This window comes from Marmota monax, unplaced genomic scaffold (assembly GCF_021218885.2).
Source record: "Marmota monax isolate L192 unplaced genomic scaffold, Marmota_monax_Labrador192_F-V1.1 WCK01_AAM20220418_F8-fsc00013, whole genome shotgun sequence".
Taxonomy (NCBI): Eukaryota; Metazoa; Chordata; class Mammalia; order Rodentia; family Sciuridae; genus Marmota; species Marmota monax.
In genome coordinates, this window is record NW_026692202.1 from 19,706,037 (window position 1) to 19,994,394 (window position 288,358).

A 288,358-nucleotide genomic window follows, 5' to 3' on the forward strand; every position below is an offset into this window, starting at 1 on the left:
TACTTCAGGCTTGTCTGCTCGGTGAAGGAAGGGGTTGGACATTACTTTTGGCTGATTTAGGGCATCCAGGTCCTGCTCCCTTGCAGTGACTTGGAGAGGAATGGCTATAGGTGCATCTAGAAAGAGAAGGCTTGAGCAAAACATTTCCAGATTCACAAAAGATGCCCTTTCCCCACAATGTGTTTGAGAAGCAGAATAGAGGTATTGAACTGGAAGGAACTGTCAAAGATCAGTGTAAGCTGTGTGACCAGATGGTTAATGACAAGGACCAATCGTTCCCTTTACACAATTCTTGGAAATATGTTATCTGATCTTCTAGAGCCAAGATGTATTTCTAGGGATAGAAGTGGAGCAGGAAGCCCCAATAATGGAAAAAACTGGGATTTCCTATCTGTTTAGTAAGAAAAGAATACAGAAATAATATGAAGTTGATTTATAGAAAATAAAGAGATGTAATATTTTTGCACACAGGATTGTGGTTGAAGAATCAGCTTTCTCTGTGTAGGAGCTTGTTTAGGATGGAGTGCATATTTGCAGCCCTAGAATTAGAGTTATTTCATGATGAAACTTTGTTGAGGAATTAATAAGCAGATATGAGTATGAACCTTTAGAAGTCATTGATCACCAAGGGAACACCTAGCACCTCCAAAAAGACTAGATACTGAAACATCTACACCCCTTAGGTAGGTTCAGAGCTATTGGCAGAAGGAAGGAAGATAAGACAAACTTGAGTTTTCATATATATCATTCTCTGCAGCCACTATTGCAGTTAGTTTCTTCTTTTATTTTCCTCTTCCATTTCCCTCTCTATTGAACCCAAGGTCTTAAGTACACTCTCAACTGACCTCAGCTCTCAGTCTCAGATTTCTGTAAAAAATTGTATTGTTTTCTGAAGAAGAAAGATAGGTAAGAAACTGGAAGAGCCAAGGAAGAAGCTTTCTTCAAAACTTCATTAACCAGAAACTGGAAGAGCCAAGGAAGAAGCTTTCTTCAAAACTTCATTTTGGATTTTTAGCTTCTAGAACTGTGAAAGAATATATTCCGGTTAAGCCATCCCTGTTTGTGGTATTTCGTTCAGGCAACTAAAACAGGGTGGTGGCTCTGATGAAAGATGGCCCTCTGGAGTCCCAGGGCATTTTTAAAAAAAATTTTTATTAGTTGCTCAAAACATTACAATGATCTTGACATATCATACATTTGATTCAAATGGGGTACGTAGTCTTAATCTTATTTTTCCACATGTACAGATTGCAGGCTCACATTGGTTATACAGTCCCAGGGCATTTTTTAGGGGTGGGCTCTACCTCAGGAACAGGGACAGTGACCTGCTGGCCAGGGAGGGCTATGAAGATGTTGGCAGTCAGACTAAGGCAGGAGGACTGAAAGTTTGAGGCCAGCCTGGGAAATTTAATGAGAACTTATTTCAAAATAAAAAATAAAAAAGGCTGAGGATGTAGCTCAGTGGTCAAATGTCCCTGGGTTCAATCTCCAAAACAAAACAAAACAAACAAACAAAAAAAGTGAAAGGGTAAGAGACTTTGGTTCAGAGAACAAGGACTTTATAACTTTATAACTAGAAAGTAGACTCAGGTTTCATGAGGCCTTGTATTAGTTTCCTAGGACTGTTGTAAAAGCATATCCAAAACTGGTGGCTTAAAACGGTAAGAAGTATATTGTCTTACGGGTTTGGCAAGGCCATTCTCTAGCGGGAATTCTCCCTTGTCTCTTCTAGCACCCAGTGCTGGCCAGCAATCCTTTGTGTTCTTTGGCTTGTCACAGGACCATCTTCTTGCTCTATGTCTTCACACACTTTCTTTTGTGCATGTCCATCTCTATGCTCAAGTTTCCCAGTTTTATGATACCATTCATGTTGACTTAGGCCCACTCTAATGACCCCATTTTAACTTGATTCCCTATTTACAGACTGTTTCCAAATCAGATTACATTCTGAGGCTCTGGGGAGTAGGATTTCAATTTTTTTTGTGTGTGTGTGTGTGTGAGTGCTGGGCACAATTCAACCCATAATAGTCTTGAATTTATATAATTTGTGGGACCCTCTATAAGACTAAGGATATAAAATTTACACATGCCTAATTAGGTCTTGGGAAGGAGCTTGGGATTTGCTTATGACATTAGAATAGTCACTGGCATATATCAATTTGACCACAATGAAGTAATACTGTACCACATTTAATGCATATGAATTCACCTATACCAGTGTAAGCCTGCAAGAGAGACAAGCTGCTTATTGTTTTGCTCCCTATACCTTGGAGTAAGATGTGTACTGAGACTCGGAAAGGAGAATTTGTCTGTGAAAAGTGAGATTCTGTCCAAAGGTTGCCGTGTTTGCAAAACATGGCCTTGAACGCCAGTCAATGACTTCAGCTGGTGCTCAAAGGAAAAACAACAACAACAACAACAACAACAACAATAGAGGATAATTTTGAATTTGTCTTCTTTTGCCCAAACCTTGAATTTAGACCCTGAATTCTTGTGTTCCTCCTCTGCTCTAAACTAACCCATCAGGAGTGCCTACCAAAGCTGGGGAAGTACAGGCAGAAGGTAGAGGTTGTGGTTCACAAATATGGGAAAGGGAATGAGAAACAGGTGGCACCAGCTTAGTCCCTACCAGCTAAGGAAGATGGGGACAGATCAAAGAAGGTGATGTCCCTCTCTGACACTTTGCCAATTTCTGGAGCCAGTTGGGCGTGTCCTTCTAACACACTTTGGATAACAGGCTGTGAGAATAAATAGGTTCACTCCTTAATCAACCATTCCTAAAAAGGCATGGAGCAGGAGACTGAACTCCGCAAAAACACGGCTTGAGAGGGCATTGTTCAGTCTCAGAGGAGGCACATTTTTGCAACAGCCTTTGGGAGTTCAGTGAGGCGCAAACACACATTGGGGGAACTGAGAATGTAACTTGCCAACCTAGAAAACTCCTCTCCACCTATGTAGAAAATAGAGTTTTATTATTGATTGAACATTAAGCCACACTGAGATGCACCTCATAATCTAACGAGGTTGCAAAGAGAAATAAACCTCACTGGGATATTGCCAAGCATATACAATCTATTACATGCATGTTCTCAAGGTAAACAACCTGTCCTTATGTAAGAAGACTTGGCAGCACCATTTGCTAAACATTCTTTCATAGCTCATCCTAAGTTCACTTGGTAATTGGAGTGGCCACCTGGCTTAGTTAATTGCCATTATTTGAAAGAAAAAGAAAACTTTTCCTATCTCTAACACAAATGTGTTGTTACAGTCTGGAAAAAGCCCCTTGGTTAAACTCCAAGGCAAAACTCTCAAGGCAACAAGGAGATAGGAATATTATCTTCCTTGATGTTTACATTCTAAAGACTGGGCTCTGAGGCTCATTTAACATGCAAGAGGCTCATTTAACTTTTTAAGGATTTATGTACATATCAAAGTGAAGAGAAAAAATTTACAAATTCAAGTTTTCTCTAAGGAAATGCTCCAAGAAAAGCTCCCTTTTTTTTTTATCAGGGAAAGTTCAATTTTATTTTTATTCCCCCACCCCTTTAATTGTGATACTAGAGATTTAACGCAGGTGCTTAACCACTGATCCACATCCCTAGCCCTTTTTATTTAACTTGCTTAGGGCCTCGCTTAATTGCTAAGGCTGCCCTTGAACTTGCAATCCTCTTGCCTCGGCGCCCAAGCTGCTGAGATTACAGGCACGTGCCACCATCCCTGCTCTTTCTTATTTTTTAAAAATCTTTTTTATTGATTTTTTATATATATGACAGAGGAATGCATTACAATTCATATTACACATGAGAGCACATTTTCCCCCCATATCTCAGGTTGTATAAAAAGGATATTCACACCAATTCCTGTCTTCATACATGTACTTTGGATAATGAAGTTCATCACATTCCACCATCATTTCTAACCCCCTGCCCCCCACTTTTCCTCCCACCCCTCTGCTCTATCTAGAGTTCATCTATTTCTCCCCTTCCCTTTCTTATGAGCAAAATGCATGTTTGATGGAAGAATTCACCATGAAGAGAATCTATGTCAATAATGAGGAAGCCAGGACATTTGGGAGGGTGAGTTGGGGATTCTAGAAAGCCAGGGAGGAGTTAAAAATTCATCATAGGACGGCATTTAAAAAATTGTTCTTTTGTGGGCATTTCATCTTCTGACTAGCAGAGACATGTGGGACCTGGGAGCCTTGTAGGCAGAAATTCTCATCAGCATGGGATTCTTGTTAGGAGGAGAAACCTCTCACTGACTTGGATGCTGCTTTCCCCCCTTTATCATCTATTGTGGGCAAATAGGAACCAGAAGGTCCTCCCAATCTGTGGTGCTGAGGATGAAGAGGGTGTAACTGGATAGTGGAGTTAAAAAAAAAACACACTTTTTTTTGCCTTATAGTCAATAATTGTTGCTTACCTGTGGTATGGAGCTCTCTGGGCCTAGGACTGAGAGCTTCTTTAGGTGAATATGGAATGAATGGAAGGACAGTCTCCAAGGGAAGTCCTCCCTAGAAGGGGGTATTGGGATATTCTTCCATGAGACTAGGCTCAACTTTCCCTTTCTTGGAGGGAGTTTGGGATCAAATATGTTGCTACTTTGGGCATGGCACACATGCCAGAAGAGAAGGGAATTAATTGGGCATCATTCAGGCAGATCGCTGGTCTGTAAGGAAACGGGGTGTTGTCCCGTGAGGGTAGAAATGACACCTTCACTAAAAGGACTGAATAAATTTAAGAGCGAGACAGACCAAGAGTGTGAACTAACTCAGGTTGCTTCAGAGAGATTGCCATTGCACTGTCTTTATTTATAGCCTAATCCTGACTTACTGAGAGGGTCTAGGCATTCAATGAGAGCTGAGTTACCCGGAAGTTCCCATTGACACTTTTAAAATGTATTTTCTGTAGCCTTATACTCTGCAAATATAGGACTGGTGAATGAAATCAAATTGTTATAATTTTCCATCACACAGATTTACATTAATTTAGTCTGGTGACTAAAGAAAATTCATTATAGAATGGCATTTAAAAAATGCTTACAAGCACCTCTGCTTAACCTTAAGAGAAAATAAAAGGAACCATTTATTTGGCAGGCAAAGAACCTTGCCTCAGAGAGGTACTACATTGGGCATTTCCTCCTTTACCAAATATTCACATTGATCAGAAACTTTTTATTTACTTATTTTGGTACCAGAGATTAAACCCAGGGTCACCTAACCCCTGAGCCACAACCCTTGCCCCCCTTTTTATGTTTTATTTAGAGATACGGTGTTGCAGAGTTGCTTAGGTCCTCGCTATATTGCTAAAGCTGGCTTTGAACTCACGTCCTCCTGCCTCATCGTCCGCCACCGAGCCCAGCTTGAGACAGATCTGAGACCCTCAAATATTCTTTGAAACTTTGCCCCAGAAAATAAAACTTTAAAAATGTTTTGGAATTAATCTCATATGCTGCATACAGTACTCCCACAAAAGAGAAATTCCTCATTTCTGGAGCTCTGATCTCTGGCGCTTAGAATTTAGTTTCTTGCAATATTGGGGATTGAAACCAGCAGGACTCTATTTCTGAGCTACAGTCCCAGCCCTTTTTATTTTGAGGCGGGGTCTCACTAAGTTGCTAAGGCTGGCCTCAAAACTTGCGAGATCCTTCTGCTCTTGCCTCCTGACTCGCTGGGCCTCAGAATTTCTCTAAAACTTGTTCCCTGATCCACGTTAAGGAAAACTTTCCCAAACGCTAAATCAAACCAGATCCGGCAGGATGTCAAGCGGTAAAGCCACGCCTTTATCAAAGCGAGAGGCTAAGTCTGCGCGCGGAAAGATCCTTGGCTTCCTTCCACCTCGGGAAGCTTTTCTCGGTTCTAATGGGAAAAGGATAACGCCGCCCATAGCTCTGTATTACGACAGCAATTACGCACGCGCAAAGGCTGACAGGGAGAGGCGGAGCGCAGAGGCGCGGGGGCGGGGAGAGGGAAGCCCAACCCTCCCATTCGCCGTGGCTTTAACTCCTTGCTGTCTCTCTGCCGAACTTCCTTTACTTCCCCTCTGACCTCGGAAAAAAGGGGGTGGAGCCTTAAGGGGCGGAAGTCGCGGTGTATTGTGGGTTCGCCTTAAGCAGTGGAGTTCATCCTGAATGAAAGTGACGTGCCGCCGCTGACGTTACCCGGTAGAAGCGGGCGGCATACGGGTTCCGGCCAGGATTCGGGTGCCTTGAACCTCCGGTGCGAACCTGACAGCGAGGAGACGGCGGCTGAGGCACAGGGGGCGTTGACGAAGGGGCGCGGCTTTGAGCGGCTCCACGACATGGCACACAACAAGATACCACCGCGGTGGCTGAACTGTCCGCGGCGCGGTCAGCCAGTGGCAGGTAACCTGGGAGCGGGTGTTCGAATCCCCACTTCCCAAAAGCCAGGGGTGGGCTTACTGAAGAACAAAGCTTTTGGTAGTGGTTCCGAGCCCGTTAGCGGTATTTCAAGACCGAGGAGTGCTTGATCGGGTGAAGCTTAGAGGATGAGAGGCAACGCGGACGGGAGGGAGATGGTCCGTGGATGGGGGCCACTTGTCACTCTTCCTGTAAGGCTAAGTATTGCGAACGGGTAGGTAAACAGGAGGCCCCTGTAGCAATAACTGAGGACCCAGGAATACAGAGGGCAGTACTTTAAAGCTTAGTCAGATGTTTGAGAAGGTTTAGGGGTTCAGTCTTCCCCTCGGAAGGAGAGGAGGCAAAGGAGAGATGAACGTGGGTCTTAAGATGAAGGGAAAGCCAAGAAGGAGAGAGGCGATTAGCAGTGCAATGGGTCCACATCAAGACTGGGAATCGGAAAGTTTTTTTTTTTTTTAATGACTGTTGTTGTGGACTTTTTATCTTTAAAGAGTTTAGCATGCAAACTTCAGAGTGTACAGTTTGATAGATTTTGGCTACACACATACACACCCCTTATCCTATCACCTTGCTAAACCAGAACTCCTGAGATAGAGTTCACTGAAATAAAAGGGTTTATTAAGCCATATAGATGCTAGTCCAAAACAAAACAAAACAACAACAAAAAACTACAGCCTCTGAACAAGGCTCCACAATTCCCAGTAGCAATACTAGTGAGCAGCTGGAACGATGTCGGTGTAACTTAGGAACCAAGAGGCGTTTTTATAATAAAAAATGAGGAAGGAATACATGAATTATTCAAATGGAATTTATATTGGCTGTAGGTAAGCCCGACTTGATAATGAAAGCAGGGTTAAATTTTAGGTTAGGAGGACGGTCCATAAGGAGTATTCCTTACTTTTGGATTAGTTGAGGTAAACAATTTTAAAATTATTTTGTTAACAGTTTCAACAACTTGGAGTTTGGGTCAAGATTTCAACGGTACATTTAGAAAGGTGAACAGTTTTTGTTATTGTGTTTTGGGCTGCAGTGGTTAACTGATTAATTTCCTTAATCTCTTTCTCCATTTTTTTTTTTTTTTTTTGGTACTGGGAATTGAACTCAGGGGTGCTTAACCACTGAGCTACATCCCCAGGCCCTTTTTTTTTTTTTTTAAATATTTTATTTAGAGACAGGGTCTCACTGAGTTACTAGTGTCTTGATAAGTTGCTGAGGCTGGCTTTGAACTTGCCATCCTCCTAGCTCCGCCTCCTGAATTGCTGGAATTACAGGCATGCAGCACCACGCTCAGCTTCTTCCTCTGTCTTCAGTCCCTTATAATTAAATTTAGGACCCCTGGAATTTTTCTCTTATCATCCCTCTAAGTATCCTACTGCCCATTTGTAATTTCTATCTTCTCATTGATCTGTTTTTTGTTACTATAGATTAGTTTGCATTTTCTAGAATTTTTAAATAAATAGTAACACATGTATTTGTTTTGGAGGTGTGTTTGCCATTTTTCCCCCTCTTCAGTACTGGGGATTGAATCCAGGGCTTCACACAAACTAGGCAAGGGGTGTACTGCTGAGCTACATCCCCAGCCTTTTTATTTTTTGAGACATTTTGGCTATTTGCCCATGCTGGTCTTGAACTTTTTTTTTTTTTTTTAATATTTTTTTAGTTGTAGACAGACATAATACCTTTATTTTATTTATTTGTTTTTATGTGGTGCTGAGGATCTAATCCAGTGCCTCAGAGATGTTAGGCAAATGCTCTACCATCTGAGCTACAACCTCAGCCCTGTTCTTCAACTTTTGGTCCTCCTGCCTCAATATCCTGAGTAACTGGGATTATAGGCGTGTGCTGTTGTGCCAGGCTGTCTGGCTTCTTTTAGTCCACATAATTATTTTGAGACTCATCTAGATTTTTGCATGTGGTAGTTCATTCCTCTTTATTGCCAAGTAGTATTCCCATTGTTATAAGTACACCATAATGTGTTTATCCATTCATCTGTTGACAGTCATTTTGGTTGTTGCCAGCTTTTGTTACTATACATAAATCTTGATATGAATATTTGTGTACAATTCTTTGTATGGATGGATATGTGCTTTCATTTGTGTAAATCTGTAAGGAATGATTGAATTATAAAGTATGTGTATGTTTGTTTTAAAGAAACTGCCAACCTCTTTTCCAAAGTGGTGACTATTTTTTAAAATATATATTTTTTTAAATTTATTTTTTATTCTAATTTGTTATACATGACAGCAAAGTGGTAACTTTTTATAGTCCCACTGTCAGTGTGTGAGAATGGCATTTGTTCTATATCCTCTGCAACGCTTGTTATGGTTAGTCTTTGATTTCAGCCATTGTAGTAGATGTGTAGTAGTATTGTAGTTCAGTAGTGAGTGTCTTTTCATTTACTTCTTGGTCATTCATGTATTTTTTGTAAAGTTGTCTGAAAACGTTTTGCTAAGTTGTTAGGGTCTCACTAATTTGCTTAGGGCCTTGCTAAATTGCTGAGGCTGGCTTTGAACTTGCTATTCTCCTGCCTCAGCCTCCCCAGCCACCGGGATTAGAGGTGTACATCACTATGCCTGGCTCTTCTTTGCTGATTTTTAAATCGAATTTGTCTTATTGGGGTGTTAAAATTCCTTATATTGTAAATACAAGTCCTTTGTTGAATACATGCTTTTGCAAATATTTTTTCCAGTCTGTAGTTTGCCTTTTCATTCTTTTAATAGTTTCATTTGAAGAGTAAAAGTTCATATTTTAACTAACTTGCTTTTTCTAGAAGGTAGTTTTAAAACAAAAATTAAAGGATTTTATAGTAAGCCACGAATACTTACTAATTATGTAGTTATTTACATATGTTTGTCTAATTACTTATATATTTTTTCGCAGTGCTGGGGATTGTACTAGAGCCTTGCACATGCAAGGCAAATTCTCTACCACTGAGCTACATTCCCAGTCCCATCTAATTATTTAAAATTATTCAAAGAGGATATTCTGTAGTTACTTTTTGCTCAAACTTTCTGATTCTTTCAGTTTGTTAGCTTTCCTTCACATTTTATATGAAATCCTCAGTAAAGATAAACAATGGACAAAAGTGATATTGAAAGAGAATATAAACAAGTCAATGTGAGAATCTTTAAGAAACATGAAATGATTTTTTTAATGTTCTAACCATTCTTACGTGCATTTTCAATTGTGATGAAAACAGTTCTGCTTGATAAACATTGTATTTTCTTCAAGCAAATTGATCACTTTGTCATTCTTTACATTTTTCTTCGTAGGCCCACTTTCCAGTTATTTTCACCTTATTTCTTGCAGTCTCTAACAGTACATAATCCTTTCTTTCTAAATGTATTTTTAGTATGGAATTATGAAATAAACTTTAACTTGAGATCTGGCTTTCTCACCTTGTGCAGGTTTCCTGGATCCCTTATTTACAGTTATCTGCTGCACTCTCCTTATAAGGAGTCCATTGAGGACAAAAGATAGTGTACAAATAGCAGTTGTTCTTTACCCCAGCATACCTAGCCTGGACCTGGGCAGCTGGCGCCAGAGTCAAGGGGCCAGAAGATAGGGGCCCCTCGGCCAGCGAGGTGCTGAGCTGAGCTGGGCCGGGGGAACCTGGCTCCTCGCCATCCCTGGAGGGCAAGTGACAGCCAGGGCAGGTGTGGACCTGCAGCCCAGGGCTCCCAGGCTTGCACCCTGTAGGGGGACAGTGCTTCCCTTCATCCAGCTGCCCACCCTGGCTGGGCCCCCGGCTCTACTTTATAGGAATGTAAATGTCTCTATGTGGAGGGAAAGTGGAGGGAGTGAGGAAAGAGGATTCTGGTTAGACTGTGGGCTATCTTGGACCGAATATGAAAGCTAAATTAGGCATTATTATGGAAAAGTAAGTTATTACACTTAAGTGAATTGGAGGTGAGGAAGGTAGGGGTATGTGTATTCTTTTTTTTTTTTTTTTTTTTTTTTTTGTGGTGCTGGGGATCTAACCCAGGGCCTTGTGCATGTGAGGCAAGCACTCTACTGACTGATCTATATCCCCAATCTTGTGTATTCATTTTCAAAAAAACAATTTGTGAAAAGAGTTAGAAATGAAGTTGGAGGATGATAAAAGAGAGTTTAGGGCTTATTTAATTGCTGGTGGGAATGAACCAACAAATGTCCAAGATGCTGAAGATGTTTTGGGTGAGGGGAGAAAGGAAGAGCTGATTAATGGTCCTTGAATAGCAAGATGGAAGAGAATCTACAGCAGAAGGGAGGGGAATGGTTTTTAATTGGAAGAGGAAAAGGATGGGGTCATATACAGACAGGTTTCTAGATTAACTGCAAAGGTGAAGTAAAATTCTGCCTGATAGTAGAGAGCCATTGTTGAATAGCAGTTATATGCATGGATTTTAGTTCCAAATCTTGGTTTTAGTCACTGTTTTGTTATACTAAAAGCAGGCATTGTGGTGTCTCACCTGATTTCCTTAGCTCTTGTGAAGGTAGTTTGGTGCATTAATCTGTTCAGTTTTGGAGAACATCAGTAGAGGATCTTACTCAGCACATCTTGCTCTATCTCTGAATCATTGTTCTACCACTTATTAATAGTGTGGCACCTGGCAGTTTAAATTGTCTTTTTGACCTTATTTCTCTTATCTAAAATGGGGCTACTATTTGTACTTACTGTTAGAAGTAAATAAATCATGTAAAAATGTATTAAACAGCATTGACATGTGGCAAACATTACATAAAGTCTTTTTTACTGTGGCTTCTGTTTCTTTTTAGTGAGGTATATAGTTATTGCTTTAAAAGAAGTAGGGAAGTATTCATGATGGCCTAAAAGAAAATAAAAAACAACAACAACCTAGGAATAAATCTAACCAAGGAGGTGAAAGATCTCTGCATTGAGGTACTGAAGAAAGAAATTAAAGAAAAAATTAGAAGATGGAAAGATCTACCATGTTCATGGATAGGCAGAATTAATGTTAAAATGGCCATACTGCCAAAAGCAATACATAGATTTAATGCAATCCCTGTCAAACTACCAATGATGTTCTTCACGAAATTAGCAAAAAAGCAATCCTAAAATTCATATGGAACAATAAAAGATCCAGAATAGATGGAGCAATTCTAAGCTATAAAAGTGATACTGGAGGCATCAAAATACCCGACTTCAAATTATACTGCAGAGCTTTAGTAGCAGAAACTACATGGTACTAGCATAAAAACATACACATAGACCAATGAAACAAAATAGATTGCAGTGAGGGTAGGTGTGATGCTTGACAAAGGTACCAAAAAACATTTTGGAGAAAAGATAAATGGTGTTGGGAAATCTGATTAGCTACATATAGAAGAATGAAACTGGATCAATATCTTTCACCATGCACAAAAGTCAATTCAAAATGGGTCAAAGACTTATGAATTAGACCAGAAACTTGGCAACTGCTAGAGGAAAATGAAGGGTAAACACTCTAGCATATTATAGATGCAGGCAACAATTTCCTCAAGTAAGACCCCTAAAGCTCAGGAAACAATACCAAGGATTCACAAATGGGATGGCATCATTAAAAAATTCTGTACAGCAAAGGAAACAATTGAAAATGTGAAGGAAGAATCTACAGAATGGGAGGAAATCTTTGCTAGCTACGCTTCTGACAGAGGATTAATATACAAACTATATAATGTAATTCTAAAAACTTACCCAAAACCCAAATAACTCAATAAATGGGCGAATCACTAGACAGACTCTTAAAAGAGTCTGGTGTGGTGGGGCATGCCTGTAATCTCAGCAGTTTAAGAGGCTGAGGCACAAAGAATTGAAGTTCTAAGCCTGCTTCAGCAACTTAATGAGACCCTGTCTCAAAATTAAAAAAAAAAAAGACTCTGTTTCAGTGGTTAAGTGCCACTGGGTTCACTCACTGGTACAAACAGAAACAAAACAACACAACAACAAAAAAAAACCTCCATAAAATATGGCCAACAAATATGAAAAATGTTGAACATTACTAGTAGTTAGGGAAATGCAAGTCAAAACTGCACAGAGATTTCATCTCTAGTTAGAATGGAAAAGCCATCAAGAATACAAATGATAATAAATGCTGGAGAGGATGTGGTGGGAAAAAAGTACACTTTTACATTCTTGGTGGGATTGTAAATTAGTAGAGCCACTATGGAAATCAGTTTGGAGGTCTTCAATCCTAGGACTACAAATGCCCCAGCATGTTTTCCAATCCCCCCAAAAGAACTTAGAGGACTGAACAGAGAGGTTTTGTTTTATTTTGTTTTTGGGTACCAGGAATTGGACTCAGGGGCACTTAACCACTGAGCCACATCCCTAGCCCTTTTTGTTGTTTTGAGACAGGGTCTCACTAAATTTTTTAGGGCCTCTCTAAGTTGTTGAAGCAGGCCTGGAACTTGGCAATCCTTTTGCCTCAGCCTTCCTAGCTACTGGGATTACAATCATGGGCTTCCATGCCCAGCAATGGAGAGGTTTTGAACATTTTATTATTTATTCCTTGGTTGTGGAGGGTCACGCTGTACCATTGCCTGCAAGTAGGGGGAATATATAGGATAGGTTGCATTCCCATTACGTAGGTGGATTTCTTCAGATGTTGTGGCCACACCTTTATTTTAAACCAGGGTCTCTCTCTTCAGATCCTCTCTTACCCCTTGGTGATAAGGGAAGTGGCTCCTCTTCATTTCCCTCCTTACCCCATTCTTAGAATCCTTATTTTACTGCAAGCTTTCCTAGACACAGATTAGTGTTTAACCTAGCAGGATGTTCCTCAAAAGACTAGAAATAGAACCACCATGTGACCTAGCTGTACCACTCTTATTTATGCTAAAAATTAAAGTTGTCATACTGTAATGACATATGCATACCCATATTTATACCATCACAATCACAATAACTAAATTATAGAACCAGCCTAGATGTCCATCAATGGATAAAGAAAATGTGTTATATATACACAAAATGGAGTTTTATTCAGCCATAAAGAAGAATGAAACTATATCATTTTCAGGAAAATGGATCTAACTTGAGAGCGTTATGTTAAGTGAAATCAGCCAAACTCAGAAAGTCAAGGTTCGCGTGTTTTCTCTCATATGTTGACCAAATTATGTTGTTATATGTGTGTACAAATATTTAACAACAAATTCTACTATTATATATAAATATATTGTACCAGTAAAACTATTTAAAAAAAACAAGGTGGGGAAGCTTGCTATATTATTAAGGAAGAAAAGGTATGATACAGTTATTTAACCTTGTAGTTAGTATGTGGTGGGATTGCATTTTGGATTGGTTATTATGATTTATAGTATCACTCATCATTTGTGCTGAGATTTCTCTAGAAAGTCTCAGCTGTGAGGTGTAGGCACACAGAAGTCAGTGATGGAGTTCATTGACTGAGTCATGGGGGCAGAGTAAGGAGTTAAGGGTATTTACAGGGAACTGAAAATATCAGGTATGGACTCATACATGGGATAAGAAGAAAAGTGAAGTCTAAAGGAGCTGGTGGAAATAGCATTAAACCTGTGAAGCAATAATGAAAAGGAAATAAGGTCTAAGTGGATGAATTTTTTTACATATTATTTATTAGTCTATCATTAATGGCGTATCTATTCCTAATCAAATTTAAATGATATGACGGCAGGCAATTTTCTGTTTTTCTTTTCACTAATGTATTTTACACACCTGGAACAAATCCTGTTACATAAAGGATACTTTTTTTTTTTTTTAAAGAGAAAGAGAGAATTTTAATATTTATTTTTTAGTTTTCGGCCGACACAATATCTTCGTTTGTAATGTGGTGCTGAGGATCGAACCCGGGCCGCATGCATGCTAGGCGATCGTGCTGCCGCTTGAGCCACATCCCCAGCCCCCTAGAGGGTACTTATTGACTGTCTGTTAATGCCTGTAATCCCAGCAGCTTGGGAAGCTGAGGCAGGAGAATTGCAAGTTCAAAGCCAGATTCAGCAATGGCAAGGTGCTAAGCAATTCAATGAGACACTGTCTATAAATAAAATACAAAGGATGGGCATGTGGCTCAGTGGTTGAATGCCCAAATTCAATCCCTGGTACCCCCCCCCCCCCCACCAAAACAAAGCAAAACCAAAAAACTAAAGCAAAACAAAAAATCAAATGATGTATAATTGTCTAGGTGAGATGACAGTGGAGTTGATGAGAAATGGTCACATTCTTGAAGTTGATCTGACAGATTTGCTGATGTATGGTTGGGGGTATGAGAGCACAGGAGTAGAGGATAACGCACAAAGTTTTGTCTTGTTATTAAAAGAATGATTGTACTATTGCTGAGATGGGGAAGACCATGAGAAAGAATAGGTTTTAGAATTTGAGTATTGAGAAATTATATTTGGATATCAAATCTGAAATGTTTGCTAAACTGACTAAATCAGATGGGCAGTTTGATATCTGAGTCTAGAATCAAGGGAGAGGTTTTGAGTGGAGATATAAATTTGTAATTCATCAGCACATTGATGGCTTTTAAAGCCATGAGACTAAGGCTGGGGGAATATAGCTCAGTTTAGAGCATTTGCCTATCATGCAAGAGGCCCTGGGTTCAGTCCTTAGGGCTGCCAAAACAAACAACAAACATACAAGCAAACAAACAAAACAACTCAAAAACCTCATGAGACTGGGTTAGACACCAAAGAATAGAAAGGTCAAGGACTAAGCCTGAGACAGAAAGCATAGAGGGGTTAGGGGTGGATATTGGACAGAGTGGCACGAGCTTGTAATCCCAGCAATTTGGGAGTCTGAGGTAGGAGGATCACAAGTTCCAGGCTAACTTCAGCAATTTAGCAAGGCCTTCAGCAATTTAATGAGACCCTTGTCTCAGAATAAAAAAATAAAAAGGGTTGTTGCTCAGTGGAAGAGCACCGCCAGTACCACAACAAACAAAGAAACCAGAGGGAGATGTCAAGAAGATAAGGAGGAGCCAATAGAAGAGGCTGAGAAGGCAGGGCCATAGAGGTAAAAGGAAAATGAGGAAGACATATTCCCCTGGAATCTGAAGAAAGTGATTCAAGAACTCTTTAATCAAAAACTGATCAGTTGTTTTATATTGCTTAAAGCTTAAGTAGAGTGAGAACTGAGACTTGACCATTGGATTTAGCAATGTAGAGGTTTTTAAATGGTTTTGTAGAAAAGAAAATTAAAAAAAATCTTTTCATGAAATTTAGGTTTAAAGCTTCTGGATAGATGTTAAGATTTCACTTAGATATTATTTTTTTTTTGATGGACCTTGATTTATATAATTTATTTATATGTGGTGCCGAGAATTGATCCCAGTGCACATGCTAGACGAGTGCTCTACCACTGAGCCACAACCTCAGCCCCTCACTTAGATATTATTTTTGGGTATTCTTTTTATTTTATTTTTTTTAAAATATTTTTATTAGTTATAGATGGACACAATGCCTTTATTTTATTTATTTTTTATGTGGTGTTGAGAATCAAACCCAGTGCCTCACACATGCTAGGCAAGTGCTCTACCACTGAGCCACAACCTGGGTATTCTTTTTATTGAATTTTTGTTTGAAAATATAAGTCAGTTAAATAGGATATATATATCCTACAAGGTGACTTCTATGCTTGTACTATGATAATGAAGAAAATAAAGGTCAATCTTTTTGCTGAGGTTATACTCACTTATAGTTCTTTGGAGAGCAATATTTGTTACCAACCTCTTACCACAATAGCATATCCTAGCATGATCTTTATCCTGAGATATAGGATAAAGTCCATAAGATAAAGAAACTTTCAGCCTCATATTAAGAGTCATGTGGTCAGGGAATTTAAAGAATTGATTTAATTTACTTCATCCTCAAATTTTCTAGTCTCATGTCTATTAAGAGTGGGTTTCCCCTACTCCTCACTGTAGTGCTAGAGATCAAACCCAGGACTTCATGCATGCTAGGCAAGAACTCTACCACTTAAGCAACATCCTGTCTTTGTAATGATGGTGGTTTAGCACGGAAGAGTATGGAAATTTGATTCACTGTTGATTTTTCTTTTGCTCTTGCATAACTCTCAATTTCTAGAATTAATTTTTTCCTCAAAAATTCAAGGCAGCACTTTTTTAAAAGTATCATTTAGATTGAGAGTATTCATGAATAATTGTATTTACAGATTACTTTTCCATTTACCATGGTTTAAGAAGATGATTTGAGAATTCCTAATTATAGGGGTTTAGTCTGAAACATTATCATTAATGAAAGTTTTTACCCATCTTAATGTTGTTTAGGAAGATTTTTACCTCTGAAGACAATGTTGGGACCAAGATATGATAGTCAAGTTGCTGAAGAAAATCGATTCCATCCCAGTATGCTCTCAAATTATCTAAAGAGCCTAAAGGTAAGAAGCAAAACTTATTTTGCTACTGAATTAATATATTTTATCCCTCTTTTGTTCTTTAGGTGGCTTTTTAAAAGCAAACGTTTTATTTTGAGGTGATCAATAGAGGAAGTTGCAAAAATTATGTATAGAAGTTCTGTGACTCCTCTTCCAGTTTCTCCTAATGGTGACATATAATGGTAGTATAATATCAAAAACAGGAAATTGACATTGGTACAGTATTATTTCCAGATTTCATTTAGTTTTTATATACATTCATATGTTTGTATGTGTACATGTGTATTATTCTATAAAATTTGATTCTCTATGTAAATTCTTGGTGATGGTTACAGAACTATTCCATCTCCACAGAGGAACTCCTTCATGTTACCTTTTTATAAAAGAAAAAAGTATCCTTTTATAGTCACATCCTCATCCTACCCCTATCCAGGTACATTGGCAGCTGCTAATCCATTCTCCATCTCTGTAATTTTGTCACTTTGGGAATATTTCATAAATATTGTATAAAGGTATATATGTAACATTTTTTCACTAGGAATAATCCTATTAAGTTCTGTCCAAGTTGTTGCATGTATTAACAAAAAGTTTGTTCCTTTTCATTGTTGAGTAGTATTAAATTGTATGGATATACCACAGTTTAACTGTTGTCCTCCTGAAGAACATTTGGGTTGTTCCCAGTTGGGGGGATTGTGAATAAAGCTGCTATTGAGCTTTTTGTGTGAACCTAAGTATTAATTTTTCTGGGATAAATGCCTAAAAGTATGATTGCTGGGTCATAGGATAATGCATGTTTAGTTTTTTTTTTTCTTTCTTTTTTTTTTTTTTTTAAATTTTTAGTTGTAATCAGACACAACACCTTGATTTATTTGTATGTGGTGCTGATGATCGAACCCAGGGCCTCGAATGTGCTAGGCGAGCACTCTACCGCTGAGCCACAACCCCAGCCCCGCATGTTTAGTTTTACAAAACAGTACTAAACTGTTTTCCAGAGTGACTGTACCATTTAATGTGTACATCAGGTAGCTTTTTTTTTTTTTTGGGTACTGGGGATTGAACTCAGGGGCACTCAACCACTGAGCCACCTCCCCAACCCCATTTTGTATTTTATTTAGAGACAGGGTCACATTGAATTGCTTATTAGTACCTTGTTGCTGAGGCTGGCTTTGAACTCAAGATCCTCCTGTCTCAGCCTCCTGAGCCGTTGGGATTATAGGCATGTGCCATCTCACCCAGCATAGCTTTTGTTTTTTTAGAGTAAATGAAACTTTTTGTTTTTTCACATTATTCTTTCATAATACCAGTTGCATTAGTTTCTCAGGGCTGCCGTGACAAATTACCACAAACTAGGCAGCTTAAAGCAAAATGTATTTAGTTTATCATAATTCTGGAAGCTAGAAGTTTGAAATTGAGGTGTTAGCAAGGTTGATTCCTTCTGGAGGGTTGGAGGGAGAATTTTTTCCATGCCTATTCTAGCTTCTGGCAGTTATCTGCAGTCCTTGGTATTCCTTGGCTTGTACCTCTATCATTTTAATGTCTGTCTCTGTGATCATATAAGTTCACCTGAATGTCTCTGGGTTCCAATTTCCCACATATGTATATTTTCCATAGATATGTTTTTAGTTGTAGATGAACACAATGCCTTTATTTTATTTACTTATTTTTATGTGGTGCTGAGGCTAGAACCCAGTGCCTCACATGTGCTAGGCAACTGTCTACCACTGAGCTACAGCCCCAGTCCAGATTTCCCCCCTTTTTTTAAATAAGGTATTTGATTAGAGCCTACCCTATGATATCATCTTAACTTGGTAACTGCCAGTTGGTAACTGCCAACACCCAGTTACCCCATTTCCAAGTGGGTCATTCTCATGTACTGGGATTATGACTTCGACCACATCTTTTTATAGGACATGATTCAACCCTTAGCATCGTCTTTGTTACTATTATATTTTATACTCCTGGTAATCTTATTGCTGTATGCTATATTAGTACACTGAATGAATATTAATGTCTAGTATGTGCAATGCCCATATGGGATAGAAAAGTAACCACTTAGATTTTTGAAAACCTGTTATTCATCCCTTTCCTCAGGGTAAATTTGACTCATTTCTTTATATCTTTTATTTTTGATTACTTATATAGTTTCATTTTAATTTTCATTATTAATAATCATTATAAATCTTACCTAACATTTTATGTAGTGTTAATATTTTAATATTTTCTAGGTAGTGTGCTAGGGCCTTGGGCTTACAAGCAGGTAACCTGGGTTTGCTGTTTAAAAGCTTTGTAAGCAAGTTACATGATCTCTTCATACTTCAGTTTCTGCATCTTTTAAAAAAATTGATACATGTAAATTACTGTAGAATAGTAATTGGCATAGAGTAAGAACTTCATTTAAATCTTGTAACAGCTCTCTGAGGTAGACATTTCCTTATGAATTGGTATTATCTATTATGAAAATATGTGTATGTAATATGTGCATATATACACATAAACCATTCAAACATATTAACATAAACCATTATTTGCACAAACTTATCACACACCTATTGATACATATACATATACAGAGGTTTTGTGGGAGTTAAGGTATGTTAACAGTTTGTTTTGTTGGCTAAAATATTCCTGTGTAGTTAAACAGTTCACATTTTCCTGCCTGATTACCACATTTGTTTTTACTTTGAACCTGGTAACTGACAACTTGAGTTCTAAATCTAGCTCACTGAGAAGCTGTATTATGGTATGTAAATCTTTAAGTCTAGCAATATATAGTCTCTGAAGAAAGCAGTAGAGTTAACTATGGCTATGGTGGTACATGCCTGTAGTTTCCCTATGGTGGAGTTTGAGGCAGGAGGATCACTTAAGCCTAGGAGTTCAAAGCCAGCCTGGGCAACATAACAAACAAAACAAAACAAAAAACTCAACAACAACAACAAATATAGTTCATTATTAGAGCTGAGAGTATGCATTTTAGAAGTGTGCATTTTTGTCTATTTTGTTATGTGTGGAATTTAAATGATTTTGCCATTTTTTTTCTCCTGTAACAATGGAGTCTAATCATTATGTAGACTAGTCTTTATTAGGCAAGTCCAATAATTGTTTCTCAATAAAAGCAGAATAAACAAAGAGAAAAGATAATTTAATAAGTGAAGATTATTTCTCTTGTCTTTTTTTTTTTTTTTTTTCCTAGAGTATATGTCTAACAGAATTTAGAAGAGATGTGAATTAACTGTTCTTTTATTTGGGCTCAGTTCAGGCATGCATTTCTTAGATTGTCTTGCTAGGCTGGTTGTGATTATAGTTAAGAAATTTTCATACCACTGGTCCTTGAACACAAGTCAGCTATTTCAGATAGTGCTCAGCAGAAGAATTTATGAATTTTGTTCCAACCCAGAAATAAAAATTTGGTGTAACAAATTTGTTGAGAAGTGAGATTAAATCTCCAATGAGATGCACAAATGAGGCTGTGTGTACTGTTATTGGTTATTTAAGGGATTTACAAGGGAATTTTAACTATATATACTTTATTACTATATACGGTTGTTTTAGAATTTAACTGCCTAAGATGTGATTCTACTCTGATTTTTAAACAGATAATATGTTCACTTGTTTCAAAACCCAAGTTTAAAAAGTTGAGATTGTGAAATCTCCCCTCTTTTGCTCTCTGTCTAGTCTCTCACTACAACTTCCATAGGTCCTAAGTTTTTAATGTATTCTTTCCTTATGCATATTTAAGCAACAGGAATAGAGATTATTATTTTTTCCGCTTTAGACTCAAAGTAGCATACCGTATGTGTTGTTCTGAATCTTGCTTTTTTTGTTTTTGTTATAGGGACTTGCTGTGTTGCCTAGGTTGGTCTTGAATTGTGAGCTCAAGTGACCCTTGTCCTCAACTTTTTTAGTAGCTGGGACTAAAGTTGTATGCAACTATGCCTGAGTTTTAAACTTAATATATTTGAAAGATCTGCATATATTAATATACAACAAACATCCTTTTAAAAATAGTATTATATTATTCCTCTAAAGTATGTACCATAATTTAATTAGTCCCTTGCTGATTGATTTTCATGAATGGTTCCTTGATGGAGTGTGTTTGTGCTGGCATTTTAAGAGATTTATTGGCACTGGGTCTTTTTTACTATTTTGTGTGTCTTCATTGCCTTTTCTCTCTTCTCTCCTTCTGCTTCACTATAGTCTTCCTGGTCTTCTCCATATTCCTTGGCTTTTGTGTAAATGAGAGACAGTTCTATCATTTTGGGTGAGCTTTTATAGGAAATGCATTTTTTTAAAAATGTATTTTTTAGTTGTAGATGGACACAATATCTTTATTTATTTGTTTATTTTTATGTGGTGCTGGGGATTGAACCCAGTGCCTCATGCGTGCTAGGGAAGTGCTCTACCACTGAGCTACAACCCCAGCCCAGGAAATGTATTTTTGTTGGTATTTGCTAAACTCTGTCTCTCCTGGGTCTGCTTATTTTTTCCTCCTTCTCATAAAGCTTCTGCAGTGCTCTTAATTTTTTTTTGGCAGATCTTAGACATTGTCTTGAATGTGTATATGTGCCTTTTATATTCACTGAAAATGAGGCTTGGGTTTTATTTATTTATTTTTTGTTCTTTTTTTAAACTATTACTTTTTTTTTTTTTTTTTATTAATGATATCCAGGAAGGGAGGAGGGAAATTGTTTTCTTATACTTGCCTGAAAGTCTCTTTTTGTTTAACCTTGCATCTTTTTGAAGAGTATAACTTTAGGATTTATAGTGTATTTTCAGAATATAGATAGAAAGGTTATTAATAGGGGAATGCACAAGCCATAAATATGGTATAAATGACTTGTCTAATATTTTATGTATGGGATATAGTATGGTATATTCAATAGATAGGAACAGAATGATTGGTGGTGGTTTCTTGGAATGCTGGGGTGACGTGTGCCTGGAGCTAGATCTGTGGCATATTTCAGACGAATGCTTTTCCTGCTCCAGTCTCTTGTCTAATAAATCACAGGTGCACAGATAGATGCAGAAAACTATGCCAGTCTTTTTTTTTTTTTTTTTGTACCAGGGATTGAACTCAGGTGCACTCGACCACTGAGCCACATTCCCAGCCCTATTTTGTATTCTATTTAGAGACAAGGTCTCACTGAGTTGCTTAGCACCTCACTTTTTGCTGAGTTTGGCTTTGAACTCACAATCCTTCTGTCTCCGCCTCCCAAGCTGCTGGGATTACAGGTGTGTGCCACCACACCTGGTGCCAGTGTTTTCTTTTTTGGGTAAACTATTGTGGTGTTCAGAGTGGAGTCTGTTTAGCTTATGTTCCTCTACCTTCATTAGTTAGGGGTTAATTTATCTCATTGAGTGCCTGCTATGTTCTGTCTTGAAAAACACTTAGCCAAGTAGTACTATCAGTGTAAATTGTTCAGTGGCAGAGTGAACAAAAAGTCTCCCTCAGTGTGGATGGATGAACTGTAGTACTGCCATTTAATCAACTTGTTTATTTATTTATTTATTTATTTTTGGTACTGGGGATTGAACCTGGGGATGCTTAACCACAGAGCACATCCCCAGCCCTTTTTTATTTTTTATTTTAGTACAGGGTTGCTTTTTTTTTTGAGACAGGTTGCTTAGGGCCTTGCTAAATTGCTTAGGGCCTGGCTAACTAACTTGTTTTGGTTCAGTTACTAGTAAATCTGCTTTTTTGTTTTTAAGGTTAAAATGGGCTTGTTGGTAGACCTGACAAATACTTCAAGATTCTATGACAGAAATGACATAGAAAAAGAAGGAATCAAATATATAAAACTTCAGTGTAAAGGGTAAGTTATGTTTTAAGAGTCTTTAAATTGAAACTTTTCATTGAAATTTGTAAATTGTTCTTTTCTAAAAAAAAAAAAAATGTTTTCCCCCTGTATTATTAGACATGGTGAATGCCCTACGACTGAGAATACTGAGACTTTCATTCGTTTGTGTGAGCGGTTTAATGAAAGAAATCCACCTGAACTTATAGGTAACATTTGGCTTTACCACCATTGAATATTTTATTTTGTATTTGCATTTCTGTTCTTTCTTTGCAAGTTGGTTAATATGGAAGTTGTTTTTCTCTTTTAAATAATCACCAAGTAGTGTTTATTAAAGTAAGAGACTGAGTTTTATAATAAATATATTTTCACAATTTTTGTGATTTCTAAGATAAAGCCCAAATTGTTCCCATTCAGGTATAATGTTAGAAAACCTCTATCTTAAACACTACATTTTGTTTTTTGGTTTACATTTTGTACATTTTGTATTTCTCTGAAGCTTGCTTTTTCATTCAGTATTACATTTCTAAGAGTGATGTAATTTATCTGTAGTAGTATTCAAACATACGAACGTACTACATTATATTCATTCCCCTGTGGATGGACAGTTTCTTGGGCAGAGATTGACTTGAGTGCTGTTCCATGCCAGCCATAGGCTCTTAGAACACATCAATGAAGAAAATGGAAAAAAATTTTCTGTTTTTGTGGAGCTTGAATTCTAGTGTGGGAGATCTAGATAATAAATTAGAAGATAGTACATAATTTCTAAAATTTACTTAACAGTTAATTAAAATGATATTTGAGTTATTTTCAAATTTTTCATTATTATAAAAATGTTGTTAGGAGTCATCTTTCTGAATTTTCAAAGTTTTGTTTTAACTTTAATTTTTTTTTTTTTTTTGCTTTTTCTGGTGTTTATATTATCATATGGTTTAAATTAAGAATCTAATTTAAATTTTTCTACATTACTAATCATTTGTTTTAGCAATTTTTTGAATCATTCTTTCTTTTCCTGATAGCTAGATGACATAAATGAACTTCTTACATGTACTATTTGAAAATTCTTTGAGTCATTTACTTTCTAATTTTTCTTTGGATATATTTGAAAATATTTTTATTGTCAAATATTTTTGACAATATTATTGTCAAATTTTATTGTTTTTTTTTTAAAATTTTAGTTGTAGATGGACACAATACCTTTATTTTATTTATTTATTTATTCCTATGTGGTGATGAGGATTGACCCCAGTGCCTCATATGTGTGAGGCAAGCACTGTGCCACTGAACCACATTCCCAGCCCCTGTTTTGATTTCTTTATTTGATTTTAAGTAGCTTATATTTTTCCTCATTTACAGAATAACTGAAAACCTGTTAGTAAGAAAGTTCAGGACACATGTGACACAAAAACTTTGCAATTTATAACCAGGGGTGTGATTTGTTTTCCTAAACCTGTAGTAATGAATTTAAAGGGGGACAGTTTTTTTTTTTTTGTAAGTACTGGGGATTGAACTCAGGGATGCTTTTTTGAGACAGGGTCTGGCCAGGTGTCTTAGGGCCTTACCAAGTTGCTGGCGCTGATCTAGAAGTTGTGAAACTCCTGCCTCAGCTTCCTGGATTGCTGAGAGTATAGGTGTGTGCCCTCATGCCTGGCAATAAGAATTAACATCTGGAATCAGATGTCATGATTTTACAGTGATTTATAATCCTGGTTTAGGAAAATAAGTCCTCCCTTGTCATAAATTGTGCAGTTGTATTCTCAGAAGGACTGATAGGAAAAATTTTCAAGTTTAGTATTTTACAGGTTATAAAAATCATAAAACCTGCTATAGCATGTACTATTATATATTATTTGTTTTATTTTACTGACAGTGATTCTGTTGATAGTGGTTTGAAGTAGATTTGCTTTGATCCTGCTGAGTTTGGGGGTACAGGGTGTATTGTCAATTATTTACTGAATAGTCTGAAGACAATAATAGAAACTGACCATAGAGTTGGTTGCTGATAACATTCTTTTAAACAAGAGATTAATTAAAGAGTTAAGTTTAAAGACTCTTAGGATCTGAAAGTATTGGCCTGCTTTAATAATGTGGAAGCATACTTGTAACCAATAGTAGACATTGGTGATGTGGCAAAATTCACATACATTTATTTTCAAAGCTGTCCTGGGGCAACCCCCTCACAAGCCAAGGGCTGTGAGTGTCGTGAAGCCAGGTGGGGAACTGTAGTCCTTGTTTCCTGTGCTGTGTGGGGAGAGGAGTGGGCTGTCCACGCCATGCAGGTGGGCATTCATGCCCACCGGGCTCCCCGTGGACACTCTGCCAACAGGTGTAAAGAAGCTTGAAAGTGAGCATGCCGGCCCCAAGTTCACTTCTAGGCGCTCTTTCTGAAGTTGAGAATATGAACAACGGTTTAGGCTCCACCTTTCTTGCATCCTGTCTACACTGGTGCCAATGCTGAAGGCACAGAGAAGGCCGCAGTGGGAAACTGGTAATTAAATTATTAAAAAAAAAAAAAAAAAAAAAAAAAAAAGCTGTCCTGGGTTTAAAAATAGCTATCTCTAAATTGGCTGGTGTAATTGTAATTCTTCCATCAGAGTTGAGAGTTAATTAAATTATCAGTTGATAATAGATGGGGTGGGTGTTGGTTGATTTTATAGTCTTAGTGGAAATTTAAAGTTTTTGAAACATATAAAAGCCTGAAACATTTTCTGATTTTTAAGAAGAACTTTAACTTTGCAGTCCCAAATCTAAAAACCTTGTGGTCAGGTGTTTCTAGTTGTTAGTTCCCCTGGGGCAGTACACCTAATTTTTTAGTTTAAATTTTCAAACACGTAAAACTAGTGAAGATGGTAAAATGAAACCCAAGTAGCCATTATTCAGCTTTAGAAATTATCATTTGACTGATTTTTTTAATCTTTCCTTCCATTTCCTTATTCATTTTTTGAATATTTTAAAGGAAATCATAGATACCATGTCATTTCATTAAAAATGTTTCAGTATGGGTCTTTGTTAAGGACTTTCAGGTTTTATGTAATCACCGTGCAATTATTATACCAGATAGAATAGACATACATTTTTTAATGCCATCTGAAACCTAGTTAATTTTAGATTTCCTTGATTATCTAAAAAATAATATTTTGAAATTATTTTTATGTATTAGCTGGAATTCTTTGATGAAAACATTTCTTTTCAACAACTTGGTTATTCTGAAATGCAGTTTGTACTGAAAAAGCAAGTTAAATATTTGATTCTTTATTTCTTAATTTTTAAATTAATGGATTGATAATACAACAGTCTCCAGTAGTGACCAATTAAATTCATGAATTTTGTATGATTGATGTATTTAAATCAGTTGCGGTGAATATTTATTTGGAGATCCAGATTGCTGCCAGTGGGTGCCCCCTTCATGTTTGTGGTATCTTTTTGATATCACCTTTTCAATCTTTTATGGCTTCTTTAATTTTTTTGGTAAAAAATGTTTTCTAGACCTGGAGTAAATTATTTCTCCAAGGAACTTGGTTGCTTTTAGTGGAAAAGTAGTATTTTTTATCTTAAAAATTTATCAGCCTATTGAGATAGAATGAAAGTTGTATATATTGAGACCAGACTTTATTTAAGAAGATATCACCACCAGCTCTTTACTAGTCACATCTCCCTAATTGATATTTCTGTATCCAACATTTACATTTATATAGCTGTACCTCATTGTTATAGTTTTTGGTTGAAGAATTTTTCTTTCCTTAATTTGATTTTAAGTGGCATATAAATTTATTTCATTTGATTAGCTTACCTAGAAGATAAAGTCAAATTTGATTAAGAAGTTTCCTTGAAGTTGTTAATAGTGAGCTAGTCTTTAGTTTTAAACTATGTCTTATTTGCCACTAGATGGACCCATTCTCATAATGAAATGAAAACTGAAAATTTTTTTTAACATGAAAGATCTATTTAAGGGCTGAGGTTGTAGTTCAGTGGTAGAGTGCTCACCTCGCATGTGGAGGGCCCTGGGTTTGATCCTCAGCACCATATAAAAATAAAAGGTATTATGTCCATCTACAACTAAAAAATATTTTTTAAAAAATGTATTTAAGTTTGTAGTATACTTAGTTCATGGAATTTTTTTTATATTATGTGCACACATTTTTTTCTATAGAGATTTGTTGGTTTTATAATTTCATACTTCTTACTTTTAAAACTCTAGTCCTCTATATTTTGATAGAGAACTGAACATTAGAACTAAAACTGTATTTGCGTAGTAAAGAGTTATTAAATGAGAAATGTATGGTATTTTAAAAAATTGTACACTTTCACACGATTTATTACTTAGTAATTCTTACATTTTTTTATTGTTGGTTGTTCAAAACATTACATAGTTCTTGATATATCATATTTCACATTTTGATTCAAGTGGGTTATGAACTCCCATTTTTACCCCGTATACAGATTGCAGAATCACATTGGTTACACATCCACTGATTTACATGTTGCCATACTAGTGTCTGTTGTATTCTGCTGCCTTTCCTATCTTCTACTATCCCCCCTCCCCTCCCCTCCCCTCTTCTCTCTCTACCCCATCTTAATTCTTACATTATTAAGAATTACTTTTTCTTACATTTTCTACTCAAAATATTTAGTTAAACTTGCTAGAGTGAAAACTGGATACAAAAGCAGTAGTCATTTTTTTGAAACGCATCTAATGTTGCAATACTTGTGGCTTAAGTTGGCTTGAAAATATGAGGTATATTAACATGTTGGGTTAAGATACATGTTGAATTAAAAAATCTGTTTATAGTAACATCTTTGTGTGACTTTTTAATTTTTGGATACAAGGGATTTAACCCAGGGGTGTATAACCACTGAGCCACATCGCCAGCCCCTTTTATTTTTTATTTTGAGATAGCAGGGTCTCTCTAAGTTGTTTAGGGCCTTGCTAATTTGCTAATGTTGGCCTGGAATTTATGGTCTTCCTGCTTCAGCTGGGTTTATAGGCATGTGCCATCATACTTGGCTCTGTGATTTTTTGAGGACATTTTTAAAAAATGTATATGTGAGCAGTATATATGTGAATTCATGACCAATGTGATTCTGCAACCTGTATACTCAGAAAAATGAGATATGATATCCCATCTGATTCAAATGTATGATATGTCAAGGTCATTATACTGTCATGTGTAACTAATTAAAACAAATTAAAAAAAATTAAGGCAACAGAGATAATGGAATTTAATAGAATTTTATGATGATAGATACTTATTTTTAAAGGATCTTTCTGTTCAAAGATGGTTTCCATTTTTCATCTTTTCCCTTCAGAAACTTGAGTTGAATAATTCAATTTTATTGTTAACATTTGTTACTTAACTAGGTCCTTTCCTTAGTCTGTAAACACATCTAAATATCTTGTTCGGTAGCTCCCACCCAGGCCTTTCTTTCTGTTTGCAGTTCCCCATCCCTCAGCAGGGTGTCATATGTGCTGCCTCTCCCACCCCGCTCCCCACCACAGTGGAGTGTATCTACTACTGAGCCACAGTTTAGTCTCTGCCGACTCTGAAAGAATCTGTACTTGGATCCATTTATATCTGTTTACTTCATTGCAGTCTGGATTTGTCCTTCAGCACTCTTAATTAAATCTACTTTCAGTTCTAATCATTATATGACATTTAAACAGGTGAATACCCATATCTTGAAACTTCCTCTTTTCTCTGTTTGTATGACCCTGTTCTCTTTGTTTTGTTAAGGTCATGACCATTCATTCTCAGTTTCTTTTTTATGGATTATCTTTTTCCTGTTCTTGAAAGGTTGGTTTTCCTTAGATTCCATCCTTGATTTTGCAATTTTACATATCCATTTTCAGTGGTCTTATCCATATCACACATCTCTTCTATAGTTGTTAATGATTATTCTTGAATCTACAGTTCCATCCAGAACTTTCTTGGAAGGTTTTTATCAACTACTTGTAAGCCCATAAGAATCTTAAATTCATCATATTTGAAAGTTGAACTCATTGTCTTACTGGTAAGACTGATAAAATTCTTGTATTTCCTAACCTATTAAATGGTACCGATGTTCAACCAGTCACTTAAGTCAAAAACCAAAGACTAGTAATGTATCTTTTCTCTCAATCTTGACAGTTATTTGCCCTTCAGCTTCCAGAGTCTTAACCTTAAATGTCTCTTCAGTCTGTCTCTCCTTATGCTCCCATTTCATAAGGCTTGTCAGTCAGATCCTTATCATTTCACACATTAACTACTGGAATGGTTTCTTTGCCTTTATTGTTGTTCTCTCCATTCTGGCTTTTTGTAAAGCCTGATAATTTTTATTTCCATGCTTAAAATTCCTCAGTATTCTTCCATTATTTATAATGATCTCTATAGTATGGTGCTCAGGTTTCTTCAAGATTTGGACCCTCTCAGTCTCTCCAGTTGCATTAGGTATTACTGTCTTATTATATATACCCCATGCTCTAGCCATTCTGATTTATTTATAGTTTGCCATATGTGCTTTTAAAATTTTTTAAAATTTTAATCCATATGTGATTTTTGATTCATACATTTACCTTTGTGAAGATAGTTCCTACTGTCTGCAACTCCTTTATATCCTTGTATATTGAGGGTTTTTTAGTAAAACGATTTTTATTCAAATTACTCATGATCATTATCATTTTCTATTTTTTATGGATATAGGAATTAATCATTTGGCTCTTTGTTGATAGTGGTTTTCAAATTTGCTTTTAAGTAACAAAAATCTTTTTGAAAGAAATCTTTCCTTTTTTTATTTTTTTGAAATCTTTCCTTAATATAGAAATGAGATGAGAGTGACATTGTGTTGTTCTTTTTTTTTTTTGAAAGTACTGGGGATTGAACTCAGGAGCACTTGACCATTGAGCCACATCCCCAGCCCTACTTTATATTTTATTTAGAGACAGAGACATCACTGAGTTGCTTAGTGCATCACTTTTGCTAAGGCTGGCTTTGAACTTTTCGATCCTACTGCTTCAGTCTTGGAAGCTGCTGGGATTATAGGTGCGTGCCACACTAAGCCTGGTTTATTGCTCTTTTTTTTTTTTTCTTAAATATATTTTTTAGTTGTCAATGGATCTATTTTATTTATTTATATGGGGTGCTGAGAATCGAACTCAGTGCCACAACACCAGCGCATTTTTAAATATATCAAATGTATAACTTTTTGTTTTCTTTTGTCCATACTGGGGATTTAACCCAGGGTTGCTTTGCTACTGAGCTACATTCTCAGCCCTTTCTATTTTTTAAGACAGTGTCTTATTAAGTTGCTGAGGCTAGTCTTAAATTTGTGATCTTCTTACATCAACCTTCCAAATACCTGGGATTATAGGCATGAATCACTGTGCCTGGCCAAGTTTATTATATTTATTTTTGGTAAGGTCAGTTACTGAGAACAAGGGCATATTGATAAATACTAACATTTGGATTATGTTATTAATGCCAGTTGCAGACTAGAACCAGCCATCAAGTTAAAAAAAAATGACGACATATTGAGATACCATTTATATATATTAAATTGCATTTTTAAAAAATGTCCAATTTGATGAGTTGATGGATACAAGATGCTGATGAAACCACAGTCATGATTCATAGTGTTTGCATTTCATTCTTCTTTGTGTCCATTCTCTCTTCTCTCTTGGTTTAGATTAGGCAGTCATTTTCTGTTTTCTGTCATTATAGGCTAGTTCACATTTTCTAGAATTTTTTTGGAAATGAAATTATATATGTACTTGTTATCTGGCTTCTTTCACTTAGCATAGTGGTTTTGAAATCATCTTTGTTGTATTTATTAATAGTTTTCTTTTTTGTATCTACCTAAGTATTCATTGTATGAATATATGTTTTGCTGATAAAGGGGCATTTGAGATGTTGGCAGTTTTTGGCCATTGTCAATAAGATTACTCTGAACATTTGCCTTTGTGTTACTGTGCACTTTATGTACAAATCTTTACATGGACATTTTATTTTTCTTCATTAAATAGGATTAGAATGTTCAGGTCACTTGTTATAGGTGTGTGTTTAACTGTTTAATTGCCGAATTGTTTTCCAAAGTGATTTTGCCATTTTACATTTTCATTAACAGTGTATGAGGGTTTCAGTTTCTCTGCATCTTCACAGACATTTTATGTGGTCAGTCTTTTTAATTTTAGCAGTTCTAATGAGTGTATGGTAAGGTCTCATTATACCTTTAATTTGCATTTTTCTGGTAGTTAATCATGTATATTTTTGTCTTGCATGTTTTTTTTTTCCTATAAAAAGTGAATATTCAAATCTTTTGCCTAGATTTAAAAAAATTATGTTGTCTTAATTAACAAGCAATAGAGAACTGTAAGAGTTCTTATTCTTTTTTTTTTTTTCCTTTTCCTTTTATGTTATTGGGGATTGAATCCAGGGCCTTATGCATGCTGGGCAATGCATGCTAAGCAATTGCTCTACCACTGAGCTTCACCCCCAGCCTTGTAAATGTTCTTTATGTATTCTTTTCCAGTTATATGTATTGAAAATATTTCTGGGGCTGATTTCTTTTCAAGTATTTTTTAGTTGTCAGTGGACCTTTATTTTATTTTTATGCAGTGCTGAGAATCGAACCCAGTACCTCACATTTGCCAAACAGGCACTCTACCACTGAGCCACAACCTCAGCCCCTGGGCTGTTGTTTTTATTTTCTTAATGGCATCTTTTCTTTTCCCTCCCGCCCTCCCGCCTTCCCCCTTCTTTCTCTCCTTCCTTCCCTCGGTTGCTCCCTTGTTTCCTCCTTTCTTTCCTTTTTTTTTTGAGTATCTCTGAATAGTTTCTTTTGCACTTAGAGCTGTTATAGGCTAGAAAAATACAGAATGCTTCATGAATTTGCATGTCATCCTTGCTCAGGATTCATGCTAATCTTCTTTGTATCATTTCAATTTTAGTGTTTGTGCTGTTGAAGCAAGCCCTATGGTATCTTTCAAGGAGCAAAATTTATTGTTTTGAAATAAACTAATTTATCATTACTTCATATTATTTCACACTTTAAAAAATGTTTTGTTGAAGAAATCTTTTCTAAGATGGTGAAGATTTTTCTTCTGGAAGTTTAGTAATTTTAGCTAGTTTATTTCTATATTTGAGCTTGATTGCATTCTAAGATGAACTGTGTATGCAGAGAAAAAAATTTTTATACATGTACAAAGGAGGAGTAAATTTAATGGAGAAGAGTACAAATTTGGGTGGGAGGTAAAATTTACTCTTAAGGGAGTGTTCACTTTATTTATGGATTCCATTTGTTATTTATTTCCATAGAAATACTATTAATATACAGTGTATATAATTTGTATCTGTGAAACCAAATTCATTCTTTTATTAAAATGAGAAAAGATGAAAAGCAATAGTAAACTATTTAACTTTTCTCACTAAAATTTAAATTTCTGCCTAATAGAAAACTAAGGTTAACAAAGATCAAAGGAGAAAGTTTACCTTTTTTTGAAGACCATTAAAAAAAAAAAAAGAAATATCTTAAACAATTAACCAACCAACCAAACAAAAAAGCCAGATATTACAGGAAAAACTTTATTTTGAGATCTTCAAGGGTCATTTAACCTGGCAGCAATTTTTTCATGTTAGTAATATCCACCAAACTATTATATAAGTAGTTAAAATAATTTTGAATATGTCCTAAAATATGATTTCAGAAAATCAAGTTTCCTTTTCACCCTAGGTTTCTTTCTTCTAAAAATTTACTTTCAAAGTAAATTTTTAGAAAGAAAAATTTTCTTTCTTCTAAAAATTTACTTTGGCTTCTAGAGAACTTCAGGCTAGTTTTATTTTTATTATACTATATCTTCATCAGTTAATTATTTTCTGTGTCACTTTGAATGATTACTAGTATCAACCTTCAGATGAGTTTATATTTCCATTAGTTTCTTGGTTTTGCTCTAGTTTCTGGATTTAAAAAAAATACATTATTTCTATCTTTCATATGCTTATCATTGATTATAAGGGCTGGAAATTTTTTTCCAGAATATGTGGGATAGAGGTTTCTTATGTGTGTTTGTGTGAGTCCTTTTGAATTTGAAAATAACTCCTTATATAAGATACTTTATACTTATACCCTAGAGACAATTTTAAACCAGTAAACCAATATATTACATTTAAACTTCTAGCCTATGCTGTAAATTAGATTCTAAGCAACTTGAACTGAAAAGTTACTAAATTATAAGAGAATGTGTTTCAAGCTTTTTAAATGTACAGTGTAATTTTATAAAATAACTGAATTGTTTTGATGGCAGTTTGGAATTTTAAAGCAAAATATAGCCTCTGCTGTGATTTATTAAATTTTAACCAAGTTAATTTATTTTGTAGGTGTTCATTGTACCCATGGTTTCAATCGCACTGGTTTCCTCATATGTGCCTTTTTGGTGGAGAAGATGGATTGGAGGTATTTATATCTTGTTATAATTGATAAGAATCTTTATTGATATTTTAGTTGTAGCATATTATATTGCCAAGTTTTTTGAGCTCATGATTAATATAATTTGAAATGTTTTTCATTTTGAATATGGTTAATCTTTAGATTAACCTGCTTGTTTTGTATTAAGTGGCACATTAGTTGAGTGATTACAAATCCCATAAATTATGTATTTACAGCTCCATGTTTTTTTTCTCATAGAATTATCAGAGACAAATTTTTTTTCAATATTTTGTGTTCATATTCAGCTTTGGAAATTGCTGTTGTTATGTCCCTTCTAAATAGTGTCTTTTGTATAGCTGTTAAGTACTAGGAACAAGTTATAATATTATGTGAAGGAAATCTTTTTGGAATAGGATTTCATTTAAACCACTCAGTACATCCTTATTGAGGAGCATCATTTGTTTGTGTCATATATTTTTTAGAGAAACATATTTTAGAGAGATTAGAACATTAGTTACCTAAAATTTCAAAGAGAATAAGATATTACTAATTGAGTTTTCTCATTGACTGATTGTCATTATTTATGTTTACAAAGCCTTTTACATAGTAGGTCCTTTTTTGAATATAATCAGCCAAAGTACACATCTCATTGTGCTTATTCCATTTTATACATCCTCTTGTGCTTTCTGGCCATTGAGAAACTATATACAGTAACCCCAGACTTTTAGGCCATACTTAGCCCATGCGTACCTTTCTCTCATGACCTGCATTCTCAGTGCCTGGGTCTTTCAGAAATTCCTGAAAAACAACATGTTTTATTTTTGTTCACATTATTATACAATTGTTGACTGCTGTTAGAGTAAGACTTTAACCTTTAAAAATTTATTGAAATTCTTCAGTGACTTTACCCACATCTTTTTTTTTTATTATTTATTTTTTAGTTGTAGTTGGATGCAATACCTTTATTTATTTTTATGTGGTGCTGAGGATCGAACCAGGGCCTCGCATATGTTAGGCGAGTGCTCTACCTCTGAGCTACAACTCCAGACCTCTTACTCACATCTTTAATATGTGCTTATAGAAATGCACTTTTAGAATTGAGGAATTGTCAGTATGCCTTATATTAAAACTATTTCACAATGAATTTATCCCTTAATGCTTGAATGCTTAGAGGGTAAAGACTATAGTTTATCCATTTTATAAACCTCTATTATCCTTTGTGATGTCTTGAATATAAGTAAGTTTTGATAAGTCTGAACAAATGGAGAATAGTGAGGACATTGCATGGCGTTTGTTTTCCATAGTATTGAAGCAGCAGTTGCTACTTTTGCCCAAGCCAGACCACCAGGAATTTATAAGGGTGATTATTTGAAGGAACTTTTTCGTCGCTATGGAGATATAGAGGAAGCACCACCACCACCTTTATTGCCAGATTGGTGTTTTGAGGATGATGAAGATGAAGATGAAGATGAGGATGGAAAAAAGGAATCAGAACCTGGGTCAAGTGCTTCCTTTGGCAAGAGGAGAAAAGAACGGTTAAAATTGGTAATGTTTAAAATCTTATATTCTTTTTTTTTTTTAAAGCTTAATGAATTTAATTAATCAGTTTTTCTTTTTTTTTTATTGGTTATTCAAAACATTACAAAACTCTTGACATATCATTTTTCATACATTCGATTCAAGTGGGTTATGAACTCCCATTTTTACCCCAAATACAGATTGCAGAATCACATCAATTACACATCCACATTTTTACATAATGCCATATTAGTAACTGTTGTATTCTGCTACCTTTCCCATCCTCTACTATCCCCCCTCCCCTCCCCTCCCCTCCCATCTTCGCTCTCTACCCCATCTGTTGTAATTTAATTCTTTCTCTTGTTTTTTTTTTTTCCCTTCCCCCTCAAATTCTCTTATGTAATTTTGTATATCAATGAGGGTCTCCTTCCATTTCCATGCAATTTCCCTTTTCTCTCCCTTTCCCTCCCACCTCATGTCTCTGTTTAAAGTTGATCTTTTCCTCCTGCTCTTCCTCCCTGCTCTGTTCTTAGTTGTTCTCATTATAAAAATCTTTTTTTTTTTTTAAAGAAAGAGTGGGAGAGAGAGAGAGAGAGAGAATTTTTTTTTTTTTTTAATATCTATTTTTTAATTCTCGGCGGACACAACATCTTTGTATGTGGTGCTGAGGATTGAACCCGGGCCGCACGCATGCCAGGCGAGCGCGCTACCGCTTGAGCCACATCCCCAGCCCAAAAATCTTATATTCTTAACCTTCTTATAAACTTTTTGAGATTTAGGAAAAATGGCATGGTAGCCATATTTCTTCAGATAGGTTTGTATCTGAAAGTTTCTAAAGGTTTTTAATAGCTACGAGTATGCCTTCCAAGAGAAAAATTGCAGTTATGAAAATTCATCCTATTTATATTTCTTAGGTAAACCAAAGAAATCTTAGATACTAAAATAAAAATTTACTATTTTTTTAATAAAGTGCTATGACGTTCCAACCAAATATTTAGCAAGAATCTTTACTAATACTTTAAAGTTGTTACATAGTTAAAATTCTTTTACATATGGGATTACAGATGTCCCCCTCTATGCCCAGCTGTCAGATAATGAAGGTGTGGATCTCCTATAGGATCTTTGTTAGTTTTTCTTTTTGTGTCCTTTTGATTACTTGCCAATTGTAATTTTTTTCATACTTAGTATTTTTGATTGAATTATTAGATATTATTTTTGAGAAACTATGGGCATAATTTGAGGTTCTGATTTTCTTTCAGAGAGGATTTATTTTTGTTCCTATAAGGATTAAGAGCAGAGAGCATTGACTTAATCAGGGATTGAACTCTTTAGACATTAGTTGAGAGGTAATCTGTTAACAGTGCTTCTGGAGAAAAATCCTAGAGAGGAAAAATCGTGTTGAGGTCTGACTTACTTCTTTGGTTTTTCTTCCATTTGAGTTCTTGACCCTTCAGGTCCTTACTGCCTTTAATTCTTTTATATCTTCAGGCATTTTTAGTGTGTTGTCCAGCCTCTCTTGTACCTGCAAAATTAGTCTGTATACTGGCTTGCCATTGTCAAAGCACACATCTTTCTTCCATTTTGGAGAATGCAATTAAGTTTGGTTTGATGGTGAGTAATGGTAAATTTTTTTTGGTACCTGTGATTGAACTTGGGGCACCAGGCCACTGAATCACATCCCCAGCCCTATTTAGTATTTTATTTAGAGACAGAGTTTCACTGAGTTGCTTAGCATCCCACATTTGCTGAGTCTGGCTTTGAATTTGCGATCCTACTGCCTCAGCCTCCTGAGTCGCTGGATTACAGGCTTTGCAACCTCACCTGGCATGGAATGATATATTTTTTTTTAAATTTTTTTGGAATTGTAGATGGACAGCATGCCTTTATTTTATTTATTTTTTGTCTGCAGTGCTAAGGATCAAACCCAGTGCCTCACACATGCTAGGCAAGCACTTTGCCACTGAGCCCTAGCATCAGCCCTGGGAATGATAATTTTTGACAGTGTTTGTGCTTATACTTCCAGAAGCAGAGTTACGAAAAAATTCTATAGCTTTATGTAGCATTATGATTTATTTCCCCCCTCATTTCAAGCCATAATTTGTAAATATTAGAATTATTTGCTTTTACTTCAAAAGCAATATAGTTATATTAAAGAAAGTTTAAAAACTAAAAAACTTACTATCCTTCAACCTTTATATTAACAACTAGCATTTTTATTGAAGAATTTCCCCATTTATTTAATTTTAAAATACAAATGACATGAGGATAAGCTCTATTTGAAAATAAAAATTCAAATATCTAGTAGTATATAGAGTTAAAAATTACTCTCTGCTCTTTGGTTATCCTTCTATACTAATTTTTCTGTGCATTTGTATATGTATTCTCTTTTGGATCTCCCTCTTTCCTCTCTTTAACATAAATGTATTTGAGCTTCATTTTTTACTGGGGTCTTACTGTTTGCTCCTCCTCCTCCTTCTTCCTTTCTCCTCTTCATACAGAACTATACTATTCTTTGTAGTTAACACCAGAGGAAAATTCAGTGATAAAGCAAACAATGTCAGTTCATAAAATAATGCAGACTATTAGAAGGTAGGTAGACTGCATAGCAGAATGAAATTGGCTGAAGAGGAAATGATTAAACTGGAGGATCTAACTAAGAAATTCTTCTAGGGTCAGATGTAGTAGTGCACACCTATAATCCAGCATCTCTGGAGGCTGATAAAAAGTGTACTGTAAGTTTGAGGCTAACCTCAGCAATTTATTGAGACCTTGTTTCAAAATAAAAATGGGGGAATGTGGCTCAGTGGTAAAGTGCCCCTGGGTTCAATCTCCAGTAACCGCCCCATCTCCTAAAGAAAAATTTTCCAGGATGCAGCACAAAAGGACAAAGAAATGTCAAATATGAAAAATAGTTTGGAGTTAAAATATCTATAATGAATTAAAAATAATTATGTAGTGAGTGATTAACAGTATGAAATGTCACAAGGAAGACAAATTAAAATAAGGATAGAAAATATCTGAGGATTATTTTTTGTGATTTTAGCTGGGTCAGAGTAGTGATTTTACGAAGCTAATAAATGGAGAGTAAGAAAGTGGAGACAGTTGTGTTGATGTCCTTAGTACTACCCCACTTTTGGGATTTGCTAGGAATGAAGGAACCTATTATTGTTGTACTCATAGCTTAGATTTATTACAGTAATGTACTGAAGATACACAGTGGAATCATTAGGAACAAAGACAAGTGCAGTCTGAAGGAGTCTATGTGCTGGCTTTCTTACACTGTTTCCTTCCCATGAAGAATTATTTCAAGCTTACTCTTTCTGTAGCTGTGTGTGTGTGTGTGAGAGAGAGAGAGAGAGAGAGAGAGAGAGAGAGAGAGAGAGAGAGAGAGAGAGAGAGAGAGAGAGAAGAGAGAGGGAGGGAGGGAGGGAGGAAAGAGGGAGGGAGGGAGATAGGTTTCTCTCCTGGGATTTTAAAAATGTTCAGTGACTAGGGTTTTTTTGACGTCTTGGTTGTTTCAGCAGGTACCAAAATGCCAGGATCTCAGAAGGAAAGCATTTGTTTAGCATAAACTGTATTGTTGACATAAATAATTTTAGCATGGTTAACCCTTGTTAGTTAACTGAGAACACTGAAAGTTAGATTCCTATAGGGGCCAATTTTGCTAGCAAGTCCTGTTAAATCTTTTCTGCACATTTGTATTGACTATTCATTCAAATGCCTTTGTTATGATAAAAAAGACAGGATAAAGGTGATTGCTTGATACATAGTCAGAAAAGACTTTTTAGTATGGTATAAACTCAAACATTTTTGTAAGTTGAGGATAAGGAGCTAGTGGAGTGAATGAAATTGAAAATAAAGGTTGGGGAATGAGTGATGGAGAAAGCTCTGAGGAGATGAAATTGAAAGGAGGTCAAGAGAAGACAGAGAAATAGATGTTCAGCAAGATCTCAGCACTAAGGCAACTGATATTGTGATTTTTTTTTTTTCCCTTGGTAAGTTTTAGCTACCTATATTCATGAGTGGAGAAGACTAATGAGAGGTTGACTTATGATTGGGGCTTTTTAATAAGGGTTTGCTCCAAGCCTAAGAGGTACTGAGGATATAGGAACAGGGAATAGTTGAAACAGGTGTAGGTACTAGACTGGATAGGAAGTAATTCTAGGTAGGGGGGACTGTAGATTGGGAAATGGGAGGAATGAAAGGATTGTTAGTTTTTGCAATTGAAAAGTTGGGAGAAAGATGAACTACATGCATTTGATTTTTCTTTACTGTCACAACCTGAAATAGTAATTTATTGAAAAGTTAAAATAAATGTCAGTGATTTTTTTTTTTTTTAATATTTTTTAGTTTTCGGCGGACACAACATCTTTGTTTGTATGTGGTGCTGAGGATCAAACCTGGGCCGCACGCATGCCAGGCGAGCGGGCTACCACTTGAGCCACATCCCCAGCCCCAAATGTCAGTGATTTTAAAGTTTAATTATAGAGTAAAAGAATTAAGCTACATAATGTAGGAAGTCAAAGAAAGGCATGTTAATTTTGGAGTGTTGCAGGCATTCAATGTTAGTTGAGTTGAATCAAAAGATAGAGGTGATCTAGAATGATCATACTTTGGTTTTGAAGTGAGTTAAATTGGCCAAAAAATGGAGGCCATTGACAATGAATTTACTAAACTAAGCTGGGTTATTTGATGTGTCAAGCTATCTCAGTGGATGTTGATGTTACTAGTGTAATCATAGAAGTTAGAATGGGGAGAAACATCAACTACATGAGTGTGGGGCAATATTCTTTAATATATAGATGGTTTTATTAGTTCAGACTCGGGAGAGGGGTAGAAGAAACTAACTCAAATTAGCTTGAATAATAAGGCAGATTTATCATGAGTAAATGGATAGAACTCAAGCATAGAAATATAGTCAGAAATTAGTATAATACTGTGGTCTAGACCTGGAAAGTTATTGTTACGGTGTGGATATAGAATGTCTCCCAAAGTCTCATGTCCTTGAAGACTTGGTTCCCAATGCAGCAGTGTCCAGAGGTGAGGCTTTGAGGAAATAGCCCTCTTTAGGGAGAGCTAGGTTTTGGTTCAGATATAGGCTGTAGGTGTTCAACAAGAAAATTGATGGGGAAAGTTATTTATGAAAAAGGAATTTCAGGATTTACATGGAAATTTTTAGGGAAGGTGATAAGTGGTTAGATAAAGCAAGGAGGGGGATCTAAAGCAGTGAGGACAAAACCATCAAAAATAAAAGAAGGGGGCTAGAGTTGTGGCTCAGTGGTAGAGTGATTGCCTAGCATGTGTGAGGCACTGGGTTCCATCCTCAACATCACATTAAAAGATACATGAAGTAAAGGCATTGTGTTTATATATAACTAAAAAAAGGAAAGGTGACTGGAGGGTTGAATTGTAGGTGATGTCAACAGTAGTTGACATGGTTGACAGCAATGAGAAGCATAATGTAATTAATTGGCAAATAATTCATGGTTGGAAAAGCTTTCATTTACATTTTATTTCCATCTGAGGTTGGAGATAATTAATACAGGTGAGCCAAGACTGATTAATTATTTTATAGTTAACATCTCTTGACATAATGATGTTATTTTGGTTTGAGACTTTATTTTTTGTTAAAAAATGTTCTCTTTTTTAAATTCTTAAGTTGATACTATGATTTGAAGTAATGGAATTCTTACAGTGATTTCTGGGATTTATAACAGTGATGCTTGTGCTATGTTTGTTCTTGTATTACTAAGATTCCTGTTTATCTTTTGAGCATATGCCATTATTGAATTGCAAAAATATAACATAAAATTATTGTTTACTCCTTTGAACTTATGTCTGAGATCATTTCTTTGAATAAAACCATTAAGGTATTTTCCTCATTTGTAAAATGTGCTTACTACATATACATACTTGTACACACATACATATACATATGTGCACATACATACACAGATGTCTCTCACATATAAATTACCCTCATCTTATATAATAAATTCCTGAATTTCCCCATGAAAGGATTATTCATTTCTTTTTGTCTTGCTTTTGGTAATCTTACAAGTTTTCATTTTAGGGCTGGTGGACACTATTTATGAAATAACTTCTTTCATTTTAAGGATACATAATTTTTTTTGCATTTGATTTTTCTTTACTGTCACAACCTGAAATAGTAATTTATTGAAAAATGAAAATAAATGTCAGTGATTTTAAAGTTTAATTATAGTATGTTAAAAAATAGTTCCTGATTTAAGACATTGCTGTTTATAATTTAGAATTAGTGATTTTCCTTGAAGTTATTACATATTGAATACTATAAAAATAATATTTTTTGTCAGAGGAAATTTTTGTAATGATAAACAGGAAATTATGTGAACCTAAAGTTACTAAATATCATAGTGTATAAAATTCAGCATACTATTTTTTTTTTTTAAATATTTATTTATTTATTTATTTAGTTCTCTGCGGACACAACATCTTTGTTTGTATGTGGTGCTGAGGATAGAACCCGGGCCGCACCCATGCCAGGCGAGCACGCTACTGCTTGAGCCACATCCCCAGCCCCTGCATACTATTTTTATTGGACTTAATTTGCCTTTCTTTTTACTTAATAATTATTACAAGAAGAAAATAGAGGAAGCTAAAAAAGAAGTTGAAGCATTGTAGGATAGATTAAGGAAGAAGTAAAATAAATGGATGACAGACATTTACTACATGGTTGGGGTTATTATTTTTATAATTAAACTCAGTAGTTAAATCTATACTAATTCTTAGTACTTATTGGCTTTGTTAAATTAAAAATATTGAATTTGTTCATCTGCATAGACTTAGTGAATTTACTTGGAATATTTCTGTGGTAATATTTTGGGCAAGCACCACTTTGTTTAATATTTAATCCTTTTACCTACCTGTTAGTCCTTTTAATTGTTTGCTTTAAAAAAAAAGTAGTAGTGTTTGTGTTTTCAGGGCAAACTTGCTAATTTTCTAATGTCTAGTTATCTAAGGAAGATAAAACAGAAGATAGATAATGATGAAAAGTGACTTGGAATTAAGGACAGAAAGTAGGACCACTGTATGCTGACAAGGACTTGGACTCTGCTAGATTTGACATGGATGTATGTGGGCAAATATTATATATATATATTTTCCCTTCCCAAGTGGATTGAGTTGCCAAGTCTTTGCCTGAAGGTTGATCTTTACAGCTTGTAGATCATACTTTTTATTGCTTAATTATATTAACAGCTAGTTTTTTTTTAAAATAATTTTTTCTTGAGATCAGTGCCAACCCCTGTATGGATCTGAAAGTAATTGTAGCATAAATCTAGACTATTTCTTTTTTTAAAAAATATTTTTATTTTTTAGTTGTAGTTGGACACAATACCTTTATTTTATTAATTTATTTTTATGTGGTGCTGAGGATTGAAGCCAGGGCCTTGTACGTGCTAGACGAGTGCTCTACTGCTGAGCTACAACCCCAGCCGTAGACTATTTTAGTCTTTAAAATTTCTGGGCGTGTTTTTTGATGTATAAATTCTCTATTTGCTTCACTTCTGTGATATTTCAAAAATATTGCTATGAGATAAAATATTATATGTATTTTAAGTTAAAGAACTTAGATTAAAAATTCAATAAATAATTAACTTTTATGTTGATTCATTAAAGACTGTGGCTTAGTCCCTTTGCCTCTACTGTTATACTCTTATTATAGTTTACAAAGATACAGATTTTGGGTGTTTACCTCCTTAAACTCCATTCCACCAGTTAATACCCTCCCTTCCCCTCCCCTGCCATCAGTGACTGGCATGAATGGTAGGCCTGGATTCAAATTTTGTCATTTATCTCCTTTTTATCTTTTTGAAAATTTTTATTTTTAAAGAGGTGGGGTCTTACTGAGTTGCCCAGGCTTGTAAGCTACTCCTGGGTTCAAGTGATCCTCCTGTGTCAACCTCCCAAGTAGCTGGGATTGCAGGATACCATGTCAGGTATTATTTACTCCTTGAACAAATAAAATCTTTATACCTTGAACAAATGAAATCATTATACTTCATTTACTCATCTGTTAAGTAAATATGCCACTATTTTTCATAGTTGTTGAAAGGATTAGAGAAAGTGTAGAATACCACATACTCTGCTTGATTCTCAGTAAATAAGTTACTATTACTGTCATGATTACTGAGAATTGCTAATATGGCTTTTGCATTTACTGGGCTTGAGTATGTATGTTGAAAATAATGTTTGTTTAAGGAGAACTTGTATACATTCATGGGGGAATTTGTGAAGCTTCTTGGAGCAGACCATTTCTGCTTTATATATTGTTTTGCTTCAATTTGTGAATATAAACTGGTTTATCTCTTCTTTGTAAATGGATTGGATCTGTAATGAAATATTTTTCTTTCTTTTTTTTTTTTTTTTTTAAAGGGTGCCATTTTCTTGGAAGGTGTAACTGTTAGAGGCGTAACTCAAGTAACAACTCAACCAAAGTTAGGAGAAGTACAGCAGAAGTGTCATCAATTCTGTGGCTGGGAAGGGTAATAAGCATTTTAAAGTTCTAAATAAAATTTCTTACTCTGTAACATTTAAAGTTAATACAGACATTGACATAGCTTCTTTATTTCTTAAAGATGATATGTTTACATGAAATGCTAAAAAAAACTGTCAGATTTTTTTCAAGGTAGTCAGTGTAATACCCAGACAATTGAGTCAAAATTAGATGTCTTGCTTATCTTCCTAAAGTAAGAGGAAGTTACTGTTGTCACTATCTATTACTTGTTTTATCATTTTGATTCTATTGGTGCTGATTTGAATGTTTGGGCTGGTCTTATCAATTTATTCAGGGAGAATAGGTAAAACTTGAATGTACCTCATTCTCTAGTTTTGTAATTAGAAACCTGGGAAGGTCAGTTTTAAATATGTTTTCCCTACTATGACTTGAAAATATTTATCAGACATTTCATGGGAGAGGACTCAGGAGAGAGTTTATTCCTCTCATCTGTTACTTTCAGATCTTGGTCTGTGGCAGAAAATTCTAGTATAGTTTGAACACTAGGAAACAAGGATTGTTATTTGTGAAAAGTTCCTAATATAATTTCCTAACATAATATAAATTCTTAACATAAAGACTTTTATTCCTGGCATGTATAGCTCTGATAAACTAGCTAGAAATAATTTTAGCTAAAGGGTGAAAATAATAAATAGCATTGGCCTTAATGTTGTGTTAAACCCTTGCCAATATACTCTAAGTTTTAGACCTATATTTCTTCTGTTTCTGTCACTTCTGGGCATCTTTGGAAGAGAAATTTGCCAACTCTGTAGAGTTTTGTCAAATTGGCAGTGTCATGATGGAGAAATATGGGGTCTAGGATAGTGTAAGGTAATTAAGTTACAATTTAAACTTTTTTCTGAAGTAAAAGACTTGTGAATGTACCTGTTTTGCCATTTTAATCATCCATACTAGTATTTTAGAGTTAGCTCAATAATTATAGAATAGCATTTTGAACCTTGTAAACTTGTGTTCTAAAATGTCATGACAATCTTTTTTTTTTAGTGTTTTTGTGAAAGGTGATATTGTTCTAGTTGAAACTGATTTCATGATAGGAAGAATATTTTGATAAATGTGTGACTCATTTGAGATTGGTTTAAGACATGCATTACTTTGAATGGTTATCAACCGTGATAGTAATAGAATGTTCTTCTTTAAGGTCTGGATTCCCTGGAGCACAGCCTGTTTCCATGGACAAGCAAAATATTAAACTTTTAGAGCAGAAGCCATATAAAGTAAGCTGGAAAGCAGATGGTACTCGGTAAGTTAGATTTCTAAAAAAAATTTTACAAATAACTGTAATGCTGTAAGAATTTTAGTTTGTTTTTGGGTATGTTTGCAATTTTGGGAGTGTGAATTTCTGACTTGATAGCAAAATAAATATGTTTCAAAAAATTGTATAGTTTTTGTTTTGCTGGTATTCTAAGCTGTGTACTGTATTTGTCATTCTGATAAATTTTTGGTTTTAGTGTTCTCTTACTTTGACATAAATCTATTTCAGATGTTAAGTTTGAAATCATTTTCTGTTAATAATATGATTTTTGATATGTCTACTGCCTACTACACTGTTTTGTGGATATCATTTCTTTACTATCCTTTGGAAATTTGATTATTTGGACCTAGGCCATAGAAGAAAAATCTGTATGGAAAATTCTGATGTAGGAGACAATAATATAGCAATAACATAGGAAAGGGATGTGGAGAGACTACTTGGTACAAGAAGGAATGTCTATTTAGAATAAGAGAGATAAGAGAAACCCAGTAGAAAGATTTGTCACTGAAGCTGAGGGAAAGTAAACTTTGACCAAAGAGGAGAGAGATCAACAGTGTTAAATCTTATATAGAACAGAAACATATATTGGATTTAGCAATAAAATCTTTTAGATTGGGTTGGGATGTTCTCAGTTCATGTTACTATTGAATAGGGTAATGGGAGTGAGTTGAAAGTAATTATCTTTCCTTTAAAGACTTCTTTTTTCCCTTTGGCTGTTGTTTAAAGAATGTTTCTCCTGAGGGAGATTTCCAGAAGAGCAAAGAAAACTTTCTTAAGTGGTATTGAAGCATCTTATTTCATCCAGAGACAGTTGTGTCAGGGCTTTGTATCTGCTAGCATATGCCTGTCTATACCTCCTAGCAGAATTCAGATGTGAGATAATCAGCTTAAGAATGTTGACTTGTGTACTTGGAATGAGAATGAAGCCAGACTTTTCTTATCAAATAGTGGGAATGATTTGGCTGATTGTTTTGATAGAACTGGTCAAATGGGTTTTACACAGCCATCATTTTCTGTAGATTAAATAAGCTAAAACCATGGCTTCAAAGTTTTCATGAAACTGTATTTTATGCATGTGATAAGAGAAAAACATTTTATTAAACTACATATAGTATTGGTGAAAGTATATTGAAATTTAATACTGTTTCCCGACTTCCATTTCTAAGCTAACCAAGATGCCTCTCAATGAAAGAATAACAGGTATAACTGATAGTTACTTTATAAGATTTGATGCCACCTTAATTGGATTTATCTTTAATTTTACTGGAAAACTCCTGTATAAACAAAGAAGGTTACTTCAAGGGAATTCATTGGCCTTTTGACCATTCCTAAAATACATTCAAGTTTTTTTTTTTTTTTAACTTGATTCTTCTTTCGTTTTTTTTCATGGCTCTACTTATTGAGTCCATTCTGTTTGAGTATAAATATAATACCAAAAGAAGTGATTAAAGGGTTCTATGGTTACAGTTGGAATTGAACTGTCTTATAATTGTGAAATACTCCTTTTTAAAGGCATTCTGGGAAAAGATAATTAGAATTTTATAATAAAATTTTCTGTGCACTAAGTTTAGTAGTAGAATTTGCAATGCAATAAAAAGAAATTACCAGTCTTTAGTATAGTGGTGAAGACTTAGTACTTACATATAAATTTTAGAATTAATTTCTTCACATTTTATTCTTTCTGCTGAGATTAAATACTATAAATTTTAACTGTTTCTGAATTATTATGTAAAAACCAAATTATTATTTTTTATAGCTACTATGATAATGCAAATACTATGCTAAGAGATAACAGACTATTTGACATAGGAAAAATATAAGGCTATTAGATGAAGAAGAGCCTTGTAATGAACTGATAATTGATGAAAGCAAGCTTTGTGAGTTCTGGGACTTTTGTCTGTTTTTTTGGGTGGTGCTGGGGATCAAACCCAGGGCCTTGTGCATGCAAGGCAAGCACTCTACCAACTGAGCTATATCCCTGGCTTTTAAACCACCTTTTCCCCAGTACTAGTACCTGGCACTTACATGGCAGGCACTCAGCAAATATATATTGTATTAATAAGTAAAAAACTATATGTGTCTTCACATTAAGATAGAAGCACTTGTAGTAGTTGTATAGTTTTTGAGATTTAAAGAAACCATGATTTCATGTGAGTTAATTTGCAAAGAAAAATATAACCCTATCCTTTTATTTATTTATTTTTTGGTAAATCTTTTAGCATTAACTTAAAATAGAGCATATTTCAAGGAAAACGATATATACTAGGCCTAGATTTAAAGCCAGATAGACCCTAGAAAGCATTTGTTGTGTTTAGATTTGTATAGTATAGGGATGATAACCCTCGGAGTAATTACAAACAAATTCAGTGAAGTCATTTAAAGCACCTAGCATATAGATACTAAAAAATAGTTCTTAGTTTTTATGCGTGTACATGTACATCCATATATGTACTTTCTGACTAAGTTATATAGAACACACATATACAGACAAACCCTGCTTCAAGAAGAACTAAATATATAAAGTAAATGTGGGACTAGCTCTATAAGAAAAATTATTGCGAAATTAAAAAAAAGCCATTTAGACATTTATGGAGATGTAATGTCAATTAAGCTTTTTATAACACATCTATTTAAGCAGTATACAGTTGTATAATGTTTCTAGAAGGAAAAAGATCCATTCTTCTGGGTCCTGGTCTGGGAATCCCCTTCTTTTATTCATTCAGGAATTATATTGAAAACTGCATATTTGAAGGGCTTTGTGTTAGCTAATGCATGGATCAGGACTGCTTAAAACAGAACCTTCAATTTTAAATTTTCCTCTAATCCAGGGCTCAGCCAACTTTTTCTATAAAAGGCCTCCCAATAATTATTTTAGGTTTGGTGATACATGTGGTCTCTGAACTACCTCAGCTCTTTCATTGTGACACACAGTCATATTCCATTGCTTTCACATAAATAAGTGACAGTGACAGTGTTTCAAACAAAATTTTTTAAACAAAACAAAACCACATTTGGACTTTGAGCCATAATTTCCCAACCCATGATTGGCATTCTCCTTACAAGATAATCTTTATATCTCAAATGTTCTTTCTTTATAAGGAAGTGTAAAAAAATGAGCTTAGAGCAGAGAAATATTAATACAAATATAGTTTTATTTAATTTTTTTTCAGTAAATTTTGAATATTGAAATAAGTTTTTTAATCCCCATAGTTCTAAGTATTTGCTAAGCTATTGGTACTTGGACAGGATTTTTTTGTGCAGCTGATTTATTAAATGTGTACATTTGAAATGAAAATGATGTTCCATGGCTTTGTTATAACATGGGTTATAACAGCCCTACAACAGTCCCAATGGACACTGGACATGAACAGACAGTTTTCTAGGGAAAATACACAAATCTGCAAGAAAAAATACTCAACATATGGCTCATGCTGTGTGTGTTCTGACATAAGTACTTAGTGATCTGTGAGTAGTGTGTTGTAGAAATAGCTCTTATATGAACAAATTAAAGTATGTTTAGGCAACTTCTGTATTTGCTGCTATCATAGTTTTATTAAGAAAAGTGCAGTTATCTCAGGTGGTTAGTAGTTTCCTTGATATGTATCTCATTAATAATGTTTGTAGTGGATGTTTATTCTAATAGCCAGAGCTGAATGTTCAGGTAAGAATAGCATAGATAAGGTGTAATGAGATGCTAAACTAGAATAGTCATACATGGTAAGAGGAATATTAAAGAGGTTTCAGATACTTGAATAATTTTCAGTGAACTAAAAACTATATACAATTTAGGAACAGAATGAATAAATCAAATTATGATCAATTAGCTATTGCATATACTACTTCCATTTAGATTTGTTCAATTAATTCTTTTTACTGTCCCACTTGAGTGAAGAAATAAGACCAGGTATAAATTTCAATTTAACTCTTATTTAAATCTTTTTACAAAGCAGGTCGTTCCTTCTCATATATAATATAAAAACTTTAGTGACTCTTAGTATTAAAAAAGATTTCTTCTTCTGTCTTAATTACTTACTAATAAATATTAATTATAGCCAAAACATCATATCTAATATTTACAAACTCACTAGTAATAAAGTGATATCTAGTAATGATTTTTGTCTTATACATGCCAGGCAAGCTCCACTGAGCTATATCACCAGCCCTTGGAAAGTTTTTTTTTTTTTTAAACTTTTGAACTGTTCTGTGGAAACTTAACAGTTTTTGTGGAAGTGCCTGGAAGACTACAATCCAGAAAAGTAAAATATTTGCTTCAAATCATACAATAGTTTGTGGCAAAGTCTATAATGCAACTCTGGTCTTCCCTTTTCTGGCTTTTTACTTTATTGTTCTATGTTCTGTATTCTAGGACTTGGGCTTTTTTTTTTTTTTTGGGTGGGTTGGGTTGGGGGAGTACTGGTGATTGAACTTAAGGGCACTTAACCACTGAACCACATCCCCAGCCTTTTTTTATATTTTATTTAGAGACAGGACCTCAGTGAGTTGCTTAGTGCCTTGCTGTTGCTGAGGCTGGCTTTGAACTTGCAATCCTCCTGCTTCAGTCTCTGGAGCTGTTGGGATTACAGGTGTGTACCACTGCACCTAGCAGACTTGGGCTTTTGAAATTATATGTAAGGTAGTGATTCCTTCCTGTAATGGAGATTATACTAATTTTGGGATTTAAGAAATGTTTAACTTCATACTTCTGGTGATAACTAAAACCCTTACAGAAAATAGTCCAGAATATGTCATTTGAAGACTTTAACCCTGTTTATTATCGTATTTTCATCAGAACTATGTTGAGGGAGCTAGGCCAGTTTTCTTGCAACTAGGAAGGACATAATAAAACCATGGCTCCAGTGTTTCTTTTTCATCATGGGCAAGAGAGACTAACAGAATGATTAGAGATCGGTCAGAACCACTGTTTACTGATTTGACACTATATAGTTGATGATATCTGGTGGTTGATTGGTTAAAAAAGAAAGTCATAGAACTTACTTGACTCCTTCCCCTAGTTTGAATTTTACTCAGCGCCTCCCTATATTAAATAGAAAAAGCAGTACTGCTTTGGTTATTGCACATTGCAAAAAAGCATGTGGAGTTGTATTTTGGCATGATCTCTGAGGTAACTGTGGAGCGTTTTAGGACAGTAGTTACCAAACACCAGTTACATCACCACCACAGGAAGCTTATACTAGGAAAAGAAAACAAAAGAGAAAGAAAAAGAAAAATAAAAAAAGAAAAATTAAGAGATTCAAATTTAGTAGGCTTGGGATGGCTTTGAGGTTATGTGTTTTTGAAAAGCCCCTCAGTCGATTCTGATTTTGAGCTAGGTTTGGGGTCCACTTTCCTTTGTGTCCATGTGACAGTTTAAACTTCGGTAACCTAATTTATAATAATGATTTAGCCAGCCATTGAGTTTAAGGCTACATCTGAGAATTTGTCTACTAATTGATTAAAGAGATCCACGTAAAATGCTTACTGGATGGTGCTCAATGGTAGTTATTGTCATAGCTGAGGACTCTTTTGAAAACCATTATTATATGGGAATCAACATTTAGTTTCTCAGAGTACATTCTGAATTCTCTTAGGGTGTGGTATAGTTGTTGTTATACAAGAAAAGTATTTAAAAGCAAAACATTTTCGTATTTAAAACCAAACTTCTGAAATACATCTTGGCCAGTTACATCTTTGGGATTTATAAAGGATTGAAATGTCCTAATAGTAATTTCTTTAATTAAATTCTAGATATTAGAGTTACTGCTAATTAATAGAGATAGAGTCATTGAGTCCCAAGTTTTCAATTCAGTCCCAAGTTTTCAATTCTGTGAATATTTCAACAAAATTGGTACAGTTATCAAAATAGGTTGGAACTAATAATCTAGAGTTTATAACATTAGTGTTAATTAATATTATCACAGTATAATTATATTCTTCTCATCAAAATCATATCATGTGTTATATAATTATATATTATATATTGTATTTAAGTATGTATAGGTGTCCCACATGTGGGTTGATGAAACAAAATAGGTTAACAATAAAAATCAACTGAAGTTATTACTTACTCCCAAAATCTGTCTAGATAATTTCTAGCAAAGTAGATATAAGGTAAAACTTTTGTTGCAAACATAGGTATCATCCTAAATTAGAATTTTCCATTGTCCACATTAGGGGTAGCAAACATAAAATTTGGAGAGATTAAAAAATACTTTTTAGGTTAGTATTTCTAAATATTTTTTTTGAAAGAGTTAGACAACTAGATCTGAATGTATCAGAAACAGATAATATACGATAAAGAGATTGAATTTATCTCTTTGTTCATGCATGCACTCAACAAATACTTATTGAACATCTACAATATGCTAGAAATTGTGTTAGGTTTGCTATTCTTAGCAGGAAATTTGAAATAATTCTATAATATGATGATTTTTGTGTTCTGCTCTTCTTTTCCTTTTTGCATTTCTGGGGTTCAAACCCAGAGCTTCATATCTGCTAGGTAAATGCTATACTACTGAACTACATCTCCAGCCCCTGTATTCTGTCTTTTATCTTAACATGTTCATTTTCCATGTTATTATGTATTTATTTATTTTTTCTGGTGCATCAGTGGTTCCTTTATATAACAATTTTCAAAAACATGACTTGATCGCTGCCACAGTAATATGTATAGTTGATTCTTGAGGCATTGAGACTGGTATGAGTTTTTTTGTTATGAATAGCTGTACTTATTTATTCCTTATAATGATCTTTGTGTCAATTATAATAAAAGGAATATAACTTAGATAAAGAGTATGGAAACATTTAAAGTTCTTGATATACCTGTCAAAGGTTGTCGTGATAAATCCCTAAGAGCATTACCTTGGAGTGCCCCTGTCACTGCATCATTGACAGTTTTAGGTAGTTTCATTTAATGTAAGTAATAATGTAGTCAAGCTGACAATTAGAAAATGAATATTTTTCCTAAAACTTTATTGGTGTAAATATTCATTAAAGTCCTGTAATTTTATTATTGCCTTAATTAGCATTTTTGAATACCATTGTGATTGCACAAATGTATTATGTATTTTTACTGTAAGAATCATTTTTGCAATTAAGACTTACTGAATACTTCCTGTATAAGAGTCATTGTTCTGAGAATTTTACACAGAAATTCTCATTTCATCTTCACAACTCTGTGGAGTAGGTGCTATTGTTATCCCCATTTTAAAGAATCATATAAAGGTAGTAGCCTTCCCACGGCCATTCATGATTATAAGTAACAGGACTGGGTTTTGAATGTAGTTGGGTTTGGTCCTGGGGCCCATAATCTTTACTATTATACTGTATCATGAATGGATTTCTTTATTGACAGATGATGTTCTCATTCCTTTTCAGTGTTTCTATTGTTTGATTCTCAAGGGTGAATTTTTCTGTTTAAGATATTTATTCTGATAATGTCTTCCTTATAAAACATTATATAGATAAATTAAAAGCTCTGTCTGTGAAAATATTTATCCTATTCCTGGAATAATCAATGCTAAGAGTTGGATGTTTGGTTCCTCGAAACATTATGCCCTTTTCTTTTTGCCTGCTGCCTTCTTTCCTTTGCAAACTTATTATTCATAGCACAGATTGGGTAATTAGTTCAATACTAGTAAGCAAACCTTACAAATCTACAGCTAAAAAGCCTCTTGGTTATTTTAATTAGTTTCCCAATTTTCCATATAAATGGTATGTTATATATACTGTTCTACTTTAGATGAGTCATAGAAACAATTTTCGTTGACATAGTTTTGTGATGGCAACTGAAATTTTATGTCACTTTTCACTTATGGGAGATCAGTATCTTTGTAGAAATAGTATTTATTGATTTAATAGCTAACCATTAACCTATAGGTTGGGTGTCCCTTATCTGAAATGGTTGGGACAGGAAATGTTGTGTATTTCTAATTTTTTATATTTGGGAATATTTGTATATAAGATATCTTGGAGATAGGACCCAATTTTAAACCCAAAATTCATTTATGTTTTATGTATACCTTATACACTTTGCTTGAAGGTATTATATACAATATTTTAACAGCTTTATGTGTGAAACGAAGTTTCATGGTGTTAATTTTTCCACTTGTGGCTTTAAATTCCAACCTAAACATTTTGTATTTTGGATTTTCAGATTAGGGATGTTCTACCTACACTATAATTGTGCAGTATCTAAAGCAATACAGAACACAGTAGCAAAACAGTATAGTTCCTGCCCTCAAATAGCTTTGAGATAAATTAAAAGATGTAGTCAAATTATTTGTTGTTGAAGACAAATAAATAAGGAGAGATACCAAAGAACTTCCTTTGGAGCATTACTTGATGTTGCATATGAAATATGACTGCTCTTTATGATTTTAGGAATATAAATTTAGTGTTCATAGAAATATTTTTTCATATTGTTTATTGATGACATATATTTTTAAATAGTGAAATAAATAAGAAATACAACTATATTCAGTATAATCAGCCTTTTCAATGACAAATGTGAAACAAAACAGGCTATTTCTTTCTTCTCACAGAAACTGATTGTTGTATAAAAATTAAGGCGTTTTTCATATCTTTCTACCTCTGTGATGTGTTGTGCTGCATAAACCATTTTGGGTAGCTTTTAAATTTCAGATCAAGGTAAATCTGAGCAATGGAGTTGGCATTACTCTCTGATGAAAACCACTTAAAAGAATGCAGTATTTTACATATTTAATTTGTATGGCCATGAAGTTCTGAAAAGCATAACCTGTAGCGTTCATGGTAATTAGTGCAAATGAATGTATCATTTGATTTTATACTTTGAAGTCTGATAAAGACACTATACATTATGAATAAAGCTGTTTAATCTAAAAGTAACTAATTAAAATAACCAAGAAGCTTTTTAGCTGTAGATTTGTGAGGTTTGCTTACTAGTATTGGAACTAATTACCCAATCTGTGCTATGAATAATAAGTTTGCAATATCTTGTTACTTGGGAAGCATTTCAGATCCCATAATTAGGTCAAGATCAGTTATTATGTTTGTACCTTACTAAGCCTAATTCATTTTTTTTAAAAAGAGAGAGAGAGAGAGAGAGAGAGAGAGAGAGAGAGAGAGAGAGAGAGAGAGAGAGAGAATGTTTTTTAATATTTATTTTTTAGTTTTCGGCAGACACAACATCTTTGTTTGTATGTGGTGCTGAGGATCGAACCTGGGCTGCATGCATGCCAGGCGAGTGCGCTACCGCTTGAGCCACATTCCCAGCCCCCCTAATTCATTTTTAGTATTTGTGACTTTATTTTGACTTGATATGCATTTCAGTGAAAATATCTTTTTTGTCTTGTGATTCTGGTCTTATAATAATAAAAAAAGACAATGTCTTTTAAAAGTATTTTTCCCATTATAAAGTAATTCTTATTCATTGTAGAAAATTTAGAGAATGAAGATAGAGCAAAGGACAAAAATTAAAAAAAACCCAAAAACAACAAAAAAACAAGTCTGTCATTTCACCGGTTAGATATGGTTGTTGCTTATGTTTTGGTGTGTGTGCTTTTAGGTCTTCCTCTCTTCCTCAGTTGAATAAAAATGTACTAATTTCATAATGTTTTAGTGTTTATTATAAGCCAGGTACCCATTTGAGGTACAGAAAATTAGAGTGGACCCTGTATATTAAAACTTCAATTAGGTGAAATGGGTCTTCTGCAGAAATTATTCATTATACATGATTTTATTATTTAATAATCTGCTATTTGCAGCCTAAGTATTTCCCATTTCATTAAATTTTTTTATTGGATATAAACATAAAATTATTTCTTTTAAATTTTTGTTTGTGGTTAAACAAGTTAAGTAGAACTGGAAAGTTTATAATACAGAGTCCTAGAACTCTTCCTGGGTCCGTCTTACTCCCAAAAGACAATCACTTTTTAAGTTTTTACATTTTTCTCTGTGGTTATCCCCAAGTTTTTAATACATGCTTATGTCACTATTAATCAACTTTAGGTGAGTTCCTTCTGGTGTAGCACATCAAAATCTTTGTGTCCACTTTTTTTCCTTTAAAGTCTTCCATTATAGTTATTCTGTTATAGCTATTTCTTCATTGAGCATGCATGTATGTTTAACCCTTTATTTCTTGTTCTAATAACACAAGAGTTTTTTTTGACTCTTCATCTTGTAATATGAGGATATTAAGAGTTCCCTGTCTTACATCTACCTCTTAAGTTATGCCATCCCTATTTAATTAATTGATTGATTAATTTGTTTTTGTGGTACTAGAGATCAAACCTAGGACTTCCTTGCATAGGACAGGAAAGTGTTCTATCTCTGAGCTACATCCACAGCCCCAAGCCCTAAATTTAATACTGATACCTGTTTGCATTTACATGTTGACTGCTGAACATAGTTTAAAAATTAAATTTTTTAAAAAAAATTCTGTGGTTGATTTTAAATAGTGAAAATACTTAATTTTTTTCTCCCACTGGATCTATTATTTAGTGGAAAGACTTAAATTTTCTTTTTTTATGGCAAGAAAAGAGAAATCATTATTAATGTTTGAAAGGTATAAGGATTTAATATATAGAATTGCTTACAAAGGCATCAGAAGGTGTAGAAGCAAAAGGAAGAAAAGGGTCATCTTGAGATCAGTGAGCTGATGCTGCTTCTGGTTGGAGCCTGAGTAGCACTAGCTGTTCATCTGTGTGCTGGAGGGGGTGCTGCTGCTGTTAGAAGGATACTTCTGTTCAGCGAAGTGGTCCCCACTGAGGGAATTTCCACTGAGGAGCCCCCTCATGGCTGCAGCTGTAGTGACTTCTGAGATGCTGCCAAAAGTAAAATATAAGTAGGTTTCTCCCTCCTTTTTTTTAGTCTTCTGCCAGTGAGCCAACAAGCCTGGGAAGTGTCTATTACTTCTCAAATCAGGTATGCTACAGAGCACACAAGTGCAGAGGTGGAATTGACCACCAAAGATACAGCTAACTTGCCAAGAGTTTAATGCCATGACCCGTCTGCCCTTGCAAATGTTCTTGTTGTTGCGGCTGGGATTGTGGCTCAGTGGTAGAGCGCTTCGCCTAGCATGTGTGAGGCCTTGGGTTCCATCAGCATCACATAAAAATAAATAAAAGTATTAAAAAAAAATTCTTGTTGTTGAATTCAAATAGAAGTTACTTTTATACTTTACTAATTGTCTTTACTTTATTATCAAGTGTTTTTAACATTTTGTTTTATCTGTTTTTATTTTTTTAGCTGTTCCAAAGACTTCTTTCTTAGAACATTTTATGGTTTCTAGCCTTTAGCGTTCTCAGTTGTTACCCTGGTTGGATCTAGCTTTCTGGGTTTCAAGTTTTTCTTCCCTCCTTTCCTCTAGTTTTTTTTTTTTTTTGTATTGAGGATTAAACTCAGGGACACTTAACCACTGAGCCGTATCCCCAGTCCTTTTTTGAATTTTATTTAGAGACAGGGACTTACTGATTTGCTTAGTGCCTTGCTAAATTGCTGAGGCTGGCTTTGAACTTGAGATTCTCCTGCCTCAGCCTTCTGAGCCTCTGGAATTACAGGTTTGTACCGCAGCGCTCAGCTTTCCTCTAGTTGTTTTCTTCTGGTTTCTCACATTGTATAGGGACACCTCCTTCAGTCACTTTCTAAGAATGTGCAGGAAGTAACTCATATCCATGCCTAGGTGTATGAAAATGCTGTTGCACTGGCTCTATACTTAATAATAATTTGGTTGTGAATAAATTGTAAGGTAAAATAATTTTTCCTTAGGATACTAAAAACCTTACTTTTGTATCTCCTTTTTTTTTTTTTAAAAAATATTATTTTAGCTGTCAACAGGCCTTTATTTTACTTACTTATATGTGGTGCTGAGAATCAAACCCAGTGCCCTACACATGCTAGCCAAGTGCTCTCCCAGTGAGCTACAACCTGAGCCCATACCTCTGTATCTTCTAGTAATGTCTATTACTGATAAAAGTTCTGATATTATTCTGATTTGAATTCCTTGTTAAGTGGTCTGCACTGTCACTGGGCATTTTTAGACTTTTCTATTTATTCTTGGTGTAGAATTTCTTGGTTATATGTAATTTTGTGTGTGTGCATGTGCGTGCGTTAACATTATAATATTCCCTCCCCCATTGATTGTGTATTTGGTGATTTCTGAATCAGAAAACCTGGGTTCTTCCATTTAGATTAATTTGACCTTATCTTTCATTTTCTAGAACTACTATTGATTGTTAAATTTCCTTCCCACCCCACCCCCCATTTCTAAATTTTTCTCTTATAATTTTAATCATTTCTCTTTTTCTGGGAAGTTCTCTAATTTTCCTGTCTTCTAGTTGAATTACTTATCCCAGCAGCTTTGCTTTTAATTTTTAAAGAGCACATACATTTTTGTTATCTGCTTGTTCTTTTTTTTTTTTTTTTTTGACAACCTGTTTTCCCTCTCTCTCTCTTTTTTTTTTTGCCATGCTGGGGATCAAACCTATGACACTGTGTATGCTAGGCAAGCCTTCTAGCCTTCTGCTACTGACACAGTATCCTCCCGCCTGTTTTTGATTTATGTATACAATAGCTTCCTGAATCTGTGAAAGTTTAAAGGGGGTTTAAAGTTGTTTTTTATTCCTTGACTCATCTTCTTTTTTCATTTTTCTAGTTTTCCTCAAATGTGTTTGGTTCTTGGTTGACTGCATTGGAAAATGAGACCCCTTGGAAATTCTGTGAATGTAAGCTGGGTTTGTCAACTTCTGACCTTTGCTTTATGATAAACAATTATGCTGAAGGACTCTAAATACTACTATATAGAGAAGTTTTTTCTTCTGGTCGCCATTTATGACCTGTGTGTCTTGTAGGAATTAAATTATTGTATATTAGTTTCAAATAATTCTTCTTTTCCAGTCCATATGTCCCTCCACTCATTCTTTGCAGTTCATGCTTCTGGGTTTGGAGTTTTGTGGTTTTGCAAAACAGGCAGCTCCATCTGTGGATATTGGTACCTCAGCACTTCTCAGCACTTCACCATTTATTTCATGTCAACCCCAAATTTGATTGAAATAATACATCTGCTGATTCTCTTAAATTAGCAACTTAAAACATCATTCTTTTAAGGGATAGAACTTTATTTCCCTCTCCTTGAGTATGGATTGGGTTTGTGTCACTTTAAAAAATGAAATATGGCAGAAAATGATTGTCACTTCTGGGTTTAGATAATAAAAGTACTTTTTTTTTTTTTTTTTTAAGCAAGCTTTCTTTATTAAGCAGTGGAATGCTACATATTTAGGAGAGAAAAATGGTAATTGATTACAACTAGAATCTGATTTTTTTTAATTTGCTCTACTTAGTTATACATGACAACAGAATGCACTTTGATTCATTGTACTCAAATGGAGCACAATTTTACATTTTTCTGGTTGTACACATGTAGGATCTCATTCATGCAATCATACATGTACCTAGGGTAATGATGTCCAACTCATTCCACCATCTTTCCTACCCCATGCCCCCTCCCCTCTGCCTCTCCCTTTTGCCTGATCCAGAGTTCCTCCATTGATCCGATGCCCCTCCCCCCATTAGGAATCAGCATCCACTTATCAGAGAAAACATTTGGCCTTTGTTTTGGGGGATTGGCTTACTTCACTTAGCATGATACTCTCTACTCCATCCATTTACCTTCAAATGTCATAATTTTATACTCTTTTAATGCTGAGTAATACTCCATTGTGCATATATACCATGGTTTCTTTATCCACTGGATCTTATTTTTATAAAGTTCAAGAGAGATTGGAATCATGACAAGTGAGAATTGAATTATGGCAAAAAATGCATTGGTTGGATAGTCAAAGAGAACAGTTGTGCAACTTCAAATCAGAGGAAACAGTTGCAAAAGTTCGAAACCCATTGTTGCTGGGAAAGGGTGAGAGCCCACTGTTTATCTTCTCTCCCAGGTCACATTGTCATCTTCTCTCCCTGGGGGTTAATATTTCCCATTTTCTTGAGGGTTGTTATTTTTCATATCCTTCACTCACTTTTAAAACCTACCAGATCTAATGCCTTTTGAGGAGGGAAAGTTTTGACCATAAATCATCACCAATGTATATTGGTATTTTTGTACTTTTAAAATATCTTTCTTGAGTCAGTATTGGTTACTTGTATTTTCTTAAAAATACCTATCCCATCTATGTTTTACAAAATTATCTTCATAACTGTCATATGATGTTCCATAATTTTAAAATCCCTAATAGAATTTACTCCTTTTTAATGCCTAATATTTACTCCTATCCTGTTTCATTTTTTATTGATCAAAATTGCCAGAATTTTTAGTCTTTTTAACTAACTACTTTTATGTTGATCATTTCTCTGTGAGTTTTTAATTTCACTAATTTAATTTCATTTATTGTTATTAGTTTTTATTTTACTGCTTAAAAATTATTTTGGTTTTTCTCTCTACCTAGTTAAATTTTAACTTGAAAGTCATTCATTTTCTATCTTCTTATTTTTTATTGTAGGTTTTTTTTTTTTTTTTTTAATTTGTTTTGTTTTGTTTGTTTTTTGGTAGTGGGGATTGAATCCAAGACTGCACTACTCAGAGCCACAGCCTTGGTTCTTTTTATTTTGAGATAGGGTCTCATTGCTTAGGGCTTTGCTAATTTGTTGAAGCTGGCCTTGAACTTGTGATCCTGATGCCTCAGCCTCTGAATTTGCTGGGATTACAAGTGTGTACCACCACGCCTGGCCTATTATAGGTGTTTTAATGTATATTAATATCCAAATACTACTTTACCTATATTCCATGAATTTGCACATTTGTTTATCCCCAACAAAGGTAAACCCTGTAACTCAGAAACATGCATGTGTTTGACAGCAAGGAGGACAGTTTGATTGGAACTCAGCACTAAAGAAGGACCTGCGTCAGATCAGGTAGGGCCGTGTAGGCCATTGCAAAGATAGGCTTTTATTCAGAGTGAGATGAGCAGTCATGGAAGGATTTTGAACAAAGAAAAGACATAATCCGACTAGCTTTAATAGAATCATTCTGGATATATTAATTGCATATATGAATTTTAAAATAAAGTCTAATAAAAATGGGGTAAAATAACTTTACTATTTTGTTAAATAGGCCTGTAACAGTATAGTAGTCCACCTTTGCAGAAGATACATTCCAAGACCCTCAATGGATGCCTAAAACATATATATATAAAGTCTTTATATATATATATATATATATATATATATATATATATATATATAAAGATTTTTTTTTCTTCTACATATATTCATATTTTTCTATACATAAAAAAGCTTGATTTATAAATAATAAAAGTACTTTTACTACTTCCATCCTTGGTGTTCTCTTGGATCAGTTGCTCTGGAGGAAGCTGGCCACCATATGATGAGGGAATTTTAGTCTGTCATTTTACCCTACTATCTTATCATTTGGCTTGGGCTGCTTTATTTCATTGCTTCACTACTAAGCTCACTTATGAGTTTGATGGTAGGCCCCAGTTCCTCACTGGCTATATCTTATTTGTGGGCTTCTCCATTAGTTGTGTTTGGGAAAAAGAGCTTTTCTGTACCCATTTAGGTTTTGAGGTTAGGTGCCTACAAATTATACTAACAAAAGGCAGATTACCAGGAGAAAAAGCTAAGTATTATATGAATACTTATGCATGTGAAAGTACACAAAATGAGTGGTTTGCTAAATTTACCTAACTTAATAGGAAAAAGGAAAGGTAGAGAATAGGGTTCTAGGAGAAGAATAAATGAGTTTCTTTGGGAAAGAAATAGATGTTTGGAGAAAAATGGTAATTTAAGTTTGTGATAGTTTGTTTTTGCAGGTGGGAGTAATCTTTTTCCTCTTCTTCATGAATATAAAACTCTCCAGAGAGGGGATTTATGATAGCTTAACTCTTCCTGGGGGTGGAGTTTCTAGAAGGAGCAGATTAATGGCATCCTTATTTCCAGAACTTTCTGCTTTTAAGTCATTAAAGGGAAACTCTTAAAAGGCTTCTTTCTATATCTATTGAATCCCCAAATATCTTCAAGTTAAAATAATCCTTATACTAAAATCTGGGGTTTTAAGTGGGTTCCCACAGTTGCCTAAGTGTCTCAGGACATGGTCACCTCCAGAGCAATTGATCTAAGAAAGCACCCAGATGAAGTAGTACTACCTTTATCATCCAATTTCAAAAGTGATATATGATCACTTTTTTTTTTTTTTAGAAGTGATATATTGTCTGGGCTGGGGATGTGGCTCAAGCGGTAGCGCACACACCTGGCGTGTGTGCGGCCCGGGTTCGATCCTCAGCACCACATACAAACAAAGATGTTGTGTCCGCTGAAAACTAAAAAAAATAAATATTAAAAAAAAAAAAAGAAGTGATATATTGTTAAGGTCTGTAAACAAGTCAAGATAGTGCCTGGCATTTTGCCAGAGGGAGTGGTTTGTGAAGTAACACCATCGAGCCATTAAGTGTGGAGATTCCTTATTGGTTGACTGCTGTATCTAGTTCATGTTAATTAAGATAAGCTGTGTGTAATCTATATATACCCCTCCTGTCCTACAATAAACGGCTCCTACTCCTGCTGTATCAATCTACACAAGTTGCTCGTCACCCCCCCACCCGGCTATTTTGCTGCAGCTGGACTGAGGCAATATATAAACTCAACCCACCCTTAAGGGGAGGGGAAATTAATCTCTATCTCTGGAAGGTCAAAGAATTTGTGGACTTTTAGGAATTTATTTTTTTAAGCTACCAAATAGCTTTATGTTTTAAAAAGAAAAACAAAACAAACTTTGCTATTATTTTGATGATGTCTTAGAGGAATCATTCTGGATTCTTAATGCCATTATATGAACGTACTATACTTTGATAGTTACTCATGGTTGTAAATTTAGACTGTTTTGACATTTTTGTTTTTGTAACAATACCATGATAATATTATTCTAGTTAACTTTTCTCAAATGAGTATTTATTTTATAATAGTTTATTGTAATAATTTATTAGCTCTTGAAGACACTTGTGGAACATACATACTTTTTTAGTGTTAAAAAAATCCAGTGCATAATTTATTATTTTAGTATTTTCTGCAATGGTATTTTGTGGCCATATTTTAAAATAATTAATATTTTAATGATTTATTAAACAGATTAATTGCTGAAAAATTTCTGTAATTTCTGGTTTAGTTTTGGTGTTTTATGAGTTCACTAGATGGCAGCAGAGGACCAGCTTCATTCACGCTGCTTGCAGTAGAATTCTGATGATATCCAGTGCATCTTATATCTAATACATCTTAAAATAGTAATTTGGGATTTTAAAAAATTTAGTAAGAATTGACAGGATCATGTATACAACATTATTGAAACCATAGACATTTGACAATGTTAACATGTTCTTTTGTGTCTGGCACTTGAATTATTTGTAGATGACCTTGAAGTACTATTTTGGAATTGATTTTCGTAAAAAAAAAAAATTAGCTATAATAAAGTCTCTAGAAGTGTTTTGTCTGCTTCAGGAAACTCAGATATTCTTATGTTGGAATTTTGGAAGAGAATTAAGTGAAAATTCTGTTTTATCCTATGTGGGTTTATTTGTTTATTTTTCTTATTTGTGTTGGGAATGAAGGAGTTGTATAGAAAAACTCAGTGTTGAAGTAAAGCTCTTTTATCTTAAATACTGAAATTTTTGCTCATGAAGTAGAAAAGTTATTTTACTTGCATATGATATGAAGAACAGAGATTTTAATCAATGAGCTCTAATTATATATTTTGGTAAAGAAATTTCCATAATCATATTTTTAAAAAATCATATATAATTGAGTACTTATTTAATTATACTTTCTTCAGAAACTACATTGAGTTTTTGCATGTTTGATGGTACTTTGGTCCCTAAAAGTGTTTGTTAACCAGGTAAAGAAATTGGAAAATTTGTATTTCTGACAGCTTTTTTATTTTAAAGTGTGAAATTTGATTTGAAGAATTTGTAAACATTTCTTAGTACAGTGTGTCTCTGGCTTTTGGTTCAGCTCTAAATTTGCTGCCATTGCTAATATTTTTGCTGGTAAGGTGAACTTTCTTGGACCAATTTTATTTTAGTAACATTTTAGAATTTAGAAAATTTGATTAAATACTTTTGCATGGTCAAAGAACTTAAATTTGATTCATCATGAATTATTTAGAAGGGAATTTAAGCTTTTATATGGTATCCTAGCTTGATAAAATGCAAACTAATTGACAAGAATTATAGAATATAGAATATGATCAGAACAAATCAAATTCCCATTTAAATGATGAATTTCAAATAGTTGCACATCGAAATTATGCTGCAATCTGGTTGTGATAGTTGCATTTATTAATATCAGTCCTCATTACATTTATTTTTGTAGTCTCGGTAGTATTTAGTCACTTGTATTTAGTATTTAACTGTTGAGATGGTGAATCTAGAATTTCTTCTGATTTTTGTGTGAACATGAATAAAGACTAGTGGCAACCAATTGACTTCTACTAGTCTGATCCAGTAAGCATTACTTATTAGTATTAAATAAAAGTGAAAATGGAGGTCATAGTTAGGCATACACCAAGGCAAACCCTTTAAACCCAAATTTAAAATAATTTTGATTTCTTGAAATGCTATCTGTACTTATAAAAGAAACACAAAACATAAGCTTTTGGTCCTTGTCAGCATGATTCTGTTCTTGTCCTTAAAACAAATTGAACAAATCAGCTATAGACAACTGATCGAACAGCTTTGCTTGCCCTAAAAAGGATGTTAATATCTAATACAAGAAAGGTCTAAACTCAAGAAAGGCCAAAAATACTTCCTCCTTTATGCTTTATAAACTGCTGTAACTGCAATTTTTACCATTTGGTTTGATGTTTTCCAGATTTCCATCTGTACTTTTTGCATGACAATATTTCAATGTTTCTCAACTTGTTCTGATTTTAGTTTTGACCCTAGTAAATGAAGAGATGAAAACCCATTTAAAACACTTGGTATACTTAAATATAATCTTACTTGCATGCATTTTCCTGTGTACATGCAGTGATATTAAGTACAATCAAGCATCATCATGTTGTGCATATTCTGTAGGTGTTTTTAATTATCTTTCTTAAAAAGTACCTTAGTTGTCAAGCATGGTGGCATGCACCTGTAGTCCTAGCTACTTGGGGAGGATAAGACAGGAGGTTATTGAGTTTGAGGCCAGCTTGGACAACACAGAATTTTTTTTTTTTAAAGCTATTTTAAGTAAAAAAGGACAAAGCAGGAGGCATTATGCTACTTCATGTGAAAACATACTGCAAAGCTGTAATAATCAAAACAGCATGATATTGGCATAAAAACAGACACAAACCAGTGGTACAAAATAGAGAGCTTAGAAGTAAACTCAGTAATCTGAACTAAGATGCTAAGAACATGCATTGGAGAAAGGACTTCTCAATAAAGGTGTTGGGAAAATTGGATATCTACATGCAGAGAAATGAAGTTAGACCTCCATCCCTCACTATTTACAAAAAAACAAGTCAAAATGGATTAAGGAGTTAAATGTAAGACCTGAAACTATGATACTACTAGGAAGAAACATAGGAAGTGATTCAGGACATTGGGATGGGCAATGTTTTTTGGACATGATCTTAAGATCAGAAGAAACAAAAGCAAAAAATAAATAAATGGAATTATACCAAATTAAAAAGCTCCCGCATAGTAAAGAAACCAGTCAGCAGATCACAGAGACAACTTACAGAATGGGAGAAAATATTTACAATGTATACATCTGACGGGGTTGATATGCATAGTGTATATAAGGAACTCCAATAACTTAATAGCAAAAAAACCCAATTTAAAAACAGGCAGCAGATCTAAATAGACATTTCTCAGAAGAGGACACACAAATGACTGACAGATATGTGAAGTAATTCTGAACATCTCTAATCATCAGAAGATTGCAAATCAGGGGCTAGGGTTGTAGCTCAGTGGTACAGTACTTTTCTCGCACGTGTGTGGCACTGGGTTTGATCCTCAGCACCACAGAAAAATCAATTAACCAATCAATCAAACACATTGTCTCCATCTATAACTAATATACTTACATACGTGTATATATATATATATTTTTATACATATATGTGTGTGTGTATATATATATGTATGTGTGTATATATATATATGTATGTGTGTGTGTATATATATATATATATATATATATATATATAAATATGAAGAATGTAAATCAAAACCATAATCAGATATCACCTCATTTAATAAGGATGGCTGATAACAAGAAAACTAAAGAGAACAAGTGCTGGTAAGGGTGTGGAGAAAAGGGAACCCTTGTACACTGTTGGGGGGATGTTTATTAGTACAGTCATTGTAGAAAACAGTATGGAGCCTCTTCAAAAAACTAAAAGTAGAACTAGTATTTGTTCTAGATATCACACTGTGGGGTATATATTAAAAGGAAATGAAATCAGTATATTGAAGAGCCTCTGTACGTCTACCTTCATTGTAGCACTATTCACAATTGTGAAAAAAAGGAAACAACCTAAGTGTCGATAAACAAAATGTGGTACATATACACAATGGAATATTATTTAGCCATAAAACACTGAAATTCTGTCATTTGTGAAAACCTGGTTGGTGTTAAGTGTAAAACGCTGAGCACAGAAAGACAAATTTGACATGATCTTACTCATGTGGAATGTAAAAAGTAGATCTCAGAAGTTTAGAGTAGAATGGTGATTACTAAAGTTGGGAACAGTAGAGTGGGAGGAGAGGGTTAGGAAAGGTTGATCAATGGGTATTAAGATACAGTTAGGAGGAAGAAGCTTTGGGGCTCTGTTGCATATGTTTCATTATAGATATCAGTTGTATTCTGTACATTTCAAAAAGAAGAAATAAAAATAGAAGAAAGAATTTTGAAAGTTTTATAAATGATAAGTATTTGAGGAGATAAATATATTTAACTTAAACATGTAATATACACATGTATCAAACATTACATGATGCCCCATTACTATATACTTTCAATGTTTTTTATTATATTGGTTAAAAAACCTATCAGTTATGCTATTAGCTCATTTCTGAATTTAAACAGGCAGGATCTTTATAGTAAAATGTTTATGGTAAAATCTGGTATCTATGTTAGAAGTAAACTTTTCTCAAATTTCTTTTGGATTATGTCTTTTCCTTTCAATAAAATATTGTTTTGAAAATATTCATTGTTTGAGAAGCAATTACATGAAAACATGAAAAAAATATAGCTTGTTTTAAGGAAAATTTCTAATTTCAGACAAGTTTTAAAAGGTCACTGTTTGGACAACTTATTTGGAGCTGCCAAATATCTTGATGTGTGGCAATAAAGTTTTGGGAGAAGAATGAATTTGCATAATTAAAAACAGAAAACTTAAGACATGTTTATGCCCTTAAATAGATAAAAATTTAATTGTGGTATTAAAATGAGAAGAGGAGAGAACATTATGAAGTACAGTTGCATATAAATGATATGACATGTACTTAAAAATGAAAGAGGTCTTAGGTGGAGGATGTTAGCCAAGGACAGGTAGTAAGTAAGAGGAGCAATATGAAGAAGGAAGTCCTGAGGTTCAAAAAACCTGAGTAGGACTGACCTTACTGATAATTGGTATAAACCTTGAATCTCTGTAAGTTCTGAATCCTTGGCATTTAGGTGCTTAGGCTAAAGGAAGAAAATGGTTACACTAGTTGCTGCTTAATCCCTTTATTTATATTTTGAAGAGTGTCAGAGTTTGCTGAACCAAGATTCTCTGACTTTTTAAACTGTTAAGTCAACTCACACTTCTTGACTTGTTCTTAGGAAGTTGAAGGATGGGGAGTTTTCTTTATTTCAATCTTTTAAAAAATTAGGGTCACTGACTGCTGAGTTAGTGGGTTAACCCAGTGGCTTTTGAGACATTAAGAGAGTTGTTTTTGAAATTGAGCATAGAGTATGGTAAGAATATTTTCCATAGTTATATAGAATGCAGAGTAATGAACACTTTGAGTAATAGTTACTGTGACAATAGAGAGATGTGCTTAGCCAAAGGTGGTGATGTCCCAGAAAGTGAAGCCTGGGAGACATCACCAAAACACCTTTCTAGCAGAAGACTCTGGAAGACCCTGTATCAGTTATCTTCCAGTTATCTCCCAGCACTTTCCCATTTTCAATTGTAATTCAGGAAGTATTAGGTGATTGGGATTTAGTGAAAGCTTTGACTGAAAGTAGATTATATTAGCATTCATTCATTTTGAAATTTCCCAATAGTGAATTTCAAAAGTTGTATAATAATATGAAAATTAGAAAACTGATTGGAACTTGCTTGTGATCATGCTTAGTCCTCCCCCCCGCCCGCCCTTTTTACCTACCTCCTTTGCTCTTTTTATCTTAGTTAGGATCAAAACAAGAACTGTCTCCCCCTGCCGCACCCTCAGTATACTAAATTCAGGTTTGCTCTACCATGGAGCTACATTCCAACCTTTTTAATTTTAAAACAGGGGTCTCACTAAATTGATTCAAACTCGAGATCCTCCTGCCTCAGCCTCCTGAGTAGCTAGGATTCCAGACAAGAACATTTCTATAGCTTAGAAAGGAAAAATTTAATGTAGCCTTTGGACACATTCTTCAATAGAAGACTCTTTTTTCATGTGTTTTAAAAAGTTCTAGTTTTTCTTGACATCTGCTATCTGGCTTTTATATTTTTTTTTTGCAGTTTTAGTGTTAGGGTGGCTAGAGGCTATTTAATACAATTGGGTTTCTTTCTAGTTCTCATTCATTTAGCCTTGGCTGGTGCCCAAGATTTTGCATTTTTTTAAGCTACCAGGTGCTGCCAATGCTATTTGTCCAGGGACCACACTTTATGTAGCAAGAATCTACTTCATTTTATCAGCGTGAGGATATCAGAGCTGGAAAGACCAGGTCGTTTGCTCAAGTTCTTATACCTAATCAGTAATGGTGGACCTTTAATTTTTAATGTAAAAAAATCATCTCTCACAGTATAAGGAAATATTTAAAAACTTAGCTCTCTACCTTATTAAATGTTAATTCATTGTTAAGCCAAACTTTTTATGTAACTATAACTTGATTATTTTTATTATATGTCATTAATTCTGTGGAATAGGAGAGAGGAATTCATAAACTGACATTGTACCCTATGCTGTGCCAAACTCTGTTAATAGTGTTGATTTTTATGTGGATGGGAAGCTTTGCAGAAGACTCTAAATCTTGCTGTTTGAAGACGCTCTCTTAAAACAAAAACATCTAGATTTTCAAAATGATTAATAGAAATAAATATACAGGACAGTTTGTAGATTTTGCAGTTCTGTATTGCAGGTCTTCAAAATTTATTTGTGATGAATTAACTCAAATTGAAATATAAGATAGTCTTTCGACTGATTTTTTTCCACAAGCAAAGTTTAATAAAAACTGTTATGCTTAAATAAAACTTGATAAACAGAACATGGTAGAAAGCTTGTAGTATAAACAATATATAAAATAGAAATGACTGTGCTTAACTAGAAGAAATGTAATTGTTGGCAGATTGTCCAAGTCTTCTGTGATATGCTGCTGGCCTGCCATTTAATATACAATTAACATTCTAAGATAAAAGAATGGTTAGACAGATTTAGCAATTAAATTGGTGGGGTAGTGAATGGACTTTGTAATTTAAAATTAAATAATACGTGTTGTCTGTTTAATTACTGTGTACGTAAGTGATCACAGAATAGAATGAAGCTGTGGGCTTAAAGTGAAAGACTGTAAAGCCTTAATCACATCTGTTTCATGACTTTAAATTGGTGTGATATGAGGATGAAAGAGGAGCTTATCCTTTTGGAGAAGACTATTATACTTACAATAAACCAAACTTAAAATTTATAGGATTGTAATTTTTTCATAATGTTAAATGAAAATTTTGATAGTTTTTGATAAATTGAATATAATTGTGTTTTCATTTCAGTGGTTGTTAATAGTAGTGATAAAATGAAGCAATTGAGGTTTTAAATTACCTGAAGTGCTACTCTGAGATTCCTTAACTTTAAGCTATGTTTTCATGGAATTATAGTATAGTCATTGGTTGAGTTCCCAATTTAGCCTATAAATTTTATTTAATTCTTAAGGTACTTAAATTACTGTGTTTATCTGTTACAAAAATAACAAATGCAACAACCAGTGATTAAACTGTAATTGAAACATAAGAAGTTTATAAAAACTTTGAATAGTTTAAAAACTCTTAGAAAACTGATTTGATTTTATATGATAAGGAGAATAGAGATTTCTTATGGAGATTGTGAAGGGGACTCTGACATTGATTATTTTCTGTAGATGGATTAAAAATCTTACTACTATTAATTTTGCTTGGTAACATCTGTCTCTATCTTTGATCATACTTAATTAAGTTCATGAAGAACTAAGTAACGAAGGTGAGAAGGAAAAAAAAATTATTATTATTTAAAAAAAATTTTTTAGAGAGAGAGAGAGAATTTTTCAATATTTATTTTTCAGTTTTGGTGGACACAACATCTTTATTTTTTATTTTTATGTGGTGCTGAGGATCGAACCCAGCGCCCTGCGCATGCCAGCATGCCAGGCGAGTGCGTTACTGCTTGAGCCATATCCCCAGCCCTATTATTATTTTTTTTATTTTTGGGTACCAGGGATTGAACTCAGGGGCACCCAACCAGAGCCACATCCCCAGCCTTATTTTTTATATTTAAGAGACAGGATCTCACTGAGTTGCTGAGGCTGGTTTTGAACTGGCAATCATCCCGTCTCAGCCTCCTGAGATGTTGGGATTACAGGCATACACCAGCACTTTTTAATAAACTTCTTAATAAACCTATGATAAAGTTTATTCAATACTGTGTTTTTTAGAATATGAAAAAAAAATTGAAAATGGGTTAAAGTGGGCATGAATATATTTTGTGATCAGAGTAGAATTTATTGAGCAGTGAGCTAGTAAGAAAGACAGGTGAAGTGTGATTAAGTTCCATGGAGAAGCGGAAAGCTGGAGTTTGGCATTTCAGCTGTTCTTGTATTGTTTTTAGAACAAGGTATGATAGGTGTTGGTAGACAAGGGTCAAACTCTGATTAACTACTCTTATGTTAGGAAGGTTTATAAATTATATCTGGGAAAGTGTATGTAAACTCTGAATTTTCTTTATAAGAAATTTTATTATACCTGAATTTATTTCCATATAGCTCTACAACCTTGTGAATTAGGTTTCAGAGACTTGTTTGCCAATTCTGTTGGGAGCAGGGAGGGAATATAGCTGGTATAGAAAGAACAGAGGTTTGGAAGTAGATTCTTATAAAAGAAAAGATGCATAGGGAAAGTTAACTTTGGGCTTAACACTTGTCTCTGTTGAAGCATGAAAAGTAGATGTCATGTCACTTGGCATGAAGTTATATATAAATAGTTAGTATTATGTAATCCTTGATAGGTATTGAGGATATGCTGGGACATAACAGTGGGGTTATATCATAGGTATATTTAACTTACTTGAACTTAGCTGTAATGGGCAAAAAAGAAATGGGGTGGGGAACAACCAGCATATCCATTAACATTCTTGATTATAAGCAGTAGAAATCAACTTTGGCTAATTTATGCAAAGAAATATATTGAAGGCTCTTGGGAGAACTGGTCTTGGAAAGTGCATGGAAACAGTGGTAACCTTCAGCAAGGAGAAGAGCCAAAGTGAGGACACAGGAATACTTTGAGTAGGAAGCCCCCATGGACACTTGCTGACAATGTCTCAGTGGTTGTAATTTTTCAATTGTCCTGGTTCCTCTGTCACTCACTCATGCTAAAAAGTCTGGGGAATGGAATATTTGATTGTCTGGCTTAGATCCTGAGCCTATTTCCAAACTATTTATTGGGGATAAGGATAGAGGATATCCAGGCTTTTGGTTTCTATTCTAAAAAAGAAAATTATCCATAACAAAGATCAAACTCATAGTGTCTGTCATTTCTCCTGAACTAAATGAAATAATTATTTCTTCCTTAAAGTGTTGCATGGCTCAACAAATAAATATTCCCAATTCCTCAAGCTAGAAGCTTGGAAGTTTTCCTTGATTTTTTCCCCCATTTTCTCAGCCTCATATCAAGCAAATAGTTTATTGTCTTGTCATTCTACCTCCTAAATGTCTTGAATCTAACCACTTATCTCTAAGTTATGATTATCTTTGTAGTTCCAGCCACTGTGATTTCTTACTAGGTCTACTACAGAGGTCTCATAATTTCTCATTGTCCACCCATTGGCTCCTCCTACCTGTTTAGATATATATTATGTATGGGTGAACTTCTAAAAATGCTTATCAGATTGTGTTATTAGTTTGCTTAAAACTTTTCAGTGGTCTGCATTTAGTTACCAATTTCTTGGTTCCAATCTACTCTTTTTTATATTGGTGGTTGGGTGCCAAGATTTGTAAAATACATTTCCCTATTCCTTCACCAGCATGCTTTCTGTAGGTTTTCAGCATTTGGGGGTACTGGTAGGAATTTTGAAGGTGGGAGAAAGGAATTCTCATTTCTAGTTTTTGTAAGGATGCCTCTAGCAGATGAGGACCCCTGCCATTCCATTCTTCATCTTGTCTTGGAGAATTCACCATCAGTGTTGTTTCCCTCTCAGAGCTACCAGCTTTGGGGTCAGGAATCCTAGGAGATGAAGTAAGTGCCTGCCACTTGTATCACTTTCTCACCCACTAGACTTGGTCTTAATACAGAGGTCTCATAATTTTATTTGTGTTCCTTTAAGGTGTTGAGCAGTCTTCATCCTGGGGCTCTTTAATAGGGATTCAAACTTGAGCTGTAGGCTTTTCTCAAAGGTCTAGGTACCCACTATATGGTGCCATCCTTAGAGATTTGAACCTCCTCTATCCTTTTCCAGGCATAGTCTCATAACGCCTTTTCTCTAAGCTGCTAGTTTCTGATACTTCTTCCATTTGTTCTCCAGCTCTGCAGGTAGTAGTACTTCCTGGAATTATTAATCTCTGGGTTACTTCATTTTTCCTGTTTTACCTTTTCAGCTTTCCAGTATCTGTATAATTTCTATATTAAATATCATATATTAATTATCCATATGTTTTTCATTTGTCTTGTACAGACGATTTTCTATTTTTTAGGATAAAGAAAAAAAGTTTCATAATTACTATGTCCCTGGCTACTTCTTTAGCCTTGTGCCATGCAATTTTCCTGCTTTCTCCTTCTGCTTCAGTATTCTGCAGATTTTATTTGCCAGAAGGTGCTATATTGTCTTATCTCAAGGATATTGCTTCAGCTAGTCTGTATCTTGCCCTTCCTATTTTTCCCTTTCCTGCTCACCCCACAGTAATTTGCTTGGCTAACTCCTACATAATAAATGTAAAGTTTTTTTTAAACTCTTATTATAACCACATTTTAGCTACTCAATGAATATAACCCTTTGGGATGTCTTCCCTGATCTTCAGACTCTGCAATATATATTGCATCCTCCTTTGTACCTTGTACTTCAACTTTCCAAAACTTTTTATTTCTGGGATTATTTGTTTAATGTCATATTTTTTTGTTTAGGGTATAAATGAAGTTGGAAAGAGAATTTGTGCTAAATGGACTGTTATGTCCATTTAGCATTGAGCTTGTCTCCTGGCTGGCCCTCTGATAAACATTTAAAAAACTGGTTAATCTTTTAAGAAAAAAAAAATAGTGAGTTTGATAGGGGTTAGCAAAAATGGATAGGGATGGTGGTAAAATAAGTCAATTTAATTGACCAATGTTTTCTGTTTGTATTTCCTGTTAAAAATACTTATGTGGAGGCTAGAGGAGGAAGACTGTTTATTGTGTGGAAGCTACTGTAGTATAAAGAATGAAATTTAGCATCCTTATTTTATTGCCACTAATGAAGTTTAACATCCTTGTTTTATTGACACTTTCCAAAGGAAAATATTTCTCCAGGTCTGATTATATATTACTTCTCTTTCCCTTTTCCTTTTCCTCTCCTTTTCTTCTTATTTAATTTTTTGGTAGCTTTAATCCCTTGCCTTTTTCTATGCTTTAGAAAGCAATTTGTGGGCTGGGGATGTGGCTCAAGCGGTAGCGCGCTCATCTGGCATGCGTGCGGCCCGGGTTCGATCCTCAACACCACATACAAAAAACAAAGATGTTGTATCCGCCGATAACTAAAAAATAAATACTAAAATTCTCTCTCTCTCTCTCCTCTCTCTCTTTAAAAAAAAAAAAAAAAAAAAAAAAAAAAAAAAGAAAGCAATTTGTGTTTTGTTTCTGAAAGTAAAGTATAATGAGGCAAGCAGATATCATTAATAGTTTCTCTGCATAGAAATTGCAGCTCTTAACAGGTTTTCCTGTCTTTTTTTAAAAAAAATATTTATTTTATTTAGTTGTAGTTGGACACAATACCTTTATTCCATTCATTTACTTTTATGTGGTGCTGAGGATTGAACCCAGGGCCCTGCACATGCTAGGCAAGCACTCTACTGCCGAGCCACAGTCCCAGCCCCCTCCTGTCTGTCTTTATCTAGTATGTATACACAGTTTTATCTTCCCTTTTCCCTGTTACCATATTATGCATTCTGATTTTTAACTTGCTTCCTTTCCACTTTTTTTCCAGATTATGAATCGCTTTTTACTTTATTGTTTTTATCATTGTTTTGAAAATGCTTGCATAGTATGCTTTTACATGCATATGTGGTATTTACTTAACCTATATGCTCTTTGATGGATATTTGAGTTTTCACTTTTTACTGTTATGAAATGCTGTGATGCACTTCCTTATATGTATAGTATTGCTTAACGAGTGTTTTGTGTGTGTTCATCTAGACAAGGTGCAAGGTACAAGGTGTCTGATCTGTGGGAAGGAACAAAATATAGAAAACAGAAATCTCTGAAAACAGAGCTCATATTTGTAGATAATATCATAATTGCTTTCTTCAAAAAAAATTATTTTAGTTGTAGATGAACATAATACCTTTACTTTATATATTTTTGTGTGGTGCTGAGGATAGAACCCAGTGCCTCCAACATGCCAGGCAAGCACTCTACCACTGAGCCACAACCCAAGATCCCATAATTGCTTTTTATTTGACCTTTCCTTATGTTGATTTAAATTTCTTTTGAAAACAATCCAGAGCATTTCCTACTTCTTTTAAGATTCCTGAATTTTCCCTACCCACCAGGAGTTGCTACTTTTGAAGAGTAAGTAAAAAGAGACCCTTGAAGGACTAAGTATTCCTGTTGTTTGTGAACCTGCTAGTCTAGCCTTTGGTGTAATAATTTCTCAAATGCACATTCAGTCCAGATTGAGGCTGATTTTATTTTTCTAGTGAAATCTGAGTTTCCACACTTTCCATCTGCCATGGCTGCAACTATTTTAATATGTACCAGGGTCCTGGGCAATCCATCCTTTCCCCAGGAGTCTGCTGAAAGTAATTATTTTAGGAGCAGCAAGTCAGAGCATGCTAGTTCCCCCACACAATTCTCCTTTTAGTCTTCCTTGTTGCTCTTTCCCCTTTGTTTTTGCCTTAATCAGTTCTCATATTTCTCCTCACCTATTCCAAATTTTTGTTTATGGTAAACAAATTATCTTCTATTATATTAGCCTCTATGTACTGTATTAGGTTCCATCTCTTTACCGTTTCCCCTGGCCTTTAATTTGCTTCAACTCCATCTTTTTTCTTTCTCTCTCTTTCTTTCTTTTCCTCCTCCTCCTCTTTTTTCCTCCTCCTCCTCCTCTTCTTCTTCCTCCTCTTATTCTTATTCCCCCTCCTCCTCTTCCTCCTCTTCTTCCCCCTCCTCCTCTTCCTCCTCCTCTTCTTCGTGGTCTTCCTCCTCCTCCCCCCCTTCTCCTTTTCTTCCTCTTCCTCTTCCTCCTCCTCCCCCCTCCCCCCTCCCCCCTTGTACATGGGAGGCAAGCACTCTGCCAACTGAGTTATATCGCCAACCCTCAGCTCCATCTTTTAGTTGTTGCTATTTTTTTCCTGATATACCTTGTGAGTAGGAGGTATTATGAATCAGTTTCTCCTCCATTTTCAGTGATGTACCAGGTTATTCTTCCACTCTTTCATTTAACACCAAATAAGAACAGGTTAACAAAATGATTCTGGTTCTTTTCAGGCACATTTACTAACCCTCATTTTGCTGTCAATTTTCTTTTTTTCTTTGACAACTTTGGTGCCTAGATATGGTCTCTATTTTTACCGTGGCTTGCCTTCGTCTTCGTTCATTTGGTAGCAATAGCCTCTTAGTCTGTAATTTCCCCAGGTTAAACCTATCTGGACATTTTTGTTTATATGGTGTGAAATAAATCTGACCATTCAAAGAGACAGATTATGTTTATAAATCCCTCCATATATTAGGTTTTAGAAGATAAAGTATAAGAAATCTTGTGGTTTTTGTTTAAAATGTTAATTTTATATTCATGAATGACAGATTTGAAATTATATGTGGTTATATCATGATAGTGATTCAAAAGAGGAATTTTGCTAACTATTGTGGTAGAAAGAGCACCGAATAGCACAAGGTCTGGCTACATTTGCAAGTCCCTTAATTTTTCACTGTTTTTTTTTCTACTTCAAAGTGGAGAGAGTAATATCTAATTCATAGTTGTTGAACCCTAAAATGCAATTACGTATGTGTGTTATGTGTGTTTTGTAAACTTTGAGAGACTTATGTTTAAGATCTAATAAAAATTAGAGAAACTTCCCTCCTAAAATGGATCATAAGGTTGCTCCTTACATTATCCCATAAAAACATTGCTTTCCCTACACTCTGTTTTTCTTCAGGAAATGAAGAAGTATTAAAACACCACATTCGGCCTTTTTTTTTTTTTTATTTCTCATAATAGAGAAAAGGGACTCCAGTGAACATTATTCCATTAAGATGTTATAAGCTTAAGGAAAATCCATTCAACTATTATTTCTGTTCTTGATATTATATTAATATTATCTGTTTAATGTTTTATTTACAGTTATATGATGTTGATTGATGGCACAAATGAAGTTTTTATGATTGATAGAGATAATTCAGTATTTCATGTTTCAAATTTGGAATTTCCATTTCGTAAAGATCTCCGAATGCATTTATCAAACACTCTCTTGGATGGGGTAAGTCATACTTATTTTAAAATGTGTACAAAATTAAACATTGCTATTTTTCTTTTCCTTATAAGTTAATGTGTATTTTTATTAAGAAGTTAAGAATTGGGTCTATTTTTTTTTTTTTGGTACCACGAATTGAACCCAGGGGTGCTTAACCACTGAGCCATATCCTTAGCCCTTTTGATATTTTATTTAGAGACAGGATCTTGCTAGGTGCTGATGCCACATCAATGTTTATAGCAGTACAATTCACAATAGCTAAATTGTGGAACCAACCTAGATGCCCTTCAATAGATGAATGGATAAAAAAAAATGTGGCATATATACACAATGGAATATGGCATTTGCAGGTAAATTGATGGAGTTAAAGGAGATAATGCTAAGTGAAGTTAGCCAATCCCCCAAAACCAAATGCCCAATGTTTTCTTTGATATAAGGAGGCTGATTCATAGTGGGATAGGGAGGGAGCATGGGAGGAATAGACGAACTGTAGATAGGGCAGAGGCGTGGGAGGGGAAAGGAGGAGGCAAAGGGTAATTAATGATGGTTGAATTGATGATCCTTATTATCCAAAGTACATGTATGAAGACATGAATTGGTGTGAATATACTATGTATACAGAGATATGAAAAATTGTGTTCTAGGTGCAATAAAAATTGTAATGCATTCTGCTATTATATATAAATAAAAATAAATTAAAAAAATAGAATTAAGCACTAAATAAATAAAAAAAAAAAGGCTGGATTTGTTTAAACAATTTGAATTTCAGCTTGGCTTTCTTCAGGCCTCGCTAGATCTGGGGTCTCAACTGATACTGTTTATGCTCTATTTTGCTCTTCATCCTTTTGTTCTGCTTGTCTGCTTGGTCCCTTTCTGTATGAAGACTCTTTCCACATGGAGACATGTTGCATTACAGCCCAAACGGAAAGAGAACTTTTTCTCTTAGGACCCATCTGTCTTATATATACGTCGGGGAATTACATTGGAGGCTTGTATTCATTGGTTGCATCATCACTTGTAGTGTAGTAGGAGTACTGTTCCCATGAAATGCATGTATGCCATGCTGGGATCAAGGATATGCCCATTTAAAATGTTAAGATGTATAATTGTCACCTTTATTTCTGGACACATGTACAGTTATACTAACTGTATGTGGAGGATCTGCACATTTCCTTAAACACTGTTTTGGTTTAATATTTTTTAATTTGATAAGAATGGCTTTTCATTTAAAGGGATAGTATAGCCGTGATTAAGTGCCTCAACTACAGGTGCCTCCCTAGCTTCTCCAGTTATTGCATGAGGGACCCTATTCAGTATACTTAATTTCTTTTTGTAGTGAGAGGAGGTTAATAATAGTACTTAATTCTTTGTGCTTTTGTGAAGATTTAAGTTGGAAAGTTTGTAAGATCATGATATTAGTGTGTGGCATGTAGTAAAAAAAATTTTTCCTCTTCTGATTTTCTTTTATGTGAATTGTTAATGAGGCTTAACATTTTTTACTGTAGTATGAGTTATTGTATTTCTTCTGTGAGTTGCTTATTCAAATCCTCTCCATATTTTTCAACTGGGTGTTCATCTTTTTCCCATTGATTTATGAGGTCCTCTTATTAGGGTTGTGTTATGTCCTGTATTTTGAAAAATGTATTTCCTTTTTTTGGTATTTATTCTAGCACATAGAAGCTTAAATATATGTAGGGTAAGCAGGGGATGTAGCCTACTGATAGAGTGCTTACCTAGGTCTTTGAGGCCTTGGTTTATCATTGTTTGTTTCTTAATTCACATTCCTATTCCATTAATGTTTTTATCTTCTAGTGGTCATTTGAGATTATTTTAAATACCATTGTTTTAGCGTACACTTCAATGTCTGACAGTCCAGGTACGTGCACCTAGTTTTAGCTATTCTGATGTTTGCCACTTAGATTTTATTCTTTTCTTTGGCTTTTGGTGAACAGGTTTTGAAATTGATAAACTAGACTAGACTCATATGTTACACCTATGAATATGCTGATCTATACAACAATAAACTTATTTTTTTTCCTATAAAGTAATTCTGGTAGGCTTGTATACAGACTATTCACTTTACTGGTTGCCATGGCTAGCTTTTCTTTTCTGCCACATTGTCACTGCCTTTGTTTGCAAGGTAAGAGACTCCCTTGTAGATAGATGTTCATGGGAATAGCAGGAACATATTGGTTCTTATTACCTTTATTTTATTTAAGGTGTAGTATTTTAGGCATTATAATTAATAAAATAAAAGGAAGAAAAGGACTTTTTAAGTAACAGCATTTGCCAGAGTTTAGTGTGTTGAATGAATATTTGTTGAGTACCTTTCAGGTTGGTGTCAAGAGTGCAGGCATTACTTAGACAATTATTTAGAAGGCCACCTCACTCTGAGACATTTTACTTAATTGGGCAGGATGTAGAATGATTGGTAATGATGCAAGAGAACTTTAAATACAACTGTAATCCAAAGAGGTATTTAAAACAAGTGCTATGGTAGTTTAGAGGAAAAATAAAACACATCTAAAGAAATGGAAGATAGCTATAGAAAAAGATTTTTGTTGGAGACGGGCTGAGTGCATTCCAGGTAGGAAATAATCCTTAAAAAATGTTTAAAGATCTACAGATTTAACTTAGTAATACTATTTATTTTCACCCTATAAATATAATAGATTCTTGTGAGGATTTTAAATAGCATTATGATTCATGATGTCAATTTTCTTGGGCCAGAATTATAGTTGCCATATCTGTTTTTCTAGTTAGTTAATTAAAACAGCCTGCTGTAATTTCCTGTTTCTTCTGTATTTTCACTTGAAAATTGTTTTTGTAAGATTCCAAATCCAAGAATAACTGATACTACCTGGTTGTCTGACTGTCGGATGTGAGCACTGAGGCTTTGTTTTGCTCTGCTAAATTATGTTCCTTGACCCACAAAATGTGGAAATGGGCGTTTAGAAATATGGCATTAATTCAGTTGAACCAAGTCTGTGAAATTTAATCAATTTAACATGAAGCTAAGAAAAAGGATTTCGCAGTTAATCATTAAAGTTAATAGGAAGAATTTTGGAAAAAGAGAATTTTAAAAAAACATTTTGATGTATTTCCTTTTAATCATTTTATTGTACCTATATTATAAACCATATATAACTGATACATACATAGCTGAGATTTAATATATATTTTGTATCTGGGGTTTTATCATTCTCTTCTATCTGAAGAACTGCTTTTAGATTTTTTTAAAATTTAGTTTTATTTTTTAAAAAAATTGAGATTCAACTCACATACCATTTTCAGGTGTTCAGTGTTTTAGTATATTCACAAGATTGGCAACAGTTTCTGCTATATAATTCCGGAACATGCTATCACTTATGATAATTAGAGCCAAATGGTCTGATCTAAAAGAATTGAAGGGATGGATTGCTAAGAATGAGCTTCAGAGGTTCACTGGTTTTTCAGAGAACAGTTGAGGAGAGGAAAGAGATTACTTCCTTCTTTTCATTAAAATCCTTCATTGGTTTCTCATTATCTATCGCATAAAGGCCAAACTACTCAGACTTGTATTCTTTTATATCTGAAGCATGCCTATATCTTCAGTCTTATTTTTTATTGTAATCCTAAACCATAAGTTCCACTACATTGAAGTTTGGACAATTTATCTAAAACCATCTTTTTTTTTGAGTTTTTCTTACACCATTTGTTTAATTCACTTTCCTGCTGGAAAATATCCTCCACATTTTTCAGGATTCATTTAATGGTATGTACTTTATTATAAACTTTGTCTTATGCTTTAAGTAGAAATAACTACCACTGCTTAGGCTTATACCATATGTCCTAATTTGGCTGGGATAGTATATATACATGCTTGTTGTTTAGGTATCATTATAAATAACTATCTGTTTCACTCTCAAAAGTATCCTGGTATGGACAGTAAATTACATGTTCATTGTTTTCTTCTCTTTCTAGGGATCAATTTTTTATTTCTCTAGCACTTAGAACTATGCCTAATTCTTAGTTTGGACTTAAGAAATATTGGTTGGGGAGACAGAAGGTTTGTGTACCTGGGGACTTTGAATATAGAAAGGGCAGAGGATGGAAAGGTGAGCATGCTGACTTATTTGAGATAGGTGGGTATGGTAGGGGCTATATTGAAGAATTCAAGCCTCAAATTTTTCCACAGCATCATTTGAAAAACAGTGGTGCCATTTCTAGTAATTTCTTGTGGAATATAAAGTTGATGCTGTATGTTGATGTGGTTTTTTGCAAGATTCTTGTGCTTGAGATTTGTTGAATTTCTTTTATCTATGCATTTATAATTTCCATTGGTAGTAGAAAAAATTTTATCTCACCCCTTGGACATATAATTATTAATGCTCTTTTCATTTAAACAATTGTTTTTTCTTTCCTGTTTATTTTTATTTTCAGATTTACTACTCCTTTTTTTCCTGTGCTGTCTAAAATGCTTTTAATCTCAACCATAGTATTTTTCATCTTACATTATAGTTTTCACCTATGAAATTTATTGAGTCTTTTAAAAAATCTCTTCTGTGATTCCACTTAGTATTTTGAAATATTATATATGAATTTAATAGTATGCTGTCTTAATGTTTTTATCTGTTAATTTTAGCATCTCCGTCAGTTTTGGGCCTGTTTCCGTTCATTTTTATGGATCATATTTAAATGCCTGGTAAATTTTGATTGTCAGGCATTTTGAATTTTACCTTGTTGAGAGGGGTTCATACATCTTCTGAGCTTTGTTCTGGAATGCAGTTACTTTATTTGGAACTAATTTGTTCCTTTCAGATCTTGCTTTTGAGATTTGTTTGGTGGACCAGAGACATCTTTAATAAAGTTCTTTTTCTACTATTGAGACAAGATCCTTCGGAGTACCTGATCCTCTATGGATTATTTAATCTGCCTGGTAGGAATAGGCATTATTTCTGTCCCTGTACTGGACATTGGATTCTGTTCTCTATAGATGTTTTCTTGCCTGGTCTTGGGTCTCCTTACTGCATATTTAAGTACTGATGAGCATTATACTAAATATTTGTGGGGAGTTTGTGGTGCACATTTTGACAGATATCTGGAGTTCTTTCTCTGGGTAGATTTCTCTGTCCTTTTAAACTCTTTCCTGAGAATATTAGCTGCATTGGTCTCCTTAGACAACCTATTCAATTTTTTTAAAACTCATAGAGATCATGAGTCTTCATTTATTTTATATTATTTATTTATTGAGACAAGGTCTATGTTGCTGAGGCTTGAGCTTGTGATCTTCCTCCCTTAGCCTCCTGAGTTTCTGGTACTATAAGCATGCACCACCATGCCAACTAGGCTTCATTTATGATCCCCTTGCCTACATTAGATTCTGGAAACTCTCCTTGGACAATACTTGGGACAATTGCAGGGGTCACTGAGTCTGATTACTGACCTTTGTTACCAAATATCCAGTATCAGGAAAAAAACATTGATTCATGTGCTGTTCATATCTTTGGTTGTTTTAGGCAGAAGAATAAATCCAGTGCATTTATGCTCTTTTGATCTGTCCTAACTATAGTTTTTTTTCTTTTAAAAATTTTAATTGTGGTAAGAAACAGATAACAAAAACTTAACATCTTGGCCATTTTTCAGTGTATATTCAGTAGCGCTAATATTAGCATTATTGTGCAGTAGTTCTCTAGAACTTTTTTTATCTTGTAAAGCAAATCTTTACCATTAAGTAGCAGTAGCTCCTTCTCCCTTACCCACCCTGAACAATCACCATTCTACTTTGTTGTTGTTTGAATTTAAATACTTCAGATAAAGTGAAATCATACATTAGTTATATTTTTGTGTGACTGGTTTATTTACTTTAGCATAATATCCTCAAAAGTTTGTCCATGTTGTGGCATGTGACAGGATTTTTCCCTTTTCAGGGCTAAATAATGTTCCATTATATGTACATACTCCTATTTTGTTTATTTGTTCATCCATCAGTGTATTCTTGGGTTACTCCCCACCTCTTGGCTATTGTGAATAATTCTGCTATGAATATGGGTTTACAAATATCTCCTTGAGACTCTACTTTTAATTCCAAATTCTTAATTTTTAAATTTCTTTTAATTGCTTTTAATTATTTTGTCTGTATGCCCAGAAAGGGATAGCTGGATTATATGGTACTTTTATTTTAAATTCTTTTCAGGAAATTAACATATTGTTCTCCATAGTAGTTGTATCATTTTACAAACCCAGCAGCAGTGCACAGCAATTCCAATTTCTCTGTGTTTTAAGCCATATAGTTTATGTTTAACCAGTTTGCTCTAGCGTAGGGCAGTTGTTGCAGTTGTAGAGAAGGGGACATTGTGATGGTGGGGTCTTTGGGAAGAACTCAGTATCCCAATATTTTCCCATTACCAGCTAACTCAGAAGTGCTGTTCTTTTGCAAGAATTTTTGATGGATGTCTTCTTTACTTAATTGGAAGCAGTATTTTATTGCAATAATGCTCAGCTTATTGCTGCACTACAGTGTGGAGTCCTAGACCTTTTACTTCAGACAGAAAAAGTGTTCAGCTATTTTTATTACTCTTAAGTCAGAATAGGGAAAAAATGAAGAAAAGAAAACCACTTCTTTACTTCTATTTATATTTGATTGTAATAGTAAGAATTATCAGATATTTGTCATCTGTTTTTAAACATTTTTTTTCAGATGTGATGGACCTTTGTTTTATTCATTTATTTATATGTGGTGCTGAGAATCAAACCCAGTGTCTCACACATGCTAGGCAAGCGCTGTACCACTGAGCCACAACCCCAGCTCCAGATATTTGTCATCTTACAAACAGGGCTTCTAAAGGTTTAGTTTTCTTAGGGACTGAGTGATTTTCTTTGTTTGTTTCACTAGACTCTTGGTAGTTTCTTGGCTGTCAGTTTAAAGCCTGCATATTTTGTTATTCCTTTTTACTTATTTTGTTTGCTAATAATAAATTTGTTTTTTGACTTTTAAACATCATATCTAAAGGAAAACATATTCTCGTTCATCTTATAAGGGAAATTGGGGAGAAAAATTCTGTGATATCTACTGTCTCTGGTGTATATTTTATTTCCAACCTTGCAGTTTTGAAAACAATAATTAATTGAAACTTTTTATTGCTCTACTACCTTGTGACTGTGTAAAATGCGCAGATACAAGTATTTAAATTAAAATATTTCAGTAAACATTTTAAAATAACAAATGTGGCTTATGTCATGTATTGGGTTAAAGATGATAACCATTAGTAAACGTCTAAGTTAACAAACACATATTCAGGAAATTAATTAATTGGTAATATTTTCTTACAATGGCAAAATATATTTTCCGTAGTGTTTTAAAAATAATTTTAGAAGGTAGTATATGAATTTTCTGTCATGAATTTAGATAGCAAGAAAAGTTGCCTAATTTCTTAGGAAGAATATGAGGCAATAAAATTATTTTAGGCAAAAAACCTTTAAAATTTTATCAAATAATGCATTATATATTTGTAATCCTCATCTAGTGTCCTTATTTCTTCTTTTCCCTTCTACATTTTTTATTGGTGCATTATAGTTGTGCATAATGATGGAAAATGTTGTTACATACTTGTACATGCACACAATATAACAATATAATTGGACCAATATCACTCCCCAGCACTTTACACTGTCTTCCTTGTAGTGGTTTTATTTCTGTCAGAGTGTAGAATTTGTTTAACTTTTTATTGACTTTGATAACTTTTTGGAGATCTCTCCATAAATCCAGAATTAATAAGAGTGCCATTTATAATTATAGAATTTATGGTCAAAGTAATTGTCATAATAAAATTTAAAGTAATAAGGATTAAACAAAATTTATTATAAAAATGATCTTGATTTTTAAGTTTTAGATACTGATTTTAAAATTTATAGTCTCTTTACCCTTAAATGTTGCCTAGTGATTCAGACATTAAACAAAATATTATATAGCAATTTAAATATAAAAAATATAATGAAGAGATACTCTCATGATTTTATTTTAATATATAACAAAAGCATAATGAAGATTTTCAGAGTGCTGTTTAAGACTTGATCTGGGTACAGTTATATTCACTTTGAAATTTCATCAAGTTGTATACTTAGGATTTATGTACTCTTGATTGAAATAAATATTACTATTTATGTACTACTTGATTGAAATAAAGTAAATTGTTATTAAAGTATGAAAACACTTATCTTCTTTTCTCTTTCAAGGAAATGATTATTGACAAAGTAAACGGACAGGCTGTTCCTAGATATTTGATATATGACATAATTAAATTCAATGTAAGTACCTTATATAATTTGTAAAATTTATATTTTATAGAATAAAAATTGTGACTGAAATAATAGATATATTTTAATTTAATTTCTTTTTTTATTTGGTGGTTGTGGGGATTAGACCCAAGGCCTTACATTGTACCTCTGAGCCATATCCCCAGCCCAGTAGATATTTTATTTGTTACCGTCTCAATGATAGTAGGAAAGAAAAATTGTGATTCAGGTTACTCGTTGAACATCTCTTTTGTTAATACTTTTATATGTACTTTTCTTTATCTTATTGCCTAATACATAACATATATCTTTGCCTTTAGATTTCTTTAAGTTCAACTTAGTCAAGAAAAACAGTTCAATTCTGATAGAATAATACATTCTTTTGTAAAATGAATGTTTTTTGATTTTAATTATCCTGTGATTAAAATGCCCACAAGCTTTGTTTCTGTCACTTAAAAAGAAAAAGAAAAAGAAAAAGAAGTTATGAGTTTGAATATGTACTTGTAGGTACAAATATACTATTCATGAATATAAGCAAGAAACAGAAATAAAGTACAAAATTTCCTAAAATAAAATACAAAATAGGTATAAAAAATTAGAAATTTAATTTCTAATCATTTACTATATATTAGATTACCCCAAAATCTTTTCCTATTCATTTTAATTAAAATATGAATATCTAAATTATTTAGACATTACAAGACAACTTCTAAAATATGAAAACCTCAAGTATATTTCTATAAAAAGGTATAATCATTCCTCTACATGTATATTATTCAAATTGTATAATCGTGTGTTATTCAAGCCAGACTGAAAACATTTAAGTATTCTGGAATTAAAAGTATCTAAGTTTTATATGTTTTTCCTTGTACACGTGTGTGAAAGTTTCTCTATGACAGTCGTTCTCATTTTGGGGATATATTCACCTGGGAAGTTTTTGATTATTTTCATTTGAAGTGTTTTTAAAAGTCCAGTCTCTCATTATTATATCATGGCATTTTTGATTAAATTTTCAACATCAATTTCATTAGCTGCTTTTCTATATTCCTCTCAGAAGTACTTATACTTACTTATTTAATATAGTTTTATTAAACAGTTTTTCCCAATTCAATATTTGTGACATATTATTTCATCCTATTTTAATTTGTTTTTCTGTTTTTACTAATGAAATTGAACATATATTTATATTTATTATATTTTTTGGTGATTTAGTTATAAGTTTATAAATCTTTTAACTTTTCTATTTGCTTGTCTTTTTTTCTTAATATGCAGGAATTATATTTTTTGGATTTGAATTTATTTTTGGTTATACATTTGGCTAACGATATCTCTTCCGAATCAGTGTCTATTGATGTTTAGAAATCAAAGTTATCAGACTTTCTCAAAAATTGTGTTTTTGTATTTTGTTGTAAAAATGATTTAGTGTGTTTATCATCTTTAGCTTTATAATTTTTCATTCCATAACTATTTATTTATTTATTTTAAAATTTAGATTATTTTTTTGTTGTTTTTATATTTATTTTTTGAAAGCTTTTTTTATCACGTTTACTATGTTTCCCTACTATTTATAACACATTCAGTAGGGCTCTTTTATGCATAATTAAAAGCTTCTTATTTTACCAGGCATCTCAATGTGCATAACACATGTATCACATTATTGATTGGCATTTGTATAAAACTATAGACAGATTCTGAAAACAGTGAAAAGTATGGAAACCTCTCCATAACTATTTATATTATGCCTGTTACCATACTTAATGATTTAAAATCACAAATTGTTTCATATTTCTGATATTAGGATGCATTTATAATTATGTCCTCTATTACAGACCTTTCATTGATTTGTTTATCCATTTTGCAGTACTATAACAAACTATCTGAGCCTGGGTATTTTCAAAGTAATAAGATTTATTTGACTCATAATTATGGTGGCTAGAGACCTCAAATCTTAGTCAAAATCTTTGCAGTACCTTAGTTTATTATTTTATCTAGGATGAATTTCATCAGTCATTTTTATATGTTAAATACTGTACGTATTGGGTATGTAGAGATGAATAATACATGGTTTCTTGCTTTTCGAGAATTCATATATTAGTGCACCGGCTTCCAAAGAAGTCCATTTCCATAAGTAGTTTATTGGAATTTGGGAAGAACATAGGAGAACTATTTATTTTTATTCTATTCTATATTTTTTGCTCTATAACATATATTATACAGTCCTACCCATACACAAATTATTTTTTTCCATACACAAATTATTATGATTTAATATGCATAGGTTGATGAGAGGGAGCCAGCTTGTTTGAATAAGGCATTTTAACCTAGTTTTTCATGTAATACGCTACTAATTAAGGTAATGAGATGACCATATTGTTCTCATTTTGAAGGAGAACTTCAGTGACAGCATGGATAGTGTTTTGAAGTGAGGAAGAACAGAAAATAGGGAGGCCAGTTAGTCAGTAGTTATTGAATGTTTTCCCTAGTCTATTCATAATGATTCTACATATATCTGTCAAGTGCTTCCTTTACTGTAGACCCAGTGGACTTGAAGGTGAACATGCTTTTTGTCTTTTCCTGTTGTTTTGGTGAGTTGATGTATATTTTAAGTTGGAAAGCATTTAAGAGGGAATTTAATTACTTACATATATTTGAACAGTTCTTAGACTTTAAAAAAAAAAAAGCCTTGCCTCTTCCACTTTTAATTTTGTAGGTATCTGAGTTCCTCTAACTGACCTAATATACAAGTCTAACATTTTACTTTTTCAATCTGTTGATGACGTACATTGCATAAAAAGGGTCACACATGAACTGTTAGCATTGAATTTATTAGCATTTCCTCAATAAATACCCTTTACAAACAGTTGTATACCCTGTAAAGAGAACATGTTTTGCCTAATGCCTAGCTCTTGTTGACTTGTCTTACTCCTTATTCTTTTGGATCACCAAAGTCATCATCCTTCCAAAGCTGAGAAAAAAACATACCCTAGCTGTATCTAATGTTCATCCCTGAGGCAAGTGCTGCTGTCCCTGTGTAAACATTAGAATAAATGTTAGGTTACATAATAAAGACTGGAGGAGAGGAAGAGGACAGAAAAGATGGGGGCAAAATGCATGAAAGTGTTCCAGTTGCAGAGAAAAGAAGAGTAGTTGATATTCCTTTGAGGTGATGCCTTCTAATCTAGATGATTACTGTCAACCAGAGAATTCATTATAGATATATTCCTGTGTATGCATGGATAAGGCAAGTCCACACTCTCAACTCAAAAGTGTACATGCAGTTTTTATTTCATGGTTTAAACATATATACTTTAAGGACACTAAAGGAAAAGTTTACTGGGGAGAAGAGAGGAAAACTATATTTTTATAACTGTGACTTTGAACATTTTTGTAAACATTATGTAAATATGTATCAATATGAACATTATGTAAATACGTAACATTATGAACATTACGTAAACTTTTTTTGTATTTTCAGAGGATGTATTTATCTACTAAATTCTTAATGCTGTAAAGTAATAGAAGTAAGCAACAAAAAAGCATTGTAGATGATTCTGCTATTTTGATGTGCCATTTACTCATGCTTTCCCAAATTATGTGGATTTTAATTTTTATACAGGTATTTTACTGAATTATGTAAGTAATAAAAATGATTAGTGAGGATATTAATGCTTAAATTCAAATGTGAGATTTTTGGATCAATTTAGAGTAAATTTATGACACTTTTGATCATATTGTTCTCATTTTGAAGGAGAACTTCAGTGACAGCATGGATAGTGTTTTATGTAGTTATAATCTTAAAATAACTGTGTGTATGTAAAGATGTGTTTCTGTCATTAGACTAACTATCTAGACTTGCATAGTGGTTGTACAGGCTGTGCACTAGACAACTGTACAGGATCCTGTTTACATAGACTACTGTATTCATTGTGGCAGTCTTGATAATTATGTTGATAAAATAGTTGCTGAGGTTCAAATTCAAAAAATTGTCTTTTTAATATAGGCCCAGCCAGTTGGAGATTGTGATTTTAATATTCGTCTGCAGTGTATAGAACGAGAAATTATAAATCCTCGACATGAAAAAATGAAGAGTGGGCTCATTGACAAAACACAGGAACCATTTAGTGTCAGAAATAAGCCATTTTTTGACATATATACTTCAAGGAAGGTAAAGTTATTTTTGTTTTCTAACTCACGTATTATAATTCATTTTGTGAGAGGAATATGAATGACATTTTTCCTGTCTGTAATTACTTAAATTGATATAGCACCATTTTGACCAAACTTTTGTGATTCTCAGGCTTCTCCTCTTTAGTAATATTCGCAGTGGTAGAAAACTAAATTAGATTGCTTCCCTGCTTCTCGTAATAGGTTTTGATTCATGGTCCAGATTATGCTTTTTCTTTTTTTTCTGGTACTGGGGATTGTACCCAGGGGCACTTTACTACTGAGCTACATCCCCAATCCTTCTTATTTTTATTTTGACACTAGGTCTGAGGGTGGCCACTTGTGGTCCTCCTGCCTTAGTCTCTTGAATTGCTGGGATTATAGGCATGTGCCACTACACTTGGTTGGTCAATGTTGCTTTTTTAAAAAAGCCGTAAACAGCTTAGAATCATTTAGAGTGAAAACTATTTCTTAGGTGTAATCCTACTCCTGAAGGTAGACATTGTTTGGTATGTATTCTTATTTTTAAAGATGTATTTTGTTTTCCTTGATAATTATATTGATGAATTAGTTGTTGGAGTTAAAATTGGAAAAATTTTCTATTTAATTCATGTCCAGCCAGTTGGAGCTTGTGATTTTTAAAAATTTGTCTACAGTGTATAGAATGAGAAATTACAAATCTTTGACATGAAAAAAATGAAGACTGGGTGTATATATATAGTGTGTGTATACTTTAATATAGAGTATATAAAACATATGTAATATATAAATATACAAATATATTTATTTACACACATTTATATACATTTTACATACACACATACACTTTTAGATTGTTTCTACTCTTTTGCTAAAAACAATATTGTTTCATTGTTTGCTTATATGAATGGGTATTTCTTCAGGGTATGTGGAAATAGAATTTTTGGTGTAAAGATTATAGACAGTATTAGCAGCTACTAACAATTTGTCTTCCAAATAAGGCCACTCTAGCAGATGCTAGAACTTGTTTCCTCCTCCACTGCCCACTGTCCTTTCCTTCCTGACCTAGAGGCAAGGCAGAGGTGTTCTAAGGCAGAGGTGAGATGAGCATCAGTATTCTAAGGTAGAGGTGAGCATCAGTTCTAGAGCAGGAGACAGGAGTGTTGCCTTGTTCTGTTTTTCTTTTACTGGCTTTGGAATCTTTTCTAATATACTTAAAATTTCTGCCAAAGTTTATTTATCTATAATTTGAGGTTATAAAAATTATGGGTTTGTTATGTAAATTTATTGAAGCATGGCTTGTAAATACCTTAGAAAAGTATCTGGCATGTAGAAAAGCAACCAATGAATACAAAATTAATTATTATTATTTTTATTGTATAGGTTTATAAATACTTTTTTTTCAGTTGTTTATATATAGTGTTTTCCATAAATGCAAAGCTCAATTTTATGTAGTCAAATTTGGAAATGTATTTCTTACATCTTCTAGGTTTTCTGTCTTGCTCAGGAAGCACTTTATTGCCAAAATTTTCTTTAAAGTATTATAGTATTGTTAGGATTTTGCGTATTGATCCATTTCTCTCCCCTTCCTCCCTCCCTCCCTTCCTTCTTTCAGACTGGGGATTAAACCCAGGGGCACTCTATCACTGAGCCACATCCTCAGCCTTGTTTTGTATTTTATTTAGAGACAGGGTCTCATTGAGTTGCTTAGAGCCTCTCTTAAGTTGCTGAGGCTGGCTTTGAACTCCCGATCCTCCTGCCTCAGCCTCCTGAGCCTCTGAGATTAAAGGTATACACCACCTTGCCCAGCCTATAGATCCATTTAGATGATATATTTTTTCTTTTATTACATTAGGAAATTGTCTTCTGTTTCCAGTCGGTTTAGCATCTTGTAGTTTCTTCTACTCATTGTCTCTTCTTCATTCCTTGCTATCTCACATGAACATGTTAATTCTGTTTATGCTTAATCTTTCCATTTTCCTGTTTATTCTCCTTTTTCTTTTCTCTTTCCTCTTTTTACATTATTATTTTCATTAGATATTCCTACTACTATTAGTACTACTAAATAGTTAGTGTTCACTAGAATGTTTACCACATCTTAACATTTAAAAGTAAATGTATCTTAGAGTTTTTGCAGTTAAGATATGAGGTATATAACGCATATTGACTAATTATTTCCTAAAACATTCTCCATTTCTCACTAGTGCTTTTGTGGGATTTTTACTTATCTGTATACAGATTTCATATAGTGTGTTCTTTTGTCACTCTGGTATGTTAGACTTTTTAGATTCATTGAATCTGTCTCTTAATTTCTTCTCTCCCTTTTCTTTTCTCCTTTTTATTTTTATAAAAACATTTATTATTTATTTTTATTTTTGTACATACATTATTTTCTGAATGTCTGTTTTGGTAGTGGCTTACTTCTTTAATAACTCTAATTGATGGTTTTAATTATTTGAAATATGTTAATTTTTCATCATAAAACTCTACTTTCCTTATGAGAACATTGATACATTTTGAGCATGCATATCATGTGGTCCTCTTCTTGATTGTTCACAGATAAACATTTTAGAAGTTTTTGAAAAGATAAAGTGTCATATTTGGCATTGAAAAGAAGTCTAGTTGACCTTTCCTAAGATGCTTTAAGGAATGATATACCTTTTGTGAAATTTGTCATGTTTCAGAATCAAATTTTTATCTTTACAGATAGAAACTTGTTCTGGGACCCACTTTTTTCTTTTTATATCTTTCTATTATATGTTCACTGCATAGTTTAGCTTTGAAGAGAATAAGCAGGATACTGTATTACCAGTACTTTTACATTAAAATTATACGTGGCACCTAAGACGTTTCATTCTGGTGACAGCATCATAAAAAAAAAAAATAAAATAAAAAACAAAAAAAAACCAAAACCAAAAAAACTATAGCTCTGTATATAATTTGAAGCCTCGTATTGTGATGCCTTCTGCTTCACTTTTCTCAGTAAGAATTACTTTGGCTATTCTGTTCACTTATTTTTCAAATGAATTTCATAATTGCCTTTTCTAGTTCTGTGAACAACGTCATTGGAATTTTGATGAGAATTGCATTGAATCTGCATAGCACTTTTTGGTAGTATGGCCATTTTGACTAATTCTGCTATCCAAGGACATGGCAGGTCTTTACATCTTCTAAGTTCTTTATTTTTTTCCTTCAGTGTTCTATAGTGTTCATTGTACAGGTCTGTCACCTTTTTTGTTAGATTGATTCCCAAGTGGGCCCCCAACCAAGCTATTGTAAATGGGATACTTCTCATAATTTCTTTTAGGAGAAATTAATTTTAATTTCTAGTAGGAACATGATTGATTTATAGTTATTTATTTTACATTCTATTCTGCTGAATTTATTTATGAGTTCTAAATGTTTTGTTGTGGAGTTTTTTTTGGGGGGGGTCTTTTAAATATAGAATCATGTCACTAGCAAAAAAAATAATTTGAATTCTTCTTTTCCAATTTGTATCTGTTTAATTTCCTTCTCTAGCTTAATTGGTCTGTCTAGAGTTTCAAGGACAGTGTTGAATAGGAGTGGCAAACTGGGCATCCTTGTCTTGTACCTGTTTTTAGAGGAAATGCTTTTGTTTTTCTCCATTCAGAATAATGTTGGCCTTGGGTTTATCATATATAGTCTTTACAATGTGGAGGTAAGTTTCTTCTATTCTTATTTTTACAAGTGTTTTTAACATGAATGGGTGCTATACTTTGTCATGCTTTTTCTACATATATTGAAATAATCATGTGATCTTGTCCTTGAGTCTATTTATGTGGTGAATTACATTTATTGAATTCCGTATTTTGAAGCAACCTTGCATTCTTGGGATGAAGCCCATGTGATCATGGTACACTATCTTTTCAATATGTTTTTGTAAGTGGTTGCCAATGTTTTATTAAGAATTCTTCCTTTTATGTTAGCCAAGGATATTGGTCTGAAAGGTCTGAAATTTTCTTTCCTTGATGTGTCTTTAGTTTTGGTAATGATTTGGCAGTGTTCCCTCTTTTTCTGTTTCATGGAATAATGTGAAGAAGATTGGTATTACTTCTTCTTGACAGGATTGGTAGAACATGGCTTTGAATCATGTGGTCCTAGGTTTTTCTTTACTTTTTATTTTTGGAACATGGAATTGAACCCAGGGGCACTTAACCACTGAGCCACATCACCAGCCCTTTTAATATTTTATTTAGAAACAGGGTCTCACTGAGTTGCCTAGGACCTTGATAAGTTGGCTGAGACTGGTTTTGAATTCAAGATCCTTATGCCTCAGCCTCCCAAGTAGATGGGATTATAGGTATATGCCCCTGTACCTGGCCTGGATTTTTCTTTGTGGGAAGGCTTTTGATAACTGATTCAATTTCAGTTCTTAAAATTGATCTCTTTAAGTTTTCCATATAATCCTGGTTCAACTTGGGTAGGGGTAGACCATATTTGTCTAGGAATGTGTGTTTATCAAGATATTGGAGTATAAATTTTCAGAATAGTTTCTTATAATCCTTTAGATTTTTTTTAGTAGTGTCTGTGGTAACATTTCCTTTTTCATCTCCAGTTTTGATAATGTAAGTTTTTTCCCCCTCTCTTTCATTTGGTTAGTTTGGCTAAGAGTTTATCAATTTTGTTTATTCTTTCAAAAAGTTAACTCTTTGTTTCATTGATCTTTTGTATTTGTTTTTAAAATCTCCAATTTCTTTGATTTTTGGCTCTGATTTTGATTATTTCCTGTCTTCTACTGATTTTGGTGTTGGTTTGTTTTTCTTTTCCTAGTATCTTAAAATGTAATGTTGCATTATTTATTTGATATCTTTTTGTTCTCTTAACGTATGAGCTCAAGGTTATGAATTTTCCTCTTAGAACTGCTTTCTTACTTATCTCAAATTTTAATATGTTGTATCATTGTACTCATTTACTTCTAAGAGGTTTTTCTTATTTCTCCCCTGATTCTTTCTGCTATCCGTTCATCATTCAGAAGTTTTTTATTTACTTTCCAGATGTAAGAGTGGTTTTTATTTTTTATCTCATTCTTGATTTCTAATTTTGTTCCATTATTTTCTAAAAAAATATTTATTTTTTAGTTTTGTTGATAGAATACAACTATCAACTTCAAAAATTTGCCAAAAATTTAAGGGGAGGTCCACCTATGTGTTCAGTCCCTTCCAATTTTGTCTATTTCTGTAAGTCTACTAAAATCTTCTCTCTGTAACATCTCTAAACAGTAGCCCTTTTCTTAAGGAATATCTATTTATTAGTTTAGAATTGGGAAATGCTTCCAGGGGAAAACTGGCTGCCATAATTTCTTTTATCTTTCTCACAAGCCAGTAATTAAAATTTTCAGTTACTTTGAGTAATACTTAAAAGAATGTTTTAAAATTTCCAATTTGTCAACTCTCCTCTATTTTTTAAAATTTATCTTTCATAGTTTAAATTTATTCTTTTTCTCATTAGTGATTGTTGTAATTTCTTTCTAGGAGTTTGCTGGAATTTTTGTTGCCTAATGTAGCAGCGGTTTTTATGTTGTATGAATATATTTTTGTTCTAAGTTTGTCATAGAGTAAGAGGAATATTAAAATCTTTCAGTGCTATTACATAGTCTTTTTTCTAATGTAGAATGTTTTTAGCATATAAACCTTTATCACTTATTTTTCTACTATGAATTATTTTCCAAATAAGTTGATATATTTTTTTCTGTTTAGAGTTTTGCTTAGTCATATTTGCTTACAAATATGAACTTTTCTTAATACAGTTTTGCCTAATAGTTATTTTTTTTTGTTTAAAATGTTGTTTTACATGTTTTTTAAAAAAATCTTATATATGTTTTATATAAGCCCCTTTGTTCTCACCTTTCCTCCCATCCTATTTCCTAATAGTTCCTCTTTTTTCAGGTCATTTGTATGTATATACTTGTGTATGTATATATATATTTATTTATTTTTAAAGTGTCTGCATGAGAAAAAAACATGCTATACCTATCTTTCTGTGTCTTTTTTATTTTGCTTATTATAGTGTCTTCCAGTTCCATTATTTTTCCTACAAATGACATAATTTCATTCTTCCTTATGGCTGATATGCCATTGTATATCTATGCCATATTTTCCTTATTCATTCAGCTGTTGATAGGCACCTAGGCTGTAGTTGTAGTTTGAACTTTTTGGTGAACCTCCATACTGTTTTCCATAGTGGCTGTACTAATTTAGATTTTTACAAACAGTGTATAATGTTATCTTTTTCTTTACATTCTCACCAACATCTGTTGTTATTGTTATTTTTTGATGTTAATAACCATTCTGACTAGGGTGATATGGAATCTCAAATGTAGTTTTGGTTTGCATTTCCCTTATGGCTAAAGATATTGAGCATTTTCATATATTGCCATTTGTACTTCTTTGAGAAATGTCTGTTCAGATCTTTTCCCCATCTATTGATTAGGTTACTTGTTTTTGGATGTTGAGTTTTTGGAGTTCTTTAGATATTCTGCATTCTTGACATGTTCATCTGTCAGATGAATAGCTGGAAGACTTTCTCCCATTTTGTAGGCAGTTTCTTCACTCTGTTGTTTCCTTTGCCTTTTAATTCAATGTAATCCCATTTCTTAATTCTTTTGTTTCCTGAGCTATTGGAGTCCTATTCAGGAAATTGTTAGCTTAGGCCAATATCTTGAATTGTTATTTCTGTGTTTTCTTCTAATAATTTCAAAGTTTCAGGTCCTATATTAAGGCCTTTGGATCTTCAGTATATGGTTTGAGCACCTTTGTCAAGAATCAGTTGGCTCTAGATGCATGGATTCATTTCTGGGTTCTCTATTCTATTGTGTTTGTCCTCTTATCTCCCTTCCCCTCCCCTTGTGAAGCCAGGGCTCTTTACCATGGAGCTACATCCTCAGTTCTTTTCTTTTCTTTTTTATTTTGAGACAGGGTCTTGTTAAGTTGTGGAGGCTGGCCTCAAACTTGTGATCCTCCTGCCTCAGTCTTCTGAGTTGCTGGGATAATAAGAATGTACCACCATTCCCAGTGGTGTTTTGTAATTTTCAGTGTAGAATTTTTTGATCTTCTTTTTCCTGTCTCTCTCCCTCCATCCATCCATCCATCCATCCATCCATCCATCCATCCTATGCTATTGTTTTTTTTAAAAAAATATTTATTTATTTATTTTTCGGTGGACACAACATCTTTGTTTGTGTGTGGTGCTGAGGATCGAACCCGGGCTGCACGCATGCCAGGCGAGCGCACTACTGCTTGAGCCACATCCCCAGCCCATCCTATGCTATTGTGAATGGGATAATTTTCCTGATTTCTTTCTCAGGAAGTTAATTATTGGTGAATAGGAAAGCTACTGTTTTTTGCATATTGATTTTGTATCCTGCTACTTTACTGAATTTGTTTATTATTAAGAGTCTTTTTGGTGAAGTTTTTAGGGATTTCTAAGAATATGATAATCAGAAAATAAAAAAAAATATTTTCTCATTTTCTGTTCATATTTCTGGTCCGTTGGCCTCCCTCCCTTCCTCCCTCCCTCCCTCCATGCCTTCCTTCCTTCCTTCCTCTCATTGCTGTAGCTAAAATTTAAAGTATTGTATTGACTAAGAGAATTGACCTCATTGTTTTATTCCTGATCTTAGAGGAAATGCTTTCAGTTTTCTCCAATTCAGGATGATGTTGACTATGAGTTTGTATATATAGCATTTATGATGTTGAATTATTATTCTTCTATACCTAATTCAGGAGTTTTATGAGGAAGGACTTTTGAATTTTATCAAAGGCTTTTTCTGCATCTGTTTTATGATCATGTGATTTTTCATCCTTGATTCTGTTTATGAGCTGCATTGTTTATTCATTTGCATATATTGAACCATCCTTGGACCCCTTTTATGAAATCAATTTGATTATAGCATATGATCTTTTTAATGTGGTGCTGATTCAATTTGCAAGTGTTTCATTAAGGATTTTTGTGTTCATCAAGGATATTGGTATATAGTTTTCTATTGTTGTTGTGTCTTTATCAGGTTTTGGAAGAATGTTAATAAGGACTTTGAAGGATGAGTTTCAAAGGATTCCTTCCCTTTCTATTTATGGAATAATTTCAGGTGTACTGGTGTTAGCAGCAAAAAATTGATTTTTAGGTTTTGCTTTGTTGGGAGACTCTTGATTATTGCTTCTATCTCATTATTTACTACTGATTTGTTTAGTTTTTTTTTTTTTTAATATTCTCTTGGTTTAATTTTGTTAGATCATATGTGTCCAGAAATTTGTCCCATTTCTTCTATGTTTGATTCTATGAATTTTTAAATCTCTCCTGAGTTCTTTAGTGAACTAATGTTCATTCAGAGGTGTTTTTATTGCTGTTGATTTCTAGTTTTATTCCATTGTGACCTGGTTAGATGCAGGAAATGAATTCATTTAAAGAATTAGTTAATATTAATTTTATGACCTAATATATAGTATATTTTTGAAAAAGTTTCATGTGCTGATGAAAATAATTTATATTCCGTTGCTGTTGGTTGGTATGTTCTGTAGTTGTCTATTCAGGCCATTTGATCTATAGTGTAGTCTGCCTCCAGTGTTTCTTTGTTGATGTTTTTGTCTGTATGAATTATATGTAAGAGTGGAATTTTGAAGTTATCCACTATTGTTGTTAGTGGATCTCTCTCTTTTTGGCAATTAGTATTTGTTTTATAAAATTGGGTGCTCTGATGTTTGGTGTATGTATGTATATTTATAATCATTACATATAATGATTGTTCCCTTGATTGATATGTAATGACCGTCTCTTTCACTTCAAACTGATTTTGTATTAAAGGTTATTTTGTCAGATGTATGTATAGCTACTCCTGCTTGCTTTTTTATTCCATTTTCTTATACCATTTTTCATCCTTTCATTTTCAGTCTGTGTATATCTTTGTAGGTGAAGTCAGTTTCTTGCAGGCAGCTTATTGTTGAGGCTTACTTTCTAATCCAATTTGCCAATCTTTGTCTTTTAAAAAAAAATTTGATTTTAGGGATTGGATCCACGGATGCTTTACTACTGAACTGCTTCCCCAGCCCTTCTTATTTTTATTTTAGACAGGGTCTCACTGAATTTTGAGGGTCTTGCTAAGTTGCTGGGGTTGGCCATAACTTATGATCTTCCTGCCTCAGCCTCTCAAGTCACTGGTATTATAGGCATGCAGTATTTTGCCTAGCCAGTCTGTGTCTTTTAATTGGTGAATTAAGAACATTTATACTTAGGGTAATTATTGAAAATCAATTTGTTGATTTTTCTTCTTCTTTTTTTAAAGATTTTATGCTCATTTCTTTCTCTTATTCATCTTAGACTTTGATATTTATAATGTTTGATATGATATTTATAATCTTAGACATTATATATATAAAATGTTTGATTCTTTCCCATGTTCTTTTGATTGTGTTTATGTACTGTAGGTGTAGGATTTCTTCAAGTGTCTTTTCTTGTGCTCATTTAGTAGTCACAAATTCCCTTAGTTTACCCTTTTCTTCAAAGGTCTATTTCTTTTTCCATTTTGAGAGATAACTTTGCTGGGTATAGTAATTTTAGTTGGCAGTTATTTTCTTTCAGGACTTGAAATACATTGTTTCTTTCTCTCTCGGTTTTAGGATTCTGCTTTGAAATCTACTGTTATTCTGATGATTTTGCCTGTAAATGTGGCTTGGCATTCCTCTCTCGCAGCATTTAATATTCTTTGTAATTTTGGCAGTGTAAAATGTTATGGAGAGATTGTAGTCAAGTCTATTTTTTTTTTAAAATTTGTTCTACTTTAGTTATATATTACAGCAGAATTCATCTCAATTCATTGTACACAAATAGAGTGCAACATTTCATTTTTCTAGTTGTATATGATGTAGAGTTGCGCCATTTGTGTGATCGTATGTGTACCTAGGGTAATGAGATCTGTCTCATTCCACCATTTTTCCTGACCCATGATCCTCCCCTCCCTCCTCTTTACCCAATCCAAAGTTTCTCCATTCTTCCCTTGGCAAATCTCTCCCCGCCCCCCAGCATCCACTAATCAGAGAAAACATTTGGCCTTTGGTTTTTAATGCCTCTTCTATCTATATATCATAACTTGGTGAATTTTTTGCTATTGTTCTTCTCCCTTCAGAATGCCCATTATGCATGTGTTTGATCTTTTTAATGGTTTCCCAGAGATCTTGTATATTCTTTTCACTTGCTTATTTTTTAATTGTTATTAGAATGTAATATTTGCAGCTCTGACATTCTTTCTTCTGATTAATTGAGACTGTTGTTGAGGTTTTTTTTTTTTTTTTTTTTTTTAAAACCTGAGGTGGCTTTAAAATTTTTTTAGAAGAAATCTGACACTGAATTATTCATTTCCATGTTTTCTCTTTGGGTCTTTTAAAAAAAAGAAAATCTCCCTGTATTGAAATATTTATTCAGATCCTGTCTTGTCTTTCTTAAAGTACAAAAATGGGCCGGGAATGTGGCTCGGTGGTTGAGTGCCCCTGGGTTCAATCCCTACTAGTACCACCAAAATAAAACAGAATACAAACAAACAGATAAAAAACCCAAAACAAAACTATGCTAAGGTAAATTGATGTACAGAAGTGAGGAACATTCAAAGCACGTTAGAAATGGCTGTGATAAATTGTTGTTGATAAATGGCTGTGACAAATTGTTTTGGAAAGTCTCATTTATGTTTTCTAATACTTTATTAGGCTACAGAACATGTTGTGTTTACAATAGAGTGCCACTCAGTATCCCAGTGTGGGTCATTTTCATCCAGAGATACTCAGGATCTATTAAAATTAGGCTAAAGGTCTTATCTGTGGTGGCTAACTAGGCCATTATATTCATTAACTGAGAGGGCACCTCTGGCATCAGTCTTTCTATAATGCCAAGCCACATTTTTTGCCATTTTTTGAATAGCCTCTTGGTAATAATGCCCCATAAGGGAATTTATAACCTTTCCCACAGATGGAATGACTTTGAGAACAACCTAAATTGTATCAACTAGAGAAACACAGTGACAAATGTTTTGGAATGAGTTTAGGCCAATTGCATAGTCCCCACAAGATTGCCCTTGCCTCAGATACAGGCTCAAGTTTGGGGTCCCTATGGCTACCTTTAGTTTAGCTGCTGGCTGCAAATTTTAGGGTCCCTACTGACTCTCTTGGGTTTGATAATTCATTAGAATGGCTCATAAAACTCAAGAAGCACCATATTTCAGGTTATAATTTTATTATCATGAAAAGATGTAAATGCAAACCAGTCAATGAAGAGACCCCCTAGGACAAAATTTGGATGAGGCCCAGTGCAAAGCTTCTGGTTGTTTTTTCACTGTGGAGTCATGGACAACATTACCTCTTCCAGGCTGTGGTTTATAATACTTATCCAAGCTGTTTGTGTTTAGAGTTTATATAGGTGTTCCATCAAATGCTGCCTGTTTTATTCTTATTCCTTCTTGGAAGTTCAGACTTATACCTTTAGTCTTCAGTTCCTTTGGAGGCCTGAACTTTATGGCATAGCCTTTATCAAAAATTATGTGGTTAGACTCTCCATTGGCCAAACAACAAAGGCATTCCTATCAGGCAGGTTATTCCAGAGACACAGAGATCATCTTCCAGTAGCTGAAGCCAGACTTCTTTGTGGTAAAGTTAATTTCTTCTATACTGCCTGTTTAAACAGAGGATGAATTTTTGAATTTTAAAAATCTTTCTGCTTTTTTAATCCCTGGTGACATTCAGACCAGACACATAAGTAGTTCAGTTTTATTTTTCACTGCAGCACATGCTTATTGTTAAGTATCTGTTATGGTTTAGATATGTGATATCCCTCCAAAGTTGATGTGTGAGAAGATGCAATAATGCCCAGAGGTGAAATGATTAAATCACAAGAGTAATGACCTAATGTTAGATTATGATAGGTAGGTTATTATATTGGATTAATCTGTTAATCTGGATTAACTGGGTGATAATTATAAGTAGTTGTGTGTAGTCGGAGGAGGGTATGACTTTGGGGGTATCACTTTGTGGTTTATATTTTGTCTCTTGTGAGCAGAGCTTCTTCTGCTTCCTGATTGCCATGTCCTGAGGTGCTTTCCTCCTCCATGCCCTTCTGCCATGATGCTCTGCCTCATTTTGGTCCCAGAGCAATGGAGTTAGCCATTTGTGAACTGAAACCTCTGAAACCATGAGACAAAGTAAACTTCCTCCTTTAATTGTTCTTGTTAGGTCTTTTGATCACAGTGACAAAAAATATGACTAAAACAGTCTCTATCATATTCTGTTCCCTCCAAAACTGTTCAATAGCCTTCCCAACCAGTGGATCTTGCTTTTCTATCCACAAAACTAATATATATTTCTTACCAGCTACAATCTGGATACAGAGTCTAGATGAACAAAGTTTTAATGACATCCAAGTATATATACATTGTGGAAAAGGAGTGTTTTATTTTGTTTAGATTATAGATACATACAGGAGAGGTTGTTAGAAAAAAGTGAACTTTAAAAACTATGCTAATTGGTTGGGCATGGTAGCACATACCTGTGATCCCAGTGACTTAGGAGGCTAAAGCCATAGTATGGCAAGTTCAAAGCCAGCCACAGCAACGTACTGTGGCCCTAAGCAACTTTATTGAGACCCTATCTCAAAGTACAAAAATGGGCTTGGGATGTGGCTCAGGGGTTGAGTGCCCCTGGGTTCAATCCCTGGCACAAATAAAATAAAACAAAATACAAAAACAAAACTAACCCCAAACAAAACTATGCTAAGGTAAATTGATGTATAGAAGTGGGGAACATTCAAAGCACTTTAGAAATGGCTGTGATACATGACAAATTGTTTTGGAAAGTCAGTTCTAACATGGGTGAATAAAAATAGTTTGGAGAAAAAAAGTTAACTTAAAAGCAAAGAGATCAATTAGGACACTATTATTGTTGTTTCCATTGGAAATAAAGAAAGTAATAAGGAATTGTTTGTGGGAAAGTATTAAGTAGAAGAGATTGTTTTAGGTTTTTTCTTTTGAATCATATCCTCTTAATCTCTACCACAAGAGTCAAAAATTTGTGACTTTAAAACTCTTTTATGCTTTATGCCACCTATTAGTATAATGCATTCCATCTGTTTTGTACTTAACCTATAACCTCTGACTATAATGTGTCCATTGTTTGTTTTTTATAGATCCTTGCATTATTACTTTATATTTATTTAGCATACATTAATTGAAATGAGAGTTGACTGTATGCCAGATTATTATAATTGATACTGAAGATATGATGAATATAGGTGTGATTTTTTAGTTAACATTATTATCATTTAAATGTAAAATAAACACAATTACAAATATGTGAAAGAAGCAAAACTAAATCAAGAATTTAAAAACCGCTGGTTTAATGTAAGTCATAGATTTTAGTTTCTTCTTCTTCTTTTTGTTTTTTTAATATTTTTTAGTTTAGTTGTAGATGGACACAATACCTTTATTTTATTTATTTATTTTTTGTGGTTCTGAGGATTGAACCCAATGCCTTACATGTTCTAGGCAAGTGCTCTACCACTGAGCCCAGGCCCCAGCCCAGTTTTTACTCTTATTAAAATTAATTTTTCCTGGAACTTAGACAAATGTGATTATTAACCTTAAAAAGCCTACAGATCAATTTGATAATCAGACAAATGAGAAAAGCCTCTGATGGAAGAAAACATACAATATAATGAGAGTATGTTGAAGGAACTTTAACCTAGACTAGAGATTAGGAAGTTTCTGGGCCTGTGATATTCTAGTTTGGAATATCAGTTAAGAATGTGAACTCTGGAGCTCAAATGAATACGGGTTCTTAGTTGCTTGTATTGTGACTGTTGGCAAGTTCTCACTTTTAAAATGGGGTAATAGTAATCTCCACTTCATGTGATAGTTAGGAGGCCAAACTGAGTCAGCACTTATTGTAAAATGACTAGTGTGTGTGTGTGTGTGTGTGTGTGTATGTGTGTGTGTGTAAGTATGTATGTATGTATTGAGGTCCTTATCTTGAAATCATTGGAGAGCCTTATAAAGTTTAAACTCATAATAATTAAAAAATATTGAACCTGACTATTTATATATGAGGATACTCTCTCTAGTTGGTTCTTGATCTTACGAGTTTCTATTATTGTATACTCAGTCCAGTTAGGTTTACGTCCTGGCACCTACAGTCTTTTGACTATGACATTGAATCTTGCAGAGTTCTTCCAAATTAAAGATTAATCTCTTCTAAATCTTAAACACTTAATAGAGTGGTTGTCAGTTACTGACAGGAAGTGAATGTTTGTTAAATGAATAAATTGTGCCTAAATTATGAAATTAAAAAAAATTGGAAACCTGATGAAATAAAATGTCAATCATTTCTTAAGAGTATAGTGATCTGCTTCTTTGTGGAATTAAAAGGGAATTTTGATTAAAATAAGGCTAACAACAATAAAAAGTAATAAACTGTCCTAGAGAAATTTTGTTTTTAGATTTTTTTACCTTGTCAGTTGGGATTCACCAGAACTATTAAGCCTAATTTTAATTGCAATTATGTAGAATAGTGAAAAAGCCAATGATAGTATCAAAAAGCTATTTATATTTTGAGGAGCTAACTTTAATGATACTGGAGTTGTTTAGGTAACATTGGTAAATAGTGGTAATCAAATAATTCATTTTAAAGAAGATAACCATGTTGTTTTGTGGTGAACAAGAAGTATGGCTTATTGTAAAATGATTAATTTCTGTTTAGAAGAATATTTAGGACACATTGAATAATATTAACCTGAAGTAGAATTATACTTTGGGAATGAAAAAAATAAATATTAATATATAGGAGAGTGCAAATATCCATTTTGGGGGGATTGTTAAAACTAAACCTCAAATATTAGCGGGGTGATGAGAACATGTTATAGAGGTCAACAGACATAATTACCTCATTGAGTATTCTCAGTCAGTCAATTGAAGTTCTGTGGAGTTTCCAGAAAATATCTGATGTGAGTAAAATAGACCAGAACTGCAAGGTGGAGAGAGTTTATTCTTGTTTAAATATTCCCTTGGTATATTTTCTATTCTATAATGAATTGATAATGCCAATTTGTATTCCAGATAACACTGCCGTTTCATTTTCTTCTTTGCTGTATTCTTAAGCTATCATTTTCCTTATTATTTCTAAAAGACTCCTTTGTATACTTTGTAACTTCACAGTTTCTAATTTGCTTCTCATGTTTCTAATTTCAAGCCTTTGTGCATTATAGTTTTCTGCTTATGCATTTATAATGATTTGGTTTTCAATTCTTGATTCATAGACATATAAAATACCAATTCAGAGTCAATCATCTGGTATAACCTTTGTCAGTTCTTGTAATCTTTGGTCCATGGAAAGTTGCATGCCTTCTGTATGATATTTCAGGTGGTAATTAAGTGATAAGCTTAAGTATATAAGTGAGCAAATTTGTTTTAGAAATAAAACCTTATGAAATACTACTGTTTTATTAAAACCTGTTTGATATATTATGTCTGCTGTTTTGCTTTTCATCCAATTATCTTCTAATTTTATCTAGAGGGAAAATAATCAAGAAAATTATAATTCTGAAAAGGAATATATCCTAACTTAGGTAATTGAACATATAGTCTACTTATTCACTCCAGGGTTTTGCAATTATTTCTAAATCAGGATTCTTTACTTATCAGAAATGTTTTAGAGACATCTTTGTTAATTTAAGCAGAACTGCATTTCTTTCTTTCTCTCTTTTTTAATAATAACTTATTTAATTAAGTTATTTATTTGGTGCTGAGGCTCTAACCCATGGCCTCACTGTGTTAGCAAGCACTCTACTACTAAGCCACAACCTCAGCCCCCAGAACTGTATTTCTGACAAAAGATTGACAGGGACAAATGGCTAATGACATCATTGAATTTAATTATTTTTAATTTCAAATTAAAGTGAAGATGTATTATGTAACCATATGAGTTTAGGCTTATATTAACATTGGCTTCCCAGTATCCCTTGCTTGGTTTGTAGCATTATTAGGCATTTGGGAGATATCTACCTAATGAACACAGAATATAAACTTTATTTTTATTGAGCTGTTGATTATCCAGTAAATTATCTAACAAAAGCTTAGTTTAGCTTGGTATTTCTTGCATTAGTATTCTAGTGTAACACATGAGTAAATTTTACTTAAAATGTAGAAAAAGAGAAAAAGATATGGACTAACTTAAAAAGTATAAGACATTTTATTTTGGAATATAGTATCAGAGACAAAATAATACCAAAGTAAGTTTTAAATTATGTCTGACATTTAAGTTCCTAAGTAAAATGTGACCTTTCAAGCTATGCTACTTTAACTAAGTGCATTTAAGACTTTTTGGTAACTCTTCCTCTTTCTGAGGAGATTGAACCTAACCTAAACTCTTCTCTCAACGCTTGCCCATCATCCTTGCTTCCTCATGTTTGGTTTGACCTTCTGATCACCTTGGCCTATTTCTACAAAATTTTCATTTCAGTGACTTTCTTTTGTTTTAGTTACTTTTGCTTTGGAATCTTATATCTTCCTTCCTTCCTGCCTTCCTGCTTGCTTGCCTTCTGCCTGCCTTCCTGCCTTCCACCATGGATTGAACCCAGGGATGCTTAAGCTCTGGGCCACAGCCTCTACATACATACATACATACATATATCTGTCTGTCTATCTATCTATCTATCTATCTATCTATCTATCTATGTATCTATCTATCTATCTATCTAAATTTAAGACAGGGCCTGGTTAAGTTGCTGAGGGCAGCCTCAACTTTCTATCCTCCTACCTTCTGCTTTCTGACCACAACTTCCATTTTTAAAACTCAAGAGACATTACAACAACTTCTTTGCAGCTTAGTGAGCTTTGGGTACACCCTCCTCAGCAAGGACTGGGATTTATCCCTATGGGCAGAAGTCATCTTTATTGATTATATACTAGCTCATCTCAAATGACTCACTCTTATATTTGTGACTCTTAAATTCATTAGAGTTCTCCTTACTTTCTTAAGGTAGAAGTCAAGGTCACTGAGTTTTGACCTATCTTTCTTTTAAATAGGCATTTAATGCAGTGACTTTTTTTCTTACCTGTAAAGTGTGTGTTAATTTCATCCTTCAAGTGTCAGACTATTGTATTTTTTTCTTAAGTTCAGAATATTTAAAAATTTTCCTATTGATTTCTTCTTTTATTTATGAATTCTTTTTTTTTAAGATTTTTTTTAAGTTATAGTTGGGCACAATACCTTTATTTTGTTTATTTTTATGTGGTGCTGAGGATTGAACCCAGGGCCTCACACGTGCTAGGCGAGTGCTCTATCACTGAGCCACAACCCCAGCCCCTGAATTCTTTAGAAGTATTTTCTTTAGTTTCTGAACATGGGGCAACTTCACAAGAATGTTTTTCTTACTGATATCTAATTTATTCATTGCAATTAGAGAATATACCTTGTATGACTTCAATTTTTAAATGTATTGTGTGCAGTTGAGAAAAAAATGTGTTCTATTGTTGGGTGGTATTAGGCCAGGTTGTTTTATGGTGATTTTCTAGTTGTCCATATCTATACTGATTTTCTGTCTGCTCATGTTCTATAAGTCTTGTCAAGATGTCTTAACTCCTACTGAATATTTTTCTACATGTTGATTCATTTACTTGAAGAGCAGAATTAAATTCTCCATGTATAACTGAGGATCCCCCCCCCCTGTTTTCTTATTTATTAGGATTTTTTAAAAAAAAGCATTTGAGGGCTGGGGATGTGGCTCAAGCGGTAGCGCACTTACCTGGCATGCGCGGGACGCTGAGTTCGATCCTCAGTACCTCATAAAAATAAAGAGGTTGTGTCCACCGAAAAAACTAAACAATAAATATTTAAAATTCCCTCTCTCTCTCTCTCTTAAAAAAAAAAAAAAGCATTTGAGATTTTTTTTTTTTTAAAGGTGTAATTGCTTTGGGGATTACTGTAGGTTCTTGTTGAATTCACTTACTTTGTCAGCATGTATTGTTGCTTTTTATTTTTGATATTTCTTATTCTTAAGTCCTCAATTAATGTAAGCCTTCTATTTATTAGTGTTGGAATTTAACATCTTATTCTATCCTTTTACTTTTAAGCTAGCTGAATTATTTTTTCTTTTTAATTCAGTGTGGCACCCTTTGCCTTTTGATTGGAGTATTTGTACCATTAAATTTAATATAATTATTGCTAATTTTTTTTTAAATCTACCATCTTACTACTTGGTTTACCATGTGATTTCTCTCATGTAGTCCCATTTTATATTTTCTTGCCATTATTCTTTTAGAGAATTTTAATTCTATTGTATCTTCACTTTTTAGTTGTATCAGGCATATCATCTTTGGGTATATTGTAGCAGTTGTTGCTTTAAGGTTTTTAATTTTCAGTTTTTATAGTTATTTTATAATTATATCAAAGTGAATTCTGTTAAATTAAAAAAAAAAGTATATCACTTGATAGTTGGGTTAATAACCATATGATTGGGGGGTGCTGGGATTGTGGCTCAGTGGTAGAGAGCTTGCCTAGTACGTGCGAGGCCCTGGGTTCCATCCTCAGCACCACATAATAATAAATAAATAAAATAAAAGTATTGTGTCCAACTATAACTAAAAAATAAAATATTTAAAAAAAAGAACCATATGATAGAATCATCACATTTTCTCTTGTATATTTCTTCTGCATGTCAATAACACAATAATATATTGTTCGTATTTTTGCTTTAATTAGTTATCTTTTTTGTGGGGACTGTACTCCTCATGTTTAAACTAGTTTGTGGTTGCAAATTCTTGTCCCCAAACAAGCTTCTTTGCTGTCTCCTTTTTTTTTGTGTTTTTATTTATTTATTTTATTCCCTTTATTTCTTTTCTGAGTTTCTATTTTCACTTTTTTTTTTTTTTTGGGGGGGGGGAGTACATCTTTTTTCCTTTTGTGCTGGCTTAGTAATGCATTCAGAATATCTTCAATTTTTTATGATCATTTTATTTTATTATTTTTTTTTAATTTTTTATTGTGGGTTGTTCAAAACATTACAAATTTCTTGACATATCATATTGCACAATTTGATTCAAGTGGGTTATGAACTCCCACCTTCACCCCATACACAGATTGCAGAATCACATCAGTTACACATCCATTGATTTACATATTGCCATACTAGTGTCTGTTGTGCTCCGCTGCCTTTCCCATCCTCCACCCTCCCCCCTCCCCACCTCTCTCTCTACCCCCTCCACTGTATAACCCTGAGGGTCTCCTTCCATTACCATGCAATTTCCCTTCTCTCTCCCTTTCCCTCCCACCTCTCATCCCTGTTAAATGTTAATCTTCTTCTCCTGCTCTTCGTCCCTACTCTGATCCTAGTTACTCTCCTTATATCAAAGAAGACATTTGGCATTTGTTTTTTAGGGATTGGCTAGCTTCACTTAGCATAATCTGCTCTAATGCCATCCATTTCCCTGTAAATTCTATGATTTTGTCTTTTGTTAATGCAGAGTAATATTCCATTGTGTATAAATGCCACATTTTTTTTATCCATTCGTCTATTGAAGGGCATCTAGGTTGGTTCCACAGTCTTGCTATTGTGAACTGTGCTGCTATGAACATCGATGTAGCAGTGTCCCTGTAGCATGCTCTTTTTAGGTCTTTAGGGAATAGACCAAGAAGGGGAATAGCTGGGTCAAATGGTGGCTCCATTCCCAGCTTTCCAAGAAATCTCCATACTGCTTTCCAAATTGGCTGCACCAATCTGCAGTCCCACCAGTAATGTACAAGTGTACCCTTTTCCCCACATCCTCGCCAGCACTTGTTGTTGTTTGACTTCATAATGGCTGCCAATCTTACTGGAGTGAGATGGTATCTTAGGGTGGTTTTGATTTGCATTTCTCTGACAGCTAGAGATGGTGAGCATTTTTTCATGTACTTGTTGATTGACTGTATGTCCTCCTCTGAGAAGTGTCTGTTCAGGTCCTTGGCCCATTTGTTGATTGGGTTGTTTGTTCTCTTAGTGTCTAACTTTTTGAGTTCTTTGTATACTCTGGATATTAGGGCTCTATCTGAAGTGTGAGGAGTAAAGATTTGTTCCCAGGGTGTAGGCTCCCTATTTACCTCTCTTATTGTTTCTTTTGCTGAGAAAAAACTTTTTAGTTTGAGTAAGTCCCATTTGTTGATTCTAGTTATTAACTTTTGTGCTATGGGTGTCCTATTGAGGAATTTGGAGCCCGACCCCACCGAATGTAGATCGCAGCCAACTTTTTCTTCTATCAGACGGCGTGTCTCTGATTTGATATCAAGCTCCTTGATCCATTTTGAATTCACTTTTGTGCATGGCGAGAGAAAGGGATTCAGTTTCATTTTGTTGCATATGGATTTCCAGTTTTCCCAGCACCATTTGTTGAAGATGCTATCCTTCCTCCATTGCATGCTTTTAGCCCCTTTATCAAATATAAGGTAGTTGTAGTTTTGTGGATTGGTTTCTGTGTCCTCTATTCTGTACCATTGGTCCACCCGCCTATTTTGGTACCAGTACCATGCTGTTTTTGTTACTATTGCTCTGTAGTATAGTTTGAAGTCTGGTATCGCTATACCGCCTGATTCACACTTCCTGCTTAGCATTGTTTTTGCTATTCTGGGTCTTTTATTTTTCCATATGAATTTCATGATTGCTTTCTCTATTTCTATAAGAAATGCCGTTGGGATTTTGATTGGCATTGCATTAAACCTATAGAGAACTTTTGGTAATATCGCCATTTTGGTGATGTTAGTTCTGCCTATCCATGAACAGGGTATATTTTTCCATCTTCTAAGATCTTCTTCTATTTCTCTCTTTAGGGTTCTGTAGTTTTCATTGTATAAGTCTTTCACCTCTTTTTTTAGGTTGATTCCCAAGTATTTTATTTTTTTTGAGGATATTGTGAATGGAGTGGTTGTCCTCATTTCCATTTCAGAGGATTTGTCGCTGATATACAGGAATGCCTTTGATTTATGCGTGTTGATTTTATATCCTGCCACTTTGCTGAATTCATTTATTAGCTCTAATAGTTTCTTTGTAGAGCCTTTTGGGTCTGCTAGGTATAGTATCATATCATCTGCAAACAGTGATAATTTAAGTTCTTCTTTTCCTATTTTTATGCCTTTAATTTCTTTCGTCTGTCTAATTGGTCTGGCCAGTGTTTCGAGAACTATGTTGAAGAGAAGTGGAGAGAGAGGGCATCCCTGTCTTGTTCCAGATTTTAGAGGGAATGCCTTCAGTTTTTCTCCATTCAGAATGATGCTAGCCTGAGGCTTAGCATAGATTGCTTTTACAATATTGAGGTATGATCCTGTTATCCCTAGTTTTTCTAGAGTTTTGAACATAAAGGGATGCTGTACTTTGTCGAATGCTTTTTCCGCATCTATTGAGATGATCATATGGTTCTTATTTTTAAGTCTATTGATGTGGTGAATAACATTTATTGATTTCCGTATATTGAACCAGCCTTGCATCCCAGGGATGAATCCTACTTGATCATGGTGCACAATTTTTTTGATATGTTTTTGTATCCGATTCGCCAGAATTTTGTTGAGGATTTTTGCCTCTAGGTTCATTAGAGATATTGGTCTGTAGTTTTCTTTCTTTGAAGTGTCTTTGTCTGGTTTAGGTATCAGGGTGATGTTGGCCTCATAGAATGAATTTGGAAGTTCTCCCTCTTTTTCTATTTCCTGAAGTAGCTTGAAAAGTATTGGTATTAGTTCTTCTTTAAAGGTTTTGTAAAATTCTGCTGTATACCCATCCGGTCCTGGGCTTTTCTTAGTTGGTCGTCTTTTTATGGTTTCTTCTATTTCCTCAATTGATATTAGTCTGTTTAGGTTTTCTATATCCTCCTGACTCAATCTGGGCAGATCATATGACTTAAGAAATTTATCTATGCCTTCACTATCTTCTAATGTATTGGAGTATAAGGATTCAAAATAGTTTTTGATTATCTTCTGTATTTCTGAAGTGTCTGTTGTGATATTGCCTTTTTCATCCCGTATGCTAGTAATTTGAGTTCTCTCTCTTCTTCTCTTCGCTAGCATCGCTAAGGGTCTGTCGATTTTGTTTATTTTTTCAAAGAACCAACTTTTAGTTTTGTCAATTTTTTCAATTGTTTCTTTTGTTTCGATTTCATTAATTTCAGCTCTGATTTTCATTATTTCTTGCCTTCTACTTCTTTTGCTGTTGTTTTGCTCTTCTTTTTCAAGGATTTGAGATGAAGTATGAGATCATTTATTTGTTGGTTTTTTCTTTTTTTAAGGAATGAACTCCAAGCAATGAATTTTCCTCTTAGAACTGCTTTCAATGTGTCCCATAGATTCCGATATGTTGTGTCTGTGTTTTCATTAATGTCTAAGAATTTTTTAATTTCCTCCTTGATGTCTTCTATAACCCATTGATCATTCAGTAACCTATTGTTCATTGTCCAAGTGATGTATGCTTTTTCCTTCCTTCTTTTATCGTTGATTTTCAGTTTCATTCCATTATGATCAGATAAGATGCATGGTATTATCTCTACTCCTTTATATTGTCTACGAGTTGCCCTGTGACATAATATATGATCTATTTTTGAGAAGGATCCATGTGCTGCTGAGAAAAAAGTGTAACTGCTTGATGTTGGGTGGTATACTCTATATATGTCAATTAAGTCTAGGTAATTAATAGTGTTATTGAGTTCTATAGTTTCCTTATTCAGCTTTTGTTTGGAAGATCTGTCCAGTGGCGAGAGAGGTGTGTTGAAGTCTCCCATGATTATGGTATGGTGGTCTGTTAGACTCTTGAACTTGTGAAGAGTTTGTTTGACGAACATAGCTGCACCATTGTTTGGGGCATAAATATTTATGATTGTTATGTCTTGTTGGTGTATGGTTCCCTTAAGCAGTATGTAGTGTCCCTCTTTATCCCTTTTGATTAACTTTGGCTTGAAATCTATTTTATTTGATATGAGTATGGACACTCCTGCTTGTTTCCGAAGTCCATATGAGTGATATGATTTTTCCCAACCTTTCACCTTCAGCCTATGTATGTCTTTTCCTATCAAATGCGTCTCCTGTAGGCAGCATATTGTTGGGTCTTGTTTTGTGATCCATTCTACTAGCCTGTGTCTCTTAATTGGTGAGTTTAAGCCATTAACATTTAGGGTTATTATTGAGATATGGGTTGTTCTTCCAGCCATATTTGTTTATTTCTGTTACTAAACATGGTTTGTTTTCCTCTTTGATTATTTCCCCCCCTTTACTGTCCTACCTCCCACTGTTGGTTTTCATTGTTATTTTCCATTTCCTCTTCCTGTAATGTTTTGGCGAGGATGTTTTGAAGAGATGGTTTTCTAGCTGCGAATTCTTTAAACTTTTGTTTATCGTGGAAGGTTTTAATTTCATCTTCCATCCTGAAGCTTAATTTCGCTGGATACACAATTCTTGGTTGGAACCCATTTTCTTTCAGTGTTTGAAATATCTTATTCCAGGATCTTCTAGCTTTCAGAGTATGTGTTGAAAGACCAGCTGTTATCCTGATTGGCTTACCCCTAAATGTAATCTGCTTCCTTTCTCTTGTAGCTTTTAAAATTCTCTCCTTATTCTGTATGTTGGGCATCTTCATTATAATGTGTCTAGGTGTGGATCTCTTATGATTTTGCACATTCGGCGTCCTGTAGGCTTCTAGGATTTGGGATTCTGTCTCATTCTTCAAGTCTGGGAATTTTTCTCGTATTATTTCATTGAATAGACTGCTCATTGCTTTGGTTTGGAGTTCTGTACCTTCCTGTATCCCAATGACTCTTAAGTTTGGTCTCTTAATGTTATCCCATATTTCTTGGATGTTCTGCTTATGGTTTCTTAACAGTCTTGCTGAGCTGTCTATGTTCTTTTCCAGTTGAAATACTTTGTCTTCATTGTCTGATGTTCTATCTTCTAAGTGTTCTACTCTGCTGGTAGTATTCTCCATTGAGTTTTTAAGTTGGTTTATTGCTTCCTGCATTTCTAGGATTTCTGTTTGTTTGTTTTTTATAACCTCTATCTCCCAGTATAGTTGATCCTTTGCTTCCTGGATTTGTTTGCGTAATTCATTGTCGAAGTGATCTTTCATTGTCTGATTTTGCTGTTTAATGTCTTCCTTGATACTCCAGATCATCTGAAGCATGTATATCCTGAATTCTTTATCTGACATTCCATCTGCTCCAGCTGTTACCTCTTCTAAAGTTGCGTTGACCTGCATTGCTTGTGGTCCTTTCTTTCCTTGTCTTTTCATACTGCTTGCGTATCTTTCCTGCAGGTGCGGGCGGCGGCTCTGCTCTCTCCTTATTCCAATTGGGGTGTCGTGGCTACCACGCCGGCAGGTCACTGGGCCTGTTCTGGGCGCTGGCAGCGGCTCTGTTCTCCCCCTACTCCAGTTGGGGTGACGAGTGTACCACGCCGGCAGGCCACCGGGCCTGATCCGCCGGTCGGTTGCAGGTTTGCCTACCCTGCAGGCGCGGGCGGCGGCTCTACTCTGCCCCTACTCCAAATGGGGTGACGTGTCTTTCGTACCGGCAGGCCACTGGGCCTGTCCTGCTGGTCGGTTGCAGATCTGCCCACTTTTCGGGCACGGGTGGAGGCTCTGCTCTGCCCCTACTCCAATTGGGGTGTCGTGACTACCCCGCCTGCAGGACGCTGGGCCTGTTCCTGGCACGGGCGGCGACTCTGCTCTGCCCCTACTCCAATTAGGGTGGTGCGTGTACCACGCCGGCAGGCTCCTGGGCCTGATCCGCTGGTCTGTTGCAGGTCTGCCTACCTTGGAGGCGCGGGCGGCGGATCTGCCCTGCCCCTCCTACCATGCCTGCGGACCCCTGGGCCTGATCTGCAGGTTGGTCACAGGTCTGCTCACCCTGCGGGCACGGGTGGCGGTTCCGCTCCGCCCCCACTCCAGTTGGGGTCACGTGGCCACCACACCGGCAGGGCCTGATCCGGGCGTGGGAGAAGGATCTGCTCTGCCCCTACTCCAGTTGGGGTGACGTGTGTACCACACTGGCAGGCCACTGGGCCTGACCCGCCAGTCTGTGACAGGTCTGTTTACCTTGCAAGCGCGGGCGGCGGCTCTGCCCTGCCCCTCCTACCACGCCCATGTACCACTGGGTCGCGGGTCTGCCCACCTTGCGGGTGCGGGTGGCGGCTCCGCTCCGCCCCCTCTCCAATTGGGGTCACGCGGTCACCACGCTGGCGAGCCGCTGGGCCTGCTCCGGGCGCTGGCGGCGGCCCGGCTCCTCCCCTATGGCTCGACGACAAATTGAGGAGACTCGGGTGTCTGTGCCTCATCCCCCCTACCAGGAGACCAACTGTTTCTGTCGCCGCTTGTATTGATGAAGATTTCTCCTCCACCGCTTTCTGATGACATCAGATCTCTGCCATGTTGGTATCCTATGCGAATGGTAGCATTTTGTTCCCCTTGCCGGGCAACCGAAGCAACGGGTGAGTCCTGACCGGCCCTCAGCAGGACCCGGACCGAGAAGCAGTTTCCGCGGGCTCCTAGCCCCGGGCCAGGGAAGTTCCGGGAGCCGGAACTCGGCCACTCTGTGCTCGGTGTAAGCTCCTATAAGGGTAGGCTCCAAGAAGCAGTCCCCGCGGGCTCAGTTCCGGGAGCCGGAATTCGGCCGCTTAGTGCTTGGTGTATGCTCTGATAGGATCAGGGTCCAAGAAGCAGCCTCTGCAGGCTCCGCAGCCCTGGGCCAGGGCGGTTCCGGGAGCCGGAACTCGGCCGCCCCGCGCTCGGTGTTCGCTCCGATAAGATCAGGTTCTAAGAAGCACCCATGCACTGAACCCTAGCAATCTGTCTGCAAGCCGCAGGCGAATGGCAGCCTGAAATTACCTGTTCTATGGCTGAATGAGGTGCGGTCAGTCGAAAACAGGGATGGTGACGTCAGCTTTCCAACATGGTGGCTGCTGGCCTCCTCTGTGTTCTGACCGGTGTGGAGAACTGAGATGGACTGCTTCCTTCCCCCGTCTCGAACCCAGAATTCAGCCCTGAGTACGGTGCTTGCATGGCTGGCAGAAACTGCAGCGCTGTATCCCTGCGTCGCTATCTCGTTTCCCAGCGTGCGCTGCAGACTCTAGCCGCGGGGTGATTTGCTGAATAAGCAGTGTTACCCTCCGTGCGACAAACCTCTCGCGTTTGAGTCCCCGTAGCCGATCCTCGTGCGATGGAAATCCTTCCTCCAGATTCCGGAGCACCCCACTATTGCTGTAAATTCCTAACAAGATAGCCTTTAGCCGTCCTGACTTGTCATACTCCCACACAGTGAAGCAGCACACGGGGGCAATGCACTCCCCTCGCCGCCATCTTCCCTCCCTCTTATTTTATTTTTTGATTTTTTTTATTTATTTATTTTTTTAAATTCTCTCTCTCTTTATTTATTTTAGTTTTTTTCGGCAGACACAACATCTTTGTTTGTATGTGGTGCTGAGGATCGAACCTGGGCCGCACGCATGCCAGGCGGACGTGCTACCGCTTGAGCCACATCCCCAGCCCCTTATTTTTTGATTGTCATATAATATTTGTACATATTTATGAGACCCAGTGTAGTGTTTTGATTCATGTATATATTGGGTTATGATCAACTCAAGGTAATTAGCATATCTATCACCTTAAACATTTTTGTGTCTTTAGCATGAGTATATTCATAGTGTTATTTTCTAACTATTTTGAGATATATCAGGCAGTATGATTAATCATATTCACTCTTTTTATCCTTTTTTAGTGGTTGAATTAGGATTGTGGTTCAAAGTAGCTTTTCTTGGAAATTGAAATCCTTATGTATTAGTTTAAAAAATCTTACAGTATATTAACCTAGATCTCTCTGTATCTCTCTCTTTTATTTTGGTATTTCAATTTTAATAGCTTATATATTATGTCTTTATAAAGCTTATCAAGAAATTAAAATAATTTAAACGTGATTATTGTGTTTCTAAGGAGTATATGCTGTTTTTTTTTTTGTTTTGTTTTTACAGCTACTTGAAGGGAATTTTGCCAAAGAAGTCAGTCATGAAATGGATGGACTTATTTTTCAGCCCATTGGAGTAAGTTCATTTGTCTGTGTGTGTTCATATACATATATACTTTTATATAGGAAGTACCATTACCTCAGTCATATTTATTAGGATTTGTGATCAGTGCTTTCTCTTAAGATCAATTGTACAGTGTACTACAGAGCAATAGTAACAAAAACAGCATGGTACTGGTACCAAAACAGGCGGGTGGACCAATGGTACAGAATAGAGGACACAGAGACCAATCCACAAAATTACAACTTTCTTATATTTGATAAAGGGGCTAAAAGCATGCAATGGAGGAAGGATAGCATCTTCAACAAATGGTGCTGGGAAAACTGGAAATCCATATGCAATAAAATGAAGATGAACCCCTTTCTCTCGCCATGCATAAAAGTTAATTCAAAATGGATCAAAGAGCTTGATATCAAACCAGAGACTCTGCATCTGATAGAAGAAAACGTTGGCTCCGATCTACATATTGTGGGGTCGGGCTCCAAATTCCTTAATAAGACGCCCATAGCCCAAGAGTTATAACAAGAATAAACAAATGGGACTTACTTAAACTAAAAAGTTTTTTCTCAGCAAAAGAAACAATAAGAGAGGTAAACAGGGAGCCTACATCCTGGGAACAAATTTTTACTCCTCATACTTCAGATAGAGCCCTAATATCCAGAATACACAAAGAACTCAAAAAATTAAACAATAAGATAACAAATAACCCAATCAACAAATGGGCCAAGGACCTGAACAGACACTTTTCAGAGGAGGACATACAATCAATCAATAAGCACATGAAAAAATGCTCACCATCTCTAGCAGTCAGAGAAATGCAAATCAAAACCACCCTAAGATACCATCTCACTCCATTAAGATTGGCAGCCATTATGAAGTCAAACAACAATAAGTGCTGGCGAGGATGTGGGGAAAAGGGTACACTTATACATTGCTGGTGGGACTGCAAATTGGTGCGGCCAGTTTGGAAAGCAGTATGGAGATTCCTGGGAAAGCTGGGAATGGAACCACCATTTGACCCAGCAATCGCCCTTCTCGGACTATTCCCTGAGGACCTTAAAAGAGCGTACTATAGGGATACTGCCACATCAATAATCATAGCAGCACAATTCACAATAGCAAGACTGTGGAACCAACCTAGATGCCCTTCAATAGATGAATGGATAAAAAAAATGTGGCATTTATACACAATGGAGTATTATGCAGCACTAATAAATGACAAAATCATGGAATTAGCAGGGAAATGGATGGCATTAGAGCAGATTATGCTAAGTGAAGCTAGCCAATCCTTAAAAAAAATGTCAAATGTCTTCTTTGATATAATGAGAGCAACTAAGAACAGAGCAGGGAGGAAGAGCATGAGGAAAAGATTAACATTAAACAGAGACGAGTGGTCGGAGGGAAAGGGAGAGAGAAGGGAAATTGTATGGATATGGAAGGAGACCCTCACTGTTACACAAAATTACATATAAGAGGTTGTGAGGGGAAAGGGGGGGGGAAACAAGGGAGAGAATTGAACACCAGTAGATGGGGTAGAGAGGGAAGAGGGGAGGGGAGGGGAGGGGGATAGTAGGGGATAGGAAATGTAGCAGAATACAACTGTCACTAATATGGCATTATGTAAAAATGTGGATGTATAACCTATGTGATTCTGCACTTTGTATTTGGGGTAAAAATGGGAGTTAATAACCCACTTGAATCAAATGTATGAAAGATGATATGTCATGAGCTTTGTAATGTTTTGAACAACCAATTAAAAAAAAAGAAAATAAATGAAAAAAAATAAATCAAATGCATATATATGTATACACATACATATATAATACTGAAATGAACACCAGTTTGTTTTTCACTCATCTTAATATTGTTAGTACTTTTAAGGAAGTCACTGTTTTAATGTAATTAGTTTTCTTATAATTCTTGCAAAATGAATGTTAATTTGTATTTCTTTACTAGAAGTCTATCAGTAGCATTGAGTAAGTACTTATCCCTCTTGTGGCTCCATATACCTTTAAGTATTAATGTCTTCAAAACTTCATTTTGCTGTAAATGAGTAAAATTCAAAGAGTTATCAATATCTGAAGGAAAATAGAATTATCTTGGTGAAAGAAGAACTTTCATCAAGATGATTCAGTGATCAAATCATGTATTTGCAATAAATTTCTCAACATTAGCACCATTGATGTGTTGGACCTGATAATGATTTGATTTACTCTGGGAGCTATCTTATGCATTGTAGGATGGTTAGCAGCATCCTTGTCCCCAAGAAATAACTAGCACTCCTTGTTATCCACTTGATAACTAGTGCTCTGTAGGGTAGTGTTTTTCAAATTGTGGTACAGGAAGAAAAATTAGCACTACCCAGGAAGTTAGAAGTGCATTTTACATCAGATGCACTGATTAGAAACTCTGGGGATGGGAGTTTGTAGTTTGTCTTTTAATAACCTAAGTGGTTCTGAACATGTTCAAGTATGAGAACTACTTACTCTGTGGTAAAGGGTTGTATGTCTTATGTGATAATCCATCATTTGTTGCATTTTGCCTTCACCAACTCTGTCCTTAAAAACTGGGGTCTGAGCTTCTTGGGAAGTTTCATAAAATGACATCAAATTGGGTAACTGGAGGAAAGGAAAGGGCTCTAATATTTCGAACACTATATTATAGATGTTTTACATGTGCATTAAAACAGAGTTTTAATGCTTTAATCACATTTAGATATAATGAGCTATGTGATTTCCTTTTGTTTTTTTCACAGGCTCCTAGAGAGAGGGAAGAATCTTATATGGAGGGAGGAGGAAATACAGGAGAACTAGAAACTGGGAAAAGAAATTACAGAAAATGCTGTCTTAGGCTTAGGAAGATGGATGTTGGATCTTGGAGTTTCAGAAATTTTCAGGTCCACCCTCCCTAGATTAAAAGATAAAGTCTAAATATTAAATATAACAGCAATTACAGAAAATTAAGTGTGTGAAACTTATCATTCAGACCTGTTCATTTATGAGTTTGGTATATGTATGAGAAATAACCTGACAAATACATGAGTCTCTTTCTAGGATGTATTGTAAATTCAGTTGATTTGTTATTCTTATACCCATTTTAGTAACTTTTTAAAATTATAATGAAATTGTTATAATTTGAAATTGATATCTGATAAGGCAACTCTCTGTTTGCTAGGATTTTTTCAAATATTTGTAGATGTTTGGTTTAACATATAAAATTCACAGTTTGTCCAGTTACCCCAAAATTCTTGTATGAATAACTTTGATTTTAGATTAATGTGGAGAAAAGCAATGTGTTTACAATGTTAAATCATCTCAATGAATAAGTTATGGCTCTTTTCAGGTTTTTTTGTTTTCTAATTTTTTTTGTTTATTGCTGTTAGACTAATTTCTAGATATTTATCATTTTCTGTTTATACAGTAAATGGTGTTCTATTTTCTCTTTATTTGGTATTTCTAGTGTATTGTCACACTATTGATTTATTTTAATGATTAAGCTGAAAACTCTTAATTTTAGTAATATGTATTGGTCCAAATCTCTAGTACTGAATAAATGTTGGCTCTGATTGCTTGGAGGAGTGGAAAATATTTCTATTTCCAAGGGAAGTTCTCAACTTGCAAGGAAAGCTAGCTAAATTTTTTCCACTTAAGTATGTTTGTGAGAGATTTCTGTTCGATACCCTTTATTGTTTAATACATGTGTATCTTTAGTAAAGCCTCTTTTGGGGGATATTTAAGGCATTAATGCCTTTTCTCTATCTGTTAAGATTATATCTCCATGCATGTAGTAAATTTCATTGATTTTTTTTTTCTAATGTTGATCCTCCTTGTATTCTTAGGATAAATATTACTTCCTCATGATATATATAAATTTTAAATTATTTCTATTGATCTTGTTGTGACATTTTCTTGAGGATTTCTGCTATCCTCTTAGTTTTCCCTCCCTTCTTTTGTATATTCATAATAATGATGGTAATATAAGTGTGTGAATATATATATATATATATATATATATATATATATATATATATATATATATTTAATTTGTTCTAATTAGTTATACATGATAATAGAATGCATTTTGACATATCATACATAAATGGAGTATAAATTCTCATTCTTCTGGTTGTACATGATGTAGAATCATACCAGTAATGTAATTATATGTACATAGGGTAATAATGTCTGATTCGTTCTACTATCCTGCCTACCCCCATACCCTCTCCCTTCTCTCTCTCTTTTTTTTAATATATATTTTTTAGTTTTTGGCGGACACAACATCTTTGTTTTTATGTGTTGCTGAGGATTGAACCCGGGCCGCATGCATGCCAGGCGAGCGCGCTACCGCTTGAGCCACATCCCCAGCCCCGCCCCTCCTTCTCCTCCCCACCCTTGTTGTGAATTAGCATCTGCATATCAGAAAAAATACTTGGCCATTGGTTTTCGGGGATTGGCTTATTTTACTTAGCATGATATTCTCTAGCTCCATTCATTTACCTGCAAATGTTATAGTTTCATTCTTCTTTAAGGCTGAGTAATGTTCCATTGTATACACATACCACTTTTATGTATCCATTCATCTGTTTAAGGACATCTAGGTTGATTCCACAGTTTAGCTATTGTGAATTAAGATGCTTTAAGCATTGATGTGGCTGTGTCACTGTAGTATGCTGATTTTAAGTCCTTTATTTATAAACTGAGGAGTGGAATAATTTAAGTCGAATGGTGGTTCCATTTCAAGTTTTCTGAGGAATCTCCATACCACTTTCTCTAATGGTTATATCAATTGTTTTCCTACCAGCAATGATGTATGAGTGTATTTTTTGGGGTGGTGGTGGTGTACCGAGGATTGAACTTAGAGGCATTCAACCACTGAGCCACACTCCCAGCCCTATTTTGTATTTTATTTAGAGACAGGTCTCACTGAGGTGCTGAGTACCTTGCCATTACTAAGGCTGGCTTTGAACTCACAATCTTCCTTTGCAGGCTCCTGAGCTGCTGGGATTACAGGTGTGCTACCGAATCTGGCTATTACTTGTATTCTTTTCTTTTTTTCTTAATCTGTTTCTTTTCTCAGATTTTATTCCCACAGATTTCTTTCTCATTGTATCTAACTACATGTTTATAAAGCATAACTTCTTTTCCATAGATTATTTCCCCTTATCCTTCTAGTTTATTTCCTCTCTCCCTAAACATCATCTATTTTTATTTTTCCCTCCCAAGCCATTATATTAAAAAAGAAAGTATTTTTTTTTTTTTCATTTCTGTCCATACATGGTTACAAAGCCTTTCATTTCACATTTCTTTCCTGGAAGACATGAATAATTTTTCCACTTGAGCAAGCACTTACCTACTACCACATCTAAATCCACCTATTTTTTTTTTCTTATCCTTTATATGGTAATTCCTTTGGGGGCAGAAGGGGAGGATTGGGGTAGCTCACTCAATTCCATGTCTCTTGGTATTTTTTTCTCTGCCTTTTCTGTCCACAAAAGTTTCTGTCTTTCCCTCATTCCCACTTTGCTAAACTTTCTTAACACTTGTATACCCACCATTAAAATTACTAGCTTTTAGATTTCTTCCACCAAGGCCATTGTCCTTAACTTTGCATTTTTTCCCTTAATTAGTTATACATGACAGCAGAATCCGTTTCATTTCATTGTACACAAATGGAACAAACTTTTCATTTCTTTGGTTGTACATAACGTAGAGTTGCACCATTTGTGCAGTCGTATATCTACTTAGGGTAATGATGTCCATTTCATTCCACCATCTTATCTACTCTGATATCCCCCTTCCCCCTCCCTTTTGCCCAATCCAGAGTTTCTCCATTCTTGCCATGCCTCCTACTCCCGTTATGGATTAGCATCCACTTATCAGAACATTTGTCCTTTGGTTTTTTGGGATTGGCTTACTTCACTTATCCTGATATTCTCCAGCTCCATCCATTTACCAGCAAATGCCATAATTTTATTTTATTTTAAATGCAGTTTAATATTCCATTGTGTATATATACCACAGTTTTTTTTATCCATTCACTTACTTAATGGCATCTAGGTTGGTTCCACAGTTTAACTATTGTGAATTGAGCTGCTATGAACATTGATGTGGCTGCATCACTGTAGTATGTTGATTTTAAGTCCTTTGGGAATAGATGGAGGAGTGGGATAGCTGGGTTGAATGGTGGTTTCATTCCAAGTTTTCCAAGGAATGTCCATATTGCTTTCCAGATTGGTTGCACCAATTTGCCTTCCCACTAGCAATGTTAGAGTGTGCCTTTCCCCCCACATCCCCGAAAGCAGTTATTGTTGATTATATTCTTGATAATTCCTATTCTGACTGAAGTGAGATGAAATCTCCGTGTAGTTTTTTGGTAAGAAATTATTTATTTATCTTTATGTGGTGCTTACAATCAAAACCAATGCCTCACACATGCTAGGCAAGCACTCTGCCACTGATCTACAGCCCCACCCCTCTTTGTAGTTTTAATCTGCATTTCTCTCATTGCTAGAGATGTTGAACATCTTTTCATATATTTGCCAGCTGATTGTATTTCTTCTGTGAAGTGTCTGTTCAGTTCCTTTGCCTATTTATTAATTAAGTTATTTGTTTTTCTGGTGTTAATGTTTTTGAATTCTTTATATATCCTGGAGATTAATGCTCTATCTGATGTGCAGGTGGCAAGGATTTCTCTCCCATTATGTAGACTCTCTCTTCACAATTCTTGATTGTTTCCTTTGCTGTGAAAAAGGTTTTTAGTTTTTTTACATCCCATTTGTGGATTCTTGATTTTACTACTTGTGTGTTAGGAGTCTTGTTAAGGAAGTTAGTTCCTAAGCAACATCATGTAGATTTGGACCTACTTTTTCTTCTATTAGGCCCATTCTCTCACATTTTCTAAAAGAACTATTAAACTTTTTTCAGTGCAAATTTATCAGGTTCACTTTTTACTTAAAGGGAATCTTTCTGAGTGCTCCATCCTCTTAGTCTTACTGCATTACCCCCCCCCCTTTTTTTTTTCCATATAATTCCACTTTACTGTCTCATCCTGGAAATTCCATTACTTTTCTTTGCTGATTGATCCCCCACTTCTTGAACTGTTTGTTTTCTGCTTTCTTAGTTTGAGTGACCTTGCATATCAGATGTGATGTCACTATTCCTTATATGATTTTCAGAAATTTCTAGAAGTTTTAGATTTACTCTTAGTTTATATATTTTGTTTTATCCTTTTCTTCTATGGCATTGCTATCCTTTTTAGAGAGACACATTTATTTTTCTGGCTATAACTGTTGTGGACTCCCAAATCAGCTTTCAACCCAAATCTTTTATTTCATCTTTAATATCTCTTCACAGTATGCATTTAAAAAGGATATTGTGTTTAAATGATCACTAAACTTTGTTAAGTGGCGTATCACTTTGTCGTTTTGGACTATTTTGTTTTTAATTGTGTCAGATTGGGTTCATATTGTTTATATATAAAAGCTTCTTAATTGCTCTTATGTGTACTATCTTTCCAGTCCTTATAAAATTACATTTTGAAAAAGCCTTACTTGGGGGAGACCAAGACTGAATGATAGAAAGGAGACCAGTGATGACTGTCAGAAATACAGTTATGCATTTCATGAGGATGTTTCAACCAATGAAAGATTGTGTAGAAGATTGGTCCCATAAGATTATATTGCCTAGTGGTGTCCTAATCATCTTAGTTTGTGTAAATATAGTCTGTGATATTTGTGTACATACAGAATTGCTTTGTGACCCATTTCTAAGAATTGTTTCCATTCTTAAGCAGTTCATGACTATATGATGCAAACCACAAATGTGAGCTACATATATACTTCAAATTTTTTCAGTAAGCCCCACTAAAAAAATTAAAAAGAAACCAATGAAATTATTTTAACGGTATATATTTATGTAACCTACTATGTAAAAAATTATCATTTAAACATTTACTCAATATAGAAGTTGTTATTTTCTTACTAGGTATTTGAAATCCAGGAAGAATTTTGCACTTGCACCACATCTCGGACTTGTTAATTTTCATGTGCTTAATGGCCTTAATGGCCATATGTGTATGGCCATAGGTATGGGCATAGGTATGTTGACTTCTCATGTTCCCTTTCTTATGTATGTTCATGGCATTTTTATGTAATTTATTTGTTGTCTTCAACTTTTCTAATTCTCTATGTAATAATGTTTTTCTTTATTTTCCAACTGATAGGACAAAATAAGATTATATTTCCCTATTATTTAAATGAAATAGCTCCACCCCTTATTCTTCAACTCTTTCCAAATTGTAGTATATAATAATATTGCATGAATCCCTTTTGTACTTTTTATGTTCCTCCTTTTTAAAATTGCATTCTTGGATTTTAAACTAAATCCAGTCAAAGAGTCCTCATTCCACTCTCTAGGTTCTCTGATGTTATTTGATCTCATTTTGAGGCTACTAGTCCAAAAAGTGTAACATTGTGACTAAAAAGAGAAACAGTTTGGGTCTCAGTGAGATCTTGGCTTCCTCTACATATTCAGTCTCTTCTTTGCTTCCTGTTACATGGGATTTATTGGTGAGTACTCTGCTTTTGTAAAGCCCAAAGTAATGTCCTTTTCCATCTTCTGATTGAACAGTTGTTACTTAATTGCCAAATATATTTTGAATTAAAATACACTTACATGATTATTCTCACAGCAAAAACCATCTTCTTCAAGATGCATTGTTATTGTCTTACATTAGAAAAGGAAGTTAACTACCACCTCACAGATATCTGCTGGTTAGGTTTCTGTCTCACAATAACACTGGTTTTCTTTAAGATATTTAGTTCTTTCTTATTTCTCTTTAAATGTATAGTGTCTAGGATAGAGTTTTTTGGTTCAGTAGGTCTTGGAAAATGTTTGTTAAAGGAGTGGAAATTCATTTTTCTATGTTTTCCCTTAACCTTTCAGATTTAACTGCTTTTATATTTTTACCAAGTTAGGCAAACAACTTTTAAATTGATTGCTGTCTTCCTTGCTACACATGCATATATATAATCTATCATGCTGTGTCTGTTTTCCTTCAAGAAATTTGTTACCTTCTTTAAATTCCTATTTGTTTTCTTGCAGAATCCATATACCCCATCTTCCTGAAATAATACCATCAGCTTTGCCCTTTGCACATTTTCCTGAGAGACTTCCCAGTGATTTAGCATTGGTCTGTGGTTACAATAAGCCACTAAATATTTCTTTGATTCTCCTGTTCTTCAACTGGAAAATATAGAGGATATAACAGTTTAGCTTTGAAATTTCTGTGATGATCATATGATGATGAATGTGCATGAATATTAATCAATACTTAAGAATTCCTTTTTCCTGCCAGTATCTGGTGAAAATGCATTGAGTAATGAATTTTTAATAACAGAAGGAGGGAACTCTTCTTATTTTACTTTCCTAAAGATAATATATTGCTTAAGTGGAAATTTAGATGATTAAAATAGATAAAATATATTTCTTAAAAAGTTTGATGATATGAAGATTATGTGACTATATTCCTATTAATTTTTTCTCCTAACATCACTCATTTCTTTAGAATTTTCATGTTTATATACTTTACTTTCTAAATTGTTAAGATTATACAGTGTATGGAATGGCTCTGAAAAATATCACATTTTATTTACCAGTGGACATTTTCAGTTTCTTCCAATAATAGTAATTTATCAAACAGATTTGTTTATATTCATGAAACACTCATTTTCTTAGAAAAGATGTTTTAAACTGCCTATTTTTGTTAAAATTTAATTGATGGCAGAGGATTATACTGGGCTTCTTATTAGTCTGTTGTTCTTTTTAAAAATTTTCCATGAAATTTTAATGATTTAGTCTTTGTTTCTTGACATGTTGCATTTGTAATTACAGTTTCTTAGGATCATTTTCTGATTTTTTCAAAGCTCACTTTGCCAACTTTAATTCTCTTAATTTTTACCAGTGTTGTATACCTTTTCTTGGGTTCATGGTGTGTTATTTATTTGGGTTTCACCATTAGTGAAATAGCATCTTGCTATACCAAGGGTGTGGTATGTAGACACATTCTCATTCTATTTAATTCAATGGTTCTTTTACATTCCTACCATATCTCTGTCAAACCTTGTAAAGATATTCTAATATAGGTCTATATTAACTATGCTATCCAGAATAGGTTCCAATTTAGCATGAATCCATTCAGGACAAGTAGTAGACATTTCCCACCCTTACATGTAAAATTTCTCATATTCAATTCTGTAGCTTTTGTTATTTTAAAATTTCTTGCAGAATCCAAACACCCTATCTTTTGGTATCGTAGTTTTGATCTCAGATTCTCTGGCATGGGCTAATTTTTCTAATTTGTACTTACTGTGTTTTTGTTTTAAATGCCATCACTACAACAGTACATTCTACTTTTAGACTTTCGATTTGCCAAAGACCCAGGTTGAGATTCTACTTATATCTTACACAGAAATTTCTATCTCTTAAAAAAAGAGAATACACATACGCATACATATATACACATACGTATACATCTATTAGTTTTCATTAAAACGTGATCTAGAATGACAGTATCATATATTACTATGATATAATAAAGCAGAATTTAAGATATTTTGTAGTAATTTTTGACTAATGAATTCTCTTAATGGCTTTAAAAGAAGGAATACTTAAAAGTTTTCTCATCTAATTCTTTGGAATTAAAGTCATTGTGCTTATACATTGTCATCGAGTTCCTTTTCTTTACCAGGTAAAATTTTTTTTTTTTTTTTTGATTGCTATTACATATTCAAAGGAAACACCTTAATTTTCCTTTTCAGCAGCCCTACATCTTCTGTGTAAAGAAGCCAGAAGAGAGTTGATTACAGACAGGTGTAGCTTCCAGTGGTGAGAGGATACATAATTATAGTTGATCCAGGGACAAGAAATTAAATGACATTGCCTCATACAATGAGAAACTTAGTCCCATTCTGTTTTTATTTTCTTATATAAGGGGAAAATCTTATTTCTAGTTTTTGATATCTGTGACCTTTTTCAACAAAACAATAGGCCTATTTTTAATTTATTCCATAAGCAGCATATCTTCTGTAATTACTATCATTAATTTTCATTGTATCTAATTTTAGGAGTAATTATTATTTAGGATAAGCAATACCATTTTCTATTTATGATATAAATGGTATACCATTTGGTTTAAGTTGCCATTTACAAATATATGTTTTATATTTTAGACTGAATTAATTTAAAGAAAGTAGTAGATAAGTAGTAATACAGGTGGTATTTAGATATGGCAGAAATCATGAGTGTTACATAGGAAATAAAAAAAAATTTTTCTTAAAGAACTAGGAATTTAACCCAGGGTCACTCTACCCTGATCCATACCTCATATCCCTTTTTATTTTTTATTTTGAGACACCGTCTTGCTCAATTGCCCTGGCTGCATTAAAACTTGTGATCCTCTGTCTCAGCTTCCCGAGTAGTTGGCATCACAAGCATGTGACTGTACCTGCCTGAGAGATTAAAATTTAGACAACACTGTAGTGTTAGTTATTATATTAGTTTCCTGTGGCTGCTTTGACATATTACCAAAAACATGGTGGATTAAAACAACATACATTTATTTTCTTTTGGTTCTGAAGGTAGAAATCTAAAATCAGTTTCACTAAGTTGATATCAAGGCATTAGCAGGGCCATGCTTCCTCTGAAGGCTATAGGGGGGAAAACATTTGCTTTCCTTTTATAGCTTCTAGAAACTGTATTTTTTTGCATTTCTTGGCTTGTGATCCCATCTTGCATCTTCAAAGCCAGGAATGTAATATCTTGCTTCAGCAGCCACATTACCATCTTCTATGTCAAATCTCCCTTTACCTTCCTCATGTAAAGGTGACATTTAGGACTTATCTGGATAATCCAAGATAATCACCCCATCTAAAGACCCTTGATTTAATCATACACATAAAGTTTGCCATGTAAGTTTTTTGAATATCTTAAGGAGGCCTACCACTGATTTCAGTTTAATATGACATAGCCAAATAATAACTGTAGACCCTAAAGACCAGTGTGACTTCTGATTTCATCTTTGTATTCAAAGCAGGTTCTAAATGAAAAGTTTAGGACCCCTGATCAGACCAGATACTTTTAATGTAAAATTTATCAACATTTAAGAATCTTTCTTCTGGGAAAGTGTATAACTTTTTGATAAACTTAGTTTTAGTAATTAAGTACAGGGTAAGTCATACATAAACTTATGAAAAAAATACAGTTTATTGGAGGTAACCTTATTTAAAAAAAATGTTAAAGGGTATATAAATTTTGGCCTTTTAAGTTGGGAGATAGCCATCCAAATGCTAGCATCTATGTTTCTTTTCTCTGGAATTCTTCCCTGGCTATCAATATTCATGGAGCAGAGAAGTTACAGTAGATGAACTTTCACTTTACCTTCTAGTTTAAAGATCTAGACTGATGCTTCCAGCCTTTAGTGTTTTTGTATAATAAACATAATCTCTTACTCTTTACCAAGTGTGCAGGAGAGAACCTAGAGATTTAGTGCTCCTGAAATAGATTTTCACCAGACTTCTATTTTCAATGTCATATGTCACTCTGACAGCCCCTCTCGGTTATTTGATCCTTATATTACTTGATTGGACGTGCAGTACTGCAGTGTGCATAAATTGCTTGCACTGGCATCCTTTTTTAAAATATTTTATTTTTTAGTTGTGTATGTACTCAGTGCCTTTATTTGTTTTTATGTGGTGCTAATATTGAACCCAGTGCCTCACAGTTGTGAGGCAAGTGCACTACCACTGAGCTACAACTCCAGCCTATGTATGCACTGGCATCCTTTTAAAAGTTTTTTTCAAGCACTTAGTATTCACTATCCTTCTTGGCCTTAAACTCTATTCCATCTACTTTCTAGCTTTCAAAAATATATTAACATTTTTTTCCTGCTATTGTCAGGTCTCCTTCTTTCTTTTTCCTTTTCTGTAGATATCTTTTAATTTGTTATCTCATTTTAGTGAGATTTCAAATCAAAGTGGATATAAATGCATGTGCTTAATCTATCACACTTACCAGAAAATCCTCCAAAGTTTCTCACACTGTAGTTGTCTTTCAGTAATTCAACTAAATCAAGAAAGGGACTGTTTTAAGTAATCAGCCTAGCATTGTGAGTCTGTCTAAAGTGGAAAAGTCCTGATGAAGAGCAGGCAAAGATTGATTTTAACTCATTCTCCATTCCTTGGCACCACAGAAATATTCCACAGGCAAATGAATGGTGAAGGATGAAGAGGATTCCTTGTGCATCTATTTGTAAAAAAATTCCTTCACCAAAATGTGTTTGGTGCCGGTAACTTAAAAGTTAACAGCAAGTTAACTCTTCTATGTTACATTAATAATAATGAATGAATTAAGTAAAAGGTAGAAGATGTTAGTATTGTTTTGAAAATGTTCTGAATCCTGGAAAAATATTGAAAATAATGATAAAGACATTATATTAAAGTGATAATTCTGTTCAGAGTTAACCCCCCAAAATGAGCTTAGAAGCAAATGTGTGTTTACCTTCTGATTTTATATTCTATTTTTAGAGATGTACCTAGAATGTCACATAGTTTACTTACTACTTTTAGAAGAAAAAAGGGAAGGGGTAGCCCATCACTGATTTATTAAAAAAATAAAGCTTAGAATATTTCTATGTGTTTGTATAGAAATGTACCATTATCTGATTTTGATTAAAACACAGAGCAGCCATTAATAATCATCACGAAAGCTCTGATTCAAACAAAATGAATGAAATTGCATTGACAGAAGTATAGAATATCAGAGCTGAAAAAAGCACCTTCAGGATTTTCTAGTCTACTGATTTCCAATCTCTAGAATAATCTCTAGAATTCTAGGTTTCTGTGAACTGCCTCATGGGTACCACATGAAGGCATAGGTATTTTGCTCATATCACAGTGGCTTAGATTTTACTTGATATTACTTTTATGTTTTGTAATTCTTGATAAAATTATATTTTGAAAAGGGCTTTGCCTGATAAGTAAATGATGTTAAAGCAGTATGTTTTTTGAGAAGTTTCCATTGAAAAATCAAGATAATTTCTCAGATTTGGTTTTCACTGATTCTCTAGTGTTAGTTTGTAATATTGTCCGTTCTTTCTTGAAATACTATTTTCTATGACTTCTGTGGCATCACATGGTCCTGATTCTCTTCTAGTTTTTTGCCTTTTCTGTCTCAATTCAAGCACTTCATTCTTTTCTGGTCATTGAAGTTTAGAGTTTTTTGAAGCTTGGGGCCCTGGGACCTTCATTCTTTCTCATGTTCTACTCTTCCTCTAGGAATCTCATTCACACCCATAATGTCTGATTGCCTACCTTGATATTGCTACAAGAAACACCAGAAACTTAATATATTTTAAAGCTGAACTCTTTTCTACTCCCAAAACTATCAAGTAAGCAAACAAACAAACAAACAAAGTAAGTAAGTAACTAACTATATAGCCTGGTTCTTTTCTACCTTAGTTACCTATATCAGAAATACAGTTGCCATCTTTGTCACTTTCTCCTTTCCCCATCTCAAGTCTTGGTGTCTCTTAAAAGCATCCCTTTTATCACCATTGCCACTGTTAAAACACTAATTCAATTTGTCTTCCTTCATTGCCTCTTGCCTAGAAAATTGCAATGGTATTCTAATCCATCTTGCAACACCTACTCCTGTATCCTTCAAGTCTTCATTCTATACCCAGAGTGATCTTTCTTAAACTATAGTACTTTCTGTTTATTTTCAGGTTGGGGACCAAAATTAAATTTAAAGTCAAGTTTCTTTTTTTCCTTCCCCCCCTCCCCTCCTCTTCTCCCTCCTCCTCCCCCTCCCCCTCCCTCTCCCCCTCCTCCTCCTTCTTCGTAGAAGGGTTTGCTGATGATTGAACTTGGACCTTACACGTGCTAAGCATGCACTATACTGTTGAGTTACACTCTCAGCCCCCATATTTTTTTTCTTTATTATCTGCTGCTATTTGGTTTTCCCTGTGTTTAACAACTTTATAAAAAAATAACTTTAATATTTTTAAATTTAAAGGTGGCTTAATTGTATAATTCATAAATGATCTATCTTCGTTTGATGTATTTTGTATGCTATAACTAAATACCAGAAACTCAAGTGGTTAATAAATCACAGATTTTTATTTTTTACAATTCTGGAGGCTGAAAAGTACAAGATCAAGGTGTGCACAGATTAAGCATTTAGTGAGGACCCACCTCTTGGTTCACAGAGGGCCATCCTCTCAATGTTGCATACAAAGGAACTCCTCCTCCTCCTCCTCCTCCTCCTCCTCCTCCTCCTCCTCCTCCCCCTCTTCTTCTTCTCCTCTTTCTCCTCCTCCTCCTCCTCCTCCTCCTCCCCCTCTTCTTCTTCTCCTCTTTCTCCTCCTCCTCCTCCTCCTCCCTCCTTCTCTCCCTCCTCCTCCTCCTCCTCCCTCCTCCTCCCTTCTCCCTCCTTCCTCCTCCCTCTTCCTCCCTTCTCCTTCCTTCCTCCCCCCCCTCCTCCTCCAAAAACTAACACCATCATGAGCAGCTTCATGATCTAATGTTTTCCCAAAAGACTTTGTCTTCTAATACCATCACATTGGGGTTGGATTTCTACTATATGAATTTTGGGGGCAAACAAACATTCATTCTGCCACATAGTGTTTTTTAAGAAATTTGAAATGTAAGCTGGATGTGACAAAATATTTAAACATTTTGAGAAATCAAAGTTGGTATTTTCTTTAAAAGAAAATAATTAGCTTCTTATTTTCAGTACAAACTGTATTCTTTTGGTTCAGGTCTTCATCAAACTGAAATGATTATTTTTTAAAAAGAGCCACTTTTAAATTGAATTTTCTGTCTCATTTCCAGTATATATCATAAATCAAATAGGTTTTATTAGACTCCTTTATTTATATGGTTTTCAGTTCTGTAATTTCATTGCCATTTTGAATTGCTTATTTTTTGTGGTTTGTTTCTTTAAAATGAATAACATTTAAATGTCTGTTATAGGTAGTAGATATTATACTTGATAGCTATTAGGTGATTTAATTTATAAAGTTGATAACAACATTAAATCTTATTTGCCATCTTTTACAAGAGGATTTTAATGGTGATTTATGTAGCATATTAGCTTTTTACTTTTGGTAATAACTGATTAATTTTTAGCCTTTTAAGGATCATGTTTGATTTTACTTTTATCATCTGGGGACACTTATGTTTCCAGACAAGGATTTTTATGCTATTTATAATCCATCACTTATTGTTATATTATGTGCATGTACAAATATGCAACCAAAAAATCCCACCATTATGTATAGCTATAATGCAGCAATAAAAATGTGGGAAAGTAATCTACTACTATGAAATGTGAATAATTATATATGGTGGATTGCATAATTGAGATAAGGATAGAAATATTTTAAGTATTTTTGCTTTATTTTTAGAAAAGTTACTTTTTAAAAAGATGTACCAGTAAAACATATAATTGTTTCTAGGTTGAGTTTAGAGTATTTACTCTCAAGCAGTGGTGATATAATTGTTTTTTAATATTTTCATCACTATTTTGATTTTTCTCTAAGATGGGTCAGATTGTTCTTATATCTCAGGCATTAATCAGTTTGCATGTAAATTTAGAGTCAGCTTTGGTTTTAATATTTCATTCTTGTGAAATATTAATATTTTTATGAAATCTCTACTTCTGTCATGTATATTGACTATTATGGATAGATTGTAAAATGAAAATTGGAATTAGTCTAATGCCTTGTCTTGAAGTACATGACGAATTAGAGTGGCTTTCTCTGTAGCAGGGATGGTGTTACCATGGTGAGAGCTTCTGTTTCCATGACATTTGCTTGCATATTTTGATAGGTCTTCAATTGAAGAAGGGCTCTCTTTCCTGGCAGACTGGGAAAGTGTCATCCTATCTTTTCCCAAAATGTGTTATTTTTTATTGAAAAATATAATAATTTCCAAGGAATTGTAATAGTGAAGTGCCAAAAAGGAAAATATGTTTTGTTTATTTAAAATCTTTTTTCTTATTCAACTTTTAGAGCACAGCAATATTTCCTTAGCCCGCTTTGTGTAGGATGAAGAATATCATTTTCTAGTTTTCTTAATAAATAAAATATGTTTTCCAGTGTATTTTGACAAAGAGCTACAGATGATAAATTTCTAATCATTCTTGGCTGGGTAAAGGTATATAATTTTACTGTAAAATTAAAAGGAATTGCTAATGATGATAGATTGATGGAAGAGAAAGGGAAAACTAATTGAAATAAGAATTTCACACAAATGAAAGAATCATTAAATTCTTCGAAGTTAAAAATTGAATACAAAATCATTTTTTATAAAAATGATACCTATTAAACAATGAATTTGGGATAGTTCTTTTTGCTGATAACATTTAATGTTGAAACATTAGTGATAGTTTCAAAAATTTGTGTTTATAGTGGTATATTTTTAATCTTTTATTAGTTACTACATGATCCAGAAATTATAACATGTATTAAAATTACAGAAGTTTTCCTCTCATACTTCCTCCCTTCCAGTTAGTTTTTTTTTAATCTATCCTTCCATGGTTTCTTTATGCATTTATAAGCTTACATTCTTGTTCCTTTTCTACTTTCCAAAAAGGGCAGCATATTATTTTGTACTTTTTTTTTCAAAAAATTTTCCATGTATGTTTTATTAGTTCTCTAATGGTAACATCTGGGGGCACAAAAGAATCATAGCAAAAAATGGAACTTATTGACATCCCCTATTCCTCATCTTGTAACTTCCAAATTTTAGAAGGAAATATTTAAAAGGATACATTTTGCCAATTTAAAGTGAGAAAATGGATTTTTCCTTTATTGTTAAAGTTCAGAACTTTAGTGGCTCTTTCTATTGGTAGACCATTTTGTTTTTAAAAGCTGATACTGAAATAGTCTGTAAATGTATTTATTTACATAAATTGTTCTTTCTGCCTTAGACGGTTTTCTTTTTTTTCTGTGTTGCTCCCATTCTTTTTGAATATTCTGTTAGGTATGCTTCCTTGGGGAAACCTGGTCTGACAGGTGAACATGACTATTCCCAAGGCAGTTGCCACCATTATTGTTTTTTAGTTATGTTTAAAACTTCTATTTCCTTCACTAGACTGTAAGTATTATGAAGGCAGTGACTGTGTCATTTACAGTAATACTTTTAGTACCTATAAAAATAGGTTCTCAGGGATGAATATTTAGTACTGTGTTTTACATTAAGCATTCTGAATGTCTTTGTTCCTCCATTTTGCTATACTTTCTCTTGTACCTGTTTACCCTCATCTTTTTTGCCTTTATAATTCTCAGCTTAAAATATATTTCCTCTGGGAGGCTTCTATTGATTTTTCTGATTATATTTCTCATGCTGTCATAGCATGCTGAATGAACTTCATATTTTGTTAAGTTCTTCACAATTGATTGTAACTGTTTAATTTTTCTGAAATTTTGCCTTGTCTTTATTTCTCTGGTCTCTAGCACAGAAGTTGACGTAGACCTAGTAGTTGATTGGTAGATATTTTGGGGCAGGGGGAATGGATGCTTACTTCAGGCCAGGGGATGATTTTACTTTTGACAGCATTTTTGGTTATCATTACTGTGGGGGTGATAGTTGTTGCTACTGGGAATCCCATAAAGGCCAAGGATGCATTAAAACCTAAAGTGCACAGAACAGTCCTTACAATGAAGATTTACCTGGCCTGATGTCAGTGTATTACTGTTGAAGAACCCTGCCATAGACTTGGATTTAGTTCTCACACCATCTTCATATTATCTTAGACTTATAGGATCATAAATTTTTAGAGCTTTTGAATTTACTGCAACAGAGGATACCATAACATTTTTTCTTTTAAATTCTTTATTTTGTGACATTTTTGACTGTACAAATTGTATATATTTAAGGTATATGATTTGATATTTTCATTTCACAAAGATGAAATAATTACCACATACTAGCTAATTAACATATCATAGATACTATTTTTGGACTCTTTGGCCAACTTTATCTCTTCACTTACCTCCAGCTCCTGGGAACCACCACCCTATTCTCTACTTTCATAAGTTTGACTATTTTAGATTCCACATGTGAGAGCATGTAATATTTCTCATTCTGTGTTTTGCTTGTTTTGCTGAGCATAATGTTCTCTAGCTCTATCTATGTTGCTGCAAGTGGTAGGGGTTCCTTTGTTTTAAAGACTGAATAATATTTGATTAAACATACACTGTGTTTTCTATATCCATTCATACATCAAAGGCCATTTTCATTTCTTGGCTATTATGAGCAATCCTGTTATAAACGTGGGAATGCAGATCTTTTAGCAATTCTTTTTTCATTACCTTTTGATAGGCTCAGAGGTGGGATTGCTGGATCATATGGTGGCTTTATCTTTTAATTTTTTTTCAGGAATCTCCATACTATTTCCATAGTGGAATTACCAATTTACATTCCCACTGACAACATACAAGGGTTACTTTTTCTCCATATCCCTCCACAACATTTGTTATCTCTTACCTTTTTGGTATTATCTGTCTTAATAGGTGTGGTGTGAATTCCCATTGAGATTTTAATTTGCATGACAACAATGATTAAAGATATGAGCCTTTTCATATTCTTGTTGGTCATCTGAATTTCTTCTTTTGAGAAGTATCCATTAGGTCCTTATGCCATGTTTTAATTGAGTAATTTATATTTTTAGTATTGTTGTATGAATTGTTTATATATTTTGGATATTAACCCCTTATTGGATATATATTTTGAAAATATTTTTCCCCATTCTGTAAGTTGCCTTTTATTTTATTATTATTTTTTTCTGTGCAGAAGCTTTTTAGTTTGATGTAATCCCACTTGTTTATTTTTACATTTGTCACATGTGCATTTAGTGTCATCTCCAGAAAATTATTGCCAAGGCCACTGTCAAGTTTTTTTCCTGTTTTCTTCTATGATTTTTCCAGTTTAAACTTTTAATTTTAAGTCTTTAATTCATTTTGAGTTTATTTGTATGTTATGGTATGAACTCTTTCATCTTTGCATTGGCTCCATTTATTTAATTGTTATTTTGTTTCTTTGTTTTGGAGTGGTGTGGTGGTACTGGTGATTGAATGTAGAGGAGATTTACCACTGAGATATATCACCAGTCCTTTTTGTTTTTTTCTTTCCTTTCCTTTTCTTTCTCTCTCTCTCTTTCTTTTTTTTTTTTTAATTTTGAGGCAGAGTCTTGCTAAGATGCTGATGCTGGCCTTGAACTTGTGATTTTCCTACTTCAGGCTCTGGAGTTGCTGGGATTATGGTGCGTGCTGTAGCACCCGGCCCATTGGCTCAGTTGAATGTGGTAGTTAATATATATTTTGGGAACTGCAGTAGAATAACTGGGTTTGAATATCTTTCTGTCCTGCCTTGTCACTTTATCCAGCTTCCTTATTACCTCAGATTTGTGATCTGTGAATATAAATGTTTATATTTATATATTTTATTCCTAAAATAAATAGCATTCAGCACTAGAAACTGGTGGAAAATAAATAATAAATAGTAGCCATTAGAAATTATTGCTAGCTTTATATGTCTATGTTAGGAGCATGGGATAATATATAAGAATGGGATAAAACTGGAGAGGACTAATAAGGCTAGATAAGGGGAGGTTTTGGTTGTTAGGTTAAGAGGCTTATATGTATGTTACAAGGCAGTAAGCCATCTAACCAGATGTAGTCAGAATCAATTATATTTGAACAGTGCCTGTTGATAGTCTGGGTACCTGTTAGGTTATCATAGTAGCCTGGATGAAAAAAGAATGGGGATAATTGATGGAATCTGAATGATACAGATTGTATCAAGATCATTCAGAAGTTTAGAACCTGCTTGGTTGGGATATTTATGTTAATCAGAAATGAAAATTAGAATGGAGAGGACCTAGTTTTTTGTTTAAGAATATAAAATGATTCAGTCATAGAATTGAAACTTCAGGCTGCCACTAAGACATTAATGAAGGAGGCCTGTAATCAACATACTTTTATGTTTGAAAATGAGAATCTAGATTTCCTTGGCGGAAAAATTAGGACTAGAAATGAAGATTTGGTAGTAATTTTCATTTTGGGTATATTTGTAGTCTTGCAAGAGTGTATTACATATAGTGAGTACCAGTAAAATAGATGTGTGAAAAATGTGTAATTGTTAAAAATTGATTCCATTGTTTTGCTGTCTCTAGTAGCATTACCTTCTAGAATTTCTTTAGTTTTATCTAAAATGAAACTCTAGAATAATTAGTAATAATACTAATATAGTCAGGACAGGGATCTCTCTTTGGTCTAAGTGCGAGCCTCATGAAGAAGGCATTGTGTCTTCAAGATTCAAAGTAGAACCTGTAATGTATATTCTGATGTCATAACTGCTCACATTTTGCCAGTTGAAAATTATTGAATAATTCCAATAGCTTCAGGGCACTTTAGATACTTCTAGTCTCGAAGTTTTGTTTCAGGCAAGCAAAGTGCTATTACTATTTTTACAAATGAGATGGATGAAGCCCACACTTTGAACTTGCTTAAAATTATTAAGTTGATAGAAGCACAGAAGGACTAAACATCTCGCTGTGTTAGCTGTTTATTACCACTAGGGTTTCTCAACCCTGACAACTGATATTTTGAGCTGGATAATTCTTTGTTGTGACTAATTGTTCTGTGCTTTGTAGGTTATTTAGCAGCATCCTCAGCCTCTACCACTAGATGGCAGTAGCACCTCCTTCCCTTTCTAGCATTCAGCCCCAAATGACAGGCTAGATATCCTCTTGGGGCAAGATTGCCCCTTATTGCAAGCCACTGCTTTACACAAGGAATATAACACTTATGCTTCCAGTTAGTTTTCCGTCTCCTTTAGTTTTAAAAAGTTCCCTTTGCTATATGGCCATCTACTTGAAAGCCAGGGTCAGCTCATATTTGCTACTTTGTTAACATTACTTTGTTGCCTGATATTTACATTCACTGCCTTTTTTTAAGATGGTAATATGATATCTTAGGTCACATTGAAAATTGCATTCAGACACAAAGCCACTCCTGGTTGTTTTCAATAGCTCACCTGATAAAATTCAATTTATTTCTATAGAACTAAGTATTGCATTTATCAGTTAAATATAGTTTTGATAATAATTTAATCTAAATCCATGTTGGCAAATTTAGTGAAATTAAAATGCATTACTAATTAAACACTAGAATATGTAGTTTGAATGGATATTTTGTGTTGTTCTTGTTTATTGTTCTTATTTATAGTTTGGCAAGATTCTATGTTTCAGAGTGATAGATCATAAATATTTGTTTTTAAGGCTTAAATCTGCATTATATAATGTCTTTTCCCCTATTTGTGGATCATAAATATGATTCTTTTGATAGTGATTGATATATTGTTTCATAAATATTGCTTATTTAACTTATTTCATCATTTCAAATATTCTATTTAAAAATAAATTTAAATATACCAGAGGCAGATATTTTATAACAAGTCTTATAATTCTCCAAATCTGCCTCCCTTATTTTCCTCCCTTTTTCCCTGCCTCCCTCCCTCCCTTCCTTTCTTCCTTCCGTACTGGTGATTGAACTAGGGCCTTGCACATGCTAGGTGAATGCTCTACCATGAGCTACATCCCCAGACTCTTATTATTTTATTCTTTATAATGTACTGATTAAGCTTTTCACTCATGTTTTACAGGCACAAGTTGATATGACTTCTGCTAAAGTAGAATTCACATTCTAATAGGTATTTCAGTACATTTTACTCATAGAATCTGTGTTATTGTTGAATCTACATTTAATAATTAGAAACTATAGTACTTAAGATACCATTTTCTAATTTTTTAAATCATACATTTCATTTATATATTCTGGACATTAAACCCTTTTCAGATATATAATTTGCAAACATTTTCTTCCATCATGTGGGCTGTTTTTTCACTATCTTGGTAGTGCCCTGTGATGCACAAAAGTTTTATTTATTTATTTATTTATTGTACTGGTGATTGAACTCAGGATTTCATGCATGCTGGGCAAGCTACATTCCCAGACTTTTGAAAAATTTTTACTGAGATGGGTATTGTGAAGTTGCCCAGGTTGGACTCCAACTTTAAATTTTCCTATCTTAGTCTTCTGAGTAGCTAGGATTTACAGTTGTGCACCACTGTGCTGGACTTTAAAGGTTTTAAATTTTGAAGAAGTCCATTTTATCTGTTTTTTTTTTCTTTAGTTGTCCATGCTTTTGAAACCCAGTCTAAATCCATTCCAAAATCCAAGGTCAAGAAGATTTACTCCTGGGCTGGGGATGTGGCTCAAGCGGTAACGTGCTCGCCTGGCATGCGTGTGGCTGGGTTTGATCCTCAGCACCACATACAAATAAAGATGTTGTGTCTGCCAAAAACTAAAAAATAAATATTAAAAAAATTCTCTCTCTCTCTCTCTCTCTCTCTCTCTCTCTCCCTCTCTCCTCTCTCTCCTCTCTCTCCCTTCTCTCTCTTTAAAAAAAAAGAAGAAGAAGAAGAAGAAGATTTACTCCTGTATTTTCCTCATATGTGTGGAAAGACTTATGTATGCTATTATATTTAGGTTTTGGATTCATTTTTAGTTAATTTTTGTATATACTGTGGAGTCTGTCTCTAATGTTTTACATGTGGAAATCCCACTGTCCAGCACTCTCTGGAAGAGAGTATTCTTCCCTCATTGAATGGACTTGGTGCCCTTGTAAAACATCATTTGCCTATGGATATATAGGTTTATTTCTGTACCCTAATTCTATTTCATTGGTCTTTGTGTCTATCCTTTTGCCAGTATTGCATTGCTTTGATTACTGTAGCTTTTGAGTAAGTTTTAGAAGTAGAAAGTGAGAATATTTTTGTTCTTTTTAAAAGATCAGGGCTGGGGATGTGGCTCAAGCGGCAACGCGCTCGCCTGGCATGCGCGGGGCGCTGAGTTCCATCCTTAGCACCACATAAAATAAAAAGATGTGTCCACCGAAAACTGAAAAATAAATATTAAAAAAATTCTCTCTCTCTCTCTCTCAAAATAAATAAATAAAAGATCATTTCAGCTCTTCAGGATACCTTGGAATTCTATGTGATTTTGAAGTTTAGTATTTTCATTCCTATGAAAAATGTTGGAATTTTGATAGGAAATGCATTGACTCTGATATAAATGGTCCCTAAGTAGTACTGACATCATAGCAATATTAAGTCTTTTTATCTATGAATATGTGGTCTCTTTCCATTTTTATTCCTTATGTAACTTATCAATGTTTTATAGTTTTTGCTATATGGATCATTCACTTTCTAGGTTAAATATATCCCTGTATATTTTGTTCTTTTAGAAGCTATTGTCAATTTTCTTTTTGGATTTTTATTGCTGGTATATAGATACTAAGTCGAGTTTTTGCATGGATAATATCACCAAAAATATTCTTTGAGATGTGTTTTAGTAAAAGCTATACAAGACCTGTATACTGAAAACTATAGAACATTACCGAGGTTCACTTAAGGAGACTTAAATAAGTGCAGAGACTTTTAGTACTTATTGATCATAAGATGCAGTGTGAAGTTATCTTTTTTCCCCTTAATCTATTGATTTAGTACAATCCTGATTAAATTCCCAGTAAGGTTATTTTTCATAGAAATTGACAAGCTGATTTTAAAATTCATGTGAAAATAAAATGTCACATTAGCTAAAAGTGTTTTGAAAAAGAAAAAAAGTTTTGAGGATTTGTACAACTTGTTTTCAAAATTTATAAGTTGAGACTGTGCTATTAGCAGAAAGAAAGGCATATATGTCAATGCCACAGATTAGTGAGGACAAAAATATACTTATATTTCTAACAACTGATGTTTGACCAAGGTGCCATGAGGAAAAGACAATCTTTGTAACAAATTGTGCTAGATTAATTTAATATTCATCTGCTGAACAGTGAACTAAGCCTTTACATCACACCATATAAATAAGTAAACTTGAAATGAATCATCTACCTAAAAATAAGAGCTAAAACTATGAAAGTTCTCTAAGAAGACACAGTAGGGAAAATTCTAGTGACTTTAGATTAGAAATGGATTCCTTAAACAGGACACAAAAACTTGCAGATTATGTAATTTTAAAATGGCTAATATTTAGGGGGGCTGGGGTTGTGGCTCAGCGGTAGAGAGCTCGCCTAGCACGTGCGAGGCGCTGGCTTTGATCCTCAGCACCACATTAAAAAAATAAATAAATAAAATAAAGATAAAAAAAGATATTTTTAAAAACAATGGCTAATTTTGACCTCATTAAAATAAAAAAAATACTTTGCTCTTCAAAAGAAATTGTTAAGAAAATGAAAAGGCTGTCCAAAGATTGGTAGAAAATATTTGTAATACATACGTGAAAAATATATAAACAACTCTTCTTACAAGTCAATGATGAAACAAACAGCTCAGTAAAAATAGGAATAAAAGATATGAATACTAAGTAAATGAAAAATCTTCAACATTTGTTAATTGTTAGAGAAACGCAAATTATGAAAATGGTTAAAACTGAAAAGACTGACAATGCCTAGTCCTAGGGTAGATGTTGAACAGGCTGACCAACATAAATAGCTGGTTGGAATGGAAAACATTACAGCCTTGCTGGAAAATAGTGTGATGATTTTTTTACAAAGTAAAACATGCATTTACTACGTGATACTATCATTCCATTCTTCTAGGTATTGATCTAGGAGTTATGAAAACATGTATATATGTTGAGTAGCATTATTCATGATAGACAAAAACTGTGAGCAATCCAGATATCCATCAAACTGTAAATCATAAGCAATTGGTGTTATATGTATACAAAGGAATCTTACTCAGCAATAAAAAGGAACAAACTCCTAATACGTAACCAGCATTACTGAATCTCAAAAACCTTATGTTGTTGTTATGCATTTCTGAGGAGCCACACAGCTATAGTGATAGACAGCAGATCATCGTTATGAAAAATTAAGGAGAGAATTTACTGCAAATGTCGGGATGCAACTTTTGGGTCACTGAAATGTTCCATGTTATGATTTTGGTGATAGTTATATGGCTGTATCTCTTTGTTAAAATTCATTGCCTAATTTTGCTCATTGTAATTTATCCCTCAGTAAATATGAATAAAGAAAAATAAGTTTTAAAAAAAATGTCAAACTTTCTTTAAGCCATAGAAAGATTAGATTGAAAAACTGGTTTTATTTTTCTCGGCTTTCATAAGGAAGGGTCTGTATCTTTGGTAGGAAAAGAAGAAGGGCCATCAGAAAGGAGGGATATATTTAGTCTCATTTGTTGGTAGAAGATAAAAAAATCATGTTCAGAAAAGAAGTAATTTTGCTTATTAATAAAAGTAATGTTATATTTAATAAATTGAATTTTGAATTTTTAGCTTGTTACTAATTATTATCATCATTTTAATTCACTTTAGAAATATAAGCCTGGTCGATGCGATGATATTTTGAAATGGAAACCCCCGAGTCTGAATTCTGTAGATTTTCGCTTAAAGATAACAAGAATGGGAGGAGAAGGGTAAGTATTCCCCTTACCAATACTTTCTCCCAATCTGTCATTTTTGCATGAAATAATAATCTAAGGCTTCTTTATTTCTAGGGTATTTTGCAATATGTTTAAAAAGAATGTGAAATATTTTCTATTTTGCGTGTACATCTATCTTATTTTTAAAGATAATTCATTCCTTTGACCTACAGTGACTAACATTTTGTAGCAACCTTTAAATTTTGCTTTTAGCCTTAAAAATCCTTTTTAATTTTAAATGGCTACCAGCGATATTAAAAATAAACTTAATCCTACCAATAAATGTAAGGTGATCATAGGGATTATGATAAGATTTATTGAAATAAGTATTTTTTTACTTTGAAAAGATATTACTTCAAATGGTTTACTAGTTCAAATAGTTTACATATAAGTAATTTACATATACTTGCATTGCACAACAAACATTTATTCATACTTTAGTTAGGGTAAAGTTTTCATGTTGACATTAAGTTTTTTTTATGATGTTAGGAGTTAATTTTTTCATTTATTAGAATGCCTCCTTTGTGGTTGCTGTTTTAGAATAAAAGATGCTTCAGCATGAATATGTTCATTGCATTTTCAAATTGTTTATTTTACTTTGTTCTACAAATTTTTAAGACATTTAAGTAAATACAACAAAATGAAAAATGCTTAATCGTCAGGAGAGATCATAAAAAAGTGAATGATAACAGTAGCAAAGAGATTACAGTTTACCAATGTATGCCATGAAATTCATTTTACCTATCAAATGTAAAACAGGTATGCCTTTTGTAGATAGTGAAAGAAAGGATATACTTTTAAAAATAAGAGATAACAAGTATAAGAGAGGATGTGGAGAACAAGGAACTCCTAACTCCTGGTATTTTGAAATGGAAATGGGCACTATTAGTGGGAGTGTGAATTGCATAGTTACTATGGAAAATGGTATGGAGATCTCCCAAATAAAATAAAATAACCATATCATCCAGCAATCTCATGTCTGAATATATCCATAGGAAACACCATCAATAATTTGGAAAGAGATCCGTACATCCATGTTTATTTCAGCATTATTTATCATAGCTGAAATGTGGAACAAAGGAAAGACAAATAAATAAAAATTTATATTCAGTATTAAAAAGAAAGAAAATCCTATCATTTGCAATAATATGTATGACCCTGGAGGAAAATATGCTAAATGAGATAAACACAGATAGATGGATACTGCATGATCTTATTTGTATGTGGAATCTAAAAAGTCAAACTCGTCGAAGTAGAAAGAAGAATGGTCTTTGACAGGGGCTGGGTGTTGTGAAAATCGGGATATGCTGATCAAAGGGCTTAATGTTTCAGTTATGTGGGCTGAATAATTTAAGATCTAATGTATACCATGGTAACTATAGTTAATATTGCTGCACTGTATACTTGAAATTTACTTAGAAGGTAGAGCTTAAGTGTTCTTAACACACACACACACACACACACACACACACAACTGTGTGAGGTGATAGGTATGATAATTAGCCTTATTGTGGTCACCATTTCTCGTTTCACAATGTATTGAATATTAAAAAATCACACTGTGCACTATAAATAAAATTTATTTGTCATGTATACCTCAGTAAAGGTGGAAAAAGGTTAAAAAAAAAAAGGATATGTTATCTGTTATAGGAATTGAGACTCCATAAGATTAGTCTCTTAAGAGAGCAAAAATTCTCAAAGAAAGGATACTATGCAAAGTATTGAATTCTAAGTAACGAAAGGGCTTTAACTAGGCATATGGATACTAGTTTTCAAAAAATAGGGTATTTAATATTTTACATCTTTACATCCTAATTGTTCAGAACTTAATTAGCGATTGAGACTTAATGGCCAAAATAAAATAAAATAAAATAAAAAATTGGTAGAGAATAATTTTCTGGGGCCCCTAAATAGGTATTTTGCATTCATGGTCTGATTTTAACATAAGAATAGATAAGTTTCAACTATTGATGGGAATGGGTAGATAACACATTAATACCCACATGTATGAATGATTTTGGGGGCAGTTTCCAAAATAGTTTCTCTGATTTAAATGTTGGGTAAATATTGATTTGTAGTAAACTCAATCTCTTATTACCTGTTTTTGTGCCTCAGGTTCTTCATCATTAAATAGAAATCAGCCTCATAAGAGTTTTCTGAGAATTAAATATGTAAAATATCTAGAATAGAACCTGGCACATGATAAAACATTTCAATGTTTGCTATTATTTTTGTTTTAATTGAAATAGGTTTAAAAGTCCATATTTCTTTCTTGTCACTCCTGCAGTTTTACCTGTTACTGGTGTACCACGTAAGTTCAGCTTCCTATGTGAACGGTTTCCTATTTGATGCCAATCTTTGTTAATTTTTCCCTTTTGAAATGCATGTATTTTTGACTCATGAATTTAAAATGGTTAAAAAGGGACCAGTGTCTCTGAAAAAGACAGTAACAAGTGGTGATGAGAATGTGGAGAAATATTGATATTAAGATTGTAATTGGTACACTTTGGCCTGCAGTTTGGTAGTTCCTCAGAATGCTAGAGACCCAATTAATTCTACTTTCAGGGTATGTATACCCAAGAGAAATGATAATCCATGATTCTTCTTAGCAACATTATTTATAATAGTCAGAAGATGTAAACAACTCATATATCTGCCAACTGACAAATGGATTAATATGTAGACAAAATAGCTCTTCTATCCATCACAGCAGTGTAGATCTTCTTAAGCAAAGGGGCTCTGGATTTATACCACCTGCATTTCAATTCCAAACCTGCCACTCTTAATCAAGTTAACGTAGTCTCTCTATTGCTTATGTTTCTAGAACTCTATAATATGGATAATTGTAGAGCCTACCTCCTGTTGGAGTTTAATAAAATAATGCATGTAAAACATTTAAGATTTTTGCATGTTTCACAATGAATATTAAATATGTATTTGTCATTATTAATTTAAAAAAGGTCACTACCTCTTTATATTATCCTTTGGCAGAAAACAGAAGAGCCATATTATCTATGGCTGTGAGATATAATGTTGGTCATGCCAGGCAAAAGCAGATATCTTCTGATAGTACTTCAGATTGGTATAGAAATAAAAGTATTTGTCATTTTGTGGTTGTATATAATCAAAGAGGCTTTGTTTATTTGCTTCATTAAAGATAGCACATCTGGAATAGCAGCTGCAGTTGGTATAACAACCGGATTAAATTTATGATAATTCATAATTATTCTAAGTCTTTGAGGGTGGCACTTATCTCTGTACTTCCCTTGGGGATGTGTTACTGCTTTTGGATTGTTCTTCTGGTGGAGAGGGCAAGTTGTAGGGACTTTCATTTGGCCTTTTCTAGAATAATGACTCTTACTCAATGGGTCAGAGAGCCACAGTGAAAATTCTTTCAGTTGCCAAGTATTTCTTCCCAGTATATCCATCAACAGAAAAATAACCAAGATTGTATTTATGAAGATCCTTGTCCACTTAGATTTGTTCTTGGAATTTATTTAAACTACTTTTAACTGATACATAAGAACAAAAATTATACTTATTTATGGGTGCCATGTGATGTTATGGTATGGCTTTACATTGTGTAATGTTTAAATCAGGTCAAACTTCTATCTCTTCAAACATTTATTATTTCTCTATAGTGAAACCATTCAGTTTTCACATTTGCTTTTTGAAAAAAACAAAGACAAAAAACATAGCACACCAGAATTTTTTCCTTCCATATAATTGTAATTTATTTCTCTTTGATCAATCTCTTTGTTCTTTCTTCATCTCCACTCTCCCAGCTTCTGGTAATGAGTCTTCTCTTCTCAACTTGTATGAGATAACTTTTATTCTGTGTATGAGTGAGATCTCATAATACTTGTCTTTTTGTGCCTGGCTTTTTTCACTTAACATAATGATTCCAGTTCTATCCATTTTTTTGCAAATGACAGAATTTTATTTTTTCAGCCAGAAACACAATTATCACCCACATAGTGTAGTTCTCTATTTAATTGATGGATCATGAGGGCATTGTGTGTTTCTGACTACTTGTTTAAAGTGAGTGTCCTGTAATTTTTCAAGTGGTCTGGGCATTTTTTTTTTTTTGCCAGTGCACAGTCACCCTAGCAAATGCTGACAATCCTTTGGAAGATAGTTGGAAGATTTATAGTTAAGTGTTAGCATTTTTTTTTTCTGTAAAAAGCCAAATAGTAAATATTTTAGGGTTTGTGGTTCATTACAGTCTCTGTCTCAGCCACTCCATTTTGCCATTGTAATGCAAAATTGAACATAGGCAGTATGTGGATGAATGAACCTGCCTATGTTACAATGAAGCTTTATTTACAATAGCTGATTTCACACCTGGGGAACTATAGTTTGCCAACTGTAGTTTATAGTATACACTTGTGATAGTGTTGTAGGGTATTTCTCTGCAAGGGGATCTGGACCCCTTCTATCAAAGGGGCTTAGGTTTGTTGGCCAGTTAAGGTCTGTGCATTTGAAGATGAGAAGTGCTAGCTTCATAGAAGCTCAGTGGAAATGTGTAGAATGGATTAACTGGCTCTGCTTTACTTGCTATTGAAAAAGTCCTGTTAATCTGCTGACTAGAATTTTTTTCGTCTTGCTTATATTTATTTAAAAAATTGTGATTAATTCTGCTTTTCAGGTTTATTTGAACTAGTATTATTTTAAAGAAAGAAATTATAATGGTAAATATATTGAGAATGTTCAAAAATATTCTTTTATAAAAAGGATTAAGTCAGCAAGAATATAGTTAGTAAACTGTGGGGTGAAAAGCTTTTATTACTTTGCTCAGAAAGTTCTTCCCCCTTCCATTTTGAAATGGGATCTTGATCCGTTTATTTCTATTTCACTTAAAAATATTTGAAGAATTGAAGTTAGAGATAAAAACTCAATATAATCAGTATTAGTATGTAATATACTTAGTGACTTACGCTGTTTGGCATATAGCATATGTACATTTCTATGAATAATAATGGGTAACTTTCATCTTTTAGGAAATGACCCATAGTAACTGTTTTCTTTCTTTCTTTCTTTCTTTTTTAATACCTTTATTTTATTGATTTGTATGTGGTGCTGAGGATTGACCCCAAGGCCCCGCATTGTCAGGCAAGTGCTCTACTGCTGAGCCACAACCCCAGCCCCAGTAACTGCTTTCTTATTTGAAAATGTTCTCATCACCCAAGCATTTTGGAAGAATAATGCCTCACTGACTTTCAGTCTTTGAATGGTTACTATCCTGAATATTCTTGATAATGTTTTATTTCTGATATAGCCTAGGAGAGGAAAGTAGGGTCTGTGGCTAACTTCTTTTTAGTTCTGCAGCCTGGATATCTCTAGAGTATTATTGATTTCTGTTAACCTTTTTGTTTCATCCTCCCTACTTCTTAGAGAAAAATCATTTCCAGGCCACCTACTAAAAGCCAATATCATAATGAAAGTGCCTATAAATAACTAGTAGGAGAAAAGAGAATGTAGTTTTCTGCTTTTGATATTTTCACTTGTTAATTTATTTAAGAGAAATCAATATTTTTTTTTCATCATTTGGGTCTATAAAATTTTTCTTATTTATTTTAACACTGTTCTTTATATTGAGAGCCTTTTGCTTGTGTTATTTGTTCTCAATGCATGTTTTTCTTAATTGCAATCTCTTAATTTACCTTTTGTTTTTGTTATGAGAATTTTATTATCTATTAGATATCTCTGTGGAATCTTATAGATTAAATGTTACTTAATTTCTTACTTCACATTGAAGGTTATGGGGGAACTAATCCAGGTAATTTAGGAACACAATATTTGTAGAGCCTCTTAAGGGGATAGGATGAGAAGAATGGAAAGCAAATTTAGAACTTTGTTAGTAGTTTTTTTTGTTGTTGTTGTTCATTTTTTTTAAACGGTTTGGAAACTCTACAAACTATTTTAGAAATGTTACAGGATTGAAAAAAATGAGTAGAGAGATTGTTGAGCATCTGCAACGAGGAAGGAAGAAGACACAAATATTATATGGAGGAAGATAGTGAAGAACCCTATGGGATGGATTAAAAAATTTAAATTATTAAATATGTATATAAATATACATACACATACTCGTGTGTGTGTGTGTGTGTGTGTGTGTACATACACATAGGCATGTACTCAAATACATATAAATATGTGGATTCGTTTATGTACTGGGTGATACACATTCACACACATTTCTTAGCTCTGTCTACTGAGATAGTCTAAGATACCCTAGAAATAATGAGCACACCTGTCACCCATAATATTGGTGTCTAATACCATCCCTCACTGAAAAGAGCCAGATATCCTGGGAGAAATGACCTATTTTTAGTGCTGGATAGGGAGGATATGTTAAAGCATGTCAGAAAGATAGAGAATTTAAAGGGGCCCATAATTGAAGGAGCTTGAATGGACTCCCTTGTCAAATCTGTGATAATTTGAGCACCAAAAGGACAGTAATGAATTATAAGCTATGATAAAAACAGGATCCATGAGTTCATAGAGTTTGTAAATGAGAATAAGAAGTAGTTTTAGTAGAATGCTGATTAGTAAATATGGAGGGAGTCCTGAGAGAATCATTTTGTCACCTTCAGAGTAAAGTTTGGTTCCAGCAAAAATAATCAGTGGATGATACTAAGTCTAGGAGAGAAATTTTTCTGAGAAATAGAATAATTTCATGGTTTTAAAATATCTTTCTGTGGATTACTTATAATCTGCAAGGGGAAAAATAGTAACTATACAGTTACTTATCAAAATTAAATTAGGGGGCTGTAGCTCCGTGGTAGAGCGTTTGCCTCATGCTGGGGGATACTGGGTTTGATCCTCAGCACTACATTAAAATAAATAAAGATATTGTGCCCATCTACAACTAAAAAATACTAAGAAAATTAAATTAGAAGTGAGAATAAAATGGATATTGTTTCAGTCACCTAGTATTCTGACTATGGATGTATAGCTTTAATGAAGGAACAAAAAGATATCGAATGTGGAATTCTGGATTTTTTTTTAAAGGAATTTATATTATGCAAATATGTCAGGGTCATGAAGAAAATCTGAGAAATGAATACACATAACATACAATTTCAGGGGGTCGAAATAAAAATATATTATCTCTGAGAAGTGTAATATCTTTGAGATACTTCCCTACTCTTTACTATCCCTTTCTTTCTTGAGCATTTGTTCATTTTTGTCCTTCCTGTGTACCAAGCACTAAAGTATATTTAGTGATTATTTTCTAAATTGAATCACAATTTTCTGAATCATAATTACCACAGCACTGTTATAAAATTATTTTGGTGATTTCTTATCAAACAGACTTTTAATTATTATAGAACAATTAATAAACACTTTTGCTGAACATTAATCGTATAAAAGCTTTTTGTTTTCCTCTCCCTTATGAGGAGGGAGCATCTTGACCTTTTTAATGATACTGTATAGAATAAAGAGTATCAAGTTGGAAAGAACAATTTGAGATAACTGAATTTGAGGTATAATAAAAGAAAAAAGAGATAGTTTTGGAATCTTTTTAAAAATAGTGTTGAAATGTTTTAAGTCACTTAAATAAACATTTGTCTGATGTTTAGCATACTGGAACCTAACATAAAATAATGTTTATATTGACAGATGGAGATTGACTAAGTCTGTTACTTAAATATGTAAAGATAGTTGTAAAAGTTGCTTTTGGTACATGAAAATTCCAAAAGGGGTTTAGGATTAACTTGTGATAGGTGTACTTTGTGATTGGCTCATCAGATTTTAAATATTGTTGAAATCCTGTGTTATAACTGGACTGTCTGGGCTTATTTTGTTACTGTTTGTGATTTATTTTTATTGTTACTTAATTTTAATAAAAAATCTAGCATGTAAAATTTATTTAAAAAATTTGTTGATCCTGTCTTTGGCATCATCTATTAATTTTTCTAGATGTTCTTTACACATATCAATAGCCATACAGGTATTTTTGCTTCTTAGGGAATATAGCATTTTCTGTGTATTTATTAAATTAGGGTTTTTATTGTATTAGTCAATTTATTTATTCCCTTTACTAGTTCCACTCCATATAAGAAATGTTGAAGCCTGGAACTATAATCAAATATTCTTTGTATATATAATGTCTTACATTATATCGCCTCTTCTGCTTTTTTTTTTTTTTTGTGATTTGTTTGGTGTTTCTTTGCTTATCCTTTCATCTGAAGCCTTTTTGTTTTACTTTGGTAGGTAATGACCAGAACTATCAGCCTCTAAGATTCCTGGGCTTTGGGACATACCAAATATTTGATCCTCAAGGACCAATTTACACATTTTCAATGCAACTGTGCATGTTTGATAGATGACTGTTCCTTTTTATGAAATCAGTTCGTAATATAGCAGTGTGGTATGTTGAATGTTAGTTGGTAAACCAGGAATCTGGCAAGCTAAAGACAATTTTTAAAAAATTACTTTAGGTAAAATTTCTAAAAACATATTCTATCTAATTTTATATTTTGAACATGATTAAAGGGATAGAATATTTCCTGTGACTTTATATTAGTCTACTGCAGAAACAATTATTTATAATGAAAATGTGACTAAGCCCTAGTAAAATGAGGGTGGAATTTTGAAATTATCTGTTAGTACAGTTTGCTATATTAGAATTTGCCCTAAAGTATTTATGAAGTTACTCTATGTATATGTTGCTAAACACTCTAACTTCAAATTCTTATTTTTTTAAGAATAAAGGGAAGAAAGATTTCAGCTTTTAGCCACTGTGCATTTCTAAATTAAAATCATGAATAAATTTAATAGCTCTAATTATTAAAATAATTGTGAAATTATTAGTAATAGAACCATATTCCTTAACTTTCATAGTCTGTTTTGAATCGGGCCGTTTAATTTGGTGTAAAGAGTTAATTATGATGAGAGGATATTTAATATCCTGTAGCATATGACAGCTTCAAAATATAAATATGGTAATTTATTATAAGAAGAAGAAAGCTAGGATACATCATTGTTAATGCAGGCCTTTTATCTCTGGAAAATGGAACTCATATTAAGCTTTGAATCTCGGGAGAGTATATGGGGGAGGGTATGGGATAGGCTCACTTTATTCTTTGTGTACATCAGAAAATTAGACTTCCAGGTATTGAATAAAGGGATAGTAAGAACAATTACAAGATTTTTGCAAAGCTACATATAATGGTAGAGTGCTAGTTTCTAATATCTTAATTTTGATATGTTGGTACTTGTTATTTATAATCTTTGTTTAAAAATATCTTAATCATAGGAATGCATTTTACTGTGCAATAGCAATTTAAGTCCCCCCACCTTTTTTTTTTTTTTTTTGGAAATGCCTATTTATCATACCAGCATTTTCTAACATAGACACTATGGATTTAGCAATTGTATTTATATTAAATTACTATATTTCTAAATCTAAGATACTTTATATTCATATTGTTAAAGAAAAGCCATTGAAGGTTTTAGAAATATGTTTAGGTTATCAGAGGACACCTACATTATGCAGTTTTTTAAATGTTCATTTTATTTTCACTTAATTGTTGGAAAACTATCTAAACTACATGAAAGTTAACATGCTAATATTAAGAGTATTTTTACTGATCACTAGGTAATTATATGAGTTCTGCAAATATCATTAAATTTATCTCTTTTTTGGTAGTATTTAAATTTTTACCATTGGAGCTGGAATATGTGGTATTTAGATTTAAAAATTGCATGGGCATTTAAGTTGTGGGTTCATTGTAGAAGGTATAGACCATATTACTTGGTCTCAAGGGAGTTTAGAATAAATTAACTGTAAATTACATGAATTCATTACTAAGGAACAAAGACCCTTTTATCTTTTTTCAGAATCTAATTTATGTAAAAGAAAAAAATTCATATCCTACTTGTCTTCCACTTACTTTTCAACTTTTAGCATAAGTAGCAGTGCTAGTTATAATTGACTTTTATCACTATTTAGCAAGCATTTATTGAAAACCATCTGTGTTGTTAGATGCTGGGAATAAAAAGGATGAATAAGTTCTATCCTGAAAGAGTGAGTGACCTAACTGGGAGAACAGATTTAAGTTAACTATCAGTGTGAAAAATGCTGTGGATTCTGCTAGTGTGAATAAAGTGCTATAGGAGCTCAGGATAATTTTGTATCTTGTATATATAAAGTATAAAAGTGAAGCACAAAAATATTTAAGTTGTTATTAAGAGCACAAAGAATGTTCCATAGGAGATGGTTCAATTGAATAGAACTTTAAAAATACATAGGAATGGCATTCAAGATGGAAAGTATATCTGAAAGAAGGTGTGAAACATAACAGTGTTTATAAAATAACTAGAGTTTATGGGAGTGGAGATTTGAATAAAGTAGACCAGGACTAGATTATGATAGACCAAGAAAGCTAGAGTAAGGAATTAAAACTTATGCTTTATCTGGGCACTTGTAATTCCAACGGTTTGGGAGGATGAGGCAGGAGGATTGCAAGTTCAAACCCAGCCTGAGCAACTTAGCAAGACCCTGTCTCAAAATAAAAAATATAAAGGTCTGAGTATGTGGCTCAGTAGTTTGAGTGCCCCTGGGTTCTGATAACAAAACAACAGCAATAACAACAAACAAGCAACAACCCCCCCCCCCAAAAAAAAAAAAAAAACCCTTACACTGAAGAGTTAGTGACTTTTAAAAAGGGTAATATGAGGATTGGCTGTTCTATTTTGAAGAAAAGGAGGGACAAATTATAAGTCTCATTGATAAAGTGAGATATAAGCAAAGAGTTGAAGGAGGTGAGGGAACCAAATATATGAGGGAGGAACATAACAGAAGAAACAGAGGAGAAGATCCCAAAATCAGTATGGGAGCAAGTGTGACAAGAGATGACTAAGTGAAGGAAGTAGAGGGAATTAGAAGAGATTAGGACTCTGCCTTACTTATCATATTACAGCTGTTGTAAGGACTTCAGCATTTACTCTGAGGAAAGTAGGAGCTATTGCAGGGTTTGGATATGAGAATTGACATGATTTGGCTTACTGTATAATTCCTTTCATGGCTATGATGAGAATGAACAGAAATGGCCAGGTAAATCAATAAGAATTTATTTCAGGAATTCAGGGACTAATTTGTATGATTAGGTTGGTAACACTGGTGATGGCGAGAAGTCGTCAGATTCTAGATGTCTTTTGAAGGTGTACTGTGGTTATTTTATTTACTATGGTACAGTTCAGTTAAACTCAAATTACATTTCCAAGATTTCCTTTCCTTGTATGGTATTGGATAGAGCTAGCCATGTAAAATATGTGGTATATGGAAAGCAGAATTAAAGCAGCAGCTATTAAATTCAGGCATACACCTTGTTATTGCTCTGCTGGCTTATCTTGTTGGTGTGGGGCAGCAGTTGGCCTGACAGCTTCTCCCTGAATATTCTCCATTAACTTCTTTGAGTCATGGGCCAGGAGCATATGCAGCTCCATGGAAAGGGAAACATTTCTTACATAGATTATTTACAGCATCAGATTTAGATTGTGGTAAAACCCCACACAAGGGTTCCATTTTGTTCTCAGGCATTCCAGTGCCCTATTCTGTATCCTGGAGGTTTTCCTTTTTGCCCTGCTGCCATCAACTTCAAATATAGTTCTGCCATCAAATAAGAGAGGCAACAGACTCTGTAGAAGATTCCATAGACTTTGGCTTTGGCTATTCTGGGTTTCTTATTTTACTTTGATGGATTTTTACCTTCAGGCTCTGCACAAAGTTCTCACACTGAACCTCTAAGGAAAATCCCCTCTATGTAGGAGAGCAAGAGAAGAAAAGTAACCATGGAAATATTCCCCAAAAGTTTTACATAACAACAATCTGTCCCAAAGTAAAACTGTCATACAGAAGCTTATCTGACAAGGGAGAAGGGCAAGTACCAACTCCAACCCTGTTCAGCGTTCTGTCTAAGAGGCAAAAAATCAGATAAACAAAAGACTAAGAAATACTTCCAAAGCTCATAATCCAGGAAACACAGCCTTGTGAATTGTGCTGTTTTATTGTTCTTATATTGTGGCTCTAGAAGCTTCTGATTTATTTATGCTGATCTGGGCTGTGATTCCTTGTGAGTTTTCTTCTATGTGTCTAGATTTTAGGATGATAGCCTTATTATTTGAATTCTCTGGTAGTACTGAGCAAAGTAATTTATTTTTAATTTGTTACTTTTTTTTTGTTTTAAGGGTGGGAATGATAACTTCCAAGCTCTTTTAGAAGTTGTAGCTGCAACCAGAAATCTGTGATTTAAAATTTTTTCATTAAATTTTTAAATTTGTTTTAATTAGTTATGTATGACAGTAGAATACATTTATGCACTTTGATATATCATACATAGATGGGATATAATTTCTCACTTTTCTAAGGGTACATGTTTCAGAGTTATATTCATCATGTAGTCACATATATACATACAGTAATGATATCTGTTGTACTATTGTACTATCTTTCCTAGCCCCACATCCCCTCCCTTTCCCTCCCATTACTTCCCTCCACCTAATCTAAGGTAAGGCTATTCTTCTCTAGTGCCCTCCCACTTTATTGTGAATTAGCATCTGCATATTAGAGAAAACATTTGGCCTTTGGTTTTGTGGGATTGGCTTATTTTGGTTAGTAAGATATTCTTCAAGTTTATCCATTTACTGGCAAATGCCATAAAATCACTTTTCTTTAAAGCTGTGTAATATTCCATTGAGTATATACACCAAGTTTTCTTTATCCATTCATCTATTGAGGGACACCTAAATTGGTTCAATAGTTTAGCTATTGTGAATTGAGCTGCTATAAACATTGATGTGGCTGCATTACTGTAGTATGCTGATTTTAAGTCCTTTATTCTGTATTTCTTAATGATAACCTCTGTAATTCCTTAATAAAATGTATAAATGATGACCGTGCTAACAAATGTGAACATTATGGTAATGTTTACATTAGCCTTTTAAAATATATTTTTAATTGCATTTTTCTTGATATAATTTAGTCTGATAAATATTTATTTACCTGGAATTCTTTTGAATCCTTTTTGTTTATATAAATTAATAAGTATTTTGGAGGGACACTTGTATGCTAGCCTTTGTAATAGTGATTAGAATACAGTATGGGTTAGACACAATTCTTATTTCTCCTAGTGTAAAGGGGGAACAAATTTATACATGATTGAAAAGGTAGCACTAGGAAAGAGTAATGATCTTTGTATAGAAGAAGGAAGCATCTGTCTCTCAAATGAAGGAGTAGAGAAGGTTGGTTTTGAGGAATAAGTGGAAATTTATCATATAGACCTAGTAGGGAGATAATTCTAGGCAGTACAGAATATGTAAAGGCAGGCAGCAGAAATTGGAAACAACATGGGGTACTTTGAAAATTGTTGATAGCATCTTATTTTTGGATCTTCGACTACAAGGGGAGTTGTTTTAATGAATATAATGCAGAAGATCAGCCAGGTCATTCTATGGAGTTTATCCATTATCTTATATTTTGGGGGATTCATTGAAAGACTTAAGCAAATAAGAAAAGTAATCAGATTTGCTTCTAGTCATGCTAAGGACAACCTATAAAATGGGTTAAAAGCTTGATAAAGGAAAAAGAGAAGAGAAGAAAAGACCTTGGGTTGTGGAGGGAATTGTTTGTCTGCAGAGAAGAGAGAATAACTCAAAAGACATTTTTTGAAAAGAGAGATTTAGTGATTAGTTATGAGGATGAGGAGTAGAAGAAGCCCACTTTCTGTCCCTAAGGAGTCTGAGATCACCAGCAAAAGCATAATGAATGTTTTAAGACAAAGAATGGATTAAACAGGGTGGTTGGGTATGATTTTGGTTTTGGATGGATAAGTTTGGGATGTTTCAGTAGTATTACCCATCAAATGGTAGCATATATTATTCTGAATTTAGAAAGCAGTTTGGATTAAAGATATTGATTTAAGAGTAATCTATATGTTAAAAGCACCCAAGGGAATTAAATTGTCTAGGGTTAATGTATAAAATGAGAATTGATCTCATTTGTAGCCACAAATTTTGTGGATACAGCTGTGGAGAGCAATAATATTTAAGAGTTCTCAAAAGAAGAGAAGCCAATAAAATACATACATTGAAGGAAACTTTAAAAAAGAAAGAAAGGAAGGAAGTTCAGGAGAAAATAGGCCCTGGGACCCTGTCGGAGGAAAGAGTTAGTTGAATAATTTTTTAAAATGTCATGTAAAATTTGAACAAATGTAGGAAACATGATTTGATTTTATTATTTGCAAGTGAAGTTCCTTATTTTAAACTTTGTAGTTCTTTAGCCAACAATTATTTTCATTACAGCAGCTTTTCTTAGCTAGAAATTGCCTTTCCTTAACAAACGTTAAATACCCATCACTTCCTTACATTCACTTTTGCTCTTTAAAGAATTACTGTTTATTATTATTCTGTATTTGTATAAGTGATGATAGACCAGATTCCTAATATGTTCAGTAGTGTTTTTCTTCACAAGTGACCATGAAAATTCTCTTTTTAATTTCAGTTTCTTTTATGACATAAACAAATACCTTATTATTAACAGTCTGGGCAATTAAAATCTCTGAGTGAAAAAATTAATTAGTGCTTGATTATTAAGTGTGAGGGAGAGGATAAATATCTTGTCATTCTTTGTAATTAAGTTCGAGTCCACAGTTTAGTAAGGACAATTGACCAGGCAATTGTTTCAAAGAAGTTTGTCACTTGTGTAAAAAATTAGAGACTGGATTATGTATTTGAGTAAAGATAGGGGAATTAGGAATGATGATAAAGAGGTTGCTGATGAGAAAAATCTGTTTTCATTGTAAAGTTTAGGTAGGACAGAGTAAATATGTGAAGGCCTTGAAATCAAACTAAGTATAGATTTACTAATGATTTCTTATAACAACTATGTAGCATATTAATAATACCAAAGTCTTTAATAATTTTGGAAAAGTTTAACATATATTTATGATCTTATAATGAATGGTAAAGTTAAATAAATATTAGTAACAGATACTGTTCTTGGGAAATAAAATGTCCTAAAATCAAGTTTTGAGATTTAATCAGTATAATGGAAGCACATTAGACTAGGAGTTGAGATTGATCAAGGTTTTAGTCTTTGTATTTTACTAGCCTCAGAGTAGGGAACCTCCCTTTATTCTTCACCGTGTTCTAGTGCCAGTCTAGAAATACTCAACACTTGGTGGATAATGAAATGGATAAATAGACTGATAGATGACTAACCAAAGGATAACAAAGATATTCTGGAAGGTCATCCATGAATTTTTTTACCTGTTTCATGATAACATATAATTTGATACAAGTAGTAAGAGAACTGCTATTAAATATTTTTGAAAGAAAAAAACATCTTGTTGAAATAGATCTTTGATCTACAAACTAGAAGGCAAGTGTCCTTTTATTTCATAGGCTTTCTAGTAGAGATGGATTGAGCTTCTATAATACAAAAATCTGAAATGCCCTGAAATCTAAAGATGTTCAACTGTTAAAGTCTATGTAGCTATTCCAAAATGAAAACCTCTAAAATCTGAAACATTTCTGATCTTGAGTATTTTGTGTAAGGGATCCTCAACCCTGTATAGGTAAAAATTGAATTCTTTATTTAAACTGAATAAACCTACAAGGTAAAAAATGCTACATTTCCCCAAGTTTTATAGATAAAACAGAAGTTGGTAGGTAATAATTATTATGCAAAATATTTGTTTTTATTACAAAGGTCAAATATTAGGGCTAGTTTTGAAAAGTATTGGAACATTTGGAAGGCATGTATTAAAGTACTATAATTAATTTTTAAAGGTTTCAACATTTGAAAATTTCCTGGTAACCAGTAAAATACATTTAGATTAGAGGATGACCATTTATTTCAGTTCAAAGTTGCAGTGTCTATGAATGAAACCAAAAAGAAATAAAAAGCTTCAAAATTGTTGAAGAATGGCATGTAAATGAATTCAAAGTGATGATTCTCAAGCATGCCAGAAAAGTTTCATAGATGCCAAATGAAGGGAAATCCCAATGTCAAACGTGGAATTCTTGTATTAAGTAAGCATATACAGGTATTATGCAGTTGGCTAGGCAGAGGGATTGAAAAAGGTCAACAACCATGACAACCTCACTAAGGCTATTGAATTTATCAGTAATATACTAGCATTACAGAGTATTACTGAGCCTTAATTTCAGGCCTGCTATTTTCTTTTCATCTTGTTTTCTTATCTCAATGACTTGTACATTTTCCTTGAAATTACGTTACTTAAATATTTATTTTCTGTTACCCTAAATGTATATAAATCTAACTATTTTTATATTATGAAAATGGAAAGCTTTCTTTGTCATTAGGACAGATCACAGGATTGTGTTAAAAGGTAAGTGGTCATCTCTTAAATTTTTAAGGATCTTAGTATAGTTCCATGAAACATTAGGAGCTCTATAAATGGTACTTAAATGGTGAGTCAGCACTTTCTTCTGAATTCCTGAATTGTATTCTGTTCTTGTCCTAATCACACCAAATCAGTGCAGTAGTACAGCCTTTAAAAAAAAAGTTAACTGAGAAACAAGGTTGAGTGGTATAACATTGGAATGATTGTTTAAAATCCTTCTGAATTCACTACTTGGTAGGAAAAAAACATGAAATCCATTCTCAACCATTTATTGAATCTCTTTTGCCTAAACTAGTTTTTCCTCTGCCCCAGTTGCACATTCAGAATTACCCATTAAGTTAGTATAAACTATATACTAAGTGAGCCACAAGCACACTGTTTAAATCAAAATCCTTGGAAATGGACCTGAATCTCTTAAGATATTACAGATACATGCATACCTTGAACCTTGAAGATATTGTGGATTCAGTTCCAGATCACCACAATAAAGTAAATGAAGCAAGTGAGTGTTTTGCTTTTCTAGTACATATAAAAGTTATTTTTGCTTTATTCTGTAGGCTGTTAAATGTGTAGTAATGTTATGTTTTAAAAAATATGGCATACCCTAATTTAAAAATACTTAATTAAAAAAAAGCTAATAATCATCCAAACTATTGGAAAAATGGCACCAGTAGATTTGCTAGACATAGGATTGCCACAGACCTTCAATTAAAAAATATCCATAAAGTTTAATAAAGTGAAGCACAACAAATCAAGGCTACATAATTATTATGTGGCTCTGACTGAGTAGTACTGGTCTAAAGGTGTGGTTCTCAGCATGATGTGGGAACTCTGAGAGTCCTTGAAACCCTTTAAAAAGGGGGTTTGTGATGTCAAAACTATTTTTATAATAATACTTCAGTATGTCATTCACTAAGGAATGTATACAGTTCATTGTTATCTTTTCAGATTCTACTTCACAACTGACTTTTAAGAAACTGTTCACAAAGATTTAAAAAAAAAAGAAAGAAAAAACAAGTGCTTGCAAAAACTGGTGAAATCCAAATAAGGTCTGTTGTCTAGTTAATTGCATTCATTAATTGTGTTAATTTCCTGGTTTTGATAATGCACTCTGGGTATATAAGATGATACCACTGGGGAAGGCTGAGTAATCTTAGTATTTTGTAACTTTTTGTGAGTCTATAATTCTCATAATAAAGGATTTAAATAAATATAAAACTAGCACTTTTGTTTTGACATAGTATCAAAGAAGAGTGTTCATAAGTATCTGAAAAGACTTTTTTTTTGGTGGTACTGGGGATTGAACCCAGAACCTTGTGCCTTCAAGGCAAGCACCCTACCAACTGAGCTATATCTGCAGTTCCAAGGGCTTGATTTATTTTCATGTACTATAAGATGAGAATTCTGTTAAGCCAGACAGAAAACAGATTTACAAAACAAAACAAAAAAAACCATAAACAAAGTCCTTCTTACTAAATACATTTTTGTTTTGTTAAATAGTTATTTTTCATTAAAAATATTATTTATGTGATACATAATAGATTGCCTTGGTTATTTTTAAATGCTTTTAAAAATTTTCCTTGTTTTTCTTTTTATATAGTAAACATCAAAACACCCCCCTTAACAACAATAGCTCTTTGGGATCCTTAATAAGGAAGGGTAAATGCTTCCTTGAGCCTAAAGACTGAATTCTGAAGGGAATGAAGGAATACCAACCTGAAGCATTTTGTGAATCTATTCCATCAACTTTTTTTTTCTTCTTATTTATCATATATGTACAGATATTTTAAGACTTGAGTGAACCTAATATTCTTTAGTAATTCATATTGTCTTATATTTCCTGTTCTAGTTTCACTTCTCCAACCTGTCCAATGATGAGGACGTGAACTAACATGTCATTATTACAGGTTGAATGTTGTTTAACTAGAATGCTTAGGACCAGAGTGTTTCATATTTCAGAGGTTTTGAATTTTTAAAATATTTGTATAGACTTTACTGATTGGGAATCACTAATCCAAATATCTGAAATCTGAAATGTTCTAAAATCTGAAAGTTCTTGAGTACTGACAGGGACACCCAGAATTTTTTTTAGATTTTGAAGCAGTTTGAATTTTGGATTTTCTTAACCTGTTTAGAGATGCTTAAGTTATAGTTTTTTTTTTTTTAATAAAATCCTTGAAGCTATTGATCCAGAAAGTAATTATTTGTTTTTGTGGGTTTTTTTTCTTAATGGAAGGAGTTGGTATTAATTTCCTAGGCCAGCTGTAACAAATTACTATTAATTGGATGATTTAAAACAATAAAAATTTATTGTTTTACAGTTCTGGAGGCCAGAAGTCTGAAATCATAGTATCAGCAGAGTTGCACTTTCTCTTTGACGCCATAGGGGAGAATCTTTTCTTTGTCTCTTCTGGCTTCTGGTGGTTGTTGGCTTCCTTGGCTTGTTATCTGTATTTGTCTGCTCCATCTTCAACTGAGAATGTTTGTGGCCTCTCTTTTTGTGTCTCTTTTAAGAATGGTTGGGATTCGATTTAGGGCCCACCTAGGGCTTCAGAATGATTTTATCTTGAGATCTTTAATAATATTTACACACAAGATTTTACCAAGTGAGCTAACATTTGTAGTTCTAGAGATTTGGGTATAGACATACCTTTTGTGGTGACATCATGCAGTCCTTTATAGGATCATTTATAGTTTTTGTAATTCTTTTGTCTGTGATAGATTTGATTGAAAACTATAAAAAATAAATTTAAATCTAAAATCTTAAACATTGCTCTCAGCTAAAAATCATTCAGGGCTGGAGATATAGCTCTGTCTGGGGCCCTGGGTTTGATCCCCAGTACTACATGCCTCAAAAAATAAAAAATGAAAATTGAAAATGAAAAAAGGATATCTGTAAATTAAGTGAAAGTATGCAGAAGTGTATAGTTCTCATTTCCTAAATTGCAATTTTCCTAATTGTTGGTGTGACTAGTGATTTTTGGTTGAAACCTGGACATTTTGGATGTTATGCCATGGGATCCTGGGTCTTGCTTCAGTATTGTTTTTGCAGACCTCCCCTGACTCCAACCCAGCAGGAGAAAGGCAGGCATTAACTTGTTACTCTCAGATGGGGATGAAGGTTGTGTTCTCTACTTGGGTGAAGGAATGGAGGGTACTTCTTGTTACTGCAAGGTGGAGGTGAAAGTTCAGGCTTCCCATGTGGCCTCCACTGAAGTTAATGTTCTAGGGAGGTATACCTTATCATCACTGGATGATGGTTAAAGTCCTGATTCTCTTAGGCCTGGGCTGATACCACCATGGAGAGAGATAGAAAGATATTTTTTTACATACGGGTGGAGTGGAAGTCTTGCTCTTCTGCCTGTTCTTCACTGACAGCTTGGTAGGGGTTCCCCTTGGTTTCCCACTCTGCTTTCTCTGACTCCATCTTGGCAGGAGACTGGGAATCCATTCCCCCTGGGAGGATGGATATCTTGGCTACCCACTTGGCCTTTGTCGTCTTGAGTTGTGGGTGGGCCAAGTTTTTTTTTTTTTTTTTTTTGCTAGCTTTTTAGTGGTAATTATTAAAAAGTTTTCTATCTTGTTATACTGCCTCTGTCATGGATAAAGACTTTTCTTAACACCCCTCCCCCTTTCCTTTTATCTTCTTCCATTGGCATTGCTTGGGTTGCTAGTTTCTCTAGTACCAGTTTGAAATTATAAGGCAAAAAGCAACCTCAGAGTTTCATCATTGGGCTGAGCTACTTAGTTGTACTACTACCATCTCTACACTTTTTAGAATTATCTTATGTTGTGTCATATCCAGTAATTTTTAGTTTTATTAGTGAAACAATAGGGAAATGTATGTCTACTCCATCCCTAAGCAGAAGTCTCAGGAACATATAATTTAATTTATAAACATCATGTAATGTATAACATTTTAAGAATAATTAACACTGTATTTAATTGCTCACTAATTACTTGTTGAATTGAATCCAAAGTGGTGCATGTTTTTTTAGTACAGTTGTTTCCATCAAAGAACTCTGAATTGACAGAAGGAGGAAATGAGTAAAATCAATACCTGCAGCATTTTCAACAAACTAGTTTTCAAATATATCCATTTCTGTACTTTTTAGCAAACATAATTTGTAATTTAGTGGAGGGGAGACAGAAAGTATTATATTGAACAATAACTTTAGTCTTTTAGTATCATTTCTATTGTTTTCTACAAACTGATTCTATTACATGAAATTCTGGATGATCATTTTAATTCTTTTGTGGTACTTTGGATTAAATGAGCCTCATCTTTTATTACAAAAGCACAGATGATTTGTAGAGCTGGTAAGCCAGTAAAAGCATTCTCTTTTACATAATAAGTTGTCAGCTGATTTTGAGGCTGTCTTATAATCAGAAAGATGAAGTTAGGTGATCTTTCAAGGAATGCTATTCAGTGTAGATTTTTTTTAAATGCTTTAAATTTTTTTAGCTTGAACAATGACTTAAATTTATATTATAATTTTGCTGAATGTTTCATTTTCACAGTATTTTACCCAGTTGTTAATTAATTAGTGTCTTCAGGAGGTTGGATAGTTATTTCCATTTTACAGATGAAGAAATTGAGAAGTCATTTAGTTTATGACTTATCCAAGAGCATACATAATTTGAGATTAGAACTGGAACAATAGATCAAGATTGGAACTCTAAATATTTTTTTTTTACTACCATTCTGTGCTTAATTTAACAGACCATAACAGGAACCAAATTAAATTGATATATCTTTCACAATGAGAGCAAGGGCGGGGGGGAGAGGATGAGGATTTCCCAGTTAGAACCCAGTTTCAGATGGGTCCATAAAATCTAATTTTTCAGTCTGATGCATCAAGAATGTTTCATCATTATTATATCCCTTCTTTCATATGCAGCATAATAAAAAGCCCATTACATAATACAATGATTTTAAAAAGTATGTTGTCCTTAATAAGAAATATGGCAGTTATTTCAAAATAACTTTTTTTTTTTACAATTTACAGAAACAAATATGGTATGTATAACAAACAATAAGATAACATGCATATACTTGCCATGAAGTATATTACATGCCTGTATTATATAATATTATGTATATACAATATAAGTTTTACTGAAATTTCTTATAGGCTTACAAACTTATTGGTGCTAGCATAAGAATATTATTGTGTAAATTAAACTGGAATTTGGAAACAGGTTTATTTAAATTTCATTCCATTTTTGTCTTCTCCATGAGTTTGAAATATTTGTCCAAATGTGGTATTAGTGTGGGCTATTGTTATAAAAATGCAATAGACTGGGTGAATTAAACAAATTTATTTCCCATCATTCTGGATGATGGGATGTCTAAGATTAGGGTGTCTATATGGTTGGGTTCTGGTGAGATTCCTGTTCCTCCTTTGCTGGTGGCTTTCCTCATGTGATAAAGAGAATGGAGCAAAATCTTTTCATATAAGGCCACTAATGCCATAATGAGGGCTTCATATATTGATTTGGAGGGATACATGTACAGCCTCTAACATAAAATATATGCTTTCTTTTTAGAGCAGTTTGCTGGGAAAAATTTATCATCACAGATTAAGGACCTGAGTTCTAGATTTCTTATTCTGCTAAATATGTTGGTCATAGAAGCATGTTTGCAGTATTGTCTTTGGAAGTTAGAATCCTGATGTAGCATTTTATTTGTATCATAGCATCATGGAGATTTCTTTATATCATTTTTTTCTTTTTTTAATTAAGAGAAAGGGTGTTGTTATGTTGCCCAAGTTGGTACCTGAATGTTGGGCTCAAGCAGTCCCCCTACTTCAGTTCCCTTAGTAGCTGGGGCTGTGCCACTGTGCTCAACTAAGATTTCTTTTGTGCTTTTTTTTTCTTTCTTTTTACTTTTTCCTGTATGCCTATTTTTTTTTTTTTTTACTCTATTGTTAAAATTCTAGTCAACAGTAGGTAAAGCTAGATAATAATGTATTGTGTTTCTATTCAAAGCTTGGGTATTTTCTTTCAGATGACCCAGTTTGAGGTGATACTAAAGAGGTTTAAAATTAAAGTCCATGTCTTAGTTACCTAAGATCAGAAAGCCTAGAATGAAACAAAACTATTATAAAACCTGTTCTTTAAGCCCAAACTAATTCTTCTTACCTTTGAAGTCTCTCTTCTTTGTTATTAGCATTAATTGTATTTCACCTTGTATTATAGACAGCTGTTGACCTGACCCTTACCTTGCCTATTTTCAGGTACATGTTTAGAATTAAATTTTGTTCCCTGAAGAAAAGATCAACGTGTGATTTCTTGATATATGATTTTTTAAAAGGGATCTGTTGAACTTCTGTTGCAGCTTGCCTATCACTGGGCTATCAAATTATATACTAATTGTTTATTTCACCTGGTTGGATTATTGAGATTTCTTTCCCCTAGAATCTTTTAATTTCACATGGTAAAAATAGATTACATTTACTTGTAAATGTGAATTCCATTCTAATAAATGCCATTTAGATACCTAGTCCAACCATAACGATATCTACCACACAACACAGTAGGTGCTCAAAAATAAATAAATGATTGATTGAATGGTATATATTACCTGTTCATTTAATTGTTTATCCATTTAGGTATTTATGGGCATAGTTTAAGTATTTGTGGTTGTTAAAAGTTCTTCATTTAAACTTCTTCATGGTAAAGACTTGACTCTGCAAGTGGACATGAACATACTACCTGAAATCTGTTAATTAAGATATATCAAGTTAATAGTTTTCCAAGGTAAATTGATAGGTTAGAGTCCATTAAGTAGATTGCATAGAATTGTTATATAAATTATACAAGATACAATGTCCATGAAGGGGAGTCTATAAACTATGAAGTGCTATACAAACGTTACTTTGTGTTTTAAGCAAACCTTTATTAATGTGGAATCAATAATGTGATGTTATACAGTATGTAACTACACTTCCTGAAATACAAAAAAATGTATGATTTTGTTTCTTAGAATATGCAGTGTATGTTTAAGCATGTAGACTGGACTGTATATAGATTATCAAGATTGGAATTAAGCTTTGTAGGAGCATTGAGCACTTGGTAAAGTGTCTTTCAGTGTTGCTAAATAGTTAGAAGGATGCATTTATGATAAAAAATATAAATCACAAAGTCTGTGGGGTATATTTCCCTTTTCTTCTTTATATATCCTCCCCTTGGCCAGGGCTCAAACCTGGGACCTTATACATGCTAGGCAAGTACTCTAGCATGGAGATATACCTCCAACCCTGTAGTGTATACTTCTAATAGATTATTGTTAGAAAGCATTCTAAATGTCAGTACTGTAATTAAAAAGTGAAGTTTTATGGGGTTCATCTTGGATGAAATATTAGTTGTTCTGATTTATTTGTACAAAATATTAAAAGGCTGAACGTTGAAATATTAAACTTGTCTAATGATTATTTAAGAACAAGAGTAGAATTTCTGTGTATTTAAAGTTAGAAATAATGAAGAAAAGTGAAATGAATATTTTATAGAATATTCAATTAAAATTATTAAAATCAGTTTTATCATTTTTTTCTTATTTTTAATGTGCTGCCATAAATCTTAAAATAAATAAATAGGTAGTTAGGTAGATAGATACATATTACTTACATCTGTACACAGCATTATTAGACATCACTGACTTATATGATTTTTTAAAATGTACATATGTATTAGATAACTACAGCTTAACTTGTGTTCTAAAAGCAGTTCAGATGGTGGACCTTTCTTGGCCAAAATTTCCTTCTTTATATTTCTCCCTCCCTTTCATTCCCAGACCACTTTGAATCCTATGCTAGTATCCCAGCATAGGATTTTCTTTTTTTATTAGTCTCCATAATATCTAAAAATAAATATTTATAAATTAAGATTTCATCTTCCTTTTTCTACACGTCAAAGACATTGGCAAGTTATTCATTAAATGAATATGAATAATTTAATCCTATGTGTTTTGAAAAAGTGAAATCTATAATCTAGCTACTTTTCAGATTCCTCTTTTTTCATGGAAGAATGCTTAGGGTTGCTTCGTGTTATTGCCAAAGTCCAAAGATTATAGTTTAGGATCCAAACTCTTCTCTTTTCCTTTTGGAAAACATATGTAACAACAGGGAAAATAAATGAGCTGCATAAATTCTATTTCTAGAAGACAGAAAAACTCTAATGTGCTACCACAAGTGACTGAAATACTGCCTCACAGCATTGACTGCTGCCTGGGAAGAGTCAAGGGGCCAGACTGTGACAGGTTTCAGAAAGCATCTGCACTGATGGGCTACATTAGGAGTAGATACTTCTAAAATTCCAAAACTGGATCTGAAACCACCATGTTCAAATATGAGATCTAAGATCAGGCAGTACTTTCCAGTGCAGGGAAAGGAAGAAAGAGAGATGAAAGTTGTTGAAAACTTTCTAGGCGGAGAAGGTCTCAGTAAATAAGCAAAAATACATTTTTTTAAAAAAATTTATAGGTCACCTTAAGAAAGCAGGGCTATTATCCTTGAGTTAGTGGTCTGTGAAGTAACTAAACAACTAAGCTGGCTGCAGAAGCCCTCCTGGACTCCATGATACTAAAAAAAGGAATTATAAAGAGGGAGTTTTTCACTGTGGCATCGAAAATAGAGCTCTTGGATTGCAACATCTTGGAGGGTACTCTCATCCCTCCTTCCCTAGGCCTTTCCCTTCCTGGGATCTCCTGCCTGCTCCAGGAAAATCTAATCTCTTTAACCATAGTTGTAGAGTATATTGATAATGTCATCAATTCAAATATACTTTAAAAGAAAGGACTGGGGTTGTAATTCAGTGGTAAAGCAGAACCTTTGCATGTGCAAGGTCCTGGGTTCAATTCCCAGCATTGAAATATACCGAAAGATGAGGTATTTCCTTATACCTGAGTACATTAGCCCTGATTCATTAGACCTGTACATTAATACAAGGCCCTGGGTTCAATTCTCAGAATTGAAAAAATACTGAAAGATAAGTATTTCCTTGTACCCGAGTACCTTAGTTCTTCTAATGTGTATTTATTACATCAAATTGAAGATCTTGATTTTACAATGTCTTTTATTAAAACAATATTTGATAGAATCTGTCATTATAGCAAAACAAACAAACAAACAAACAAAAAACCATAGTACCAGTGTCTTAAAGGCATTTTTGCATTTTGGAGATGGTGTAAATGCTTTAGGTAATAGAATTTGTCGTGATTGATGAAGGACTACTGTCAGAGCCTCTCTAAATTAGGAAAAAAGTGGTATTAACTAGAAATTGACCTAGGTTGTAGCGCCATATTTTAGAGAACTCTTTAAATATTTTCTCAGAAACAGTTTTTATCCATTTCTTTGCTTAAAAGAATAAAAATTCAGACATATGCTGTCTCTAACAAGTCATAAAGAATGCACTATAATAATTTAAACCTTTGATGAAATCACTCTGTGATTTTTATGAATTTAGCTGTGCTTAAACCAAATGATGCTTGTTCCCTGATAACATGTTTTATCCTTTGCAGCACAGTAAACCAACACCTTAATGGAGTGCAAAGGTTTGTGTGTGTGTGTGTGTGTGTGTGTGTGTGTGTGTGTGTATGGGCCAGATATAATTCCTAATTTTTACAGCTATTATTACTTGATATTTTAATAATATTTTTATTGACCATAACATTTGACAGAATGAAAAAAATACACAATTCAAACTTTTGAAATAGAGGAATCTAGTTAATATGGTCACCGAGTTCTCCTTTACTTACAGGGATTCACACCCAGCAAATTTTTGTGATGGAGGAAGAATAGCAGAGATAATACCTGTACTATTTGTGAAAAGCATTCTGTTTTTCTCCTTACTGATTGTGTCATTTATGAAAATAAACTTTAAGGAAGAAAGATGTTTAATATTGTCTGCCTTGTCTGAATTATCTGTAGTAAGATTGGGAAAGACCTGTCACCCGATTCCACATATACAATTGTAATTCTTAAAAGTTAAGAAGCTGATAAGTATTTCATTCTCATTCTGGCATCTTTTCTCATGAGCAAAGCCAACTGTATTACTACACTTTAACATTTTAAATTTTCACAAATAACAAAAGGGCATCATTGATTTCAGCATGTGTTAAAAAAATTCAGCCATGAGAAGTTTATTTCCATGGAATAATAGTCACAAGCTAAACCTCTATCCTAATTTTTAAAAATAAATTATAAGGGAAGATAGCAAAAAAAAAAAAAAAAATGAGTCATAATGTTGGCGGCAGGAGATTTCTCTCATGGGCCCAGCAGCTTGCAGTTGTAGAGTAGCATAGTGTTTGGCACTTGTCTCTTAACTTCCAGTTAGGGAATGTGGCACTGACATTAAGGGCCCCTGACAATTTGGTGAGTTTGAAGCACTAACTGGGTAGTTAGACTTTCTAGTTTTAAAAAATATTTTTCACTTAGGAGGTTATTCATAGATTATAACTAAGTGTAATAGTTTTCAAATCTTTCTAGAGAGCATTTATCTTTGAGATGAAAACTTAGGACCTGTGTATCCCCTTTTTCTTGCTCTTAGCCTCTGCCATCAAAAAACAATGAACACAGATAGCATTGTATGCAATTTTAAGTGATTCAAGGATTCTCTAAAGCTTATCCATGGGCCCTGAGTTAAGAACTACCACTTTCAAAAATACTTCTTTTTTTCTTGACAGTTACATCTTTGGCACTACTGTTTTGTAGAGGACCAGTCATCTTTTAATTAGTTATAATTAAAATTTAATTATACTTAAAATTAAACTTAAGATTTACTCTTTATTTTATTGACTGATAGAATAAAATACAAATGATTATTGCTGTTTGTTTATTATAAATTGCTTGACTAATTTTGGTTACCATTTAAAATATTTGCCAAAATTTCTCAATGCTAAATTTAATTCTTCAGTATTATACTTAATGAAATTGCCCATCTTTCTCTTTAAAGGAATTGATTTCCTTGTGCAGTTATATTGACTTAATACCAGGTATTTTAATATCTTTTTATTACTTGATGAGGGATTGGCAAATAAAGAATATACCAGTTTGATATTATTTAGGACTATACTGTGATAACTTTCTTGTGGTAGATTCTTGCTGGTTTTTAAAGTGTTTAAAATTATAAGTGAATAAAAGTAGTATCCAGTATCAGTGTCAAGCTGCTTTAATGAAGTTATGAAACATGAATAATCTAAACAAATAGTTTCTGAGAAGCAAAGAGTAAAATGATATAAGCATTTATTCAATGAGCAGTTATTTATTGAGCTCCTCTTATGAGCTGGGCACTATTCTGGGTGCTGAAGATAGAGCAGTCAACAAAATAAACTCTACCCTCATATGGAGTATATTCTAAATTATACAGTGTACATAGTGTGTACTCTAAGGAGAGGACACTAAGGAAATATAAAGTAAAATATACTATGTACACTCCTTTTAAATTCCATAGAGAAAAATGAAGTGGGAGTTAGGGCAATAGGTGTAAGTAGCTATATTATAAAAAGTTGTTGGGGAAGGCCTCACTGATAACAGAGATCTGAATAAGTGAGACAGCAAGCCATATGGCATCTGAGGAAATTACAAGTACAAAAGATTTCAAGAGGAGATTTTGCCTGGCACATTTAAAGAATTTAGAAGATGAAGCTGGATGCTCACCTATAATCTCAATAGCTCTGGAGATGGGAGTATGGATCAATGGTTAAGTGCCCCCCAATTCAATCCCTAATACAAAAATAAATAAATAAATTAGCAGATGAGCAAGTGGTAAAAGATGAGATAGGAGTAGATCTTGTAGAACTTATTTTTAGGTACTTTGGTTTTTGTTCTAAATTAGAAATGGGACAAATTTGGAGGGCTTTGAAATTGACATGAGCTGACCTCTGTTTTGAAATAATCACTTAGATTGCTATGTGGAGTTTGTTGAGGGAAAAGTGGAAGCTAGAAGAGCAATTGGGACATTAAGATAATTGTAATGAAATGCCCCATATTTTCAAAGAAGAACTCTAGCTGTGTATTGGTGATAGACTGCATCTTGCAGGAAGTCTTTTTAGTGATCCAAGAGAGAGATGATTATAGTTTCAACATTATAGTTTCAACAAGGCTAGTAGCAAAAGAAATGTGTGAGGGCTGGGGATGTGGCTCAAGCGGTAGCGCACTTGCCTGGCATGCTTGCGGCCCAGGTTCGATCCTCAGCACCACATACAAACAAAGATGTTGTGTCCGCTGAAAATTAAAAAAATAAATATTAAAAAATTCTCTTAAAAAATGTGTGCGTATTTATATTTCATTGGTAGAACTAGCAGGATTGCTAATGGCCCATGTAATGAGGAGAAAGAAGCAGAGAAGACAAATTTTTTTATTTTTTGGTTTATTCATTTATTTGTTTATTTTTGAGGTACTGGGGGGGTCAAACCTAAATCTTTATTCATGCTAGACAAGCACTCTACCATTGACCTACAGCCCCAACCCCTGTTTTTGTCCTTCTGTAGACAACTTGAAAAATAAAACTGGCCCTTACTGAGATGAGAAAGAATATAGGAGAAATAGTTTAAATTTCTGTTCACATGGAGATGCTAACTATATATAAATCTAGTGATCAGACAGGTGGTGATCATGAAGAGAGAGAAATTTGTTAGTTATTATAGAGAGTAGGTGGTATCTAAAATCACAAGATCACCAAAACAGTGAAGATCTACATGGAAAAGGTTTCAGGACTGAGCCTTGGGCCATTCAACATTTTCTCAATAGTTTATTCTCTGTCAGATATTAATTACTGTGATCCCAGTTATTACCAAATTATGCTTTGATTTTATTGTATATAAATTTGGGTTAATGTAAATATAACTAATTTTAATTATAACCTACCTCATAGAGTTATTGTGAGGATTAAATTAAATAATATTAAATAATCCATATCAATTAGTATAGTGATATATATATATATATATATATATAAATTTGAGAATATCAGCTGCTATTACCATTTTTTGCAAGCATTTATTGAATATATTAGTGAATACCTAGGACAATGATAAGCAATATGAGGGATATAGAATATTACATAACATTTGCCTATATGGAGCTACAATACAGAATGATTAAACACACACATGAACAAGGGAGAACTACGTATGACAATGTATAAATAAGGATCACACTGTGTGGCATTAGTTGTTGATGCTACAGAAGTATTCAGGCAATGGTAAATCAGTAAGTGTGTGGCAATCAAAGTAAGCATAGAGGAGATGGCATTTGACTATGTCTGGAAAAATGGAAAATGACAGGTTATTTCAGGTACAGATGACTATGGCACATATTCAAGAGGGTGAAAAGGTAGAAAGTAGAGATATCTGATTGATGAGTAATAAGGAAGTCAGAGAATAAAATCTATGTCCTTAGATTTTAAGCATCTTCATAGTAAAGTCTTTTCTGTTCTTCTTTGTACACATATAACTATGGACTTACCATGTTCCCGTTTGAATGCTGACCTGTTACTTTCTCTGAAGCAGGACACATTGTGTCAATTTCTTTCTATAATTTTATCACTGCAGGAGCACTTCCAATGTTAGTGTCTGCTTATTGAAGCAATTAGCATCAAATTTCTTGATTCTCAGATCTATTTATTGTTTCCTCATTTTTTTCTGTACAGCAACCTTTTGGGGAATGGCAATATGAAGGGCTGTAAAATCATAATGAAAAGGGAAGGAAAGGGGCTGGAGATAAAGCTCAGTGGTAGAGCACTTGCCAAATACCCCAAAATTGAAGGAGGAGAAGGAGGGGGAAAGTTAAACTGAGTATTAAGTATTCCTGTAAAGAAATTATAAGAGATGCTCATCTCATCATGAAGTATGAGTAATAAGTGGCTTAACCAAACCATCGTGTACATGTTCAGTTATTCTTATCAACATGCATTTAATCCTTAATCCATGCAGCAAAATGAAAGTAAACCCCTATCTCTCATTTCAAGCAGTATTTCATATATGATGTTGTTTTACAGTAGTGTTTTTCTTATTTAGGAATGACTTTAATTAATACTGCACTCTTTATTGTTTTATCAATAAATACTACATAGTTTTAGATTTGTTTTCATTGTCAGTCACACTTTTTAAACTATGGTTAAAACTGAATCAATACAAATTTGATGAATGGGTTATAAACAACATTGTAGGTTTGTCTCTGTGTCTTCTATTCTGTAGCATTGGTCTACATGCCTGTTTTGGTGCCAATACCATGCTGTTTTTGTTACTATAGCTTTGTAGTATAGTTTAAGGTCTGATATTGTGATGCCTTCTGCTTCATTCTTCTTGCTAAGGTAAAGATTGCTTTGACTATGCTGAGTCTCTTATTTTTCCAAATGAATTTCATGATTGCCTTTTCTATTTCTATAAGGAATGATATTGGGATTTTAATTGGAATCATGTTGAATCTGTATAGCACTTTGGGTAGTATGGCTCTCTTGACAATATTAATTTTGCCTATCCAAGAGCATGGGAGATCTTTCCATCTTCTAAGGTCTTTTTCAATTACTTCCTTTATTATTCTGTGGTTTTCATTGTAGAGGTCTTTCACCTCTTTTGTTAGTTTGATTCCCAAGTATTTTATTTTATTTATTTCTTTTTTTTTAATATTTATTTTATTTTTTTTTTAGTTTTCGGTGGACACAATATCTTTGTTTGTATGTGGTGCTGAGGATCGAACCCAGGCCCCACACATGCCAGGCGAGCGCACTACCGCTTGAGCCACATCCCCAGCCCTTATTTTATTTCTTGAGGCTAATGTGAATGGGATAGTTTTTCTTATTTCTCTTTCAGAGGATTCATCACTGATTTGTAGAAATGTATTTGATTTATGGTTATTGATTTTATATCCTGCTACTTTGCTGAATTCATTTATTCTAGAAATTTTCTGGTGTAGTTTTTTGGATCCTGTAAGTGTAGGATCATGTGTCAGCAAATATGATAGTTTGAGTTCTTCTTTTCCTATTCATATCCTTTAATTTCTTTCTTTTGTCTAATTGCTCTGGGTAGGGTTGCAAGGATGATGTTGAATAGAAGTGGTGAAAGAGGGCATTTCTGTCTTGTTCGGAGTTTTAGCGGGAATGCTTCCAAATTTTTTCCATTAAGAATGATTTGGCCTTGGTTTTAGCACAGATAGCTTTTACAGTGTTGAGATATGTTCCTACTATCTCTAGTTTTTCTAGTTTTTGAACATGAAAGGGTGCTGAATTTTGTCAAATGATTTCTCTGAATCAATTTATAGAATTATATGATTCTTATTTTTAAGTCTATTGATGTGATGAATTACATTTATTGATTTCTGTATATTGAAACAGACTTGCATCCCTGGAATAAACTCCCTTTGATCATAGTGCACCATTTTTAAAAAAATATTTATTTATTTTTTAGTTGTAGTTGGACATAATATCTTTATTTATTTATTTTTATGTGGTGTTGGGGATTGAACCCAGGGCCTCGCATGTGCTAGGTGGGCGTCTACCACTGAGCCACAACCCCAGCCCACTGAGCCACAACCCCAGCCCCCATTTGACAAATATGTTTTGTATGCGATTTGCCAGAATTTTATTGAGCATTTTTGCATCTATGTTTATCAGAGGTATTGTTATGAATTTTTTTTTTCCTCAATGTGAATCTGCCTGGTTTTGGTATCAGGATGATACTAGCTTCATAGAATGAGTTTGGAAGGGTTTCATCCTTTTCTCTTTCATGGAATAATTTGAGGAGTATTGATATTAATTCTTCTTTGTAGGTCTTATAGAATTCAGCTGTGAATCTGTCTGGTCCCTGGCTTTCATTGGTTGGTAGGCATTTGATGGTGTCTTCTATTGCTTGAAATTGGTCTGTTTAAATTGTGTCAACCTCTTAACTCAGTTTTGATTGCTAGTATGCCTCTAGAAAATTGTCAGTGTCTTCGAAGTTTTCTATTTTACTGGAGTATAAATTTTCAAAATAGTTTCTAGTTGTCTTCTGTATTTCAATAGTGTCTGTCATGATATTTTCTTTATCATCATGAATTTTAGTAATTTGAGTTTTCTCTCCTTGTTTTCATTAGGATGGCTAAGGGTTTGTCATTTTTATTTATTTTTCAAAGAACCAGCATTTTGTTTTGTCAAATTTTGAATTGTTTCTTTTGTTTCAATTTTATTGATTTAATTATTTCCTGTTTTCTGCTATTTTTTGTGTTGGTTTTGTTATTCTTTTTCTAAGACTTTGAGACGTAATGTCAGGTCATTTATTTTTGGTCTTTTTCTTCTTTTAATGAATGAACTTAATGCAGTGAACTTTCCTCTTAATACTGTTTTCATAGTGTCCCAGAGATTTTGATACGTTGTATCCAAGTTCTCATTTACCTCTAAGAATTTTTAAATTTTCTCCCTGATGTCTTCTGTTATCCATGTGTCATTCAGTAGCTTATTATTTAGTCTCCAGGTGTTGGAGTAGCTTCTATTTTTTTATTTTGTCATTGATATCTAATTTTATTCTATTATGGTCAGGTAGAATACAGGGTAGTATCTCTACTTTTTTGTATTTGCTAAGACTTGCTTTGTGACATCACATGGTCTATTTTGGAGAAAGATCCATGTGCTGCTGAGAAAAAAAGTGTATTCGCTCATTGATGGATGGAATATTATATATATATGTCTGTTAAGTCTAAATTATTGATTGTGTTATTGAGTTCTGGAGTTTCTTTGTTTAGTTTTTGTTTGGAAGATCTATCCATTAGCATGAGAGGTGTATTAAATCACCCAGTAGTATTATTGTGTTGTGGTTAGTTTGATTCTTGAAGTTGAGAAGGGTTTGTTTGATCCACATAGATGCCCCATTGTATGGGACATATATATTTATGATTATTATATCTTATTGGTGTATGAATCCCTGAAGCAGTATGAAATATCCTTCTTTATTCCTTTTCACTAGCTTTAGTTTGAAGTCCACTTTATCTGATATGAGGATGGAAACCCCTGCTTGTTTTACAAGGTCCATGTGTGTGGTACATTTTTTCCCCACCCTTTCACCTTCAGTCTCTTGATATCTTTTCCTGAGATGAGTCTCTTGAAGGCAGCATATTGTTGGGTCTTTTTTAAAAAAAATCCAGTTTGTCAATCTATGTCTTTCAATTGATGAGTTTAGGCCATTAACATTCAGGGTTATTATTGAAATATGATTTTTATTCCCAGTCATTTTAGTTTATTTGTTTTTTAACTTGGCTTGGTTTCTTGTTTGATTGGCCTTTCGTTTAGTGTAGTTCCTCTGTTTGCTGATTTTCATTGTTATTTTTCATTTCCTCCTCGTGGAATATTTTGCTGAGAACACTCTGTAGTTCAGGCTTTCTCGCCGTAAATTCTTTTAACTTATGTTTATCATGCAAGATTTTTATTATGTCATCAAATATGAAGCTTTATTTTGCTGGATATAAGATTCTTGGTTGGCAACAATTTTCTTTCATACTGTGATATGTGTTTTTCCAGGATCTCCTGGCTTTGAGCGGCTGGGTTAAAAAATCTGAAATCTGAATTGGTTTCCCCTTATATGTAATATGATTCTTTTCTCTTGCAGGCTTTAAGATTCTATCCTTATTCTGAGTGCTAGGCATTTTCATTATAATGTGCATTGGTGTAGATCTGTTGTAATTTTGTACACTTGGTGTCCTGTGAGCCTCTTATATTTGTTTTTTCTAATTCATTCTTCATGTTTGGGACATTTTCTGATATTATTTCATTCAAGAGATTGTCTATTCCTTTGGTTTGAAACTCTGTGCCTTCCTCTATCTCTATAAATCTTAGACTTGGTCTTTTGATGCTATCCCATAATTCTTGGATGTTCTATTCATGGTTTCTTACCATCTTCACTAACTATGTGGTCATCTTTATTTTCAAGAGTTTATATTTTGTCTTGATTAACTGAGATTCTGTCTTCCAAGTGATCTAGTGTGTTGGTGATGCTTTTTATTGCATTTTTTATTTGGTTTATTGTTTCCTTCATTTCAAGGATTTTTGATTTTTTTTTTTCCAGAATCTTTCTTTCTTAAAGTAATCTTTTGCTCCCTGTATTTGCTCCCTTATCTCTTTGTTGTTGCCATCAATTGTTCCCCATATTTCCTCCCTTACCTCTTTGTTGGAGTGATCAATGGATGCCTGTATTTGGTCTTTTATGTCATTCTTTAATTCACAGATTATTTTAATTATGCAAATTCTATACTCCTTCTCTGACATTTCATTAATTGTGCAGTCAATACATTCTCCTGTTGTATCTTGGTTTGTTTGGGGTACTTTCTTCTCTCGTTTTCTTTTTTCTCATATATATATATATATATATATATATATATATATATATGTATGTATTTATATATTTATTTTAGTTTTAGAGGGACACAATATCTTTATTTCATTTTTATGTGGTCCCGAGGATTGAACCCAGTGTCTCATGCATGCCAGGTGAGTACTCTATCACTGAGCCAACTCCTCTTCCCTTGTTTTTTTTTTTTTTTTTTTTTTTGTCTATGTGTCTTCCTTTCTTGCAATGAAGATCTGAGACATTACAGTTTTTGCCCTATAATCTTGTAATGTCCATGCAGATTTCCTGTACCTCACTTTGGTGTTGTGTTACTGTCCCCGGCTGGTGTCCCAAGATGGATGGTATGGCAACTAATGGTGATTGTGGCAATAGCGGTGGTAACTCAGGATAGCAGTGGGGGTATCCAAGATGGATGCAACCACTTTCATAAGTGGGGCTAGGCCTGGGCTCCTGGGTGGATTGGCGGGGGGTGGTCCTGGGCCTGGCCTCGAGGGTGTATGTTGGCAGCTTGGTAGGTGCAGTCCTGGGCCTGTCCTGGGCCTCTGCTCCCCACCCCGGGTTAGCAGTAGGGAAGCGGGAGATACTTCCATTTGTGCCTTGTAGACATAGAAGGTTATTTCCCTTTATTTTAAGCTACCTTGATATTTGTTTTACTCATATTTTTATCTTGTAAATATGAAGTATATTTTTATCTTGTAAAGTAGATAAAACAATTGTGCTTAACATTTTTAGGTATTGCAGAATTCTGTTTTGTGTTTTTAAAATATCCTACAAGGTGGTCTTTACTTATTTTTAAAGCTTCAGATTGCTGCTTGGAATCATTCAAATTATGTAATCATATTAATGTGCCCTTTTTACTGATAAGGAATTTATTTGTGCTGCATCTCATTTATAGTGAGTTTTTTGTATCCATCTTTAACTTATTTATGTATACTAGATAAATTTGCAGTGTCTTTTTCTTCTTATTAGCCACTTGTTATATCTGTTGTTAAAAATTGTACCTTGTTAAATAAAATATAAAATTACCTCTCCTTTTAAAAAAATAAATAAAATAAAATGAGTCCAGTCTCAGAGATAACACCTTTGCCTTAGCACATTTTACCACCCCAAACACTTTTTCTTCCCATTAAAATAGGCATTTCACGCATTAGGACATACTCAGTGTTGGTGTTGATTATATGACATACTCAGTCTTGTTTAATGGTGTTTGTTTGCTGCTAACTTGCTCATCTTAATAAAAAATTATGAGAACAATTTTTTATGTTTGTAGAGTTAAGAAATATTAGCAGATGAAATCCCCACGTAGTTAACTGAAGGACCTCTATAATTGGGATACAAAATGTTGTTCTCCTGATTTCTCTTTCCTTATCCACACTACATTCATTCCACTCTCATCCCAATAATTCACATCAGATTCCTGAAACAGAAATTCTAGGCTTAGAAACTGAGTTTGTTAGTTTTAGCAGTCTTATGGTGGAGCTTTTTTTAGATCTTCTAAATATTGGATCATATCATCTACAAACACTGATAATTTGACTTCTTCCTTTCCTATTTTTATCCCTTTTATTTCCTTCTCTTACCTAATTGCTCTGGCTATAATGTCCAGTGCTATATTGAATAGGAGTGGTGAGAGTGGACATCCTTGCTTTGTTCAGATTGTAAAGAAAATACTTGCAGTTTTTTCACATTTGCTGTGATTTTGACTTTGGGTTTGTTAAATATAGCCTTTATGATGTTGAAGTAATTTCCTTTTGTCCCTAGTTTCTTTAGTATTTTTTATTATGGGTGATGAAGTTTGTCAAAAGCTGTCTCTGTACCTATTGAAATGACTATGTAAATTTTATCCTTAGTTCTATTTATGTAGTAGATTACTACATTCCTTGATTAGTGTATGTTAAACTGTCCCTGTAATCTTGAAGTAAAACCAACTTGGTCAGGATATATAATCTTTTTACTCTGTTGTTGAAGTTTGCTAATGTGTTAGTAATGATTTTTGCATCTAAGTTTATCAGGGATATTGGTCTTGTAGTTTTCTTTCCTTCAGTGTCCTTATCAGGTCTAAGTGTAAGAGAGTGATGCTGGCTTCGTTGAAAGAATTCAGAAGTGTACTGTTTCTTTCTATTTTGTGGAATAGTTTGAACAGCATTGCTATTAGTTTTTACTTTAAGAATCTGGTAGAATTCAGTTGAGAAGCGATCTGGTTCTGGGTGTAGTGTTTGTTTTGGTTGGAAGGATTCTATGACTGTTTCTATCTCAGTGCTTGTTATCGATCTGTTTAGGTTTTCTGTGTCCTCTTGATTAAATTTTGGCAGGTCGTATGTGTCTATAAATGTATCTATGTCTTCTAGGTTTTTCAGTTTATTGGAGTATAAGTTTTCAAAATAGTCCCTAATGATTCCCTGCATTTCTGTGATGTCTGTGGTGATTTCTCCTTTTCATCTCTAGTTTTATTAATTTGGGTCTTTTCTCTTTTTATTTTGGTTAGTTTTGCTAAGGGTTTATCAATCTTGTTTATCTTTCAAATAACCAATTCTTCATTGACCCTTTCTATTTGTTGAGATTATGCATTTTGGGATACACATACAGGGGAATCTTTAAATTTTAGACTATTTTTTAAAAATTCTGTTTAATTGATTTGGACTCTGATCTTAATTACTTACTGTATGTGTGTTTTCTATAGGATATTTATGTATGTATGTATATATGTATATATGTATGTTTGTATATCCTTCAGATGAAATTGAAAAAGTTAGCTTGTTTTTTTTTTTTTTTTGGTATGCTAAGAGTACTTTTAAAGGGAATTTAAATTTTTTCCACTACTTTTCCTGTCATTGTAATATGGTATTCTCCTTCTGTCCTATTCATTGGGTAGAATTACAGTGGCAGGTTAGTTAATGTTAAAGCATTCTTAGAATAAACTGAATTTGATGGTTGCATACTATCTTTAAAAATTTTGCTGGACTTTGTTTAGTAGGGAGTTTTATTAGAATTTTTTTCTTTTCTTTTCTCAATTGACTTCTTATACTGTCAATTAAAAAAATAAGACTTTGTTACTTTGTTTACAGAAAGAATTTCCATATATGTGCTTTTCTTCAGCATACAGTGTCCCATATTATTACCATCTTGTGTTAGGGTGGTACTTTTGTAATTGATATATCAATATTATTATTAACATTATTATTAACTAAAGTCCATATTCATATAATTCTCTGGATTTAAACAAATGCATAATGACCAAATGAAATTCATCACTAGAGTGTCATACAGAATACTTTTGTTGCCCTAAAAATTCCCCTTTGTTCTTCTCCAGAATTCTTGGCAACCCTGGAATTTTTCACTGTTTCCATTGTTTTTGTGTTTTCCAGAATGTCATATAGGGTAGCCTTTTTAGATTGGCTTCTTTCACTAGTAGTATGCATTTTAAAGTTTCCTCTATATTTTTGTGGTTGTATAGCTCATCTTTCTTAAAACACACACACACACACACACACACACACACACTCTCTCTCTCTCTCTCTCTTACATTTTAGAGAAATTTTGGCCTCAGCAGAAATTGAGTGGAAAGTACATAATTCTCATATAATTCCTGCCATTCAGTATATACAGCCTACTTCCACGGACAGTATCCTGTACCAGAATGGTGCATTTGTTTATTAATCTATATTGATATGTCTTATTACCAAAAGTTTATAGTTCACATTAAGGATCACTCTTCGTGTTGTACATTTTGTGGGTTTTGACAAATATATTAGGACATATATCTACAGAATGTATTGTCATACAGAATAATCCCACTGCCCTAAAAAGCTGTGCTTTACATATTCATCTGTTCCTCCCATCAACCCTTGGCAATCACTGATCTTTTTACTGTCTCCTGACTTATGCTTTTCACAGAATGTTCCTTAGAAGGAATTTATACATATGCCTTTCTAAATTGGTTTCTTTCAAGACTTAATAATATTAGCTGCATGAGGTGGCACATACCCGTAATCCCAGCAGCTTGGGAGGCTAAGGCAGAAGGATTGCAAGTTAAAAGGCAGTCTCAGCAACTTAGAGAGTTCCTAAGCAATTTAGGGAGACCCTGCATTAAAATAAAAAATAAAATGGGTTGGGGATGTGGCTCAGTCGTTAATTGTCCCTGGGTTCAATCCCTGGTACCAGGATAAGCACTTTCCATCTCTAAATGTTTATTCATGGTTTAGTAATTCATTTCTTAGCAGTGAAAAATGTTCATTTTCTGTACCAATTTGTTTATCCATTCACCTACCAAAGAACATCTTGGTTGCTTCCCTGTTTTAGTATGAATAAAGTTATTGTAAAAATCCCTATGCATATTTTTTTTATGGACGTAGATTTTTACCTCTGGATAAATAAATACTAAAGAGTGTGATTGCTGGATTACATATTATCAGGATGTTATAATAAGAAACCACAGTCTTTATCAGCAATGAACAGGTTCCAGTTGCTCCTTATTCTCACCAACCTTTGGTAATGTCAGTGTTATGGATTTTGACCATTCTCAAGGGTGTGTAGTGGTATTTTATTGTTTCAGTTTGTACTTCTTTAATGACATATGACATATGATGCCAAACATCTTTTCATATGCTTATTTGTTATATATATATTCTGTTTGGTGAGGTGTCTGTTCACATCTTTTACCCGCTGTCTGATAGGTAATTTTATTTACCTATTTATTTTCTTATCACCAAGTTCTAAGAGGTTTCTTTTTTTGTATATTTCAGATAACTGTTCTTTTTCATAAATATCCTATGCAAAAATTTTCAGGCCTTTTGCATATGTTTTTCGCAAATATTCTCATCCAGTCTATAGCTTGTCTTATTCTGTCTTGATCAACATCGATTTTGCATCCAAGTGTCAAATAAATGGAAAATATTTCTTGCTTTGTGTGCCTTATGTATGATTAGAATTAATTTTTCCTGAAATATTTAGTAGCATTTACAGGTAAGTCCATCTAGGCCATTTGCTTCCTTGGTAGAAATAACTTTAAAAGTTCTATAGTAACACTACTCAGATTTTCTACTTTTTGTTATATTGGCTTTACTAAATTGTATCTTTCTATTCTGAATTTTGAAACTTGTTGGTATAAAAGTCTTTATAATGTCCTCTTATTATTTATCTTCTCATTGTCTTAATTAGGGATCAATTTAATGTTAGTTTAAAAAATAGTTTTTAATATTTTTTTCCTCTCTACTGAACTTTTTCTGTTTCATAACTTTTAGCTCATTATTATTTTTTCTTTGGATTAATTGATTATTTCTAAATTTCTTGAGGTTGATACATAACTCATCAATTTGTTTTAAGCATTTCATATATGTATGTATATATTGGGATGATAGATTTCTCTCTAAACTGGATTTAGCTGCACACCACAGTTTTTTTGTTATTTCATTATCTAGTTCAAGATATTTTATAATTTCAAATGAGACTTCCTTTATGACCTATGGATTATTTACAAGTATACATCTATCTTTTCAGACATGGAGATTTTCCAGTTATTTTTTGTTATTGATTTCTAGCTGAATTATTGTGTTCTGAAACTACAGTTTGAATCATTTGCTTGAAACCTGCCCTGTGGTGAGTTATGCTAGTGCATACCTATAGCCCAGTAACTCTGGAGCCTGAGGCAGGAGGAACACAAGTTCAAGGGCAGGGGCAGCCTTAGCAACCTAGCAAGGCCCTAATCAACTTAGTGAGACCCTGTCTTTTGCCCTATGGCGTGCTTTTAAAATTTATATCCTACTAGAAGATTCAGAGGTCTTCTCATTTTCTTTTAATCAAAATGTTACCATTGATTTCATGTTAAGTGCATTTGCTTTCTGTTACTGTAGTGCTTGGTTTGGGTTGTTGATTTTTCACCTAGTACATACATTGGATGAATTTGATGTTTAGATAACTTGCTGACTAAAAAGTGGGATTTTTAAATAAATCGGTATCAAAATACTGTAACTTCTTTTAAGGTTTTTCTTTGTAATTTAAGAATATATCTAGTAGTCGACACTATATTCTTACAGATAGAACAGTTAATTTTTAGTTAGCATTTTTTGAAAGATCTCTTTAAAATTTTTTAAATTTGAAATAGATGTATACTCAATTTCCCTTTAATGCAGCTTTTCTGTGTGTAATGCATAAGAATATGTGATGTATCAGTATATGCCTGATATATGAAATTTGTTTAAATAATCTTTCTTCTATTACCTGATAGATTTTTTTGTTTTCCTTTTTGTGAAAGATTTCTGAAAACAATATTGAGATTTTCTTTTTTTGTCAGAGGGTGGGGGCGACGATGACTTTATTTTAAGGATAAGTATTTGTTAATATTTGTATTTGGGATATTGAAAGTAAAATGGAATCGGTATTAATCTTGCCTATTCTTGCTTTTTCAAAAGCTGTAGTAGGACCTCCCCCCCCGCCCCGCCACACACACACACACACACACACACACACACACACACTTCCTCTGTATTGCTGCTTTCCTAAAATATCCTTTTTGGTAGCCACACATAGAAGAATTGAGTTACAAGCAAATGTTTTAGAGTTTGTTAGCATTTTCATAAAGGTTATGGTAATGTTCACCTAACTTAAGGCCAAAACAATTACTTAGTTTTAAATGAGTTAGGACTTCTGTTTTAAAATATACTTACAAATGTGTCTATCAGTTCTGAATTAATACCTTACCCTGGGGATTTAAAATGTGCAGTTGCTTTATTGTATACAAGCACCCTGTCATGATAAAATGGTGCCTATTACTGGTAGTAATTATGTATGCAATTTGAAAAAATAATTTTTTGAAAGGTAAAAACATTTAAAGAAATGTTCCATTTTAAAAATATGTATCTTACACTTAGCAGGCCTTTAAAATATGATACTGAAAGTATTACTACTATTCAAATGAAAGTAGTAATAAAATATATGGTAAGGAATAATAGGTACATGAATAAGAAAGAACTATAATTTAAAAGTGAAATATGCTATCTAACAGGTACATTTAGGAAATTTGCTTAGAAAAGGGTAGTTATTAGATAGGCATGTTGAAGGGAGGGAGCACACTAAATAGTATATTGTCAAGCTTCCTGAAATGTATATACATAGTAATTAGAAACATTGAATTTTAAATGTCAGCCAACTTTTATTCTAGCATCTATTTGTATGAACAGTGATTATTTCTTCTGAAGAGGGTTTATCAAGCTTTCTGTGAACATTTGTTATACAGGAAATAAATTACCACTGGTCTATATAGCTAATACCAAATTTGTGGAACCAGAAATGGTTTAAAGTTGGATTAGTTTCTTATTTGTCAAGTAATGGCTAAGAAATTCTCCATTTCTCTGTTAAGATTTGGGGACTTTTTCTATACTTTCTACTTGAGTCCAGTAAACAAATGCTTTTGAAGTTTTGTTTGTAGCCTTCAACAGTATTTTAATGTGTTATTACATTTTATCATTGTATTTCAAAAATAAAAAACTTTTTACTAAGTTGGTTTAATTCAGGTTGTGTTCATCCTCTTATTAATATTGTTAGTGACCTTTAGTGCTTTATAGACACTATACAATGTACATAACAGAAGCTGTTCCCAGGAGATTGGAAAAAGTGTTCCTTTATTTCACAGAATCTAAGTTGCTCTGAGAGTGTACTTTCATGATCATATTAGTCCCTGTCAGTGGAAAGTAATAACACTATCACCTTACACTGTTGATACAATTGATGGTGACATCAATTATAAGATATCATCAAGTATCAAAAGCACCCCAGTTTCAGAGAAGCTATGTATACGTGTGTATCCTGGAATTGTTGAAGCAGGATTTTTAAGCCACTAACTGAAATTTTAAGATGGTTATGATAATCTTGATTATTCTAATTTTCTGTCATCAGGACAGTATGGTATATTAAGAATTTTCCAGTAGAATATTTTCAGTTTGCAGGGCTTTTTTTTTCTTTATATACCCCTTGGTGTTCCATTCTCAGATTCGTGTGATAGAATTTACAGCTATCCAAGAGATCATTAGCTTTTTGTTATCTGCCTTTAAAGGCTATTCTAACTATCCATACTCTTAAGTGTCTTGTTTTAGAAACTCAGCAAAGAAGTCAGAAAATTATTTTTTCTTTTTCTTTATAGTAGTATTAAGACTGGAGTTGTTTTTGTTTATTCATGATGTCCATTAAGAAATTATTTATGATAAAAGAAGAATGAGATATATCTACATTTAGCTTAATTAAACATAAGAATGTTTGTCTTTCCCATAGCGTACACCACTACCAGTTCCTCTACACATTTCACAAATATAGATCTAAATTTGGTATTTTTTCATTCACAGTGTTTTAGTGCAATCAAGAATGATAGACCTCTTAAAAGTGGAACTAGGAACAAGGAATAAGTAGGGATTATAATCACTTTTTCTTGCTTTTGGTGTGGGTACTAGGAATTGAACTGGGGGAGGTAGTGTTCTACAATTGAGCTATACCTCCATCACTTTTTTTTTTTTTTTTTGAGACAAGGTCTTTTTAATTTGCCAAAGCTGGCCATGAACTTGGAATCCTTCTGCTTCAGCCTCCTGAGTTGCTGAGATTATAGGCATATACCACCATACCCAGCTGTAACCATTATTTCTTAATTTTACGTCCTCTATATGTTTTTTTTTAAATTTCTGCATGCATTTGTTTTATAAAGCATATTTTTAAAAATATGATCCCAAATTACTTCAAAATACAATATTTGTCATTTAAAATTATTCATATTCCATTCCTAATTTTTTTCAGTTCTCATCTCCAACAAAATTATTCCTTGTCTCCTTTTTGTCTTGATTTCTCTTTGTTCTCAGGAACTTGTTTAGATTTTTCCCTTTAAGGCTAAGTTCAAATTTCATCTCTTCAAACTTTTCTAGATCCCTCCATAGCAAGCACCTTTTGCCCTACTGCTTTCTTATGATAAATAAATACTATGATACAACTTATCGGTAGCTGCGTTTTTAGAGTTGTGTCAGGTTTTTTCTGTTGAATTTTTGGTACTGAATTATTTAGGTTTATTTCTTGTAGTGCATAGTATTGACATGCATTGAATATTTAAATACATGCATAATTTCATTTACTTCTTTCTCAGAGATGCTATGTAGTAATTTTATTAGAATTCCTAATATGTTATTCTACATGTAAGTTTTCATTCTTAACATTTTACCCACTATTTTCTGAAATGTAAGAATTATTAATTTGCTGGTTACTATCCCATAGTACAAAATACAAGAATTATACATAGATATTTAATTTTTTTCATATAAATTTTTATCATAGCACAACCTTACATTTAAGGAAGAGTATTTTATAAATAATGCTTCTTCTTCCACCTTATAGGTTACTTCCCCAGAATGTTGGCCTTCTCTATGTTGGAGGTTATGAGAGACCCTTTGCACAAATCAAGGTATGATTATTCATTTTTAGTGTACTATTCCTAGACATTCACTTGTCCAGAAACCACCCAAACCTTGCTAATAACCATCACCCTATCAAAAATATCTCAAACATCAAGTAGTAATTTCATTGACTCTGGAATATTTCTACAGAAGTCATTTGGCTTTTGGGGGGAATTATTTTAATATTTTTGCCAATGTTAGAGTTGATTTTGACCAGAACAGTTCAGGATTAATTTTGAAGAGTACATTGAAATTTATACCGAATCATCTTTCAGAAATCCTTTTTGACCTTAAATTTTTTAAGCAGTATTATTGATGATAAAGATAATACAGATAATAAACTGTGTGCAATTTGATACATTTTGACATGCTTACTCTAGTGAAAATCATCACCACAATCAAGATAATTAACATACTTCACCCCAGTTTACTGGTGTCCCTTGAAATTTCCCTTTCTTGTCCTTCCTTTTTCCCTTCTAGTCCTTAGGCAGACACTAACATGATTTATGACATTGATGAATCTTCATCTTTTCATACTTAATATAAATGGAATCATATGGTAATTTTCTTTGAGTCAGTAGTTATTTTGAGATTCATTTACATTCTTGCACTTATCACTTATTCTTTTTCTTTTATCTTTTTTTTTTTTTTTGGCTGAATAGTATACCATTATATGGCTGGAATATAATTTGTTTTTCCTTTCACCTTTTGATGGATATCTGGTTTGTTTCCAATTTGGGGTTATTGCAGGTAAACATTTATGTACAATTCTTTGTATAGACATATGCCTTCTTTCTCCTGGGTAACAGATTATCCTATATTTCTCTTGGATAAACACACAGGTCTGTTCCATTGACCTATGTGCCTATTCCTCTATTGTATCACACTATATTGATCGCTGTAGCTTTTTAATAGGTAATGAAATCAAGTAGTTTAAATCCTCCTAGTTTTTTCCTTTTATAAGTTGTTTTTGGTAATTTAGGTTCCTTTCATGTTTATTTGAATTTTTAGAATCATGTCAATTTCTTTAAAAGTGGCTACTGGGATTTGATTAGTATTGTGTTGAATTCGTAGGTCAGTTTGAGGAAAACTGACATCTTAACAATATTGAATCTTCCAATTCATGAAAACTACATCTCTCCCCATTTATTTAGGTCTTAATATTTCTTAGCAATATTTTGTTGTTTTCAGTATATTGATCTTGCACATTTAAAAAATAAATATATATTTTATATTTTTGATGCTATTGTAAGTATTTTTTTTTCTTTTAGTTTGAGATTCATAGCTAGTATGCAAAAAGCTGATATGTTAAATGTATTGATTTTAAATTCTGAAATCCCATTACACTCATTTATTAGTGCTGTTGGCTTTTTTGTAGATTTCATAAAATTTTCTATATAATGATTATGTGAGCTGTTGAAAAAAAGAGAGTCCTTTCTGATCTGGATGCCTTTTTCTTTGTTTTAAATATGCCAGCTAAAACCTACAATATGAGGTTGAATAGAAATGATGAGGACAGACATTCTTGCTTAGTTACTAATTTTAGATTGAAAACATTCAATCTTTCATCAAAATTGTTTAATAGTAACATTAGTTAAAGATCGATTGATTAATTCTAAGCTTTCTTGTAAGAAATATAAAAATGATAATATTCAAGACAGTTAATAGAAAGGAAAGTTTGAGATCATCATTTTTCTTTGTTTTTATAATTATCTGTAAATGTTTTCTGTGGGGCCTATTGCCGGGTTTTGGTTCTCCACTAAAAGGCTCAGGGGTCACTCCAGGAAAACTGGGCTGACTGGGCTGCGCAAAATAACCGCACAAGAGGCACAAATACGTTTTTCTTTGGGGTCGCTGTGACGGCTCCTCTGATCTTAAGGGTCTGCAGAAAGAGAGCGAGAGCATGCGCTGACCTCTTTTATTGAGGAGAAGCTTTTCAAATGAGGCAAGGGGTTAGGTTTCAGGGGGCTGAGTCTATCTTCATGATGTCAGCAGGTTGACTGACACCTGGGTAGGCCACACCCAAGGGCACAGTAAGAGAAGGGGACACACACAAGGCACTTCCATGGAAGATTCTATCCTAAACAGGGCAAGTAGTTATATTACAAAGGAACATGTATTAGCTCCACTCATGGGGCTGTAGCAAGACACACCCATGCAAGAGACACCAACCCTCCAACCCTCCAACCCAAGAAGGGTGGGGAAAGCGCTGCCACATTTCTATGACTAAGCGCCTCAGCACCCAGCTGGGGAGTGTGCAAGGTTGGTCTCCCACAGCCTATTTAGTTTGTTTTGTGGGTTTTATCATCATTTAGTTTTTAAAATTTTCTTTACATTTGTTTCTTTGCCACATGAGCTACTTTTATCCATTTATTTCAGGGTTGTTTAAACTCCTTTCAACCTGTGCATTTCTAACATGTTTTTTGCTTTGAAAAACTCAGATTTTTGAGTAGACTGAGCCTTAATAGGACTTGAGATATTTTAATGCTAAGGGAGTTTGATCACATTATCAACATTATTAAACGAGAAATTTTATCTTAGTTACCACAGCGTCAGATCCCCCTTTAAATACCTCCATTAATTTAAGCTAAATCAGAACACTTTAAAAAATCTGTCTTTAGGATCTTAAGTCATTGACCCTCTTAAACTTTTCCAAACTTTTTTAAACCTTTAAATTTCCCTTATGTAATGACAGACATTCTGGTACGTTTTTTCCTTCAATTTTTTAATATCTCTGAAACACAGGTGGTATTGCAAGAGTCTTTTCATAAACTCCCTCACTATCCCATTGACTGAATTCAGTAGTAGAGCCAGAAATCCTAAGAGGTTTCAGCAAGAACCATTTCTGATAGTCCAGTTTTTTTTTTTTTTTTTTTTTTCTGTCCAGTGGTTTGGAACATCCTATTCCTCCTTATTAGAACTGAAATAACTAAAAACCAGGAGACTTATCTGATATATTTAGGGAAGGATAAAATTGTTTTGTATATGGGTGTGAGTTGCATTGTGTCCCAAAATGCATAATCTCAGTATATATGTGAGGGTAATTTCTGTGTCACTCATTTGATTCATTAACATAATATTTTCTTTATCTGGGTCTTTGCTAACAAGCTTAGTGACAGAGGTCAATTCTTTGTCAACCCTTTCTGCCTGAATGATCAACTTTGTTGAAAAGAAAAGTCCATTATTTTAAGTTGTCTTTTTCCTTTGATGTTTTTATGAGAAGGGTTTTACTGTGAAAAGATTTCTGATCCTTATTAATTGTTGATGTGCTTTCATAATTCCTATGGCTCTACCTAATTAGATCCTTGCCTAATTAGAATACTTACAAGTTTATTGGAAAATAGTAAAATACATCATAGTTTAAATGCTTGGAGTTTAGGCTAGAAATTTAAGGTTCATTTTCTATCTTCCTTGTACCTAATTTCTGTTGGGCATGAAATACCAGTATTAGTTATATTCCTTTTATTCCCATTGAACTTTTATTCCCATTACATTGAAATGTAATGATAATGTGTTATATTTCAAGGTATCAGGAATAACCTTTAAAAATGGAGATAGCTTTACTTTTCTTAAGAGAATATTAGTTTGATTTTTTTAAAATAATAAATCAGGATAAAATTGTTCATTTGATTATTGAGGAAAATGAATTCTCATTTATTAAAATCACAGGACTTATTTCTCAGAGTGGTGGCATGGTGTTAGATACTGTTTGCTAAAGAGATATTCTAAAAGGAGCTCCATTTTGTAAAGGTCAGAAAAAGAAAAAAATACATAAAAAGGATAATAGATACTTGGACAAACGTTGAATGAGTTCAGAAATTTGGTACAGCTTGCCCATAGATATCTGTACTGCTAGCAATAACACAGGTTGTTACAACCATTCTTCTATCTGAACAAACACTTTTCATTGTTTACTCATCTTTTAGTTTTAGTTTTCTTTCCAAGCTCTAAATAAAAACATAAATATGTATAAACTTCAGCATAGTCTTAGAACTGGTGTATCTTCCTGCTAATTACAGGTGTTGTTGTTAGGGAAAGTTATTCCAATTTTTATCTCTTAACATTTTCAGTAACTCATGGGAAAGTTCCTCTTATACAAAACTTTCACCCAAAGCAGTGACTATTATCACATCATTGACCCGTTTTAAAATCTCTAAAAGCAATGAATCTCTTCCTAGAAAAATGTACACACTTCTGCTTTTAATTTCAGTGTATTTGAAGGCCCCCAAATCTTAACAGATAAATGTTTCCCTAAGTTTTCCTATTAACCACAAAAATATTGAATATGTGAACATTTAAGTTTTCCGGGGAAATTTTTGTTTGAACACTTTGATTTTAAACGTGTGGTTTAAAAATATATATAATTAAATAAAACTGATTATTTTATAATGAATTACACTATACAATAAGGAAGGAAGTGCCTCATGTGTCCTTAGTTATTGTTTGGTACTATAAAGGAAGCAGATTTCACTCTGATCTATGACTAATTATGACTATAATTATGACTAATTATTTTAACTGTATCAAGATTAACTTAAGTTTCTAAATATAGTGAGCTGTCTACAACTTAGGGTTACTATATTATTAAGAGATCAGTGTATATGTGTATATGTAGACTTTGGAATTAAAAAGGGAAGTTTTATTTAAAAATATTTTGGTTAATTCCTATTTATAAGCTTTCAAGCTATTGAAATTTTAGTTATAGATGGACACAATACATGTATGTATGTATGTATGTATGTATGTATGTATGTAGTGCTGAGGATTGAACCCAATGCTTCACATGTGCTAGTCAAGTGCTCTGCCATTGAGCCACAACCCCATCCCCTCAAAAGTCCTTTATATGGAATTTAGGGTTGGGTATTTCTGTACATCTTTGCATAATACCTTTATCTTTCTGTGTTTTATGAATGTATTCTGTTATTCATACCTTATTTTTGTAGATATATTCAAGTTTCAGTAATAATTTACATTTATATTGTTTTCTCAAACATTTCATATTCAGTTAAAAATGTTTGCTAATTCTCATAGCGTTCTAGTCCAGGAGGCTCCACTTAGCAGTCAAAATTCGTAAAACCTAATCCTGTCAGCATCAGTTTTAATCAACCAAAGAGTTGTTGTTGAAAGACTGCTCAAGACTACAGAGCTGTCCCTTCCTGCAGGGGTTGATATTAGTTGCCTCTTCCAGTTCTGACAGCCCAAGAAGTAAGTGCAAGAGGCTGTGAGGCTGAGTTAAACCCAAGTTTCAATGTTGACACTGCAGAAAGGCTAAGAAAATGTCTTTCATATTTTAAATATGAATTCCATACAGTAACTACATGTGAAAAGTGAGGCTATAACTATTATTCAGAATTATTTTTTTCTGAGACAGTTATTTTACAGTCAGTGTAGTCAGGTTATTCCTGCTTCTGTTCATGCTGAGTGACTAGGTGCTATTAGTCACAGTCACATATTCCAAACTTTCTGAATTTGAATTTAAAAATCTCTTTACTGCTAAGGGAATATAAGGTTGGTTTGTGTGTATTCATGTGCATATGTAGTAGATGCAAAGAAATATTTATCTCTTGTTTATTTTTGAAGTCATTATTTGAAAATTGCATCAAACCATCCTCTCAGAGAATATTTTTCCTGTAAGATACTTGGGGGCTTAGGTTATTGTTACTTTAAAAATATTTTTTGAGGTGATTAATATATCAATTTTAATTTTCAGGTTAAATTAAATATAAAGTATTTTTTTTTTATGTTTCTCTTATGAAAAGAATAAGCTGGGCACCATGGCACATGCCTGTAATCCCAATGGCTCAGGTGGCTGAAGCCAGGGGATCTCGAGTTCAAAGCCAGCCTCAGCAAGAGTGAGGCACTGAGCAACTCAGTGAGACCTTGTCTCTAATATACTACAAAAATAGGGCTGGGGATGTGGCTCAGTGGTTGAGTGCCCTTGAGTTCAATCCCTGGTACCCCCCCCCCCCACCAAAATAATAATAATAATAATAATAATAATAATAATAATAATAATAATAATAATAATAATCTATTCTAGGAAATGATTTGGTTTGTTTTTTGACTGACAGTTGTTTAGAAAATATTTGGCTTATTAGATCAACCCACCTTTGCTTTAAAGAAACTATGTAACACCAAACATTAAATCTCTAAAATCTTTCCAGAAGTATTCAGATAAAGATGCAGCTCCTAGAACTGAACATTCTAGCTTAATGACTTCTAAACTTTTGACTATAACTTGAAGGAAGGTAAGAAGTATAAATCAGGATCCAGTACACATACACATACATACCCTAATTTATACACATACAGTGTAAACTGAAGTTTCCAAATGGGTGCAAAATCATATTGTATTTTTTTTTTTCTATGCTTCATTGTGTGTGTGTATGTTTATTGCTGGTGATAAAACCCAGTGCCTTGCCAGGTGCAGTGGCGTACACTTGTAATCCCAGCAGCTTGGGAGACTGAGACAGAAGATTCAAAGACAGCCTCAGCAAAAGTGAGGTGCTAAGCAACTCAGTGAGACTGTCTCTAAATAAAATACAAAATAGGGGATGTGGCTTAGTGGTCAATTGCCCCTGAGTTTAATTCCCAGTACCCTCCATCCCTCCAAAACAACAACAACAACAACAAATAATCCAGGGCCTCACACATGCTAGGTAAGTGCTCCACTACTGAGCTATATCCCCCGTCCACTGTGTTTGATTTTAAATGCTGGTCTTAACCAATAAAATTAATTTCTCTAGTAAAAGTGGGTCATGACTCTGAAGTTTGGCAAACATGACCCTGAAGTTTGGCAAATTTCAGGGTAGGATTTGTATAACAAATACTCCATATGTTTCTGGCTGGAGAATGTCATGTTGTTGTGAGACAGATCATAGTAAGAGAGCTACCTGCCTTTGAATTGATGGTAGTCCTTAGAGTGTCTTTGCAGATGAAGATAAAGATGAGAAGTCATAGTTTCTGGGAGGAAAGAGGAGGAAATTATACAAAGAGATAAATGAGAAATGAATTAAGATGTCTCATGGTGCCAAGTAAGCTATTTTCTGTTTCAAAAATCCTAATCCTCAAGAACAGAGCAAGACATCTACACCTATTTTGTCTTCCAAATGATTTTGTGTTATTTGAAGATAGAGAAATAAAAGTAAAATCTCCCTTACATGAAAAAAAAAATAGAAATTGAATTGAGTTAGATCTCTGTGTTATATTCACTGATCAATGGATAAATTTTCTGTAGTACTATTAATAATGAGGCAAATTTTCATTTGTCACATATTGTATTAAAAGAGGTTATCTCTTTGTATGAGAACAGATTCAAAACAAAAAACAAAAGTTCTCATGGAACCTGAAAGTCTTTCTACTTCCAGGAAACAGCTATTAAATTGTTGACAGTTTCTTGTCCTTCACAAATGCTGACAGAGTGCTTTAGGGTCACTGCTGGGCTTGCGATGAGCCCAGCGGTAAATGAGTTGTAAGTTTTTGGATGTTAAAAATTATGCATTATTTATTTACAGGCCATATGGTAATTGCAGACCAAACTCTTAAAAAGTACACCCCAATGCTAGTTTCCTGCCTACATAGTAGCATTATTGCCTAGAGTGAGAACTATAATCCAAATGTGTTAATCTCAGTATTCTTAAGTCTTTAGATAACGCATCAACAAGAATAATAAGCCCCATTAGGGCTGAACTATCTTGTTCACCTCTGTATCCTTAGCTTTTAGACCAGTTCCTGGCACATAAAAGCATTAAATAAATACTTGTTAACATTATTATTGAAGAATGCTTAGAAAGCCATTTTTTTTACCATTAAAAATTCACCATAAAATTTATCAAGCTATTGAAAAGCTCTGGTTCTAATTACATACAAATTCATTGTCTTAAAACTTTATTTTCCAATCTATATTACATCTCAAGTTGGATTAGCTTTGTAGCAATATAATTAATTTTATTTTCTAATTTAAGATTGTGGTTGTAAATTAATATTAGTAGCTTTATTTGAAATGTAGATTTTTATGAATACATTATTCTTAGAACATTTTAAAAATAGCCCTTAAATTGTTTTCCTATTAAGTTAGCATTTTTTCTTAGTGACAAATTCCATTATCTTTCTCTCTTGAGCTGTATACTTTCTAGAAAAATATTGAAATTTATTTTGGCTTGTTCTACTCCCTTTTTAAACATTATACTAGCATATCAAGGTGAGTTCTTATTATACATGCTGTAGGCCAAAAAATGAGTTTAAAATTCCTTTTTGTGAATTTGAAAAGTTCTCAAAAGGAAAATAGTGATATCATGCAATACTTTGTCTACTTAGTGATTTACAATACACTGGACCTCCCATATGGTAAAAGGAAATAAAGTAGTACTTCTTATTCCTTTTGGCTTTTTCTTAACAATATTTTACCTCTACAAAAGAAGCTCTCTGATTTGAATTTCAGAGGCACTGATAGTCATGAAAATATAAAAGATTAAATCTAAAATGGCTATTGTGGAAGTCATATGTCTGACAAATAGTAGCACAGTTTCTGATTAGATTTAGATAGGACACACCTCCCCAACCCCATGCTCAGGATCAAACTCAGGGCTTCAAGCATGGTAGGCAAGTGGTCTACCGCTGAGATGCTTCCCTAGCCCCCAGTTTCTGATTGGACTTGTATTAGACATCTAGAAGTTATGTATGTTACTTTTGTTCTCACAGAGAGAAGAAAAATCATTTTTCCAGTAAATAAAAGAATATTTACTCCTCTTCTTGCCTCATAGTCTCAGCCTACAAAACAGCTCCCCCACTCCTACCCAAATGCAGAGACAACAGGAAGGACCCATTTTAAATGGTCTATGGCCATGATTTAGGCAATTAGGAAAGCTCCAAACTGCTGCTGCTTCTCTTTGACTCTTCTGACAACACTGCATTTCAAATAGCCCCTAGAGAGTAAAGCAAGGCTCCTTCCTGATTATTCCCCTGCCCCTGCCAAAACAACATTAACAAAAAAAGTCTAGGCAATACAAATCATAAATATTGCCAAATATGGCAATAGGTAATATTAAAATTGATACTTGAGCATCTTGAAAAGTTTGAGAATTCTGTAATAAGTGATTCCCTGTTGTCAATAAATGTGTTATGAGTGGAAGGGATCTGAATTTTCTTAAATAGAGTCAAGTAAATATAATATTCTCTTAAAATAGTTGTTTCTAAACTGTATGTTAAATATTTGTCCATGTCATAATATTTCATTGTCTATAGAATTAATTACCTATAAGTAAAAATGATAAGTTTTTAGTTTACAAACTGAAAGTCACAAAAAATGCTAAATTTAGTATACTATAAGATTTGAAGAAAATATTATAAATTTAACATTGGAAATATATCTATATTGGAGTACCATTTGGATATTTATAGTTATATGTTGAAGTGTACTCTATTGGAGTACCATTTGGATATTTATAGTTATATGTTGAAATGTACTAAATACTAAACAGATATTTAAATTATATAGAGTCACTAGGTCAGAACATTTTGATACCCAGAAAATAGATTTGTAAGTAATTATTCATCTGCTAAGAAACATAATATGTTGTTTCTGACTAAAATACTTTTAGATAGCTTTACTTAGTTAATAATAGTGAAAAATTATAAGTTATTTCAGCTTTTGCCAGGATTTAAGTCTGAGAACTATGAAAGTATTTAAATGAACACACATATTCTGTATCTATCATCCTTTTGAAAAATTAATCCATCCATAATTTTATGTGGCTGGACATAAAATGACATTTTAGTTCATCTCAATAACCAGAATTTCTTCTCAATAGATGGTATTTTAGACTTTCTAAGGTTTTTAGAAGTCTTAGAAAGGTTTTTTCTAAGGTGTTTAGACTTCCTAAAGTTTTCTAGTAGAAAGTCTGGAATAAATTTGGGCAGGGTCAGATCAGAGGAGTCAGAGACAACATTGAAAATTTAGTAGTATATAGCTGCTTCTAAGCTTACAGTTCTGGTTAACCCATCATAAATTGAAAATATCACAAGTCGAAAATGCATTTAACACACGTAACCTGCCAAACATCATAACTTTGCCTCACTCACCTGAAATGTACTCAAAACACTTACATTAGCCTGCAGTTAGAGAAATCACCTAACACAAAGCCTATTTTATAAGCAAGTGTTGGAGTATCTCATGTATACACACAGATGGGCATTTTGTAGACATGATGGGATGTGAAAACACAAAACATAATAGCCAAAAAATGCTGGCAACACCGTACATAGTAGAGTATCCATTGTTTACCCTCATTATTTGCTTGGCTGACTAGGATCTGTCCAGCATCACAAGAGACTGTTGTACAGCAGCATATCATTAGCCTCACAAAACATCAAGATTTGAAATTTGAAATATGATTTCTGCTGATTGCATAGTGCTTTTGGATCATTCATAAAGTGATACATATTTAAATTGAACTATCATAAGTCAGGGACTGTGAAAGAATATTTAAATTTAATATATCACTAATATACAATATTTTTTTTCATTTTAACATGAAATGTTATGATTAGGTTGATATCTTTTTTGGAATCTTATTCTTTTTTTTCCCCTCTGTTAATATTTGCTAACTTTGTAACAGAAAAAGAAAACAGGATAATTTAAGCACTTCTTGGTATTTATCCTGAAGAATTAAAGTCAACTTACTAAAAGTGATATATGCATACCCATGTTTATAGCAAAACTATTCACAAACTGTGGAATCAGTCTAGGCATCCATCAAAGGGATGACTAGTTAAGGAAAGTGTGGCACATATACACAATGGAATTTTATTCAGTCATAAATAAAAATGAAATCATGGCATTTGCAAGAAAATAGGTAGAACTAGAGACCATCATGTTAAATGAAATAAGTCAAACTCAGAAAGCCAAGGGTCAGATGTTTTCTCTCATATGCAGAAGCTAGAGAGAAAAAAGGAAAAGAAAGGGAGTGGGTCTCCTAAAAATCAAAGGGAAATCAGTAAAGAAAAGAGACCAAGGGGTGGAGGACAGGGGAGGAATGAGGGAAGTGCTGGCAAGTAATATTGTTCAAATTATATTGTGTGCATATAAAAATATGTAATAGCAAATCCCATCAATATACAAGTATAATGCACCAATTAATTTTAAAAAGGTGGGGGGAAAAAAACCCAATGGAACAAAGCTGGTTATGGTGGTGAATGCCTGTAATATTAGGGACTTGTGAGCTTGGAGGCCACCCTTGGTCACTTCCAGAGACCTTCAACAACTTAATGACCCTGTTTCAAAATAAAAATTAAAAAGGACTGATGATGTAGCTTAGTAGTAAATCACCCCTGGTTTCAACTCCTAGTACTAAAAAAAAAAAAAAATCTAATGGAGCCGGGCATGGTGGCACAAGCCTATAATCCCAGCAGTTTAGAAGGCTGAGGCAGGAGTTCAAAGTCAGCATCAGCAACTTAGCGAGGCACTAAGAAACTCAGTGAGATCTTGTCCTTAAATAAAATACAAAAAAAGGTTGGGGATGTAGCTCAGTGGTTAAGTGCCTCTGAGTTCAATTCCCCAGCACCAAAAACAAAACGAAACAAAAACAACCCACCACCACCACAACAAAAATCAAAGAAATGAGCAATTGCATTTTGAACTTTTAAAGTTAGTACTGTTATCAAACAGAAAAATACTGTAGCCAAGATTTGTTAAGCATTATGTGCCAGGCACTATTCTAATTAATTCTCAATCAACCTGTAGGCATAGGTACTATTAATATTCCAGTTTTATATATCAGGAAGAAGATTTAGTAACGTGGATCATGGTTTAGGTTTGAGATGTCCCTCAGAATCTCATATGTGAGGCAATTCAAGAAATTTCAGAGATGAAATGATTGGGTAAATCTACTCAGTTTATTTATCCACTGATATGGATTAACTGGGTGGTAACTGTAGGCAGGTAGCATGTGGAGGAGGTAGGTCACTGAGGGTGTGCCTTTGGGGTTTATATATTGTCCATGGGGAGTGGGACACACTCTCAGCTTCCTGATGGCCATGTCGTAAGATGTTTTCCTCCACCATGCTCTTTTGCCATGATCTGCCTCACTATGGACCTACAGCAATGGAATTGGCCATCTATGAACTGAAACTATGAACCCAAATCAAACTTTCCTTCTCTATGTGGTTATTGCCAGGTCCTTTGGTCACAGCAGTGAAAAAGCTGACTAAAACACATGGTACGGTAACAAAACTAATATATAAGACAGTTGAATTACTTCTACCTCTTAGTGTAATTTCAGTCTATACTATTTTGAAATATTTAGTTATTGTTCATGTTGATTTATACCTCATAAAGCCCATTATTATAGTCCTTGAAGCCTTCTGAGTTTTGCTTGTGCCACAAACCAAAATTATCCTTATAATTACTATGTACTAATTAAGACATTTACTGGACCAAAGGAATGTGGTGTTATTACAAAGGTCAAACTAGAGAATCATTGTTTTGTATACATAAAAAGAAGTGGGATAATGATTTTAGCTCTGCTACTTATTTTGCCATTTTTGCATGTTTACACTTATTATTTGTTAATAGGAAGAGGTAAAAGTTCTTATACTGGGAATACTTGTGAATCTCTGAGGAATTAAAAGGCATCTAATTATACAGTCTTCTATTACAATTATATTTTCCATTCTGTACTTGCATCATGTCATTTTGATGTTTACCATGTCATATGTTTCTTCTACATGTCATATTTTAGAAGAACCAATCCTACTTATTTTTCTTATTCTTATGAAATACTTTTTATTTTTATCTGTATTACTTTTTAATATCCAAAAGATTTGGATTAAAGTATTATATAGTTACTAACAGTGTCTAGAAATCTATTTTATTTCTTTGAGAACCACCTGGTAGGAAATCAACTATGTATACAAATTGCCTGTGCATGTTCTGATTAGTTCAGAAAGAAAAAATTAATATCTCATTTGCAAGATTTTTTTTCAAGCAGGGGTGGCAGTTATGCTAGAAACAGTGAAAACAGTTTCCCATTTCCTAGCTTGAAGTTGAGTATGCCTTGTGAGCATAGCTGGAATTAAAACATTTTAATGTTTTTCCATATAAGTGTATCTTGGAGGCATTTTGATGACTTAAGGCTGATTTTAGCTGCAAAAAAAAATTATAGCAGAATTGCAGGGAGATGGAACAGATGTTTTTTAAGCTTCAGAATGAGTAGGTTGGTTGCATAGCACAAGGGTAATTGGATGATGTAAAAGACAGTAACTATGAGAATAATCTTGGAGATGTTCCCAGGGTAGTTATGGTATAGAAAACAGATGAATGAAATAAAGTAATATGCACATGATATAGGTCATTAAATGTCACCAAATGGACATGTCTATAGTGGAGTGGAGCCACATGAGGAAAAGATGGACATTGTATTGGTGAGAGGAGGTTACTACACATGCTACTATATCCAGCTTCCTAGGCCCTTTCAGGAGTCATTTTTATCCATAATAAGTAAAATCTTAAGTTCAGTGTTGACTTTCAAATACCTTTACTGACTTGAATGATTTAATGAATCAATAAAAGCATGAAAAACTACAGTTTGGGAGAAAAAAATAAAGACAAATCTGTTTTTTTTTTAATTTCAGTTATTTTTGCTAAGTCCCAAATGACCCTTACTAGAGCCATTTTAAGACCAGTTTTCTCTTTTTTTTTTTAATTTTTTTTTTATTGGTTGTTCAAAACATTATAAAGCTCTTGACATATCATATTTCATACATTAGATTCAAGTTGGTTATGAACTCCCAATTTTACCCCAAATACAGATTGCAGAATCACATCGGTTACACATCCACATTTTTACATAATGCCCTTTTAGTAACTGTTGTATTCTGCTACCTTTCCTATCCTCTACCATCCCCCCTCCCTCCCCTCCCATCTTCTCTCTCTACCCCATCCACTGTAATTCATATCTCTCCTTGTTTATTTTCCCATTCCCCTCACAACCTCTTATATGTAATTTTGTATAACAATGAGGGTCTCCCTCCATTACCATGCAATTTCCCTTTTCTCTCCCTTTCCATCCCACCTCATGTATCTGTTTAATGTTAATCTTTTCTTCCTGCTCTTCCTCCCTGCTGTGTTCTTAGTTGCTCTCATTATATCAAAGAAGACATTTGGTATTTGTTTTTTAGGGATTGGCTAGCTTCACTAAGCATAATCTGCTCTAGTGCCATCCATTTCCCTGCAAATTCTATGATTTTGTCATTTTTTAGTGCTGCGTAATACTCCATGGTGTATAAATGCCACATTTTTTTTATCCATTCATCTATTGAAGGGCATCTGGGTTGGTTCCACAGTCTAGCAATTGTGAATTGTGCTGCTATGAACATCGATGTAGCAGTATCCCTGTAGTACGCTCTTTTAAGGTCTTCAGGGAAAAGTCCAAGAAGGGCAATAGCTGGGTCAAATGGTGGTTCCATTCCCAGCTTTCCCAGGAGTCTCCATACTGTTTTCCAGATTGGCCGCACCAGTTTGCAGTCCCACCAGCAATGTACAAGAGTACCCTTTTCCCCACATCCTCTCCAGCACTTGTTGTTGTTTGACTTCATAATGGCTGCCAATCTTACTGGAGTGAGATGGTATCTTAGGGTGGTTTTGATTTGCATTTCTCTGACTGCTAGAGATGGTGAGCATTTTTTCATGTACTTGTTGATTGATTGTATGTCCTCCTCTGAGAAGTGTCTGTTCAGGTCTTTGGCCCATTTGTTGATTGGGTTATTTGTTTTCTTATTGTTTAATTTTTTGAGTTCTTTGTATACTCTGGATATTAGGGCTCTATCTGAAGTGTGAGGAGTAAAAATTTGTTCCCATGATGTAGGCTCCCTATTTACCTCTTTTATTGTTTCTCTTGCTGAGAGAAAACTTTTCAGTTTAAGTAAGTCCCATTTGTTGATTTTTGTTATCAACTTTTGTGCTATGGGTGTCCTATTAAGGAATTTGGAGCCCGACCCTACAATATGTAGATCGGAGCCAACTTTTTCTTCTATCAGATGCAGAGTCTCTGATTTGATATCTAGCTCCTTGATCCACTTTGAGTTAACTTTTGTGCATGGCGAGAGGAGGGGATTCAGTTTCATTTTGTTGCATATGGATTTCCAGTTTTCCCAGCACCATTTGTTGAAGATGCTATCCTCCCTCCATTGCATGCTTTTAGCTCCTTTATCAAATATAAGATAGTTGTAGCTTTGTGGATTAGTCTCTGTGTCCTCTGTTCTGTACCATTGGTCCACCCTCCTGTTTTGGTACCAGTACCATGCTGTTTTTGTTACTATTGCTCTGTAATATAGTTTTAAGTCTGGTATCGCTATACCGCCTGATTCACACTTCCTGCTTAGAATTGCTTTTGCTATTCTGGGTCTTTTATTTTTCCATATGAATTTCATGATTGCTTTATCCATTTCTACAAGAAATGCCGTTGGGATTTTGATTGGCATTGCATTAAACCTATAGAGAACTTTTGGTAATATCGCCATTTTGATGATGTTAGTTCTGCCTATCCATGAACAGGGTATATTTTTCCATCTTCTAAGATCTTCTTCTACTTCTCTTTTTAGGGTTTTGTAGTTTTCATTGTATAAATCTTTCACCTCTTTTGTTAGGTTGATTCCCAAGTATTTTATTTTTTTTGAGGATATTGTGAATGGAGTGTTTTTCCTCATTTCCGTTTCAGAAGTTTTGTCGCTGATATACAGAAATGCCTTTGATTTATGCGTGTTGATTTTATATCCTGCCACTTTGCTGAATTCATTTATTAGTTCTAGTAGTTTTTTTGTAGACCCTTTTGGGTCTTCTAGGTATAGAATCATGTCATCTGCAAATAGTGATAATTTAAGTTCTTCCTTTCCTATTTTTATGCCTTTAATTTCTTTCGTCTGTCTAATTGCTCTGGCCAGTGTTTCGAGAACTATATTGAATAGAAGTGGTGATAGAGGGCATCCCTGTCTTGTTCCAGATTTTAGGGGGAATGCCTTCAATTTTTCTCCGTTGAGAATGATGCTAGCCTGAGGCTTAACATAGATAGCTTTTACAATGTCGAGGTAAGTTCCTGTTATCCCTAGTTTTTCTAATGTTTTGAACATAAAAGGATGCTGTACTTTGTCGAATGCTTTTTCTGCGTCTATTGAGATGATCATATGGTTCTTATTTTTAAGTCTATTGATGTGGTGAATAACATTTATTGATTTCCGTATATTGAACCATCCTTGCATCCCAGGGATGAATCCTACTTGATCATGGTGCACAATTTTTTTGATGTGCCTTTGTATCCGATTCTCCAGAATTTTATTGAGGATTTTTGCATCTATGTTCATCAGAGATATTGGTCTGTAGTTTTCTTTCTTTGAGGTGTCTTTGTCTGGTTTCGGAATCAGGGTGATGTTGGCCTCATAGAATGAATTTGGCAGAGCTCCTTCTTTTTCTATTTCCTGAAATAACTTGAAAAGTATTGGTACAGTTTTCTCCTTAACGTGAACTTTGTCTGCCAGATAGTTAACATCTACCTCTTCTGACTGCCTGAAGTAGGTTCATGTCACTTTCCTTATTGTCGATTTCCATTAATTCTCCCCCCCTCCTCCTCTTCCTTATTATTATTATTATTATTATTATTACTATTATTATTCATGTTCTTCTTCTTATTATTATTCTTATTATTATTTTTTTTTTTGTGGTGCTGGGGATTAAACCCAGGGCCTTATGTATGTGAGGCAAGCACTGTACCAACTGAGCTATATCCCCCAGCCTCATTAATTTTTATAATAAGATATTTTATCTGTTCTTGACTTGCTTACTGCCTGTCTGGTGATATGAAGAAATCTCTTTGCAACAACATGATTAACAACAAAAGGTTGAATATGATGTCAAATTCTTGGAATTGACTATAAATGTCAAAAACTGAGAGACTCTGCACTGGGGCAGTTGAGGTAGATTGACAAAGGAAGCAAGAACTGTTTTGTATTACCAGTTTAGGTGAATGGTAGGTTGTCAGAATATGTCTGTGTGACTTTCTCTGTTTGCCTCTTGTGGAGATAGAAGGATGATTGGTATGTAGAAAAATAGCAAAAGCAAAGAGACTTGTTTCCTTGGGTACAAGAAGCAGTAGGTCAGCAGAAGCAAAGGTTTATGTAGGGAAGTAATAGGTGATATAGTTGAAGAGGTAAATCGGTGTTAGAGAATTAAATACAAAAACACAATATAATATTGCTACATATCACTTGATGACATTCTGAGTAATGCCTTGTATTATTTTAAGAGTCACTTACACAAACACAAACCTAGATAGCATTGCCTATTATGCGCATAGGCTATGTTATAACAGTTGCCTATAGGTCACAAACCTGTAGAGCATGTTCCTGTATTTAATGCTATAAGCTTTTGTAACACAATGGTATTTGTATGTGTAAACATAAAAAAGGTACAGTAGAAATACATGAAGGAATTTTTAAAAATGGTTACACCCTATGGTACTTAACATGAATAGAGCTTAAGCAATTGGAAGTTTCTCGGGGTGAGTCAGTAAATGAGTGTTGAGTGAATATGAAGGCCTGTGGCATTATTGTCCATTACTATAGATTTTTTTAAACACTCTACATGTAGTCTATATTTTTTTTCTTTCTTCATAAAGAAACTAATTGGAGCTTACTGTAACTTTTTTACTTTGTAAACTTTGATGGGGGAGTTAATAAACTTTGATGCTTGGGTTTAACCCAAGGGTGTTTAACCACTGACCTTTTTATGTTATGTTTTGAGACAGGGTCTTAGAAGGTGCTTCTGGCCTTGCTAAATTACTGAGGCTGGCCTTAAACTTGCTATCCTTTTGCCTCAGCCTCCCAAGTTTCTGGGATTACAGGTGTGTGCCACCATGCCTTGCAAGTTCTGATTTTTTAACCAACTATTTTAAGTATCAGTACTTAAAACACAAATACATAATATAGCTGTACAAAACTATTTTCTTTCTTTATATCCTTATTTTGAATGTTTTCCTTCTTAAACTTTTTGTTAAACTAAGACACAAACATAAATATTAACCTATGCGTGCTCAGGATCAGCAGTATTTCAGTCTTACACCTCCACATCTTGTCCCACTGGAAGGTCTTCAGGGGCATGAACATGTATGGAACTGTCAGCTCCTATACTAACAGGGCCTTCTTTTGGAATTTCTCCTAAGGGATCTGTCTGAGGCTATTTTACAGTTAACGTGTTTGTTTTCCTTCCTTTTCTCTCTCCTTCCTTCCTTCCTTCCTTCCTTCCTTCCTTCCTTCCTTCCTTCCTTCCATTCATTAGTGGAAGGAGTACACTCTAAGATAAGGATTAAAAAATATAGTAAATATGTAAACCAGAAACATAGTCATTTGTGGGCTGGGATTGTGGCTCAGTGCTAGAGCGCTCGCCTAGCACGTGCTGGGCCCTGGGTTCGATCCTCAGCACCACATAAAAATAAATAAATAAAGGTATTATGTCCAACTACAACTAAAACTTAAAAAAAGAAAAAGAAACATAGTCATTTTTTATCATGACCAAGAATTTTGTACGGAACTATAATTTTATATGACTGGTAGCACAGCAGATGTGGGGTTTGTTTACACCAGCGTCACTACAACACAGTGAATAACTATATTATGCTGTAATGTTATGACAGTTATGATGTCACAAGGCAGTAGGAATATAGCAGTCCGTCATTAGCCAAAACGTTGTTATGCAGCACATGGCTTTACTAACAAACAGCAATACTGAGAATTTCTAAATTGGAACTAGTGGGAGGAAATTCTCAATGCTTAGAGAAACAACAGAATTTTAGATAAGAACCATCCTTAATATAAAGAACTGATACTTCCTTGATAATTCAAATCAGTGTTTCATATGGCTTCTTTAGGTTCCAGCTGAAGAAACTAATAATGAATGGGTATTGTTATGGATAAGAAAGTCCTAGATTCCTAAAGTCCTAAATGTCAGGTGGTAAAATATTTTTATATACTCTTCACATTTGAAATAACACATTTCTAAAAGAAAGAAAGAGGTGGAACAGATACAAAAATATTTTAAGTTACTATTTCTATTTGTTATTTCTGGCATTCTGTTGCTAACTCACATTGAACTATTATTTGTGAAAGGAAATGAATTCAATAGGTAGAGAGCCTTTCTGAATGTGAATCTTTGATAGTTCAAACCTTGGAAGATTCAGCCTTTCCATGGTTGTTCTTTCAGTTATTTTCATTTTTTGTTTTATATCTTGAAAAGTTAAGATTAAGCCTAAGTCTGTTAGATATATTTTCTCACAAGAGAATGGTATTCTAAGAAACGATAACAGATTGATTGGTTTAAGTTCATTTAATGCAGATTTTTGTTGTGAAAAAGAAAGCAGTCCATTGCATCCTTTTCCCAATTGAAAGCACTAATTATACTTTATTGCATTCAAAGCTTCTTCAGAAAGTTGTCTTTATAATTGTGACTTTAAAAATGTAGCTTCAAGAGTCTATTCTTGAGTAAAAAGTAAATAAATTTACATCATAAACTATAAATAATACATAAATCTAAAAATCTAACTTCCATAGTACACCATTTCATTAAACATTTCTTTCAGTGTTTCTACATGGTAATCTAGAAGCAGAAACTGGTACTGTGGTGTTATGCTATCCAATAATAGAATTCACATATATTTGCTTCAATATGTATACTTTCCTTTTGGAAAGAATATTAGATATCATTTTCAAACTTAGATGTTTATACTGAGATCAAAGATAATTTTTAAAAACAACACTGGCATAAACAGACTTGTATGATTCTAATTATACTAGGTGTAAAAGTAAATAAGGTATTTTATAAAGAGGACTAAAAAATCATTTTTATTGAGCACATATGTGGCTAATATTATGCCTGTTTATAACAGTCTTATAAAGTAATTATTATTTTTGTTTGTGTGTGCATGAAAAAATTGTGACACAGGTTAGATAACTTGCCCATGATTGTGCATTGAGATTGGAGCCCAGGTTTCTCCAACTCCCTAGATCTACTCTCTTTGTTCTTTTTTTTTTGGACAGCTTGCCTTTATTTTGTTTATTGTTATGTGGTGCTGAGGATCTAACCCAGGGCCTCACATGTGCTAGGCAAGCAGTCTGCCACTGAGCCACAACCCCAGCGCTCTCTTTGTTCTTATGACACTGTTTTTGTGTAATTATAGCTGGCTTAAATTTTTCGTTTGAGAATGTCAATCAAGTCTTTTGAGGAAACGAGTATATAACATCAGTGCATTGAAAACAGAAAGCTCTATGGAAATGCAAAATAGTAAACATTTGCTTTAAATGAAGCATTTTTCATGTAACTTTTTACATTTAGGTCTAGATCCTTCATTAGTTTTTAAAAGCAGTGCTGTGAATTGAACCTAGGGCCTTGCACATGCCAACCATCTTACCACTGAGCTTCCATGTAGCTTTTTTAAAGCAAGCATTTATATTGATTTTTTTTCTTTGTGATTAGAAATACCTTTTCAAACAAAGTTTGCTGTAATTATGTTTTAATTTTTTAGATTTGGTATCATCTTAAGCTATTGCCCAGTACTTTAAAAGTAATGTCTTCAAGGATTGTTAATGTCTCTTAATTCAGTTATTGCCTAGAAAAAAATGATGCACAGTTAAAAGGTTGGTGATTAGAACTATTATTTATTTTGTGGGGGGATACTGGGGGGTTGAACTCAAGGGTACTCAACCACTGAGCCACATCCCCAGCCATATTTTATATTTTATTTAGACACAGGGTCTCACTGAGTTGCTTAGCACCTTGCTTTTACTGAGGCTGGCTTTGAACTTGTGATCCTCCTGTCTCAGCCTCCCAACCACTGAGATTACAAGCATGCACCACCATGCCCAGCCAGAACTATCGTTTCTTAAGATCAAATTCTGGTAGTTCCTTTCTTGCTTCTTCCACGTTGTTTTGTTGTTGTTTGTTTCTCTGCCATTAGTCTTAAAAATATTGATATTTATAGGAAAAATCTGGTAACTAAACTTATTAAACCAGTAACCTTAATTTAAACCTCTATGTGCATGTGTGTTTGTGTGTGTATTTTTAACTTTTGACCTTTAGGCTTACAGATATTTTTATACCCTTCTATAGAAATATATAGTACTTTGTTTCATTGGCATTGCATTCCTGTTTTTTCTTTCCAATGAAAGGGTGTTTAATTCTGTTGTTCTTAAGACTGTCCTATATTTGTGGTCCCATCTTGTATGCTTAAAGGCCTATATTTATATATACTTATACTGCTTTTGTGATCCTAAATATTTTAAGGTAATGCTACTTACTGGGTGTGTATGTGTGAATACAACCAAGAAGAAAAAAAGCAGCAGCAGTTATGTTCAGAAAGAATGTTCTTTCATTTTGCACTGGTTGCTTTTCTTCAATGAACCTGCTGCTTTTACTCAAAATGTCTCCTTTTTTTCACTGTGACTGCAGCTGATATCTCTGCCACTGCCACTCACAGCTATACCAAGTGATGTAAAACAGATTTGAAACTTAAAATATTTCTGTTTTAACTTAACTTGCACATATGTATCTTTAAATTTCTCCAGCAAGATGACTGAATCAGACTTGTCAGTCAGTAACTTACTGGAATTTTCACTTTTGTCTTAGCAGCAGCAATGTGGTATGATTTATAATCCATATTGCTCTTATAAGTCCATAGGCAGATTTAAATATTTTGTTGTCCCTTCAATGCACAGCTCATCTTTGACATCCGAGGGTTTATGGTATTTAATCTTGGTGGTATACCGTATTTCGGCTGGACCATGATTATCTTAAAAAAAAAACACTCCCTGGTCAGTTGTGCACACATGTAACCCCAATGAATGAGGAGGCTGAGACAGAGGATTGCAAGTTTGAGGCCAGCCTCAGAAATTTAGGGACGCCCTGTCTCAAATTAAAAATAAAAAGGGCTAGGGATGTAGCTCAGTGGTAAAGTGGCCCTGGATTTAATCTCCAGTATAAAAAAAAAAAAAAAAAGGGTTAGGGGAGGAGAAGAGAACACACAGTAGTTTTAAAATTACGAGCTTTTCCACCCAACTAGAAACATGTTAATGGCCTATTCCAGGTACTCTTATAAAAGCAGTATGTTATTAAACATGAAAACAAACCAAGCTGCTTATCCTAACTATGCAAAAGAACTTCTTTCATCAGTTTTTTTTTTTTTAAATCAATTATTTTAGTTAATTGGGATCCTTCCCAAATTTTTATTTTGGGACCTTACAACTTAAACTCTATCCAAGTAGTATGCATTCAGCAATAAGTCAACTGCAGTGTCTGAACTTTGTCATAGTCATTTATAAATATGGGATCATAATTCTCAGTGACTTTCAGTTCTTTAACCCTAATCCTTATTCTTCTCTGAAACCTTAGTTTTGAAACTTCAACCACCTGCTGTGCAATTACATTGACTTTCATATCACATTAGAGTCACTAGCTTTTATTACTCTCTAAGTGACCATTTAATGAATACCTACCTATGTTATATATCATTCAGTAATGAAACTGATATTCATTAAGCACCTATTATGTGCCAAGTACTTTGTTAGGTATTGGGATTCAACTGTTGAATAAGACTGACATGGTCCTTGCCTTCATAGAGCTTACTGTCTGAAGAGCTAACTGTTAATTGAATAAAATAAGTACCTTATGAGTAATAGATATTATAATAGGGAAAATTAAGAGATTGTATATTCAGATGGTTAACAAGGGCAGTTAGCCCTACCTAGTGGGTCAGAGAACTCCCTGAAAAAGCCATCTTTAAGCCAGTAATTGAAGAGTGTGAAAGGAATTAGAAGAGTGGGGGCAAATTATTCTCAATGCCTTCATTCCCTCATTTATAAACCAAGAGAAAACTAATACTACATTATTTAATGTATGTTAAACTTTTAAAACAGGGCAAAGAATAATACCACAGAAACCATAAGGGAAGTGCAAGCCAATTTCTGGCGAAGAGCAAGTCCTTTTTCTCTGGAAGTGGTATATGATTTATGCCAATTACTTGGCAAGTACTCATATACTGCCTATGACATTTTATATTTTTTGTATTTAAATTTACTTTTTAAGATTTTATCTGTATATATATTTACCACTAAAATTTTCCATTCAGAGAGAAAAAGTATATATCTAACAGACTGAAGTATATGAATAGTAGGTGCTCTAAATGTTAAGTAGTCCTAAAAGCTTATTACAGTTTTTAGAGTTACTTAGGAAAACCTCACAATTGCTCAAAACCTTCATTATAATAGCATCACATGCTTGAGAGGGATTCAGTGTAGATGAAGAACTAAATGTTGCCTCCTCTGAAATTTAGGAAGAAAAAAAAAGTTTTTCATGGATGCACCATCTGTTGATTTTAACAAATGTCTATTGTAATGTTTTTCTGTAGTAAAGTGGCAACCTTGACATCATTTTTGAACTGAAAAAAAAATAGAGTAAGAATCAAAATTGGTAATCATATAAATTAGTTTTGTTTGACACAGTAGCAAATGTAGCATACTTCACATTTGCTGATAAAAACTATGAGCCTCACAGAAGTCTGGATATTTCAACAAATTGAAATTTCCAAAATGTTGCTAACATTTCTCTCTGGAGAGAAAACAGTAGTTTTGTAGCAAATAGCATATTGAAGCTTTTTAGGAATGTGTGTTGAAAACATAACATCTGTAAAGATGATAAAATGCCTCTGTTTAACTGGTAGGAGACCAGTGTTATCTAGTGTTAACATCTCATGTGTTTTTTATTATTGTTGTTGTTTTTTGTGGTGCTGGGAATTGAACTAGGACCTTAAGCATGCTAGGCAGGTGCTCTACATCCTCAGCCCCAACATCTTGAACATTTTGCAGTCCTAAACTTTATAGATCTGATTTGCTTAAAGAAAGGCAAATTAGTGACTATTTTATTTTCTTGGCGGGGAGAATATATATATATATAAAAATAAATATAATGTCTTAGTACAGTATACTTGTGATTAAGATGAAACTATTTTTTGGTCTAAACTTTAAGACAAAATTATTGTATCAAACAATTCTTTCATAATTGGTAGAACATCGGATTTACCAAAATAAACATATTCTCTATCTTATATTAGATCACCCCCAAAAATCAGATTAATGGATTTCTTAGTTAAGAGTAGGCTTTAGAAATTCCATGATAATAGGTCTTTGCATTGACTTTTAATCTCTTAAAACATGAGGCTTGCCTGGGATGAAGCATGAATTAATTTTACAGCTTTTGACAAAATTGAATCTTAAAACCATCCACATATATATGACAGTCACTTCTGAAAAGCAATTAGCTTGCTATAAATACAAGAGATTTCCTGTGAGAAAACTGCTCACACTATGTAACGAATAAAGAAATTTGGCAGGTTAAAGATAAAGCATATCATATCCAAAAAATGAAAAACTCTAGTTTTTTAGTTTGTTTTGACTCTTGTGCTTTTTCACTTAGATTTAGTTGTGAAAGAAGTGGCAGGCTGGTCTGAGACATGTTTATGTCCTTTATAGTATGGGATTAACTTTCATAATTAGTTTTTAGAAATATTTATGGAAATTTTTTCATGAATCTATTAAAGTACATGAGGATGATTTGCCTTTCAATTAGAAAGCAAACTAATTCCCAAACCTTAGGACAGATTTTAGAACTAGACAAATGATGGTGGAGAGGAATTCTTATACAATGTAATAGTGGCTGTACCTTGAGTTTTTGTTTATAAAATGGGAATTTCAATATATTTTTCTTAGAATTGTGTGAATTATATGGAATAGTCTGAATAAAGTTCGTAGCACAATACCAGGCCCATAAAAGTCTCTAATAAAAATGGTGTTTCTTTCACCCCTACTCCTCCTTTCTCTAAGGCCGTTATAAACCATACAGGTGAGGGCTTTATTCCTATCACTTTGAGATCCAGATAATTAGAATCCTCAGAAGTACTTTTTTTTGCATCTTTCTTATCAGAAACTATGATCTGAGAAACACAAGCAAATAACTGAAAACACAGGGTATGTTTTTTAGGGCACCCTAGGTCCCTAGAACTTGATATCCACTTCCAGAAAAAATAGAGTGTTTGGGGCATTGTGTGTGGGAGTTCACATCTGTGATATAGAGTTTCCTTTTATGGAGACATTTTGAGCTCAAGGTATTTCATTTCAAAGCCATTACTTTGGTTTTAATTTATAAATAACCTTGTAGAATAGCCAGCCTTTTCCAATTCAGGTTGACAAGTAAAAATAAACCGAGTAGTCTATTATTTGCCTTCATTTACTACCACTGATAATTTTATGGTAAAGCATATATTGAATAAGAGTGAATCACATGAGATTTGGTTTCTTCTGTTTATTTAGTTTTATTTTCTTGCTATTTAAAATTGAAATTAGAGATGAAAGAGAAGACAATTCTTCTATTTATGTAATATATTATACTTTTTGTTCTTGAATTACAGGATATGTATTTTTTTATTGGTTTTATTTTTTAAATACATGACAGCGGAATGTAAATCATACTTTTTTTACATAAGTTGTGTACAGAATAATTCCCGGAAATATTGGGAAACAAACTAGCAGAGACAACTCCCTGATGTTCACAAATGGTTTGTATAGATTAACTCCTTCAGCCCCAATAGCAACCATCTGTCAGTTTCCAAGCATTGTGCTCTAGGTTACATAGCTTAAAAATTGAATAATGAAAGGTTTCTGAAGTATAGAACACAATGCACATTTATTAAAAGCATCTGATTCAGGGTTTTAATTTTGTTCTGCCTACTCCAGAGTTCTTTATAGTCTCTTGTTCTCTTTCCTAAGTTGCTAACAAGGTGAAAAATATACTATCCAGAGTTGTTCTTAAATTGCATAATATGTAGTTACCTGTGAAGAAGCAAAAAGGAAGCAGTGTGGTGTATTGGAAGGAGCTTAGAATTGGGTGTGAGATTTGAAATTCTCATCTTTGCCTTAAAATAGTTTTTAAAATTACTGTTATTAAATAAAAATGTGATTTTCATTAAATAAAAATGTGATTTTCATTGAACCATATTCAGGATACTTTATAGTTTTTGTTATTGTTGTTAAACAAAAACCCGAACAAGTCATTTATGATTATAGTAGCCCATCCTTATCTGTAGTTTCACTTTCTGTGATTTCTAGCCATGGTCATCTGTGGTCTGAAAATATTAAATGGAAAATTACAGAACTAAACAGTTTATAACTCTTAAATAATTTTCATTATAGTATATTATTGTTTTCCTGTTTGTTATTATTTATTATTGATATTGCTTAATGTGTCTAATGTATAAGTTAAATTAATACTGCTATGGTTTGGGTCTTGGATATCCACCTCCAAAGGCCCATGTTATAAAGGTTTGGTCTTTATCATGTTAGCTTTCCTCATGAAGATTCAAAAGAACTTCCAAATTTTAATTGAGATATTATTAGTAGGCTAATATTAAATCATCTGTTGGATCATTAACAGAACAATGAATTATTAAGACTTGAAGCAAATTCTTTGTACACTGAGGGCAGACTTTCAAGCCATTCTGTAGCTTTTTCAGTCTTATGTAAACCAAGTTAAAATTATTAGTGACTGATTTTGGCAAGTCATATTTCTTGAGACAATTCATTGATCCTTCTGTCTACATTTCTTAAGATTTTTTTTATTATGGAAAATTATTTTAAAAAGGAAATGACGTGGGCTTATTTTAAAGTGGCGATAGAGAGGCTGAAGCCATTTTAAATTCATTCTTGTTTACGTGAATCTGTAGTACACCTTTTAAAATAGAAAGTTTGCAAAACTAGCTCATAAGAACATGAAGGGTTAATGTTCATAGGACCTTCAAATTCCTATCAGTTGTACTATATAAAAATTCATTTCTTATTTCACATTTACATATTTACAATGTATATTTAATGCTTCTCCTTATTGGACACTTAATGGAGAAAGGAATGATGCATTTATTGTTTTTTCGATACTGTGAAAAATATTGATAAATGCTGTGTGTGTGAGTCATTATCTTTCAAGTTTTAGGAAGCAGGAAATTCTTGGTTAATGTTAAACATGATGTGGTAGGATGCTTTGCTTTATTTCCCATCTGACATAAAAATATATGGGAAAAGGTTTACTTGCTGCTTGTTTTTTTTTTTGCCTTCTTCACATCTTCCGGATAGGTAACATTCTGTTTCTTTCTTGGCTAGAAATCATACACACTTCCACAGTGGTAGAAGAAGCCTGATTTTATGTTGCAGCAGTTTTTAAGAGACTTTTACTCAGATAGCTGTAGTTGATCCAGCTTCTAAGTACCCTTATGAATGGGTCATTAGCTTGGGCTTAGTCTGTTTTGATTTGGTTTTCAGACCCAAAGTATTTAACTTTTTATTCATGTGTATTTGAAAAAAAAAAAAGAAGAAGAAGAAAAGAAATCCTGATTAGCATTATTGTCAAGTTGGAGACAGAGAATTCAACACATTATCTTTTCAAGATTAGGAGAAAATAAGGTATGTTGAAGCATAGAATCTGTGGAGTCAGAAAGGAGTTTCTTAGAGAAAGTGATCTTGGTAAAAGGGAAGTGGCTACCAGAGTGGAGAAGATGATATATTAGTCAGTGGAAGGAATAATGCTATGGCTGTAGAGCATCTGTTATGTGTTCAGTGGGATATTTGGCTATGAATAAAATAATGGTCCTTATTTTGTTCCCTTAAAGAGCTTATCATCTATATGGGAGAATGTACATGGAAAGAAGGAATTATATTCTAGAATAATAAGCCATATGGTATTTCAGAGACTGACAAAATAGGCTTAATTCTCTGGAGAAAAATGCCATCTGAAATCTTTTAAAGTCAAGCATCAGCAACACTTGACTAGTGTAAATGTAACCACAGAAGAGATGGGTGTGAGTGTTTGCCCAACCAGGCAGCCTCTTCATAATGCAGTTGTGGTAGGAGAGGAAGATGGCGGGAGCCCTGAGGTGGGGTATCATATGGCATTCTGAGCAACACTCCTGTCCTGAGAGTTGTCCACCTCCATTGTTTATATAGAAAAGGCAAATTGCTTCCCTTACTTCCTTGCTGGTTGTTTAATCAGTCCATTATTTTCTTTGTATACAGTACAAGTTTTGTTTACCCAACTTTGGTGATTGTTTTGAAATCAAAGTAGTAGATCTCATTCAGTTTTTTGTTTTGTTTTATTTTAATGAATTAAAATAGAAGAGAAAATAACATAATGTATTATATCAGAAGTTTTTCTTCTCTTCGGTAAAACTTGTAAACAAGTTCTCCCTTTTGTTTATTAATTATTGTCCTGTAGAACACTACAGAGTCAGTGCACTGCACTGAGACACCAGAAATGTGGACCCTGGTTCTAGCTCTGCACCCAAGAGGTATATGCTTTGGGCAAGTTATAGTCATTCTGTGAACCTCGGTGTTTTCCATCTGAAAAGAGAGAGCTGGTCTAGCTGAGCTTTAATGTTCCCTTCCAGCCAAGATTCTGGACAATGGTATTCCTTCAGAAGCAGTTAGGCATAAAAAAATGAATTCTGTTGAAGTTGCACAGAACCCTTTATTAACTCAGAAGAGTGATCCTAGGAGCTTCTTGCTTTTCTTTTTGAGCTTTTTGCTTTTCTTTTTAAGCCTGAAGTAAATGTATGCATGGCTTGCTACCACATGATCCTGATTCCTGTCGGTTGATGTCTCTCCCAAAGTGCACGGTCCACTGCATGAAAACAGAAATGTGGGTTTAAATGAAGAAGTGTTGCTAGAGATCTTGGTTCCTGGACGTAGCTTCATGGGCTAGTTGTCACAAAAGTGAAGAAAGCATGCAGAGACTACTGTGGAGGAAGGGACATGTCTAGCTCTGTTATTCATTTTCAGTTATTGGATCTGCATATATTATATGTGATCTCTCACTCCTTTGTAAGATGCCTAGAGAAGATATCTACACCTCCATACATAAGGAATGTTAAGTACTGAGGAATTCTGTATTCTCAACTCCCCTGATACTTAAAGATTACCTAAAAAGAGTGTCTAGCTATGTAATAAGTAACAGAACTCTTTTATTCTGTTCATGTTTGTGTATTTAGGGTAGTTTTCTGTAAGAGCTTAACTGTATGCTAGGCAGTAGCAATTAAACTAAGTGTAGCAAAATGGTACATGTTACAGTTAAAATTCTCAAATGAAAAGCTCTACGCTTATAGCTGTGCTTCTGATGTAGCAGAAAACTATGTGACCATCAGAAAAACAGAGCTGCTAACAGCTCCATATGGGGCATTGTGAAGCAGTTCTGTTGACACATGAATACATTTCTTATGATTATCATAAAATTGTGGCCTGGAAATTGAGCAGCCATGGTGCTGCATTTCAGACTTCACATTTATAATAAGCTGTAATAAAGTAAACATTTTAAATGGATATGAGAATAGGCATTACTTGCAATCACAAATGTATGTTCAATTGAAGTGCTTTTGAAGCTCAATTTGACAAAGCAAACAAATTTCCTGGCATTATTAACATAATTGTTCTCACTGTTGAGCTCTGATTTCTGAAAAGTTATTTAAGCAAAAAACAAGCTGCTAAAAAACCAAACTAAGAATGAGTTACTTTTCCTTTTATCATGTCATATGATGAGACAAGGATTCACTCTGCCACTTCTCCTGACTTGCCAATCCATTGCTAGCCTGTTTAATAACTCTTGAGTTCTTATCTCATGATTAATCTGGGGTCAAATTCAGCTGTTCATTCTGCCATGAGCAGAAAGTGGAGCTATACAGCTTTCATTTGCTAATGAACCTTCAAGATACGGAATAGTTGAAACAGGGATCTTTACCCTTCTCCCACACATACCTTTTCTGAGGCCAGAAAATGACTAGAATATTCATTTTACAACAGAATGAAGAAAGCATGACTATATGTAAATTTAACACCAATTATATGGCAGGATTTGAAGGACTCTTATCCCTGGAATATTCCAAACAGAAACCTGGAAATGATAGTGGTAACATTTGAAGTGTGGTGCTGAGAGTTAAAGAAATGATAATTTAGAGCCTCTGGGCACAGAAAGGTACTAGGCATTGTGCCCACTGTGGGAGCTGACAAAAGCTGGTAATGTGTTCTCCTCTTTTTGTGTTCTAATGCTCCATAGTGTTCTCTGATTTTTAATAAACCCCAAACATCCCTCCTGTGTTGTAGCAGAGCCTCCCATAGCAAGTGTGCTACTTGCACAACAGTTCACCACAGTGGGAGCCACTCCTTAGGAGCTCAGTGTTGCTGGTGTACTTGTCTAAAAGTTGGCAAAGGTACAGCATGACACTCTTCAAAGACTCACACAGTGATTTTGGATAGTCATACAGTTGAGCTGGCTGTGTCAAAATTAGAAGCAGCACACTAGCATGGGACTGTCCTGTAAAATACTGACAACTGGTAAACATTCTTGCCAAGCATATACTTACTTGATATATTATTTTTAATAAGCTCCAAGATTGTGCTAGATGCTTTTTAGAGGAAAAGTGAGAAGCCACTTACTTTAATCATCCTCAGACATAGTTTCATGTACCCAGAAAATAATTTTCCAGCAAATAATAGATAACCACAAGTGCCTTATTTAGAATAGATCCTCTGGAGACTTGATAAGAGCAGTGGAGTAATGAATGTCCTAAATGTGGGGATTTTTTTGCCCATGTAGTTTCAGATTTTGTTCCTTATTCCCACTAGGAAACATTCCCATTATCCTAACTGGGAAAGACTAGAACAAAAACCTAAGAAGGTATGAAAAGTGGCAAAGGAAGGAACAAAATGAGAAATTAATCTGATTCCAAATGTAAGAATTACAAATTGTAAAAATTCTGATCTTTCAAAGATCAGGCAATTGGTTACTTCTAAATGTAGAATTTTTTTTTTCAAGATAATAAAATAAACTTTACACACGTGCAAAATTCTAAGCAAAGCCACCCTATCTTCTTTCTAAGTTTGAAAATAAAAGCAGGTAAACCAGTTGCCAAGACAGAGAACACTTGAAGTTACTGGACCCTCCTTTAAATACCACTGATCTTTATCTCACAGAGCTAACCTAGGACACTTGTCTCTTTTCTGCATCTTTTTACTACCGACATTTGAGATTTCTTAAACTTCTTTTGTCTTTCTTGACCTCTTCTCTCCAAGCTGGTATGGACCAGCATATGGCACTGAGACTTGTAGTGTGCTTTAGCTTTGTTTTTTTCTCATATGCAGCCTATTTTTTTTAAATCATTTCTGTTTGGGATGATTGTATTTCATTGAGTTCAGCACAACTTACTGGAGTCCACGTGTCTCTAGTTTATAGTGACCACAAAGGATACTTCATTAGCTCAACTCCATTAGTTCTTTGGTTTTAACTATTTAGTAAATATTTTTGTTTGTTTGTTTGATGCTGAGGATTAAACCCAAGGCCTTGCACATGATAAGCACATTATCTACCACTGCACTATAACCCCAGCCCCTAATATTTTTTTTATTAGGAGCAAAAGACAAATAAAAAGTTACTTTTTATCAAGTATGTTGAATTTTACTATTATTACTAAGAGAAAATACAATGTAAAGCTCTAGACCCAAATACAACTTTGCAATAATTGATTATTCTGATCCTTAATTTCTTTGTTGTTATAAAAAGGATAATAATACATGTAAAGTGTCATATCCTACAGTTATGTTTAATTTATTAATATTATGTTTAATTTAGCATTTAATAAGTATTAGTTCTCTCCCTCTCTTTTCTCCATGAAGGAAAAAAAGTCGATAATTAAACATAAATATCTCTGATGAAAATAATGATCTTGGCTGAAAAAATCTTAAAAAAGTTTTGAGTACAGGTTATCAAAATAGTGAATTTGCTGTCTCCTCTGACTTTTATACATGAATGGTCATGTACATGTGTATGCGTGTGTACCCACACTAAGTAATACAGAGAGTGAGAGGGGCACTTTAGTACTTTAATATTGCAGAATAAGTGTTTGATTTGATGATTGCCAAGTTTTCTGTTTGGAGCTTCAGCTCCAAAATATTTGATTTTATGAGGGGTTATTGAAGTATGTTTTTTAAAAAAATCTTGTATGAAGATGTTTAGAAAGTGTGACACAATGCAGATAATTTTTTTGCAATAATTTTCAAACTTTGTCTTTTGATATTTCAAAATATCAAAGTATCTGGAACTGATGGTTTATATAAATCCATCATGAATGTCTTTCAAGAAAGCATACAGACAAAATGGAACCCCATGATTCCAAGCATTATTATTTCTCTGTATTTGTGTAATATCTTGTCAATAACTTTAGATCTTCTTTCTCAAAGAAGACACAGATTTGTACCTGACAAAGAGTTAAAGAATAACTTTAAATGACTGATTGAACATACCAAAGTCCAGTTATATCTGCTGGGGTTAGAAGTCTTAGTAAGGCTGCATTGATTTTAGGTATAGACTTGTAAGAAAGCTTTGTTTGCTCAGATGAATCCTGGTCATGGAAACATTTTCACTTAATTAAGGAGTTCTTTGTATCTAATCTAATGATTCAAAGGTTGTGTGAGTCTGTGGAATTTAGTTCCTGATAGTGCCACAAAGCAAGCTGAGTCATTTTAAAGAGAAAGTGCTTGTTCTAGATGATCAGAGGAGAAGATCCTCAGCATTATTGTTGGTGTTCTAAATGCTAAACTGAATGGAAAGGAAATCTTTTATTATCATTGAAGCATTTTAATTTACTGCCACATACCTATGTAGATCTATCTGAAGGACAGCTCTCTTGAGGGCTCTATCCTTTTAATAAGAGCATAGTTGAATAGTTGAGTTTATAATAGGTGAGAGAAAGGAGATAATAATATATATAACCAGCATGCATTGCTAAATGAATTTTAAAATAATATTGGGCCTAAGTTGTTAGCAAGTTCTTGAAAGTAAATAATGGGCTCATTTGTACTGTACATTGACAGCTGCTGTGTACAGTGGCACACACCTCTAATCCCAATACTGTGGAGGCTGAGGCAGGAGATTTATAAGTTTGGAGCCATCCTGGGCAATTTAGCAAGACCCTGTCTCCAAATCAAATTTTAGACAAGAGCTGGGGGTATAGTTCTACAGTAGAGCACACTTGCCTAGCATGTGTGAGGCCCTAGGTTCAATCCCCAATACTGAAAAAAAAAAAATTAAAAAAACCAAAAAACTGTATGTTGACATCTTCATTTCCTAGCTCAAATATCAGCTTCAGCATATTCTGAATTTTTGGTACCATGGCTATTTAATAATCATTAAAATGATTTTCAGCTAGATATATGTTAGTGCCAGAAGTGGGTAGACTGTCAAGTTCACTAGGATAAACTTCATGAATTATTTGTATTGGTTGCACAATAGACATCTTTAAAAATAAGCAAGATCAGATAAGCCTGCCATTATACTTACAACTGTTTATAAAGAAAAAAATATTAGACATGCATATTGCATTTTATCCCCCTTGTATTAATGGTATATTGTAATGCTTTCCTTGGTCGTGTATCTGTTTTATTATCTGAGCATGCAGTGAAATTATGATCTGCTTATAATTCTCATCATGCTTGGCACTAAACAGACTGGGAATCAACATGCCATGTTATATAAAGTTTGGTACTCTACTAAGCCATTGCCATGACCTCACCTTACCTGGAAAGGTGCCTGTTTTTTCCACGTGACCTTTTCCTTTTGCTAGTTGTACCCATAGAAAGGTCATTCAGTCTAATAATGGCTTTTCATTTGGTCTAGAAATCAGACAAAAGCTTTGCAGCTGTGAAATGTTACCCATTTTAAAATTAACCTATTGTAATCCTTAATGATTGAGAAATTCTGCAATTGCTATGATTTGTGGTTTGTGCTGCTTCTAGAATAGCAAGCAGCAGAGATGATACAGATCAGAATGATGTGCATTTGGAAATTGAAGGAAAAGAAACTTAGCAGATATTGGGCTTGGTTCAGGCCCTCTATCCTTCATCAGTCACATACCACTTTCTCTCCCACTAATAGTCTCTCCAAGGTGGAATGTAATCCTTGAAGATAATACTTAGATGATAGTTTTATATTTAAGAAGTAAAGTTGCTCATAAGTGTGGCCTACCTTTTGCCTCTTATCATATTTTTTGAACCTATAACCTAGATTCTGAGGGAAAAAGAGGGCACAGAGGTTTTATTCAGACCAAGAATTTGAATTTTGATAATAAAACAAGTTAGTTCTGTATCCTCATGCAAATTACTTAAACTCTCTGGCTTCAGTTTCCACATCTCTAGAAATCTCAGGATTTATATATAGAAAAAAATTGACACTATATTAGAGAATCTAGTAGGGATACAATATGTCTCTGTACCACTTGCTATCTATTAAATCCTGATTAAATACTTAACTCCTATGTCTTTGTTTTCCAATATGTAAAGTGGATATACTAATAGTATTTCTAGGGTTGTTTTAAGAATTAAATAAATTTGTTTAAAGCATTTAGAACAATATTCCATACTGATCAAGTGTTGAATAATAATAATTGTTACTCATTCTGGGAGGCAGATATTAAATTAATAATCAAAAAATAATTTACAGAGAATAATAAATAATGGAAAGTTGTAAGGTATGCATCGTAGATAATAATAAGCAGGGTCTGTGTCATTAGTGCATTGCAATGGTAAGCTATTGATGGGATGATATGACTTGATTTACCTGTTTTTTTTAATTGACATGTTTCTTTTATTTTTTAGTTTGCCTTTTAAATTTTAATACAATAAATTCACTTTCGGTATATAGTCCTATGATTTTAGATAAATACATACAGGCAAATAGCTACCACTGGACTCAGGATATAAAACAGTTCCATCACTACCCAGTAATTTTCACATGGCATTCCTTTGTAATCAATCACTTCTTCTACTTCCAAACCAACTACTGATCTGTTTTCTGTTTCTTTAATTTTGCCTTTTCTGGTATGTCCTGGAAATGAAGTCATGAACTCTGTAGCTTTTTAAGTCTAGCTAAATCTGCTGTAAACATTTGTAGTTTGGACTTTTATGTGAATGTTTGTTTTCATTTCTCTTGGGTTATACCTAGGAATGCTATTGCTGATTTTTAGGATTGGTGCATCTGTTTAACTTTATAAATAAACTGCCAAACTGTTTTCCACAGTGTTTATACCATTTTCCATTCTCAGTGTATGGAGATCAGTTTTTACATGTTTTCAGCACTATCAATATTTTTATTTTAGACATTCTAATAGGTATATAATAGTATCTCATTGTGGTTTTAATTATAATTACGGGCATGTACTCACACCTGGCCCATTTGAAAAATGGATTGTTTATTTTCTTTTTATCGAGTTTTAAGGTTTCTTTATATTTTTATGTATTCTGGATGTACATATCTTTGTGAGTTATATGATTTGCAAATAGTTGATCTAATTTGCATTTTGCTTTTTAAATTATTTTTCTAATAGTATCTTTAGAGAGCATAAGTTTTAAATTTTGGTAGTTTAATTTATTACTGATTTTATGAATCACATATGTTAAATAGACACATTAAAAGTGTATTTTGGAGGTAGGATTAGTAGACCCTGGTCATGGATTGAATATGAGGAAAAAGAAAAGGAGAGAATCAGGAGGAATCCTAGGTTTCTGCCTAGAAAAACTTTTTTTTTTTTTTTTGAGATGGAGAAGACAAGAAATAGAGTCAAAAGAAGATGAAATGTAGAATTTTGAACATGATAGTTTGGGAAGGGTGTGGAATATTCAAATAAAGATGTCAAATAGGTACCAGGAATGTAGCTCAGTGGTGGAACCTAGCATTCGCAAGGCCCCAGATTCAATCCCCGGCACCACAGGGGAACAGAAAAAGGTGTCAGATAAGTAGCTGAAATATATATTCAGTATGTGTGTATTTTCAAAAGGGCATATATAGAATATAAGAGGAAGAGTTTGAGAAAGAGTCAGGTTTAAGTGGGATGTCCATCAAAAGCTCAGAGAAGACAGTTTTTGTTTTTACTTGCATTCCCTTTGTACCTTCTACATGCCAATATTGTAAAATCTTTTTTACTTATGCCTTTGGAACATTGTTAATCATTGGCTGATATATGTGTTTCTCCCTTCCTCCTTGCCCACCCATGCTTACTTTCTCTCCTCCCCTTTCTTCTTCCCTTCTGTAAGCTGGCATCTTATTATCCTTTAAGTCTTTGCTTAAATATCATCTCCTTGGATGATCCCACCCAAAACTAGTGTCTTTCTCCCTATATTAGTCTCTGTTACACATTATGTTTTCTTTGTAGAACTTATCATAATTGGTAATTATTTCTTTGTTTATTGCCTGCCTTTCACACCAGACTACATTCCAAAGGGCAAGGATTGTGCCTGCCATGTTCTCAATTGTATCAGCAGTCCGAAATTTGTTCTTGGCATGTAGCTGCTTGGATGAAAGAAAAATGGACCTAAAACTCAGAAAACAGGAAGGGATAAAATTTGGGGGTTATCCACGTATAAATGGTATTTAAGTGCAAGCATATGGAAACTTGATAACTTCAGAAAAGTCAGCAAATAAGCCTGAGAAGGGGGTACAAAGGATAGAAGAGGAAAGCCAGATTGTGCATCTTGGACCACAGACAAATGTTTTTAGAAGGCAGGGGTTTTCTGTGCCAAAGCAGTGCTGAGGGATTCAGATATGAGTCCATTTGATTTAGCAACATAGAGGTCTTTGATAAACTCAACAGAAATTTTTCTGTAGTAGAAAAACTGGAAGCCACACTGGAATAGACTGAAGAATGATACTCATCATAATAAATGTGAAATAGATGAATAATTTTTTTGTTGTTTTATTTTGCAATAAGTTCTCACCAAATTGCCTGGCTGGTCTGGAATTTGCTAGCCTTCTGCCTCAGTTTCCCAAATACCTGGCATAACAGGTGTGAGCCACCACACCCAGCTAGTTGATTAATAGTTGACTGCAAAAGACAGCACAGTTGTCTTTTGGTTGAATTCAGTGTATCAGCTAGCATTCATATGCCCACATAGGTTTTTAGTAATTGAGAATATTTTATAAATCCATGTTTAACTGAAACATTTACTTCTGTTTTGATTATAGTACTAGGATAGGCTGTTTAAAATTAGAGTAGAAAAGAAAAACTTGTTTCAGAAGGGGTCTTTTATAATTTTGTACTGTGGAATCCTGCTTTGGTGTCTGTACCATTCTTGTAGCCATCTTAAGACAGTCGTTGAGTTAGGTTACCCAAAGCATGGGCACATCTCCTGCTGCCAGGACACCCAGTGCCGAAGCTGAGCGAGGTCTAGTGGCTTTGTATTTGCTGTAACTGGCTTTTTATGCTGATGTATGCTGAAGTTTCTGTACCCCATTTCAGCTAAAATCTGATCAGGAAGAAAACTTTATTTCATTCTACACATAGTAATTTCCAGAGTGCCAGGTCCTGTAATAGCTGGTGGGATTTAATATAATATTGCAGCATTAGAAAGGGAGACCTATATTTGAGATTTTGCTATTCCAATTTTTAGGCTTGGAACTTGAGGTGAGATATTTTAAGTATCCTAAGCTTTAGTCTCCATGCCTGTGAAAGGGCAATGATATAATTCCTGCCTGTTTTAGTCAGCTTTTTTGCTGCTGTGACCAAAAGACCTGACAAGAACAATTTTAAGGAGGAAATATTTATTTGTGTGCCCATGGTTTCAGAGGTCTCAGTACATAGACAGCCAACTCCATTCCTCAGGTAGAAGTGTGTGGTAGCTGGGGACATGGCATCAGGAAACCAAGAGCTCTTCTCACCACTGCAAAATATAAACCCCAAAGGCACCCCCACCCCCAGTGATGGCCTCTTCCAGCCACACCCCATCTGATATAGTTACCACCCAATTAATCTTATCAGGGGATTAATGCGCCGATTAGGTTAAGGCTCTCATAACACAATTGTTCCACCTCTAAGATTTCTTGCATTGCTACACATCAGCTTTTGGAAGATGCCTCGTTCTAAACTGTAACACTTTCTCATAACTTTGTGATTCATCTTAAATGAGGTGAATCGCTTAATTTACTCACATATCTCACTGCATAGTTTTGAAACTGGGCTTAGGGCCTCATTACAACCTTTTTGTCTTTCATCTCAATGCTTATTTCTTCTAATTTATTGTGCCTTTACATTGAAAGTCAGCCTCATGTTTATAACTTTAATGAAATGAAGCAGTTTATTTTTATTAAAAATTATGAAAGTCAAACGTGATGAAGAAAGTTTTAAAAATAAAGCAAAATACAGAGAAGAAAATAAGTCATTCCTAATTTTGAGCTATACACACACTAAGTACTACCATCATGTTGTTGATCTGTCCAGTTATCTTATATGAAGATTTATCATACTTTGAATAATAACTGTGACTAATGATTTTATTGGAAGGTGGTAAACTATAGTTTACCGTGAATTTCATACCCTGTGTTGTGACTTGTCTGTACTTTAGTATAAATAAGGTGAAATTACAGCTGTTTCCTTTTTAATTGGCTATTTTATTAGTTTAATGTCTGGTTAAAAGGCTTAAACAAAATCTTACTGGTCATAAGAGACTTTCTGCTATTGAGTTTCTACCTTAGCAAATGCAAATTATAACATTTACACATAGTTCTTCATTATAAGGGAACCAACTATAGATGTTAGTGCAGGAACTTTAAAAAAGTGGTATATCTAGCATGTTTTTAAAATTTTGCTGGGTGTGATGGTGCAAACCTGTAATCTCAGCTACTCAGTAGCTGAGGTAGGAGGATGGCATGTTCTGGGTCAGCCTGGGAAATTTAGTGACACACTCAGCAACATGGTAAATTCCTGTCTTAAAGTAAAAAGGCCTGGAGATGTGATTCAGTGGTAAATCACACTGTATTTGATCCCTGGTACCATTTTTTTTTTTAACAAAAATCAAAAAGTTAAAGAGAAATCATTTGATAAAATACAGCACCTCTTCATGTTCAAAACACTAGAAAAACTGGGGATAATAAGAACATACCTCACATTGTAAAACTGTCTATGTTCAGCCCAAGCCAACATCATTCTAAATGGAGAAAAATTGGAAGCATTCCCTCTAAAAACTGGAACAAGACAGGGATGCCCTCTTTCAGCACTTCTATTTAACAGAGTCCTTGAAACTAGCTAGAGCAATCAGACAAACAAAAAGAAATTAAAGGAATATTCATAGGAAAAGAAGAACTCAAACTTATTACTATTTGCTGATGACATAATTCTATATTTAGAAGATCTGAAAAATTCCACCAGAAAACTTCTAGAACTAATAAATGAATTCAGCAAAGTAGCAGGATAGAACACTAAAGAAAGAATACTGAAGAAAGAAATTAAAGAAGATATTAGAAAATGGAAAGATCTCCCATGCTCTTGGATAGGCAGAATTAATATTGTCAAAATGGCCATACTACCAAAACCATTATACAGATTTAATGCAATTCCTATTAAAATTCCAGTGACTTTCTTCATAGAACCAGAAAAAGCAACCATGAAATTCATTTGGAAAAATAAGAGAACCAGAATAGCCAAAGCAATCATTAGCAAGAAGAGTGAAGCAGGAAGCATCACAAAACTAGACCTTAAACTATACTACAGAGCTAAAGTAACAAAAACAGCATGGTATTGGTACCAAAACAGGCATGTAGACCATGGTACAAAATAGAAGACATAAGACAAACCCACATAAATATGGTTATCTCCTATTAGGTAAAGGTGCTGAAAACATATATTGGAGAAAAAAGATAGCCTATTCAACAAATGTAGCAAAATGAAATTATCCCCCACTCTGCATAAAAATGAACTCAAAGTGGATCAAAGTCTTGAGACACTAGAACAGAGACCCTGTTCCTAATAAAGAGAAAGTAGGTCCAAATCTTCATCATGTTGGCTTAGGACCTGACTTCCTTAACAAGACTCCTAAAGTGCAAGAAGTAAAATCAAAAATCAATAAATGGGATGGATTCAAACTAAAAAGCTTCTTCTCAGCAAAGGAAACAGTCAGTAACGTGATGAGAGAACCTACAGACTGGGAAAAAAAAATCTTTACCACACATACGTCAGAGAGAGCACTAATCATTGGGATATATAAAGAACTCAAGAAACTTAACACCAAAAAAACCCAAACAACCCAGTCAATAAATGGACTAAGGAACTCAACAGACACTTCACAGGAGAAGAAATTCAGTCAATCAACAAACATATGAATACATGTTCAACATCTCTAGCAATTACAGAAATACAAATCAAAACTACTCTTAATATTTCATCTCACTCCTCACTCCAGTCAGAAGGGCAGCTATTAAGAACACAAACAACAGTAAGTGTTGGTGAGGATGTGGGGGGAAAGGCACACTCTTACATTGCTGGTGGGACTGTAAATTGGTGCAACCAATCTGGAAAGCAGTATGGAGATTCCCTAGAAAACCTGGAATGGAACCACCATTTGACCCAACTATCCCACTTCTCAGTCTATACCCAAAGCACTTAAAAACAGCACACTACAGTGATGGCAGCCACATCATTTAATATTGTCAAAATGACCATACTACCAAAACCATTATTCAGATTTAATGCAATAAAAAGAGCAGCTCAATTCATAATAGCTAAACTATGGAACCAACCTAATGTCCTTCAACAGATGAATGGATAAAGAAAATTTGGTGTATATATACACACAGTGGAATATTACTGAGCCTTAAAGAAGAATGAAATCATGACATTTGCAGGTAAATGGATGGAACTAGAGGAATATCATGCTAAGTGAAATAAGCCAATTCCCCACAACCAGAAGCCAAATACTTTCTCTTATAAATGGGTGCTGATCCATAGGGGGGCCTGGTAGTAGGGTGGGTGTTAGGGAAGAATGAAGGAACTTTGGTTTGTGTAGAAGGGAGTGAAGAGATGGGGCTATAGGGATGGGAAGGATGGTAGAATGAGACAGACATTATTACCCTCTATACATGTATGATTACAGTACTGGAGTGATTCTACACCATGTACAGCCAGAGGAATGAAAAGTTGTACTCCATTTACGTACAATATGTCAAAGTGCATTCTACTATAAAATTAATTAATTATTATATTAATATATTAATAATATATTAATATTATTAATATATTAAAAATAAAAAGGTAAGTTTTGTCAAGTATTTTACTTCCTCTAATCAGTGGATTCATTTTCTAAAAGTAACATAGCATAATTACCCTACTATTATGTATTGTTTTTTGTATTAATGTATTATATATCTAATAATTCAGTCTTCTGCTGTTTATATCACTCTTACATCACAAAGAAAACCTTTATCATTCTTTTTTTTCTGATTTGTTGTTTTATTTTCTCTGCCTTCATGAGCACTTAGTAATGAAGTTATTTATGTGAAAACAAGATTTTTGAGTTGATTTCTTGAGATATATTTTTAAAAATCTACCTTTCATCACACTGTCTACTTTTTGAATGATCAAAAAGTAAAATTATAACTTCAGGAAAGGAAAAAATTACCAACTTAATTTGACTCCTAACAGCAAGTCATAAAAGGTGGGCAAAAACGTCTAAGTAAAAACCTATATTTACATCTCATTTATTCACCACCATCACACACTTTTCCTCTTTCTTTCCTCTCTTTTCCTTTTGCTTCCCTCCCTTCCTTTCAATAATAATTTTAAATTTGGCCAAAACCGATGGTCATAATATTTCCTTAGCATAGCCTAGACTGTTAAAGAAAATTTTGTTCTTAAAAAAATCCCTTGGAGGGCCCCACTGAAAAAAGAAGAAGCAAGTTTAAAAGACCCAAGAGCTAATCTAAGATTTCCCAGTGGCCAAAACTGAAAAAATTTGAGCATCAAAATAAATGAAGACAGTGTTTTATTATAAGCCAAAGAATAAAATAAACATTCAGGAGTTCATATTTTTATAAATAAGCAATTAAATAGGGAAGAAGGGAAAAAAAATCTTCATTATAGAAGTCCAAATAATAAATGTACAAGGCATTGAGGAAATAGAAAATTCTGTTGGGATAGAATAGTGATATTTGCTGCATGCTGGATTGATGTATAAATACTAAAATTAATGATGGAAACTTTGAGAAACAGGTTATGTATATAGCTTTAGAGTATCTTCTCTAAGAAATTTAAGTGACCACAAATTCTTTAATACCCTTCCCATTAGGAAGTGGAGCTTAATTCCCCTCTCCTTGAGCGGAGCTAGATGTTCTGACTTACAACTAATCATAGACTATGGAAAGGGAAAAAAAACCCCAGTAATTTTACAGTACAGAAACCTGGCAAGCACACTTAAACCAAGTAATCAGGGTTAACATCACCAATAATACTTTCAGATATGATAGAATGAGAAGGGTGCATCCTTCCCAACCCATAACCTTAGTCTCATCATGAGCAAACATCAGAAAATTCCCAATTGAAGAGTGTTCTACAGAATATCCAGTGCTCTTCAAAAGAATCAAGAACTGTTTTGAGAAACTCTCATGGATTGGGAAGAGTCTAAGGAGATGTAGCAATTAAATGCAATGTAATTTCCTCTTTTGGATCCTAGAACAGATGAAGACATTAATGGAAAAACTAATAAAATGTGTAGTATAGTTTATTATGTTGTACTAATGCTAACTTTTTTAGAGTTGATAATATAACATGATATGTAAAATATAAACATTAGAGGAAGTTGGGTGAAGGAAATACAGAAACTTTCTGTACTATCTTTACAACTTTTCTGTGTATAATTATCTCGAAATTAAAAGTTAAAAAGAAAGAAAACCAACTCCCTGGTGGCTTTTCAGTATGCAGGTATTTGGTATTTCAAAGTGTCTTCAAAACATATTACCTTCAGAGAAACCTCCCTTCCTTTAGCCTTTGTGCAGTTAAAAATAATAATATTCCATTATGTATATATACCACATTTTCTTTATCTATTCACCTACTAAAGGGCATCTAGGTTGGTTCCACAGTTTAGCTTTTGTGAATTGTGCTGCTATAAACATTGATGTGGCTGTGTCCCTGTAGTATGCTGTTTTTAGTGCTTTGGGTATAGACCCAGGAGTGGGATAGCTGGGTCAAATGGTGGTTCCATTCCAGGTTTTTTAGGGAATCTCCATACTGCTTTCCAGATTGGTTGCACCAATTTGCAGTCCCACCAGCAATGTAAGAGTGTGCCTTTCCCCCCACATCCTCACCAACACTTACTGTTGTTTGTGTTCTTAATAGCTGCCCTTCTGACTGGAGTGAGGAGTGAGATGAAATATTAAGAGTAGTTTTGGTTTGCATTTCTGTAATTGCTAGAGATATTGAGCATTTTTCATATGTTTGTTAATTAATCGTGTATCTTCTTCTGAGAAGTGTCTGTTCAGTTCCATGGCCCATTTAGTGTGGAATATTATTCAGCATTAAAGGAGAATAAAATCATGGCATTTGCAGATAAATAGATGGAGCTGGAGAATATAATGCTAAGTGAAATTAGCCAATCCCAAAAAACCAAATGCCGAATGATTTCTCTGTTTTAAGGATGCTGATTCATAGTATGCTGCGGTGGGTGGGGAACGATTAAATGAACTCTAGATAGGGCAAAGGGGAGAAGGGGAGAAAAGAGAAGGGAGGGGGCATAGGGGTAGGAAAGACAATAGAATGTGATGGTCATCATTACCCTAAGTACATGTATGAAGACATGAAGGATGTGACTATACTTTGTGTACAACCAGAGATACGAAAAAATTGTGTTCTATATGTGTAATATGAATTTTAATGCATTCTGTTGTCATATATAACAAATTAAAATTTAAAAATTTATTAGATTTGCAAAAATTTAAAACAACAATAATAATAAATAATAAAAAGATGAGGTTTTTTTTAAATTTTTTATTGTTGGTTGTTTAAAACATTACAAATTTCTTGACATATCATATTCCACACTTTGATTCAAGTGGGTCATGAACTCCCACCTTCACCCCATACACAGATTGCAGAATCACATCAGTTACACATCCATTGATTTACATATTGCCATACTAGTGTCTGTTGTGCTCCGCTGCCTTTCCCATCCTCCACCATCCCCCCTCCCCTCCTCTCCCCTCCCCTCCCCTCCTCTCTCTCTACCCCCTCCACTGTATAACCCTGAGGGTCTCCTTCCATTTCCATGCAATTTCCCTTCTCTCTCCCCTTCCCTCCCACCTCTCATCCCTGTTAAATGTTAATCTTCTTCTCATGCTCTTCGTCCCTACTCTGTTCTTAGTTACTCTCCTTATATCAAAGAAGACATTTGGCATTTGTTTTTTAGGGATTGGCTAGCTTCACTTAGCATAATCTGCTCTAATGCCATCCATTTCCCTGCAAATTCTATGATTTTGTCATTTTTTAATGCAGAGTAATACTCCATTGTGTATAAATGCCACATTTTTTTTATCCATTCATCTATTGAAGGGCATCTAGGTTGGTTCCACAGTCTTGCTATTGTGAATTGTGCTGCCGTGAACATCGATGTAGCAGTGTCCCTGTAGCATGCTCTTTTTAGGTCTTTAGGGAATAGACCAAGAAGGGGAATAGCTGGGTCAAATGGTGGCTCCATTCCCAGCTTTCCAAGAAATCTCCATACTGCTTTCCAAATTGGCTACACCAATCTGCAGTCCCACCAGCAATGTACAAGTGTACCCTTTTCCCCACATCCTCTCCAGCACTTGTTGTTGTTTGACTTCATAATGGCTGCCAATCTTACTGGAGTGAGATGGTATCTTAGGGTGGTTTTGATTTGCATTTCTCTGACAGTTAGAGATGGTGAGCATTTTTTCATGTACTTGTTGATTGACTGTATGTCCTTCTCTGAGAAGTGTCTGTTCAGGTCCTTGGCCCATTTGTTAATTGGGTTGTTTGTTCTCTTATTGTCTAACTTTTTGAGTTCTTTGTATACTCTGGATATTAGGGCTCTATCTGAAGTGTGAGGAGTAAAGATTTGTTCCCAGGGTGTAGGCTCCCTATTTACCTCTCTTATTGTTTCTTTTGCTGAGAAAAAACTTTTTAGTTTGAGTAAGTCCCATTTGTTGATTCTAGTTATTAACTTTTGTGCTATGGGTGTCCTATTGAGGAATTTGGAGCCCGACCCCACCGAATGTAGATCGCAGCCAACTTTTTCTTCTATCAGACGGCGTGTCTCTGATTTGATATCAAGCTCCTTGATCCATTTTGAATTCACTTTTGTGCATGGCGAGAGAAAGGGATTCAGTTTCATTTTGTTGCATATGGATTTCCAGTTTTCCCAGCACCATTTGTTGAAGATGCTATCCTTCCTCCATTGCATGCTTTTAGCCCCTTTATCAAATATAAGATAGTTGTAGTTTTGTGGATTGGTTTCTGTGTCCTCTATTCTGTACCATTGGTCCACCCGCCTATTTTGGTACCAGTACCATGCTGTTTTTGTTACTATTGCTCTGTAGTATAGTTTGAAGTCTGGTATCGCTATACCGCCTGATTCACACTTCCTGCTTAGCATTGTTTTTGCTATTCTGGGTCTTTTATTTTTCCATATGAATTTCATGATTGCTTTCTCTATTTCTACAAGAAATGCCTTTGGGATTTTGATTGGCATTGCATTAAACCTATAGAGAACTTTTGGTAATATCGCCATTTTGATGATGTTAGTTCTGCCTATCCATGAACAGGGTATATTTTTCCATCTTCTAAGATCTTCTTCTATTTCTCTCTTTAGGGTTCTGTAGTTTTCATTGTATAAGTCTTTCACCTCTTTTGTTAGGTTGATTCCCAAGTATTTTATTTTTTTTGAAGATATTGTGAATGGAGTGGTTGTCCTCATTTCCATTTCAGAGGATTTGTCGCTGATATACAGGAATGCCTTTGATTTATGCGTGTTGATTTTATATCCTGCCACTTTGCTGAATTCATTTATTAGCTCTAATAGTTTCTTTGTAGAGCCTTTTGGGTCTGCTAGGTATAGAATCATGTCATCTGCAAATAGTGATAATTTAAGTTCTTCTTTTCCTATTTTTTTTGCCTTTAATTTCTTTCGTCTGTCTAATTGCTCTGGCCAGTGTTTCGAGAACTATGTTGAACAGATAACGAAACTGAACTTCCATAGATCAGGGACAGTAATTCTAAAGGCTCCTGTCCTACCCTAGAAATAGAAACACCTCTCTGTCTACTCTGTGCAAATCATTTCAGCCAACACCGATTGTGTGGTTTTGTGAGCAACAACAAAACAGTCTGTAAAAATGTGGCAGAACAGAGCAACTGTGATTTTTTTTCTTTCCATTTTGGGTCTAATTAAAAATTAGAACTGCTAATTAAAAATCTTCAGAGGTACTAGGTCCAGTTTCATATGACAGTCTCTTAACCCTAGATTATTGGTACATTCACATACTATAGAAGTATGTTATTCAATAAGAAGGATGCATGAAAAAAAATTTTCTATATAAAATATATATTGCTTCTTAACATTCCCCCCCCAAAATGAAAGCTTATTAATTCAATGTAATTATGGGTACAGATAGGAAATTGTGATTTGTAAATATTTTATTATTTTTACTTTTAAGCTCTCATTAACTCAAACTAAAATAACAGTTGATTTTAGAAGGCCTAATGGACCTGGTTTAATAAATAATAATATGTAATTGAGGATAATTGTCATCATAGTAACAAATTATAATATGGATACTAAAATTAAATGCCAGTCTTTCTTTTGATCTAAGTATTAGTGAAATCTATCTTTAGTTTGTGCAAGTATGGGAGATATTATTTTTATCAGTTAGATATATTTTACCATCTAACCAAATGAGGGCCTTTGCAGTATATCTGTCTTGGGAACATAACTGGCATGATCAATGAAAAACAAAGTATTGTTCTTGAACATGGAAATGCAGTCAAGTTAGTAGTGGCAGATGCATGTATTTTTCAGGAAGTTCTCTTTCCCAGATTGTTAATGCTTGGCCAAACAGATACACATGTAGTTAATAAATACTGCTAAGTTACTATAGTCAGATTGATAGCAATTCTGAAACTAAGAACACAAGAATGATAAGCTATATGATAAAGACTTACCATAATTGCCGCTTACTAGAAGTACAGACTGCACATTGTTGACTAGCAATCCATTCTTCTAAAGTAAATATTATATAATTTTCTTGACAGCTATATTCAAAATGTACCTTTTTATGTCAGCATGGTTCCTTTAGTGAATTTCCTTCTAAAGTTTTTTTTATAAGCAATACTTCTAAAAGAAATCAAAGAAGATACAAATAATGAGAAGATTTTCAGTGTTCATGGTTAAACTATCCATACTACCTAAAGCAATCTCTATTAAAATCCCAATGGTATTTTTTTTTTAACAGAAGTAGAATTCATATGGAATCTAAAGGAATCCCAAATAGATGCGAGCCTCATACTTCCTTATTTTAAAACATACTACAATAGTAACTTAGATAGTGTATTTAATTACCAGCATAAAGACAGGCCACCAGTTATGCTGGCCGACTCCTATAATACTAACTATTTAGGAAGCCAAGGCTGGAAGATCACAAGTTTGTGGCCAGCCTCAGCAACTTAAGAGAGATCCTATCTCAAAATAAAAATTGAAAAGACTGGGGATATATAGTGGTAAAGCACTCCTGGTTCACCGCCCCCACCACCACCAAATAAAACAAAACAGTATAACAGAGAGCCCAAAAATAAACCTGTGCATAGGTGAGCCAAATGATTTTCCACAGAGGTAACAAGACAACACTGTGGGGAAGGACAGTCTCTTCAATAAATGGTGCTGGGAAAACTGAATATTTACATGCAAAAGAATGAAGTTGACTCTAACTTTATATCACATAGGAAATTAACTGAAAAATGGATTTAAACTAAAATTTAAATCCTAAATTTATTAACTTCTAGAAAAAAAGATACACGGGGAAACTTCAGGACATAGATTTAACAGTGATTTCTTGGATATGGCACCAAAACTAGAAGCAGTAACATTAAAAATAGACAAAAGAGACAGTATCAAATTTAACATCCTTTGCTCATCAACAGAGTAAAACAGTGGAATAATTGTAAATCATTTCTGATAAGGTGTTAAGATCTAGAATGTGTAAGAAACTTCTGTACAACTCAACAACAGAAAACCTTGGTTAAGAAATGGGCAAAGGACTTGAATAGACATTTCTAAGAAGGTATTTAACCAGAAGCATGAAAAGATGCTCAGCATCATCAATCATTAGGGAAGTGTACATCAGAACCACAATGAGATATCTGACATCCATCAGGATGGCCACTATCAAAAGTAGACGACAAATGTTGGTGAGCATACAGAGAAGTTGGAACCCCGCAATTGGTAGGAATGTAAAAGGTGCCACCGTTTTGGGAAACAGTATGAAGGTTCTTCAAAAAATTAAAAACAGAATTACTATATGATCCAGCAACCCCACTTCTGACTTTCCAAAAGAACTCAAAGCAGGATCTTGAAGAGATATTTGTGCTCCCACATTAACAGCAACATTGCCAAGAAGTAGAAGGAACCCAAAAGTTCATTGACATAGTTAAAGGCAACGTGATATATACATATGATGGAATATTATGTAGCTTTAAAGAAGAAGGAACTCCTATCACATGCTATAACATGAATGAACCTCAAGGACATTTTGCTAAGTCAGTCACAAAAGGACAAATACTGTGTGATTCTACTCATTTGAAGTATCTGAAGTCAAAATCACAGAAGCAAAAAATAGAAAGGTCTGGGTGGAAGGGAGAATTAATGCTTAGTGTGTCCAGAGTTGCAGTGTTGTAAGATGAAAAAGCCTGAGAGATCTCTTGTGCAACAATGTGAATATACTTAGCATGACTGAACTGTATACTTGAAAACTGTTAAGATGGTACATTTTTTTAACCAGTTTTTAGAAAGAAGTGTTTCATTGCCAATTTTATATTCAGTTACCAATTTTACTGATTATCTATGATGTCCCAGGCATTTTTATTCATTATTCTTGCAATGACTCAGTAAATTAGGAACTTGTCTACCCATTTTAGAAATAAGAAAATGAAGACTTTGAAGGGGTTGGAAACAAATTTCTGTTAGATCTTTCAAATAGTATAACATACATGTGGTTATCTAATTGAATGAATTGCCTAGTACTTGGCTATAAATAGTAAATCAAAAGTAAAAAGGTGGGTCCCTAGTAAAAAGTGCAGGAGAGTCTAGTCTATGATGATGGATAGTTGAGAATAAAGACACAGGTTTGCTAAGTGGACTATGGACCATCAGTTTTTGGAGGCAGGTCTAGTTCCAGAACCATTGAAAATGTTGTACCCGTTAGATTTGTTGAAAATGCAAATAGTTCAATCAAATATAATGCCCATTAAGGGACAAGAAATACAATTCGAAAGTTTTTATGAAGATATGCACTATCTAATCTGTGAATTGAAAGCATCTTTTAAAAATTTCCTTCCCTTCATATTCCTAGGTAATAGTGAATATGTGGGTAGAAAAAATGAGAGCATTTCAAATAATGCTAATGAAGTTAAATGATTGCAATCTACCATATTGTGAGGAAAAGTTGTTAGCTGTGAAAGATGAGGACAGAATTAAAATATTACCATGACTGGCATTTGATTTGAAAACTGCAAAGATAAGCTTTGGTTCCTATTTATGAAAACTGTCCTCACAGCCCAGTGGAATATCTTTTGAAAGGTTCTGTAGTTACCATGGATACTTTTTAGGTTTGATAAAGTAAGTTTTAATCCACTTTCAATCATCTGAAGTGAAGAAGCCAAGAAACCCACCAACTAAAGTCAAAGTAGCTTCATCTCTATATTCATGCAAGTTTGGCAGATGAGAAGAAAGTAGCCTAAAGATTAGGTTTTTGGTTAATTATTTCTGCTTGAAAGCAAAATATTTAGGATGCACATTGCTTGGGTTTGGTTCTACCGTTTACTTTTTATGTGCAACTTTTTATGAATAAGGGGAAATTCTTGGATTTTGACATAGGAATTTAGATGGTGAGACCTTCCTGAAGGTTGAGGAAACCTAATCAGTACACTCAATTTCTGAAAGCCACAGACACAGACAGTATTGAAGGCTTGGTCCCCATGGTAACATATTTGCATTTGGCCCAGAAGTGGCTGCTTTCTGCTTAGCTTCTTTTAATTGCTATATATTGACAGCCGTTTTCATGACTATTTATAAAATGTCGGATAAATGAGCATGTGTACAAGGGAGTGCACACCATATCTTTAGGCTTGATTAGACACTTCAGATGACAAAGAGCTCTGCATGAAGAGTTACTGAGGTGTTTTTGGCATTTCCTAATGTGTCTGTCACATAATGGAAGCAAAAAGCCTTTCAGATGATTTAAATATTTTCGTCAATTCTCTTTTAAAACAGGTGACAAAAGAGCTAAAACAGTATGACAACAAAATTATAGAATGCAAATTTGAGAACAACAGCTGGGTCTTCATGAGACAGAGAACAGACAAAAGTTTTCCTAATGCCTACAACACTGCCATGGGTGAGTATGACGACCTACCAGTAGTTATTACATTTAAAAAAAAAAAACTAAGTTGTTAGAACCCACATTCTGCTATATGTGCCATTCTACTTGATGGTACATAGAGTCATTTGTACTTCACCCTTGTTGACCAGAACATTGTCATGTCTGGCACCCTATTTGGTTCCAGTTAGCTTTAGGTTTTCCTCTCTAAACTAGTGGGCTTGTGCCAAGTGCCCAGAAGAGAGTGTAAAGGGCAGGATACTGGGCTATATACAAGTTGAATTTATCCAACAACAACAACAAAAGCCATGATAATTTCAGATCTATTCAAAACTATACAAATCATTGTTTGCCAGATGGTAAAAGACAAAATTAGCAGGGGAAAGTAATTTCCAGCTCCTAAAATAATTTTACAAACAATGGAGAACAAAGTAAATGAAAACCATTTTAAAAAACACAAAATCTGCTATGCCATCCTTCAGAGTGTTCTTTGGGTACAATCTGAATTCTTTGGGGATTCAGAATAATTAAGGTTGTTTTTTTTTTTATGAGGAACAACACAAATTAATTGAAATTTATAGGGTACACTTATTACTAGTAGCAGTTGCCCTAGATTACATTTTTTACTGGAGTTGAAAAAGGTAAAAAACAAGATTAAAGGTTAATAGAGTTGTGGACTTTAGCATGCTTAATCAATGATGATATGATAAGCTTAGAAGAAAATACAGAAATTGCCAGTTTAGGTTTTGCAGTTTAAAAGTGATTATTGTACATTTAAGGGCTCCTGTTGGAATTAGTATCCACGTTTAGGATGAGTTCAAAAGTAGCAATGATTAAGCCAGTGTCTTTTTTCCCAAAATCAAGTAGGTAAATAAAGTGAAAATGATTGGTACTAAATTTTGGTCATTCAAGAAAAGATGCTTTATTTATTAGACAATTTTTTAACCTATCTTACTTCAAAGAAGTTATTAAAATAATATGGTCTGCCATAGGCATGATGAGTAATGCTATGCTAAGTGTTTCAGAATGGACATCTTCCTGAGGGAAAGTTGGAAGATTGTAGTGCACTTTTTCTGTAGATGTTTTAGTCGAAGTATTATAGTTCAGTGTACGGTGCTAGATTAGAATCCCATAAAAAACTATTTGAAGGAATAGAAAACCATAGTGAAGACATGCTTATAACCCAAATACCTAAAGTTTTAGTTTAAAATTAATATTCCAGTAAAGAATCGCCCCTAGGAAAGCAGTTATTTGGAAGGTGGGCAGAGGGAGGAGATTAGTTTAATCAGAAGCATGTCATCCTTTGGTAAAATGGCAGTGTTTAAACCTTTCTCACAAGCCTGTGTGTGGTGAGTCAGCTTCCCTAATTAACCCTCACGTGAGATGCTTGTCTCCCTTTGTCCACAGCTGTGTGCAATAGCATATCAAACCCTGTCACCAAGGAGATGCTGTTTGAGTTCATTGACAGATGTGCGTTAGCTTCTCAAGGGCAGAAGAGAAAGCATCACCTGGACCCTGACACCGAGCTCATGCCACCACCACCTCCCAAAAGGCCACGTCCTTCAACTTAAGACCTACCTGCCTCTGACTTCAGGCTCAAGAGGAAAGATGAGTGAGAAAAAAATGCTATTGCCCCATTTTTGCAGCCAGAAAAATGAAAAAACAAGTGTGACTAGATGTTGATGCACATTTGAATTAAAAAAAAAAGAAAAAGGAAGGTATTGTAGCCAACTTGTATATTATTTGATACATTTGTTTCCTCAGTGCTACAGTACCTAATGGACGTAAATATTTAATTTATATCGGATAAACTCAGCCTTACCTTGTGTAATCTGAAGATTGAAATATCCAAAGGTTTAAATGAGATTGAAATCACTGAAAAAGAGGCCTTGTTTGTATATGGATAACTTTACCTTTAATTTATAAAGTTAGCAATCTGGAACTGTGAGTGCATAAAACTCTGTATATTTTAGAAGCTGTGTTTCAACTATGGCAAATTTTCCTATTAAAAATATAGGCAATGGCATTAAAAGTTCTTGCTATCATTTATCATGATCCCTTACATTTCTGAAATTCCTATATTCAGAAACAGATGACAAAGTTGTTAGGTATTGTGTATTAAACAACTTGGTCTGGCTTATATTATTTTAAGAAGTTGTTTTGGAGATGTAAAAGTAAAAAAGTAAAGCTCCATTTTTGTGACTTGCATTGCTTCTTTAACAAGTCTTTTGAGTATTTTAATCTGTTTCTATTGTTTGGAGTACCGTATCAGATATCCGGTGTGTCCATTCTGGCAATAGTTTTGAACTACTTACCACCAGGTCCTTTATGTATGGCTCTCCTGGGAGACTTTTCATTTTTAAATACCAGGGCTACTTCTGCTTTACCTCAGTGGTATCAGCACATTATAAATTACATTAAAACACACAACTCACTGTGATCTATGAAAGCGATATCAAATACAGATGATGTTGTGTTAGTTCCCTAAAATAAAATGGCCAAGGAAATGCCAGCTGACTCCTCTTATTAGAAGGTAATGTCAACAGAATGGAATGCTGTCACTAGAAAATCCTACACTTGTAGGAACATCAAGGAAATCAAGACATTTACTGTCAAAGCCAAAACTGTATCTATATTCTATTCTAGGGATGTTATTTCAGTGATACATCTGAATTCCAAAATGTTTACTGAGAGATAATGGGTTTAAAGGGCAGCTAATTGGTCATCTGCCATTGTTGAGAAACTGTATTCTGATTGACTTGTGAAGGAACTCTGAGAATTAGCTGATTAGAGGCTAATGTATTTATTTTTAGAGGTACATGTTTTAAATATATGTATTTAAAACAAATTTTCATGATCTAAATTTTATATATGTATATGCATATATATGTAAGTATATGCAACAGTGTATATTCTTCTACTGATACAGCCAGACATGAAAACCCAAATGAGTTACCTAGCAGGCTGAATATGTGACAGGATTTCTATATGACATAGCACAGATTAACCAAAAATGTATTTATATGCACCTGAGTTTTAATGTTTTTAAACAGTTTTCTCATGCAGTGCTTTTCTATGTGAAATACTAGAGTCATGCTTGGGCTTTTTCCTTTATTGTTCCCAAGTTATGTAATGTGTAGTGTGAATTTATCCAAAATGCCATTTTAATGTTTTTTTCCTAGAGTGCTTTTGTATGTTTGGGCGCTAAAGGGATTTAAACATCTGAATGCCACAGTGACTATTGAAAAGGGGGAAATTCTCAAGGGTCCATGTGTCTTTTACAAAGTGAATCAAAAAATAAATAAATAAAATGACTATGCAACTCCAAGTAGCCTGATGCCTGCTTCCCCAGGATTAGCAACTCTTCACATGGTATGTTGCTTGCTTTTGAGCCCGTGCAAAAGCAAAGCCCTTTTGCAGATATAAAAGCAAGCTTTTGCCAATGATCTTTTAGAGTTAAAATGTTTATGGTAATCGTAACCTTTGAAATGAGTCATGTGAAAAGAGCATCTCATTTTTAATACACCCAGATATTTTCTTTTTGCCATTGTGCATTTAGCAGGACTTAATTTTCTAAACTTATCCTTTCCTTTCTATTGAAGTACAATAGTTGGCCTTATAAGTAGATTCCATTTAGCCCTCAAACATGCTACCATTTAGAGTATCATAACAAGTCATTTAGACAGTCAAGGGCAGAGGGGAACCTAGAAGCAGGACTTGGGACATTATGAAGGAAACCCTTCCCTTCTTAGGTCACTTCCCAATAGCTATTTTCTAAGACTGAAGTATTTTATATAAGGATAAGAAAACTTTGCTTTTCCTGAGTTATCACATGTAAAAAGCTTTAGCTTTTTGTTTGGAAAAGGTGTGGATGACTCTACTGCCTGGATGGTTACATTTGCTTTCCGTGAAATGCTCAGAAATGTCAGAACATTCCTTCTCTAATTGTGTGTCAGTGCGTATTGTAATAAAACTACTGATTTAAAATAAGAAAGTGTTTACTTTGTTTTCACTGGTGTTGCTTTTGTGTTTCTTCTGTTGTTGGTATCCAATCTTGTTCCTGTCAGCCACACCCAATGTAATGTATCTAGTTTTGCTGTACTCTAGAGATTAAAATCAAGTCTTTAAAATATCTTCTATTTTTCTTCCTGAGAAACTGGTTTTTGTTTTCCATATGAAACTAATTTTATTGACATGGGGATTGTATTTTTGAAAGCTAGGAGAGTGGGGGGAGGCACATCTTTATATGATGTTTACATTTTTGTTTATCTACCTTATCTTAGCAGGTTACACTATGAGTATTCTATTACATTATTTTAATGCATTTAATTCTTTTAAAATACTCAGCAATAAATAGCCCAAAGTGATGAAGTAGCAAACTACCAAATTTTTGTGTTGACTATGCATTTTTATATGGAATTTGCCATCTTTAAATGTTTAAATGATACCACCATTTTGAACTATGCATAGAGTTCTTCCTGGCTCAAGAAACCTTGAAAATCAACAACCTCATACTCCCACATGAAAAAAACTTATGTTGTGAAGAAAGTCCTGACCCAGGGGCGGAGGGAAACCTAGAAGCCCTTGGGTCAGACCCAGAAACAAATCCAGGCTCTGCCTCTTACTGATCTAAGTTCTTTGGAGCCCTTTCCCCCTTTTTTTTCAATTTGTGAAATAGCAAGGTTGAGCCAGATGATCAAAGAGAACCTTTCTATGTCCAACCATGATTCTTGTATAAAAGCCAGTATTTTGTAAATCTCCTGTCTTAACAATTATAGCTTTTTATCAGGACTGTTTCCACTAAGAGCTAAACTGTCTAAGGACAGCTACTCTGTGCAGATAGGTACTCTTACTGACTTTTCAGATGAAGAACCTGAGTCTTAAGTTGTGAGCTGAAACCCAATAAGGTCTTTCTACTCCAATGGCTAAATTTTTGTACAATAGTCTCCTAAATGCTTCCTTTCTTATAGTCCCTGGGTGGATGACCCCATCCTCCAGGCATCCCAAATTATTTAAATGGTTTCTTTGGTGCTGACAGAGTGATAGGCTTTACACACCTCTCTCTAAAAGGAAATGAAGTTGAGAGCAGTAGGACCTTATTTAACTATTTAATAATATTTAAATGTGAGTGACTAAGCTACCATGAAGGGAAGTTTAATATTCTCATTAAGATGCTAAATTCCAAAGCTGTAATTAGGAAGCAATAAGTGATTAAATTACATCCTGGGCCAAAATTTTCTTGATTGGTGGCATAGTTGGCTGTTAGCTCTGACACTTTGGCAGGTCATCAGGAGCCTTGGTTTACCTGGATGTACCTGTCCCTCATCTGACTATCACTAGGTGACTACTGTGCATGATACAAGACAGTGGTAGAGGGGACTCCAAGCTGGGGCCACCTAGTCTTCCAGATTTCATATTCCAAAACATTAGGGAATGGATCTGGGGTTGCCAACTATTTTTCCATGAAAGGCATTTCAAAAATAATTACGTTGCCATCATTTAATAAAATAAGAGAAAACTTAACACCCAAAAAAGAAAGTAGGACATATTTTAGAAGAAAGCAGAGGCTTTTACATAGAACAAAGTTTATGATAGATTCAGGGCATTGTCTTTTGCTTCTATATTTCACTCCAGGCTGGTGAAATCTTTTTCAAGGACTGAGGCTGTGAATCACACAGCACAACACCACGGTTGCACAGGTAGAATTCCAGGCAGGAGCTTCTCATCATCATGGAAGTGGACATGGCAACTCAAAGCAGCAGCAGATATTGGTTCTATAACCAAAGGTCATTTCAGTAACAGAATTGCCAGAATAGATTGCCTCACAGTAGCTAATCTTAGGGGTTGATTCTCTTGTGACCCAAGGTTCATAGGTGACAACTGGAATTACCTGGATATTTAAAAATATCCCAAAAGAATGAAACTCTCAACTGTTTGAGGCTCAGTCAGAGCATAGCCAAACAACACAGAAAAACAGAATTTGGCCTTAATAACAAATCAGACCAACAGAGTGCCACCAGTTTTCACAACCTCAAAGCCAAACAGTGGCACATAACTACAATCTCAGTGACTCCATTTTCTGATGCAGGAGGATCGCACATTTGAGACCTGCCTGGGCAACTTACTGAGACCCTGTCTCAAAATTCTAAAAATGTGAAACAAAAGGGCTGAGCAGTTAGCTCAGTGGATTCAGTCCCCACTACTACAAACAACAAAACAAAACTCAGAACTTTGTCCACAATCTATTTTCCTTAGTGCTGTGCCCAACCTGCACACCTAGGTTTGCTTTCAGGCCTGTCCTGCAATGCAGTGGCACAGCTGCTCATTTCCCCATCCTCTGATGAGCCCAGGAGCCTTCACACATGGCCGTGATGCTGCTTCTATGGGCAGTCCCCCAATTGCCTTTCATCTCAGGATCAAGGGAGCCTTCCCCCTACAGAGAGTCTGCTGAATGGCACCTTTATACTCTTCTCCCCTCAAGATAAGGGGCCCTGAACATAGCACAGGGACTCATCTCTGTGACCCACAGCAGAGTTTGGCAATAGTTGTCACTTGGTAGGAAAAGGGGCAGGACATTTAAATGCTCTTTTGTGCTGTGGTCCCCCTCATGTTAGCCATTCATAAACTTAATTTTTTTTTTTTTTTTGGTCACTCTAGTCTTTTTACCATAATAGAAGCACTGATAACATCTCTTGTTTCTTAAGAATTTCTTCAGAGGCCTCCTCTAACACATCTCAATCCTGATCAGAAGTGTCTTGTCTGTTCTTGCCTTTTGCATTGAAAATGAGTGCTTCTAAGGAAAGCTTCTCAGCAGGAAGGATCTTAAGAAAGTGTCCTGGTCTCCTTGCTGTGACACACTCTGAGGGAGGTGTAAGGGAAGGAGTGTTTTTAACCATGTCTTATTTTTCAGTGCAGTTTCATTGAACTTTCCATACCTTAAACTAGAAGGCTTGTTCTCCCAACCTACCCGCTCCCACCCATTTTCTGATGTTTTCAAAGAGAAATCCTTTGGTAACTGCTGAGGCTTTTCAGATAGTTTGAAAAATAAATTCTAGCCCATGATCCCTCTTAGTATGAATCAGTGCTTTCTAGCCTTGTTTTTTCAAGTGGGAAGGACAAGTGAAAGATCCTGTTCTTGTTGGCTACTAGTGAATGCTATCTTCCAGGATCTAAAGGAATAAGAAACTTTACAGTTTCTATAGAAGTTCTTCCCTTCTGAAGTCAGTCAGGGGAGCATTGTGTAGTTCTGATCTTCAGTATAAACAAGTATGTTCTGTTATACATTAAAGATGAGGGCTGTAAAGACCCCTATTGGATAACACCACAACCAAAACTCATGTCTAAAAGCTTCTTGAAAATGTTTGTAGGGTGAAATGGAACACTGGAAACAACTGGTGCAACTGGGGTGATGCACATGGTGAGAGAGAATCTGGGCCTTGATAGGTGGATGGGATAAATGGGGCAGGGAAGGGACAATGGAAGGCTTTGTCCAGAGCTGTGTGAGGGGAGTGGTTGGAAATACAGTTGTCATCACTCCATTTTAACCAGCACATTAGCCACCCTCCCTGGGCCTCTTGATCTCTCTGACAATGACCCGTTTCAATGTCACTTGAAGGAGTTAATTGCATGTGTTCACCCCATGTTTCTTTCCTCTGAGTCTCTTGAACCCATTGCCACAGGCTCTTATCTCCATTAGAGCCCTCTCCAGGGCCAGATCCATCCTATAACCAACCTGTCAGCAGTACTTCACACAGCTCTGTGTGTGTGTGTGTGTGTGTGTCTGTCTGAATGGGAAATTTCACAGGCAAGAACAAACAATAAAATAAACTTCCATTTCCACAGAGTCTGCAGTGCTCCATCTATGACAGTTCCTGTTTATCTATACACTGACTGGCTCATGCACATCTGCACAAGATTGTTTTAAAACCTGGAAGACCCTCTACACACACACCTTGTTGGACCCTGCTTGCACTTGGCCTCGGGCCACTGTGCTCTCCTGGTTCTTTGCTCCTCCCTCCAACTGCTCTGTCTCAGTCTCCCTTGCTGAGCACTCTCCACCTTCTCACCTCCACTCAGTGCCCAGGCTCTGTCCACCAACCTCCGTGCACACTCCATGTGAACTCTCCTCCACTCTGAACATGAGCACCACCCAGACACGAGCCATTTCCAAGTTCATTTCCAGCCCCATCTCACTCTCAAATGCTAAACTTGAACATCCAAGTGACAGCTTGACATCTTCTCTTGGATGTCTAATAGTCACCTCAAGCTGAATGCACCCCAAACTGAGTCCTCCTCTTATAGACTTCCTTTCTTCCCACAGTCTCCTTAAAGCTCAGTTATTGGCAAGTGCATTTTTCAGTTGCTTCTGAATCATCCTTGACTCTTTTCTTTCTCTCACATTTTACGTCCAATCCATCATCAAATGTTGTCAGCACTACCTTCAAAATGAACTTGACAACTCCTCACTCTCTCCAGCAACTCTCATCTCATCTGTTGCCTAGACTAGCACAATATCCCCTTAACTGCTATCCCAGTTTCCATTCTTGTATCCCCCCTCCTCATCCATTGTCCACCATGCTGTCAGTGTAATATTTTTTAGAATATGTCACTCCATTCCTCAAAACCTTCCAATGCATCCCACCCTATTTAGAATAAAGTCCTAACTGCATACATACTACAGTCCACGAGGTCCTTCATCACCTGGCTTCAGCCTCTACTCTGATCTCATATGCCATCCTCCCCCTCGTTCAATCTTCTCATCCACACTGGCTCCTTTGCTTTCTCCAACTTGATAAGCAAGCTCTCCGGTCCCTGGAATGCTCTTACCAGAATTCCATACAGGTCTCTTCTCCCTTTATTCAAACCCTCTTGTTATCTTGTTCTCCTTCATCACAAGGCATTTTCAGACCCTCCTGTCTAAACTACCAATTCCATTCCTTCGACTCTTTTATTCTGCTTCATTTTTCTGCAACCATGTCTGATCTGGCAAGTGTGTTTACTTGTTTGCCTTTATTACTCCTTTCTAGAATAAGTTCTATGTGAATTAAGAATTTTATTTCATCCATTGCTATATTTCCATTACCTGAGCCAGTCTGGTACAAAGTAAATATTTCTTGAATCTACACATGAAGTAGGGCTACATGGATAGGCAGGGGACAGATTAAGAGATTAGGCTAAATATGATCAATAATAAGGAGTTATTGAAAGCTTTCAAACAAATTCACTTTGTGAGAGTAGTCCGGTAATAATCTAAGGAGCAGAAGGAAGAAAAACAGGTGAAGGCCTGTGTGGAAGTGATGGCATCATCCAGGGGAGAGTCAAAACTGGATATCAGGTGGCATCAACAGAAATAGAAGACAAAGAGTGACAAGCATTCAGGAGGGTGAATCATCAAGATCCAACAGTAAGTTGAGAAGCTGAGATGACTGTGGAGGGTTTGAGCCGAGGTGGGGCAAGGGTGTGCTGGTAGAATCCCAAGGGAGAAGAAGAGCTGACTGGGGGCTGGATGCCTAAGGGCTTCTGATAAGTGGACGTGCTGTCCTGGCTATGTGAGGTAAGGCAGGTACACTGCTGGCAAAGACTTGATATTTGCCTACAGGACAGTTTTGCTAAAAGCAGTGAATAGAGGAGATGAAGTAAAAAAATGGGTCAGGGACTCCCACATCCATGGATGGAGGCCTTGCTGTGGGATCCAGGCCAACCTCTAACTCCTGGGCTCTTATGATCCTCCTGCCTCTGCCTTCTGAGTCACTAGAATGTCATGCACATACCACACCACAGGCTCAAGAAATGTTTTCTGCAAGAGGAGGCAGGAAAGAGTTGTGACCACTCCATTAAAGTACGGGACAGCCAAGGACTGAGAATGGGGCCTTGAATTTGGTTTGTAGGTGACAAGAAATATGGTAGGGATAGGCGAGGTCAAGAGAAAATAGGAAGAAATGGAGGTGGTGGGGCTTGGGGTTTAGCCAGTATCAACAGATGATTAACAGATGTCCCCACAGGTAGTGATCATGGTGGGGGAGCAGGGAGCATGCACTTTATGATGACAGGGACTGTCCAGAACTTCTCAGCCTCAGTTTCAAGACACCAATGCTTTGTTTGATTGTAGCTGTTGACACTCTAAGCCCACTAAGGTGGCCAGATGAGGACTGAACTGTAGCTATCAGCCATGGATACCTCTAGCTCCTGACTGAGAGTACTCTGGGGTCCCTGCAGCAAAAGCACCATGACCACCTCAAGTGCACCTGGTTGTCTTACTGGTGCTCCACCAGAGACTGGTGAGGCCAGCCACAGGGCAAGACCAGCCACAGAGCATGGTGCAGCATCTCTTTTACAAGGCCCATAGTGCAGCTGAGCACACAGCCCAGAGCATGGCTGACCAAAAGGAGGCGTCTGGGGGTCTGGCATGGGTTCTCGGGGATGGTGCTAAGTGTCTGTCCTCTCGTGTGATGGCCCATTTTGTAGGTACTGGGAGACTGATTTTCTTAATGTTTTCATTGGTGCATTGTAACTGCATAATAGTGGGATTAATTATGGTGTATTCATATATGCATATAACATAAATTGATCATTTTTATTCTCCATTACCTTCTTTTTCCCTCCCTTCCACCCTTTCCCTAACCCCCCCTTCCTCTACCCTACTGGTCTGGGTAACTGATTTAATAATCCTTGTGCATGCAACACATTGGGGCCTCATTTTATTTATAAATAATTGCTGTAAAAATAATTCCATTGGATTAAAAATCACAAGAAATGTCAATGAGAAATGGCAAGAAATTTGTAGAAGTGAAAAAAATTGATTCTTTAAATATAATTGCAAACATTAACATTTTTGAATGGTTGCAAAACATGATTTTAATATTTTTATTCCAACCTGAGCAAATTTTCTCACTGATAGTGACTACTAAGGATTTGAAGAGTGTATTATTAAACAGTTTTGATCCAGCTGGGCATGGTAGCACACACTTGTAATCCCAGTGGCTTGGGAGGCTGAGGCAGGAGGATCACAAGTTCAGAGCCAGCCTCAGCAACTTAACCAGGCCCTGAGCCAACTCAGTGAGACCTTGTCTCTAAATAAAATATGAAAAATGATTGGGAATATTGCTCAGTGGTTAAGCACCCATGGCTTCCATCTCTGGTACCAAAAAAAAAAAAAAAGTTTTGATCCAAATTTGAGGACAGCTGTTTGAAACATTAGACCAGATATTAAAAAGGAATATTCATGGAAGCAAGCTCAAGTTTCTCACTTAATACTCTGGAAAGGTCTTATTTCAAAGTTTCATACAAAGCTGTATCTTCCCTGGAACTTTCGTGATTTACTTTTTCTTATTACAGCTATATGACATAAAGAAAATATAATGGGCTCCTTCCCTAAGACCCATATAGATGCCCTAATTCTTTAGTTTGCCTGAGGGCACCATTCAAATATTATTTCTATGTTTTTTTTTTTTTTTTTGTCATCATGTGGAAAGGAATTGGGGACATTGTCCTGATGATTCAGGATCAGAGAATAGGTGAAACAGCTTGAAAGAAAACAAACTTTACCCCAGAATGGGCTAGAAATCAAGTCAGGTCAGAAGGCAGTTGCAGTCTGGACAAATAGGAAAGAGTAAAAGGACCAAATTCCGAGATCAGAGTATATAGCTGGCTCCAAACACGCACGCACGCGTGCGCACGCGCGCACACACACACATACACACACACACCCTGAGAGAACAGAGAGTGGGGAATAGTGATGTGCATTTTTTATTCATCTTATGCAAGACTTGCCTTTTTTGCCCCACTCTAGGGACTTTTTTGGTTCCAAATCAAAAACAAACAAATAACCCAATTCATCTACTCTAGGTAACTGAATATTCCAGAATGTAGGTATGGCTTCAAGAATGGCTTGATCAAGGAGCCCCCCATATCTCAACTGCTAGTGTTATTGGCTTTCTTCTCAGTCTTCCTGTGCTATTCTTAGAGTGTAAAAGAAGTAACAAGCAGAAGGTTGCCTGAATGGAAGAGGTTTGGGGAGAAGGGTGCTACTTTTTAGACCCTCAACACCTCCTGGGATCTTCCCAGAGACAAGAAAATTGGAAGACTGCTTTTAAGCTGGACCCTTAAGACCATTGGTTCCCATTTTATAGATGAGCTGGGTGAGACTCAGGAGCAGTAAGGGACTTTAACAAGGGCTCACAGCTGATTGCCCTTCTAATTCCCAGCTCATTTGGCAGTACTCCCTGCAGAAATGAAATGAAGATAAAAAAAAATGCCTTCAATTAGGTAGACAATTTGACCTTTGAGAAAGCCAATCTCTAGTCCATAGAGGAACGCTCTTCAAGTCTCTTGAAGGAATTGATTACATGTGTTCACCCCACATTTTTCCCTCTGAGTCTCTTGAACCCACTGCCACATGCTCTCATCTCCACAGGACTGTTCCTGTCACCACCACAAGTGCCCTCTCCAAGACCAGATCCACCCTCATAACCAACTTGTCAGTAGTACTTTACACAGCTTTTATTCTTTTGTCGTGTGTGGTTTTTGTTTTTTAGTTTTTGTTTTCTCTTAACGGGAAATTTCACAGACAAAAGCAAATAATAAAATAAATTTCCAGGCAGGGATGTGGCTCAGTGGTAAAGTGTTTGTCTGGCATGCATGAGGCCCTGGGTTCAAATCCCTAAGCACACATACACACACAAAACAAAACAAAAAACAAAACCCCAAACCCTTCCATTTCCTCAGAGTCTGCAGTGCTCCATCTATGACAGTTCCCTTTTATCTGTACACCGACTGGCTCATGCACATCTGCATAAGATTGTTTTAAAACCTGGAAGACCCTCTACACACACACCTTGTTGGACCCTGCTTGCATTTGGCCTCAGGCCACTGTACTCTCCTGGTTCTTTGCTCCTCCCTCCAACTGCTCTGTCTCAGTCTCCCTTACTGAGCACTCTCCACCTTCCCACCTCCACTCAGTGCCCAGGCTCTGTCCACCAACCTCCGTGCACACTCCATGTGAACTCTCCTCCACTCTGAACATGAGCACCACCCAGACACGAGCCATTTCCAAGTTCATTTCCAGCCCCATCTCACTCTCAAATGCTAAACTTGAACATCCAAGTGACAGCTTGACATCTTCCCTTGGATGTCTAATAGTCACCTCAAGCTGAATGCACCCAAAACTGAGCCCTCCTCCTATAGACTTCCTTTCTTCCCACAGTCTCTGTAAACCTTACTTTGCACACTGGAGTGTGAGCTCCTGGGCCCTCCTGGAGCCCTGATGCACATGCATGCCTCCAGGGCTCGCTCAGAAGTTTATACCAGGTGAAGAGAAGACCATAGCACACACTGGTAGGTGCCTGGGGTTGCGTAACCCACAACCACACATCTACTTTGAAAAGTTTGATTTTGATTTCCAAAGAAGGCAAAACATCTCAAAATGAAGTTGAGCTATCTTTGGGTAGGATGCAAAACCGCCCATGGGTATATCACATCAGAAACGATGTGTGATTTCTTCCAGTCCTTCAACTCAAAAAAGATGAACAGATTTAACTGATGCATTCTAAAAATAAATAAATAAATAAATAAAATTTGCTTTGAGCTGGAAAACCAAGTATGGAAGTTTCTGGAGGGTTATTTTGGAGGGGGAGAAATGGAGGGATGGAAAAGTAAAGGACGGTGGGGAAAGTTGTTTTCAGTGTAGAAACCAGGTTATGACAGCATTACTGCTTCAGTGATGAGTGTTTTCTACTTTGGGGAAAAAAAAAGATAATGGAAGGTCACAGGAACAGGCTTGACTTGGAAAACATGTACATGCCTTCCCACATGACCGAGGAGACTCCTTCTTCACGAGACAGAGTCATGATGAACGTCTCCATGCTCCTTTTTATGTGTAATTTCAACAACAAAACATGAGACCCTGGGACGACCCAAGTGACAGAACTCTGATTCAGAGGCAGAACAATATATGAGGACACAGCTGGCTTGGCCCCTGCTCCTGCCCATTTCAGTGCCTTGGGGCAGGAAGTGTCCCTGTGGTCCCCACCATGAGGTCATCTGCCCTGGTGTCTGGAGATGGCAGGCATCAGCTCCTCTCTTCTTTGGGGGCACAGCTGAGGTTTCACTTATTGTATATCAGGGTTTCTGGCTAGAAGCAAAATGTCCTTTGCAGGTCACCCAGTATAGAAAAGAGCAACTTATTAAATTAATTATGTTGCATAAGTAACCCCGTACCCTGTTCTTTGGAGTGAAAGTTTATTCTTTTAGTTCTCTTTGTCTTATTCAGAAGAGAGATTTAATGTGTTACTGTGGTGCACAAAATCAATGCTTTGAAATCAATGGTAATTTTTCAGGCTGTTTAAAATTATTCACATGGCTAGCTAAGCCTGCTGCTGAGAGAAAAACACAGTGCTGTTGCAGAGGAAATCTTCAAGTTTGAAACACTCCCACTGGTGTGTCTGTGTGGCTTTTCTTCTTAGAACTTGAATATTTATCCTGCAACATTCAATCTAGGCAGGGCTGGTTTAACCCTTAACCATGCTAGTGGCTGTGTGTGTGTGTGTGTGTGTGTGTAGGTAAATTTTCTGTCAATTTGGCCCTCGGAAGCTTACAACTGTGAATGTGTGACAGGGCCAAGGGTGGTGGGAGGGATGACCCATTGTAAATTGCACACATGAGTAGTGGAAGTGTGAGAAATGAAGGAAACCAGTCACCGTGGAGGTTCAAGAGAGGCTGTAGGAAACCAGTTCCAGGAAGAAGGACCAAAATCATGGGCAGCCACTGTTGAGAGCTTTGAGGTGAACAAATCATGTCCCACAGTGATGGAGCCCTCATGCAGCTCTGGGAAGCGGACGCTGCTCCCACTGTGCAGAGCTTCAAGCACCCTGCCCAGGATCACAGGGCTAGGAAAAGAGGGAGCTGGGACTTGGCCCTTGTTTGCTTTCTCCACATGAACCGGTGGTGACATTCAAAGTGGGTCTTGAGGATGGGGAATATTCAGGTCACTTCAGACTTGGCAGTGGACAGAGACACACTTTAGGGGGAGTCAAGACTGAGTGACAAAGGCCTGAGCCCAGGGCCCCAAGGGCTGCAAGATCAGCGTGGGTGTGGTACGTGGCAGTCCTTAAAAAACAGCAGACACAGTTCTTGTAGAACTCAGGCCAACGTTGAGAAAATAAAGTGCCCAGTGTGAAAACCCTGAGAGACATCTGCATCAGCTTGTAAGCAGAAAGCATGGCAGAACCTCTTCATTGCCAGCTCTAATGTTCCTTCCTCTGAGAGGTCTGAGTTCTTTGGAGGTTGAGCTAACTAACCCCTCCTCTGAATACCAGTCCAAGCAGGTGGGCGGTCCTGTGCTGTGTCCTCACTGTGGAGCCTCAGACTTGCTTAGCTGTCAGACAGGACCTCACTCACTCCCAGACCCTTCTCTCTGCCCCCACCCTGTCTCCGCACCTGGCTGCCAGCACATGGGGAAGGGTGGTTTCTAGGGCCTGGCAAACCCGTGCAAGGCCTCTGTATGGTGAATGGGACATGAATGGCACAGACCTTGCTCCCACCCTTCCTGCATCTTCAGCAGGGCACAGACTGCACCATAAGACAGGCCTGGTCACCTGCCTCAGCTCTTCCAGGAGAGAGCTGACACTGGCCAGCAGCTTCCTCTGTTTCAGTGGCCCCTGGAAAAATGTGGCCCCAGCACTTCTGCCATCCCAGCTAGAATCTTTGGGGGGTTAGAGAGAAAGGGGTGGCAACCACATAGACAGAAAGAGCCCTGACTGCCAGAGAATTGTTCAAGGGCAGGCAGGTATGCCTTGGCCACCAAAAATCACCACCTGGCTAGTTGGCAATAACTCACAGCAAGGCGGGACATGGGCAGTGTCATCACTGACATTGTCATTAAGCATGGGCTAGACAAACACTGTTCAGAAAGAGCATCAGGGTCAAGAGATACACTTCCCAGTGATGCCCTCCAACTCAGTCTCTTCATCAGCATAGACTTCCTAGAAAAGGTGAAACTAATTTGAATGTTGATAAAACCGGTCATTTACAATATATTCAGGGAGAAATAATTTACACACCATGGTAAAGAATCTTCCTCTTGAAGGGACTTTTGTTGGTCAACTCCTAAGCCAGGCTCTTATCTGGAAGCTATACATGAGCTCCAAAGGTTCCTGATTTCAAAGGAAATTATAGGCAGAATTTTTCTTAAATGAGAGTCCATAGCTTCTGCCCAGTTAATACTCAAAGTTGCTATAATCTAAAAAGTTTCAAAATCTAAAAGCAACTTTTTGTACAATTTTGGAGTTGGAGTATCAGTGTGGAGCTGTGGTGGGCTGCTGCCACGGAGTAAGTTTTGGAGACCCCCTCATTCTTGGCACCTAACAAGTTGCCAAACATTTCTGGGTGTATTTGCAAAGATGATGGAGAAGAAATGTCAGCCCCAAAGCTGACTCCCTTTTTCCAAGTGCAATGATCAACCTACATGTGGGACAGGGTTATACTGCTGGGATGGATCCCATGCTTCTGTTAAGAGAAAGTTGTAGAGAGTCCAGTATCACTGGTTTGCATCCTTGGAACCAGCCCAGTTATATCCTGGGTTTCCTGGAAGGCCCAGTCCAGAGTCAAGCTATGCCAGGGAGTCTGTTTCAGGCTCCAGCTGTGCTGTGCACATCAGTCCATTTTCTGAGATGGGATCACAAGACCCAGACCCCTTTTCTCCTTCATTTTTGCTCTTTCTGCTCAGAAAATAGCATAATTTGCAACACTGAAGCTTCCCCCTGTTGTCAGGCATCTTTGCTGGGAATTGTGTCTCAGTGCTGGGGGGCTGCTGGGTTGGGGCATTGCACTGGATCCCCAAAGACAATTAACTGGGCAAATGCTGTGGAAGGTGGTGTCATTATGAAAACTCAGGTGACGCATGAATGGGGAAAGGATACGATTTATATAGAGGTGGCCAAGTGACTTTTCAGGAGAGCTAACTCAACTCTTCACTGGACCTTCAGGGCCACCATTTCTTTGCCTTCTGGGCAAAGTACTTTTTCATGAGTTTTGGCTAACAAGCCAGATCCTGGGGCCGAGGAGCAAGAGGAGGAATTGAGAATCCAGGACCCTCCAAGAATTGTTGGGCTCCATTCCTCGCCCTCTGAACAAGAAGCTAAGGCTTCTAGAATTTGCTAGATCCACAGGGGTAAGCCCTGTGTAGCACCCACATCTAATAAGCCTCAACTGTGAAGGCTGGTTTAATTCAGTGAATGCATCTTTCTCTTGAGTACCTCGGATGTTTCCACTTCTATTCTTTCCTCTCTTACAAAAGGGTGATGTGGGCCTGCAGAGTGACTTGTTCTCTTTACCTGGTTCCACACCAAGTAAGCGCTGCCTAGAAAACTACAACTAATGCTTCATTACCCCAAACTCGGCCAACGGACTTGACTAAGCTATCAGGCCCCTCTGGTGTCTTTTAAATAACCCCATGACATAAAGCATTTCCTTTGCCAACGCACATGGTACACTGTTTTATTTTTGATGATTTCGGAGATTTAAAAATGTCAAAGAAATTCTGGCTGTAAATGTCCCCACAGCGATTTTGTCATTTTGTAGAGAAAAGAAAGCGAGCATCACTGCCGCCCCTTTCAGTGTGGTCCAAGCTGCTGTGGGCCCCTCCTCCTCAGCCCCTTCCTACTACCACTCCCCCATCCTATTCATATTCTGATCTTCCACACACTTGAAAAGATGTTATTTCAAATGTTCCTACCAAAGAGAAAATCTTCCTTGTGTTTTTAGAGCCTGCCATCAAAAGACTTAATCTGCATTTGGGGCCAGTGGCTGCAGATGTGGGAGACAGAGTCGAGAGACTCATACACAATGTGGCCAGAGCAGGAGGGGCCTGCCCCGGCTTCCTGGAGCCGGACCCTGCCCAGATCATAGAAGCCACCCAGGCCAGACAGGAGAGCCTACTCTTTGAGGAGCCACAGCTAGGGATGGGGAGGTTCTGGACCCCTGAGGCCCAGGGCAGGGCTACCTAGCCCTCCTTGGGTGAACAGTGTGCACGGGTGTGCATTGAATAGCAATAAAACTAGAGAGAATAACTCATTTAGGCCTTCCTCATTCTAAAATCACCTTCAATTGCTCAGTTAAGACAAAGGTTACCCTTGCATGCAGTTTGCCATTAATATTCATCAAGTACCAAGAATTGGTGGAGAACTTTTAAAAATCTGAGACTCAGCCTTTTTTTTTTTTTTGACAAGCATTTGTTGATGGCTTTTATGGTTTTGAAGTGACATGTCCCCCAAAAGCTCATGTGTGAGAGGATGCAAGAACATTCAGAGGTGAAATGATTGAGTTAGGAGAGCCTTAACCCAATCAGCGCATTAATCCCCTGATGGGATTAACCGAGCGGTACCTGAAGGTGGGTAGAGAGTGGCTGAAAGAAGTAGTTCATTGGGGGCGTGCCTTTGGGGTATATATTTGGGGAGGTGAGCTTAGTCTCTCTCTGCTTTCTGATTATTATGTGATTGATTCCTTCTACCACTCTTCTGCCTTGATGTTCTGCCTCACCTCAAGCCCTGAGGAATGGAACCTGTTGTCTATTGACTGAGATCTCTGAAACCTTGAGCCCTCAAATAAATTTTTTTTCTCCTCTTTCAGTTACAGCAATGAAAATGTTGACCAAAACAATGGCCTACTGTGTTCGTCAGTTGATGAGGATAGCCAGCCCTGTTCTTAAGGAGTGAAGCAGACAAATCATTAGGCCTGTACTGCAGGAGGGCATGAGTGTGACGAGCTGAGCAAGTGGCACAGGGCACTATGACAGACGTGGGGAATTTGGGATCTTGGATATCTTCCCAGTGGACACCATGTCGAAACTGAGACCTGCAAGATGTAAACTGAAGAGGTGGTTGGGTAAAACCACACCGGCTGCAACATGAGAAATAGAAGGACCCTCTGAGATGAGGAGGTGGCCACTGCAGGGCTCCCAGGAAGAGGTAGTGTGGCCTTAGAGGTGGGGTGGGGGAAGGAGCAGCAGCAACCTGGGGAACAGGTGGGAGGTAGGTGAAGAGGGAGAGGGAAGCAGAGAGTTCTGGAGGCCCAGGTTTTTGAGTGGGGTGACTGCACCAGGGTGACATAGCCCTGCCATAGGGACATTGCTGGAGGAGGAGAGGAAGAAGGGGAGACAGGTAGCAGCTGAAGAGAGGATTTCCTAATTTCCTACAAGGTGCTACAAGTCTAGGAAGGGAACAGAGTTCAGTTGTACACTAGTTCTAGGTGCTTCTAGAACATGGAGAGGGGAGATCCAGCAGGCAGGGACACCTGGGAAGGACATGCAGAGGGAGTCTAGGCTGGAGGAGAGTTCTGGGAGAGTTCTGGTCTTGGGTGAGGATTACAGGCTTTCCTGAGTATTTTAGCAGTATCCTTAGCAATCAAGAATTTGGTGCTAATTACAGATAACAGCAGGCCTAATTTGCATATTAACAACTAAATGTACTAATTACAAATTATCTTTATCTATTCATTAAAACAAGCCCAGGAGGCCTTTTTACTTGGAATGGCTTTGATAGCACTGAGTTAAATTACTGTGCACCTGGAAGGAATACCAGCTGCATTTTCTTGTATGCCATTGTATAAATCAGACTGGCAAATAGAGGTGGCAGTGGCTTTGAAGCCAGAGAGGGGATTCGATTTTGCTCCCTCAGAAAGCTGAGGCATGTGTTAAGAGTAGCTTCCGATGCAACTAAAGGAAAGCACCCAGATCATTCTAGTTAAATAAAAAAGTTTTGCATGGCCCCTTGTACATGAGGAAGCAGGGTCTTCAAATGTTCCCTAAGAGGGCCTCTGAGGCAAAGAGGCTCAAGGCTGGCTCTGCTGGACCCTGTGGAAGGAGATGGGGCTCAGCTGGAGGAGTTGTGAGTCAATCAGTAACAGCTACATGGAAAAACAAGCCAACTGACAATTGCAGTACTAATGCCAAGAAAACAAAGGGAACAAAATTTAGGTGTTTCTCTAATATATGAGGGGGCTCAATTCTGCTGCAAACACTAAACTAACCACTGATTTAATTGGAAACAGTGATTACTGAGAAAGTGGAGAGGGGGCAACTATATGTATATCTTCTATAATATATATTTACATATATTTTTATATAATACCTTTTTACACGAAATATATATAGTCTTTCAAAATAATAGATGAGAAATAATAAAAAGAAAGAAAGAGCTTTCTAAGTATACAGAGGTAAATACCAGAAGATCTATGAGGAATAAAAATCAGGAGGGAGAGAGACGGGCAGGGACAATATTTTCTATTATATACCTGGTGGCCATGTTTGTCTATTTTAACCTTGGCACATGGGCTAACTTTGATTAAAAATAACAACAAAAACAAACAAAACAATCTAGGTCACCCCATGATCTAGCTAACCCCTACCTCCTGCAGACTTACCTGTTAACTCTTAGTCTGGACCCTTCCTTGTCTAGGAAGTCTGTCCTGACCTTCTGGTAACTCTCCTGTTCTTCCCTGGTCACTTCTTTCCCTTGGGGGCAGGAGCTGTGCCCACATGTTGCACAGGTGGCAATGACTCCTGCAGGAAGTGGCAAAAAGACAAGAGCAAAGCCTTCATTTTGTTTTCCTTTCCTTCTCTCCTTTGAGTTCACCTTCTCCAGCAAGGCCCCTCCATACCAATGTCTCACTCAACTTCTGCCTCTCCTACTCCACAAAAAAGAGACAAATCCAAATTTCACATGGAAAGGGGAATCAAACAAATTTTAGAAGGACCAAGGGGAAAGGCCCATGATACCAGGTTCTGCCATGTTAGTTGGAGCCCAGACAGGACTCCACAAGCACAGAGGTGAGGACTGGGAGGGTCCCTCTCCCACCATGCCAGCAACCATCCTCTGTATGGTCTCTTGTTGAAAGTCCCCATATTCTGTCTGAGCCAAATTCCTTCAAGGGAAAGCAGTCTCTTTCATCAGGCAGCCCCTGACCCGCCAACTTGGATTTTGCTTTCTGAAGGATAAAGACCTGAGATGAACTCTGTCCTTGCCTCTCTCTGATCTTAGCTGGAGTTCACCACCCTGCTCTTCAGAAAAGTTTCCTTCTCTTCTCTGTCTGGTCAAGGGGACAAGCAAGAAAGTGATGCAGAGTCCCACAGTCCTTGCAGTAAGAAAATCAAAATTGGCCCAGGCATCTAAGCTTCCCAACAGAAGTCTGGCCAAGAAAGGGGAGGAAAATTGTCAGCAGCTGGTGCTGGGAGAAAGGGGCCTAGAGATGTGATAGGCCATATGGTTATAGCAATGCTACCAAGCAAGGGAAACTGCCAACATGCACAGAAGTCAATACTATGGTGCTCGTTTTTTGCAAAATGAAAAGTTTTATTGCCAGGTTAAACAGCAAGGAAGACAGGAGCATAAAACAAAAACAAAAAACCTTCACATCTGCCTCCCTGATCAGTTGTTTTGGGGGGAATTTGTAGAAAGAGAGGGGGAGAAGCTGTGAGATGATCTGACGGCAAGAAGGAGGAGTTTGAGTTCCCTTGTACAGGGGTAGCTGGCCACCATGCCTCTTCACAGGTCCCAGGGTCTCTCCAGGGGGACTTATGTTCTACACGGGGTGGGGGTGGGGGGGGCTGAGCTTGTGACATCACTGTGGTATATATACACAATGCAATATTACTCAGCATTAAAGGAAAAGAAAATCATGGCATTTACATGTAAATGGATGGAGTTGGAGAATATCGTGCTAAGTGAAGTAAGCCAATCCCCCCAAATCGAAGGCTGAATGTTTTCTCTGATAAGTGGATGTTGACCTATATATAACAGGTGTGGGGAAGGAGCATGGGAGGAATGGAGGAATTTTGGATAGGGCAAAGGGGAAGAAGGGGAAGGGAGGGGGCATGAGGGAAGGAAAGATGGTGGAATGAGATGGACATCATTGCCCTAAGTACATGTATGAAGAGATGAATGGTGTGACTCTGAACAACCAGAGAAATGAAAAATTGTGCTCCATATGTGTACTATGAATTTAAATGCATTCTGATGTCATGTATAACAAATTATCCTGCTACTTTGTTGAATTCATTTACTAGTTCTATTAGTTTTCTGGAGGATTTTTTGGGTCTTCTAGGTTTAGAATCATAAAGTTGGCAAATAATGCTAATTTGAGTTCTTCTTTACCTATCCATATTAGAATGAATGAATAAATAAATAAATAAATAAATAAAAGTCATTGGCTAGAAAAGCTGGCTTCTTCCATTCTTGAAAAGCTGGCTTCAAACCATCCTTGATTGAATACTGGAGTCTTCCTGAAAAACAACTTAAGCACTTTGTTATTTAAAGAATTTATGTCCAGGCATTTCAGTAATAAGTGAGGATAATAATAATGATAATGATAAAGTTCAACATTTTTTGAACTTCAAATCTGAGGCAACCTCCAATTCCATCAGCAGTCCTGGGATACAGATGTTGTGGCAGCTGTTGGCACTCAGCCTTGAATCCCAAGGAGAACTTGCTTGTCCAGGTCACTGGGAGTTGAGCAGGTAAGAAAGGGTCACAGGGCAGATCTTTCTGGCCTCAGAAAGTCAGAGCTTTAAAGTATGGTGCTGTTACGGACCAGACTGGTAAAGGACAGAGATTTGGAGAAAAGAAGTGGTAGAATTTGGCTTTTTATTTTTTTTAAGCTAAGGGGAAGTTTAGCACATTTTGGAGAATGAAGTTGTAAGGAAAAATCTAGCTCTTGACTGGATAACCCACAACCAACAGCACAGCAGTCTCAGGGGTGCTGAGGTTACTTTTTCTTTCTTAGTCCTTAAGTTGAGCCGACTGTAAATAAGCAACTGCTTTAAATAATGCTCCCTGGAGTGCATCCTTAATCTGCATCTTGTCTAGACTTTCTAATGCCCTGCAGGAGCTCACTGGATCTTATCAGTGTCTTCATTTTTGACAAGCAATAAGCTCAGTCTTATCTAGGCTGATGGCTCTGGGTGCCTTCTGCAGCTAGTTAGTAATTTCAGATGTTGTGGGAGGGAGTTCTCAGTGGAAGAATTACATTTTCAATCCAAAATTAAAGCTCAATTTGGTCTAATTGTCCTTGATTTTATCAGTTGCATAAAATGGCAGATTCCATATGCAAAAATAAATAAATAGTTGCGCAGCTTCGAAATTCCTTCTTCCTGGGGACAGATCCCATCAAGTTCTTTGCTGATTCTCGGGCTATTTCCATCCACCAAACAGTGCCCATGGTTCTCTATCCTTTTCTATTTTCTCTCCCTTCTCTGCACTTCCCCCAGCCCTTACCAAAAAAAGAAAAGCATAGTGTCTCTCCCTGTGTCTATCTCCTCTGTGTCTTGTATAATTTTAGAATGGAAGTTCCTTAAGAGCAAGAATAGTTCCTTCATGAGCTGATGATGCACAGAAATCTGGAAATGCTTATTTAAATGGTAATTTAGAATAAAGAAAATAATAAAAGTAGCCTTTTATTTTTCTAACATCAGTTTCTTTGCAAGATCTAGTGATGAAGACCATGTTTCATAACTGAAATGAAGAGGCTTAGAGACTGTGCCTGGCCTCCAGAAGAAGAATGCCTTCCAAGAACCACCAGACATCTACCGGCGAGAAGGGAGGGCCTCTGTTTCCAGTTTGCTGTTTGGTTTTGAGCAAGTCCTTTTACCTCTCTGGTCCTCAGACTCCTAAGCAGCAGAGTGCAGGACTGTAAGGTGCATCTCAGTGGTGGCTGGAGTAACCCCTGGAATGAGGAAGGAGGTTGGCAGCTATCCTAAGGAGACAGTGGAGGCCCACTCTAGCGGTGACAGGAGGAGCAGAGAGGAGCTGAGATATTTGGGAAGTAAGTCCATAGGACCTGACACCCTGTGGGTGTGGAATCTACAGGGGTTTGTAGAGTTACTGTTTTCAGCTTCAGGACTTGGATCAGGACTGAGATTGCAGGAGAAGGTACCAGGAGTTTACCATTCCCCTCAGGAGGTAGAGTTTAATTCTGTCCTTGAATATGAATAGACTTGTCTTAGTGACTGGCTTCTAATGAACACAATGCAACAGAAATAACTGCTGTGTGACTTTCCAAACACCAGTTTCTAAAAGACAATGGAGCTCCCATGTGGCTCTGGGACTCCTGCCCATGGAACTGTGAGAAATCCTTGACCATGTGGGAAGGCCCAAGGTGAATGCCCCAGGTGAGATCCTGGAGCACTGTCAGGACAGCAGATGAGAAAGCCTTTGAATGAGAGCCATCTTGTTGGGCTGAGTCAACAGCAGAACCGAGAGAGTTCAGGGGGTTTTGAATGCAGTTACAGATAAGAATGGGCAGGGAGGCACAGGGAGGGGCTGCATGTCCTGGGGCCTGGCAAGAAACATGGGGCACATGCAGAACAGTGAAAAGGAGAGCATTGGAAGAAGTGCTCACCCAGGTGAAAACCACAGGAGGGTTAGGGTTCGCCATTCCACCCCAGGACTAAAGAGACCAAGGAGAGGGGATGGTGTGACCCAGAGCCTGCAGATGCTGAGGACAAGAATAGGGACCAGGAGAATATGAGAGCCCCCAGAATCTCAGCAAGACCATGAATGGGGCAAGGAGGAGGGGGTCATCAGTACCCCACATGCTGTCCCCTTGGCCTCTGATCTGCCAAGGTCTCTCATTGACTGACCCCAGCTGGAGGCCAGAGGACAAGGGAAGTGGTTAGGCAGTCTGTGGAGGCCAGTCTTCCATAGTGGTATGGAGAGTGGATTTGGCAACAGGGAGTGGAAAATAGTCATCATAAGCAGATAGAGTGCCACAAAAGGGTCTAAAGGGAGAGGTGGGAAATACAGTATTTGAGGACAAAGAGGGGCAGAGATGGCTCTATGTGAGAGGCAGGAGGAGAACTAGGTAGAAAAGACCAGCAGCCCACAACCAAGCAAGGGATGAATTCCAAGAAGCAAGTGGGGACCAGGCAGCTAGACCCCTCCTGGGGTCTGTGAGGACAGAGCCTGGGGAGGGGACTGGGTAGAAAGATGGCCATGGCAGGCAGATCTGTGTCATGGGGACTGCCTTGCAAGCTGATCTTGCCCCACCTTTGGCTGAGGTCAGGGACAAGGACATGCTTTCCGTGTCTTTGTATTGTGTACACGGCGGATTGGGTTATAGCTGAGAACTGCTAGACAGTGAAATGGAGGTCAGAAGACTCTCTAGTGGAACTAGCCTCTTGGCCATTTTTCTCAATTAGGTGGGTGGATTGGGAAGCTGAGGCAGCCCTTGATTCTGACCTTGACTGGAAAAATTTTCAGAGGATGTATCTTGCTTCAAACTTGTGTCCTGGAGGGCAAGACAAGCCAGCTCCCCTGAGGGGCAACCCTGTGACCTCTTTCCCCTGCCTCCCTCAGTCCTCATATGCTTGGTACATGGGGCCCACTGAGGAACTGGTTACTGGGTGAAGTCTGTGTCATGGACAGTGGGGACCAACCACAGCAAAGACAGCTGCCGAAAAGCTCAATGTGGGGCTCATGTTTGGAGCCTTGGGGGGGTCTTTCCAATTCACAATTAATGCTAAAGTATTCTCAGGAAGAGATGTAGGAGGATGTTCTGGGTGGGAGAATTTAAAGCAGTATCATTAGGACAGTGTGAAACCCTGTGAGGACAGAACTGCCTGGGAGAATTTTCTACCTGGTAGAAATGTTTTTTTTTTTTTTTGCAGTGTCTCATGTAGTAGCCACTGGCCACAGGTGGCCATTGAGCAGTTGAAAAGTGGCTAGTGCAACTGAAATACCGAATTATAAACTCTATGTAATTGTAATTACTGAGTTTACACCTCTCTTGCCCTGGATCCAGGTCTGAGGAGGAAGATAATGCATCATCCCTTAAAAGAAAATGACAGGATGTTAGGAAGCTTAGCCAGCATGTGGCCTGGTGCTAACTTGACAGAGGAGGAAGCTGGGTCCCAGTAGGCTCTCGTGCTCGTGGTGGGCTAGGGAGAAGAGGGGGTGGGAGTAGATTAATGAGGAAGGTTTTCCTCATCTCCCACAATCCAGCAGGCACGACACAGTGACAAGAGGGAAGAGTTTGAGATGAGAGCACAAAGTTGTAGAAAGAGAAGGAAAGAGAGGAGATAGACTTGTGCCCCCTTCTAAGAAGGCCTCTGCTGGACTCACGCTCCATTCCCCAGGGCCAGGCACTCTGCCCTTACCAGCCAGCTCAGAGCCAGCAGCATGTTCCTCAAGACATGACAACGGTGAAACATTGATTGGAAGAAGTCTGGGGGAAGAGCTCCCCAGTGAGCCAGGGAGGGCAGAGCAAGCACTGCCCAGAGCCCTGAGTGCCAGTCCCTTCTCTGCACTGCTCTCTCAGGGGTCAGCTGCCCAGGGCCACTGACCCCAGGCTCAGCCCTGGAAGCAGGTCCTGGAACCCAGCCCAGCTGCCACCCACTATACGACTGGTGCTCTTGGCCATGCTGCCTGGCAGCTGGGAAGGGAGGGACCTCTGCCTGGTACACTGTTGGAATGCTGGTGTTCCTGTTTCTGCTGGGATTGATTAGAACAGATACTACGGGGCTGGCATGCAAATTTTATTTCTCTTTTTTTTATTCGGATGAATCAGTTTTTAAATAAAGAACAGGGCAGTGGTAGCTAGTTGATCTTGGCCTTGAAACGGAATAGCTCTGTGTCTTGGTGCTTGGCTGAGCTCCTTTTCCGATTACTATCTTCCTTTTCTTGGGAGAGACCATGTTCTTACATCAGCCAAGGCAGAGACACAGATGTCAGTGTGGGCGAGAGCTCCAAGTCCTGCTCATTACTTCTGCATCCGCCAGTTAGGGCCAGAGCCAGGGAGAAGCAGGGCTTTCCTATAGGACACTGATGGCAACAGGCCTGGAAATTGCCTCACAGACAGGGGTTTCAAAGGGCATAGAGTTGTCTACATTTGCTTCCTTTTTACCTTTTCTATCCATTATTCATTCATTCATCCATCCACTTATCTACCTTTCACCCACCCAGCCATCTACTCACCCATCAGCCCCCACCCATCTGCCCATTTCCCCACCTATCCCCTCCCCATTCAATAACTCTTTCTAGGAACCCGTGCAGGTGTACAGTTCAGAGGGAAGACGGGCTTCCATATAAGTGATTACACTGCTGTGTGGTATGTTTGTAACTGGAGGAAAACCCAGCCCTGTGGAGTAGCATCAGGAGGAGGAATTTATAGGGAGATAACATGGTTCAGGCCACCGTGAAGGGCTTCTCTTTGAGGTGGTCTGATTATGACTATGGAAAAAAAACTCATCTGTGTTTTTAGTGCTGGAGGGGTTGGATTGGATTTCATAGGGAAGCCGCTGAGAACACTAACAACGAGAGCCACCGGGGATACCTCCTGACTTAGGTGTCTATTTTGAGTAAATATCCTCCAATATCTGAGTTACTGGTTTACCTTTAGGAATATGATCACCAAGCACCACACAAGAAGTTCATTTTGTAGTTTATGCATTCCAATTGGTGAGTGTGCTGTACTTTTAAGCCCAATGCCTAAATCACCTGTCTTTCTCGGGGAAGCCTTCTGAGACCCTGAAGAATGAGGAAGGGAAGGGAAGCGGCATCACCAGGTACCACACACCTGTGTGAGGAGCATGAACACCCCCTGGAGTGACTAAATGAGAAAGTGGGGCCCACAGATCTCGTATTCCACTGGAATGTGGTTCAAGAAGAGGCCATTTTCTGTTTTTCTACCTTGAGCAATTTTCACTGTCAGAGACCAGAGAAGGAAACCTCTTTGGGGCTTTGGGGCAGGGAGGGCGGCTGAGCACACAAGTGACACAGTCTCCCCCCTACCCGCCCCACCCCACTGCTGGCCAGGCAAACCTAAAGCCCAAATTACAAAGTAAGGCAGGTGTTTCTGCCTGGTGCTCTCCCAAATCCAGCTCTTTCCCTCACTAGGAGCTGAGGCTGGCTGTTAAGTTCCCAAAAAAGTTAGTCAGTTTATTCCTGTTCTGTTCCTTGAGCAGCCAGGCAACGTGTCATCTCAACAAAACTGTACCAACGGCAACTCAGTCTTGAAGGAAATGCGTAGCCTGAGGAATAATATCATCATGCCAATTGTGGGACGATCATTTTCTACACCAAAAACACACTGAGAGTGTTGGCTTTTAAAACACATAAACAGCAGAAATGAGAATTCACTTGCTAATGCCTGGAGAGAAGAGAAACCACGTTCTGTCAAGATGGGAAGCCAAGGACTCAGCTTCTGTCTCACGTTTTCCCCTGCAGAGTCTGTCATGGTTGCTTAGTAAAGGGGACTTGTGCTTTTCAGAGGAGGTGGCATCCTCAGCTCTGTCTTGCAGACGATGTGCCTGATGCTCACGAAGTTGGTATCTTTGCCAGGCTGCCCCAGAGGACTGGCTTTGGGGTGATTATCAGACCCTGGTGACAGACTGCAATCATTCACACTGTTCTCACCCTTCCTTACACATCTGCGTGATGAGGGGACTCGCTTCCTCCAAAATGTTTTCTGCTTTTGCTTGTTTGGTTTTGCTTACTGCCTGAAGTGAGTTGCTAGAGTCAATCTGTATTCAAACTCAAAGCCAAGCTGGCCTTGCTCAATAAAGAAGGAAAGCGTGTTTTCAATTTGTGATGTTGTCACCCATGTCCTCTCTCTAGAGATCTGGGTGTGGCACACATGAACTAGAGCTACAGCTCCCTCGACAAAGGAAAATGCCTCAGGTTGCTTCTCAGCCCTTGCCCAGTATCACCATTTAAAAGCAAGCATTTGCAAATGCCTCATATCTTGTCACCTCTCTCATGCACCCTCCTCTGAGCATGGTGAAGACTCCATGGGTTGCAGATTGCTTTTTCTAGAAAACTGCATCAACTCCCAAATGTCTGCTGGATGGTACCCTGATGCTCTCTGATAATGAGAATTAATTTTCTTCTCATGTGATATAAAGACACATACATACATACATGCCTAGTGATCTCCTGTGATTGGTAGAGAAGTATGAAGAGATGCAATCTTGGCACCAAAGCGTAACCCACAGTCACCAGAGGTATCCTGCATGGAAGGTAGGCTGCTGAGCCTAGAGCCTATGGGCCAAGGGTTGCCTTAGAGAGCTCCTGTTTATAAGATTAAGTTTACCTTCATGCCTGAGCATAGCATTTCTATTAGAAACATTAAAAATTGGTTCCAGACAATATGAAGTAAGTGCAAAGCTAAAACCCCCACATAAAGCACTAACCACCAGAAAACTGAGAAAGGTAGAGAGGAAAGAAGATGAATGATCAGAGATGTGAGTGTGTGTGTGTGTGTGTGTGTGTGCCTCCTATATATTCTAGTCTAGGCACTAGAAAGGCCCTAAACCTGGAAATGCCAACTGGCTAAGACAAAAATGCCACAGGAAAGTCCTGCATTCTCTAGCTGGAAAAGGATGATGCTGGAAGACAGAGCTCTTTTGTCCACTCCTACCTTATATCAGGCAAAGACAAGAAAAGAAGTTGCCGCCATCTCCTTTTCCACTGATGCTGTGGCTGTGGACACAGTGTTCTGAGTCTGGTGGGCCATTTCTTCCCTTCATGAAGGAGGAGGCATCCCAGTCCTCCCTACCCATTACTGTCACCTCTCTGTAATTTTCTCCAAATAAAAGGATTCATCAAAATCTGTTAATAAAATCATGAGCAGATTCACAATGACCCAGAGTGAAAATGGTCAGAATCCACAGAGCAAAAGGTCTGAAAACCAAAATAATACTATGCAGGTTTCAGATTGACCTCTCAGTAGCATACAAATGGAATAGAGGAAAATGGCACCTATATAAAGGTCTAGAAAACTAAATCAAAATTTAAACCACAAGTCCACAGAAGAGAGTCAGGATTTGTGCTCTGAACTTAAAAAGATTGACTGCTTACTAAAGTAGAATATTTAAATAGGTACCAGAGCCTCATGACCTGATTCTCAAAATGCCCCCAAACAATTCAAATTAGGTTTTTAAGCCAAGAACCAGGACAATCCTAGTTCAAGTGAGAAAATAAATCAACAGATGCCAATACCAAGAAAACAAGTGTTAGAGTGATATTACAAGGCTTTTAATGTAACAATCATAAAAATTCTTCAAAAACCAATTATGAACACTCTTGAAACAAGTAGAAAATGACAAATTCTCAGTAAAAATGCAGAACAAAATGGAAATTGCAGAATTTAAAAATAAAATAATCAGAACTTAAAAACTTGTAGATGGGTTTAATAGGAGAACGGGGAGGACAATGAGTGCCCTTGAAGATAAGTGAATAGAAATTAGTCAATTTCTGAAAGACAGGGGAGAAAAAACAATTTTCAAAAATGAGTCTCCAGAACCTGTGGAGCAATGACAAAAGATCAAACATTCATGTCATCAGAGTCCTAGAAGGAGAGGAGAAAAGTAAGAGGCTGAACAAATATTTTAGATCAGGGTAGGAAATCCTTTAAATTTGGTGAAAGGCATGAACTTGCAGATTCTAGAAGCTGGGAAATTCTCAAACAGGACAAATTTAAAGAAATCCATTCAAAGACATAATTAAATTCCTGAAAGTTAAAGCTTGAGTCCCTTGAGAGTAGCTGTAGAGAAATGATGCCATACCTAAGGAGAAGAATGGCCTAATGGCACAAAGACCTGTTCAGAAACCATGGCGGTCAGAACAAAGGGGTAGACCATTTTTCGTGTGCTGAAAAAGAGCTGTCGACCCCAAATTCTCTGTTTAACAAACTTCCTTCAGGAATGATGATGAATAAAAACATTTTCAAATGAAGTGGAGCTAAGTAATTTTTTTGTCTGCGAATCTGCTCAGAAAAAAAAAAATTGTCACAGAAAATTCTTCAAACAGAAAGAAAACAATAACAGTGAAAACCTGAGAACATCCGTCATGGAGAAAAAGAAATAGAAAGACTAGATATCCAATAGATAAATAATAAACTCTCTAGATGAATAATAGACCACTTTTGAATTTTAAATAATTTTGATGATAAGAAGCAAAAGAATTATATCAGTCTGATGTGGTTTGCAATGTATTTAGTGGCAATATTTGAGGCAATTCTTTCATCAGGAGTATGAAGAGTCCTACATGGAAGAAAGGTTTTACTATTTCACTTGATGTGGTAAGTTGTTGATAATGGCAGATTATAATGAGTTATTTATATAAATACACAGGAATCACTGGAACGATCACTTAAAAATATGATAAGATATATACTCAAAAACATTGTGGATAAATTAAAATGAAACACTAATAGCCCAGAGAAAGGGGAAACAAATAGTAAAACAGCAGATCTAAGTTATAAAATACTGATAATTACATTAAGTATAGTCTGGACACATCAGTTTTAAAAAAATAGAAATTACTGTAATGTATCATAAAACATGACACAACTCTAAGTAGTCTGTAAAAAAAACTCACTTCAAATGCAGGGATATAGGTTGCTTGAATGTAAAAGCATGAAAAAAATATGCATTTAGTGCAAAATTTATCAAAAGGAGACAGAATATGTTCATACTAGGCAATGTAGACTTTTGTGCATAAGAAATTGCCAGGGAAAAGAAGGACATTATATAATAAGAGGGTTGGTTCACCAAGAAGACACATAAATGTGTACACATCAAATGACAGTTTCAAATATCTGAAGCAAAAACTAACACAACTGAAAGAAGAAAATACACATATAGTCAGAGGCTGCAACAGTGCTCTTTCAGTAACTGAGAGAACTGCAGACAGGATATCAACAAGGATATGAAAGGATTCAACACCACCAACAACCAACATGTTCTAATGAATATTTATAGAACAGTCCATCCAACACATCAGAATCTTCCTTAGGAAGTCTCAAGAGATGTGTAAAATATATTGAACCAAATGAAATGAAAATACAACACATCAAAATTTTGATGGCAGTGCTACAGCAGCTAAGGCAGTGCGTGGAAAGAACTGTGCACACTGAACGCTTATATTGGAAAAGAAGAAAGGACTCAAACCAATAACCCCTGCGTCCATTTCAAGGTACTAGAGAAAAAAAAGAAAAAAAAAACAAAAGCCAGAAATAATTAGAGCATAAATTGATAAAACAGAATGTAAAGGAGAACACTAGTAAAACTAAGAGCTGATTCTTTGAAAAGATCAATAAAATTGAATAACTTCTAGCAAGACTGACAAAGCAAAATGATAGCAAACACAATATCCAATACCAAGAATGAAAGAAGAGGTACTACTACAGATTTCATAGACATTTAAAGGATAATAAGGAAAAACTACAAACAATCCTACACAAATAAAATAGATAACTTTGATGAAATGGACCATTTCTCAAAAATCATGAAGTAGTAAAACTCACTCAAGATAAAACAGATAATCTGAATAGTCCTATAACTATTAAGGAAATACAATTCATAGTTAAAATTTTTATGAATAAGAAAATTTCAGGTTTACTGGCTCTTTCTACCAACCATTTATGGAAGAGAGAGAGTGTTTTATATACTCTCTTATGGAAAGTAGAAGAAAAGGTAATATTCACAATTCATTTTATGAGGAAAGCATTACCATGATACCAAACCTGAGAGTCAGTGAGAGAGAGAGAGACTGACTTAGGTCAGCAAACATAACCACAGACACAAAATCCCTAATAAAATGCAACCAGATTGAATCCAGCAACATACAAAAATAATGATATACCACAACCAACAAAAATAGTATGTTTCCTATTGGTGGCTGACATAATTGTACATGCAGAAAACCCCATAATGTATCTGAGAGCTCCTAGAACTAAAATGTGAATATACTAAGGTGCAGAATACAAGATCAACACCCCCAAATTAATCACATTTATTTATATACGCTAGCAATGAACAACTGGAAACCAAAATTAAACACAAAATGTCCTTTGTAATATGTGCTTGAAAGATGAGAGAGAGAAAGAGTTGGGGGGGCATGTAGGACATAGCATCTTTTATGCCAAAAAACTATAAAATGCTGACAAAAAGAATTAAAGAAGTCCTGAATAAGTGAGAAAATGCTGTGTTTGGGGATTGGCAGGCTCAACCCAATAAAGATGTCAGTTCCCTCAAAAATTATGTATAGATTTAATGCTATTCCTATGGAAGTCTCAGCAGGATTTTTTGTAGATACAGACAAATTGATTCGAAAATTTATATGTGAAGTCAGTAGAGATAGAAAGCTGAAACAATCTTTAAGAAGAAAAATGAAGTTGGAGTTATCATGTTATCTGATCTTCCGACTTACTAAATGGCCCCAGTAACAGTGTGAGATAGTCATATAGATCAATGGGACAGAATAGCATTGAGAAATAAACCCCCCAAATAGTATAACCAACTGGTCTTTTACAAAGGCACAACAGTGATTCAAAGAGAAAGAATCATTTTTTCAACAATTGTTATTGGAAAAACTGGGCATCCATACGCAAAAAACAGAATAAAAACTCAACCTAAGCATCACATCTCATACAGAAATAACTCCAGATGGGTCATATATGTAAATATAAAATATAAAAATAAGATTTCAGAATAAAACATAGGAGAAAATCTTTGTGGCCTAGAGTTAGGTGACTATTTCTTTAGGTAGGACTTCATCAAAATGAAAGTTGGGTTATGTGAAAGATCCTATTAATAGAATAAAAAGACAAGCCACAGCCTAGGAGAAAATATTTGCAAATCATATATTTCACAAAGAATTCACATCCTAAAAATATGACCTTGACAGTAGGAAAACAATGCAATCAGAAAATAGGCAAAAGATTTGAATAACACTTCACCAAGCTGAACATGTGGATGCAAATTAAGTGCATGGAAAGATGTTCAACCACCTTAGCCAGGAGGACATGCCACTACACCCATCATAATGACTACATTAAAATATTTACCAAACCCACTGCTGGTGAAGGTGCGAAGCAGCTGGAACTCTCTTACGTTGCTGGTGAGACATAAAACAGTGTGACCACTCTGGAAAACCGTTTGGCAGTTTCTTATAGAGTTATACATGTACTTACCACATGACCTTGCAATGATACTCCTGGATATTTATTCTAGATAAGTGAAAGTTTATGTTCACACAAATACCTGTATACAAATGTTTATGGTAGGATGTACAGATTTATAGTGGCTTTATTCATAATAGACAAAAAACTGAAAACAACCCAGATGTGTTTCAGTAGTAAAAGGTTAAATAAACTCTTGAACATCCATGCCTTGGAACACTACTGAACAATAAAAGGGAATAACCTACTGCTACACATTGCCACTTGGATGGGTCTTAAAGGTATTATGCTCAGTGAAGAAAGAAATCTAAAAGGGTTACATACTGCATGACTTAGTTTATGTAACATTTTTAAATGACAAAAAAATTGAAGTAAAGGAGAACAATCAGTGAAAGCTGGGGACCAGAGATAGTGGAAAGGCTATAAAAGGGATCTTCTCCCTTTTATAAGTGACAGGACACTTCTGCGTCCTGGTGATTATGGTATTTACATGAGCTACAACAGTAAACTATGAGTGATGTCTGCAGTTAGGTGATGACATAGAACCAATGTCAACGCTGCGGTTTTGAGAATGTCCTATGCTTTTGCAAGCTGTAATAATTTGGAGAACTTCAGTGACTCAGTGACTATTATATGAGAATTTCCTCTTCTTTTTTTTTATATAAGTCTTGCAATTCAAAACAGAAAGTAAAAGATGAAGCGAAACAGAAAGACTGAACAGGAAGAATTTCTATCACTCGGTGTAGAAACTTGCAGTCTTCAGGTTCCGTTCTGGGCTCTGGACTGAATCTGAGGCCCTCCCTTGCCTCTTTTCCTTTGGGGCATCAAATTTACCTAATTCCTTGAAGAGCATCTCAAGAGCCATTCAAACATCATCAAACCCAAAATATCTGCATGAGAAGCCAAGGTTGTTTTCCAGGAGGGGAAGAATCCAACCCTGCTAGAGTTGCTTCCTCCTTTCTTTGTCTTTGCTGAAAACTAATGGAACCAATGGAACTTTGTGGCTAATTTTGACCCACTTGCACACATTTGCTGAATAACACTTCACCAAGCTGACACATGTGGATGCATAGACATAGTGTGTGCAAAAGAAATGTAATCTATTTCCTATGTTGGTACACCCCACAGATGTTAAGGCTGTCCTTGGGAGGGCCCAGGGTCCAGGACCAACTTCTAGGGTTCAAATCCAGGACAAATCATTCTGTTTCTCTTCTCTGCCCTTAAACCTCTCCTCTGGGGTTCCCCAGATGCTGTCACATTGTGGTGTATTTGCTTGCTTTTTTATATGTATACCCCCTTCCCCATAGGGAAAGATCCTGTCTTCTAGTCCACTAGGAAATCTTTACCCACTTCTCTGATGTCATTCATTTGCAATTAGGACTGGGAACTGTGATGGTCACTTATATACTCTTGTCCCAGCTATCAGTCATAACACCCTTTGAGGTGCTGTGTAGAGAGAATCCCTCCGACTGTCTGGTCACCCAGTCTGGGTGTCCCCATCTTGAGTTCAGAACCTCCTAGGAGGACTTGTTGAATAGTGTAATTAAATGCAAATGCTGCCACTGAAACCCTTTCTCCCCCTCTTCCTTTGTAGAAGAGTCCCTGTTTCTTGTAGGAAGTGGCAATATGCCTGGCTAATTGACTATATCTCCTATCTTCCTATGTAGCTATGTGTGGCCATATGACCAGGTTCTAACCAATCAGACATGCAAAGAAATTATTGGGTGGGATTCCTTAAAATATAGACACAAGTTTCTTAAAGGATAGACAATTGTTAAGTGCCTCTTGTTGTGGTTGCTGGAACTTGGATGTGGTAGCTAGCATTCTAGCATCAATTTTCATGCATGAAATGACCTTTAGGGAAGAAGCCAGGAGTTAAAGATATATAGCCCAAAGGTCAAAGCCACCTTGGTCCTTGATGCCCATGAATGCATCGGGATTACCACCTGTCAAGTTTTATTTAAGAGAAAAATAAACGTGTTTCTTGGTTTTCACTAGTAGGTGAATACAATTCCTAAAAGATGTGCTCCTGTGTTAGGTATTGTTCCAAAAGGATATGAGGTTGCTTTGTTCTCGTTCTTGATGAAACTGTGCTGGTTTCAAGGGAAATTTGGAAGACAAAGTTGGAGAGGAGTGTGTAAATGAGGAGGAGAAAGGATTTTGCTTGGGAAGATGGTGGTGGGATGTTTACTATGTACATGAATGTTAAGTCATATTTGGTATCAGCGAGCAGAGGGAACCCTTCCTCCAGGGCTGCTCTAAGTCTCTTCCCTTGACTGAAAGGCTCTGGGAATCAAGCTGCCTGCTCCACCTTAATACCCTGCCGCGCGTGGGAGCCATCGCTGAGACAGGAAGTCAGAAGACACATCTGAAGTGGCCCATGGCTCTTTCTGAATGTCTTTTACTGGACAGGCACATGCAGTGAGGATGGGTTTGAGGGGTCAGTCCAGGGGCTCTGCTTTGAAAGCAGAAGGGGAGGCTTGGGATAAGTCCATCTTAGGCTGTCCATTTGCATATGGAAATGCAAGGCTGAAGCAGCTCACATTTGAGAGGAGGGCCGACTTTGAACCCCTGGCTAGTGTGTGGGTGACATCTGTGTCCAGTTCTTTGTGTGAGAAAACAATGGGAACGAAGCAGCTCTTGTTTTCTGTGGGTGTCATTCCAGCTCTGACTGGTGACATTTCCATAGAACAAGTCCTCCTCCCTGCTGGGCTCATTTGTGCTCTCCTGCATGGGCTCCTGCCCTCTGCAGTCACGGGGGCAAGCACACTGGATGTGTTTAGGGCTGTGATGAGTTTTATGGCTTCCAATGGAGTGAAGAGTTTTTTTTTGTTGTTGTTGTTGTCATTTTGTTTTTGTGAAAGAAGGAATTGCATCTTTGCTCCTTCCTCTCTTTCTTTGTCTTCCCTTCAGCAGTTAGGCAGAATCTTCTGGCTCGTTCCCAGGGGGGCTATAGCCCCCCAACAGGAGGCCAGAGGGGTGATGCTGCATCAGCCAAGGCGTTGCTGGTACTGATACAACTGGAAGGCACAATGAAGCTCTTCTCTCAGCTCGAGATCGGAATTTAAATTAAACCTCATTTAGCTGGGTGCTCCCTTTTGATTTATCGGCAGATGCCTCTTGCTGCTTGAGCCTTGTTAAATTGCTAGCAAACACTTCACTGACCAGCTGTTCCTATTAAGCAGAAAGCGCTCTGCGGAGCAGGGTCAATCCCCTTGCACTTTGGATGGTTCTTATATGTCATCCCTGCGGAGCGGCCACCGGGAGGGTATTATCCCCTGGACCCTGGGAGATGGCTGGTTAATGGGAATGAGGGATTCTTATGCCTATGGGTGGGAATGGGAGGGGGTGGCTGCCCCAATGGGGACATTGCTCTGTTCTGTGTGCAGGTTCCTGCCTGCCACCGCTTTAGGCTCTGGATGAAGGCAAAGACCTGATTCCCAGTGCTGGGCTAACTTAAGGCAGGTACTTGCCCTATAGATTAATGAGCCCATCACCTGTAGAGCATTCTCCCCTACTTGCCAGCCATGGATGTGGTTTTTCTGGGCCAGAGCTGTCCCAAGCCCAAGCCCTGGTGTGTCTCATTGTATATAATCCCGATGTTTGCAAGAAAAGGGGAAACTCACTCTCATCAATTGTCTCACAGTCACGCCAGTGACGTGCTGAGTGTCCTTTGTGGGAAGCTCAGAGCTATCTACTTGTGCATGCTGCATCTTTGTCCATCCTTGGGGTGGACACAGCCAGGTACCAGGGTCAAGGGCCAGGCAAGCATCCTGGATTCTCAGGGACACCCTTGTGCAGTTTGGGAGCTGCACGATGGCATCAGGTCCTGCTTCAGTCACTACTGGGACAGGGAGCCAGCCTGGCTGCCTAACCTTTGTTCTCTGCAATGTGCTTTCCTCACTTCCCATTGTGCCCGTGTGCCCTCCTCTCTCCTGCACCCATTCCCTCTATTTCTTCAATGTGGAGCCCCACCTGCACAAGTGTCCCTTTCCTAGGGACTGAGTAAGAACAGGGTGGTCCTTGGGGGTTCTGAGTGAGATCATTTATGACTGAGCCAAGGTATGGCCCCTGGGGATCAGGGCTATGGGGTGGTGGGGGTTCCTGTGTTGATCCTGGGGACCAGTAAAAGTTCTGCCTCTAAGTATTTGAGTGAGGGACGGTGGTGGTATTGACACGTACACTTGGGTGAGAGGAACACAATCTCCATCACTGTCCTCACCTGAGATTCTTGTTCCAGGTGATACAGGCATTGCTTTGGATTTAGAAGTTTCAATAAAATGTCTTGAAGGCAGCTGGACATGCCTATGACAGCAAGATTGTAGGCCCAGCTACTTGGGAATGAGGCAGAAGGATCACTTGGGTCCAGGAGTTCAAGGCCAGCCTGGGCAAAATAGCAAGACCCCATTAAAAAAATATATTTAAAAAGCCTCAAAGGCAAGATCCCAAGAATGTACCTGCCTAGCTCAGGCTGGATCCACAGCTCTCCACAGCTGCTGACCCCTGAGCTAGTACCAGATCTAGTTGGAACAGCTTAAGGAGTTTTAAAATGCCCTGGGTCTCAGGCCATGTCCTGGCCCAGGTCTGTCTCTGAGAGAAACTCCATAAGATTTTTTAAGATTGAGTATCAGAGTGTGGAAGTGTCTGTTCCAACCCTCTCCTGTTCTTGTCCCCTCAATGACAAAGACAAGCAGCACAAGATATATCCCCAGGCCAGAGGAGAAGATCCTAGGTTCAACTCAGGGATGGTGAGGTCTTATTCAACCTCAGGGCCATACCCTGTAGGTGGGTGTTGGGTTGTGAAAATACCATGTTCTTGAGCTCTTTCTTGTGATTCAACCGGGGCTTCTGTGGCCATACCTCCTGCCCCACACGCTCATCACAGCCATATCTACCCTGCTGTTCTGAGATGCCATAGGGAGGTATAGGCCATGGTCATGGATGAGGCTCAGCATCTTCCTGACCTTTTTGGTTATAGCAATAGGCAGGCCTAATATTTTCAAAGTGAAACTATCGGATAACTTCATTCTCTGAATGAAAGTCTTGTTTTCAACCTTGGTAAGGGTTTGTTGCTATTTCATTTTTGTTTTCTACTCAACTACCAATGTCTTCCCCCAATGATGCCCAGTAGATCTTTTAGGCTCAATTTTTGGTACTTTTCTTGATTCTCCATTGGCTTCTCAAAAAAAAAAAAAAAAAAGATTTTGTCTATTAGGAACAAGGGAAGGAGGGTCAGAAGTTCAGTCTCCTGCTTTCCCTCATCTACATATATCCCTTCCTGTTTTGACTCAAACTTGGGGAGACAGCAGAAAGGCCTTGGGTTGTGAAGTCAGACCTGGGTTGCATCTCAGCTCCTTTCTAGTTGTGTTACTTGGGCAACTTATCTCTGAGCCTCAGTATCCCAGATTCAAAATTGGGAAATGATCCTTGCTTCAGAGGGCACCTGAACAAAGAATATGGAAAGCAGAACAATTTGAAAGCCAGAGATGATGGAGTGATAATTTCCCAGGTGCCTTGGTGTCTTAGTCTGTTTGGACTGCTATAACAAAATACCAGAGGCTGAGTAGCCTATAAATAATGGAAATTTATTTCTCACAGTCCTAAAAGTGGTGAGAAAACTATACACCAGCTTGGAATCAGTCAGCAGAAAGAACAAATTCTTCCATACCCGACTTTTGATCTATTCAGGACTCCAAAAGATTAGGTGGGGCTCATCCACATTGAGGAGAACAATCTGCTTTACTTAGTCTATTCACTCAAATGTTAATCTCATTCAGAAACACTCTCGTAGACACACAGAATAATGTTTCACCATGTAGCTGGGCACCATGCACCAATCCATCTAACACAAAATTGTTGAAAAGTGAGTTAATATGGGGAAAAAGATCAAAGAGTAGGGTAAAGGGGTCAGGAGAGTGGGTGTGGGGTAGGGTGAGGTTGAAGTATGACACAGACCTTATCATGCTGGGCCTCACAGAAAAGGGGACATTTGGCCAAAGATCTGCAAGGGGAGGCGGAATGAGCCAAGTGGATGACTAGAGTACAAGAGTTCTGGGCAGAAGGAGCAACCAGAGCAAAGGCCCTGCGGTAGGATGGAATAAAGGGCTCAGGCAAGAGCCAGGCAGGTGGGGAGGAGCTGGAGAGAGGGCTGGAGACTTCTCAGGGTGTGTGTGGTGGCCCCAGCAGCCGCAGCAGGGGAGACATGCCGGCCTTGAAGACGACTCTACGGACTTTCACAGACACTGATGTGGAGAAGGGCTGCAGGCTTTGCTGTATCTATTCCTGGATCTCCATAAACTCACAAAATCTTAAATTTCTGTTTATGATCTCCTAAAGGACAGGGCCAACACCTGAGCTACCAGTATGTCATGGGAACACATAGAGCCAGACCCCTAAGTATCTGTGGGGATGGGACACCTGGGAGCACTAACCTATGGCCTCTCTACGACCCCGGGAGGGCAGAAGGGAGAAACCACTGGAGGAAGAGGTACCAATTGCAGTGAGAGTGGACCCAGAGGGAAGCCATTCTTTCCTGGTCCATTATTGAAAACCCAAAGAGGCCACAGAACAGCCGTCCAGAAGGCCAGAGCCTCAGATAGGACCAGAGGGACTTTTCCAGCAATGGTCAGTGCAGAGACACTACCAATCCACTTAGGTCTTTTCCTTAATTTCCAATGTGGACTGTGATGACAGTGAGCCTTCATATTCCAGAGTCGTGCTGGGGCTTCCTTTCCCTCCCTAGTTCTGCGCCTCACGATCTATGAATTAACAAACAGTGACATTTTTTGAAGTCTGAGGTCTCTGCCACCGACATCTCTGTAGAAAGAGATATCACAAGAGCGAGATGAATTATTTATTCCTCAGAGTCAGCCGATTGCAGGGCTAGCCTGGAAAGCCGCCCGGGAGAGGCAGGCCCTGTTCCCTGGGTTGTCAAGCCTGCTCAGGCCTCAGGTGCAGCCAGGGTGCTTAGTGGGGCCACTTTTGTTGTTTGGAATGAAGAGGGAGGCGGGTTGTGGAGAACCACAGGCCTGGAAACAAATGCCTATGCCTCTCCAGCGCTCACGGTGTCCTGGTGTCACGGGCTGTCAAAACCCACCAAGCTGCCTTGAATGACGTGCCTGACAGTGTGGAGAGGCTCACATTTATCTAATTTCCTAAAAGACAATTTTATACCAAGAGATTATTATCAACTTTGTCCCTGTGGAAGTTATCGATGCCCTCACTTCAGGGCTGACAAAATAATGTGCAGTTTATGGCATCTGTCAGCCAGACGGAAGGGAAAGCCATTTCCTACCAGTAAGCAGATTGAAAGGAATTTGGGAGATTAGAACCAGCAGTATCATCACTCGGGGTGAGGGATGTCAGTCGGAGGCTATCAGCTGGTTACGAAGGAAAAGGGCATGATAGATCTTGACCATAAAATTGACTGAGTCTGACTTGTAAATACGTGTAGTATTACTGAGATTTTTTTTTTTTTCAAGTATCTGGGAGGCTCAGGATAATGGAAAAAAAACAAAAAACAAAAAACAAAAAACCTGACCTTCAGGCCAAAAGTGAGTTTCAATTCTGGTCAAAATCTGTTACCTTTCTGGAAATGTTTTTTCGGAAGACCCCAGTGTGTGGGCTGTCTCCATTCTCTTTGGTGGCGCCCACAAATCAAGGTTTTGAACTTTTAACTGACATCTTAAATAGACACACTTATTATTGGAAACATTACATAAGTTCAGCTCAGGTCTTAAATGTCGTCAGTTGACGTTTATGTTCTAATGCAATTTATAATTCTTCACAGAAAGGTTAACACTTAATTAAAGTACTGCTGGAAATTGCCTTTTTGATAAACCTGGGCTTTGTGCTTTCCTTTGCTTGAAGTGGAGGAAAAAAAAATACTCTTCCATGATCTATAGGTCTCTTGTTAAACACAATTGTCTTGGGATGCACAAGGAGGACAAAGGCAGAAGGGAAACAAGGTTTGCTGCTCAGCTGGGTCCTTGGCTGGCAGCAGCACCTGTTGGGAACATGCCTGGCAAGGGAAGTGGAGGCTGGGCCCTGGGCCAGATGTTGGATCCTTTTCCTTTCATTTTTAGTTGGAAACCAGTGAAGGTTAAGCTCAAGGCAGGTTGCTGGTTTCTCCTTGAGTTAATTACTCTGAAGAGAAACAATTTTAGTTATGAGAAGAAAACTTGGCCAACTAGAGTTGGAAACCATATTGCTCACAGACTTCTCATGTGGAGGAAAGCATTCTATGGCCTAAAAGGTACAATAAATCTACCCACTATTAAAAAGTAAGAACCACCAAACAGGGAGTTCTTCCCAAGCAAGCCCTTCCTGCCTCACCAGCTGCTTTTGAGAAGGGCTTGGGTGGGCCACTGGATATCAAATAGGGCAGTGGGCTTTGCTGACTTCAGGAGGAGGAAAAGGCTCAGGACTTGGACATACACCCAGGAGGACATGTGAACCACAGGGTCTGGTGTCCCTTTTGCATGTTCCTGGACTTCAGATGATCAAGAAAAGCATCTTGGTATTAGAATTTAGTGTCAAGTTCCGATTTTTAGCTTATTTTCTACATAGATTTTGCAGAAAGTATTAAAAATGAAGGCATACAGTTTTATCAGGCTAGAAAAAAATTTAAGGGTTTAGCTTTTGTTTAAGAAACAAACAAAAACTCTCAGCAAATTAGTGACCATCAAATTATTGCAAAGACTAATAGTTTCTGAATGCTTATTTTAAAATAATAACAACATTTATGTACAAATTAACAACAAAAATCATTATTCTATGGCATATGGAGATGAACCAAATCAAAGGAGAACAAAGAGATGAATGGTAAAAAGGCTAATCTATAACTGCCCTCTTGCTTGATTGTATAGTTATTGGAAAAATTCTCAATGAGCAATAAATTTGGATGATAAGTGCTCATTGGTTCTAAATCGCATGTGACTGGCTTTTGTGCGCAGCTTCTTATTTCTTTAGATACATAATCTGAGTTCAAGCTTGTCTGTCTAATAAATGTGTCACATTGAAAATTTATTCAGAGACTTCTGAGTGAATCTGGAAGAACCTGTAGTAGACCAAGGCTCAAGATTATTTTTTTTTTAGCTCATCTGACTTTCAAGTCAGAATTCCAGCCAAATCAAAAGTACACTGAATGTTAGCAGGAGACTTCAGGGGAGCCCCGGTTTTAAGGAATGAGGGAGAGCCTTTGGTCCATCCCTGTGGTACTTGACACTAATTGCAGGCTAGTGGGTCAGTCCATGACAACTTAAAACCAGAAAGATCTGCACACAGAGGTGACATCATAAAGTGGCATCATCCATAGGCAGTCTGTCGAGAGTATCATTTATCAGCTTCTGTGATCTCTGGCAAGTTAATCAGCACCTCTGTATCTCAGTTTCCACAACTATCACATAGGGAAGCTAATGGGACATACCTCACAGGGTCCTTGTGAGAATTAAATGAGTCACATGTAAAATCCTGCAATAGCACCCAGCAACTGGACCAATAAATGTTAGCTCTTATCATGACTTTTACATGTCAGCTTGGTTTGCATGTTCAGGGAAGTGGGGCTGGTCTTCAGTCCAAACTCCTATACAAAATCTGCCACATCGTGGTGTTTGGCAGGGCAAGTGGGAAAGAGGTTAATTGTTTTAGCCTTTCTAAAAGAACTCTGATGGGAAATATCAGCCTTGGCAAATGGACTAGGAACAGATAAATAGACTCAGTGCTTTTGGCCACATCCTCTATTATTAGTAAGAAGCACATTTCCTTTTGGGGTGAATGTTAGGGACAAAAATAAGGCTCTTGAGATCACCACCCCTCTTATTAATGCTGTTGAAGCACTCGGGCCTGCATTGAGGGTGACTGGCAAATACATCCTCACAAAAGCAAGTGTGGCGCATTTAGGATCCTATTCACTCTGGGCAGGAAAAAAGGGGGATTTTGGCACTGGAAATGCAATGCACAATCTTGGCAGTGGCTATTAACATTCTAAAATGGGGGTCCAGGTCATAACTATTAGGGGTCATATGGTAGGGAGCAGCTGATGGTTATTTTGAGGCTGTCATTAAGATCTTCAGGCATGAGGGTGCCCATTTGCTATCCCATGTGCAGGCAGCTTTACCTTTAATAGCAGGCAGCTTTACCTTTAATTATTTCGCAGGAGCCCGCTTCTCCGTTTCAGCAGGTACATATTATATCTTTCAGCGAGTTTCTTTCTTTTTTTTTTTTGAAACCAGTGAAAGAACAAGGAAAAAAAAATCAAAGTGTTGCCTAATGGCACAATTCTCCCCTTAATCTTTTAAATCAATTTTGCCTTTCCAGCATTACCAGGCTTTCTGACTTCTTGTATTATGGGAGTTCACAAAGCTAAAAAGAATCTTCTTGAGTATTCAGAGTTTTCCTCTGAAAAGAAGCCTGTGGCACCGCAGGTGCTGGGTAAACTTGTTTGTTTAGGACACCCAGCCATGCCCTGGAAGAAGGGAACAGTGGGTTGCCCTTTGCTACAAGGAGTTCTCAAGCAGCTTTGCCAATGAGGAGGAGGCAAGTCTCCTTTGGGCTTCCTTGGCCACCCAGATGCAGTTTTGCCCTGAGCTTGAAGGTTTGGGGATGCATGTAAGGGGAAGGTGAGTGGAATTTGGTCAAATGCTTCATGATCAATATCAGCTGCTTCAAAAACCATTTTGTATTAAACTTCCCATGTAAAATTGAAACAAATTAAAACCTCAAAGGTGGTTTCTGGCTACAAACCTAGCTCTAACAAATTTGGTTCCACCACACCTAGAGAAATGTTTTCCATGCCACCATGCTGATCCTAGAAGTCCTGAGTGGGTTTGGGAATACTCACTGCTTGGACATTTTAAAGTCAGGGGTGTATGGGTTGAGATGGGATTGCCAAGAGACACTGCAATTCCTTTTTTTGGAGACTTTGAGAAAAGCACAGACTACCAGGGAAAGCAGAGCTGAGGGGATGGGATGTTCATAGCTTCTTTCTTTTCTCTGATTCCATAAACGTCAGCCAGAAACTTGCCTTTGTAAATACAAATTACATTTAGTACAAACCAAATAACTAGAGGGCTGATTCAGTATTTAAATTGTTCTGGGGGAACTTTTTAAAAACTGCTTTTGCATTTATATTTTATAGAGTGAAAAAGGACAATCATGGAAAAGCACAACGAACTGTGACGAGACAAGTGGAAAAAACCTGAGCATAACAATGAGGAGCCTCCTGGGCGGAACTGCAGGAGGACAGGCCTGAGCGTTCCTTGCGGTCCGCATGTGCAATTATGTATGGATGAAAAATTACAGGGGCTAATAATTACAGCCACAATTGTCCACTTGCAGAACAATTAGCCCCTTGCTCCTCATTCTGAGAAAGTGACTAATTGTACCACAGCAAGCCAACTAAAAATGCATTTGTTTTGGAAAGAAATGTCATGCTTGCCAGGAAGTGCCACCTACAGGAGCAGGAGACCTTGGGTGCCACAGAGCCAGTGGCGGGCGACCTGGGGCTTTGAAATATCCACTTTCCACCCTGAGATATGTGGGAAAGTGAGAAAAAAAATGCTGATTCCTGACCTATTGTGGACCACAGCATACCATCTATATATTAAAAAATGAGGAAAGTAAAAATAGAATTCAGATAATGATAACAATTATATTTAATGAGAACCTTTCATCAGAGATCATAAATGCCTTCTGGTTAAATTTCACAGCCTCTGATAAAATGTAAGGGAAAAATATTTGTAAGCTAAACCTTATAGTCAAAGAATCTGAAGCTCTTCAGGCAGCAGTGAAGAGCACGATGTCAAATAGATTGTGGATAATAAATCTTAGAGAGTTCTTACTTGCTCCAGAAGTTACATTCCTGCTTGTTTAGCTAAGGTAAACACTTTTTCAAGATGAGGTGTGCAATGTGTCAAGTAGGTTATAGATTGGCAAAAAGAGATCCTCCCACACCCCCCTCCACCCCCAACAACTCACATTCACAATGAGGTGACATTAAGTTCCTGATCATTAGCCAAGAAGGCAAAATCTTGAAGATCTGAGGTGAAAACTCAAGGTAGGAAGAGACGACCTTACTTTGGGTGGCTTCCTGTGGCCTCTAGGTTTCCTTATGGGGTACAGGCGGCTGGCAACCCTGCCACATACCACGATCCCCACCAGCTCTTGGTGCTACCCAGACCTCAGCCTTGAGCTCACATCACCACTTCAGAAGGTCCCACTTGATGCCTTTCCATGTAAGATTCACACATGTTCTCGAAGTCCACTGACTGCAAGAACACTCAGGCCCTGGGGTCCCTGAACAGCCTCTGTCTCCAGTCTTACCAGGGTCCTGGGATGTGCCATTCTCTAATCTATGTCTGGTCATAAATTTTCTTTCTTGTTTTTTCTTTTTCTTTTCTTTTTTTCCAATTGATATTAACAGATGAGAGAAGGACTATTTAGGGACCTATAAAGCATAGGGCCCCATTAGGTCTCATCTTTCCAGGTCTGGGGAAGCAGTGCTGAAGAATGTAGCCTTCTCCTCCTCACTCTCTTTTTCTTTAGAGGCTGGCCAGAGTTTTTCCCTTGTCCTACTTCTAATAAGTCCCAACAGACTTCCTCCCTATCTCACTGCTCAGCTCCTTTTACATGGGTAGATCTGGGCTGGGCATGGGCTGCCATCTCAATTCCTCTGGCACAGGGAAGTTGAGTGGATGTCAGGGCTTGGTCCTATTAGGAGACAAGGGCTGAGGCTTCCCCAACTTGCTCCTGTCCTGCTTACCCTAGGATGTTCCTAGCTTCTTGCCCTGTCTGGTTCTTTCTTTTGAATTTGTGCTCTAAGGAAAGGTATACAGTTTTCCTAGTGGTCTCTGTCTAGTTCTTTCTCAGTTTCTTTTGTTTATTCTCTCAATAACTGTCTTAGTCTGTTGTACTATAACAGACTACCTGAGACTGGGAAATTGATAAAGAAAGGATATTTATTTCTTATAATTTTGGAGGCTGGGAAATCCAAGGTTGAGAACTGTACCTGGTGAGGGACTTCTTGCTACATTATCCCACGGAGGAAGCAGAATGGTAAAATAACACATATATATGAGAGAGGGGCAGGGGTTCCATCCTTTATCTGGAACCCACTCCCTCAGTAATGGCACTAATCCATTCATGAAGACAGAGCCCTCATGACCACTTGCCTCTTAAAAGTCCTACTTCTCAATACCCTGCACTAGAGATGAAGTTTCTAACACATATACGTAGTGGGACGCATTCAAACTATAGCAATAGGAAACATTTTCCAATAGAGTCCCTGATGCTTTTTCCTCTTTCAACATTCAGTACTATGCCCTCTTTCCAAGACCATCCATTTCATATTCTCCTCCATTTCTACAATATCCATCTTCTACAGCACTTTTTTTTTTTTAGTGAAGAAAGAAGGGAGGTACAGCTGTCTAATCACTCTTCTTATCACAGAAGCTCAGATACAAAAGGAATTGTGGCCTCAAGCCAAGATCCTAAGGTGACCCAAAAGAAAGAAAAAACACTTGTTTTTCTAAGATTTCCAGCTTTGGAGATGTCAGGCACATTGCCAGGGTTCCCCTTATCTCTCCCTTGGCTCTGCTCCAGCAGGCTCATTTATGCCCCAAACAAAATCATGTCTAAAACACAGCAGTTAGATACTTAGTGCTTTAGCTAAATTGTCTCAAGACCATTTTAATTCAGTATTCCTGGAAACCATGAGCATCCTCTTGGTGCCTCATACTCTTCTCCTTCTACGTTCAGCCCAGACATTCAAATACCTTGCTGTGTCAGGCCACATGCGCATGCACAACCGTTTCAAGTAGAAGTTTCAGGAAGCAGTTATCTACCCTTTTCCTAATGGAATTGCTATGCTCTTATTTAAGAGAAACATGAAACTTCGAAACACAAAATTTAACTCAATTAGTTCTCAGGACATCTTTCCAAATATGTCTCAAGGTCTGATTTGCCTGTCAGGGGAACCATTTTATACACACTTTTAGAGACATAATTACTCACAGTTAAAAATTTCAAATTGGAATCAATGTTCTTCTTGGCTATTTTTACCCCTGAAAAATCAGTAAAGATGGGCGGGCAATTGGTGGCAGGGACTGTATATACAGATAAGAGGAGCCTTTCTGCCAATCTATTTCCCAACTACAACATCGCAATTGTGTCAAAATGGGCATGGCACAAAGACCTTCTATTACCTGGATTGGACTTTATAAAGGCCTTTGACTACAAAGGAAGAAAATAGAAGTTAAAAAAAATGCTTAGATACAGACTATCTGGGTAGTCTTTTGGATCAACTTAATCTCCCCTTGCAAATTGCCATTCTACAGTGTTCTACAGTATTATATTCTACAGTGGCAGTTAAGTAAATAGCTAAGTACCTCTCAGGTGTGTGCTTATACTTTCCTCCTTCCAAAACCTCAGCAGTATTCCAGTTTCTCCTGGTTGGGAACTCACCTGGATCCTCCTTTCATTGTCCCAGATGATGGAAAAAACAAAGCCTCCCTGGCTCCTAATCTTTCCTTTTCTTTGGAGATCTTCCATGGTTCCTAATGCTGTGACAGGCATACTTAGGAAAAGCCAGAGACATCTTATCATGAGAATGACTTTTAAAATAATCTGCTGGAGCTGACCTGTTGGAGGTAAACAAATAGTTAATGATTTCTATTACCATGTCTCTCCCTTAATTTATTCCTTAAAAATCTCATAGTCTCACATAATGGACTATTCTAATCTGTAGCTAGGTATTTTTTTTTAACTCATATTTCCTTTTTTTGACCTCTTAATGCTTTGTCCAAAGTCCAATCTCAGTAATAGGAGGGTCTTTGTGACAACCCTGCTTTGATGCAACTGTGATGTTGCAGTTGGGGTGTAAATTGGCAGAAAACCTTTCCTTACCTGTATATACAGCCTATACAGTCCCCGGCCACAGATTGCTGCACTACCCTCAGCTTTAAAATCCTATAAAGTTCCTCCCTTAAACAGCCTATGATAGAGAATCAGTGACACCATGCTGTGGGGGACACCTTAAGCTTATCCCAGTGAAACTTCTATTGGTCCTGAAATCCCTAAGACGGCATGGCTTTGCCAGCAATACTGTGTAGCTCTGACCAGATAATGAAGGTGCAATTCTTAATAAGATCCTGCCCTTTTAATCTCATAGATTATATTAATATTTCAGAAAAATTCTCAATAATGGTCTTTAAGCTTCTAAGTCTTAAGCCAAACTCAGTATCTATAAGACTCAACATCAATCTGGGTGGGACATTAAAGGCATAAATGAATCATGAGTCTGCATCCAATTTTCTATTGTTCCAGAAAGCCCATGTTCTCTCATTATTTTTCAACTATTTCTCCAAATCTATACAATGCCTCTACTGCCTACTATTATAGTCCAAACTAAAGGTCTGATTTAGGGCCTTTCTTGCTTGGGATGTGCTGCAGTCTGGCTGGGCACAAATCACGAGCCACTCAAGCAGGAACAAACTTTATTTCCAAACTCCCCTGAATGCCACCCACGCAGCCTTCTCGGGGACACACCACACACCAACTGGAACTCCCTCCACCGGAACTTCACCAACCAACGCCAACTCCCTAGGAATCCCTGTGAAAACTCCAAAGTAGCGGGCGCAGGGGTCTATATACAATTGAATACACAGCCTATTTCAATCCAGGATCATCAAGTCACAGCAATTATACACAGCTTAACTTAATTATCATCATCTTAATGGCTCGCCTCTCAACCATTACTTCTGGCAAAATGCCAGGGGCCATTCTGACTCGGCTGTGGCTCTCAACATCGATGTATATTTACTATCCAGTGATGTTGTCTGGATCAATCACAAAACAGTTGCCCCTTAGCATCCACCAGTTCTGTCTCTGCAGAGTCAACCAACAGTGGATCAAAAACATTTGGGAAAAACTTGTGTGTTTACTAAACATGTACAGACTCTTTTCCTTGTCATTATTCTCCCCTCCCAAATAGAGTATAACAACTATTTACATAGATTTACACTGTATCAAGTATTATAAGTAATCTAGAGATGATTTAAGGTATACAGAAATGTAAGTGTAGGTTATATGTAAATACTATACCATTTCATGTAAGAGACTTAAGCACCCATAGATTTTCTCCATCCTGGAACCAGTTCCCCACAGATACTGAGAGATAACTGTATTCTGCTGATGTAATAAACTCTATGTTCTTACATAGAACCATGGTTATCTCACTCTACTCTTTAGATCATGGTACTTTTCCTCACCCAAAATAGGTTCAGCCCTTCTGTCCAATCTTTAACATTTTGTATGAGATATTTTCTCACAATCAACTTTTCTTTCTTCTGGAATTTCCCACTAGGAACCATCCCCACTCCTCTGCTTCCAGTCCAGGTGCTCTGGGTGGGACTCACTCTACCACTCAGAGATGCATCATGGGACCTGGGCCTAAGGAAATGGCCATTTCTGTGGCCTGAATGTGGCCCACTTAGAATCAGAGACTTGCTGAGACCACTGGGATGGGGCAGACATTTTCTTCTCTAGACCTAAATATGACAGGAAATAAAGTTTGGCATTATTGGTCACCATCTGGAGAATGTAAGGTATAAGCCAAGTGGAGAAGATAGCTAACCCTGAGAGAGTAAGCCAGGGAGTGAAGAGAAAAGAAATGGGTCCCAGCCTTGAGCCCTGCTTTGGACTTATTGTTATGTGATCTTTTTCTTTGTTCTCTGTTGGCTTTGGTCAATTTACATTGGGTTATATACTTGCATTCCCCAATGCTACTTTATACAGATTATTATGATGATTGATATAGGAAAATGCACATAAAGTGCTTATCACAGTACCTTATATGAGGTATGATGACTCAATAAATGTTAACCATTATTGCAGTGATGATAAAAAGACAGTGAATCAATATAATATTTAAACATTGGGTTAGTTTTCCTAGCAGTTAAGAATAATGTGAAATGCCTGTCCTGTGCAGTAATAAATGATGAAAAGAACTTGGGAAGTTATGGAGAAATGTCCCAAGGTCTGCATTGACTTCCTTTTGCTGTTTTCTGGAGGATCAGTAACAATGCCTCGTTGTAAAGATCGTCCTTTCATGCCTAAGAAATTCCCTTTATCGTCTCTGATTTCCCTGGGCATTTTGTCACACTCTGTTACTAAGTTGGAAAGGTGTTCAAAGAAGCTCTTCTTGGGCTGGGGATGTGGTTCAAGCCGGTAACACGCTCACCTGGCATGCGCGGGGCGCTGGGTTCGATCCTCAGCCCCACATAAAAATAAAATAAAGGTGTTGTGTCCACCGAAAACTGAAAAATAAATATATTCTCTCTCTCCTTTTAAAAAAAAGGCTTTTCTTTTTGTATTTTGATTTTGGAGTCTCAGATGCAGGGTGGTATACAGTTTAACAACACAATTAGATGCTTCATCTGATACATTGGACACAATTCTGAACTTTCCCACATGTGTCCAGTCTCTTAGGACCCTAGAAAATAATTGTTTCCCCAAGTGGATAGCTACCAATTTGGCAAGTGTTCCCCAAGTAGGAAATGAACTTTCTCATTATTTTAGATGCATAGTAGTTCATTGGCTTTAGAGATGTGTTCTGTTGCCTAACAGGAAGGTCTTTGAATGGTTATCAGAGTCCAGTCTTGGCTGGACTTACATAATTTTATCAAATAGCTCAGATTCTCAGTAATCCCACAGTAATGATATTGATGAAATGCAGAAAGTTATATTTTACACCAGTTGTTGAAATATCTGTACTCTGATATTAATGTGAGATTTTTCAAAAGGAAATGGTCATTATCACCCTCACCCATTTTTAGCCATAGGGGATTTAATAATGCTGACTCTAATTTTCTTTTGGTTTGATAATTACAGAGTATGCAATTCTGGTCCAAATAAAGGTTAACATCTGCTTTGATTTGTCTCACTCATTTTTCTGCAGTGCTTTGCATCCAGAACAGTGACTGTCATCACTATTATCGCAGAACTTTTATTACATGCTGGAATTTTCTACGGCACTCCACAAGACAAAGTGTTCCCTGGTGCTTACCTCGGAGAGAGAGACAATGTTGATGAATAAGTATGAGAAATTTACCAGTCCATCCAAGTGTTTAGCAGGGCTTTCTTGGGGCTCTCCCCAAGGATGCTGGTTATAAATGAAATGAAACCATCGTTGTACATCCTGTGGAAATTGTTTCTCCATAGGACAAACTAGAACAACCAGAGGTCGTTAACGATTCTTTAGAGAAACTGCACTACAAAATGGTATCATTTTCTATAATTGTTGCTCTCATTTAGTATATAAATTCTGAACTTTAGAAAGAGAATTTCCCTTCCCCTTTCAAGAATACACACTTTCAGATTGTGACAAAAAAAGAACAATGAGTTCAGTGAAGTCCAATGAATCCAAATG

At 35.5% G+C, this 288,358-nt stretch overlaps 1 protein-coding gene and 1 non-coding gene across 3 annotated transcripts; one reads left to right on the plus strand and one right to left on the minus strand.

Moving 5' to 3' along the window:
* The first annotated feature begins 6,082 nt into the window (after positions 1–6,082).
* Positions 6,083–240,126, plus strand: Rngtt (RNA guanylyltransferase and 5'-phosphatase). Of its 2 annotated transcripts, XM_046431631.2 has the most exons (16): positions 6,084–6,363; positions 16,626–16,735; positions 22,439–22,542; positions 22,645–22,733; positions 32,871–32,946; positions 34,224–34,464; positions 42,853–42,962; positions 44,133–44,234; positions 75,185–75,320; positions 83,529–83,600; positions 87,589–87,753; positions 114,734–114,802; positions 141,245–141,345; positions 185,404–185,470; positions 235,884–236,007; positions 237,397–240,126. In XM_046431631.2, exons 1-16 carry the CDS (start codon positions 6,300–6,302, stop codon positions 237,558–237,560), a joined length of 1,794 nt encoding a protein of 597 aa, XP_046287587.1. In that variant the 5' UTR covers positions 6,084–6,299; the 3' UTR covers positions 237,561–240,126. The 2 variants fall into 2 exon arrangements, with proteins under 2 accessions (XP_046287597.1, XP_046287587.1); XM_046431641.2 differs by lacking the exon at positions 114,734–114,802 and having other exon boundaries at positions 6,083–6,363.
* On the minus strand, positions 31,362–31,468 carry LOC124085119 (U6 spliceosomal RNA). The gene has a single exon (XR_006849346.1). It is a non-coding gene; the product is annotated as a U6 spliceosomal RNA (small nuclear RNA).
* Positions 240,127–288,358: the final 48,232 nt, after the last annotated feature.

Bases quoted from the DNA above. Each gene is read 5' to 3' on its own strand.
- Rngtt (XM_046431631.2), top strand. From the start codon at position 6,300: ATGGCACACAACAAGATACCACCGCGGTGGCTGAACTGTCCGCGGCGC. The intron at 44,235-75,184 runs GTAAGTTAGATT...TTTTATTTACAG, and splicing joins TGGAAAGCAGATGGTACTCG to TTATATGATGTTGATTGATG. The intron at 75,321-83,528 runs GTAAGTCATACT...TTCTCTTTCAAG, and splicing joins CAAACACTCTCTTGGATGGG to GAAATGATTATTGACAAAGT.